At 41.9% G+C, this 288,358-nt stretch overlaps 1 protein-coding gene across 1 annotated transcript; it reads right to left on the minus strand.

The window, feature by feature from the left end:
- Positions 1 to 1,268: 1,268 nt before the first annotated feature.
- LOC125450724 (solute carrier family 28 member 3-like) lies at positions 1,269 to 158,077 on the minus strand. Its single transcript, XM_059645012.1, has 14 exons — positions 157,984 to 158,077; positions 150,563 to 150,752; positions 142,923 to 143,067; positions 99,224 to 99,337; positions 88,207 to 88,284; positions 82,607 to 82,687; positions 78,441 to 78,521; positions 64,523 to 64,648; positions 54,894 to 55,024; positions 41,039 to 41,207; positions 18,258 to 18,455; positions 14,849 to 14,930; positions 10,974 to 11,072; positions 1,269 to 1,423 (listed from the first exon to the last, which is right to left on the minus strand). The coding sequence occupies exons 1-14, from the start codon at positions 158,075 to 158,077 to the stop codon at positions 1,269 to 1,271; spliced, it is 1,743 nt and encodes a 580-aa protein (XP_059500995.1).
- Between the last annotated feature and the right edge of the window lie 130,281 nt (positions 158,078 to 288,358).

The following is a 288,358-nucleotide window of genomic DNA, read 5'->3' on the forward strand; positions in this document are numbered from 1 at the left end:
AAGGTAGACCATTTCCAATTCAGATTGTTGCCCATTTAAATAATGTTCTCACGTACCTTTGTGTGTGTTAGGGTGGTTGCTGTTTCCTGGTGTCATTCATGTAATAGGCATCCACCTTAACACACTCAAAAAAAGTTGCGTGAGAACTTTATTTAAAGTTGCAACAATACACTGCTGCAGCACAGAACTATATCAAAAAGAAAAGGAATACCTCTTCCAAGGATTCAAAGACAATGGATATCCAAAAAAACTGGGTCAGAAGATGCCTATTACATGGACGACACCAGGAAGATATGACACGGCCCAACACACGCATTATGCTACCTTACATCAAGAACACATCTGAACTGACTGCTACAACTACTGGGCTTCAGAGTAGCACACAAACCTACATCCATCCTACACCAACTGCTAACCCAAACCAAAGACCCGTTACCCACTATGGACAGGACCAATGTCATAAACAAGATTCCCTGCAGAGACTGCAACAAACATTACATTGTACAAACAAGGAGGAAATTAACCACAACGGTACATGAATATCAACTGGCTACAAAAAGACATGACCAATATGCACTCATCTCCATCCACATGGATAAGGAAAACCACCAATTCGACTGGGGCAACACTAGGATCCTGGGACAGAAGCAGAGATAAGGACAGGAATTCCTAGAAGCCTGGTTCTCTACGAAGAAAGCCATCAATAACATAGAGCTAGATTCCACATACGCTCCATTGCAAAGGAAAACCGGAAGGGAGGTAATTCAGCTCAACGGATGCCAAAGTTTAAGTAACAGGAGGGAAAACAGTGCCTCATCGAAGGCTGCACCGATGATGTTACCCGGCAAGGTAATGAAACGTCTGCAGAACAACGAACAAGCTCAGCGAGCCAATCAATTACAACATCCACAACTTGAGCTACAAATCTACTCTAAAACCTTAGAATCATAGGGTATCGTTCCCACTGAGTAATGTCAAGCTCAATTGAAAGGTCACAGACTCCGCAAACTTGCTCAAAGCATCTTGGAATGTCACAATGAAAGAGACAGCAATGATGCTCTTATTAGATCTATTCACAATAGGTCTTTCCAAAATAAAATGTTCATACTGTTTACAGTTAGATATCTTTTAATTGACTTTAAAAATATTCTCTAACTTTACCTCAAATGTGATCTAACCTTTCTTTTTAACTGTACAACTGGCTTTGCCTTAACACAATCCATTAATTCATATGGAACTGTTTTCGAAAGTTTAAGAATTCAGCATCATTAAACTGGTAAGTAGCTTACATACTTGTGAAAAAGATTTATGCAGCAATCAATGAGAAGCGGACTCTTCACTGGTAAGCTTGAAGTATTGAAAGAATTCTTCAGAAATGCAGGACAAGCTGTTAAAATATCTGTGGGAGTTGTGTACAATATTCCTGTATATTAAAAAAACAAATTCTGAACATCATTGAAGCCTCATTTCTAATATTGAATTTCAATACATTAGTGTAAAGAAGGATGAAAATTGGCCTGCATGCATTGTTTTCAATGTTGCGGTGTAGAACAGATACAACACTTATAAATATAGCATTGCACTAAATCCTTTAAATGTTACTACTAAATTTGCAAATTGTTTTTAAAAAAACCAAGCAACCATTTGAAAAATAATCCATGAATGTCCTTCTGAGGGGGTCAAACCATTGTTTAAACATCCTTTGAAAAATTCTTGTGAAGAACTGGATGATAAGCATCAGACAGCAGTTGCAGATAAATTGCAGTAGATAAATTAGGGTGGGACAAAACAGATGAGCATGACAACGCATGACAGCAGACTTCCACGTATGAGTATCTAAATACATCAAAAGCTGTTCAAAATTTGTTTCTTATGGAGTAGTACAGGTGGCAGGATTGCTTTGCTTCTGATTTTTCACTAGCCATAATAGCCTACAAAGTGGTTTCCACCAACAGTCATGTTTATATTAAAATAAATTACAGAAGACAATGAGACAAGTGGTCATACATTATTCTGAATTAAATGCACAAATTATCGACCTTCTAATGAAGCAGCTGGCACGAGTGCACCACTTTTTAGGGACCAGATAACAGGGCATAACCAATTTCCACTTCAGTAGATTAGAAAATCTCTAGATGTATGACAGATTTGCAGAACATTATACCCATAACTAAAAATGTCAGAATCTTGTTTTTAGTCTCTTAATAATTTTCAAATTTGAGTATTACTTTTTCACATTTTCCCTTTAGCAGAGACTGACAAAAAGTCCTAAGGGCTGTAAATTTTCAATTATTAGCACAAAGCCACCAGATTTTCAGTGTAGAATGGAATTTATTTCCTAGAATCAATTGATTAAATAAACACATTTACCGTGTATCTATTTAGAAATAACAAACCACTGTCCTTTCTAAAATAAAACTTCCATATTTATTGCTGTGGAACAGCAAACAGCAAAACTAAATGTTCACAGTAAGCAGAGATAATGGGAACTGCAGATGCTGGAGAATTCCAAGATAAAATGTGAGGCTGGATGAACACAGCAGGCCAAGCAGCATCTCAGGAGCACAAAAGCTTTTGTGCTCCTGAGATGCTGCTTGGCCTGCTGTGTTCACAGTAAGCAGCAAGTTTGTTATTGGAAAGAACATTAGCTACAGACAAAAGCTGCTAATACTGGATATTCTTCACAGAATTTTGTACTTTGACAGACAGAATGAAAAGTTGTGAGCTTCCAATATGCAAAGCCCTGTGCCTGCCAAACTAACATCAAAAGCTTATAACTGATCAATTAAAGCAAATGACAAGTCAGAAAGTAAGAAAAAATGGCTGGCAAAAATACATTGGAACTGGATGAAAATGTATCAAAACTCCAAGACATCATTACTTCCCCCAAAAAAAGTTCACAGATTTCATATGGTTTAAGTATATTTATCCATGTAATCAATTCAAAATGGGCACGGAAAAGTTGAGTTCCAATTTTTCACCAATCCCAGAGACAGAGCACATGACTGACGAAAAATATCTTTTTTAGCTATTAGCAACTTACTGAGCTACAGTACTCTGCTGTCTGGCTTTTCCTAGCAGCAAAGTGTGGGTAGCCCACAAATGAAAGGATGGGAAAAGAAATACAGATGTGGAGACTCCATTCAAAGCACTGCCACTCCTCTTACATTTTTCCCATCCTGCCCAGTAAGTGTTCGAGCAGCAAAGTTCCACATCAATTCAATAAGTCAGCTTTGTTGATTCTTTATCTCATTTTGATCTTTGCTGGTCCTTTCTTCATAAAGATAAAGTCCTTGCTATACCATCATGCTACCATTTTGAGTTCCAACCACTCTTTGAATACATCATAGAATTGTAGAGCTGTACAGCATGGAAACAGACCCTTTGGACCAACTCATCCATGCTGACCAGATATCCTGAATTAATCTAGTCACTTGCCAGCATTTGGCTCACATCACTCTAAACCCTACATATTCATATACCTATCCAGATGCCTTTTAAATGTTGTAATTGTACCAGCCTCCACCACATCCTCTGGCAGCTCATCCCACACATGCACCACCCTCTGTGAAAAAGTTACCCCTTAGGTCTCTTTTAAATCTTTCCCCACTCATCTTAAACCTATTCCCTCCAGTTTTGGACTCTGCTACCCTGGGGAAAAGACCTTGGCTATTCTCCCTATCCATCCTCCACATGATTTTATAAACTTCTATAAGGTCAACATTCAGCCTCAATGCTCCAGGGAAAATAGCCTCACTCTATAGCTCAAACCCGCCAACCCTGGTAACATCCTTGAAAACCTTTTCTGAATCCTTTCAAGCTTCACAAGACCCGTCCTATAGCAGGGAGGTCAGAACTGAACACAGTATTCAGAAAGGGGCCTAAAATTATGGTAAATATTTCATCTGCCATAAATATAATGACCATTCCAGTATCTCTTCTGTCTCAATTTCTACCCAATGCATGTTTTCTACTGCCTCAATTTCTACCAATATTTTGTAAGAATCTTCTTCTTTATCAAAAGAAGCTATTCTTGCTCAGAGCTGTTCACTCTCTGCCTCTTATTGCTGCAGTCTTGAGTCCTTGCTCACTGTGAGGATTCAGGCAAGAGAAATAGGAGAAGGAGGAAATGGGAGGTATTGTGGCAAATTGGTTCCATGAGAGTGGAGTTGGCATTCAGGCAGATCTATAGTGGAAGGGTCAGCAATATGAAGTCAGCCAGTAGGAAAGACAATGAACTGGACGATTAAAGAACCAGAGAGGCAGTAATCAGGAGATTTGGTGACTAGAGCTCAGTAGAAAGAGTTAGCACATTTCTTTTAAATTCTTAAACTTATTTTAGAAGTTATTTCATTACAAACATAGGAATTTATCAATGTTAAAATACATTAACTTAGACTATAATGTTTGCATGTCTTTTTGTGAAGAAGGTCGCATGTAATAACTTAAATTTTTATGTGTGTTAAAATAGGAAAATTCTGACTTGTTTAATGTTGTTTCATGTAATATTGTACATTTCAGGAATGCAACAACAATGTTAACTGAGAAATCACTCACTGAAACTTTATTGAAAATGGCGCACACACCCTGAGGGCTGCTGCATTTCCTGCCTCTTTCATTTGGTTAAGCATCTACTATCCCAAACTCTCACTGACTCGAGGGTCACCATTTCTCAGAACATTCAATCCAGGAAATGATCATCTTTCCTGATGCTATGCACTAACTCCAGCTGCTCCTCAAGCTCATTGTGGATAGGCTAAAGCAGCTGGAGACAGATCTGACATACTTGGCCCCTAAGACAGTGATATATTCTGAAGTTCCACACAGTGCAAGAATTGCAAGCAACAAGTCTCAGATGCTCAAACATTATGAGGTTGTTTACTTGCTCGCTGAACTGGCTTGTTTTTGTTCAGACGTTTCGTCATGATGCTAGGTGACATCATCAGTGGAGCCTGATGACATTAGGGTTCATCTGCAAGGACAACATACAAAAATTACTCTGCCTCACCACACACTTCGTCTTTAATGGTCAAATATGCAAACAGATCAATGGTACACCAATGAGGTCACTCATCTCAACACTCATTGCAGAAGCAGTCATGCAAAGACCAGAACACAGTACCCTCCCCTACATCATACTTAAACTGTGGATCTGGTACGTAGACAACACATGTGTCATCATTAAACACAACAAATTAGAAGAGACCCACCACTTCATCAACAGTGTATTCACAGGGATTAAATTCACAAGGGAAGAAGAAACCAACAATAGTCTTCTGTTTCTGGATGTAAAGGTAGAAGGACTGACAAACAGTAAGTTCCAAACCTCAGTATACCGAAAAGCAACCCATACGGATTAAATCCACAACTCCCATAATCATCACCCCAACATCCACAAGCAAATATGCATTAGGACACTATTTAAATGGGCCAGGACACACTGCAACACTCTAGAATTACACCGGGAAGAAGACTTATATAAGATCCTCGCCTTAAATGGATATCCCCGCAACTTCATCTACAGATGCCTACATAACAGACAACAACAGGAGGACACTGTATGACCTAACACACTTACCACACTCCCCTACATCAGGAATACATTGGAACAGACAACAAGACTCCTGAGACCACTAGGAGTCATGGTGGCCCACAAACCCACAGCCACTCTACGACAAATACTTGCAAGGATTAAAGACCCCATTCCCACAAATATACAGAATGAACGTGGTTTACAAAATATCATGCAATGACTGCCACAAACATTTTCTTGGACAGACAGGAAGGAAACTAGCCATCAGAATACACAAACATCAGCTAGCAGCAGAACAGCATGATGAACTCTCCTTAATATGTGTACGTTCAGACAATGAAGGCCATCAGTTTAACTGGGACACAGTAACCTTGGCAGCCCAAGCCAACTGTAAACATGCACGGGAATTCCTAGAGGCATGGTTCTCCACCCATACGTCAATCAACAAACATATAGAATTGGACCCCATATATAAACCCATACAGATCAAAACCGGAAATGAGACTACTCACCATAATGGACCGCACAGTATAAATTCCAAGTGGAGTATAATAACATCGCTTCATCGGAGGTTCCACTGATGATGTCACCTAGCACGGTGATGAAACATCTGAACAAAAACAAGCCAGCTCGGCGAGCATGTCAACAACCTCATCCACAACCCAAGCGACAGATATTTGCCAATGCTCATATATTATGTTAAAAAAAAGCCTCTGATGCCTCTTCAACAAACTAATTAGTAACCTGCTTTCATCTCTTCATTTTAATATATAAATTCAAAATCTGCTGCAATAAATATTACTTCACGTACTGTTATGCTAATCACTTAAAACTCTAATTTCCCAGTACCTTACTTACAAATGCTGTAGCTTAAAAAAAATGGAAAAACACTCAGCAACTATTTACTTACATTCTTCCCTCAGATTTAGATTTATTTTCATATACTGTAGTTTCAATCTTTAAACTATTGCCTCAATGTTCTTGCTTTTACCCCAGTCTCTGGTCTTGCTTTTTACATGGCCTCTATTGCCTTCCTGTTCCTTATACTGCCTCCATTCTATGTTCCCACTCATTACAGCATCACCATTGAGGTTCTGCTCTTCACAATGTAGCCATTTTATGTTCCTGTTCATTATGCTATCACTGCTTTGTGTTCCAGTTCTTCATACTACCTACATTTGGTGTTCCAGCTCTTCTTATGGTCTCTATCTGTGTTCTTGTACTTTACGGTTGTTTCCCTGTGTAAGTCCTAGTAACGGTTTTATTTAATTTGAAATATTATTCATTCATTTATGAAATGTTGAATCATTCCAGACTTTGTATCCAATCAAGTTTTTTTAGCCAACAACCTCGCCAATGTAAAAACACATTGCAATTTCAGTGGCCACTAGTGTGTTCGTCAGGGCATCCTTTACAATCACATGTTTGGGACATTATATCCTCGCTGAATGTTTTAAGCAAGGCTAGATAAATTTTTGAACAGTAAAGGAGTTAAGGGTTATGGTGAGTGGGCGGGTAAGTGGCGTTGAGTCTCAAAAAGATCAGCCATGATCTTATTAAATGGCGGGGCAGCTTGAGGGGCCAGATGGCCTACTCCTGCTCCTAGTTCTTATGTTCTTATGTTTGTAAGCAGCTGCCTTAAACAATGTTACTAGATGCTTAAAAGCTTTTAACAGTCACTGAGATTTCTCCAGGAGTTGGAGGAGTCAGCTCCACCTAGGCCTATTTCCAGAAGGAAGCCAGATGAGACTTATGGTAATAAGAAGGAGGGCAGACAAGTTTCAGACCCTGGTCACCAGATTCTGCAGCAGGCACAGAGCCACATCCATCAAGTTCCCAACATCACCATCCAAATTTTACACTGTCATTGCTCTTTGCATTCATGCTCTTCACTTTGGATTACACAAAGCGAAGACCCTAGCACTGACCATGCATAACTCCATTGGACACAATATGCCAACTGGAAAATGACAATTTATTCCTAATCTCTGCATTCAATCCAATAAATAATGTTCTGCTCCCAACTCTATGATCCTTCATCTTGCAAATTAACTTCTTTTCACAGAATCACAGAATCCCTACAGTGTGGAAGCAGGACTTTCGCCCCAACAAGTCCACCTCGAAAACCTCAAAGCATTCCACCTGGACACACCCCACTATAACCCACCTAATCTACACAGCCCTGAACACCATGGGCAATTTAGCATTGGCCAATCCAGCTAGCATGCACATCTCTGGACTGTGGGAGGAAACCTGAGCACCCGGAGGAAACCCATGCAGACACAGGGAAAATGTGCAAACTCCACACAGGCCGTCGCTTGAGTGTTTCCCTGGCACTGTGAGGCAGCAGTGCTAACTACTGATCCACGTTGCTGCCCACATCTTTTCAAATACAGCTGGAAATACAAGTATACTTGAATAAAAGGCTTCCATTTTGTTCACCCAATGCTCAAGCAACTGAAATAAATTTGGAAAGTACAATTTCTGCTTCATAAACTAATGTGTACTTTGTCTGATCGTAACAAAATTTGCTGAATGCACTGCTAAGAGTTTAATAACAGATTCCAGCATTTTCATGACAACTGACGTTGGACAACCCGGTCTGTAGTTCCTAGTTTTATCTCTTACGTCATTTTTGCAAAGCAGAGTTGCATTTGTCAACATCTAATTCATTAGTACCATTCCAGAAACCAAGGAATTTTACAAAATCCTAACTGGTGCATTATCTTTCCAGCTAGTTCTTTTAAAATTCTTGGATGCAGGTCATCTGCTCCTACGGATTTGTTGACATTAAGTTACTTATATTTCTCTGATCCATTTCATTGCTGATTTTATTTGTCTTGCATTTCACACTCTTGTTAACTGTTTTCTTAACTTTTATTTTTTGACACACAATATGGACCTTCTATTTTAAAGACACACAGCATGTGAAGCAAATATTTGTGGAGACACAAATAGTTAACATGAGTCCAGTTTGTCTTCTTCAGAACCCAAACCAGCGTTCTGGTTAACTTTTTCTCTCTCCACAGATGCTGGCAGAGGTGCTGAGCATCTCCAGCACTTTGCTTTTATGTTAGATTCCTAGTATCTGCAGTACTTTGCTCATTGAAGTCTCCTTTCATACCAATGTAGTTGGCTTTGTATAACTTTAAAATTCTTGTGCATGACTGAATTATATTGCTTCCAAATTTAATATCAAATTCAAATAGGTTACGATTGCTTTATTTTGAAATGATTAATCAAACCTGCTTCATTGTTATAAATGGTAGGTATTATTGCTGCTTGGTTTGATTATGTACTACTCCAGGAAACTATTGTGACATCATTTCATAAACTCATCTTCCAGTCTACCTTCGCGAATTTAATTTGTTGAGTACACGTGAAGATTAAAGTTGCTTTATTAAGGTTGAAGAGACAACATAAAGCAGGATGATAAAATGTGAGGCTGGGTGAACACAGCAGGCCAAGCAGCATCTCAGGAGCACAAAAGCTGACGTTTCGGGCCTAGACCCTTCATCAGAGAGGGGGATGGGGAGAGGGAACTGGAATAAATAGGGAGAGAGGGGGAGGCGGACCGAAGATAGAGAGTAAAGAAGATAGGTGGAGAGAGTGTAGGTGGGGAGGTAGGGAGGGGATAGGTCAATCCAGGGAAGGCGCCGCCTCTTGCTCCCCAGAGGAGCTCGAACAGTTCATCCACTTCACCAACACCTTCCACCCCAACCTTCAGTTCACCTGGGCCATGTCCAGCACATCCCTCACCTTCCTGGACCTCTCAGTCTCCATCTCAGGCAACCAGCTTGTAACTGATGTCCATTTCAAGCCCACCGACTCCCACAGCTACCTAGAATACACCTCCTCCCACCCACCCTCCTGCAAAAATTCCATCCCCTATTCCCAATTCCTCCGCCTCCGCCGCATCTGCTCCCACGATAAGACATTCCACTCCCGCACATCCCAGATGTCCAAGTTCTTTAAGGACCGCAACTTTCCCCCCACGGTGATCGAGAACGCCCTTGACCGCGTCTCCCGCATTTCCCGCGACACATCCCTCACACCCTGCCCCCGCCACAACCGCCCCAAGAGGATCCCCCTCGTTCTCACACACCACCCTACCAACCTCCGGATACAACGCATTATCCTCCGACACTTCCGCCATTTACAATCCGACCCCACCACCCAAGACATTTTTCCATCCCCTCCCCTGTCTGCTTTCCGGAGAGACCACTCTCTCCGTGACTCCCTTATTCGCTCCACACTGCCCTCCAACCCCACCACACCCGGCACCTTCCCCTGCAACCGCAGGAAATGCTACACTTGTCCCCACACCTCCTCCCTCACCCCTATCCCAGGCCCCAAGATGACATTCCACATCAAGCAGAGGTTCACCTGCACATCTGCCAATGTGGTATACTGCATCCACTGCACCCGGTGCGGCTTCCTCTACATTGGGGAAACCAAGCGGAGGCTTGGGGACCGCTTTGCAGAACACCTCCGCTCAGTTCGCGACAAACAACTGCACCTCCCAGTCGCAAACCATTTCCACTCCCCCTCCCATTCTCTTGATGACATGTCCATCATGGGCCTCCTGCAGTGCCACAATGATGCCACCCGAAGGTTGCAGGAACAGCAACTCACATTCCGCCTGGGAACCCTGCAGCCATATGGTATCAATGTGGACTTCACCAGTTTCAAAATCTCCCCTTCCCCCACTGCATCCCTAAACCAGCCCAGTTCATCCCCTCCCCCCACTGCACCACACAACCAGCCCAGCTCTTCCCCCCAACCCACTGCATCCCAAAACCAGTCCAACCTGTCTCTGCCTCCCTAACCGGTTCTTCCTCTCACCCATCCCTTCCTCCCACCCCAAGCCGCACCCCCAGCTACCTACTAACCTCATCCCACCTCCTTGACCTGTCCGTCTTCCCTGGACTGACCTATCCCCTCCCTACCTCCCCACCTATACTCTCTCCACCTATCTTCTTTACTCTCCATCTTCGGTCCGCCTCCCCCTCTCTCCCTATTTATTCCAGTTCCCTCTCCCCATCCCCCTCTCTGATGAAGGGTCTAGGCCCGAAACGTCAGCTTTTGTGCTCCTGAGATGCTGCTTGGCCTGCTGTGTTCATCCAGCCTCACATTTTATTATCTTGGATTCTCCAGCATCTGCAGTTCCCATTATCTCTGATAAAGCAGGATGAGGCTGTTTTTACACACAGTAGCCACAATGAAAAGTTGTTGCTTACCTCATTCACTTAGGTTCATTTCTTCATGGCAATGTTATCAATTAATTTATAATTTATCAATTATCAATTATCAATTAAGTAATTTGGGGCACAAAATATCGCTAGATTAAATGGACACCATATGTTCAACTAACAGTGGTCCCCATTCATTGCCCTTCAGCAGAAAATTATGTATATGAGAAATAATGTGAAATTTATACCTGCAATGCAGGCGGTCATGAAGCTGGCAACAGTACCAGCGATGAGAGCCCGAATACTGACGCTTGCTATGTCATGCAGTCTTTCTGGAGCCAAAGATGCTATCAAGAAATCAAATTGATAAACATAGAAATCAATAAACAAAAGAATTGATAAACATATAAATTTATGCAGTTGAGATATGTATATATACTGTAATTAATGTTAATTAAACCTGTCTGAGATTGTTCTCAGTGGCTGCCAATACTTGTTGTAAAAAGGTGTCTGGTAAAATATTTATCAATACATTCTAACTCTGAATGCATGTTACAACTTGGTAGACCAGTAGTCACCATTCTGAATGGGTGGTAACAAACTCCTCCTAATCAGTAAGTCGACACTGCTGTGAAACAAGGAAAGAATCAGAGAATATTTGTAGCATTTTCCCTGGAACTTTGGTCATTGAGAGTTGGAAACACAAGACCTAGCAAAGGAAATGCTTTTCGGCCATATGGACGTAGTGCCCAGTCCAGAGTGAATTTTGCAGAAGTATTGCTCAAATTCATGTGGAGATTGTTTCAGAAAGGGCACGAGTGTTATTTTGATGGCCCTCCCATAAAATCCAAGTTATGTAGTGGAGCTACTGCTGATGATTTCTCAACTGTTTTTATCTGCTACTAATAGACAGGCAGTTCTCACTACAGTAGAGGAGTCAGGTGATGATGACTGCTCTAAACATTAGAGCTTTTTGTTGACTTGGAGTAGGTTTTGGAATATTGAGGTGGCATAATTGATGCTGTAATGAAGCATCTCATCAATGCTGGATCTCAAGGTAAAGGAAGGTTAAAACATTCTAGTCTCTCCTTAAATGGGAGATGGAATATTAAGTTGACAGAACTTTTGCTTTGGTAATGATGACAGCCAAATTTTGTGTAAGTAGAATTGAAGGACTGAGAGGCACTTGCAACTCTGATGCAGAGAGAGGAACTCATCCAAAAACTGTAGATCTGTCAACTTAATTTCAGCAATACAAATGTTGGAGGTTCAGATTGTCCATCTAACCTGTATTTTATACTGAAAAAAGTTAGTAGTTGATTAGTAATGAGCTGAATAGCCATTGTCAGGTAGACTGCAAATACTATGGGGCTAGCACACAGACTAGCTCAATACCAATCCAGATTTCAAAGTAATCAGATATCCCACTCATTAAGTTACATTCCTATTTCTTGAAGTAAAATGTAGGATTGTAAAGTTTCTTGGATATCAAAACTATTGGAACACATTTCAAAAAACTTCACAATTTAGTGAATCAAATGCATTCATCAATGTAAGCAAAACAATAAAATGTTTCTCATGATGTTTTAGACATTTTTCTTAGAATTTTCCTACAACAGAGATTACTTTGGAGGATCATTTGGAAGGCTTAAAGTCACACTGTTCCTCCAAGAGCATTTCCTCATCCACAGGAAGTAGGCAGTTTGGGAGAATGTGTCTCATTACTAAACATATGGACTCTGTCCAGTGTGATCATTCGTAAGCAATCAGGAATGGATATTGGGCACAACGCGGATTTTTTTCCCCGAAGAGCAGAAATTTGAAGGCTAGCTGTCCCATCGACTACTACACAGATTAACATTGCTAACACTAGTTGCAACAAGAATCTTAACACGGATCATCTGATATGTTCATCTCAAATACTTGCTACCTTTATCAAATGACTCATTAGAAATTGTAGTTTCAGTAAACGAAACAATATAACTGGCAACTGAGAAATGCATTTGAGCAATTCATGCATTTCACACTTCACTGCTTTCTCTCTACAAGTTGAAAAATATATTTGTGGTTTTTTTGAGAAGATTTGTAGCTTGGGTTGTGAATGAGGTTGTAGACTTGCTTGCTGAGCCAGTGTTTGACTGCAGATGTTTCATCGCCCTGCTAGGTAACATTAACAGTGCACCTCTGGTGAAGCATTGGTGTTCTGTCCTGCTTGCTATTTATATGCCCCGGTTTGCTGGGGTAGTTGGCATCACTTCTGGTTCTGTTTTTCAGTGGCTTGCATATCGGGTCCAGTTCGACAAGTTTGTTGATGGAGTTCCAGTTGGAATGCCAGGCCTCCAGAAATTCCCTGACATGTCTCTGTTTGGCTTGTGCTATTACGGATGTGTTGTCCCAGTCAAATTTGTGTCCTTCTTTGTGCATGTGTATTGAGACCAGTGAGAATTGATCGTATCTCTTGGTGACCCATATACAAAACCATAGAGATCAAAACTGGTAATGACACTACTCACCATAACAGACCAAACAGTATAAATTCCTAGTGGAGTGGAAGAACACCACCTCATCAGAGGTTCCACTAATGATGTCACCTAGTATGGTGACAAAATGTCTGAATGAGAATAAGCCACCTGGGCGAGCAAAACAACAACCTCACCCTAAGCTATGTCAAGCTTAGGAGGCCCCAAAAAATGTATTATTCTAACAGAAAGGACAATGAACATCGAAATAGCAAAGCTTTATATTTGCATATATACATAGGTAAGGGTATAATGAGAACTTTATCAGCTAAAGAGTGAATTTTGTCCTAATCTTCCTAAACCTGGGTATGGTTTCTTATTATCTAAGGGATTGTGAATGGAATTAAACATTGAACAATCAAAAAGCATCTTTATTTCTGACCTTATAACAGAGGTAAGATTATTAACGATTCAAGCAGAAGAAAGCTGGCCTAGAAATAAAGAACTCCTGTAGCAATGTCCATAGGCTAAGATAGTGAGCATCCAACAAACACAGTCATCTTCATTTGTTAGGTATGACTTTAGCCACAGAGGGAGGTTTTCCATTAGCTTCAATGACATAGGTTGGTAAGGGCTCCTCCTTGATACCATATTCAGTAAAATGTTTTCTTGATGTCAAGTGCCATCACTCTCCCTTTACTTCTGGAATACGGTTAATGCCAATGTTTGTGCATAGTAATAAGGTTAAATACCAAACCACCCTGCTGGAACACTCAACTGAGCCTCAGTGAGCAGGTTACGGATGAGTCACAGTCAGTTGACAGCACTGCACAGAACACCTTTAATCACTGCATTGATGATTGATGATTGATGATAGGCTGACAGGACAGTAATTGAACAAAATAACAATAATAACAAAATGAATTTGTGGACAGAACACACTTGGGTAATTTTTCACATTGTTGGGAGGATGCCAATGTTGTAGCTTTACTGGAACAGTTTGTCAAGAAAAGCAGCTAGTTCTGGAGCACGTATCTTCAGCCTTACTTCTAGGATATTGTCAAGACCCATGGTATTCTCCACATCCAACATTCTCAGATATTTCTCGTAATTTTGAAGAAGCTTCGAAATTCTTACCTTAGTACTACAAACAAGTACATACAAACCATGCTGAAAGCAGTAACAACAGCGGGCAAATTATAAAGACAGAAACAAAGTCTGTTGGAAAAGTAAGGGATTTAGAAACTTGACAACAGAAAGTAGAACAAGTGAAATTCATAATATTGGGAAGCAAAGTATTGTTGAATTCTGAAACTGTGTGGAATTAAGGGGCTTCTAAAAAGTGAAGAAATAGGAAAAAGCTTTATAATGATCATGGTGCAAAAATGAATATCAGTATATGGATATATTTTCAAACTAGACATTCCTTGTTGCTGTCTTCTTTAAATACATATCATAAGTCACATGTCTGTCAGTAATTTAAGTTCTATGCCAGGTAAATTCACATAATTTACCTCATAGCCTCATACTTCAGAATGGGATGTCTGCTCTAAAAATATCGATTGGAATTGATTTGTTCAAACACTATCTCTAATTTTATAGCCTATTAGATTTAAAGGACTTATATTTTTACGATAAACGTTAACACCAAGTAAAAAGCTTACACAGTCCTCCTATAACAATGCCAATAGAACCAAAATTAGCAAATCCACAGAGGGCATATGTAGCAATAGCTTCGGAACGGGCCTAGGAAAAAGCCAGAGTAAAGAAATTGAATATGTGATTATTCAGAAAAATTTCTGATCCTGTACTTGAATTTACTGATACAAAATAAAATTGATTTGAGTTTGCAAAATTGAACTAACATTTTGAGGAAAAGATCTAAAACTAAAAGAGAGAAGTAAAAAAAATTGTTGAGTTCATTGGCTCATGTTTTATACAAGTATTATAAACGCAATGCCAAATGGTCTTCGGTTAGAAGCAGTAATTCAGCCACACATGGCTGGCTGTCTCAGCATTTTAGCTTAGTATTACCCTCCTGCATTTTTTCACAACACAGCACATTGTTTCGATTTAAATAATTGTCCAAGGCTCTTTAGAATACGCAAACTTATCCGTGCTCCATCATAATTCAGCCAGTCCATTCAATACCCAGAGTACTCACTGTGCGAATATTTTTTCTTTGCTTCATATATGTTTCATTTGCAAAACACTTTATAACCCTGCCCTTTGATTCCCAATCTGTTTACAAGTGAGAAAAGTTTCTCCATGATCACTTCTGTCTTTGACAGTGTTTATCAAATCTCCTCTTGGCCTTCTCCTCTCCAAGACTAGCTGTTCCATTTTTCCAACTTTTCCTCATAAATGAAGTGTCTCATTCCTGGGATAATGGGAACTGCAGATGCTGGAGATTCCAAGATAATAAAATGTGAGGCTGGATGAACACAGCAGGCCAAGCAGCATCTCAGGAGCACAAAAGGTCTCATTCCTGGGACCATTCTCTTAACCTCTACTGCACTCTCTCCAATATATTCATGTTCTTTCATTCTTTCTATACTGTCACACCCAGAATATGTACATAGCAATCCAGATTATGTCTAATGTGAGTCTTTTATAAGTTTATCATAATGTCCTTGCTCTTGCTGTTTATTTATAAAGCCGAGAAAACAGCCACCGTTAATAATTTATGTGCATATATCTTGGGGTTTCTCTGCTCCTGCACACTATTTAGAATAGTACACTTAATTTTGTACTGTCTCCGCACATATGTTGAAAGTGCATCACCTCACACTTTTTCTGCATTGAAGTTCATCCGCCATGTATCCACCCATTCCAACAAATTGACTCTGACCTTTATCAAGTCTACACTTTCTTCTTCACCATTTACAATTCTCCCAAGTTGAAGGTTATCCTAAAACTTTGAAACAGTCCCCTACACCAAGATTATTTACATATATCAGGAAAACAAGGGCCCCAATCCCAGCCCCTTGGGCCCACCACTATAAACTTCCTTCCAGCTTGTAAAATGCTCATTAACTGTTACTCTCTGTTTCCCATGCCTCAACCAATTTTGTATTCATATTTCTACGCCTCTGCTGTATACTACCAAATCACACACTTCTGGAAGTCTGTGTATGCCACATTAACAGCACTAGCATTCCAACCATCTGTTAGCTCCTCAAAAAACCCCAGTAAGTTAGACAGACATAAATTCCCCTGAATAAATCCACACTGATTCTTCTGAATCAATCCATATTTCTCCATGTTATATTAATTCTATCCAGTATACTTGTTTCTAAAAGCTTCTACACCATCAACATCAAACAGACTGGTCTATACTTGTTGGATGAATCTTACAGTATTTTTGAACAAAGTAATAATGTTTAACATTCTCCAATCCTCTAGCAGTACCTCCCCCAAGTCCAAGGAAGATTGCAAGTTAATTGCCAATGCCTTTGCAATTTCTACTCACTTCCTTCAGTATCCTTTCATGCATCTCGTATGGTTAGTGCCTTATCCAGCTTATCCGACACCTCCTCCTTATCAATTCTAAACCCTCCAGTGACAGAGTTTCCTCCTCTGTCACCATGGTTTGGGCATCTGCCTTGGAATTAAGGACGAATGCAAAGCAATCATTTAACATCTCAGTCATGTCCCAAGTCTCTCAGTATAAATCCCTCTTATTGGTCCATCAACAGTCCTACTCCTCCTTTTACACTTGATGTGCTTATAGAAGACTTGGGGATCTCCTAAGTAAGTTGACAACATTTCTTCATAATCCCTCTTTGCTTCTCACTTCTGAATCTTTTGCACTCAGCTTCATTGTCAAATGTATTTACTACCTGTCAGCTGTCATAAGTACAATTTTTCCCCATTAACTTAATTTATATCTCCTTTGTCATCCAAGGACCTTGGATCCTATCTTACCTTTCACTTTTGAGGAAATATACCTTGACTGCACCCAAATATCATCTTTTTTTAATAGCAGACCATTGTTCAGCTACCGTTTATACTCCTGACCTTTCATTCTAGTCTATGGGGCCCAACTCTGTTCTTGCCCCATTGAGGTCTGCTCTCTGACAGTCGACTATTTTTACGCCGGTTTGACCAAAGTCATTTCCTACCATAATCCTAAAACTTTAGACAGAATATTACTCTCTCCCACATATTCCCCTATTGTCACTTGATGAGGCCCACCTTATTCGCAAGAAACAGGTCCAGCAGTGCATCACTTCATGTTGGACTAGACTAATACAGCTGAGGGAAATTCTCCTGAACATAATCTCAGAGCACTTAGCCCTCACTATCTCATGGTCAATATATGAGTAATTAGCTTCCACTACTGTAACTATTGAATGATATTTACACCTCTCTGTAACTGCCTTGAAAATTTGATTGAACAAATCTTTCCTAGCAAACAGCGATCTATATATTACAGCAAGCGATTAATTTCATTCTCCTTATGCCTTAGGTATACCTATATTGATTCTATTCTTAAACACTCTAATGCTTGCTTCTTCCTCCTGGACTGTAAGGCCCTCCTTAGCCACCTGTTGACACTAACACTCCTTATTTTATTCCGTTTCCTCCAGAAATATTGAACACATAGATCTGCTCTTCCCTAAGCCAGGTCTCCATTTCCACCATAACATCATAATCCCTCAAACAATCTGTGCTTGTAACACTCCAGTCTTATTAACCAATATATGCATGATTGTACAGAATAATGTATTGGTCATATTATTGTGACTAATTACCCTTTGTTTGCCTTGATAGCAGTCCCATATTATTGCACAACTGGAACCCAGCTAGACTTTCATCCACCATTACGATGCACACTGATCCTGGCCTGAATTTTCATCCTTGGATTTATTCCAGTTCATTCATAACTTGTTAATAAACTGACAATTAATTCAGAAATAAGACCTTGAGCATTTCATAATTCGATCCTAGTTAACTCAAACAGGTCTTGTATGATCAACAAGAGTAGCATCCTATTGAATAGTTAATTAAAATATATATGATGCTATTTGTTTAAGTATAATATCACAGAAAAAATTAAAATTTACTTACTGATAAATACTGCTTCAGACCATCAACATACTCAAGGTTTCCTTCAATTCTTTTGGCAATCAGGCTAGATAACTTTTCATAAGCTACAAATTCATTGAAGAAAGTTTTCATTCCAAGGAGCTCGCCAACCATAAAGCTGTCATTCCAGTCTATTCCCATTATGAAGGCAAGTGGCATGAAGACATAGGAACAAATTAGCTGAAAGAAACATCACATGACATTGAATCAAAAACTTTAGTCCATTCTCACAGATATTTCCATCTTCTATTGCTTCTGTTCATCTGATGCAACATTCCATACTAAGGCTTTTGATGCCTTCCTTTTACCTTACATGAAGATTTCCTCCACCATGATTGACAGAGCCCTTGACAATGTCCAATCCATTTCACATCAGTGCTCAAAATATACAGGACTGCCGATGAATCAATCGTTGAATGTCCACTTGCAGCCATGATTGCCACTTGTGTAGCAAGTTGGGGAGTGTTGCTTTTTCATCATGGCAAGTCATGCAAAGGACAACATGTAGGCTGCCAGAAGTATGGAAGAGGCATGGAGGGTTCAAGGGGATGGGGGAAAATTGGGTACCTGAAAGGAAGATGAGGGGAGACAAGGAGGGAGAGGAATGGAGGATGAAGGGGAAGGGTTAGAGGAAAGACAGACAGACTGCAGAGTTGGGTGATGTTGAAAAAAAACAAAAACTGCAAGGGAGGAGGAGAGCATGGAAGTGGCAAGGGAGATGGGAAAAACAGAGGCTACCAATGACGATCTGTTGGATGGGGGTGAATACAAAGAAAAGACAGCAATTTCAAAACTGGCAATAATAGATCACTCACCTAACTAGAACTTGAAATTACTGAGGTAATAAATTATGTGTCAATGAATGCAGACACTCTGGCTTAAGGTATGCAGATGTTCAGCTGCTATGTGGAGAAAAGTACGGTGCACATCTGCAGTTAGTGCTGCGTCAATTGTTAAATTTAATCTGATATTGAGACCAAAGATGCATAAAAAGAATAGTAACTGCATGGTTAAAATATTTCAGCATTGTGACTATGCAAAAGAAACACATGAGCTCTAACACTAGGGTGATGGCTTTTTTATGCTTAGAACTCTACGTCAGTTATTTTTGGAAGGCAAATTTCGCTAACTTATATTTGTTGTCTTCATACCAATTTAAATACAGTGGTATCAAAGAAATCAGCACATTTCTCGTGTGTTGCAGCATAAGACCATAAGACATAGGAGTGGAAGTAAGGCCATTCGGCCCATCAAGTCCACTCCGCCATTTAAATCATGGCTGATGGGCATTTCAACACGACTTCCCTGCACTCTCCCCGTAGCCCTTGATTCCTTTTGAGATCAAGAATTTGTCGATCTCTGCCTTGAAGGCATCCAACGTCCCGGCCTCCACTGCACTCTGCAGCAATGAATTCCACAAGCCCACCACTCTCTGGCTGAAGAAATGTCGTCTCATTTCAGTTTTAAATTTACCCCCTCTAATTTTAAGGCTATGCCCATGGGTCCTAGTCTCCCCACCTAACGGAAACAACTTCCTAGCGTCCACCCTTTCTAAACCATACATTATCTTGTAAGTTTCTATTAGATCTCCCATCAACCTTCTAAACTCTAATAAGTACAATCCCAGGATCCTTAGCCGTTCATCATACGTTAAACCTACCATTCCAGGGATCATCCATGTGAATCTCCACTGGACACAGTCCAGGGCTAGTGTGTCCTTCCTGAGGTGTGGGGCCCAAAATTGGACACAGTACTCTAAATGGGGCCTAACTAGAGCCTTATAAAGCCTCAGAAGCACATCGCTGCTTTTATATTCCAACCCTCTTGAGAAGTTTGATGGACAGTTGATAATTATTGAGGACATCAGTGAATTTTTCTTATCGTGCTTCTGTATGAGTGCAATACTCCATACATCAACACAAACACCTGACTGCATAATTAAAAGAAAGCAATTATTGAGAATGAAGAAGTAGCCTGTGAAAACTAAAACAGTAGCTGCCAAAAATCAAGACGTAGCCCTTGAGAAAACCTCAAGAGGGGCCCTAAAAAAAATTTGTGCCCTGTTTCACTCTTTTTCCTTTCCCTTCTCCTCAAAACCGTGATAGGAATCCTTTTGTTTTCACCTTACACAATATGAACCTCAATATCCAATGAAACATCCTCTGAAATTTCTACCAGCAATGGTAGGATAAGAAGTGCAATTAATCTTCTCCTCATCTTACAGCATTCCAAAGTTTCCATCCTGTCTATTATTCAGTCATCACAAAACTCATTGATGGTTTGGACAGAACACCCGTCCTTTGAATTCTTCTCTTAACCAACTAAAACTGCTTTCATATGACAACTATATACTATTACATCTTTTGATCAGTATGCTCTACTAGCTGCTTCAGTGCTGTCGCCTTTACACTGGAGAGAGCAGTGTAGACTGGGTGTCTACTTAGTGGAATTAATCAGTTGCAAGCATGACCCAGAGATTTCAGTTGCAGTTATCTGGAATATCAATTCCGTATTTTTCTTCCACCGATTTTTCTGACCTTAGTCATAGAGTCATAGTCATAAAGCACAGAGGGAGACCCTCTATAATGTTCTAATGTTTCATATTCGAGCTGAACACTTCACTATCTTCTCTCAACAGTAAATACAAATGTTAGATCATAACAAAATGGGGCGGTGGTTTTGAATTTTTCTTTGGACTGGTCTGATTTGTCCTCTCATTTCTTTCCTAAATGCTTTACTTGGCATTTGGATGGCTGCTATCCTGCTATTTACACCTTCTCCAGACAGAATTCCTTTTATTTACTTGTTCCATTACCACTTTGTACCATAATGTGGAGATGCTGGTGTTGGACTAGGATGGACAAGATCAAAAATCACACGACACCAGATTATAGTCCAACAGGTTTATTTGAAAACGCAAGCTTTTGGAGTTGTGCTCCTTACTCAGGCATACTGTGAGAAAGAGGATATAAGGCATTTAAAAATTTAGAAGCAGAAAGGTAACACCAAAAATGGCTGCCCTCTCATTGAATCTTTAATCAGTTAGGAATGAAACTACTAATTAAAGTGCAAAATCTAGATTCCTTTCATGTCATTGCCCTGAGATAATTAAAAGTTTTATCAATGTATACAAGAGGTGACATCTCAGGTCAGACAATGCATTTTAGGTGTGAGGTCTTTCTTAGAATCAGTTTATGTTTTAAACTGGGGTCAAGTTTTTTTTTGAGCAAAGCAGAAGGTATCTGCAAAACACAAACATCTTGGCTGAAATAATTCATGTGTCCGTGACTGTCTGTGTGTATGTGAGAAAGAGAGGATGGAAGCTCGAGGAGTGCAGCATCGTGAGATTATCATGGGCTTGCAGTAGAATGAGGTACTGATGTGTCCGTCATTAATGGAGATGCATGTATTCAAGAATTTGACTGATTCTAAAGAGTAGTCTATGGTAAATCTGATGGTAGGATGAAACTTGTTGATATCGCTACGTAGCTGTTTCAGTGATTCCTCACCATCAGACCAAAAGGAAGAAAATGTCATCAATGTATCTGGTGTATAGCGTTGGTTAGAGATCATGCATAGCAAAGTTCAGGGGTCAAGGACATTCAGTCTCCAATGTTCGGGTAAGCGTCTTCCAAGGTGGACTTCGAGATACACAACGACACAAAATCGCTGAGCAGAGGCTGATAACTAAGTTCCATACCCATGAAGATGGTCTCAATCGTGATCTTGGGTTCATGTCACATTACAGGTGACCCCATCACACTATATACTCCCACACAAACATACATGCACACTCTCCCACACACATACGCTTTCACAGACCCTCTATCACACACATACTCTCTCACACAGACACCCACTTATACACATAGGCACTCCCTCACATTCACACACTCTCAAGTGCACACATGTGCGCTCTCTCTCTCTCTCTCTCTCTCACACACACACACACACACACAAACACACACACACACACACACACACACACACACACACACCTGAATTATTTCATTCAAGATTTTTGTGTAGTTGCAGATACATTCTATTTTGCTCAGAAAAAACCTGACCCCAGTTTAAAACGTAGACAGATTCTAAACAAACCTCACACTTGGAATGTATTATCTGGCCTGAGATGTCATCCCTTGTATACATTGATAAAGCCTTTAATTATCTCAGGACAATGACTTGAAAAGAATCTAGACTTTGCATTTTAATCAATAGTCTCTTTCCTATCTGTTAAAAAATTCAACAAGAGGCAGCCTGTTTTCGGTTATTACCTTTCTGCTTATAAACTCTGTGTCTTGTACCATCTCTCTCACAGTACACCCAAGGAAGGGTGCAAACTTTAGGAAGTTTGCATTTTTAAATAAACCTATTGGGCTATAACCTGGTGTCACGTGATTTTTCACTTTGCATCATGAAACCGTTTGACATAGAATCTCACTCGCCTCTAAATCTGACTTTGTTGTGGACTTTCTCTTTAGTATTGCTGAAAGGAGTGACTTGTTGCTGAAGCTTTTTTATCATGTACTCATCAGGACAAACACAAAAATTCCAATAGTCAAATTTCAATTTATTAGAGGGCTAAAGATTGTGTATTAGTTGACAAGTCATTTTTAAACTGAGGCACTGCCATAGAGAAAGCAACAAGAATCTGTGAGCTCCTCCCGGGAAAACAATAACTAATGCACAAGCCTTGAACATAATCTTATTGCTTGCACATTATGTGCATATGTTACTTACAGCCAAGTGTAAACATTTGATATTACAAGCTCAACTGATTACTTCAAACTGGTTGTTGTTGAAGGTATTAGCACATATGGGATTGTACAACTCTGAAAACAATATTTCCACGAACTATGCCAGTAAAACAATTTTAAAAGTATCTCAATGGAACGTTGGATGACCCTTGGGGGCAGCACGGTGGCTCAGTGGTTAGCACTGCAGCCTCACAGCACCAGGGACCCGGTTTCGATTCCAGTCTCAGGCAACTGTCCGTGCGGAGTTTGTACATTCTCCCTGTGTCTGCATGGGTTTTCTCTAGGTGCTCCAGTTTCCTCCTACAGTCCAAAGATATGCAGGCTAGGTGGATCGGCCATGCTAAACTGCCCATAGTGTTCTGGGATGTGTGGGTTATGGGGAATAGGTCTGGGCGTGATGCTCCGAGGGGCAGTGTGGACTTGTTGGGCCAAAGGGCCTGTTTCCACACCGTAGGGAATCTAATCTAATCTTATTGTATTCACTCATTGGACGCAGGCATCAATGGTTAGTCAGTAGTTTTTGGCAGTCCCTGGCTGCCTTTGAGGTGGTGGTAATGAACTGCCATCTTGAATTGCTGTAGTCTGCGTGCCACAGATTGACCCACAATGTCCTTCAGGGTGGAATTCCAGGATTTTGATCCAGTAACAGTGAAGGAACAGTGATATATTTCCAAGTCAGGTTGGTGGCATCTTGGAGGGGAAATTGCAGGTTCTGGTCTCAAGTTTCTGCTGTCCCAGTCCTTCCAAATGGAAATAGTCATGGGTTTGGAAGGTGGTTTCTGAGGATCTTTAGTGAATTTCTGCAGTGCATCTTGTAGCCAGTACATACTGTTGATACTGAGCATCGGTGGGGGAGAAAGTGAATGCTTGTGGATTTGGTGCCAATCAAGTGGGCTGCTTTTTCCTGGATGGTTTCAAGCTTCTCGAGTGTTGTTGGGGGTGGGCAAGTGGGGGGTAATTCATCACATCCTGACTTGTGCCCAGGAGATGGTGGACAAACTCTGGGGAGTCAGGAGATGAGTTACTCACCGCAGTATTCCCAGCGTCTGGCCTGCTCCTGTAGCTACTGTGTTTATGTGACAAGTCCACTTGAGTTTCTGGTCAATAGTAACCCAAAGGATGTTGATAACAGGGGATTCAGTGATGGTAACACCATTGAATATCAAGGACCAGTGGTTTACAGAATCATTAGGATCCCCACAGTATAGAAGCAGGCCATTTGGCCAATTGAATCCAGAGTGGTTTTCTAAACAGCATCCCATCCACCACCCCCTTCACTCTATTCCTGTAACCATGGCTAATTCACCAAGCTTGCATATCCTTCGACACAATGGGCAATTTAGAATGGCCAAACCAGCATATTTTGGACTGTGAGAGGAAAACAGAGCTCCTGGAGGAAACCCATGCAAATACAGGGAGAATGTGCAAACTCCACACAGACAGTCACCCATTGGTGGAATTGAACTTGGATCCCTCAGGCCGCAAAGCAGCATTGTTAACCACTGAGCCACGTGTCGCACTGAAATTGGATTGTCTCTTATTGGAGCTGGTCAGTGCCTGACATTTGTGTGATACAAATGTTGCTTGCCACTTGTCAGCCCGAACCTGGATATTGTCCAGTTCTTGCTGCATTTGAACATGGACTACTTCAGTGTCTAAGAAGTCACGAGTTATGCTGAACGAGGAGAAGGATGTGATTAACACAAGGTATTAACTGGATCTGTGAAGTCCAAAATAGCACTTCATACATCAAATTTGCATTCAACTTTCTGGTATCACAAACCACAAGTTCTGCATGTTTTCAGTGCATGCATGGTGCATCTGGGCTAGCAGGCCTACAATCTGAACACCATTCAAACAATTTCAGAGGAGCCAGATGCATCCTTGTTGATGACAGTGTGATAACATCATACCAGTTACAAAGTCTGATTTTTCAAACCAGATTTCTCAACATCCAGATAACTTCATCAGAATTATTCCAATTTGAAATTATTGATCTGTTTTCTTTCTCAAATTCCAGTTAAACCAATGCTCCTATCATCCAGTTACAAATTACCTTAGAAACATTGCAAGGCCAAAATCGTTACTGCCTCATTCCTCAGCCTGTCTATTTGGCCTAAACTCACATTCCAGCAATTGTAACATTAGTTACTATTAAATTTAATGCATGTGACAGGTCATAAGCTCTGCTAATATCCAAGATAGTGTCAGCTTTGTCTCAATTACTTCTTTTTATAACTTCAGTGTTTAAAAAGGTTCAGTATTATAGAAATTTATGCACTTTTCACTGTATTTTTATAAATATAGATAACAATAAATTATTATACTAAACAAAAAGAACTGCACTTATGGAAGATTAGATTCCCCACAGTGTGGAAACAGGCTCTTCGGCCCAACAAATCCACACCGCCCCTTGAAACATCCCACCCAGGCCCATTCCCCTATAACCCACACACCCCTGAACACCCCTTATATTGCAACTTACACAACATCAGGATGTTCAAAAGCATTTAAAGGATTTAGTACCTTTAATGTGTAATTTCAGTTGTTATATTGGAAATGTTGCACCAAATTGATAATGCCTACTACCAAAAGCAAAGATTAATGGTCAGGATTTTAGATATCAAATGGGCATAGAGGCAAAAGACATAGTTGTAAATGAACGGTGGAAAGCAATTTTAAATTCCTTAGTTTAAGTTTACCATTTTTCTTGAAAGGTGAAACCACATTAGCTGTCTTCCAGTTCTCTAGCAACACTCCTGTGACCAGAAAGGAATTAAGAATTTGAGTCATGGAACTAGAGACTTGTGTCCCATTGCAGACTGGGATACAACTCATACGGACCTGAGAATCTGTCCATTTTTAAACCTGCCAAAACTTCCAATACCTCCTCACTCTCTACATTAATCTGCTCATGAACAATAGACATTTGGTGTATGATTTTATAATACTCTTTCTTTTAATACACTTTCCCAAAATAAAGAGCAATGAATGGGGTTAAAAAGAGAAAGGCCAATAAGGAAGTTAATATCAAATTGAGAATTGCTGAAAAAACACAGATTCTGTCATGGTAATGTCTCTACCAATCACCTGGAGACAGTAAAGACTGTAGATGGACAAAGCTGGAGTCAATAAATGTGGGATTGGAAAAGCACAGCAGGTCAGAGAGCATCCGAGGAGCAAGGAAGTCAACACTTCAGGCCGAAACCCTTTGTCAGGACTGGGGAGGGGATGGTGAGCACAGAAATAAATAGGGCTGGAAGGAGGCTAGGTGGGGTGGAGATAGGTGGATGCAGGTAGGGGTTATTGTGGTTGATCAGTGATAAGGGTGGAGTGGATTGGTGATTAGGAAGTTGATCAGATTGGGAGTGGAGAGATTTTGAAGCTGGTGAAGTCAATATTCAGGCTATTGGGCTACGTTCCCAGGGTGAAATATCAGGCGTTGTTCCTCCAGTTTATATTTGACCTCACTCTGATAGTGGAGGAGGACAAGGATGGACATGTCACCAGGGGAGTGGGAGGGCTAGTTAAAATGGATGGCATTTGGAAGGTCAGGTTGGTTGGTGCCTGCAGAGTGCAGGTTCTCCGCGAACTGGTCCCCGAGTCGTCCACCAGCTTCAAAATCTCCACCCTCCAACCTGTCCATCTTCTTACTCACTTATCTGATCTACCCTTCCCACTGACCAACCACAATAATCCCCAACCTACATCTACCCATCTCCATCCCACCTAATATCTTCTCAGCCCCTCCACCCTCCCTCTACTTAATTCTGGGCTCCCCTCCCATCCCCAGTCTTGGTGAAGGTTTTCAGCCCAAAACATTGACTTCCCTGCTCCTCGGATGCTGTCTGACCTGCACTCTACCAATCACAGTCTACTTGGCAACAAATTACAGTTGCAGAACGGATGTTTGGGGACTCATCAACTGAGGTAGTATGGGCTGAGGTTAGAAACAGGAAAGGTTAGGTCACCCTGTTGGGAATTTTCTATAGGCCTCCGAATAGTCCCAGATATGTTGAGGAAAGGATAGCAAAGATGATTCTCGATACGAGTGAGAGAGACAGGGTAGTTGTCATGGGGGACTTCAACTTTCCAAATATTGACTGGGAACACCATAGTTCGAGTACTATAGATGGGTCAGTTTTTGTCCAGTGTGTGCAGGAGGCCAACAAGGGGCGAAGCCACATTAGACTTGGTACTGGGTAATGAGCCCGGCCAGGTGTTAGATTTGGGAGTAGGTGAGCACTTTGGTGACAGCGATCACAATTCTGTTATGTTTACTTTAGTGATGGAAAGGGATAGGCGTATACCACTGGGCAAGAGTTATAGCTGGGGGAAAGGCAATTATGATGAGATTAGGCAAGATTTAGGGGGCATAGGATGGGGAAGGAAACTACAGGGAATGGACACATTAGAAATGTGGAGCTTATTCAAGGAAAAGCTCCTGTGTGTCCTAGATAAGTATGTACCTGTCAGGCAGGGAGAAGCTGTAGATTGCGGGAGCTGTGGTTTACGAAGGAAGTGGAATCTCTGGTCAAGACGAAGAAGAAGGCTTATGTTAGGATGAGTTGTGAAGGCTCAGTTAGGGCGCTTGAGGGCTACAAGGTAGCAAGGAAAGACCAAAAGAGAGAGCCCAAAAGAGCCAGGAGGAGACATGAGAAGTTGTTGGCGGACAGGATCAGGGTAACCCTAAGGTTTTCTATAGGTATTTAAGGAATAAAAGAATGACGAGAGTAAGATTAGGGCCAATCAAAGATAGTAGTGGGAAGTTGTATGTGGAGTCAGGGGAGATAGGGGAAGCACGAAATGAATATTTTTCGACAGTATTCACTCTGAAAAACGACAATGTTGTCGAGGAGGATACTGAGATACAGGCTACTAGAGTAGGTGGGATTGAGGTTGAGAAGGAAGAGGTATTAGAAATCCTACAGAGTGTGAAGATAGACAAATCCCCTGGGCCAGATGGGATTTATCCTAGGATCCTCTGGGAAACCAGGGAGGAGATTGCCGAGCCTTTGGCATTGATCTTTAACTCGTCATTGTCTACAGGAATAGTGCCAGAAGACTGGAGGATAGCAAATGTGGTTCCCCTGTTCAAGAAGGGGAGTAGAGACAACCCTGGCAATTATAGACCATTGAGCCTTACTTCAGTTGTTGGTAAAGTGTTGGAAAAGGTCATAAAAGATAGGATTTATAATCATCTAGAAAAGAACAATTTGATTAGGGATAGTCAGCACAGTTTTGTGAAGGGTAGGTCATGCCTCACAAACCTTATTGAGTTCTTTAAGAAGGTGACCAAACAGGTAGATGACAGTAAGCTGGTTGATGTGGTATATATGGATTTCAGCAAGGTGTTCGATAAGGTTCCCCACAGTAGGCTATTGTACAAAATGTGGAGGAATGGGATTGTGGGAGATATAGCAGTTTGGATCAGAAATTGGCTTGCTGAAAGAAGACAGAGGGTGGTGGTTGATGGGAAATGTTCATCCTGGAGTCCAGTTACTAGTGGTGTACCGCAAGGGTCGGTGTTGGGTCCACTGCTGTTCGTCATTTTTATAAATGACCTGGATGAGGGCGTAGAGGGATGGGTTAATAAATTTGCAGACGACACTAAGGTCGGTGGAGTTGTGGATAGTGACGAAGGATGTTGTAGGTTACAGAGAGACATAGATAAGCTGCAGAGCTGGGCTGAGAGGTGGCAAATGGAGTTTAATGCGGACAAGTGTGAGGTGATGCACTTTGGTAGGAGTAACCAGAATGCAAAGTACTGGGCTAATGGTAAGATTCTTGGTAGTGTAGATGAGCAGAGAGATCTTGGTGTCCATGTACACAGATCCTTGAAAATTGCCACCCAAGTTGACAGGGTTGTTAAGAAGGCATACAGTGTTTTAGCTTTTATTAATAGAGGGATCGAGTTCCAGAACATGAGGTTTTGCTGCAGCTGTACAAAACTCTGGCGCGGCCGCACTTGGAGTATTGCGTACAGTTCTGGTCACCGCATTATAAGAAGGATGTGGAAGCTTTGGAAAGGGTGCAGAGGAGATTTACTAGGATGTTGCCTGGTATGGAGGGAAGGTCTTACGAGGAAAGGCTGAGGGGCTTGAGGCTGTTTTCGTTAGAGAGAAGAAGGTTCAGAGGTGACTTAATTGAGACATATAAGATAATCAGAGGGTTAGATAGGGTGGATTGGGAGAGCCTTTTTCCTAGGATGGTGACGGCGAGCACGAGGGGGCATAGCTTTAAATTGAGGGGTGAAAGATATAGGACAGATGTCAGAGGTAGTTTCTTTACTCAGAGAGTAGTAGGGGTATGGAACGCTTTGCCTGCAACGGTAGTAGATTCGCCAACTTTAAGTACATTTAAGTCATCATTGGACAAGCATATGGACGTACATGGAGTAGTGTAGGTTAGATGGGCTTCAGATTGGTATGACAGGTCGGTACAATATTGAGGGCCAGAGGGCCTGTACTGTGCTGTAATGTTCTATGTTCTTTGTAAATCAGCAATTCCTTTCATGTAGTATAAGTGTTGATATTCCCTCTTGAATTAGTAATCTTGTGAAATTATTGCTAAAATGAAAACCTTTGACAAAATGTCTTTTTTTGGCAGTACTCAATTTCTGCTTCATAAACTAATATTAATATCAACAAAGAGAAGTACTGGAGAAACTCAAAGAATAAAATCCAATACATAAATGATGCTGCTTAGCCTGCTGTGTTCATCCAACTTCACACCATGTTATCTCAGATTCTCCAGCATTGGCAGTTCCTACTGTCTCTCTACATAAATGGGATCTGATGACTACACCCTCAGGTGCTAAAAGAGGTAGCTGCAGAGATAGTGGATGTGCTAGCTATGACTTTCCCAGAACCGAGAACCAATCCCATCAGAGTAGAAGTGAGCAAGCGTAACACCATTTTTCAAAAGAGAAACCAGAAACTACAGGCCAGTTAGCCTAACATGAAACGTTGGACTGTATGGTTGAGAAAACACTAACAACGCATGTAGAAAAGTACCAGAATCATTAGAACAAGTCAACATGGTTTTACTAAAGATAAATCCTGTTTGACAAATTTATTAGAGGCTTTTGAAGATGCAAATAATAAGATTGATAAAAGGAAAAAATTAAGTGCATTATGTCTCAATTTCCAAAAGGCTTTCAGTAAGGTGCTGCACAAAAGCTTAGTAGGCAATGCAAGAATTCACGGAATTTAAATAATATATTAGCAAGGAGAGAAGATTGGTTAATGGACAGAAAGCAGACAGTGGGCAGAAATGGTGAATGTTGAAGCTGACAGCAATGCATAGTGGGCTGCCACATGCAGGGACCTTAGCTATTCATAATCTCTAATTGTTTTGTCTAGAGAGACATGGGGTAATGAGTTTAAGTTTGCTAATATATAAAGTTAGGTGGAGAAGTAAGCAGTGGGGTGACAGGCTGCAAAGAGGGATAACCAGGTTAAGTGAGTGGGCAACATGATGGTAGCTAGAAATATAATGTTGAGAATTGTTAAGTTATTCCTTTTGGTCAGAAAAATTTCATAAAAGTGCAAAACTTGTAAGCATTAATGTTCAAAGAGACTTCGGTGTGCCATTCAGTGGATGCAGACAGTTAGCATGAAGCCAGGAAGGCAAATGGTATTTTATCGCAAGCAAACTGGAGCACAGAAACAAAGCAGAGATAATGGGAACTGCAGATGCTGGAGATTCCAAGATAATAAAATGTGAGGCTGGATGAACACAGCAGGCCAAGCAGCATCTCAGGAGCACAAAAGCTGACGTTTCGGGCCTAGACCCTTCATCAGAGAGGGGGATGGGGGGAGGGAACTGGAATAAATAGGGAGAGAGGGGGAGGCGGACCGAAGATGGAGAGTAAAGAAGATAGGTGGAGAGAGTGTAGGTGGGGAGGTAGGGAGGGGATAGGTCAGTCCAGGGAAGACAGACAAGTCAAGGAGGTGGGATGAGGTTAGTAGGTAGATGGGGGTGCGGCTCGGGGTGGGAGGAAGGGATGGGTGAGAGGAAGAACCGGTTAGGGAGGCAGAGACAGGTTGGACTGGTTTTGGGATGCAGTGGGTGGGGGGGAAGAGCTGGGCTGGTTGTGTGGTGCAGTGGGGGGAGGGGATGAACTGGGCTGGTTTAGGGATGCAGTAGGGGAAGGGGAGATTTTGAAACTGGTGAAGTCCACATTGATACCATATGGCTGCAGGGTTCCCAGGCGGAATATGAGTTGCTGTTCCTGCAACCTTCGGGTGGCATCATTGTGGCACTGCAGGAGGCCCATGATGGACATGTCATCTAAAGAATGGGAGAGGGAGTGGAAATGGTTTGCGACTGGGAGGTGCAGTTGTTTGTTGCGAACTGAGCGGAGGTGTTCTGCAAAGCGGTCCCCAAGCCTCCGCTTGGTTTCCCCAATGTAGAGGAAGCCGCACCGGGTACAGTGGATGCAGTATACCACATTGGCAGATGTGCAGGTGAACCTCTGCTTAATGTGGAATGTCATCTTGGGGCCTGGGATGGGGGTGAGGGAGGAGGTGTGGGGACAAGTGTAGCATTTCCTGCGGTTGCAGGGGAAGGTGCCGGGTGTGGTGGGGTTGGAGGGCAGTGTGGAGCGAACAAGGGAGTCACGGAGAGAGTGGTCTCTCCGGAAAGCAGACAGGGGAGGGGATGGAAAAATGTCTTGGGTGGTGGGGTCGGATTGTAAATGGCGGAAGTGTCGGAGGATAATGCGTTGTATCCGGAGGTTGGTAGGGTGGTGTGTGAGAACGAGGGGGATCCTCTTGGGGCGGTTGTGGCGGGGGCGGAGTGTGAGGGATGTGTCGCGGGAAATGCGGGAGACGCGGTCAAGGGCGTTCTCGATCACCGTGGGGGGAAAGTTGCGGTCCTTAAAGAACTTGGACATCTGGGATGTGCGGGAGTGGAATGTCTTGTCGTGGGAGCAGATGCGGCGGAGGCGGAGTTTGTTACAACCTTACAGAGCTTTGCAGAGACCATATATAGTTAATTCTAGAGATAATGGGAACTGCAGATTCTGGAGATTCCAAGATAATAAAATGTGAGGCTGGATGAACACAGCAGGCCAAGTAGCATCTCAGGAGCACAAAAGCTGACGTTGGCTTTTGTGCTCCTGAGATGCTGCTTGGCCTGCTGTGTTCATCCAGCCTCACATTTTATTATCTATAGTTAATTCTAGTTGTCTTTTCCCTAGGATGGGGGATTTCAAGACTAAGGGGGCACATTTTTAAGTTGAGAGAAGCGAGATTTAAAAAAGACATGAGGAGCAATTTTTAAACACAGAGGTGGGTTCACCTGTGGAATCAACTTCCTGAGAAAGTGATGGATGTGGGTACAATTACAATGTTTAAGACATTTGGATAAGTACATGAATAGGAACGGTTTGGAGAGATATGAGCCAGGAGCAGGCAGGTGGGACCAGGTTAGACTGGGATTATGCTCAGTGTGGACTGGTTGGATTAAAGGGTCTGTTCCCGTGCTGTATGACTCTATGAAGTATTGTGTACAATTTTGGTGTCAACATTTGAGAAAATTGTTTGGGGGCCACGTCGGTCACTACTCAAGCTTATTTTCAAAAGTGACTCAAGTTTTATACTTGCCTGAGGGACATGTATATCATTAAGATCCTTATACCTTTGTACTTTTCACAGCATTTCTCTACCTGTAATATTTGGGTTTCTTTTGCACCAGCAGCAGAGGAATCAGAACAGATGAGGTTTTTGGCAAAGGTGTCACCTCTTTTAGTGTCAGGGAATAAACTGTTATCAATACATAACAGATGTGCAATCTAGCAGGCTTTGTTCCTGTTCTAAATTGATTCCCATTCCTTACCTGTGTAAAGTGGGTAATTAATCTTGTTTCGGAGGAAGGAACGATTTTTCTGATACAGCACATTTTTGGACCATCAATGATATACACTGCACTAGCAGTGGCAAGCCCAAATAATCCATTCTATGCACTCGAAATGCCAAAGAGACAAGGGTATTCAGGTGCATAGATCTTTAAAATGCCACAAATAGTTGCACAGAATAATCAAGGAAGCTAATAGAATGCTGGCCTTTATATTTAGAGGGCTGGAGTATAACGATGCATAAATTATGCAGCAGTTGTACAAAACCTTGAATGGACTCCTATTGAACTACTGACAGCAGATCTGGGCACCACACCTTAGCAAGGTGATATTGGTCTTGGAGGGAGAATAATGTGGGTTTACAGGAATGATCCCTTGACATTAGGGGTCAAGTTTATGAGGACAGATTGTACAAATTAGGCCTGTTTTCTCTAGAATTTAAAGAGGTAAGGGATGATCTAAGCAAAGTCTTCAAGGTATTACAGGAAAAGACAGGATAATAAACTATTTCCATAGGTTGGGGATTCTGGAACTAGTTGGCTTATTCTGAGAATTAGAAACAGACCAGATGCTCGGAAGCATTTCTAAACACATAGCTTGATGGATGTTTCGAACTCTCTGCCACAAATAACAGTGGATGCTAGAATAATAGGTAATTTTAAATCAAAGATGGATAATTTTTTTGTTAAGCAAAGGTATTAAGGGATATGGCCAATGGCAGGGAATTGGCCATAGATCTGCTGTGATATCAACAAATGTCAGAACAGGCTCAAGGGGCTGAATGACCTACTCCTGTTCCTATGTGATGTTTTACTCTTACTTAAGTTAAGAAGTACTAGAGAAGTACCAAAGTGGACTGAAAAAAATCCATAAGACGTACAAGCAAAAGTAGGCCATTCAGCCCACCATGTCTGTATCACCATTCAGTGAGATCATGGCTCATCTGATAATCCTCAACTCCAATGTTCTTCCTTTTCTCTACATTCCTCAATTCCCTTCCTGACTGGAAAATTATGTCAGTTTTTACGTACATTCAAATATGAACATTGCCAACTCTCTGATAAAGAATTCCACAGATTCACAACTCTCTAAAAGAAGAAATTCCCCCACATTTCGGTCATTAAATGTGTAACTCCTTATTCTTAAATTATTACCTCTGATCTTAGACTCTCCCACAGGGGAGAAACAACCATTCCACATCTATCCAGTCCCTAAAATTCAATAATGTCACCTCTCATTCTTTTGAATCCATGAGTACAGGCTTAACCTATTCAGCTTTGCCTCCTAAGGTGATCCCACCTACTTGGTATCAGCCCAGTGGGCGTCCTTTGGGCTGCCTCTGTTGCCTATAATTTTTACCTTGAATAAGGGGTCTAAAATTCTTCACAATATTTCAACTGTGGACTGACTAGTGCATTGTATAGTTTTAGCAAAACCTCCCTATTTTTATACTCCATTCCCTCTGAAATAAATTTTACTCCACTCCCCTTGCCTTCCTTACTATCTGGTGAACTTGGATGCTAGCTTTTTGCAATCCATGGGCAAAGACTTCCAAATCCCTTTGTTCTCCGCTTACTGCAGTATTTCGCCATTTAATAAATGTTCAGTTCCTCTATTCCTCCTGCCTAAGTGCACACCTCACATTTTACCACCTTATATACCATCTGACAAGTTTTTGCCCACTTGCCGAACTTGCTTATATCCCTCTGTTCACATTAATCTTCACCAACTGCCTAACCCCTTACGTTTGTGTCAGCCACAATTTGGTATAGCACATTCACTTTCTTCATTCAAGCCATCAATATATATGGTAATTAATTATTGCCTTTGGCAATCTACTATTTACAGATTGCCAGCCTGAAAATGTCCCCCTTAACCCAACTTCTGACTTTTTTTAGTTAGCCAAAATTCGATCCATGCAAATATATTATCTCCAACACCATGGCTCTTATCTAAGTAAGTAGCCTAATGTGTGTAGTACGTTATCAAACCTTGAAGATGGATAAATAACCAGGGCCAAATGAGTTGTTCAAGACAACAAAATGTGAGGCTGGATGAACACAGCATGCCCAGCAGCATCCCAGGAGCACAAAAGCCGATGTTTCGGGTCTAGACCCTTCATCAGAGAGACACTTCATCAGACCCTTCATCAAATGAGTTGTTCCCTCGGCCATCGAAGGAGGTCAGGATAAAACACATGCACTGAGGATCATTTTCCAAACCATGAAATTCAGGACAGGTACCAGAGGATTGGAGGTCTGTAAAAGCTGTATTAGTATTCAAACATGGTTCGAACAATACGTTCAATAATTATAAGCTAGTCAGTCTGACTTCAGTAGTGGGCAAATTAATAGAACAAAAACAGGGAAAAATGATTAACTGTTATGTAGAAAGACAAAGACTAATTAGGGGTATTCAACGTGCTTTTATTAAAGGAAGGTTATATCTTACTAGTTAATTCAATTTTTTGAGTAAGCAACAAGAAGGATTGATGAAGGTAGTGAATCTACAAATAACACAGATTTTAGCAAGGCATTTGAAAGGATTCCACTTGAGATTCTGGTCTGAAAAATTACAACGTCTGAGATAGAAGTGAATGTGGCAGTTTGGACACAAAAGGGGTTCTGATGGAAAACAAAAGATAATGGTTGATGGACACTTTTGCAAATGGAAAGTTATACCAGTTGAGTTCTATTGTGCTCAGATCACATTCTGTTTGTGAAATATATTAATAATTCAGGCTTAAATTTGGGAGACATTATGGGGAAAATTTGCAGTTGACACAAAAGTTGGTCGCGTAGCTGCTAGTGAAGAGGACAGTTCTAGGATGACATCAATGGGTTGAATGAGTTGAAAAAGTAGCAAATAGATTAAAACTGAACTAGTGCAAGGTTATGTATTTGGAAGAGCAAACAAAGCAAGATAATACTCAAAAAGGAGGCTATCAAGAGGAGTAGACAAAATGAGAGACCTTGGATTGCACATCTAATGTGCTGAACATGGCAGAACAGATAACTAAAGTGGTAAAGACGGCATTTGGGATTCTTGTTGGAACTAAAGATGATACTGGTCACAGCTGGAGTTGTTATACAGTTTTAGTCACATTAGAAAAAAGGGCATAAATCCTCTAGACACAGAGGAGATTTGTAAGAATGTTGCCAAAGTTGAAAATTAAAGTTGTGAAGAATGAATAAATAGGCTGGATTTTTATATCCTCAGATTACAGAAGGCTGAGGGGAGATTTAATTGAGGTATACAAAATAGTGAAGGGCTTAGATACAATAGACAAGAAAGACTTGTTTCACTTACAAGGGGGGTCAATTACCAGAAAGCAGATCTGACATGTTTCGTAGCATGGTTTAAGGGAACATAGGTAAGGATTTTTTTCACCCAAAACACTACTGGTGTCTGGATTCACTGCCTGGTTTGATTATTGTAACAGAAATCCTTGACTCATTTAAAAGTTATGCCAGAAGCGCTGTACACTGTTGCAAAGTGGGATTAAAAGGGACAGCTAGTATAATCAGCCATTGCAGACACAATGGGCTAAATGATTCATTCTGAGCCATAACCTTCATATGGCTTTATGGTTAAGAATGTAAGGTGAATACTACTTAATCAAAGGAATACAAGGTGATTGGTCTATTGTTCACCCCTCTGGGACATTATCACTAATTGCAAAAATATTGTCCTATTATCTAGCATCAAGTATTTCACCTCTTTTTTGGAGCAGAATAAAATGAAGTTAAAAACATTGTGTATTATCGCATTGTTCTGAAGGCAAATATCAGAACCAATTTGCACATAATCCTCTAATAGGAAATGCACAGTGGTTCCCAGCTAAGGAAAATTTGGTCACAACACTGCAAAGATACTTTGCTTTGAATATGCATCTGGATTTAGACTAAATTATCTGCCTGTTCAGATAAATATAAAAGTTTCATTCAAAAGCCAGCACCACTGGCAACTTAATATGCACTTGAACTGCTATGAATTCAGATTAAATAAATGAACACACTGCTAATTATGTGTTGGTGTTGATTGCCAATCAGGCTAAATCTCATAAGAACTGAAACTCCTCAAGGAAAACAAGGTCTTCAAGAACTTGATGACTGCACTTGATGAAATATATGACACTGGATCAAATGATCCAAATCATAAATTCTGTCTTAATTGAATTCTTTCTCGTGCACAAACTTTATATAACAGTGACTTAATAAATTGAGTTGAGTTGTTACTGTAGAAATTATTCCTGATTAACCTATTGAAGAAGTAATTAGAGAGGAAAAGTGAAAAAGAGAAATAACCCTCCATTTTCTAAGGAAGCTACATCTGAAATGGAGATCGGAAACCTAAATTTCTGGGGAAACTTAAACTGAAATTTCTGGTGGCAAGTCAGTGAGAAGGTGCTAGTAAGCTGCCTTCTTGAATCTCTGCAGTCTATTGTGTAGATGCCCTCACAGTGCTGTTTGGGAGGTAATTCTAAGATTTTGACTCAGTGGCATAGAAGAAATGGCTTATTTTTATTTATTCATGAAACATGGGCATCACTGGCTGGGCCAGCATTTATTGTGCATCCCTAATTGCCCCTTGATTGAATTGCTTGCTGAGGCCATTTCAGAGGCAGTTAAGAGTCAACCATATTGCTATGGGTCTGGAGTCACATGCCAATCAAACCAGGTAGGGGTGGTAGATTCCTTTCCCTGAAGGACATTAATGAAACATCGGAGTTTTTACAACAGTTCACAATGGTGGCCATTAATCATCAAGATTTGTATTGAACTCAAATTTCACCATTTATCATGGTGGGATTTAAACCCATGTCCCTAAGGCACTTGTTGAGACATTGGATCACTAGTCAAGTGACACTACTACTGCATCCTTATGCAAAGGAAGATAACAAGTAGTTCACATTTACACAGTTAAATCATCTTTATTAGATAGGTTTAGAAATACCTATCGATTTTTATTTTTATTGTTAGTTTCATCTCATAATCCAGTTTTTCCTTGCTGTCACTTTTTAAATCATTTTCTGTTTAGCTAACATTCTATCAAATCTTCAGACCTGCTGCCCACCTTTGTGTAATTTCTTTGTTTAATATTATCTTTAATTATTCTACCGTGTTCTCTGAAATATCTCCTTAAAATGTCTGTTACCGCATCTCTATTTACCTATTCCTTAACCTAATGATATTTTTATTCACTCATGGCACGTGGACGTAGCTGATTGGCCAGCATTTATTGCTTATCCCTAGGTGACCTTGAGAAGATGGTGGTGAGTTGCCTCCTTGAATTACTGAAGTCCAGTTGGACTCACAATGCCCTTAAGGAGTGAGTTCCAAGATTCTGATCTCGCAATTCACTTTTATGGTCTCATAATTGTCCTTATTTAGCTGCACACCAAGATATAGATAGTAACAGATATCAGGAAATGGAAGATTTCTGTAGTATTGACTATAAACCACCCTCCATCATCAAAAATATCCATTAACCTTTATTCTGTTTCCTATCATACAGCCAATTTTTATTCCACTTGTATTTCCTGAGCTAAAACTTTTCTCACAAGTATGTTAAGTGACACAGTTTTGAGCACCTTCTGAAAGTCCATTTACAACAAATCAACTGCATTACCCTCATGAATCCTTTCTGTCACCTCTTCAAAAAAACTGCAGCAAATTAGTTTGTTGAACATTGGAGTCCCTTAAAAATTGAATATTCCTAATATTTACTGAGGATTTGAGATTTCATTTCAAATGAGATTTCATTCAATAGCTATTACAGCAGTACTTAATTTTTAAACTTTTGAGCCTATGAAAACAAAAGAGGAAAATTATAGAAAACACAGCGGTCACAATGTCCATTGAATTAGCATCAACAATTTATTTGGTGCCAAATTCACCCTTATTGTCAATGTATTGTTTAAAAAAGTAGGAGTATTTGGTTTTAGAAGGAATGGTAAACTAACCCCAAATATGGGTGTCCTATTCTCTCCCTGCTATAGGAAAGATGCTGTGAAAATAGAAAGGGGTCAGAAAAGATTTACAAAGATGTTGCCGAGGTTGAAGGGTTTGAGCTATAGGGAGAGCTGAATAGGTTGGGGATATTTTCCCTGGAGCATCAGAGGCTGAGGTGTGACCTTCAAGAGGTTTATTAAATCATGACAGCATGGATAGGGTGAATAGCCATGGTCTTTTTCTCAGGGTAGGGGAGTCCAAAACTAGGGGACATAAATTTAAGGTGAGAGGGTAAAGATTTAAAAGGGCCTATGGGACAACATTTTCACACAAAGGGTGGTCTGTGTATGGAATGAACTGCCACAGGAAGTGACAGAGTCTAATTCAATAAAACATTTGAAAAGCATCAGGAAGGGTACATGAATAGAAAGGGTTTAGAGGAATATGGGCCAAATGCTGGTAAATGGGACTACATTATTTTAGGATATCTGGTCAGCATGGACTAGTTGGGCCAAAGGGTTTGTTTCTGTGCTGTACAACTCTATGATTCTATGATTGATGCAGAGAAAATAACCTATACCTAGAAATATGATAAATAGACCAGTTAACAACCACTTTAAAAAGGCCAAAACATTCCTTACCAACAGAGTTTTTTCCTCTGGAATCAGTGAACCATCCCCAATTGGCACAGTAGTATATTTCATCTAATTAAAGAATGTATCATATCTAAATTGCTGCTTCTTAAACTCAATAAGCTATCATAAAATTGTTTACAAATCAACTGCATATATTAGGTAACGGTGATCATGAATCCTAAAATCAACACAATTTTCGTGCTGACTCTTCCTAATCATACCACCTATGACAACTAACTTTATCCTGATTCTAGAGGATTCCTCACCACTGAAATTAATAATCTGTAATTGATGGGCTTATCCTCGCCACACTTTTTGAACAAGGACATGATGACTGCAATTCTGTTCTAACACTTCTCTTGAGTATAGGGAAAATTGAAAGATTGCAGCCAGAACTCTTGCAATCTCCAATACCACTTTCTTCAATATTGTGGTTGCATCTCATCCAGTCCCAGTGCCATGTCAACTTTAAGTAGTAACGGTCTCATACTTGCTCATCAATCTGAACTCTTTGAGCAGCAGAGTTTCCTTCTCTGTCACCAAGACCGGGATAGCATTTGCCTCTTTACTAAAGTCGGATACGTAGTATTCATTCAATATCTCAGCTGTGTCCCATGTTTCCAAAGTATAAATCCCATTTTTCATCCCCTTTAAAACTCTCTTTCTACTTAAATATCTGTAGGAGATATTATGTTGGCTGCCAGTCTTTCTCATTATTCCTCTTCGTTTCCCAATTATGTTTCTTTTTTACCTTCCCTCTGAACCTTCTTTATTCTTATTGATTCTGAATTATATGCTCCATCTGACTTGACACCACCTGTCTTCTTCATCTTAATTTTAATCTTTGTTATATTGGGAGCTTGCTTACCTTCCCTTTGACTGTACCTGACCCTTCTACTCACTGAAGGAACCCAACCTTTTGTTCCAGTCTATCTTGCCCAGCTTCATTCTTTCCCCAGTTAAAGTTGGCTTTCTGTCAATTGACTTGTGTGAGAGAGAGTGAATATGAGAGTGAAAGAGAAAGAGAGCATGAGTGAGTCAGTAAGTGAAGGAGTGAACAAGTAATGCGAAAGCTCACTCTCGAAAGAAGGCCAAGTATTTCTGTTGAAAGGGTATTAACCTGAAGCATTGAATCTGTTTCCATCTCCAAGGATGCTACCTGACCAGCTGATTATTTTCAGCAGTTTCCGTTTTCATTGCAAATTTCAACAGTTATATGTCTTAAGACGATTCATAATCCAAAGACTATGGCTCAAATGAAATACCAAGTCATGCCATTCAGCAGCACAAACAAACATAATTTGATATATAATTAAAACCTCCAATTTTTGAATTTAGAATGACCTAAGTAAAAGCAGTGCACCACCTAACTGAATTCAGAATCAGCGCTCATTCAGTAATGGGTACAACTTATTAAAATTCAATTACTCACTTTTATTCCTAAAACAATTCCCTTTGAAATGTAAATTGGTTTTTAGGTACAGAATTCAGTCTTGCAGATCACAAATGTCCTCAAATGAGATAAAATAACAAGATTCAAAATGAAAATTACCTCAAAACTGAGCCGAGGCTCATCAAACATGTTTCCCAACCAGGACAGCACAGCATTAAGAAAAGCCAGGAGTGCCAGAAATGCAATAAGGCTAACAGCAATGTTTGCCACCAAACCAATTGATGCAAAGGCTCCTAAACAGGCTGCTTCTATTATGTTTTTTGCTTCACTGCAGAACAAGAGATAAATAATATGAAACGACAAATAATTGTGCATAACAGTTAAAAACTCTTTGGCCAAATCTATCTGGAAAATAAGGATGGGTTTATGATGTGTACTATTATTAATGCACAGATTTACCATCAGGTTCAGGAAAAGAAATTACAAGCTGCGATTTGCAGGTTCCACATAATTCTGATTAATTTACACCATTCTGCTCATTGCTTCAAACAAAAGGTACTTCCTCCTTAACCTCCCCATTATTCTTCAGCACTTGTTAAATTTTTATATTAATTGCTCATTGATACTACAGCAATTTAAGGTTCGCAATTAACAGTGCAAAGGCCATATCTTATTGTTCCTGTGTTATTTAAAATTGTGAACTTAATTGAGAAAACAAGGTGTAGAGCTGGATGAACACAGCAGGCCAAGCAACGTCAGAGGAGCAGGAAGGCTGACATTTTGGGCCTAGACCCTGCATCAGAAGTGGGGGAGGGGAAGTGGGTTCTGAAATAAATGAGGTGGAGGTGGATAGAAGATGGATAGGGGAGAAGATAGGTGGAGAGGAGACAGACAAGTCAAAGAGGCAGAAATGGACCCAGTAAAGGTGAGTGTAGCTGGGGAGGTAGGGAGGAGATAGGTCAGTCCAGGGAGGACGGACAGGTCAAGGGGACAGGATGAGGTTAGTAGGTAGGAAATGGGGGTGTGGTTTGAGGTGAGAGGCGGGGATAGGTGAGAAGAAGAACAGGTTAGGGAGGTGGGGACAAGCTGGGTTGGTTTTGGGATGCAGTAGGGGGAGGGGGAGATTTTTGAAGGGTGAAATCCACATTGATACCATTGGGCTGCAGGGTTCCCAAGCAGAATATGAGTTGCTGTTCCTGCAACCTATGGGTAGCATCACTGGGGCACTGCAGGAGGCCTAGGATAGACATGTCACCTGAAGAATGGGAGGGGGAGTTCAAATGGTTCGCGACTGGGAGGTGCAGTTGTTTATTGCGAACTGAGTGTAGCTGTTCTGCAAATCGGTCCCCAAGCCTCCGCCTGGTCTCCCCGATGTAGAGGGTTGCCACAATGGGAACAGCGGATGCAGTATACCACATTAGCAGATGTGCAGGTGTACATCTGCTTGATGTGGAAAATCTTCTGGGGGCCAGGGATGGGGGTGAGGGAGGAAGTGTGGGGACAGGTGTAGCACTTCCTGCGGTTGCAGAGAAAAATTCCGGGTGTGGTGGGGCTGGAGAGGAGTGTGGAGCGGACAAGGGAGTCATGGAGAGAGTGGTCCCTCCAGAAAGCAGACAAGGGTGGGGAGAGAAAAATGTCTTTGGTGGTGGGGTCGGATTGCAGATGGCGGAAGTGTCAGAGGATGATACATTGGATCCGGAGGTTGGAGGGGTAGTACACGAGCACGAGGGTGTTTCTTTTTTGCTTGTTATTGTGGGGACAGGTATGAGGGGTGAATTGCGGGAAATGCAGGAGACACAGTCGAGGGTGTTTTGACCACTGCAAGGGGGAAGTCGTGGTCCTTGAAAAATCACAGATATCTGAGATGTACGGGAGTGGAATGCCTCATCCTGGGAGCAGATGTGGCAGAGGTGAAGGAATTGAGAATAGGGGATGGCACTTTTGCAGGAAGGTAGGTGGGAGGTGGTGTGGGCTTGAAATGGATATTGGTTTCTAGGTGGTTGCCTGAGATGGAGACAGAGGGGTCCAGGGAGGTGAGAGAGGTGTAGAGATGGTCCAGGTGAACTGAAGGTTGGGATGGAAGGTGTTGGTGAAGTGGATGAACTGTTCGAGCTCCTCGCGGGAGCACGAGGCGGCGCCGATACAGTCATCAATGTAACGGAGGAAGAGGTGGGGTTTAGGGCCAGTGTAGGTATGGAAGAGGGATTGTTCCATGTAAGCTACAAAGAGGCAGGCATAGCTTGGGCCCATGTGGGTTCCCATGGCCACCCCCTTTGTCTGTAGGAAGTGGGAGGAATTGAAAGAGAAGTTGTTGAGGGTGAGGACGAGTTCAGCTAAGCAGATGAGGGTGTCACTGGAGGGGGACTTATAATTGAGAAAGACTGTTTTATGGCTACATGTTTTGAAATGCAAGAAACTGATACTTATGCCAAGCACTGTATAAATACCTGTTTGAACAGGCAGTAATTAAAGTGGCTGCAGGTAAATTGAATCTGAAGATTTGTGTACAGATGTAGCTGGGTGGCAACAAGAAGTTGACTGGTCAATGGACTAGTGACCAGTTACCAATTACGAAAGCCTTCTGCCTGCCAACAATTACGCAACTGGTCTTTACACAACTGAACAGTTAGGGTTTGAAACAAGATACAGAGAAATGCTCTGATCTCTACGAACACAGAATTCTCTCTGTACTCTGCAGTTAAAGATCATTATAAATGTGAAAAAAATAAATTCAACTTTTCTGTTGTTCTAAGTTGGGTCTTTTGACTGATCATTCAGATACCTTTTAAAAGTGAACCAGCCACCATGTGTCTGTTGCAAATCAGTGAAATGTTTTAGTGAAGATCTATAGCTTCAGTTGTGGCTAGAGTTGTTTGTTGGTTCACCGAGCTGACTGGTTTTCATGCAAACATTTCACCCACTTCCAGATGACATCTTCAGTGCTGTCTAGCCTCCATTAAGGTGCTGTTATTTTGTTCCATTCTGAATTTGTATGGTCCGGTCTGTTATGGAGGGTAGTTCTGTTTCTGTTTTTGCTCCATAGAGGTCTGTAGATGGGGTCTATTTCACCATGCTTGTTTATGCTGCCAGTGGTTGAAAACAGGCTTCCAGGAAATTCTCATGTTTGTCTTTGTTTTGCTTGTCCCGTTAGTGTTATGTTGTCCCAGTTAAACTGATGTCCTTCTTTGTTGGAGTGAATAGAAACAAGAGAGAGTTTGTTTTAGCATTTTTCTGTGACTTGAAGTTTGTGTATCCTGGTGGCAAGTTTCCTGCTCAGCTGATCTAAACATTGCTTCTCGCAGTTACTGCATGGTATTTTATATTTCACATTTGTCCTGCTCATTGTGGTATGGGGTCTTTCGCCTTTGACATTAGCTGAAGTGTGGTTCTCGGTTTGTACGCTATCATTATTCCTTCGGCACTATCCACAACTCCACTGACCTTAGTGTTGTCTGCAAATTTACTAACCCATCCTTCTACGCTCTCATCCAGGTCATTTATAAAAATGACAAACAGCAGTGGACCCAACACCGACCCTTGCTGTACACCACTAGTAACTCGTCTCCAGGATGAACATTTCCCATCAACTACCACCCTCTGTCTTCTTTCAGCAAGCCAATTTCTGATTCAAACTGCTATGTCTCCCACAATTCCATTCCTCCGCATTTTATACAATAGCCTATTGTGGGGAACCTTATCGAACGCCTTGCTGAAATCCATATACACCACCTCAACCGGTTTACTCTCATCTACCTGTTTGGTCACCTTCTCAAAGAACTCAATAAGGTTTGTGAGGCACAACCTTCCCTTCACAAAAATTCAGGATTTGGTCTGTGTGTAGTCTTTCTGTATACCCTCGCAAGGAAATCACCATTGTCCGTTTGTTCCACCATTAGATTGTTGTTATGCTCTTCCCTGGTGAACTTAATCCTGGTGGATCATGGCAGGTCTCTGGCACTGAGCCTAGCCCTGTGTCACAGAAGGGAAGGGGGGAGAATAGGAGAGCAATTGTAGTGGGTGATCAATAGCAAGAGGCACAGACAGACAGTTCTGTGGATGCGAATGAGATGAACGGATGGTATGTTACCACTCGGATGCCAGGGTCCGTGATGTCTCAGATCTTATCTTCAAGATCCTTAAGGGGGAGGGTGAGCAACCAGCAGTCATGGTACACATTGGTACCAATGACAGAGGTAGATAAAGGACTGAGAATGTAAAAAACAAGCATGGAGTTAGCTTGGAAGCTGATGTCCAGGACAAACAGGGTAGTTATCTCTAGATTACTACCAGTGTCACGTGATAATGAAGTAAGAAATAGGGAGAGAGTGCAGCTAAACATATGGCTACAGGGCTGGTGTAGGAGGGAGAGCTTCCATTATGTGGATAATTAGAGCACATTCTGGGGAAGGTGGGACCTGTACAGCAAGGATGGGTTGCACCTGAACTGGAAGGGCACAAGTGTCCTGGGAGGGATAGTATCAGAGATAATGGGAACTGCAGATGCTGGAGAATTCCAAGATAATAAAATGTGAGGCTGGATGAACACAGCAGGCCAAGCAGCATCTCAGGAGCTCCTGAGATGCTGCTTGGCCTGCTGTGTTCATCCAGCCTCACATTTTATTATCCTGGCAGGGATGTTTGCTCGAGCTATACAGGACGGTTTAAACTAGATTGGTAGGGGGTGGGGCACCGGATTTGTAATTCAGAGGATGAGGTATTCAGCCTTCCAACAAATACAACAGCAAGTGATGTTGTTAATAAAGAAGTGCGGTCAATGGAGTGTAATTGTGGACACAGAGATGGATGAGGTGTATATACTTCAGTGCTAGAAGTATCCAAAATAAAACGAATGAACTTAGAGCATGGGTCAGTACTTGGAACTACAATGTTGTGACCATTACAGAAACTTGGGTAACTCAGGGACAGGAACAGTTGTTGGAAGTTCCAGGATTTAGATGCTTTAAAAGAAATAGAGAGGGTGGAAAAAGAGGTGGGGGAGTGGTGTTGCTTGTCAGGGCTGGTAGAGCAGCTACTGAAAGGCAGTTCGAAAATGATATGTCTACAGAGTCAGTTTGGGTTGAGATCCGGAACACGAAAGGAGCAGTCACTTTGTTGGGGGTTTTTTAGAGACCCTGTAATAGTTGCAGAGAAGTGGAGGAGCAGATTGGGAGGCAGGTACTGGAAAGGTGCAGAAGTCACAGGGTTGTAGTCATGGTTGACCCAAATATTGATCGGAAACATTTTACTTGTAATATTTTAGATGGAGAGTATTTTGTCCGGTGCGTTCAGGAAGGATTCCCGACGCAGTCTGTAGATAGACAAACCCGAGGAGAGGCCACTTTGGATTTGGTGCTTGGCAATGAACCGGGCCAAGCGTTAGACCTGTTGGCAGGAGAGCATTTTGGTGGTAGTGATCATAACTCTGTTACTTTTACAATAGTCATGAAAAAGGATAGGTATATACAGCAGGGTAAGATTTATAACTGGGGGAAGGGTAATTACAATTCTGTTAGGCAAGAACAGGGTAACATAAAATTGGAACAGATGCTGTCAGGGAAGAACACTATTGAAATGTGGAGAATGTTTAAGAGATGCATACTGCGTGCAATCAATATGTTTGTCCCTTGCAGGCAGGGACAATGCAGTCGAGTGAGGGAGCCTCTAGAGAGGTCGAACAACTGGTTAAGAGGAAGAAGAATGCTCATGTAAGGTTTAGGAAACAAGGAACGGAAAAGGTTCTCGAGGGATATACGTTATTCAGGAAGGAGCTGAAGGAAGGGCTAAGGAGAGCTATAAGGGGGTATGAGAAAACTGTGGCAGATAAGATCAAGGAAAACTCCAAGGCTTTTTACAGGTACGTGAGTAATAAGGGAATGACCAGAGAAAGGGTAGGGCCAATCAACGATTGTAAAGGTAATTTGTGCACAGAACCTAAAGAGATAGGAGAAGTCCTTAATGAATATTTTTCATCGGTATTCACAGCTGAGAGGGACCTAGTTGTAGAGGAGGACAGTGTGAAACAGGCAGGTAGGCTAGTGGAGGTTGCTTTTAGTAAGGAAGATGTAGTAGGAATTTTGAGGAACTTGAAGATAAGTAAGTTCCCTGGGCCTGATGGGATTTATCCAAGGATTCTATGGGAAGTGAGGCAAGAGATTGCAGGGCCACAGGTATAGTGCTGGAAGATTAGAGAGAGGCAAACGTCATTCCCTTGTTCAAAAAAGGGATAAGGATAACCCCAGAAATTACAGGCAAGTTAGTCTTACGTCAGTGGTGGGCAAATTATTGGAAAGGGCTCTGAGAGATAGGATTTAGGATCACTTGGAAAGGCACAATTTGATTTGTAATAGTCAGCATGGATTTGTGAGGGGTAAAACATGCCTCACAAACCTTATTGAATTATTTGAAGAGGTAACCAAACATGTGGATGAAGGTAGATCATTGGATGTGGTATACATGGATTTAAGTAAGGTGTGTGATAAGGTTCCCCATGGTAGGTTCATGCAGAGGTAAGGAGGCATGGGATAGGGAGAAATGTGGCTGATTGGATTCAGAAATGGCTGCCCCTTAAAAGACAAAGGATGGTAGTAGATGGAAAATATTCAACATGGTGCTCAGTTACGAGTAATATACCACAAAGGTCTGTTCTGGGTCCTCTTCTATTTGTGATTTTTGTAAATGATTTGGATGAAGGAGTGGTAGGGTGGATTAGTAAATCCGCGTTGTGGACAATGCAGAGGGCTGTTCTAGATTACAAAAGGGCATTGATAGGATGCAGAGTTGGGCTGAGAATTGGCAGATGGAGTTTAACCCTGAGAAGTGTGAGGTGATTCATTTTTGGAAGGAAAAACTTAAAAGCAGAATACAGGGTTAACGGAAAGTTTCTTGGCAGTGTGGAGGAACAGAGGGACATTGCCATTCATGTCCACAGTTTCCCGAAAGCGGTCACCCAGATAAATAGAGTTGTTAAGAAGGGGTATGGTGTGTTAGTTTTCATTAATAAAGGGATTGAGTTCAAGAGCTGTGAAGTTATGCTCCAGCTATACAAAAGCCTGGTTCAGCTACATCTGGAGTATTGTGTCCAGTTCTGGTCGCCTCATTACAGGAAAGATGTGGCAGCATTGGAAAAGGTGCAAAGGAGATTTACCAGGATGTTGCCTGGAATGGAGGGATGGTCTTACGAGGAAAGGTTGAGAGAGCTACAGCTTTTCTCTTTAGAATGACTAAGGATGAGAAGTGACATCATAGAGGTGTACAAAATGACCAGAGGTATAGATAGAGTAGACAGCCAGAGACTTTTTTCTAGGGTGGAGGTAGCTATTACCAGAGTGCATAGTTTTAAAGTGAGTGAAGGCAGATATAGGGGAGACGTCAGAGGTAGGTTCTTTCCTCAGAGAGTGGTCGGAGCATGAAATGCATTGTTGGGGCAGGTAGTGGAGTCAGCCTCATTAGGGACATTTAAGCGGCTATTAGGTAGGCATATGGATGATAGTATAAGGTAGGAGTGGAGGATAGATAGACCTTAGGATTAGGGTAGAAGTTCAGCACAACATTGTAGGCTGAAGGGCCTGTTTCTGTGATGTACTGTTCCATGTTCTATGAATATGCAGTTAATAATGTGTGTGTTTCTTCTAACTTTGCTTGTTTAATTCTCACAAAAGTATCGTCCACATACCTGATCCATAGTTTAGTTTGGATCTGGAGGAGTGCTGTGCACTCAAGTCTTTGCATAACTGCTTCCACTATAAGACTTGAGATGAGTGAACCCATGGGTGTCTTATTAATTTGTTCATATACCTGTCTGTTGAAGGCAAGCTGCATGGTAAGGCATAGGTCTAGTAATTTCAGCATATTGTCCTGGCTGATGATTTCATTGGACGTCTGTGTGAAAATGGGAAACCTATGCTAACTGGCTGAGCACTGCCTGCAAGCAATTCCATTTGCTACATGAACGCATCAGAAACCAGGTACTACCTCGCACTGTCATATACAAATCCCACCCTTAATAACCCACAAGCAAGATAAACAACTGAACGAAACAGCCACAGGATGCTATGAATTATGACAGCAGATGCCTATAATCACCTTCACAAATATGAACAAAAAATTACAACATGGTACATAGCACAGTACAGGCCCTTCAGCCCACGATATTGTGCCGACCTATTATCCTACTCTAAGATCAAACTACCCCGCACACCCTACATTTACTATCATCCATGTACCTATCCAAGAGTCGCTTAAATGTCGCTAATGTATCAGATTCCACTACCACCATTGGCAGCATGTTCCACACAACCACCATTCTCTGCGTAAAGAGCCTACCTCTGACATCTCCCCTATACCTTCCTCCAATCACTTTAAAATTATGCCCCCTCATAATAGTCATTTCCGCCCTGAGGAAAAAGTCTCTGGCTATCCACTCTATCTATGCCTCTCATTATCTCATCTCTATCAAGTCACCTCCCATCCTTCTTCACTCCAATGAGAAAAGCCCTGGCCTCCTCAATCTTTCCTCATAACACCTGATCTCCATTCCAGGCAGCATCTTGGTAAATATCCTCTGCACCCTTTCTAAGGCTTCCACATCCTTCCTCTAATGAGGCAACCAGCTGAACACAATATTCCAAGTGTGGTCTGACCAGGGTTTTATAGAGCTGCAGCATAACCTCATGGCTCTTAAGTCAATTCTGCTGCCAATGAAAGCTAACACAGCATATGCCTTCTTAACAACCCTAACACTTGGGTGGAAACTTTGAGGGATCTATGGACATAAGCCCCAAAATCCCAAGAATCTTGCCATTATCCCTCAAATTCAACCTTCCAAAATGAATCACTTAACACTTTTCCGGGTTGAATTCCATCTGCCACTTCTTTGCCCAGCTCTGCATCCTGTCAATGTCCGGTTCCAACCTACAACAGCCCTCCACACTATCCACAACTCCACTAACTTATGTGTCAGCAGCAAACTTATAAACTCACCCCTCCACTTCTTCATTCAAGTCATTTATAAAGACCACAAAGACCAGAGGTCCCAGAACAGATCCCTGTGGAACACCACTGCTTAAAGAGCTCCAAGCTCCTTGAAAAATGAGGACCGCAACTTCCCCTCCACAGTGGCCGAAAATGCCCACAACTATGTCTCTTGTATTTCCTATAACTCATACCTCACACCCCCTACCCGCAATAACAACCAAAACAGAATTCCCCTCGTCCTCACGTACCACCCCACCAACCTCCGAATCCAATGGATCATCAACCCAACACTTCCACAATGTGCAATCTGACCCCACTACCTAAGAAGACCTTCCACATCAAACAGATGTTCACATGCACATCCTCTAATGCGGTATACTGTATCCGCTGTTCATGTTGTGGCCTCCTCTACATCCAGGGAACCAAGCGGAGGCTTGGGGACGACTTTGCAGAACACCTACGCTCAGTTTGCAACAAACAACTACACCTCCCAGTCGCGAACCATTTCAATTCCCCCTCCCACTCCTTGGACGACATGTCCATCCTGAGCCTCCTGCATTGCCACAATGATGCCACCCAAAAGCTGCAGGGACAGCATCTCATATTTCTCTTGGGAACCCTGCTGCCCAATGGTATCAATGTGGACTTCACAAGCTTCAAAGTCTCCCCTCCCCCAACAGCATCCCAAAACCAGTCCAGCTCATCCCTGCCTCCCTCACCATTCCTCCCACCTCAAGCCCCACTCCCATCTCCTATCTACTAACCTCATCTCGCCTCCTTGGTCCGCCCATCCTCCCTAAATCCAATCAATTCCCTCCCTAACGCCCCACCTACATTCACCTTCACTGGCTCCAACTCCGCCTCTTTGACCTGTTTGTCTGCTCTCCACCCATCTTCTCCTTTATCCATCTTCTATCAGCCGCCCCCCCTCCCTATTTATTTCAGAATCCCCTTTCCCCCCTCCCGCCCCCCCGTTTCTGAAGAAGGATCTCGACATGAAATGTCAGCTTTCCTGCTCCTCTGATGCTGCTTGCCTGCTGTGTTCATCCAGCTCTACACCTTGTTATCTTACACTGAAATCTAATGGACTCACAGACGAAACACGACAGGCCAGCTGACAAACCATTGTCCCTATATCGAACAGGAGAAACCATCAAACACATTCAACGCATTAGAAAGAAAAGCCCTCAAAGGATTAAAGGAGCGCAGGAAAATCATAATCTTATCAGCAGACAAATGCCGCTTGACAGCTGTAGTGAATAAATCGGACTACGTTGATAAAGCATAAAAACTACTTGCAGATACCAACACTTACCAACAGAGGGAGTCAGACTCCACGCCACAATTACAGAACAGGATCACCTATACACTAAAGAAATTACAGTGGTTTTGCCAAATAACAAGAACAGACTTTCTAAAAATGAAACCCAATGGTTCAGACACCCACCCCCCGCCCAATTCTACGGACTACCCAAGGTGCACAAACTGGACATCACCCCTCAGACCCACAGTTTTCCTTGCCGGGTATATCAACACACAGGCTCGCCAAGGAGCTACAACATGGACTGAAACGCTTCACCGATGGATTGATTCACTGCATACACTCTGCACAGGAATTCCTGAATAACATCAGAACCATAAAAATCAACATGGATGAAATAATGGTCTCCTTCAACGTTATAGCATGATTCACCTCTATCAAAATGACACTAGTAAATGAGTCACTGGCTGAACTGGACAATCCGAAAACACAGACCTCCAATAAAACCATCGGCAAGGACAATATGCAGAAATTACCAGACCTTTGCCTTACCATATACCTGGCTGTTGAAGGCAAAGTGTATGAACAAATTAATGGGATACCCATGGGTTCACCCATCTTGGGTCTTACAACGGAAGCAGTTATGCAAAGACTTGAATGCACAGCACTCCCCCAGATCCAACCCAAACTATGGATCAGGTACGTGGACGATACTTTTGATCATTAAACAAGCAAAGTTGGAAGAAACGCACCACCTTATTAACAGCATATTCACCGGAATCAAGTTCACTGGGGGAGAGAACAACAATCAACTCCCGTTTCTGTACATAATGGTGGAACGATCAAATGACAGTGAATTCCTTCACAGTGTATCGAGAAAGACGACACACACGGACCAAATCCTGAATTACCACAGTAACCACCCCAGCGTTCACAAACAGAGCTGTGTCAAGATTCAGTTTAAACAAGCGATAACACACAACACCTCGGAGCTATGTGAAAATGAACTGGAATACCTAAACAAATTCATTGCACATGAAGAGTTTCCTCACAGCTTCATCCACCGATGCCTGGCACATGAACAACACCAAGAAGACACTTTATAACCCAAAACATTGGCTACCTTACCCTAGGATAGAAACATATCAGAACTGACTGCAGGACTCCTACAATCTCTTGGAATAATGATAGCACACAAGCCAATAGCCAAACTTCGCCAGCTACTGTCAAAGACAAAAGACCCCATACCCACAATGAGCAGCACAAATGTGAAATACAAAATACCACGCAGTAACTGTGAGAAGAAATACATAGGACAGACAGGCTAGAAATTCGTCACCAGGATACACGAACACAAACTTGCAGCAAAACAGCAAAACCAACCCTCCCTTGTTTCTATTCACTCCAACAAAGAAGGACATCAGTTTAACTGGGACAACATAACACTACCAGGACAAGCAAAACAAAGACATGCACGAGAATTCCTAGAAGCCTGGTTTTCAACCACTGGCACAATAAGTAAACAAGTTGAAATAGACCCCATCTACATATCGCTGCAGAGCAAAACCGGAAGCAAGACTACCCACCATACAAGACCAGGCTTTAAAAATTCAAAACAGAACAAAACAACAGCATTACAACAGAGGCTTGATAGCACTGAAGATGTCACTTAGAAGGAGGATGAAACATTTGGACAAAAAACCAGTCAGCTCGGTGAACCAACCAACAACTCAAATCAGTGCAAGTATCTGCATAAAAGCGGCTGTCAGGCGACATTTTGGCCTGCATAAGAATCACAAGGATGAACTTAGCAACTCATGAACAGAAATCATCAAACTTTCTCACATTTTTCCATTGTCTATAATCTGTCTTTCCCCGTCTATTCTTTTGACATTGTGTGAAAGAGGGAGTTTAAGGGGATTACACTTTTAATATGTAATGTTATGTGCGGATGCTTTATGTCCAATTACCTGCAACTAGGGTCTAATTACTTGTCATAAAAAGTCATTCTTTTTAAGTCCAGAAATTCAATCCATACTTTCTATCAACTCCAGTCTGAAAATCAGGTAAATTGGAGAATATTTTTCTTTAAACATCCTTGCCTTTTATGCCACTCTGGGCACAGCATAACTTTATTTCCAGTGCACTAATGCAGACAGCCATGACAACTCTGCAAGTTCCCCTTTAGCAGCATGATAATTGTTGAAGTTGAAATCAGCTGAAGTTGAGATCTGACTTTCAGAGCTTGAACAACAGTTGGCAACACTGTGGCAGGTCTGGGGGTGCAGAGAGCTATGTTGATTGCACACTGTGACAGGTTCACACTGCAATCTAAGGGACTGGAGAAGGAAAGGGAATGGGCAACTATCAACCAGTCCAAGATAAACAGGCAAATAGGCAAACTGATTTCTCACTCAAAAATTCATTTTCCATTTTGAAAACTGGCGAGGGCACTGGTTTCTCAAGCAAGAGCAGTCAGAGCCACAATTGTCATGGTGCGGTAGCTCGGCTGTACAGAAGTAAAGGAAGAAGAAAGAAGTGAGATATTTCTCAAAAAAAGAAGAAATGATGCCTGCTTGTAAGAACAAGAGCATCAAGAGTGAATTGAAGAAAACCTTGCCCATTCAGCATGTAGTTAGGATATGGAATGCACTGCCTGGAAGTGCAGTAGAGGTAGGTTCAATTGAGGTGTTCAATAAAGCATTGGATCAGACTAGATTAGATTAGATTCCCTACAGTGTGGAAACAGGCCCTTTGGCCCAACAAGTTCACACTGCCCCTTGGAGCATCCCACCCAGACCCATCCCCCTATAACCCACACACCCCCGAACACTATGGGCAATTTAGCATGGCCGATCCACATAGCCTGCACATCTTTGGACTGTGGGAGGAAACTGACGCAGACACGGGGAGAACATGCAAACTCCACACAGACAGTCACCCAAGGCCAGAATTGAACCTGGGTCCCTAGTACTGTCAGGCTGCAGTGCTAACCACTGAGCCACCATGCCGCTCCAAGAAATAGGCTGCCCGAATATTTGAATTTGGATCACAGGGCTCTGAAAACAGCATGCTAACCATTACACCACCGTAACCAGGACGATTAATCAGATAAAAAAAAATCATGTGCAAGTGTACAGGCAAACAGCAGGAAAAAATGCTCAATTATTGAGGTGATGCACTCACAATGAGCCAAACAGCTTCTTTCTCTGCTGTTTACTTCTGTGCTTCAGTGAAATGTTGAGGTGAAGTCAATCAACATCTCAAGGGCAGAAAGGGAACAAATTAAAACATAGGGTTTCATTCCTGCAAAGATTCTTAGAGATTCTAAATTCTTAGGAGGTTTGAAGAAGTTACAATTTAAAATGTTTTAAAAGATTTTTGTTGCTTTTCCTTTCTGTCCCTTTTCTCTCTTCTAAGTCGACTTTTTAAAAATCTTTTTCTCTTTCTCTACCTGATTTAGCTCTAATTTACCTCTGCCTTTAAGATTAATTTTCAATCCTTAATTCTTAAGGGAGATATACTAATCATCCATTTGTTTGTGAATAGCCCAAATGTTTCACTGTTCTCACTTCCTCTTTAATAGTTCATACTTCAATTCAAAAATAATTTGTGCCATAATTTGCTGGAAGTGTACAGAAGAAGTCTAAATAAACTTATTCCACTAAGGTGTAGCACTTAGAACCTTTCCCTTTTATTATTTTATCAGGAGGGCAGCACACCCGGTACCTTTTATGATTTTCACCTTCAAATTGCAATGAAAAAAGCAATGAAACTGACCCTTTATCCAACTTGAGGTTAGTTTTGGTTGATATCTTTGGAACTTCTTCTTCAGGCCAAAACAGTTTGGCTACAGCCAGAGCTGCAGGAGCAGACATCACAGAAGCTGTTAACAAATGGGTAGCTGGAATCTGTATTTGAAACATCAAAGCTTATATCAGTCTTCACAGCAACAATGTAATGCAAGTGTAATGTACTGTATTGCAAGTGCATATTACTCCTACATTTTCTAAAATATATTTTTTTAATAACCTATTTTTCTAGTCAGTTCAGAGATGTTATTACACACCTTTGGAGCAGCTGGGAGTTGGGCCTCCTGGTTTAAGGTAGGGACACAACCACTGCACCACAAGGCCCCACACACTACACTTTCAAGGTGAATTATGTAATTCAAATCTGACATGAATCATCACACAGAAAGTGACATAGGTGAAACTTACCAGCACAACAGATGAGTTTACATTTCATTCAAATAAATGCATAAGTAGCTGCTGAAATAATTCATTGAGACATTCAGCTTTTCTAGAAATCCTTATGATAATATTTTTAAAGTCCTGAATCAGTTTTGTAAACATTTATGTAATTGATGTCAAATGTTTTGAGCAGGGCAGGTTTTTAGGTACTCATCCTCAGGCAGACACAAAAGCTGAGGAGCCTGAAGCCATATACTTCCTCTTGAACATGGGGGCAGTGTGATCCTAGAACTCTTAATTGACTTCTTGGAATGAATCAGTTATAGTTCTGCTAAAGACCTTCCAGGTTTGAACATGCAGTTTCTAATGTAGTGAATTGTTTTGGGAGTTTCTTAAACAGGATATCCAAAAGAAGAATTCTGATACCATTGTTATTAGATTGAAAAAATAATCCTAATATCATCTATAGTTTTTTTACAAGCCCAGGCAAACAAGGCTATAAGTTAAGTGGCAGAAAATGGGATTAAAATAGTTAGGGGGCTTTTTTTGACTAATGTAGACTCAACAGGACAAAAAAAAACCTTGTTCTGTGCTGTAACCCTCAGTTCTTTTAGAGTTACAATCTTTGCCAAATAAACTCAATGTTTGAGTCCTCACTGGCATGTGAACCAAGACAGCGGGTGAGAATATTAGTGCTGGATATTTTCTATTCAATTTGTTCAGAGATGTTATGACACAACTTTGGAGCAGGTGGGACTTAAACCCAGGCCTCCTGATTCAAACACAGAGACAAAACTAGTATGAGTCTTCTTGAGATTGAGACAGATCTATTCTTCAGTAAATACCGTTATCAGCATAGTGTTTCACCTGGAGTCAATTAACTTTGTTAAAGAGCTCACTTTGAGCCCATTAAGGAATATCTTCTCTTGTAAAGACTCCTAAGCAGGCAGCTTCAATTATGTTTAAGGATTATGAAGAACAGAAAGTGGAGTTCAGGCCAAAATGAGATCAGCTATGATCATATTAAATGGCAGAGTAGGCTCAGGAGACTGAATTACCTCCTCCTGCTCTTTGTTCTCATGTTCCTCATGGCAGAAAAAAAATGTGAAAAGGTAAATATTGTGCATAATTATTTAAAAATTGGCCATCCTGGCCAGGAGTACCTCATTATATTCTCCTTTGTTTTACAAGAAAAACAGTCCTATAGTGTCCATGAGAAAGTCCACATAGAAGTAGAGGGACCTTTCCTTCATGTTATTAGTGTCATGCTGTGAATATCACCAGGGTCACATACAGTGCAAATATCAGTCAAGGCAAAATAAACATGAGTAGTTTGTGATTACAGAGCGCAATGATTCAGTAAGAGGATGCATTGAACTCCACCTTGCCCTCTAGCATAATAAAGACTTAATTGCAGGAGGAAGCTTCAACAAAGCAGAGATTTATTTCATCAAGGCTGGTCTTCATGATCTTTTTTCATGTCTTTCACGGATGCAGATAACCAGACATCAGACTAACTCCATCACCATCAGTGGGCCAAGAACAGTAACAGCAGGGCGAAGAAAATGTACCTTACATCTGCATCGTCTATCAGAACAGATTCAATCATCTCACTGCACCCTCTCACACATCAGATGAAGTACTATTAAGTTATCAATAGTGCATGAGTAGCAGAGGCGACTCCCCCAAAGACCATGGAGGGCATAGTTATTCTCAGATGGTTACAGATAAGGGCATCAAGAGTGCAAGGGGCCAAAATGCCCTTATGAAAATCAAAACATGCCTCTTAATGGGCTCAAAGTGAGCTCTTTAATAAAGTTAATGAGTGCTAATAATGGGTTGGGTGGCATCTCAGGATCACTCCCATGAAAAATGTCTGTGCCAGGAATGCCATCCAAGCTGGCATTAGTCTCTTCAGCCCCTGGCCAGCTTGATTCCAACGACCATGAGGACTTGAATATTCAGTTCATTGTCAGAGACAGATCTTTTACAAGTAACTACAGATGACTTCAGAATTAATTCTGCATCTCATCACAATAGTCACAGCTCCCATTCTGAGCGCACAAATCTGAATAGCTCATATTCATGAGATCAGATCTTTAAACAATGAAGGTGTGTTTCTCAGGTAGAGCAGCTCTATGGTACTTTAGAACTATACAACTTTATACAAATAGGAGCATATCCAAATATTTTACATTCTGCTGGGAAATTATTCATTCAGGCGATGTAGGTTTCACTGGATGAGCAGAATTTACTGTCATCCCTCATTGCCCTTAAGAAGATGGTGGTGAGCTGTCTGCTTGAACTGCTGTAGTCCACTTGACATAGATGTATCCATAATGTTATTAGAAAGGGAGATCCAGCATTCTGACCTAGTAAAGAATGATGATATATTTCTAAGTCGGGATAATGACCGGCTTGGAGAGTTACCAGAGGTGGTGTTTTTTCAGTGTATCTGCTTCCCTTGTCCTTCTAAGATGGTAATGGGAATGGGTTGGAAGGTGCTGTAAAAGGAGCCTTGGTAAACCTCAGCAGTGCATCTTGAAGATCAGTGGTCTCCAACCCTTTTAAGCACACAATCACCTTTGGAATCTAAGAGCAGCTCAGTAACTACCCCAAAGAAAGTAAGATGACAAGAGGTAGGAACAGAAGTAAGCCATCAGCCCATCAAGAACACTCTGCCATTCAATGAGATCATGGCTCATCTAATAATCCTCAACTCCACTTCCTGCCTTATCTCCATAACCCTTAATTTCTTTAATGATCAGAAATCTGTCTACCTCAGCCTTGAATAGACTTAATGATCCACCTTCAACAGCCGTCTATAGTAAAGAATTCCACACCGTGTTCTCCTGAACACAAGTGAGTACTTACCCAACTGAATGAACCTCTCCTATGTAAAAATCATTTCATATACAACATTAGCCTAGTGTTTCTTGTACGGATTGCCTCCAATGCCAGTGTATCTAGGGCAGCACGGTGGCTCAGTGGTTCACACTGCAGCCTCATAGCACCAGGGACCCAGGTTCGATTCCAGCCTCGGGCCACTGTCTGTGTGGAGTTTGCACATTCTCCCCGTGTCTGCGTGGGTTTCCTCCAGGTGCTCCGGTTTCCTCCCACAGTCCAAAGATGTGCAGGTTAGGTGGATTGGCCATGCTAAATTGCCCGTAATGTTCATAGGTGTGTGGGTTATAAGGGGATGGGTCTGGGTGGGATCTTCAAGGGGCTGTGTGGACTTGTTGGGCCAAAGGGCCTGTTTCCACACTGTAGGTAATCTAATCTAATCTAACCTTCAATAAGGGAACCAAAGCTATACACAGCAATGAGGCTGTAATCTCAACTGTGCCTTGTTCAAACTTGATGAGACCTTTCTATTATTACAATTTATTTACTTTGAAATTAAGGTCAACGTTCCAATAGCCTTCCCCATTATTTGTGGAATTTGCAGACTTGCTTTTTCTAATTCATGCACCACACCTCGAAATACATCTGTTCTGCAGCTTTCTGTCATCTTTCCCCATTTAAGTAATATTCAGCACTTTGATTCATTCATGCCAAAGTGCATAACCCCATATTTTCCCACCTTATATTCCAATTGCCGAGCTTTTCAATGAGATGAGGGTGTCACTGGCCAAGCCAGCATTTATTGCCCATCCCTAATTGCCCAGAGGGCAGTTGAGAGTCAACCACATTACTGTGGGTCTGGAGTCACATGTTGGCCAGAGCAGGTAAGGATGGCAGTTTCCATCCCTAAAGGACATTAGTGAACCAGATGGGTTTTTCTCCAGGCTCAATGGTAGCTACCTGATGGATTGTATACAGCTAGCATCTCAAGCTTCAGTCACAGTGATGTGCAATCACACCTACTGCACTGAGACTCGATGAGTAGAGGACAAAATAAACAATATATAACGGTTTTAGATACCTCATGACCTACCAACTCTTGTACTCAATACCCCGTCCATTGAATGAAAGCATGCCAAATGCCTTCTTGACCACTCTGCTGACCTGCGTTGCCACCTTCAGGGTACAATAGACCTGAACACCCGGATCTCTCTGTGCATCAGCTTTCCCCAGGGCTTTTCCATTTACTGCATCAGTTTGCTCTTGAATTGGATCTTCTGAAATGCATCACCTCGCATTTGCCTGGATTGAACTTCATCTGCCATTTCTCCACCCAACTGTCCAATCTATCTATATTCCGCTATATTCTCCGACAGTCCCCTTCACTATCTGCTACTCCACCTATCTTAGTGTCATCTGCAAACTTGTTAATCAGGCCATCTATACCTTCCTCCAGATCATTTATATATTATCAGAAACAACAGTGGCCCCAACACGGATCTCTGTGGAACACCACTGGTCACAGTTATCCATTTTGAGAAACTCCCTTCCACTACAACTCTCTGACTCCTGTTGCCCAGCCAGTTCTCTATCCCCATCTAGCTAGTACACCCTGGACCCCATGTGACTTCACTTTCTCCATCAGCCTACCATGAGGAACCTTATCAAATGTCATATACATGGACTTCAGTAAGGCATCTACAGCCCTTCCTTCATCTATCAACTTTTCCTCAAAGAATTCTATCAAGTTGGTAAGATACGGCCTGCCCTGCACAAAACCATGCTGCATATCACTCATCAGCCCATTTTCTTCCAAATGTTAATAGATCCTATTCCTCAGCATCTTCTCCAGCAGCTTCCCCACTACTGACATCAGGCTCACCAGTCTATAATTACCTGGATTATCCTTGCTACCCTTCTTAAACAAGGGGACAATATTAGCAATTCTACAGTCCTCCGGGACCTCACCTGTGTTCAAGGATGCTGCAAAGATATCTGTTAAGGCCCTAGCTGTTTCCTCTCTCACTTCCCTCAGTAACCTGGGATAGATCCCATCCAGACCTCGGGGCTTGTCCATGCTAATGTCTTTTAGAATACCCAACACTCCCCGCCGCGATAGGGTTAGGGTTAGGGTTAACCCTAACCCTAACCCTAACCCTAGAGTAATAAAACATCTATCCCTAACCTCAACATCTGTCATGTCCCTCTCCTCAGTGAATACCGATGCAAAGTACTCATTAAGAATCTCACGTACTTTCTCTGACTCCTCACATAACTTCCCTCCTTTGTCCGTGAGTGGGCCAACCCTTTCTCTAGTTACCCTCTTGCTCCTTACGTACGAATAAAAGGCTTTGGGATTTTCCTTAACCCTGTTTGCTAAAGATATTTCATGACCCCCTTTTAGCCCTCTTAATTCCTCGCTTCAGATTGGTCCTACTTTCGCAACATTCTTCTAAAGCTTTGTCTGTTTTCAGTTGCCTAGACCTCATGTATGCTTCTTTTTCCATCTTTGCTAGTCTCACAATTTCACCTGTCATCCATGGTTCCCTAATCTTGCCCTTTCTATCCCTCATTTTCACAGGGACATGTCTGTCCTGCACTCTAATTAACCTCTCCTTAAAAGCCTCCCACATATCAAATATGGACTTACCCTCAAACAGGTGCTTCCAAAATAGTTAGCTTTCCCCCAACTTAGCACTCTTCCTTTAGGACCACTCTCGTCTTTGTCCATGGGTATTGTAAAAGTTACAGAATTGTGATCACTATTCCCAAAGTAATCCCTACTGAAACTTCAACCACCTGATCGGGCTCATTCCCCAACACCAGGTCCAGTCTGGCCCCTTCCCAAGTTGGAGTATTTATATACTGCTCTATAAAACCCTCCTGGATGCTCCTTACAAATTTTGCTTCACCTAAACCCCTAACGCTAAGTGAATCCCAGTCAACGTTGGGAAATTTAAAACCTCCCATAACCACACCCTGTTATTCCTACATCTTTCCATAATCTGTATACATGTTTGTTCCTCTATCTCATGATCATGTAGTACAGCCCCAACATTGTTATCGCACCCTTCCTATTTCTGAGTTCTGCCAATATTGCCTCACTGCTCGGGTCCTCCTTACTGCCTGCCTCCTGCACAGCTGTGATATCCTCTTTGACCAGTAATGCAACTCCTCCACCCCTTTTCCCTTCCTCTCTGTCCCACCTGAAGCATCTATATCCTGGGATATGTAGTTGCCAATCTTGCCCTTCCCTCAATCAAGTCACAGTAATAGCAATAATATCATACTCCAGGTACCAATCCAAGTCCTAAGTTCATCCGCCTTACCTACTACACTTCCTGCATTGAAACAAATATGCCTCAGACCACCTGTCCCTTTGCATTCATCATCTGCTCTCTGCCTACTCTTCCCCTTAGTCACACTGACTTCATTATCTAGTTCTGTACAGACTTAGTTACTACCTCCGCACTGTCCACTAAACTCCTCATTTGGTTCCCACCCCCCTGACACATTAGTTTAAACCCTCCCCAACAGCGTTAGGAAAAGCACCCCCTAGGACATTGGTTCCAGTCCTGCCCAGGTGTAGACCATCCGATTTGTAGTAGTCCCACCTCCCACAGAACCGGTCCCAGTGTCCCAAATATCTGAACCCCTCCCTCCCACACCATCTCTCAAGCCACTCATTTATCCTGCCCATTCTTTCATTTCTACTTTGACTAGCATGTGGCACTGGTAGAAATCCTGAGATTACCACCTCTGAGGTCCTACTTTTTAACTTGGCTCCTAACTCCCTAAATTCTGCGTGTAGGACCTCATCCCATTTGTTACCTGCATCACTGGTGCCTATACGTACCACCACAGCTGGCTGATCACCCTCCCCCTTCAAAATGTCTTGCAGTCAATCTGAGACATCAGTTCAGCTCCACGATATTTCGGCAGAAGTTACCTGAAGATAATGTTTTTGGCCTAACCATCTTCAGCTGCTTCAACAATGACCTTCCTTCCACCATAACATCAGTATGTTCAGCAGCAATCACAACTCCTCAGATACTGAAATGGTCCATATTCAAATGCAACAAGATCTGGACAATATCCAGACAAGTGGCAAGTAACAAGAAAGATTCTAACCATTTTCCCTTGGCATTTAAATGTATCACTATCATTGAATGCCCTATCTTGGGTGTTATCATTGGCCAGAAACTGAACTGGATTAGTCACGTAAAGTACTATGGCTGCATGAGTTCAGAAGCTAGGAATCTTACAGTTAATGACTCACCTTCTGACTCCTCAAAGCCTATCCACAGCCAACAAGGCACTAATCAGGAGTGTGGTGGAATACTCCCCAATTTCCTGGATGAGAGCAGCTCCAATAACCCTCAATAAGCTTCACACAATCCAGGACAAAGTGGCTCGCTTGACTGGCACTACATCTACAAAAATTCAGTTGCTCCACCACGGATGCCCAGTGGCAACAGTGTGTAATGTGCCCAAGAAATCCATTTCCTGTGGGACCGAGTCCCATAGCCACCTCAACCTCATTTCAAATTAATTATGGATGGGTTGGCGGGGGAGTGCTGTAAGACACATGTCCAGTATCACCAACTTTCTTGAGCATCTCCACCCCATCGCAGAAAACTCAACTCATGGAGTTGGTAATTAGGGAACACGGTTTACAGTGGGTACTGAGGCCAATAACTATACACTCCCCACTATTAAAGGATATTCCTGTACATTCAGAATGACAGAACTGTTATGGTTTGAAAGGAGGCTGTTTAGTCCATCATATCTTTGATGGGTCCAATCTAAATGATTGGAAACACTTAGTGCATCCAATACTGGACACTGGCCAAGCAGCCTACTAACCTAGTAAAGAGTCAAGAGAGCTGATAGTGAGGCCAAGCTGGGTTACAACCGTATATGTGAAAAGTATCACTGCACCTTCAAATGATATCATCAAAGAGCTGCATTTAAGTGAGAAATGGAAAAAGGCCAAGGATCGATCATTCCAAGACACCAGTGGTGATAGTGTAGAAGTCAGAAGAAAAGTAATTGCAAGTGATATTCTGGCTATGATTTGATAAAGAAGAATAGAACCAGATGAAAGTAGTCCTACTGAACAGGAAAACAATGTAGAGATGATGGAGAGATAGAGATGGATAGAGATTTCTCCTCGAAATTCAATGGCAATACCCTTGTTGAATGCCCTGCCATCAACATCCTGGGTTAGTCACCGACCAGACACTTAAATACTGTGGGAACAAGAGCAGGGCAGAGGCTGAGAATTTTGTGCTGGGCAACAAACGTCCCCAAACCTCCCTCTCTGATGAAGGGTCTAGGCCCAAAACGTCACCTTTTGTGCTCCTGAGATGCTGCTGGGCCTGCTGTGTTCATCCAGCCTCACATTTTATTATCTTGAATTCTCCAGCATCTGCAGTTCCCATTATCACTGATACAATTTAAACCTCCCCAAAGTCCTTTTTCTTTAACGCAAATCATGAGAGTGATGGGAAATACTTCCTATTTCCTGGATGAATATCTACAATATATCTACTATATCTACAATAACCCTCAAGTAACCCTCAACCATCTAGTGCAAAACAGCTCACAAGACTGGAATGTCATCCATCAATTTAAGCATTCAACTCTTCACCAACTGACTAAACGTTATGTATAATAATTTATCATGGCACCTGCCCAACCCACAATTTCCATTGTTTAGGCAAGAAAAATTAAGCAAGCTCACAGAGGCACTACTATCTGCAACATCCCCTTTGAATCACATACCACAGTGACTTCGAAAAATGTTACCATTTCATCAATATTTTTGAGTTTAAATCTTGGAATTCCCTACCTTACATATGTAAGTACAGTATACGACATATTACAGTGTTCCTATCACATACTGAGTGCAGGGCAGTATAGCACGGCAGCTCGCGTTTTTGTTTTCTCAAAGATAGAAAGATGATCAACAATGCCCAAATCCCATGAACAGTAAAATCAACATGTCCTCTTTAACATCAGCCTCCTCTCTCTTCATGATCTAGTAAAAGTAACCAGTTTCTCCATTACCACATCTTTCTCCTGAGTAGTAGGAGTTCCCTGTCTGTACTGAGATCCTTGCAGGAGCTTGTGCTACTTAGACATTGCTCTTAACTAAAGAAAGTAGGTCATGGCTCTAGGGTGAAGCAGGGTTCTGGCCCTTTTCTAATGCAAGGAGAATAATTCAGTGTTTTGGTCTTTAAGCCATATTAAAACGAGGAAAATTTGTTCTTTTCTGAATTATTTTGGGTATTAAAAGTACACACAATCTTAACAGAACAAAAAGCTTCTACTTATTAACTCATTTAACAGACGATGTCAATCACTCACCCCAAACGAAACATATGCTCCCAGGACAGATCCTGCAATGGTAGCAAATCCACTAGTCATTACAGAATGAATTTCAGACTTTGTGAGACCTGATATATATGGACGAATTAGCAGTGGAGATTCAGTCTACACAGAACAAATGACAAGAGAAAACATTTCAGAAACTGACATTAAAACACTTCACAAATGTACACTTTTATCTTAGAAAGAACAGGAATTATTAATTATAGAAATACATTTTATGTCAGATTTCATCAAAATAAAAAAGATTTCTAAATAAGCTCAGATTCTTGACTCCCTATGGCTCTGATTTTGACATTGTCAGCTATCTCACAAACTCCTGATAAAACAGGAAGCAGAAATTGCAGCAGTGAACAAGATGAAAACAGCTGCAAAGTGTACTGAAAGTAAGTTGGAGATTCTATTAGAGGAGTGACATCATTCTTGACTCAGAACACAAAATAACTGAAAACTTTGAAGTTTGTGCACTTTTGAGGGAAGTTGTACAGATTTTCTGTAATTCAGGATACTCCTGCAACATGGGAGAAAACATGAAATGATCAGAGAAAAAAAGTAAGATAGGTGTTAATGCAGTTATGTTTCAAGTCTAGTTTATGTTCCAGAAACTTAGGGAAGCATATTTCAGGAGTGTTATGGAATACTATCAATTTCCTGGATGAATGCAACTCCAATAACACTCAAACTCAACACCATCCAGGACAAAGCATTCTGCTTTATTGCCACCAATCACCGTCATCAGCACTTACCCACTCTACCACTGGCACGGTGACGGAGGTGTGCACCATTTATAGGATGGACTGAAGAAACTCAAGCTCCTTTGGCAGCACCATCCAAACCTTTAATCTCCACCACAGAGAAAAACAAGGTCAGCATATGTATGAGAACACTATCACTTACAAGAACTCCCCAAAACCACATACCACTCATACATGGAACTATTTCACTGTCAATGGGAAAACTTTCTGGAACTCTGACAGCACTGTGGGAATGCATCGCATACACCTACAACAATTGTAGACGACACCATCTCCTCAACTGCACTTATATACGGACAATTAATGCTGGGCTATCCAGCAATGTTCACACCACATGAAAACAAAACTACAAGAGTATATCTGAAGGTGCACAGGGAACATTCTATTCCTTTCAGCAAATTACATTTGGAGCTGTGGTGAGGAAGCCTTTGAAGGAGCGTGCAAGGAAAATTATAATGTTATTTATCTAAAACCCTCAATGAATAATGCTGTATCTGTAGATCCTAAGCAGATTGCTGGAAGAGGACATAATGGATGAGAAATCAGGGCTAATACTTAACATCAAGGAGATTGCCTGGCCCACCGGTCAGGGAGCCAGAAGCAACACCACAACTCTGGTAACCAAGTCCAGATTCTGTGTCAGGCAATAAATTGCCTAAAATCATGGTGTCCAGCCCACAAGACAGGACGCAGCCTCTACAAGATCTGTCAGGAATGTGGTTACTTGCTTTGACTACAGCAGGTTCCAGACCAGCCACAATTTTGGAAACTATAATGAAGGTCAGAGTTTATCAAGGCCTTCCTGATTAATCAGAATGTTCTGCATCTTTTGATGCTGTCTCATCCAGCCATTGAAACCGGGACAGAAGAAATACCTAGAAGAGAACGCGTGGTATCCAAGTGTATGATCCAGCAGACATGGAGCATTCTGGGAGAAGTCAGCTCAGTCACTACAAATGAACAGTGCACTTTATCTGAATGCTTGCAGAATTCAAAATAAGGTAGGTAGACAGGAGGCTGGAAAATTACAGAAAGCCAGGCAACATCTAGAGGAAAGGAGCAGTTAGTGCTTTTGGTATTACCTTTCTTCAGGACTATAACTACCAGTGTCCACCTATCACCACCATTCTGTCTCTACTCCTTCCCCCCTCTTTATCTGCAGCTCCCCTATCCCCACATCGAATCCTGAAGAAGGGTAATACCTGAAATGTTGACTGCTCCTTTTCTCCAGATGCTGCTTGGCTTGCTGTGTTCTCCCAGCCCTTTGTTTGTCTATCTTTGGATTCCAGCATCTGCAATTCTTTTGTCTCTATTCAAAATAAGGTAAATGAGTCGACAGCACAAATCATCACAATTGCATATGAGTTAGTGACTAGTGGCAGGCTGGTCATAACTGGGAGGGTTATTTATTAAGACTATTTGGAAGGACAGACAGAAAGGAAAGGGAGGTGGCGTAGCTCTGATACTTATGGAAGACATCAGGGTAGTAGTGGATTCTATGGAGAAAAATGTTGAATCAATGTGGTTGGCAATTAAAAATAGTAAGGGGAAAAAGTCACTGACAGTGTAGTCTGTAGGCCCAATGGGACAGGCAGTAAACAAAGAAACAACTGATCATATAAAAACAACAATTATCATGGGGGATTTTAATTCACATTTTGATTAGTCAAACCAAGTCAGTCAAGGCAGCCTCGAGGAGGAGTTCATAGAATGTGCTTGCGATAGTTTCCCCAAACAGTACGTAATGAAACCCATGAAGGAGCAAGCCATCCCATATCTGGTCCTCTGTAATGAGACAGGAATAATTGATTACCTATAGTTAGGGAGCCTTTGGGAAGGAGTGATTATAATATGGTTGAATTTAAAATACATATGGAGGGCGAGAAGGCAAAATCCAGTGCCTTGTGCTTAAACAAAGGAGGCTACGATTGGATGAGGGAGGAGTTGGCTAAGGTAGACTGGGAGCAAAGACTATATGGTGGGACAATTGAGGAACAGTAGAGGACTCCCAAAATGATTTTTCACATTTCCCAACAGAAGCATATACCAGTTAAAAGGAAGGACTGTAAGAAAAGAGATAACCAGCCTTGATATCTAAGGAAATAAAGGAAGGTATCAGATTGACAGCTAATGCATATAAAGTGACAAAGATTACTGGGCAAGTAGGGGATTGGGGAATTTTTAAAGGTCAACAGAAAGCCACAGAAAAAGTTATAAAGAAAAGTTAGATGGATTATGAGAGTAAACTAGCTCAAAATATAAAAACAGATAGCAAATGTTTCCACAAATATACAAAACAGAGTGGCTAAGGTAAACACTGGTCCTTTAGTGGACGATAAGGGGGATTTAATAATGGGGAAATGAGGAAATGAGGAAATGTCCAAAGCATTGAACAGGTTTTTTCGGTCAGTCTTCACAGTGGAAGATACAAATAATATGTCAATAATTGATGATAAGGAGGCTATGGCAGGTGGGGCTAGAAATGATCCTTATCACTAAGGAGGTATTTTGGGGCTAAGGTTGGCAAGTCTCTTAGCCCTGATGGAATGCATCCCAGAGTGGCAGGGAAAATAGCAAATGCTCTCGTGGTAATTTACCAAAATTCACTGGACCCTGAGGCAATTGGAAAAAAGCAAATGTAACACCACTGATTAAAAAATGAGGTAGACAAAAGGCGGATAACTATAGGCCCATTAGCTTAACTTCAGTAGTGGGAATAATGCTTTAATTTTTTTAATTCAAAAATATTTTTTATTCATAAAAGATATCTTTACTTGCGTGTATGTACGATATACGTATAAACAAAATATAAGAGTCACAAATGCAGTTTGGCTCTGCACAGTAGCATATCAAGGGAACAAACAAACATTAGAGTTTACCTCTATCCAAATAAACCAAAGACAATACTTACATACACAAGACAATATTTACACACATTTGAGGCATTAGGAGAGTCCAATAACTGAACGCCCCCCACTTAACTTCTGCAGGAAGACTTCAGACAGTGTTCTTTCTCCACCGTGTCTTGGTGGCAACTGCCACAGGCTTTGGCGTGTCCATCAAGACTTAGCCCTGGAACACAGAATGTGCCAGTCTGCAACACTTGGTTGAAGTCAACTCCTCTTTCTGGAAGACCAACAAGTTTTGAGCAGAAACTGAGTTAATGGAACTCCAGGCACAGTTGATGTTTGCCTTGGTGAATGTCCTGGGGAACAGACCATAGAGCAGAGAGTCCTGCATCACAGATCTGCCCAGGAAGAACCTCGCCAAAATCAACAGCATCTCTCTCCAGACTTCCTTTGCAAAAGCACATTTCAAGAGACGTGTGACAGTCTCAACCTCCCACAGCTGCTCTGAGGGCAGCATGCAGTGCCACAGACTGTCCAGTGGGACATGAAGGATCTCAGATGTCTCGTGCCCTTCTCACCACCAGCTAAGTCGTGTCTTGCTGGTTGTTGGAAAGTTCTGGTGTTGAGGAATTCATTCACATGACTTTGACAGTCTACTTGGGAAAACCACGTGGCAGGATCCATCCTCTCCTTTTTCCTCAAGGCGTTGAGGATGCTATGTGCTGACCACTTCCTCATGGACTTGTGGTCAAAGGTGTTTTTCTTTACAAATTTCTCCACGAAGGACAGGTGATATGGAACGATCCAATTACTTGGTGCAGCAGCACACAAAGGATGCAATCAGGATGACAGCAACACTGGGTACATTCTTTTCCGCCTTATTCAGAATTTTGTACATGGAGTCCCTGCAGACACTGTCCATCTTAGATCTCCAGATGAAGTAGAAGTTGATTTGGGTAACTGCAACAGCACAGGTTTGGAGAATGAATCAGACCTATGCCACTCACAACAAGAGAGACAGTGCCTCACACCTGATGACCGGGTTTTTGCCCACAGTGGAGAGGGAACAGTGCTCCCAAAAAAAACAATTTCTGCTTCACCATGGCAATGCGGGTCTCCCAAAATTCTGCACACGGCCCAGCCCCTCTGAACCAAGTTCCTAGCACCTTCAGGTAATCTGTCCTGATGGTGAAGGGGATGAAGGATTGGTTGGCCTTGTTCCCAAAGAACATGGCTCACTCTTGCCTCGATTTACTTTGGCTCCTGAGGCTGGATGGAACTAATTGCAGAGGCTCATGAATCTACACACTGACAGTGGATCCAAGCAGAAAACAGCGACATCATCCATGTACAAGGAGACTTTGACCTGAAGGCATCCGCAGCCTGGAATAGTCACCCCTCACAGGCTCACATCCTTCCGATGGACTTAGCAAAAGGCTCTATACAACACACAATAATTAAGGAAGAGATAGTGAGACATTTCGATAGAAATTGTCCTATTGGGCAGAGGCAGCAGGTCATGCTTAACTAACTTACTGGAATTCTTTGAGGATATTCTGAGTGTGGTGGACAATGGGGAATCAGTCGATGTGTGTATCTGGACTTGCAGAAGGCATTCGACAAAATGCTGCATAAAAGACTACTGCAAAAGGTGCACGGCTTTATGGGCAAGTATCAGCATATTTTGGTTAACTAACAGAAGGCAAACAGTGGGGATAAATAGGCGTTTTTCTGGTTCACAATCAGTTACTAGTGGTATATCTCAGAAATCAGTGTTAGGGCCACAATTATTTACAATTTACATAGATGATTTTGACCAAGTGTAGTGTGTTAAAGTTTGCAGATGACACAAAAATCAATGGTAGAGAAAAGTGTGCAGAGGAAACTGAAAGTCTGCAGAGGGATATAAAGAGATTAAGTGAATGGGCAAAGGTCAGGCAGATGGAGTACAATGTTGGTAAATGTGAGCTCATTCATTATAGGAATTACAGCAAAATTGACTACTATTTAAATGGGGGAAAATTGTTGTATCTTGCTGTGTAGATAGACCTGTGTATCTGCATGCATGAATCACAAGAGGTTGGTTTACAGCTGCACCAGGTAATTAAGAAGGCAAATGGAATATTGTCCTTCACTACTAGAGGGTAGGAGATTAAAAACAGACAGATAATGCTGCAACTGTATAGGTGATGGTGGGGTCGCACCTGGAGTACTGTGTACAGTTTTGCTGTCCTCACTTGAGAAGAGATGTACTGGCATTGGAAGGGGTGCAGAGGACGTTCATTAGTTTGATTCTGGAATTGAGAGGATTGCCTTATGAGGAGAGATCGAGTAGACTCCAACTATACTCATTGGAACTTAAAAGAATGAGAGGGGTTGTTACAGAAATATATAAAATTATGAAGGGAATAAATAATAAAGACTCAGGGAGGTTTTCACAGGCAGGTAAATTAGAACTAGGTGGCATAGCCTCAAAATAAGAAGGAGAAGATTTAGGGCTGAGCTGAGGTGGAACTTCTTCACCCAAACAGTTGTGAATCTGTGGAATTCCACGTCCAGGGAAGCAATTGAGCCTACCTTGTTGAATGTTAGTAAGGCAATAGATAGGTTTTTGAACTGTAGAGGAATTAAGGGTTATGGTGAGCCAGTAACTAAGTGGAGCTGAGTCCACAAAGAGATCAGCCAGGATCTTAATGAATGGCAGGGCAGACTTGATTTGCCAAATGGTCTACTCCTCTTCTAATTTCTTATGTTCTTATGACACATCAGGTCACTTATCAGGATGCCATGATGGTGAAGGTGAGTCTCATACATCAGTGTTGGATTCACCCTGTCGAGGGCAGAGGGCCCTACTATTCCTGTATGAGTGGTAGCGATATGTGTTCAGACTACGTGGCCACTTTGTAATAATTAAAGCTCTTCAAGGGATTTGAGCAAAAAAAAATGTACAGCACAGGAACATGTCCTTCAGCCGAAGGCTGCACCGACACGAGGCCTTTCTAAACTAAACACCTTTTGCCTCTAAGCGGCCCATATCGTTCTATTCCCTTTTTATCCTTATATATGTCAAGATGCATCTTAAATTTTACAATTACATCCATTTCCACCACATCTTTCAGCAGCATACTCAATGCATTTACCACCGTCTGTGTAAACAAAACGTGCCTCTCACATCAGTAACGGATAGCGGCCCAGTGGCTAACACTGCCAATTCAGAGTATAAGGGACAAGGGTTTGATTCCATTGTCGGGGGATTGTCTGTGTGGAGTTTACACATTCTCCCCATGTCTGTGTCGGTTTCCTCTGGTTTCCTCCCACAGTCCAAAGATGTCCAAGTTAGGTGGAATGGCCATGCTAAATTGCTCATAGTGTCCAGAGATATGCAGAATAGATGGATTAGCCATGGGAAATACAGTATTATAGGGATAGGGTGGGGGGTGCAGGTTTGGGTGGGATGTTCTAGGAAGGTCAGCATGGACTCAATGGGCCATATGGTCTGCTTCCCTACTATAGGGATTCTATGATCTCCTTTAAACTTACCCCATTTTACCTTAAACCTATGTTCCCCAGAAACTGATATTTCTACCCTGGCAAAAAGTCTCTGACTGACCATTCTATCCATCCCTTTCATAATCTTATAAAGTTGTACCAGGTCACCTTTTATCCTTTGACGTTCAAGGGTAAACAAACCAAATTTGTCTAATCTCTCCTCATAGCTAATGTGCTCCAAACCAGACAAAGCCCTAGTAAACTGTTTCTGTACCCTCTCCAAAGTCTCTACAACCTTTTGGTAGAGTGGCAGCCAGAACTGTGCACAATATTTTAAAATAATAAAATGTGAGGCTGGATGAACACAGCAGGCCAAGCAGCATCTCAGGAGCACAAACGCTGACGTTTCGGGCCTAGACCCTTCATCAGAGGGGGATTGTCTGTGTGCACATCACCTTCCAAACTGCTCGACCATGTCCTGAAGCAAACCAGGTACCACAGCCACGTCACCTTCCTCAGCACCTGCCTACGGAACAAGCTTTTGTGCTCCTGAGGTGCTGCTTGGCCTGCTGTGTTCATCCAGCCTCACATTTTATTATCTTGGAATCTCCAGCATCTGCAGTTCCCATTATCTCTGACAATATTTTAAATGCGGTTTAACAAAAGTTCTAAACAGCTGCAACATGACTTGCCAATTTTTATACTCTATGCCTTGACAGATGAAGGCAAGCATGCCAATATGCCCTGACCATCCCTAACTACTTACATTGCTACTTTCAGGGAATTGTGTACCTGTACACTTAGATCGCTCTATATGCTGATGCTGTTAAGGATTCTGCCATTTACTGTATACTTCTGTCCTGCTTTAAGTCTTTATTTGTCTGGATTAAACCCCATCTGCCATTTCTCTGCCCAAGTCTCTAGCCTATTTATGTTCTGGTCTATCCTCTGGCAAAGCTCCTTACTACCCACAGCTCTCCCAATCTTTGTATCATTCTCAAACTTACTAATCAGGCCACGTACATTCTCTTCCAAATCATTTCTAAGTATTACAAACAAGGATCCCAGTAAATATCTCTGTAGAACACCTCTGGTTAGAGATCTCCAATCTGGAAAGCACTCTTCCACTACCACACTTTGTCTTCTATGACAAAACAGTTCTGTATCCATCTAACCAGCTCACCACAGATCCCATCTGACTTCATGTTCTTTATCAGTCCGTCATGAGTGTCTGTCAATAACCTTGCTAAAGTCCATATAGGCAACATCTAAAATCCTGCTCTCGTCATTCTTTGTCACTTCCTGAAAGAACTCAATTAAGTCTGACAAAAACTTGCCGTCACAAAGCCATGCTGCCTATTGCTAATAACTTCTCTGAATGTCAGTAAATCCTAAGAATCTTCTCCAATAACTTCCCTACCACTGACATAAGGCTCACCACCCTGTAAGTTCCTGGACAATCCCTGTTGCCATTCTTAAACAAACGACCAATTTTGGCTATTCTCCAGTCCTCGGAGATCTCTCCTATGACTAAAGAATTCACATGTCTTGATATAGAGTAAAGGAGAGGCCAAAGGCTGGCCTCGTCAGTTCAGTGTACAGTCAGAATGAAGTTGTGAGGGTTTGCAGGGTTGAGGTTTGAGAGAGAGGACTGACACCTGACCAAGGCTGCTGTGTTCACTTGTTGTAAGCTGCTGCATGTCCATTTGGTTAAGTGCAGGCATTTGAAAGACAGAAGCAGCAAAAGCTTGTTCCAGTGAAGTCTTCAAAGGTAGGTCTTCAAGGAAATCATATAAAGCCAGCAACATATCTTAGAATGGGTTGGGAGGATTCTATGGAACTGTTCTTAATATGAACTCTCACAGAGAAATAACGTTATCAGCTGTCAGTTATATTAAAAAAAGCATGTACTCACAAGTAAAAGTTCTTAACTGCCTGTTTAAGCACTGAAAGTCATCTCTTGACCATTTATCAGCATTCACAATCAGCAAAGTAATAAAAGAATATCGCTGAAGGCAGGCCTCATAAAAAGCCCGGAACTAGCTGATCCACCTCCCCTGCTGATATAGTTTGTACCACAGATTGACACTTCACCCTCCTTCAGCAGACCATGATTGCAATTCTAGCCTGTATCCAACTCTACCAATGAAAATATGGCGTGTAGGCATGTCCATCCATGAGGCAGAAGCACAACATTGAGAAATTGTCTGATTCCTGACTGCCATTTCAAAGCAAACTCTCGAGCCCCTTGAAAAAGCATGAAGGTGAGTTTCAGAGTTTGACAGAAAGATGGAATGTGAGAAAGTGCATAAATAAAGTATGAGTCTAAAGGTAAGTTGAGGAAGTTAAGTTGTGAGCAAGGATATATATGCCATAGAAAGCTTCAGAAACAGATTCAAGGAATTTGGTTAATATACATCAGAATGTTATGAATTGTTCTCAACTTTCCTCCCCTGCTTAGGTCATTGAACTGCTTCCTGCATTGCGTCCAGAATTGGTTCCTTAGTTCTACTGCTAAGAAACAGAATATCTTTCCATGTCTTGAAAGCTCCCAGTACCATACCCAGGGAAGAAACTCTCAAATGAGGGGCAATCTTTCGTTCAGAGATAATGGGAACTGCAGATGCTGGAGAATCCAAGATAACAAAGTGTGAAGCTGGATGAACACAGCAGGCCAAGCAGCATCTCAGGAGCACAAAAGCTGACGTTTTGGCCCTAGACCCTTCATCAGAGAGGGGGATGGGGAGAGGGTTCTGAAATAAATAGGGAGACATGGGGTGGCGGACCGAAGATGGATAGAGGAGAAGATGAGTGGAGAGGAACGCATAGGTAGGGAGGGGATAAGTCAGTCTGGGGAGGGAGGACGGACGGGTCAAGGAGGTGGGATGAGGTTAGTAGGTGGGAAATGGAGGTGCAGCTTGAGGTGGGAGGAGGGGATAGGTGAGAGGAAGAACAGGTTAGGGAGGCGGGGACGAGCTGGGATGGTTTTGGGATACAGTGGGTGGAGGGGGAGATTTTGAAGCTTGTGAAGTCCACATTGATGCCATTGGGCTGCAGGGTTCCCAAGCAGAATACGAGTTGCTGTTCCTGCAACCTTTGGGTGGCATCATTGTAGCACTGCAAGAGGCCCATGATGGACACGTCGTCTAAGGAATGGGAGGTAGAGTTTAAATGGTTCGCAACTGGGAGGTGCAGCTGTTTGTTGCGAACTGAATGGAGGTGTTCTGCAAAGCGGTCCCCAAGCCTCCGCTTGGTTTCCCCAATGTAGAGGAAGCCACACTGGCAACAGTGGATAGAGTATACTACATTGGCAGATGTGCAGGTGGACATCTGCTTGATATGGAAAGTCATCTTGGGGCCTGGGATGGGGGTGAGGGAGGAGGTGTGGGGACAAGTGTAGCATTTCCTGTGGTTGCAGGGGAAGGTGCCAGGTGTGGTGGGGTTGGACGGGAGTGTGGAGCAGACAAGGGAGTCACAGAGAGAGTGGTCTCTCTGGAAGGCAGACAAGGGTGGGGATGGAAAAATGTCTTGGGTGGTGGGGTCGGATTGTAGATGGCGGAAGTGACGGAGGATGATGCGTTGTATGCGGAGGTTGGTGGGGTGGTATGTGAGGACGAGGGGGATTCAAGCCCATCGACTCCCACAGCTACCTAGAATACACCTCCTCCCACCCACCCCCGTGCAACAATTCCATCCCCTATTCCCAATTCCTTCGCCTCTGCCGCATCTGCTCCCAGGATGAGGCATTCCACTCCTGTACATCCCAGATGGCCGCGTTCTTCAAGGACCGCAACTTCCCCCCTGCAGTGGTCGAGGACACCCTTGACCGTGTTTCCCACATTTCCCGCAACACATCCTTCACACCCCGCCCCCTCAATAACCACCCTAAGAGAATCCGCCTCGTCTTCACATACCACCCCACCAACCTCCGGATACAACGCATCATCCTCCGACACTTCCGCCATCTACAATCCGACCCCACCGCCCAAGACATTTTTCCATCCCCACCCTTGTCTGCCTTCTGGAGAGACCACTCTCTCTGTGACTCCCTTGTCTGCTCCACACTCCCCTCCAACCCCACCACACCCGGCACTTTCCCCTGCAAGCGCAGGAAGTGCTACACTTGCCCCCTCACCTCCTCCCTCACCCCCATTCCAGGCCCCAAGATGACTTTCCATATTAAGCAGATGATCATCTGCCGATGTAGTATACTGTATCCACTATAGCCAGTGGCTTCCACTACATGGGGGACCACTTTGCAGAACACCTCCACTCAGTTCGCAATAAACAACTGCACCCCCCAGTCGTGAACCCTTTTAACTCCCCCCCCTCCCCCATTCCTTAGATGACATGTCCATCATGGTCCTCCTGCAGTCCACAATGATGCCACCCGAAGGTTGCAGGAACAGCAACTCATATTCCGCTTGGGAACCCTGCAGCCCAATGGTACCAATGTGGACTTCACAAGCTTCAAAATCCCCCCCTCCCCCACTGTATCCCAAAACCAGCCCAGCTTGTCCCTTCCCCCCACTGTATCCCAAAACCAGCCCAGCTCGTCCCCGCCTTGCTAACCTGTTCTTCCTCTCACCTATCCCCTCCTCCAGCCTCAAGCCACACCTCAATTTCTCACCTACTAACCTCATCCCACCTCCTTGACCTGTCCGTCCTCCCCGGACTGACCTGTCCCCTCCCCACTGCCCCATCTATACTTTCCTCTCCACCTATCTTCTCCTCTATCCATCTTCGGTCCGCCTCCCCCTCTCTCCCTATTTATTTCAGAACCGTCCCCCATTCCCCTCTCTGATGAAGGGTCTAGGCCCGAAACGTCAGTTTTTGTGCTCCTGAGATGCTGCTTGTCCTGCTGTGTTCATCCAGCTCTACACTTTGTTATCTTGCAATCTTTCATTGTCTGGATTCCATTCTGGCACTTGCTTTTCTTTGCCATCAATTCCAAATTCTTTTAAAATGCATGTTCAGAATGTCCACTTAAAATGCTGGAGTTGAAATCATGTCACTCAACAGATCTACAGACACAAATTCGTCAAGAACCTCAGAAATCATATGAGTCGGTTAAAACACCAGCAAAAGTTATGGTGCACTTACGTCTGGGTTTCCCATATGCTAGCAGTTTCCCAACTTCCAATGCACCCCAATTTAAAATTCAGCTCAGAGTCTAAAGACAGAGTAAAATAGTTTAGATGAGGAATGGACAGCAGATGACAAACTATGTAAATGGAAACCAAACGATATGGCAACAGGACGGGACAATGACACTTTTGAGCGGAATTTAAGTTAACACCAAATTGTGGCAAAAGGCATTTAAAGATCTCAATGTTCCTATCGTGAAAGAGATCTTCTAGCAAAACACCAAAGTCACACTACAAGGCAAAATCTTCTTTTTAAAAAAAAATGTGCTGACAAGGACAGCGGCAGTCCAATGTCGTTTCATGTGGTAGATATCAGTGAGAAACACTCAAAAACACAGAAAATAGTGCAACTCCAGAATCTCTCCAGACGCCCACAAAATTCAGAAGACTCCTGACACAACTCAATAAGCATAAAGAAGGTTGAGGAGATTTTTCTTGGTTTGTGTACAGGCATGCTCGATCACGAAGGCACAGCAAATATCAAAAAATAGGGGAAGCTGGTGTAAAAACCTGAAAATGGTACCTAATCTAGTCATTAGCCCTAGAAGGCATTCCTGCCCCTGATATACTTGTTAGTTGTCCTAAAGAAGGATTAAAATATTTATAGAAGCAAATTTGAAATAAAATATGAAATCTTAAAGTATTCTTTAATAGTGTGGGGCTGGTGGTTATTAGAACACCACGAGTAGTTGGGATGTGAGTAAAACAAGAGGCAGAAGGAGAAAGTTAAAGGTGGAAAATCAATTCTTAGAAATGTAAGGATTGTGATGTTCAATGCCTGAAGGCAAACCTCCATGGCGGATTTGAGTCATCAAACCATCAGGGAAAAGAGGCACTATCCAGTTGCTCTGCATAATAACTATGTGCAGTGAATGGCGATATCTAGAATTGGATGTATTGCATTCAGGCATGGGAAGAGGGCAGAGAGAAACAAAGCTGAATATTTATTTATATAAATATTTTAAATAGTTTTCCCTGATGCTTGAGGAACTCTTTCAACAAATTCTATAATTTTGTGGGTAAAGCAATATTTACCTGACCAAAGTTTTAAAGACTTTGAAACCCACTCTACCGCACCACGTGCTGAATATTCTTAAGAACTTATTAGTTCTGACAAAATGATGAAGAAAATAATTTCTTGTGTTCCAATGAGGGATTATATTACATGAAACTTCAAGCTAGATCAATTGTCATAGCATGGAAATTGCTCCCTGGAGAGGAGTGGCAACTGCAGCTAGAAGACACAAAAATAAGATGTGGCTAAGCACACCATGTGGTGTCTATGAGGATCATTTACCGCTGATGTGCCAGGTTACTTAAAACTTTTGGGAAACGGAGGAGGTTAGCAGGAAATCTATGCCAGCTCCACTTCAGATCTGAGAATGGCAAGCAGCATGTGAAAGTCATGCAAAGGCTGTGTTTCCACTAAAATTTAGAGATGCAAAGCCCCCTCAGGAGCAACTTGAACCAGGAATGAGGAAGTGAAGTGATAACCTGGAGTAGAATTAAAAGGAAGTTTAGATCATTGTAGATAAATCACAAATCCACTGCATCCTATTTGCCTGGTGTCAAACAGAGGCAAAGGAACTGACCTTACAATACTTAAATTGGCAAGAGAATCAATTTAACACCACTTATTCATTTGAGTATTACTTACCTGTCCCACAAATATGTTGCCTGCTGCCACCAATGACTCTGTGGGAGATGTATCCATGGAAATTTGCATTATCCAACCAATCTGAAAAATGGAAAACAATCTAAAATATTTCCTAAACTTGGTACGAAGGAATTTAATCATCTTTATTTTTTATTTCCTTGTGTGCCATGAATGGCACTAGCCGGTCACTATTTTTACCCATGTCCTTGAGGAGGTGGTGGTGAGGTGCCTTCTTGAATTGCTGCAATCCACATGATGTAGGTTGAGCCACAATGCTGTTAGGGAGGAAGCTCCAGGACTTTGACCGAACGACAGTGAAAGAACATCAATCTTATTCAAAGGGAGGATGGTGAGTGACTTGGAGGGACATGTGCAGGTAGTGGTGTTCCCAGGTATCTGCTGCACTAGTCCTTCTAGATGGAAATGGATATGGGTTTGGAAGGTGTTATCTAAGGATCTTTGGTGAATTTCTGCATCTTGTAGGCAGTACCCTGCTGCTGAGCTTCGTTGGTGGAGTGTGTGAATACTTGTTGTTGTGGTGCCAATCAAGTGGGCTGTTTTACACTGAATGATGTCAAGCTTCTTGGGTGTTGTTGAACCTGCACCTCTCCAGGTAAGTGGGCAGTATTCTACCAGAATCTTGACTTGTGACAGTGGAAAAGCTTTGGGGAGTCAGGAGCTGAGTTAGTCACTGCACTATTACAAGCTTCTGAACGGCTCTTGTACCTATTGTGATTATGGGGCAAGTCCAGTTGAGCTTCTGGTTAATGGTAACCCCCAGGATGTTGATTGTCAGGGATTCAGTGACGGTTACACCATTGAATGTCAAGATCTGGTGGTTAGACCACGTGTCAGACCAAGGCTGGATATTGTCCAGATCTTGTTGCTTTTGAACATGGACTGTTTGAGTATCTGAGAAGTTGTGAATGGTGCTGAAAGTTGTGCAATCATCGGCAAACATTCCCACTTCTGACTTTATGATGGAGGGAAGTTTTGGTATGCCTGGTGCTGCTCCTGGCATGTCATCTTGCAATCTCCATTGAACTTAGGTGGACCTCCTGGCTTGATGACAATGGTTGAGTGGGGGATATACTGAAAATGAGGTTGCAGGTTCTGCTGCTGTTGATGGCTCAGAATGCCTCATCGATGCCCAGTCTTGAGTAGCTAGATCTGTATGATGTCTTTCCCATTTAGCATAGTGACAGTGCCACACAACAGAATGGAGGGTATTCTCAATGTGAAGAGGAATGTCAGCTCCACAAGGACTGTGAGATGGTCATTCTTGCTGATATTGTCATGGGCAGATGCCACTGCAGCAGGCAGATTGGTAAGGATGAGATCAAGCATGTTTTCCCCTCTTGATGATTCCGACATCTTCTCCGACAGACACAGTCTAGCTGCTATTTCATTTAGGACCTGAACAGCTCAACCAGTAGTGCAGCTGTTTGAAGTTGGATCTTGAAATCTCTCATCCAGAGAATATTTTGCGTCCATGTCACCCTCAGTGCTTCTTCCAAGTGTTCAATATGGTAATCAGCAGGAGGTTTGCATGCCCATATTTAATCTTAAGCCATGAGATCTCATGCAGTCCTGAGTCAATGTTGATGATTGACTGGGCAACACACCTCTGACGGTATACTATTATGCCACCACATCTGTTGTGTCCAACCTGCTGGTGAGACAGGACATATCCAGAGATGGTAACGTTGGTTCTGGGACTTTGTACAGTATGATTCTATGAGTATTACTATGTCAGGGTGTTTGCTTGATTAGTCTGTGAGACAGCTCTCCCAATTTTGGCACTAGTCCCTAGTCTGTAAGGAGGAATTTTCAGGGTCAACATGGCTGTTTTTGATGCTCAGTTCTGTAATGCCCAGCTTGATGCCGGATGATCTGTCTGGTTTCATTTTTTTCTTGAGAAACAGTGGCTTCCTAAGCCATTTCAAAGGTAGCCAAGAGTCAGTCATTGTGCTGTGGGGTTATAGTCACATGTAGGCCAGACCAGGTGTGGATAAGAGAGTTCCTTCCCGGAAGGACATTATTGAGCCAGATAGGGTCTTCTGACAATCAACAATGGTTTCATGGTCATAAGATTCTTAATTCCAGATAGTTTATATTGAATTTAAATTCCACCATCTCTCTGGTAATGATTCAAACCTGAATCGCCAGAACTTTAGGTGAGTTTCAGGTTTAATAGCCTAGCAATAGTACCACTAGGCCATCACCTCCTCAATAATGCTATTTAAAAAGTTATATTATTTGGTAGAGCTTTTTTTTAACTATGAGAGAGAGTTTAGAACTTAAATTCATGTTGATCTGATATGAATGTCAGAGTTAAAAACAAAAATTATTTTACCATTTGACAGACAATATGTGATATACACAATAGAGATAACTGTGCACACTGAAGCAATACCCCCTCAGCCAAGATTCAGTTACATGCTAGTTTTCGTCCATGATGGTCTCCAAAATGTGATTGTTAACTTTAAATCAATTAACTAACAAACCTACAACAAACAATCTGATTGGAAAACAATGAGACCAAAGTGAATCCATAGCCTTAAAAAAACTGTCACAAAGAACTGACAATTACAAGACAGGTAATAACACATAACTGTCATTGCGGCTGATGTCCTCACCAGGGATTATCTTTATCTGAATCAGTCAGAAGTTAAAACGAGTTCTGAACAGCTCCTTTTTATTGTGCTGTTGAAAAGAGTGGTCTAGTCATCTCTTTGACAGCATTTCCATTGAGTACAATTAGAACAGGATATGATTAAGGTGTAGCTCATTTCAAATTGTTGCATGGTGCTTTTCTGTGATGTATCTTCCACAAAAAAGATATCTAAAGATCCATCTAATGATGTCTGAAGGTAGCAATAAAGATCTTTATGAAATTTGAGTGGCACGGTGACCTTACAGCACTAGGCACCCAGGTTCATTTCCATCCTAGGGTGACTATCTACGTGGAATTTGCACATTCTCCCTATGTATGCATGGATTTCCTCCAGGTGCTTTGGTTTCCTCCCACAGTCCAAAGATGTGCAGGTTAGGTGGATTAGCCATGGGAAATGTAGGGTTACAGGGATGGGGCAGGAGGTCTGGTATGGATGTGCCTAGGAGGGTCAGGGTGGACTTGATAGGCTGAATGGCCTGCTTCTCCGCTGTAGAGATTCTATGATTCAATAATCTGAGATAAAGGAAACTATCAGAATGATGATCCATAATAATTCCCAACTAACGACCATAAATAGACAATAGTATCTCAATCACTCAGGAAAAACATGGAATTTGCTTTTAGTTCCTACTTTAACGTGATAAAATTATTTAAGGGAAATTTTGATTGCACAAATTATGTTGTGCTTCCAAAGAAGATTCTTTTATCATAGAAGGCTTTTAGAAAAAAAAATTACTTTTAATTTGTTTAAGGCCAGTGGAGGACCACAGATAATTAATGATCCATAACACGGAGTATGTCATATAGTTTTCATAAACTTACCGTTGGCATTTATTTTTTAAGTATTGTTATCATGAGGATAATGAAATATTGAATATAATTCCTCCATTTGTTCAATCACTTAAATTATAATCTTCTTTGTCACAGTATTGAACAGATGTATTGTGAAACATAATCATATCAAAGGTTAAGTTCAAAGATGGCCAAAGATTGAAATACAGTGCCATAGTGGTCTCTAGATTCCATCTGAAGATTGTAGAAGGGCAGAAAACTGACACGTGATTTGGTGGAGGGGCCAAACCTTCCAGCACATTTTATGCAATAACTTGAATAAGACCATCAGATCCAGGTGCAAAGGACAGAAAAAGGTATAAAGATTTAAGGCACAAGGTCTTCTTTACATTTGTCAGGTATCCTCAAGGTGTGGTAGTGTGCTTACATCTGAAGATGGCATATGCAAAAGAAACCATAAAGTGAAAACACTTTAACAAAATGTTTCAACTCATTTCCTTATTTGTAAAAAAAAATGCACTAAACTGCAAGCCACAAGTTCTACAGATACATTGAAAACCTCAATTATGGTTCTTCCCGTGTTGAGATTATCTACACTGATAAATGACCTGCCATCAGCCCACCCTAATGCATAGGAGTCTAGTGTGGGTAAATTGTCAAATTTTAAAATTATTAAAGAATGTATTAATTTGCATACCTTCAAAATGAGCCATTGTACAAATCCAAGAAAATACAATATGGAAATTGTTGTGCTGAAGAAAATCACTATTGGTAAAACCTAATGATAAAATAAAGGAAAATACATTTGGTACATTACATTTTGGCTACATTAAACTTTAACGATATAAATTAACAACTAATTAATTAAATAAATAATGCTAGGCAGACATGGTAAGGATTCTGGTGTATCATGAACACAACATGTGGGAATCTGTGGAATGCATTGCAATTCTTTAGAACCATACCTGCAGGTTGTGCAACTTCAGCTCAGAGCAGCTGATCTGGAATCTTAGTTGAAAACATTAAGGGACATCATGAAGGGTTGAGTTTCCTGGATGCTTTTTGCCAGCAGGCAAACACAATCCTGAGGTCAGGGAGAACTTTGAACCTGGTCAATAGTCAGGGACAGCAGGCTATACAGTGAATCAGACAGGTATGGGGACACAGTACGTAGTGAGGAAGTGATTTAGAAATCCAAAGGATAAGGTTGAGGCTACTGAACTGTTTCGTAATGTGGGTGAAGCCAAACAGAGTAAGATAGGAAGCAACACAGGGATTAACATAAATTGTGCATCCACAAATAAGGTCATTGCAGGGAATAGAAGTTTAAAAAAAACTTCAAGATTCCTTAGTTGAATGAATGAAGCATCTACAATATGAAAGATGAACATGTGGAACAAATAAAATTGCTCTTAGAGTTATGATTCTAAGTGACCCTGATTGGGAGATAAATATTCCATAGCGTCCAATATCTCAGAAAGAGATATAGAAGGGCAAAGAAGGAGGTGTAGCCCTAATAGGAAAGAATGACATAAGGACATTAATGAGAAAAGATTTGGTGTCAGAGATCATGAAGCAGTGTCAACATTAGTGGAAATTAGAAATGGAAAGAATCAGAAAATACTGCAGAGCATGGAGTAGTTTATGGACCTCCTACCAATAGTTTTACCATTGTCCAGAGCATTAAATAAGAAATTATTGGATTATGCAACAAAGGTAACGTTATGATAATGGAAGAATTTAATCCTAATAAACACAGAATGAAAAAAATTAGCAAGTATGATCAGAAAATGAGTTTGTAGGAAGCGTTTATGTCAGTTTCCTGGAGCAACGTGTCCTGGAACTAACAAGGGATAAAGCTGTCTTAGATCTCAATTATATCATGAGGCAGGGTTAATTGAAAATATCATAGTAAAAGATTCACGAGAACATAGTGATCATTACATATGCTCAAAAGTGGCATACTGCAATTGTAAATAATAACAAGAACACTGCCTAGGGTTTCCCCATTTCTGTCTACTACAAGGCTACCTTCACTGGTGAATATGTGCAGGGACCCCTACAGTTCTACATGCCATAAGATTGGTTTTATGGCCTATTTTATAAACAGGTCCTGGGTCAACTGCACACCATGTAAGCATGATGCTAAAATAAGGCACATCAAAAAATCCATCCTGTGAGACAATGGCTTCCTGAATTCAAACAAATCTCGCTCCATATCATGCAAATTCTTGAACGGACTCAATACTACTCCTTTAAGTCCTGAAAAGTGCCCAGTCTAATTTGATGGAATACTAAAGTACCTCAAGAGTGCGACCAAGAGGCAAAGCTAGCTGTTTCACATTACTACTATGCACAAACAACATGAGTAGTGTTTGCCACTAACAGAAAGCTGCCGTCAAGCCAAAAAGATAGATCAGTAATGTGATATATAAATTTCAGTGTCAGGATGAATATAGGCTGCACTACCCAAAGACTAGCAGAGTGTATCATACAGAATGTCCCTTCAGCTATTCTCAAAAGGCAAGGTACTGGCCACGCCTAATATGCCCATTTGAGCAAATTGCAAAACACAGTGTCCAACATGAAATGTGATTCCATGAATTTGATAAATAAGTTTTGGGTGTCTTCAGAATTATACTGACAGTGAAAGTAAGATTATCAGTCGGACTTGTAGCATGGCTTGTTTGTGCACATGGAGCTATATACTGTAGGATACCAGGCCAAGTTCTGGAAACAGAAAGAATGTGTACTGACATTGTGCTTGCTTCAACGTTACAAAATAGGGAACAGGCATTCTCAGGACAATGTCTTGACAAATCACATCAAGTCTGCTTGGTTTGAATTTAAACAAGTTGGTAGTTACCTGTCAGTAATCATCTAACTGTTGCATTCTCCAACATCTCTACCAATTGAGTCTACTTGCCAACCAATAAGCACTATCTTCTCATACAGAAAAATGTTTTCTCCCTTTTACATTAGTATTTCTGATAATGGGCTAAAACATACAGAGGCTTCAACAAAATATGTCTTTTATCAGCAATACTCAAGGTCTATGCTATGAAACATCTATAAACAAGAATATGTAATTCAAACATTAGCAAAAGAAACATAAGTCAAAATTTTTCATGTTGCACTAATCAGGACGGCCATGCAAGAAACCAAACTTGGAAAGACAATGTATCAATTTATAGCATAAGACGAAAGTGCAGATTGGTTGCACTTGTTTAAGTACTGCCCTAAAAAACAATAAATATTTAATGTAAACATACTAACTTATATAAGTAAAACGGTTGCACTGGGCTAGAATTATTGGGTGAATAGATTAACAGGTATTGTGGAAAATAAACTGCAGGAAACATTTAAAGAAACAATATAAATTTTTCAAAAATTGCACTAAGAAACAATAACTCAGCAACAAGGAAACCATCTGTGGTCTGCTCAGGAGGTTAAGGATATCAAAATAAAAGAAGACACTTATAATTTTGCAAAGAATGGTACAAAAATCTAAGAGTCTGGAATGTTTTAGAAGCCAGCAAACAGCCACCAAAAAAGTTGAACAGAACAAAAAGAAACACAATGAGAGTGAATTAGCTAAAAGTATAAAGAAGTACATTGTAAGATCTCATAGAAGTATATAACAGCAAAGAGAGAAACATTGATCCCCTATAAAAAGAGGTAGGAAAAATTTTCACACGCAATGAGAAAATGGTGAGAAGTTGAACAAGTGTTTCATGTTTTTCTTCACAGTAGAAGACACAGATTACCTAACAGAAATAAAAGATAGCCAAATATCAAAAAGAGTAAGGAACATAAGTAATATCAGCAAAGAAAAAAATTAGGGAATCCTAACAGACTAAAAGCTTAAGCGACTTATGAGACTGAAAACCTTAAAGAAATTAGTGTTGAAAAAGAGGCAGTATACAAAAAAGTTGAAGACTGATAAATCCCTGGACCAAAAGAACCATATCCAACAGTGCTCAAGGAGCTGGTTACAGAGATAATGACTTTGTTGGTGGTTATTTTTCAACTTTCTATTTATCCTAAAAAGTTTCCTGCTAACTGTAGATTCACAAATGCAACACCACTACTTCATAAGAGAAGGACAAAGAGTATGAAGAACTACAATATTTTAGTTTAATGTTAGTAGTGGGCAAAATAAAAGCATTATAAAAGGATGTAATAACTGAATGTGGGATTAGGGTAATAAATTTACTTGGATTGAGAAATAGTTATAAGACAAGTCAAGAGTAAGAATAAGCTTGTACTAGCTCCTTCCACACTCTGGTATGTAGTTCATTTGGTTTAGAGGGTTTATGAACCTACAACCCATTTCAATTTTGAGCACTGAATCATTATTAATACTAATTTATTTCAGTTTCTCAATTTGACAAGTCCATTGGTTGCTGAGTATTTCTGGTAGATATTCAATTTCTCCTACCAAACCAAACAAACTATTGTAAATGCATTCTGAAGAACAGACATATCAGACTCAAAACGTTAACCCGGTTTCCATCTACACAGATACTGCCAAACCTGCTGAGCTTCTTCAGCATTTCCTTTTTATTTCAGATCTCAAGTGTCCGCTGTAGAGTCATAGAGTTCTCCCACAGAAAGAGACCCTTTGGTCCAACTCATCCATGGCGACCAGATATCCCATTCTGGCGTAATCCCATTTGCCAGCATTAGGTCCATATCCCTCTAAACCCTTCCTATTCGTTTACCAATCCAGCTGTCTAATAAATGTTGTAACTGTACTTGGTTCCACAGCTTCTGGCAGCTTGTTCCATACACGCACTACGCCCTGCATGAAAAAGCTACCCCTCAGATCCCTTTTAAATCTTCCCTTCTAAACCTATGTCCCCAAGTTTTAAATGCCCTCACCCTCAGAAAAAGACTTGGCTATTCACCCTATCAATGCCCCTCTCAATTTTATAAACTTCCATAAGGTCACCTTTCAGCCTCCAAGGCTCCAGGGAAAAAAGCCCCAGCCTATTCAGCCTCTCCATATAACTCAAATTTTCAAGTCCCAGCAACATCCTTATATATCTTTTCTGCATGCTCTCAAGTTTAACATCTTTGCTATAGGAAGGTGAACAGAATTGTATGCAGTATTTTAATGGCGATCTCACCAATGCTCTGTGCGGCCGCAATATGACACCCCAACTCCTATACTCAATGGTCTGGCCGATGAAAGTAAGCATGCCAAATGCTTTCTTCACCACCCTGTCACTCACGACTCTATTTTTAAGAAACAATGGACATGCACCCCCAAGGTCTCTTTGTTCAGCAACAATCCCCAGGGGCCTTTATTATAGTAGAAATAAATAGGTGGTTTTGAGGATAATATGCAGACACTAGTGGGGTACTACAATGATCAACACGAGGTTCACAGCTGTTCACATTCTATATAAATGATTTGAAAATGAGCACCAGTCGTAATATTTCCAAGTTATTAATGACACAATGTTGGGTGGGAATATAAGTTGTAAGAAGATTGCAAGGAGATGTCAATGGTGAAATGGAGTTCAGCAGACATATCCTAGGGACTAAGATAATAAAGTGTGAAGCTGGATGAACACAGCAGGCCAAACAGCATCTCAGGAGCACAAAAGCTGATGTTTCGGGCCTAGACCCTTCATCAGACCGAAACGTCAGCTTTTGTGCTCCTGAGATGCTGCTTGGCCTGCTGTGTTCATCCAGCTTCACACTTTAGTATCTGGGATTCTCCAGCATCTGCAGTTCCCATTATCTCTGATATCCTAGGGACTGTTGAATTGTCTAATGGAGAGAAACTGAGAAAACTGGACCTGTTTTCTCTAGAGTTTTGAAGCTTATAAAAGCTTACATAGATAACCTGGTTCTACTTGGTGGTGAATCGAGAACCAGGCAATATAATCTCAGAATAAAGTGCAGAACAACGAAGACAAGGGGGAATTTCTTCACTGAGGATGGTAAATCTTTGCAGTTCTCTACCTCAGAAGTTGTGGAAGCTCCATCATTGAGCATGTTAATAAAGACAGACATCATCAAGGGATGTAGGGATAAAGTAGATCAAGGTGAATACTTAGCCATGATTTATATGAATAGTGGAGCAAGCTTAATAGGCTCAACAGCCCACTCCTATTTCTAAGTCCCTTTTAAAGTAATGAATGCGGAAGAGGCTTAACAGGCCATGTGGTCTCCTCCAGCTCTCACTTACTGTGTTCTTTTGGCCTTCTAGAATGTTAGCATTTAAACTGTATCATCATGAACATTATGAGGCATCATAAAATCCAAGATATACATTAAACTGACCTTAAATGCAAAAAAGTGGTCGGTGTATGTTGCACCAAATAAAAATTTTGAACCAGCATCTGCATAATTCAAGAAAGTCTGTAAAATAATAATTAAATTGTATAAAAGTTTGTTTATAAGCTGTATATAATCAAGCCTCACAATAAAATAAAAGTAAAGCATATTTACTACACATGGCATTATTAAAACTGTTTTGGAGAACACCACCGTAACCATTGAACACTTAAACTTCCTTGTTTGCTTACAAATGCAATGTGTAAATCAACAAAACTTTGCAGTTATGTAGCAGTTTTATTGTTGGAAATGTTTGAAGTTGCTTCACAGAGGGAATCAAAATTTGGATAGTGAACCAAAGAAATATGACAGAAAGATGAACAAAAGCTTGCTAAAAATTTAGGGATGGTTTTATTCATTCATTGGGCTCAGCATCACTTGTTAAGCAGTACTTGTTGCCCATCTCTAATTGCCCTCAAAAAATTAATGATGAACTAACTTCTTGAATCACTACTGTTCAAGTAGTGTAGATACATCTATAGTGCTGTTAGAGTGACTTCCAGGTTTTGATCCAACAGTGAAGGAACAGCAATACAGTTCAAAATGAAGATGACTTGAGGTGTGGAGGGGAAACACGCAAGTAATGGTCTTCCCATGTTTCTTCTGGTCTTGTGCTTCTAGGTAGTAAGGCTTGTGGGTTCGGAAAATGCTACTGAAGGATCTTTAGTGAGTTCTTACAGTGCATCTTCTAGATGGCATACACTTGTGCCACTGTTCATCAGTAGTGGAATTTATGACTATTGAAGGTAAAAAAAACCAGGTGCAATCAAATGGGCTTTGTCTTGGACGGTGTTAAACTTTTTATGCGCTTGTGTATTGGCACCCATCCAAGTGCATGTGTCCATTATATCATCATGACAAATCAGAGAGTGGCTACTAAGTGACTAGGCCTATCTGATACCTCACTGATGACTTGCGTGTCCAACCCAAGTGCATGTAGGCAACATACATAAAGAAAAAGTCATATTACCATACAAATGTGATCAGGAAGACGACGGAGGTGTTTAAGATTTCTTCTGCTACCTGTGGAAAAACCATGCAGTGCTTTCCAGGATAAGGAATCACTGTACTCTGAAGCATAGCATTTTTATTAAAAGGGCACAGGCCTTGCTATCAGGATATTGTTCCACCCGAGGAGGAGCAACAAAAGAAGGAAACACACAAGACATCCCCTTTCTGGTCAATTGACTACGATTGATTCATTTAACTCAAGTACCAGAGAATAAAACCTCCATCTCCACTTCCTACCTGTCCTAGACTTTATTTTACCTTCCCTTCTCTATTAATGACAAACACAACATCCTTTTAGCCACAATGCTACAATTAAAACCTCAAGACAAATATTTCAAACCAACTTTGTAAATCAAACTATAAACCATTCAATACTTCATACAAAAGTCAACTTATCAACATACATACCTTCACTTGTTCTGATTTTCTCCCATATAACTACAATAATACTGGCAGATTGGCTGCATTTTTGCTGAGTGGCGATACAGGTGACCTTGCAGGTTGACCTCAGCCAAATCTGGCCCCACATTTGGTTTTTCTTTTTACTAGTTTGGTATAAATATCAATTATCTGGGATGGCTGGTTGACAGGCAACAGCAAGCACACTTCTACTTGGAAGACAAATGCTGACATCAGATTCTTGTCCCACTGCTACGTCCGCAGATGGTGCCTCAGCAAATTAGAAGTGCACGTAAACAAAGGTAACACAGCGATGTCAATCTACATGTAGACTGGAATAATGTACTGATCACCAACGCTTTGTACGATAAATTTCTATTCTCTTATGGGACATGGGTATTGCTGGCTAGCCAGCATTTATAGTACATCCCTAGTTGCCCCAGAAAAGGCAGTAATAAGCTGCCTTCTTAAATCATTGCAATTCATGGAATTCAGGGATTTTGACCAAAGAACACTAAAGTAACAGCTATATATTTCAAGTCAGGACGGTGAGTGGCCCGGAGGGGGATCTTGCAGGTAGTGGTGTTCCCATGTTTCTGCTGCCCTTGTCCTGCTAAATAGAACTGGTCATTGATTTAGAATGTGTCTAAGAAGTAGGGAAATTTCTACGGTACACCTTGTAAGTCGTACACACTGTTGCTTCTGACTGTCGTTGTGCAGTAGGTGGAAGGTAGTGGATATGGTGCCAATCAAGCAGCTGCATTGTCTGGGGTAGTGTCAAGCTTCTTGAGTACTATTGGCGCTGCATGTATACATGCAAGTGGGGAGTATTCCATTACATTCATGACTTATGTCTTGCAATGGCAGAAAGACTTTGGGGAGTCAGATTATGAGTTACTCACTGCAGTATTTCTCTTAGATGCTCTGTAACTATTGTACTTAAATGGTGAGTCCAGTTCAGTTTCTGGTCAATGGTAATCTCTATATTGTTAATATAGTGAGGGACTCAACGATGGCAATGCTACTGAATGTCAAGGGTCAATGGGAATGGCGGAGTGGACTCGATGGGCTGAATAGCCTTACTTCCACTCCTATGTCTTTTGGTCTTATTAGAGATGGTCACTGCCCGGTATTTGTATGAATCAAATGTTACTTGCCACTGTCAACTGAAGCCTGGATATTTTTCAGAACCTGTGCATTGAACAGTGTACAATCATCGGTGAATATCCCCACTTTTGGCATTATATTGGAGGGAAGGTCATTAATGAAGTAACTAGAGATGTTTGGGCCTAAGACACTTCCCTAAGGAATTCCTGCAGAAATGTTCTGGAATTGAGATGACTCACCTCTAACAACTACAATCATCTAATGTGCCAGGTATAATTCCAATCAATGAAGAGTTTGCTCTCAATTACCATTGATTCCAGGTATGTTCGGGCTCCTTGGTGCTACATTCAGTTGAATGCAGCTTTAATATCAAAGCGTGTCACTCTCACCTTATCTCTGTAATTCAGCTCTTTTGTTCATGTTTGAACCAAGACTGTAATGAGATCAGGAGCTGAGTGGGCTTCATAGAACACAAAATGGGCATTAATAAGCAGGTTGTTACTAAGCACGTGCTGTTTGATCCCACTGTTGATGACAACACTTTACTGATGATTGAGAGTAAACTGATAGGATAGTAATTGGCTGTGTTGGATTTGTCCTGCTTTTTATGTGCAGGACATTCTCCACATTGTCAGGTAGATGCCAATATTTTAACTGTAATGGGACAGCTTGGCTAAGGGAGTGGCAAGTTCTGGAGCACAAGTCTTCAGTACCATTACCACAATGTTGCCAGAGCCTTTGTAGCATCCAATGGCTCCAACCATTTCTTGATATCATGTGAAGTGAACCAAATTAGCTGAAGACTGGCATCTCTGATTCTGGGGACCAACAGAGGAGACTGAGAAGGATCAACCATCAAGCACTTCTGGCTGAAGATAATTTAAATAATTTAAGAGCAGCGTTCTGAAGAATCAGCAAATGAGCAACTTATAAATTTCATACCTATATTAAGGGAAAATTAACAATCTTCTTATAAAAGAATCTCTAGGAACCTCCCAAATCCCGAGCCTGTCCCTGCCCCTCCCCCACCATGCACCCGCCGCCATTGACCATGAGGACACGGCCGGAGACCCCCACCGATTACGTCACATCCGCCACCGCCGGGTACACCACTTCCCCCGACCGTGGACGCGACCGCTGCGGCAGTCACCACCTCCACTTCCAGTTATAACACCACACACACCACCCTCACTGCTGCTGCTGCCACCCACCCTGCTCCTCCCACCGCCGATGGAACCCCGCTCACGGCTGACAACCTCATCGCTCCGCCCACAACCTCCACAACCAGCAACTCCAGAGGAGACAGCCACACTGAGCCCTGCCACATCTTCACCATGCCCGCAGATCTCCCACTGACTGAGGAGGAACGGTCAGTCCTAAGCAAGGGGCTCACCTTTGTCCCCCTACAACCACACATCAACGAATACCAGTCACGTTTGTACACAGAGCAGTTTTTCCGCCGCCTTCGCCTCCACGCTTACTTCTTTAACCGGGAGTCCAACCCTCCCTCCACTGACCCCTTCACCCACCTCCAACACAAGTCCTCCTCCTGGACACCACCCTCAGGTCTCCTACCCTCCCTCGACCTCTTCATCTCCAACTGCCGTTGAGACATTAACCGCCTAAACCTCTCCACCCTTCTCACCGACTCCAACCTCTCCCCCGCAGAATGGGCAGCCCTCCGCTCCCACCCCAACCTCACCATCAAACCCGCAGACAAGGGTGGCGCAGTGCTAGTAAGGCGCACTGACCTCTACATCGCCGAGGCCAAATGCCAACTCTCCGACACCACCTCCTACCGCCCCCTCGATCATGACCCCACCCCCGAGCACCAAACCATCATCTCCAACACCATTCATGACCTCATCACCTCAGGGGACCTCCCACCCACAGCCTCCAACCTCATTGTTCCCCAACCCCGCACGGCCCGTTTCTATCTCCTCCCCAAAATCCATAAACCTGCCTGCCCTGGTCGACCTATTGTCTCAGCCTGTTCCTGCCCCACCGAACTCATCTCCACCTACCTGGACTCCATTTTCTCCCCTTTGGTCCCTACCTACGTCCGTGACACCACCCACGCCCTCCACCTCCTCCAGAACTTCCAATTCCCTAGCCCCCAACACCTCATTTTACCATGGACGTCCAGTCCCTATACACCTGTATTCCTCATGCAGCTGGCCTCAAGGCCGTCCGCTTCTTCCTATCCCGCAGGCCCGACCAGTCCCCCTCCACCGACACCCTCATCCGCCTAGCCGAACTCGTCCTCACCCTCAGCAACTTCTCTTTCGATTCCTCCCACTTCCTACAGACAAAGGGGGTGGCCATGGACACCCGCATGGGCCCAGCTATGCCTGCCTCTTTGCAGGTTACGTGGAACAGTACCTCTTCCGCACCTACACAGGCCCCAAACCACGCCTCTTCCTCCGTTACATTGATGACTGTATCGGTGCCGCCTCTTGCTCCCCACAGGAGCTCGAACAGTTCACCCACTTCACCAACACCTTCCACCCCAACCTCAAGTTCACCTGGGCCATCTCCAACACATCCCTCACCTTCCTGGACCTCTCTGTCTCCATCTCAGGCAACCAGCTAGTAACTGATGTCCATTTCAAGCCCACCAACTCCCACAGCTACCTAGAATACACCTCCTCCCACCCACCCTCCTGCAAAAATTCCATCCCCTATTCCCAATTCCTTCGCCTCCGCCGCATCTGCTCCCAGGATGAGGCATTCCACTCCCGCACATCCCAGATGTTCAAGTTCTCAAAAGGACCGCAACTTTACCCCCGCAGTGGTCAAGAACGCCCTTGACCGCGTCTCCCGCATTTCCCGCAACACATCCCTCACACCCCGCCCCCGCCACAACCGCCCAAAGAGGATCCCCCTCGTTCTCACACACCACCCCACCAACCTCCGGATACAACGCATCATCCTCCGATATTTTCGCCATCTACAATCCGACCCCACCACCCAAGACATTTTTCCATCCCCACCCTTGTCTGCTTTCCGGAGAGACCACTCTCTCCGTGACTCCCTTGTTTGCTCCACACTGCCCTCCTACCCCACCACACCCAGCACCTTCCCCGCAACCGCAGGAAGTGCTACACTTGCCCCCACACCTCCTCCGTCACTCCCATCCCAGGCCCCAAGATGACTTTCCACATTAAGCAGAGGTTCACCTGCACATCTGCCAATGTGGTATAATGTATCCACTGTACCCGGTGTGGCTTCCTCTACATTGGGGAAACCAAGTGGAGACTTGCGGTCCGCTTTGCAGAAGACCTCCGCTCGGTTCACAATAAACAACTGCACCTCCCAGTCGCGAACCATTTTAACTCCCCCTCCCATTCTTCAGATGACATGTCCATCATGGGCCTCCTGCAGTGCCACAAGGATGCCACCTGAAGGTTGCAGGAACAGCAACTCATATTCCGCTTGGGAACCCTGCAGCCCAATGGGATCAATGTGGACTTCACCAGCTTCAAAATCTCCCCTTCCTCCACTGCATCCCGAAACCAGCCCAGTTCGTCCCCTCCCCCCACTGCATCACACAACCAGCCTAGCTCATCCCCTCCCCCCACTGCATCCCAAAACCAGCCCAGTCTGTCTCTGCCTCCCTAACCTGTTCTTCCTCTCACCTATCCCTTCCTCCCACCTCAAGCTACACCTCCATTTCCTACCTACTAACCTCATCCCACCTCCTTGACCTGTCCGTCTTCCCTAGACTGACCTATCTCCTCCCTACCTCCCCACCTATACTCTCCTCTCCACCTATCTTCTTTCTCCATCTTCGGTCTGCCTCCCCCTCTCTCCCTATTTATTCCAGAGCCCTCTCCCCATCCCCCTCTCTGATGAAGGGTCTAGGCCTGAAACGTCAGCTTTTGTGCTCCTGAGATGCTGCTTGGCCTGCTGTGTTCATCCAGCTCCACACTTTGTTATCTTCTCTAGGAACAAGTGTCCATAATTTGAAATTATTTTTAAACTTAATGGAAAATTATGTAGTTCAATCCAAAACTACGGTCTTAAATAGGTGAAAAGCAAAGGTCATTTCCCTAGAGTATGGGAGTTCAAAACTTGGGAGCATATTTTTAAGGTGAAAGGAGAAAGTTTTAAAAGATACCTCAGAGGCAACCTTTTCACACAAAGAGTGGATTGTATATGGAATGAACTGCCAGAGGAAATGGTAGATATGCTACAGTTACAATATTTAAAAGATATTTGGGTTAGTACATGGATAGGAAAGGTTTAGATGGAATGGGCCAAACATAGGCCAGTAGCGCTAGATTAGATTGGGAAACTTGGTTGGTATGGACTAGTTGGACGATTGGGTCTGTTTCCATGCTTTATGACTCTGTGACTCTAAGTCTAAACAAAGGAGCTAGGAAGGCATGAGGAGTAAGTTGGTTGTGGTAAATTGCAAAAATAATGAGAATGAGGAACAGACAGATATTAGTACTAATAAAAATGTAGTCTTGGAGAAATTAGTAGCGCTGAAACACTGCAGATTCTTGGGACCTGATGATCTCCATTTCAGAGAGTTGAAAGAAGTCGCTATCAAAATATTGGATGTATTCTTGGCAATAATTTAAAATAATATAGTTTCTGGAACTTGCCTGCAAACTACAAAGCTTGCAGATATAACCGCACTACTTAAGGAAGGATGGAGAGAAAAAAATGGGGAAATTACAGACCTGTTAGCTTCATGTCACTAGCAGGCAAAACACTAGAAATTATTGTAAAGGATGCGTTAGTTAGGCATCAGAAAATAATAATCTGGTTGGCAAAATCATTATGGTTTATGAAAAGAAAATCATGTTTGGCAAACCAGTTAGAGGTTTTTAACAATATTCCAAGTGGAATTGATAAGGATAAATCATCAGTTGTGGTGTATTTGAATTTTCAGAAGACTTTTGATAACATCTCACATAGGTTAGTAAACAACGTTTGTTGGGGTGGCCTTTGTATACTGGCACAGATTGAAGACTGGTAGACATAAAGAAAGCAGACAGTAGAAATAAGTGGGCCACTCTCCTACAATAGCACCTTCCAAACTCTCAGCTACACCATGTAGAAGGGCAACAGCAACAAATACATGGAAGTACCATTTCTGCAAGACTCCCTCTCAGCCACTCACTATCCTGACTTGGAAATATATTGCTGTGCCTTCAGTGTCATTGTGTCAAAATTCTAGAACTCTCTTCCTAACTGCATCATGGATCTATCTACACCAAATGAATTGTAGCAGTTCATGAATGCAACTCACCAGAACCTTCTCAATGAAAGTTAGGAGGAGCAAAAAATGCTGTCCTGACAAGTGATGCCCACATTCCGTGAGTGCATTAAAACGAAACTCTCAAGATGTCACACTGTGACTAGTCAAATACCATAATAATTAGTGCTTGGCCCCAGTTGTTCACAACCATATAAATTACTTGAATGTGGGAACCAAATATAGCATTTCCAAGTTTGTGGATGAAACAAAACTACATAAGAATATAAATTAGGAAGATGATGCATTTTGGGCAGCTTTAGGCATCAAAGGGATGATCATTCCCTCCAATCCTCAAGCAGAAGCCAAATTATGTGGAAGAGAATAAACGTGCGACCCTTCAGGATGCCATAATCATCATAGGCCACAGTGGGCCCGCTAATTCAGGCAACATCTTTACAACAGGGTTCAATATCAGAGTTAACTCCTACAATGTTGCTGGTCAGCAGCCTCTTGAGGTACCCTTCTGGCATGTTGACAATGAGATCAACTAACACATGAATTACAATCACAAGCAGAGACACATTGGCAGGCTAGCTCCACCTCAGGAGGGAGAGGGAAAGGGAAAAGCAGATGGAGATGGAGATGGAGCGACATTGAGGTGGAGGTGGAGCAAGGTGAAGGTAGGGAGAGGTGGAAGGAGAGGGAAGGTATGAAGACGAGGAAGACAGGGAAGACATTGTGGGGAAAGTCGGCAGGTCGAGAGCAGTGGTAGAGGGGGGAAGGAGAAGAGGGAGAGAAAACAGGGAGAGAGATGGGGAGGGAGAGACAGAGGGAGAGTGGGGGAAAACAGGGAAAATGAGAGAAGGGTGGGTCTGTGTAACAGAGGAAAGGGAGCCACTTTTGCATTTCTCCATGATGTATCCTCAATCCTTTTTAAATCTCATTCCCACAGTCTGCATAGTCTATCCTCCACCCACATCCATCTACACACAACCCAACCCCTTTCCTTCCAGCTGAACATCATATCAATATCGTGCTTCATTGCTCTGGTGCAAAGTGCAGTCATCATGTATGACATCAACAAAATGTTATGTGATGATGTAGAAGGTTGCGAGTTTCCAGATTAGTATGCATGCACAGTTGTAATTGTTAGAAGATACTGCTAAAAATAGTAGAGTTGCAGCAGCAGATCTTTAAGGAGGAATGTAATAATTCTCAATAATGATTTATCCCCGTGGGAAGGAAAGGCTCTTTGTGAAGAATGTAGCTAAATTAAATAAGGAAGTTAAGAATAATCATTTAGTAGTACAGAACTTCAGTATTGCTGAAAAACGTCCCAATTAGTGGATGATTCTCACCTTCCATTCATCAGGACTATGAAGTTTGAGAATAGGTGAACAGTTACAGGGTCCTTCTATGCTGTAGCAACACAAGTGCTCTCATTATTAAGAGGATGCTGCCATCATTCTAAATAAATCTTCTGCCTATGACACAAAGAATAATGTAATATATGAATTCCAGTGCTGGTGTGATCCAGGTAATTAGGCCATTCATCTCACAGACTGGAGGATTATTTCAAACAGGATATTCCTTCAGCTGCTCACAACAAACAAGGCACTGTCCATATCCAATCAGTCCATACTTGTGAAACTCACAATGTCCAACATTACACATGATTCGACAATTGGATACCATTTCCTCAATGGTTCTGCGTGTGAAGAAATATACTGGCATTCAATTTATGCTTGCAGTGCAGCAGGCAGCATGTATTGGAAGTTACATATTTTAACAGGGTCCTGTTTTTTGTAAAAAGAGAGAACAAGTGAATCTAATGCACCTGTTTGAACTCAATAATTGTTTAATATCTAAGTTTTAATATCTAAGCAAAGCTAGGCAGGTAACAGTCAATCATTATTATGCATTCACCATGGCAATACCTTCAAATATTGGTCTATCTGCCAACCAGCGTGCACTCTTATACAGTACAAATATTGATTTTCAGTTTGATTCATATTCTTGTGAATTGTCCTGATGAATGTAAGATGAAAAAAGTTCAACAAAATCTGTCTCTTTTCAGCAATACTAAAGTTAAGCATACTATTAAATTGAAATACTGCAAAAATCTGCAAAGATTATAAGTGAGACAGGTGATTGGATAAAATAAGAAACCAGCAAAAAAGTAACAAGCAAAATAATTAAGGCAATGTAGATAAGAGTATTAGAAAAAAACCATCTCAACATAAAATGAAAGAATTTCTACAAGTGTTTCAAGAGGAAAGGCATAACTAAAGATAGAATTAATCCACAGGAGCCATGGTCTGCCAACAAGTCGATTGCAGTTGATTAATTAGTCAGAGTCTCTGGGAGGCAGTCTCATCATGTGCCTGCCTTCCTTTGTTATTTGCATCTCTGACAGTTGATCTTACTGACCACCTGCAGTCCCTTGCTGTGCGTGTCTCTGACAGTTAATCTCAATGCCCTCCCACTCTCTCCTCCCTCACGCAAATTGATCATCATGCTGCAGCATGCCTTCCACTTTGGAAAGTCTAGTAGTTGAGAAAAATGCATGCCCTTCAAAGGCTGGTTGCATAGTGCTTTGGTTTGGTACAGTTGTGCTATCATTACAGGATAAGGTAAGTTTACAGTGGCAATTCAAACAAATAAGAAAAGCACAATGCAATCAGATACAACATAGCTTCTATTTTTATTTGTTCACAGGCTGTAGGTATCGCTGGCTAGGCCAGAATTTATTGCCTATTCCTAATTCTCCAAAGGTTAGTTGAGAGTCAACCATTTTGCTGTGGATCTGGTATAGGTCAGATCAGATAGGCACAGCAGATTTCTTTCCCCAAAGGTCATTAATGATCCAATGTTTCTACACCTCATCATTATCAAAGTGCTCTCAACACCACTTAGCCAGATCATATCTACTCAGTATTTCCACACACCCACTATCTAGTACACAGATTTCCACAATTGTCCATTAACTTATTAAAAAGACAATATTTACTACAATTTCCACAAAAATATCAACAATTACAGAACTTAAACTCAATAACAATACCCCCATTCAAACTTGGCAATAAAATAATTCACTGATTTAATTACAATTCAATGTCCCAGTATATTACAGATGACATGGCACAAAATAACCTATCCACCCACACACCAAAAATAATAATTGCATAAAAAAAGCAATGCTTTTTTTCAATGAATTGCTGTTCTCCCACATACCTGCACTTGATGTCCCATCCACTCAAAAGCATGGAATCCTGCTCTTGTTCTCAAAATAAGGAGTCCAAAAACAAACTGCAAGCCTATGCCCCAGAAAACAGTTCTCCATCTTACCTAAAAATAAATCCAACATGAATGAAGTGAGTAGGTGAACTTAATTGCAGAACTATCATTTTAGCATTTTTGCCTAAACTAAAAATCTAACTTGAGAGCAGGAACAAAACTGAATAAAAGCTCCCAACTAATGCAAATCAAATTACTTCAGATACTGAATCCAAAATTATAAAAATTGGGTTCAAAGATATTTTTCTGACACAAGACGTGCATAATTAACATATGGACAACATTTTTTTCCTTCCAAAAAGATCACATTGGACTTGAAATTTTAACTGTTTTGCACTCTACAAATGCTGCGAGACTTGAGGAGAATTTCTAGCAGATTCTGTTTCTATTTCAGATGTTTAGCACCCCCAGAACCCAGTATTTTGCTTTAACTCTTTCCTTTAAAATTGTTCAGTAACCTCAATGTCATATCAGTTATTGAATCTTTCATGTTGGAGGCAGTCTTTAAACTCAAATAATGACTAAGATTTCCTCTGTGACCAAACAGCCTATAGCCTAAGCAATTCAGCCCAACATAAAATTAGTTAAACAGTTTCTGCAAGCAAAGTCTAATGGAATACATAGGCCAAGGTTACCACAGGTCAAAAGTAAACAAGGGCCAGCTCAGATCTCTCTTGCGCAGCTAATAGAAGTGTTCGATATTAACAACGGGAGAGTGGTTGTGAGGAGAAATTCATTCAGAAGTACTCAGCCAGAACAACGGGGAAAGACATTATGTTTGCATATTCCCCAGTTTCAGCCAGACTCCTTAAAACCATGGAGTATTCATATCTCGGAAAGGGGATGGGGACACCTGGCATGGCCTGGTCTAACCTCGTTGGATACTGTGAACCCTACCCAGAAAATATTCCAAAAGGGCTCAGAAAGGGGGAACAAGGAGGTACACCTTCCGGCCATTCCCTCAGCAAAGACCCCATGCATAACTGAACTTTGTACTAAAATGACCATGACTGCCTTGTCGACAGAGCTCAGTGAAATGAATCCAACAGCCCAATCAAGTTCACCTGAGCCACTAATGTGCGTGTTTTTGCGGACAGTCAGCTTAGTTTGGGAAAAGTTAACAACTCTTTCAAAAATTAAGTTTTATTAAAATACTTGCAAGTTAAAGAAAGCTAAGTTGAGCCACAGTCCTTTGTCTCATACAGAAAAAACACGTGAGTAAACACGTTTTAGGGGTAGTAAAATGGTCAAAGTGTCTGTATAGACTATTTCAAAAGCAGCTTTTTTATTACACTATTTAGATTTGAAGTCAACTGCTAAAAGTGTACGCATACATTTGAAAAGAATCACCAGTGCTTCCAAATTACTTTCATAACCAAACAATTGTTTTTTGCTTGCAGCAAACACATAATGACTACATGTATAAGCATAAGAACTTGCAGCAGGAGTAGGTAATTCAGCCCCTCGAGTTTGCTCCACCATTTAAGAGCTGATCATAGCTAATCTCATCTTAGCCTGAGCTCCACTACCCTTTCAACCTATTACTAATTAAAAATCTGTCCATCTTCTCCTTAAATTTGTTCAATGTCTCAGCATCCATCCCACTCTGGGGTAGTGAATTCCACAGATTCGTGACCCTTTGAGAGGGGTATTTTCACCTCAGCTATGGTTTAAATGCTTATTCTAAAACTATGACCTTTCATTCTAAATTGCCCCATGTGAGTAAACATCCTCTCTAAGTCTACTTTGTCAATTCCTTTTAGCATCTAATAACTCAAAAAGATCTTTTCTTTCTTCAAAACTGCTGAACCTTCCTTCAAAACATAAATCTCTCATTTCTGACATCAATCTAGCGAAGCTCCTCTGAAATACCTGCAAACCTAAATCTCTCCTTAAGGGAATCAATATTGGTCACAACACTCCATGTGCGGTTTCACTAATGCCTTGTACAGCTGCAGAAACACTTTCCGTACCTTTGTACTGTGTGCCTCTAGCAATAAATGCCAAAATTCCATTAGCCCTTCTTATTACTTAGTGTACCTCCATGCTGGTTTTCTGCGATTCATGCAGAAGGCTATCCAGATCCCTCTGCACTGAAGCACTCTGAAATTTCTCCCAATTTAGATAATACATTATTTTAGTTTTTAGAGCAAAAGACTTTTAATTCCTGAGATAGGTTTTCTGTCATTCTTTTTTCCATAATTTCTCCTCTATTTGAGCTCTACAAAACCAAGCCTATTGATGGCAGATGGCTGAAATCATCAGTAGGCCAAATACATTCTATGCTTGCAAAGTAGCATAGTGGTTGTATTACGAGACTTGTAACCCAAAGGTCTGAATGAATAACTCATGAAAATGTGAATTCAAATTTGAGTCAAGGAATCTTAACTCGGTGTTTAATAAAAGTGACTAATCTTCTCCATCACCATCACTAGTTATGTCCTACCTTGCTAAAGGTCAACAATATAGAACATGATTTTAACACAGTCAGTGAAGTGAGTTACAGTCTCAACAACAGAGTCTGGGGAAGCCCTCAATGTTTTCTGAATTCCATTACCTCAGAGTCTGAAGCCAAAAAATGAACAAGGAAACCTCCCAATAATTACTACATGCCATCCTTCCACAGTAGAAAAATGTTCATCATCCTTCCATACTGAATACTGTTTGTAGGAAGCATTAAATGAGGTCTGGATACCTTTGAACCAGAATAGCTCAGGAGAATGAACTATAACTGATTTGGTACAATCCTGATTGACGTAGCCGCTAAACGAGACTTGCTGCCAGTATTGAGGCAACTAACATAAAGGAATAACCTTCATGTTCTCAGACTCACCAATCTACCTGCCACAGTTGCATCTCCCTTGACAGCATTGGTAGAAATGATGACCATACAGTCTTCATGAAAACTATGTTCTGCATTTGCATTGCTCCATCTGTCAGGTGGTACTATCACTCAGCTATAAAAATGGTTCTAAAAAGTCCAGGGGGTTAAAACCAAAAAATTATTCATAAGGGTTTGGAAGTCAACTGCAGCAATAGAAATGTTTTCCAAAATGATTGTAAATACAGTTTAACATCCTCTCATATTCCATTGTCACAAAGTCAAATAGCCTATCACAATTCAGTCAAGAATGTAGGGAAGCATAAGAGGATCAAACATGCCTGAAAATGTCAGACTGCCAAGCTCAACACTACACATAAAATCGCATACATGATAAACAGCAAATACATCATTTTACTGACAGAACTAAGTAATTCCATGACCAATGGATCATGTCAACGTTCTGTCACCCTGCTACATGCAGCCATGGATATTGATTGGAAATTAAGGAATTGACAGAAAGAGAAGGCATTGCAATCCTTATACTGGTCATCACTAATATTTTCCTAAATTGTGCACTGGGAAGCTCTGTACACAGCAATCACACAGCCTCTACTTCCAGAATCCACTGTTGCACACATACGTGAGGCTTGCACAGCAGTGTGAAAAAGTACACGGAATGTTAATGTTCACAATGTTAAGTGTAAAGCACAAATTTGAAGCGTGTAATCTTCTTCAGTCTGCAATGGCAACAAGATGATTCTTTCTCTTTACAGCCTCCTACTTAGGTCTCCACCCAGCAAATTTGCTTCACTCGACTTAACAAAAAGCAACACTAAATGCACTGAACCCAGGAAGGATTTTGGTCTGCAAAGACCACAGAACGCCTACAGTGTGGAAACAGGCCCTTCAGTCTAATAAGTCCACACCAACTCCTTTTCCTATAACTCACCTAACCTACACATTCCTGAACACTATGGACAATTTAGTGTGGCCAATCCACCAAACCTGCACATCTTTAGACTGTGGGACGAAACTGGAGGACCCAGTGGAAACTCACACGGACATGGGGAGAATGTGCAAACTCCACACAGACAGTCGCCCTAGGCTGGAATCAAACTGGGGCCCTGGCACTGTGAGGCAGCAGTGCTACCCACTGAGCCACTGTGCCGCTCCAAACATAGATTGTTTCACCAACAGTCAGCCTTTTGCTAAGTTGCACAAGTACAGTTATAACATTAATGTGTAAAAATCAATATGAAAAATTGCCATAGTATGTCTTGTTACCAAAAAGGGAAAATTCAACGCAATCAACTTCCAACTGCTAATGTTATGAGAAACACCCTTCTATGCTTATCTCTTATATGGAACAGAACTAAAATCAAATGAGACAAATCAATCTCTGTGTCATAACTCAGAATTCTTTAATGGTTCGTTATCAATGCAGAGCAGCTGTAGCCAAAAGAGATTTTTAAAAAATGCAAAAAAAATTTAATTATCCTGGTACAAGTTTTGTTAGATCACATTTAAAACACTGAATCTTGTTTTGGCTCCTTCACAGAATGGGCAATATTGAGGGTATGAGAAAGTTTCAGAATATCATAAGAATGATTCTCAGCTTTAAAAATACTTAGTTAGAAAGATAAAAAGCTATGTCTACACACAAAATTCTAGACTTTGGTAGAACTTTATTCTTATTCATAAATTATATCAATTTGATAGATTAGGGAAGGCAAGGGGTTATGTATAGTACTGGGTTTGACATTAAGCATCTTCAATTCTATAGTCTAGGCTTTTGCAACAATCCAGTAGCTCATGTATGGGCACTGACTCTCTATAAATCATCAAAAGCTAGTTCTCAAATTGAACTGAGAAAACAGGTTAAAAACAAGTAGCGTGCTCAAGTTGATCTTCCTGACTGGATTTTGACTGCTTCAGGGCAGTGAAAGAAAGGGTTTTTCCAGATATGTCTCTGCTTCTTCGGATTACATGTATCCACATGGGTCGCTTTTTTTTAAGAAATAGCAAGAACTGCAGATGCTGGAGTCAGAGATAACACACTATGGAACTTGAGGAACACAGCAGGCCAGGCAACATCAGTGAAGCAGGAAAGTTGATGTTTTCAGTTTGGGTCCCAACCTGAAATATCAACTTTCCTGCTTCACTGATGCTGCCTGGCCTGCTGTGTTCCTCCAGCTCCACACTTCATTTAATATTTTTTTTGTGGGATGAGAGAATCACTTATCAGGCCTACATTTGTTTTCCATCCTTTATTGCTCTCAAGCTGAGTATGTGGCTTGCCAGGCCATTTCAAACAGTAGCTATGGGTCAACCACATTGTGGTGGATCTGCAGTCACAAATAGGCCAGACCAGGAAGGATGAAAAATTTCATTCCCTCAAGGGCATTAGTAAACCAGATGGGTTTTTACGACAAAGAAGATAGTTATCATGGTCAGCATCACTGGAATCAATTTTGTATTCAAGATTTTTCTATCAAATCAATTGAAATGAGCATCGAATCCCAGCTCCCAGAACATTCTTTGTTTTCACAGTCCACTGACATTACCATTATGCTACCTTCTGCCCTTTTTCTTCATACTTCAGCCATCATGACTATATTGGGAACAGTTAAATGGGCTAGGTGATATTTTATTGTCCGATTTTTTTAATATTTGTACGTTTTTGCCTTTTTTGTTTCATCAGTATTGGTATATTAGCTGCTGTTGTACATGCTTTCCATACAACAAGATGGTTTTGCACAAGATTTTCCTCAAGGCTATTATGATCAGTGAATGTTCAACTTTTAAGCATTCCTGAGCAATCTTAGACTTCAGTGGTACAGCACGATATAAGATAAAAACAGGTGGAAGTGGGGGGACTTCTGCAATGTTAATTCACTGGCCTATTAATTCAGAGCCTCAAAACTAAATACTCCAGGTTTCATTCCCACCATGGGAGCTGGTGGAATTTAAACTCAATAAAATCTGGAATTGTAAGTTTTTCTCAGTTATGGTAAACAAACAAGCATAATTGATTGTGGCTAAAAAAAATCTGTTCAACTAACGTCCTTTAGGAAAGGAAACCGTCATCCTTAACTAGTCTGGTCAACAGTAATATGATTGACTATTAAAGTTCCTTTGAGGTGGCCTAGTAAGCCATTCAGCTCAAGGACAATAGGAATGGGCAACATATGCTGTTCCTGTCAGCTATATCCACATCCCATGCCAGAATAAAGAAAATAGTAATCCTGTTTGATACGTTCATTTGGATGCATGGTTTTAGAGTAATATAGAAAAGAATAAGGAATAATCAAATGTGAACATATTTGACTGGGGAAAAACTGCTTTCATTGGCTTAGGTAGAATAAAATCAAAGATTGTTAAACAAAATAAAAAACAAAAGGCTTTCAAAGAGGAGAAGTTCAGGTCCAGATCTAAGATGGAGATATGGAAAGTTATCAAAAGTTGAACTCCATAGATAAATATTGACAATAAAACAAAACAAGGGATTGGTTACTTATGATACACGTCCAAGTTAAATATTAACTGAAACAAAACTGAATGCAGAATGTATCGAAAACTAAAATATGAAATAAAAGAAAATATGAGAATAAATTTATTGGGAAATGGGTACTGAAAAGTATCATGTAATTCTGTAAATAGTAAAATAATGGTTAAATGAAGGGTGAGCCCAATTACATATCAAAAAGGAGAATATATTGCAGCAGCAGACAACAAAGCTCACCTCATTAACCTGACTCCACCCCTCCTCCCTCTCACCTTCTTGACCTAACACAACTCGTCCATCTTCTCTCCCATCTATCCACCCTAGCCTTCCCACCGACCAAACCCCACCATCCCCTACTTGCATCCACTTATCACCATGCCATCTACCTTTCCCCATCCCCATCAATCCTCCCTCTCACCTCCTTGACCTGACACAACCTGTCCATCTTCTCTCTCCACCTATCCGCCCACCTTTCCCACTGGCCAATCCCCACCATGCCCTTCTTGCACCCACCCTATCACCATCCCACCTACCTTCCCCCAGCCCCACCCCTCCTCCCTATATTTATTTCCCAGCTCCCTTCCCCCTGCCCAGTTCTGAAGAAAGGTCCCGACCCGAAACATCGACTTTCCTACTCCTCTGATGCTGCCTGGCCTGCTGTGTTCCTCCAGCTCCACACTGTGTTGACTCTGACTCCAGCATCTGCAATACTTGCTATCTCCCAGCCTTATCCCAAGTGCAGCCCTCCTCCTCCCCCTCACCTCCCTGACCTTACTAACTTGTCTATCTTCCTCCTCACCCATACACCACCCTTCCCACAGACCAATCACAATAGCTTGTACCTACATCCACCTATCACCATGTCTCCTACCCTTCCCCCAACTCCATCTTCCCATTTATTTTGGGGCTTCCCTCCCCTTCCCCAGTCCTGACAAAGGGTTTCAGCCTAAAACATTGACTTTCCCACTCCTCTGATGCTGCCTGACCTGATGAGTTCCTCCAGCTCCACACTGTGTTGACCTTGACTCCATCATCTGCAATTCTTGCTATCTCCTATTAAATGAATGCTTTATTTATGCTCTCATTAAGGAGCATGTCTTCAATTTGACAGAGACACAGTAGGAATACTAAACAGGATAAATATCTATAGGGAGGATATACTCAACAGTTGGTGGAAGTCATCCAAGTAGAAAATTAACCCAATTCAAATGGAATATATACTAAGCTCTGCAGAAAGTAAGGATGGAAGTTGTAGAAACTCTGCCTACAATCCTCCTGAAAATTGTCACTTGGAAATATACAGGTTAATAATTGACAACAAGCAGATTTGTTAGAGGCAATCCTAATCAACTAAATTGATTTTGTTTGTTAAAGTAATACAGAGGGTTTATGATCGTCATACAGTTAATGTTTTGCATTAATTAATTTCAGAAGGCATTTAATAAATGGCTTCTTAACAAAATTTAAGTCCATAGGATTAAAAAGGTAATGGCAGCATGGATACTAAACTAGCTAAGGAACAAAAAGTATAGTGTGATGGTGAATTATTTTGATGGAAATAAAGTATGCATGGTCTGTATTTTGGACAACAGCTCTTTTTGCTATATGAGTTGGACTTGGATATAAGTTCTGAATTTGAAAGTAGCCATAAACTCAGAAATATGGTAGCCAGCCTCAACTTGTTCCTAATCCATCACTAGGGCACCTTCAGATAAGGAAGTCTCCAAAAAAGTTGTGGTGATCTTTACAGTGAGAACTTTATCAGACCTGAAAGCAAACAAAGACAACAATGGCCCAGATTTTGTAATCAGAAGTCAGAGTACAGCATTCCCTAGTGACACTGACATAAAAACCACCCAATGAAAATTTAGTAGGCACTAGTAGATACATTTCCTCTCTATCCTTACACAATTTTGAACTTGGTGCCATTAATATGGCATCTAAGGAATCCAGCAAAAGGCAAGCAGGCCGATCAGTCAGAGTGAAGAATTTTCAAAGCAATAAAACAGGAAATAAATAGCATCAATACAATGCCTATTTTAATAACTGCAAAGAAAACAAAGATTGAGTCATAGAGATGCAATTATTTGAGAAGTTGAAAAGTGTACATTCTCTTTAAAAATAGAAATCAAATATATTTTAAAAATTGTGCGATTTGAAAATGTTCAGAATGAAATATTTATGAAGTTAACATTTATGGGGCAAAAGTATTGCTCAGCAGCAATTATGCTGTAGCATGATGTTAGTTACTCCTGATCAAAATTTAGCTTTCTCATAAACTTTGAAAGCAAGAACAATGCACAAAGAATTAAAAATCCATGCAAAATCAGTGCACCAAGTAAAGTAGGAGGCTACCTCTGTCAGCAACGTCCAAATTTCTACATTTAATTGCTCACCTGGGAAGCTGGGAGTTCTACATTGCAATGATGCCAAGCAATCTTTAGAATCACAAATTCTGGAAGAATTCTTCTTTTAAAGCAGGAAGTTTAGATCTTGACGTCTTCTGAATGTGACTACCATCCAGGTCCAGGAGTTTCTTACTGAATCGCTATTTCAGACAGTGAGTTCCAGATTCCCACCACCCTGTTGTGGAAACTACATGTCCTCAACCCTCCTCTTGCCTTCTTACTCTTAAATCTACACCAACTGGTTACTGACTCCTCTACTAATGGGAAAAGTACATTCCTATCCACATTTTGTGCCTTTGTACCTACATATCTCTATTAGGTTCCCTCTCAGTCTTCACTGCTCAAATTCAGCCTATCAAATATTTCCTCATTACTGAGACCTTCTAGCCAACTCTGTACCCTCTCTAATGCAGTCACATCTTTCTGTAATTCGGTGACCACAGATTTGCAATTGTGGCCTAACTAGCATTTTATATAGTTCCAACATAACCTTCTTGCTATTGTATTCTACGCCTTTGCTAATGAAGGCAAATAGCTCACATGCCTTCTTAACTACCTTACCTACCTGCCCTGATACAGGAACAGCGCGGTGGCTCAGTGGTTAGCACTGCTGCCTCACAGTGCCAGGGACCCGGGTTCGATTCCACCCTTGGGCAACTGTCTGTGTGGAGTCTGCACAATCTCCCTGTGTCTGCCCGGGTTTCCTCCAGGTACTCCAGTTTCTTCCCACAGTCTAAAGATGTGCAGGTTAGGTGGATTGGCCAGGCTAAATTGTCCATAGTGTTCAGGGACTTGTAGGTCTGGTGGGTTATAGGGGATGGGTCTGGGTGGGATGGTCAAAGGTCAGTGTAAACTTGTTGGGCCGAAGGGCCTGTTTCCACACTGTAGGGATTCTATGATACATACCAGAATCGGGTGTATACACACAAAGGTCCCATTGATCTTCAGTGGTTTCCCAGGGACCTATCATTCCTAAAGTATTCATGTTCCTTGTTAGCCCTTCCCAAGTGCACAATGTCACACTATTCCAGGTTGAATTTTACTTGCCACTGCTCTGAGCACATGGCTAGTCCACTGATATCCTCCTGTAATTTAAGGCTGTCCTCCTTACCATTTACCATCTTCATCTTCAAACTTCTTGTACATTTAAATCCATATCATTAACGAACTCCAACAACAGCAAGAGCCCTCATTCTGGGGCCAACAGAATGTGACAGGAAACAGACTTCCAGTCACAGAAATTTCCCTGCATTATCACATTTTGCTTCCTGCCTCTCAGCCAGTTCTGAATCTTAAATGCCCGTTTGCCTTGCGCATCATGGACTCTTGGCCAGTCTGCCACGAGGGGTATGATTAAAAATCTTGCTAAAGTCCATGTAGGCCACATCAAATGCTTACACTCATCAACATTCCTGATTACCTCCTCAAAAGATTTGATCAAATTTGTCAAACACAAATACCTCTTAAGAAATCCATACTGACTAACCCTGTCTTTCTAAGTGCAGATAGAATTCTGAACGAAAAGAATTTTTCCAATAACTTCCCACAACTCAGGTTAGACTGGCTGGTCTTAATTTCCTATTCACTCTCTTCCACCTTTTTTTTTAAATAATTGGACAATATTAGCACTGCTGCAGACTTCTAGCATCTCAGCTGTCACTGAAGAGGATTTTAAAATTAATGTTATGGCCCCGATATCTCCTCCTCTGCCTCATCAATAGTTTGGGATACATCTTATCCCGACCTGCAGATTTGTCTAATTAAAGTCTACTAAACCCCCTTGTATGTCCTCTATGTTACTTTCCACTAGTTTGCACAGTCTTCCATCTGATGCCTAAACCTATGTATCCTTCTCCATATGAATACTTTGCAATAGTCTTCACAAGAAGACTGTGCCCACTTCTTTCAGGTTCGCATATAGAGTACCTCAATAGTCACTAATAAGAGGAGTTTCTCTTTCTGTAATTACTTCTTACATTTTATATTTAAGAAACCCTTTCTCTTTCCGTCTTTTCTTGTCAATGCTTTCTCACCTGACTCTCCTAAAATTAAATTTTCCACTTCACTTTTTATATTCCTCTACAGATTTTGCATATTGAGCCCTCAACATCCAAGGTTCTCGCTTCTTGGTTCCACCTTCTGTGTTTATGGAATCTTATTACCCTGTACTCTTGTTATTTCCTCCTTGAATAACTCCCATTAGTAGACATTGTTTAATCCACAAGTAGCTGCTCCCAATCCACATGGATTATTTTATCTTAGTTAACAGCCTTTCACGACTTTAGAACTTCTATTCATCCCATGCTTGTCCTATTCCACAGTATTCTAAATCTAACTGCACCCCTACATACATATCTTCCACCTACATGAGCTCATTGTCAGAATTTAAGTCCAGAGCTGCTCATTCCTTGTGCAGCTTTCTACATGCTAGCTAGGATAGAATTTAATAATTTAGCTCCCTCTCTAACTTGCACACAAAAACCATCTCAGTTAACATCTGTGAAGTTAAAATCCTTTACTTTTACTCCCGTATTAATCTTGCACTTCTTTAAAATTTGATTACATTTTTGGTTCACAATTTCTCTTTGACTGTTTGGGGATCTACAATACGCACCCAAAATCACATTTGCTCCTTTTGTGTTCTTTATTTCTACCAAAAGGGCCTGATTTGTTGATCCTTCCACGCATCATCAATACTGCAAATCCCACCCCCGCTATCCCTTCTGAATACTCTACAACCATATTTTAATCCTGCCCATCTTTTAACCAAGTCTTGGTCACACAACAATATTGGACTCTCATTTACCTGTGCCTTCATTTCCTTGCATTAAAAAAGATTCTATTTGTCCTTGTGGAACTCACTTTTTTAATGTGACCAATGTTTTCTCTGCCTTCTAGATGCATGTGCATTTTAGCTTCTCACTTCATCTCAACTTCTCTCCCTCTGAGCTACTTATCAGGATCCCATCCCACTGCCAAGTTAGTTTAAATTCACCTCAAAAGCACTAGCAAATATCCCTATGAGGATGTTAGTCCAGTTCTTGTCCAGATGAGGAAATTGCTGAGGCTTTGTATGAAATCTTTGTGTCTTCTTTAGCAGAGGAAACATCACAGAGGACTGGAGAACAGGCAATTTGTTACTTCATTTAAGAAGAGCAACAGGGATAATCCAGGAAATTACAAGCCAGTAAGCCTTATGTACTTGTAGGGAATTTATTTGAGAAAATTTTTAAGTATAGCATTTACCCACATTTGGAAAAATATGGACTGATTATCAATAGGCAGTTTGGCTTTGTGCTGACAAGGCCATATCTCACAAACTCCATCGAGTTCTTTGAGGAAGTGATAAGGATGATTGATGAAGGAAGGGCAGGAGTAGTCGTCTATATGGGCTTTAGCAAGAACCTTGATACGGTGCCTCATGGCAGACTGATACAGAAGGGGAAATCACAGAAGATCTGCAGGGACCTGGTAAGATAAATACAGAACTGCCTTAGTCATAAAAGATAGAGAGTACCAGTGTAAGGGTATTTTTCTGATGACAGAATTGTGTCCAGTGGTGTCCCACAGGGATCAGCAGGGACCCATGTTGCTTGTAATACATACAAACTATTTGGAAGAGAATGTAGGTGACCTGTTTAGAAAGTCTGTAGACAACACAAAGATTGGGGAGTTGCAGACAGTGAGGAGGAATACGAGAGGATACAACAGCATACAGATAGGCTAGACACTTGGGTGGACAAATGTCTGATGGAGTTTAATCCAGACAATTGTGAATGGATGCATTTTGGAAGACCTAATGCAGGAGGAAGTATACAGTAAATGGCAGAGCCGCTGATAGCATCAACATGCAGAGGGACTTAACGTATAGATCCACAGTTCCCTAAAAGCGGCAACTCAAGCAGGTAAAGGTGGTCATGGTGGCATATGGCATGCTTGTCTTCGTCCATCAGGGCACAGAGTATAAAAATCAACAAATCATGTTTCAGCTGCATAGAACTTCCACTAGGCCTCATCTAGAATGTTGTTTACAGTTCTGGTCACCACACTTCCAAAAGGATATGGAGGCTTTGAAGAGGGTACAGAAAACATCTGAGACAATAGGAACTGCTGATGCTGCAGAATCTGAGATAACAAAATGTAGAGCTGGATGAACACAGCTGGCCAAGTAGCATCTTAGGAGCAGAAAAGCTGACGTTTCGGGCCTAGACCCTTCATCAGAAACTGAAACGTCAGCTTTTCTGCTCCTAAGATACTGCTTGGTCTGCTGCATTCATCCAGCTCTACGCTTAGATATCTACAGAAAACATCTACCAGATTTGGAATGTATTAGGAGATATTGTACAAACAAGGCTTATTTTCATTTGAATGTCGAAGGATGAGGCAAGACCTGATAGAAGCTTACAAAATTATGAGAGGCATGGATAGCCAGTCTTTCTCCCAGGGTATAAATGTCAATTACTAGGGGACATTGGTTTAAGGTAAAAGATAGTAAATTAAAAGAAGATGTGACAGAAGCATTTATTTTTGCACACAGTGGTAAGTGCCTGGAATGTGCTGCCAAAGAAAGTGGCAGAGGTGGATACAAGCATAACATTTGACAGATATATGAACAGGCAGGGCATAGAGGGATTCAGATCATGTAAAGGAAAAAGGCCTTTAATTTAGAAAGACACAATGTGTTGGCACAGTCTTGGTGGGTCAAAGGGCCTGTTCCTGTGCTTACATTCTTTGTTCTTACTCAAATGTAGTCAATCTAACTTGCAGAGGTCTCATCTCCACCAGAAACAGTCCCAATGCCTCAGAAATCTAAGTCCTCTCTCCTGCACTATACTTCCAGCCATGCATTCATCTGCTCTGCCTTTTTATTCCTATACTCACTCCAAGTGTGGCACCTGGGAGTAATCCAGGAATTATTGCCTTTGAAGTCCTGCTTTTCAATTTACTACCTAACTCTTTGAAGTTTGCTTGCAGGCCACACTTATTTCTTCCTATGTCATTGTTCCAACATGTACCATAACAATTGTAACAACTTCAACAACTGTACCTCCCTATCTGGAGTAAGAGTACAACAGGGAAGGTGGCTCAAACATGGCCAACAAGGGAAATCAGGCTTAGTGTTAAAGCCAAATAGGAGGCATATACATTGGCCAGAAAAAGAAGAAAATCCGAGGATTGGGAGAAATTTAAAATTCAGCCAAGCAGGACGAAGAGTTTATTCGGAACAGGAAAATGGAATATGAGAGTAAGCTTGCGGAAAACATAAAAACTGACTGCAAGAGTTTCTATAGATATGTGAAAATGAACAGACTGGTGAAGACAAATGTAGGTCCCTTGCAGTTAGAATCAGGTGAATTCACAATGGAAAACAAAATGATGGCAGATTAGTTGAACAAACACTTTGGATTTGTCTTCATGAAGGAGAACACAAATAATCTTCAGAAAATGCTCACAGACAGCTGGTCAAGCATGAAGTAGGAACTGAAGGAAATCCTTATTAGTCATGAAATGGTACTGGGGAAATTGATGGGATTAAAACCCAATAAGTCCCCAGGGCCTGATGCTCTGCATCACAAGTACTCAAGGAAGTGGCCCTAGAAATAGCAGACGCATTGGTGATCATTTTCCATCATTCTGTAGACGCTGGAGGAGTTCCAATGGACTGGAGGGTAACCATTGTAACCCTACTCTTTACAAAAGGAGAGAGAAGATGGGAAATTATAGGTCAGTCAGTCTAGAATTTAGAAGAATGTGGGGGGGGGGGGGGGGAATCTCATAGAAACATATAAAATCTTGCTAGGAGAGGAAATGGGAATGGGATACTGAGATTGCATGATCAGCCATGGTCATATTGAATGATGATACAGGATCACAAAGGGCCAAATGGCAAAGTGGTCACTAAGTCTATGTTTCATCACCCCACTGTACAGGAGCCCACTTTGTGAGCAGCAAAACAGTAGACTAGGCTGAAAGAAAATACCAGTCAACTTAATGTTCATACTGTCTTCTGGACATCTTCCACAAAATGATGGCCCAATCCTAGTTTAGTCTCACCAAATATTGAGGACCAGAAGAAATAGGATAAGGAGTAGACTGTTTACCCATGAAGCCTGCTCTGCCACTTTATAGGATGACGGTCGATCTGATATACCGCATATCTCCTGCCTTGGATTTTCGTCATAACTTTTGATTCCCCTATTATCAAAAATCTATCTCAGCCTTAAACATACACAAGAATTCTGCCTCACAGATCTCTGTGGCAACGAGTTCCAAATGCTCTCAACCATCTAAGAGAAGAAATTCTGACTCCTCTGAATCTTAAATTGGTGGCCTGTTATTCTGAGATTATGCCCTCTGGTCCAAGGCTCTCCCACAAAGGAAAAGTTCTCTCAGCATTTACCTTTCAAGCCCCTTTAGAATCCTATATGTTTCAAATGCTGGACACTGCAATGAGAGTAGGAAATACTGTACACTAAACTGAAAATTGAGTATTTAATTTGCTGTTTAACAGGAATGCCGGAAATATTCAGGTCACACACTATCTGGGAGTGGGGAGTAAAGGTAACCGGATGCATAGCACAAGTAGTTACAAACTAGAGTACTAAGCTCATGGTGCTTGCTTCTTCTTTTAACATAAATATTCACAAGTTTATTTTCATACAAACTATGAAATTTTATAACAGTTTTTCAGTTAATTACATTTAATGTCAGACAACACGGAAGCAGGCTTTTTGGTCCAAGTCATTCATGCTGACCAAGTTTCCCAAACTAAATTAGTCCCACTTACCTGCATTTGGCCCACATCCATCTAAATGTTCCCTACTTATGGATCTATCCAAATGTCTTTTAAATGTTGTAACTGTACTACTTCTTCTGGCATTTCATTCCAGACATGAACCACCTTCTGTGCGAAACAGTTTCCCCTTAGGTCCCTTTTAAGCCTTTCTCATCTCACCCTTTACAGAAGGGCGACCAGACTATACACAGTAGTCCAAAAGTGGCCTCACCAGTGTCCTGTACAACCTCAACATGACATTTTAATTCCTCTACTCAAATGTCTCAGCAATGAAGGCAAGCGTTTCAAACACCTGCTTCACCACCCTGTCTACCTGCAACGCAACTTTCAAAGAACTATGTGCCTGAACTCCAGGTATCCCTGTTTGACAATACTACTCAGGCCCTTATCATTAACAGTATAAGTCCTGTCCTTGTTTGTTTTACCAAAATACTATACCTCGCATTTAACCAAATTAAACTAATCTTCTACTCCTAAACCCAACTGAACAGTATCCAATTGTAATCATAGATAAGCTTCTCCAATGTCAACTGTACCACCAATTTTGGTGTCATCATCAAGCTTACTAACCATGCCTCCTAAATTCTCATCTAGATGGTTTATCTAAATGATAAACAAGAAAGGATAAAGCACTGCTCCCTGCAGAACACCACTGGTATCTGGCCTCCATTCTGAAAAACAGCCATCCACCACCACCACCCCATCTTCTACCATCAAGCTAATTTTGCATTCAACTGTCAAACTCTCCCTGAATCCCATGTGATCTAACTTTTCTAATTAATCTACCATGCACAAACTTGTCAAAGGCTTCAATAAAGTCCACATAGACAATATCTATCACTCTGCCATCATGAATCTTTTTGGTTACATCCTAAAAATGCACAAGTTTGTGAGACATGTTTTCCCACACATAAAGCCATGCTGATGATCCCTAACCAGTCCTTGCCTCTCCCAATGCATAGGAATCCTATCTCTCAGAAACCCGTCCAACAACTTCCCCACCACCAATGTTAGACTCACAGGTCGATAGTTCCCAGGCTTCTACTTACTGCCTTTATCAAATAAAGGTAACAACATTAGCCACTCTCCAGTCCTTCAGCACCTCACCAGTAGCAGTGGATGACATAAATATCTCTGCTAGGGGGTCTCATAATTTCTTCCCTAACGACCCACAATGTCCTGGGATAAATTTGATCATGTCTTGAAAATTTATCCACCTTTATGTTTTTTTAAGACCTCCAGCACTTCCTCTTCTGTAATGTGGACTGTTTTCAAGAATCAATATTTATTTTCCCGAGATCCTTAGCCTCCATTTCTTTTTCCACAATAAAAACTGACATGAAATATTCATTTAGTATCTCTCCCATCTCGACAATAGCCGATCTCATTTAAGAGGCCCTGCTCTCTTCCTTGCTGTTCTTTTACTCCTCATGTACTCTTTGGATTATCCTTAACATCATCTGTCAAGGCTATGTCATATCCCCTTTTTGTCCCTTCTGATCTCCCTCTTATGAATGCCATTACACCCCTTTTACTCTTCCAGATTCAACCCGGTTTCTATACCTAATATATGACTCCTTCTTATTCTTGACTCAATATCTTTATTCATCCATTATTTCCTGTTCATATGAGCCTTACCCATCACCCTAACAGAACGTTAAGGATCTAAGTGAGATCATAACATAGCATAATCAATGGAGGTTACAGGAACAGCATTGAATGCTGAGGCCAGTAAAAAGAAAGGTGAACCCTATCAGGGTTCCTGGAGTAGAAGGATTAGAGTAGGAGCAAAGAAAAATGAATCTAATACATCAGAAGGCCACCTCAACCCAGTGGAAAGGATTTGTTTGATTCAGAGAAAAAAAACAAACACATCAGAAGCAAAGGTATGGAAGCTGGCATTGATCAATCATGTCACAGATTAAGAAAGTAAGACTCTGCAACCTTCAGGACTCGGTGTCAAATTCAATAATTTTCGAGCCTGAATATATCCTTTCATGTGCTTTCCCCACTACCACTCTTGTCATGGGCTGCTATCAGCACATCCAATCCATTTTCACCTATTTATGGCCCGCATTATCAGCTATTTTTAATCCCTGGCAAACGATCATCCATTTCTTTGTCTGCCTGTTAGTCTCTCCCTCTGGACTCCATTGCCACATATCTGCTCATGCCTTCTCACCACACTCCGTCTTTAGGATATATACCATTTCTTCCAAGCTACTATCAGTTCTGAAGAAGGGTCACCAGACATGAAACATTAACTCTGCTTTCTCTCCACAGCTGCTACTGGACCTGCTGAGCTTCTCCAACAATTTCAGTTTTTTGTTTCAGAGCTTCAGCATCTGCATTTCTTTGTTTTAATTTAGCCTTACTGTAGATTTGATCAATTGCTGTGGGCATGGGTTTGAATCCTGTCATAGAAGATGGTGAAATCGGAATTCAATAAAACCTGAAATTAAAACAAGCCTATTTTAATGGCAAAATTCTAACCATTTTTGATTGCTGTATAAATCCACTTGGCTTACTGATGCTTTTAAGGGAAGGAAATCTGCTAAGTTTCCTGGTCTGAACTACAAGTGACTCCAAATCCACAAAAATGTGACTGAGTCTTAACTGCATTCTGAAATGGCAGAATTTGCCATTCAGTCCAGGGTCAGCTAGAGATAAACAACAAACAGTAGCCACGCCAGCTGTGTCAGAAATGGACATTGAGAAATCAAGTGTAGAAAAGGACATCATGAAGGCAAGGGAAAGTCAAAAAAACTGATCAAATTTTCACATGCATGATAAAAGAAAGAGCTGTATCGATAGTCAACAATACACCAGAAATTGTGTACACATATCCCATCAAAAGATAGGCATAGTTAAAATCCATACAGTCTTGATAGCAATGCTTTTTGTTTAGAGAAAATGAGTGGAGGCAAAGAAGAACTGATCAATGAAAGCTCAGATCCAGCCAAACAGTGGAGGGTACGGTAAACGGGAATAGTCTTAAGAATCCACTCAAAGAGAAACGAAGGTCCTTCATGATGGAAGATAGAAGATGATGGATCCTACCCTCATGCAGTCGAGATCTTTGGCCTTCTTCCTCCATTGCTGGGTGCTCATGTGGACCATTGATAGTGCTCTGACCCAGGTGCATAATCAAACTAGACTGGCAGGGTCCTTTACCCTGGTACTCTGCCGGAAATAGAGGTAAAGGTCAGCTATTCTCTGCACCACCGACTCCGCCAGATCTGATATTGCAAGAAAAAAGTGCCAATTTTCCCTTGTCTGATGAGGCAGCTCCAGACTGATAGTGCCTGACTTCACGCTCAACTGCATTTTAAGTATGATGCTAATGCCAAGAATCCCAGGACGTCCCAGCAGAGGCAAATACTTCAATCCACTGCAAATGGAACAATATGATGAACCAGGTATCATACAGCTCTCTTGCGCAGGTAATGAGGCAAATTTGGGAGATCGCTTGGGAAAACCCACTAGGCCTTGTGGAGAGAAACTTCCTGTGAAATAAAAATGGACCAGAATGGACACTCAACCTATTTCTGATAAAATTCAACCCTTGATTGGAAAATGGAACATGTTGCTCTTGATGTCAGATATCTCCTTAGTACAAATCTTACATGATTCTCCCAACTTTCTCACCAATGCCCATGTCATTCAGAGGCTGGGAAAATTCAGCCAATTGAAATGAAAACATTGGAATGTGCACATATGATCTTTCAGTCTGACAAGAACAGGATTATATTTATTAATATAGGGTGCTTATTGCAAGCCTAACTAACAACCTTAAGTAAATTTTCAGCCTATGCCACTGCCGATCAATGACCACTTGCAAACCATTTAGCATCCTTTTCTCGTGCACAACTAAAAAGGCAGTTTTTTCTTTACTTTTGTCCTTTTTTGTAAAATGTCCTAACAAGGACAAGATGGCAGCCTTAATGTCAATTCTCTGACACCAGTTTGTCTCATCTGGGATCTCCCTTGGTGTTTACCGAGTCCAAGGAAGCCATTGAGCACTTCTACATGACTATGGTCCCAGGCTCAAACCAAGGACATGCAATTCATCACAGGTGGTGAAAAATTTAATTTCAGTCCAGTAACCAGGGTTTCAGAGGACCAAGTAAAAGCACATGAAGTGAGGATTTTTGTTCCAGCATGGAATGCAATGCAACTTAGTGTGAACAACATAGAAGTTTGATACCAGGAGAAGCTGGGAAAATCCCTTAATGGATTGAGCATCCACAGTTGATCCATTATCAATTATAGATGCAAGTTTTACCACCAAAGAGGATGCAGCTGTCTTTGTGAGATAAAATAGTTGGAATTATGAAGTGGAGGAAAAGTCAGTAAAGATGCCCAGACCAAAGGCATTTGGAACAAACTACTATTGGAACAAAAGAACCAGAGTTTCAACCAAATAAACATCATCACAGTTGTCCATTTAACTAATAATAATATCAACACTTGCATTTATAGTTGTTAAACGTAACTGCTAAGTAATTATGACTGTTAAACAATGAAAAACCTTTGACAAAATGCATCTCTTTTTCAGCAAAGTTGTAAATTCTTCAAGTGGTACTGTGCCCCAGACGAGAAGTGGATAAGTAAAAACAAAGTAGACAAGGGGTGAAAACAATTGAGATAGGGAAAGTGGTTCTGTGGTGCAAAACAAACCAAACTAGTATATTTCCTAGAATTTACCTGTTTATGGATCTTGGGAAAGATGTAAAAGCAGCTTGTGGAGTTTTGGGGAAAATATGAGATTGCAAACCATGAAGCAAAGATCTCAGCAGTCGATGAAATTAGTGACAAATGGTAGTTTGATCTTTGGCAGTAAGGCTATGGACCCTCTTTTTTTTCCTTATCTTATTCTAAGTTAATGTGAATGGTCCCATGTATGTACAGCCAAGGTATATACTTTTCACCATATTTTTACGTGACAATAAATGATTCAATTATTAAAAGGAGGAGATGTCAGAGTTGACATGTATCATCCTCAAAGTAGAGGCTGATTCATGAAACAACAACTAGCAGGCCAGAAGCTAGGAATATTGTGGTGAGTAACTCACCTCCTGACTCCTCAAAGTCTGTCCACCATCTACAAGGCACAAAGTCAGGAGTGTGATGGTATATTCCCCACTTGTCTAGATGAGCGCAGCCCCAACAACACTTAAGAAGTTTGACACCATCTAGGACAATAAAAACTGAAAGAACTGCAGACGCTGTAAATCAGGAACAAAAACAGAAGTTGCTGGAGAAGCTCAGCAAGTCTGGCAGCATCTGTGAAGAAAAAGTCAGAGTTAATGTTTCTGGTCCGGTGACCCTTCCTCAGAACGGTTCTGAGGAAGAGTCACCAGACCCAAAATGTTAACTCTGACCTTTTCTTCACAGATGTTGCCAGACGTGCAGAGCTTTTTCAGCAACTTCTGTTTTTAAACCATCCAGGACAAAGCAGCCACTTAATTGGCACTATATCCACAAGCATCTAACCCCTCCACTTCCAACGCTCAATACCAGCAGTGCGTACTTTCTACAAGATGCACTGCAGAATTTCACCAAAGATCATCAGACAGCATCTTCCAAACCAACAACCACTTTTGTCTAGAAGGACAAGGGCAACAGACATATGCGAACACTACTACCCCAAGTTCTCCTCCAAGCCACTCACCATCCTGACTTGGAAATATATCGCCGTTCCTTCATTGTTGCTGAGCCAAAATCCTGGAATTCCATTTCTGATAGCATTGTGGGTGAAGCTACAGCAGGAGGGCTGCAGCGGTTCAAGAAGGCAGCTCACCACCACCTTTTCAAGGGCAGCTAGGGATGTAGAGGTCAATACACCAGAGTACAACAGCACTACCCTTATCAACAAGCTTAATAACAAAGTCACGGTTGGATCTAAGCGCATGGAATGCAGTCAGTTCAGAGGGGGAACTGACAGCACTCCGTGCACTTAGATCCAACCACGACTTTGTTATTAAGCTTGTTGATAAGGAGCTAGGTTGAATTGGGTGAAAGAGAACAGAGAAATGGAGGCAACCAATGTCACATCAACAGTTCTTAATGAACAGATGGAGCACATGTAAACAGCCAGACGGACGAGTCCAGGCGGAGGGAGAGTGTTAGAGCTGGACGAAGGAGTCTGTGGGACAAGGCCAGGATGCTTGTCCAAATAAATGGGCACAGAGGCAGAGACGGCAAAAAAAGAGTTTGATGTCATGTTGTGCCCAAAATTCATGAAGGTGGGAACACAGAGGGATAAAGCTGAGACCTTTGCTAAGTACAAAATGTTTAGCATTGGAGAGCAGAAGGTTGGGAGGGATGATTAATACCGTACAGGAGATAGGGTTGGGAGGAGTCAGAAGGTACGGGAGATTAGGAAGGTTCCAAAGGGCCATGGGTATCTCTGAGTTATTGCACCTTGTGTGACTTGAAGCCTGAAAGGAAAAAAAAATTCTTGTTAGCACATCGAATGAGCCAGAGGATGAAGTGGTACCGCAGAATGGTGCAACCCTGAGCCAACGTGATGCAATGCTGTTGGAGAGACAGGTTAAGATAGTGCCATGCGGTGTTGTATGCACAAAGTACAGATCTGTGGATTCGGCGACAGCAGCTGTTTGTGGAACACTGAACACCACTGTGATACCTATGATCCTGGGTGGATTAAAAGCACAAGGGATGAAACTTCAGTTGGTATCCTAATTTATCGGGATAGTTTGTTGAATATGAAAGAAAAGAGGTAATACTAAACCTGTAGGAGATTAGGCAAAAAGTAAGCCTCTCTTGGAATCCAGTCTAAAAACTCATTGAAACCTATTTTCAGGTGCAAGGTCATGATTCATGAACTGCCTGCACTCCTCCTCTTTATGTAGAGCAGCACACAAGCTTGATGTCTCCCTGGTTACATAACCATATTGGTCTGAGTAGGATCTGTGCTACGGGCTAACTGAGTGCTTAGCATTAAGCCTAGCAGCTTATCACGTGGAGCAGCCACGTGCTCTCCTTAAAAACAGCCTGCCTCTCAAAGACAGGCTTGCACTTACTGGAAGGAAGCAACTGCTAATTGCTCGTACTGACAATAACTCAAAGTAGGATCTGCACAAATAGAAAACCAAGAAACAGTGGAATACTAAACTTAAGATATAACAATGCTAGACATCTTAATGATGGAGGCTGGCAAGAGAAGAGTCTCTGCTTCTGCAATGGGCCTAGGATTTTCGCAAGATAAACACAAAAATGATAGATATTAAGTGGATGGGTTAGCAAGGTTGGGGGGATGGGGTTCAATGCCCATCAATTTCAGTAGCCAGGAGTCATGCCTGCCAACCTGAGAATGATACATTTATTCCTACTCTCCGCTTTCTGTCTGTCAACCAGTCATTAATTCATGCCATTGCATTATCTTCTATCCCGTGTGCTTTAATTTTTCCAACCAACCTCCTGTGAGGAACTTTATCAAAAATCTTCAGAAAATTTAAGTGTACTACATCCATCAGTTTTCCTTTATGAATTTTGTTAACAACACTATAAAACCTCCAACCAGTTCATCCATTCACAAATCCATGCAACTCTGCCCAATCAGATCATTGACAGCCAGATGTGCATTTATCCTTTCCTTGATAATAGATTCTCGCATTTTTCCACTACAAAAGTAAGGCTATCAGGTCTTACATTCGGTTTTCTCCTTCACTCCCTTTTTACAATAATAGGGTGATATGTTCTACCCTCTAATCAGCAATAATCATTCAGAATCTGCAGAATTTTGGAAGATAATCACCAATAAATCAAGTACTTGCCCAGCCACTTCCTTCAATACTCTGGGACACAGACTGTGACGCTGGGAGATTAATCAAATTTCAGCACAATTAATTTCTCCAAAACAATCTTCTTGCTAACTCCAATTTCCTTAAACTCCTCATTTTCCCTAGCCACTTGGGTCTCTGGTTCTGGGAGATTTATGACATATTGCACAGTGAGAACAAAGTAATCATTTAGCTTCTCTGCCATTATAAATTCTCCTGACCCTGTCTGTAAAGGTCCCTAGTTCATTTCAGCCAAACGTTTGCTTTTTAACATACCTACAGAAGAGTTTACGATCTGTTTTTATAGCATTTTTTCTAGATTACATGCATGTTCTATTTTTTTCTTTATCAGTTTCTGGACCCTCTGTTATATTCCACACATCTCCCAACCCTCAATTCCTAATATGACCGACAATAATCTACTATCCTGTTTTTTTCTAACAAAGGGTTAACTGCACATTTATCCACATTATACATCAAATGCTATGCATTTACCTATTGAACCCTGCCAAATCACACTAAAGCATCTCGGCATCCTATTCAGTTCACCCTCCCACCGAATGTTGTGACATCTGAAAACTTACGATATTATACTGAGTTCCCTCATATTAATAATATATTCTATTATGAACAGCTGGGAATCCATGCACTGATCGCTGTGATATCCCATTAGTCACTAGCTGCCACTCTGAAAAAGACTCATTTATTCCTACTAAAATAAACTAGAGAACAGTGGATACTGGAAATCTGAAACTAGAACTGAATTTGCTAGAGAAACTCAGCAGCTCTGACAGCAACTGTGGAGAAAAAGCAGAGTTAATATTTTGAGTCAAGAGAACCTTCTTTTGTATCTGCTGACCTCATCTTTGTAGATGACAGTGGCCATGGGCTTGGAAAGTGCTATCTGAGGAGCCTTGGTAAATTTCTGCAGTCCACCTTATACATGGTAAACATTGATGCTGTGTGTCGGTGCTAGAAGGACTAGAAGTTTAGGTATGTGATGCCAAACAAGCCGCCTGCTTTGTACTGGATAGTGTCAAGCTTCTTCAGTGTTGTTGGAGCAGCACTCATCCAGGTGAGTGGGGAGTATTCCATCAAATTCTTTTCTGATGTTTTGTTTTTGAGGTATCAAGACAAGTTACTCCACTGAAATATTCCTAGTCCCTGGATTATTCTTGTAGTAACAGTATGTATGGGGCTAGTCCAATTTAGTTTCTAGTCAATGATTTCCACCAGAATGTTGATAGTGGAGAATTCAGTGATAGTAATGCCACTGAATGCCCAGAGGCAATGGTTATATTCTCACTTGGAGGTAGTCAATGCCTTGTACTTGTGTGGCATGACCATGAATTGCCACTTGTAGGCCCCAGGTTGAATTTTATCCAGGTCTCACTGGGCTGCTTAGTATCTGAGTGAATTGTTCTGAACAAGATACAACCATCAGCAAGCATCGTATGCTGACATGATGATGGAGGGAAATTTATTGAAGAAGCAGCTGAAGATGTCTGGGCCTAGGATGCTACCCTGAGGAACTCCTGTAGGAGAATTCCTGGAGCTGCAGTGACTGAGCCCCTAAACTGCCATCATCTTCCTTTGAGCTGGGTACACTTCCAACTAGCAGACAAACTTTCCCGATTGCCATTTACTCTAGTTTTGTTCAGTTTCCTCAATCTTATACAAATCAAATTCGACCTAATTCTGCATCAAATTCTGTCACTCTCCCCTTACTTCTAGAGTTCAGTTCTTCTATCCGGAATTGAATCAAGGCTCAAATGAGGTCAGAAACAGAGGCAAAAAGCATGCAATGGTTAGGAGTTTGTTTGGTTAGATGCTCTTTTAATGATACCCAATGAAGATATTGGCAAGAGTTGGGATTAGAACAGACCCCATGGCAACACCATCTATTTGGTCACACAAGGCATTATTAAAACTAAACTCAACTTTGAGATTATATGTTAGTGTTTCCTTTAAAAACAGATTAAGACACCAGTGCCAGACTTACTATTAACCTCTTGCCTCTTTCATCCTTCTGACACATTAACAACAGAAACAACAAAACCATGGAGGGTTGGGGTATGAGTTGGCTTTGATAGACCAGGGAAGTTCATTTAAAAGCATTATACTGAATAGGCAATCGCTATTATTTAAGGAGCTTCTGCACACAATACGTTCCTTTTGGGATAAAAGAATCTAGATTTTCATGATATAATGACCTCCAACTGATCCAACTGCGTTATCTTTTCAATCATAATTCAACCAATCACCATGCTTTTATGTTTTCTAAATGGTGATTCCCTTCAAAGTTTGGTTTCTTGTATCCCAGTCCCAATGAATTAAAGACAAAATGTTTGGCTTTATTTCTCACTTCAGTACCATTTAAGTTCCCTTTTCCAGGTATAAAATAAACTCTCTTTACTCTATCAAAATCTTCCATATGAGGTGAACCCACAGACTTGCCTTTTCAAGATAGTAGGCTATTCAATCTTTGCCTATACTTATCACCTTTGTTATCATATAATTTTTCCCTGTGCTTCAATATCCTTTAAAATAAGTGATCAGAACTGTAAATAGTACTCCAGGTGTGGTCTAACCAAGGCTCAATACAAGTTTACTGTAACTTCTCTGAATTTTATTTCTAAATTTCCAAGAATAACCCAAATTCCTGACTTGTTGTAATTGATTAGTAACACAATATCCAATGATTTGCATATTCACACTGCCAGACCCCTTGCTTCCCTACTCCATTCTTGTTTTCCCAAGAACAAGCATTATCATTCCTCTAATAACAGGAAATATTTCCCTTATATATTTTGTAATCTACTAGCTTCATAAATGCCCACATTACAAGATGCTTATAAAGTTGCAGTTTGTTGCAATCCTCCTTGGTGTTAACAATCCCCTATATTTTGGCATCATCCACAAATTACAAAATTGTGATTTCGATTCTAAAGTTCATATCATCAAAATAAACTGTAAACAACAGCATTCCCAACACTGGTCTATGTAATTCCCATTTCAACAACATCTATTACTTATACTTTTATTTATGTAAAGTCTTTAATGTAGTGAAATATCCCAATGCACTTCACAGCAGTGTAAGACAAGATCATGTGAGATTAAGCTCATAAGGAGATCATATTGAAACAGATGATAAAATACTTGGGGGAAGGGAGAAAAAAATGTGAAGATTTTTGGGGCAAAGGCCAGTGAAGCTGCAGCCAAAAATGGAAGAACTATAAAATGTGGGAATGTGCAAGAGTCAAGAATTGGATGCATCAGATGTCTTTGAGTGTTACAAAAAGAGGAGTGGACGTGAAAACAAAATCGAGAATCTTAAAGCATAGACAAATTTCAGTTGGAGGTCAACGTGGTGAAAGGAGCAGAAAAGTGAGGAGCAAATATGACTTGTTGTAATTTAGAATACAGCTAGCAGAATTTTGGATCATCTTAACTCTATGAAGGGTGAAAGATGGTTGGTCAGCTGGAAAATAAAGACTTAGATGATGGTATATGCAGCAGATGAGCTTAAGCAGTGGCAAATTCAGGCACAGGTGAAATTAGTTGGCTTTGTGATGGCATTGTTAGGTGGTTGACAGCTCAATTTGGGATCAAACACAAGACACATTTTTGCCATTCAGAAAACTACTCTTTAGCCCGAACATTTGCATTCCGACTTGCAGCCACCTCAATAGCCGTTCAGCTACTTCTCTCGATTCTGCATGCTGTAGCCTTATTTGTTTGTGTATTACATGGCGCATCACCTAGAACATTTTGCAGGTCTACATATCTTGTAATACCATTACCTACTTCCACTATTTCTTCAAAGATTTCAACAAAATTGGTCGAGGACATCTTTGTTTCAAAATTCATGGTGAATATGACCATATTTTGGACTCTAGACTCTTTTTTTCCTATCTTTTCATTAAAGAAACATTCTGTACTTTTTCCTGCTATCAACAGTAAGGGTGTTTGGTCTATAGTTCCTGGGCATTCATTTATTTAAATAAAGATATAATGTTAGCCTCTCTAATGTTACACATTTAGTTATCTAGAAATGAAAAGCTGTTGTATCTATCTATAATTTGCCTGAAAGTTCTCACCTGATCTCCTTATCACTTTTTAGTGAACAATGTATACGCACAATAGCCTAACATCTTCTCTGTTATTCCTTATTCTGAACAGACTTTCTTCTCAGCAACAATAATAATTAAACATTACTGATGATGGGTATCTGAAATAAAATTGAAAAATGCTGCTGGAAGTCAGTAGGTCTGGAACAGCAATGGCAATAGCAGGAGTTTCTAGGAATAATTCAGGAGACATAGCGAAAATTTATCCCGAAGACAAAGAAGCATGGTAAAGGGAGGCAACCATGGCTGACAAGGAGAGATTTGGACAGCATAAAAGCAAAAAAGGAAAGCAAATAATGTGGCAAAGGGCAGTGGGAAACCAGAGGATTGGGAAGCTTACAAAGAACAAAAGAAGGCAACAAAAAAGAAATAAGGAGGGAGAAGATTAAATATGAGATTACGCTAGTCAGTAATTTAAAGGAGAGCTGTAGGATCTTCTTTAGATATATAAAGTGCAAAAGAAGATATTGGACTGCTGGAAAATGATGCTAGAGAGATAGTAGTGGGAGCAAGGAAATGGCTCAGGAACTGAATAGTTACTTTACTTCAGTCTTCACAGTGGGAGACACGGGAATTCCCAAGAATTTGACAGAGTCCGGGGACAGAGCTGAGTATGGTGGCCATCACCAAAGATAAGGTGCCAGAAAAACTGAATGGCCTGAAGGTGGATAAATAACCTGGACCAGATGGATTATACCCCAGGATTCATAAGGAGATAGCTGAAGAGACAGTGGAGGTGTTACTGGTGTTCTTTCAGTAATTACTAGAGTCAGGGAGGGTCCCAGAGGACTGGAAAATCGCTAACATGATACCTGTGTTTAAGAAGGGAGTAAGGCAAAACACAGAAAATTACAAGCTCATTAACCTAACCTCGATCATGAGTAAGATTTTGTAATCCATTGAGAAGGATAAGATTTCTGAATACTTGGAAGTGCGTGGTAAAATACAGCAAAGTCAGCATGGCTTTGTCAAGGGGAAGTTACGCCTGACAAATCTGTTAGAATTCTTTGAGTAAGTAACAAGCAGATTAGAGGAAGTTCACGAGAATGATCCCAGGAATGAAAAGCTTAACATATGAGAAATGTTTGAGAACTCTGGATCTATACTCAATGGAGTTTAGAAGGATGCTGGGCGTTCTAATCGAAACTTACAGAATGCTGAATGACCTGCTCAGAGTGGATGTTGAAACGATGTTTCCATTGGTAAGAGAGACCAGGAACTGAGGTCACAGCTTTAGAGTAAAGCGAACATCTTTTAGATTGGAGATAAGGAGAAACATCTTCAGCCAGAGTGATGAATCTATGGAATTCACTGCCACAGAAGGCTGTGGAGGCCAGGTCATTGTGTATATTTAAGATGGAGATAGATAGATTCTTGATTGTCAAGGGGATCAAGAGTTACAGGGAGAAAGCGGGACAATGGAGTTGAGAAACTTACTAGCCATGTCTGAATGGCAGAGCAGACTCGATGGGCTGAACGGCCTAATTTCTGCTCCTATGTAGTATTGTCTGGCAGTGTCTGCGCAATGAGAAACAAGCCCAATATGAGCTGACCTATAACAAAAAAGAAATTGCTGGAAAACCATCAGCGAACAGAAATCAGAGTTAACATTCAGGTCCAGTGATCCTTTTGCAGAACTGATGGCAGCTAGAAAGGATGGTATTACACAGAAGATAGGGATGGGGAAAAAGGGAATAGGTGGATAGAGAGCCCAATGAGAGAGAGGAAAAAAAACCGTTAGACAGAAAAATTGACTAATTGATTTGATTTGTTGTCACATGTACCCAAATACAGTGTAAACCTTTGCTTGCAAGTAGTACTGGCAGATCATAGTGAGCAAGGACCATACAGATCATTGAGTGAAAAAAAACCTTACACATACTGAGGCATACAGGTTATATCGCACAGGATGTGCACGAGACAAAAATAAGATTAACAAGGTGAACACTATCTGAAATTAGAGAGTCCATTCATCAGGCTCATAACAGCTGGGAAAAAGCTCTTCTTGAACCTGCTCGTGCGTGTGTTCAAGCTTCTCTACCTTCTACCTGACAGAAGAGGCTGTAGGAGAGTACTGGAGATGGGATGGGTCTTTAATGACGTTGTCAGCTTTTCTGCAACAATGAGAGGTGTATATGGATGAGAGGTTGGCTGCCATGATGGTCTGGGCTGTGCACACAACCTTCTGTAATTTCACATGGTCCTGGCCAGAGCAGTTGCTGTACCAGGCTGTTATGCGCCTGGACAGTATGCTTCCTATGGTGCATCTGTAAAAGTTAGTGAGGGTCCGTATAGACATGCCAAACTTCCTGAACCACCTGAGGAAGAAGAGGCATTGTTCAGCCTTCTTGCCTGTTGCATCTGCGTGTGAAGTCAAGGACAGGTTGTTGGTTATCGTCGTACCTAGGACCTTGACACTCTCAAACTCCAAACCATTGATGCAGACAGACATGTTCTCCTCTTTTCTTTCTGAAGTCGATGATCAGTTCTTGAGTTTTGCTAGCATGAAAAGGTTGTTAACATTGCACCACATCACCAAGCCCTCTACCTCCTTTCTGTATTGAATCATCATTGTTTAATATCCATCCTCCCACCGTGGTGGCATCAGCAAACTTGTTGCAGGTATTCATTCAGAATTTAGCTATACAGTCAGGGGTGTACAGGGAGTACAGGAGGGGGCTAAGAATTTATCCTTGAGGGCTCCAGTGTTGAGCATTATTGTGGAGGAGGTGCAGTTGGTTAAAGTCAGTTTAGAGGAATAAATAGCTACTAAACAGAGACAACTAGTGGCTTAAAGTATTGGCAAAGATCTGTAGATCAGGTTGTGGATGAGGTTGTTGATTTACTTGACGATCTGGCTTATTTTTGCTCAGACGTTTCGTGACCATGCTAGGTGACATCATAGGGATACCCTCCATTGAAGTGGTTATTCTTCTCCCTGCGTGTCTATGTTTGGCTTGGGCTACTATGGTTACTTTCTTCGGTATGTAAACAACACATTTGTCATACTAAACGCAACAAATTAGAAGAGACCCACCTCATCAACAGCATATTCACAGGGATTAAATTCACAAGGGAGGAAGAAACCAAAAATCAACTTCTGTTTCTCAACGTTAAGGTAGAATGACAGACAAACAGGGAGTTACAAACTTCAGAATACAGAAAAGCTACCCAGACAGATCAAATCTTCAACTTCCACAGCAACCATCCCAATGCCCAAAAACAAAGCTGCATTAGGACAAATATTAAGGGGAGTTTTTAACGGCCAGGACATACTGCAACACTTCAGAATTATGCTGGGAAGTAGAAGAGGACTTATACAAGATTCTCGTCTTAAATGGATATCCCCGCAACTTCATCCACAGATGCCGACATAACAGACAACAACAGGAGGACACTGTACAACCTAACACACTTACCAGACTTCCCTACATCAGGAACATATCGGAACTGACAACAAGGCTACTAAGACCATTAGGAATCATGGTGGCCCACAACCCCCAGCCACTCTACGACAAACGCTTACATGGATTAAAGACCCCATTCCCACAACATGCAGAATGAACATGGTCTACAAAATACCATGCAACAATTGCCACAAACATTACATTGGCCAGACAGGAAGGAAACTAGCCATCAGAATACACGAACATCAGCTAGCAGCAAAATGGCACGATGAACTCTCCTTAATATCTATACATTCAGACAATGAAGGCCTCAGGTTAACTGGACAAAGTAACCATAGTAGCCCAAGCTAAACAGATATGCACAGGAATTCCTAGAATGGTCTCCACCCATACTTCAATCAATGAACATACAGAATTGGACTCCATATATAAACCTATACAGATCAAAACCGGAAATGACAGTACTCACCATAGTGAATCAGATGGTATAAATTCCAAGTGGAACAGAATAACATTCGCTTCATCGGAGGCTCCACTGATGATGTCACCTAGCACGGTGACGAAACGTCTGAACAAAAAGCCAGCTCGTCAAGCAAGTCAACAACCACAATGAGTGGCTGACAATGGGTAGTGTATGGTAGCAGCCCATGTAATGACAAGGCCTGATTGGTGGGAGTAGGGTAAAGTATGGGAAAGGTGCTCAAAACTGTTGAACTCAATATTAAATCCATAAGGCCACAGGGTTCCCAAGTGGAGAATGAGATGCTGTTTTTACAGCTTGCGCTGAGTTTCCCCGGAGCACTGCAGCAAACCTGAGACAGATATATTGGCCAGAGAACATAGCGGAGTGCTGAAGTAGCAAGTGACTGGAAGCTCAGGTCCTTTTTACGGACAAAATGCAGGTGTTCTGGAAAGCAGTCACTCAGTCTGTACGTTGTTTCCCCAATGTAGAGACGGCCACATCATAAGCAGCAAATATGGTAGATGAGATTGAGGGAAGTGCAGGTAAAGTGCTGCTTCACCTGGAAGGTGTGTTTAGGACCTTGGAGAGTGAGAAGGTGTAAAGTAAACCGGCACGTGTTACAGCTTCTGTGAAAGCAGGGGAAGGTGCCTTGGGAGAGTGGGAATCCTTAGAAGTGAGGCAGAAATGAACCAGGGTATTTTGGAGGGAATGGTCCTTGCTGAAGATGAAAAGGGAGGGGAGGGGAATGTGTGCCTGGTTGTGGCATCCCACTGGAGGTGGCATAAATGGTAGCTAATGAGTCTCCGGATGTGGATGGTGGTGGGTTGGTAGGTGAGGACAAGGGGAACCCTATTGCTGTTGTGGGAGGAAAGAGAGCGGACCCAAGCTGATGAACTGACAAATCTTCTGCATTGTAATAAAATGTGAGGCTGGATGAACACAGCAGGCCCAGCAGCATCTCAGGAGCACAAAAGCTGACGTTTCAGGCCTAGACCCTTCTTCAGAGAGGGGGATGGGGTGAGGGCTCTGGAATAAATAGGGAGAGAGGCGGAGGCAGACCGAAGATGGAGAGAAAAGAAGATAGGTGGAGAGGATAGGAGAGGTGGGGAGGTAGGGAGGGGATAGGTCAATCCAGGGAAGACGGACAGGTCAAGGAGGTGGGATGAGGTTAGTAGGTAGGAGATGGAGGTGTGGCTTGGGGTGGGAGGAAGGGATGGGTGAGAAGAAGAACAGGTGAGGGAGGCAGAGACAGGTAGGACTGGTTTTGGGATGCAGTGGGTGGAGGGGAAGAGCTGGGCTGGTTGTGTGGTGCAGCGGGGGGAGGGGACGAACTGGGCTGGTTTAGGGATGCGGTGGGGAAAGGTGAGATTTTGAAGCTGGTGAAGTCCACATTGATGCCATTGGGCTGCAGGGTTCGCAAGCTGAATATGAGTTGCTGTTCCTGCAACCTTCGGGTGGCATCATTGTGGCACTGCAGGAGGCCCATGATGGACATGTCATCTAAAGAATGAGAGGGGGAGTGGAAATGGTTTGCGACTGGGAGGTGCAGTTGTTTATTGCGAACCGAGCGGAGGTGTTCTGCAAAGCGGTCCCCAAGCCTCTGCTTGATTTCCCCAGTGTAGAGGAGCCCACACCGGGTACAGTGGATGCAGTACAGCACATTGGCAGATGTGCAGGTGTTGGTGGAAGGTGTTGGTGAAGTGGATGAACTGTTCGAACTCCTCTGGGGAGCAAAAGGCGGCGCCGATACAGTTATCACTGTAACGGAGGAAGAGGTGGGGTTTGGGGCCCGTGTAGGTGCAGAAGAGGGACTGTTCCACGTAACCTACAAAGAGGCAGGCATAGCTGGGGCCCATGCGGGTGCCCATGGCCACCCCCTTAGTCTGGAGGAAGTGGGAGGAATCGAAAGAGACTGTACTGTATCGGCGCCGCCTCTTGCTCCCCACAGGAGCTCGAACAGTTCATCCACTTCACCAACACCTTCCACCCCAACCTTCAGTTCACCTGGGCCATCTCCAGCACATCCCTCACCTTCCTGGACCTCTCAGGCTCAATCTCAGGCAACCAGCTTGGAACTGATATCCATTTCGAGCCCACCGACTCCCACAGCTACCTAGAATACACCTCCCCCCACCCGCCCTCCTGCAAAAATTCCATCCCCTATTCCCAATTCCTCCGCCTCTGCCGCATCTGCTCCCACGATGAGGCATTCCACTCCCACACATCCCAGATGTCCAAGTTCTTCAAGGACCGCAACTTGCCCCCCACAGTGGTCGAGAACGCCCTTGACCGCGTCTCCCGCATTTCCCGCAACACATCCCTCACACCCTGCCCCCACCACAACCGCCCAAAGAGGATCCCCCTCGTTCTCACACACCACACCACCAACCTCCGGATACAACGCATCATCCTCCGACACTTCCGCCATTTACAATCCGACCCCACCACCCAAGACATTTTTCCATCCCCACCCTTGTCTGCTTTCCGGAGAGACCACTCTCTCCGTGACTCCCTTGTTCGCTCCACACTGCCCTCCAACCCCACCACACCTGGCACCTTCCCCTGCAACCGCAGGAAATGCGACACTTGCCCCCACACCTCCTTCCTCACCCCTATCCCAGGCCCCAAGATGACTTTCCACATTAAGCAGAGGTTCACCTGCACATCTGCCAATGTGGTACACTGCATCCACTGTACCCGGTGCGGCTTCCTCTACATTGGAGAAACCAAGCGGAGGCTTGGGGACCGCTTTGCAGAACACCTCCGCTCTGTTCGCAATAAACAACTGCACCTCCCAGTCGCAAACCATTTCCACTCCCTCTCCCATTCTTTAGATGACATGTCCATCATGGGCCTCCACGCAGTGCCACAATGATGCCACCCGAAGGTTGCAGGAACAGCAACTCATATTCAGCTTGGGAACCCTGCAGCCCAATGGGATCAATGTGGACATCACCAGCTTCAAAATCTCCCCTTCCCCCACCGCATCCCTAAACCAGCCCAGTTCGTCCCCTCCCCCCACTGCACCACACAACCAGACCAGCTCTTCCCCTCCACCCACTGCATCCCAAAACCAGTCCATCCTGTCTCTGCCTCCCTAACCTGTTGTTCCTCTCACCCATCGCTTCCTCCCACCCCAAGACGCACCTCCATCTCCTACCAACTAACCTCATCCCACCTCCTTGACCTGTCCGTCTTCCCTGAACTGACCTATCCCCTCCCTACCTCCCCACCTATACTCTCCTCTCCACCTATCTTCTTTTCTCTCCATCTTCAGTCCGCCTCCCCCTCTCTCCCTATTTATTCCAGAACCCTCACCCCATCCCCCTCTCTGATGAAACGTCAGCTTTTGTGCTCCTGAGATGCTGCTGGGTCTGCTGTGTTCATCCAGCCTCACATTTTATTATCTTGGATTCTCCAGCATCTGCAGTTCCCATTATCACTAGCTTCCGCATTGGACACTTAGTATCAATACCTATTCTGGGCCCTCTTTTTTATTTACCCTACAACCACTTCCAATCCCTTTGCCTTTTGTTCTGTGACACCTGTAATCTCTAATCTCTGCCACCTGCTAACTTTCCCCTGATCTTCACTTTTATTCCACTTGTTCCTCCCAACTTTTTCTACACTAGAAAACCCATCAATTTTCCACCTCTCTTCAATTCTTAAGAGTCGTGTTGGAGTCAAATGTTAACTCTTTCTCTCTCTATAGACGATGCTGAGTTTTTCCAGCCCTTTTTTAAAATGTCCTTTATTCCCTCACTACTTCATTCCTTTGCAGTGCTATAATAATCTTTTTGATCAATATCACTAATCATCCCTTTGTTTCTTCCCAATTTCCTGAATTCCTTGCAACTAAGAATATTGGCCCAGACTTCCCAGCCAGACAATTATTTTTCCAGCACAATAATAAAATGTGAGGCTGGATGAACACAGCAGGCCAAGCAGCATCTCAGGAGCACAAAAGCTGATGTTTCGGGCCTAGACCCTTCATCAGAGAGGGGGATGGGGAGAGGGAACTGGAATAAATAGGGAGAGAGGGGGAGGTGGACCGAAGATGGAGAGTAAAGAAGATAGGTGGAGAGAGTGTAGGTGGGGAGGTAGGGAGGGGATAGGTCAGTCCAGGGAAGACGGACAGGTCAAGGAGGTGGGATGAGGTTAGTAGGTAGCTGGGGGTGCGGCTTGGGGTGGGAGGAAGGGATGGGTGAGACGAAGAACCGGTTAGGGAGGCAGAGACAGGTTGGACTGGTTTTGGGATGCAGTGGGTGGGGGGGGAAGAGCTGGGCTGGTTGTGTGGTGCAGTGGGGGGAGGGGACGAACTGGGCTGGTTTAGGGATGCAGTAGGGGAAGGGGATTTTGAAACTGGTGAAGTCCACATTGATACCATATGGCTGCAGGGTTCCCAGGCGGAATATGAGTTGCTGTTCCTGCAACCTTCGGGTGGCATCATTGTGGCACTGCAGGAGGCCAATGAGGGACATGTCATCTAGAGAATGGGAGGGGGAGTGGAAATGGTTTGCGACTGGGAGGTGCAGTTGTTTGTTGCGAACTGAGCGGAGGTGTTCTGCAAAGCGCTCCCCAAGCCTCCGCTTGGTTTCCCCAATGTAGAGGAAGCCGCACCGGGTACAGTGGATGCAGTATACCACTTTGGCAGATGTGCAGGTGAACCTCTGCTTAATGTGGAATGTCATCTTGGGGCCTGGGATGGGGGTGAGGGAGGAGGTGTGGGGACAAGTGTAGCATTTCCTTCGGTTGCAGGGGAAGGTGCCGGGTGTGGTGGGGTTGGAGGGCAGTGTGGAGCGAACAGGGGAGTCACGGAGAGAGTGGTCTCTCCGGAAAGCAGACAGGGGAGGGGATGGAAAAATGTCTTGGGTGGTGGGGTCGGATTGTAAATGGCGGAAGTGTCGGAGGATGACGCGTCCCTCCTCCTTGACCTGTCCGTCTTCCCTGGACTGACCTATCCCCTCCCTACCTCCCCACCTACACTCTCTCCACCTATCTTCTTTACTCTCCATCTTCGGTCCGCCTCCCCCTCTCTCCCTATTTATTCCAGTTCCCTCTCCCCATCCCCCTCTCTGATGAAGGGTCTAGGCCCGAAACATCAGCTTTTGTGCTCCTGAGATGCTGCTTGGCCTGCTGTGTTCATCCAGCCTCACATTTTATTATTGTGCTGGAAAAATAATTGTCTGGCTGGGAAGTCTGGGCCAATATTCTTAGTTGCAAGGAATTCAGGAAATTGGGAAGAAACAAAGGGATGATTAGTGATATTGATCAAAAAGATTATTATAGCACTGCAAAGGAATGAAGTAGTGAGGGAATAAAGGACATTTTAAAAATGGGCTGTGAAAACTCAGCATCGTCTATAGAGAGAGAAAGAGTTAACATTTGACTCCAACACGACTCTTAAGAATTGAAGAGAGGTGGAAAATTGATGGGTTTTCTAGTGTAGAAAAAGTTGGGAGTCATCTCTTCGGCCTTGAAACTGCTCGACCATGTCCTGAAGCAAACCAGGTACCACAGCCACATCACCTTCCTCAGCACCTGCCTACGGAACCAGATCATCCCCAAGGGACTACAGTCCACATTTCAGCCTTCCCAATTTGGCCCCAACCGTGACCACCTCTACACCCAGAATATTCAGACCCTTCAGAAGCGGTTCTCCCTGCGAGTCCTGAAACAGACACTTGCAGCCATGCGCCGGCACCTCCACACACTGCAATCCAGCCTGCCCCAGCTCAGAGCCTCCCTCTCCCAGACCTGAAAAGGACCTCTGCTGTTTTTCATCCTCCGCAGGATCCACAGACTGAACACCCAGTTCCACTCAGCTTTACTGGACACCAAAAATCGTAAGTACAACCAACTCACTGGCCTCTGCCACCCACAAGAGGATTCCTGCGCCGCCAAAATCCCGACTCTGTCCCTGCCCCTCCCCAACCATGCACCCGCCGCCATTGACCATGAGGACACGGCCGGAGACCCCACCGCTGATGTCACATCCGCCTCCGCCGGCAACAGAACTTCCGGAACCGCTGCTGCAGTCACCACCTCCACGTCCAGGTACAACACCCCACACACCACCCTCACCGCAGCTGCTTCCGCCCACCCCGATCCTCCAACCGCCGACGGAACCCCGCCCACGGCCGACGGAACCCCGCCCACAGCCGGCGGAACACCGCCCACGGCCGACGCCGATGAAACCCCGCCCACGGCCAATGCCGGCGAAACCCCGCCCACGGCCGACGGAACCCCGCCCACGGCCGACGACCTCATCGCTCCGCCCACAACCTCCACAGCCAGCAACCCCAGAGGAGACAGCCACACTGAGCCCTGCCGCATCTTCACCATTCCCCCAGACCTCCCACTGACTGAGGACGAACGGTCAGTCCTTAGCAAGGGGCTCACCTTTGTCCCCCTACAACCACACATCAACGAATACCAGTCACGGTTGGACATAGAGCAGTTTTTCCGCCGTCTTCGCCTCCATGCCTACTTCTTCAACCGGGAACCCAACCCTCCTTCCACTGACCCCTTCACCCGCTTCCAACACAAGTCCTCCTCCTGGACACCACCCCCAGGCCTCCTACCTTCCCTCGACCTCTTCATCTCCAACTGCCGTCGAGACATTAACCGCCTCAACCTCTCCACCCCTCTCACCCACTCCAACCTCTCCCCCGCAGAATGGGCAGCCCTCCGCTCCCTCCGCTCCAACCCCAACCTCACCATCAAACCCGCAGACAAGGGTGGCGCAGTGGTAGTATGGCGCACTGACCTCTACATCGCCAAGGCCAGACGTCAACTCTCCGACACCACCTCCTACCGCCTCCTCGATCATGACCCCACACCCGAGCACCAAACCATCATCTCCAACACCATTCGCGACCTCATCACCTCAGGGGATCTCCCACCCACAGCCTCCAACCTCATTGTTCCCCAACCCCGCACGGCCCGTTTCTATCTCCTTCCCAAAATCCACAAACCTGCCTGCCCTGGTCGACCCATCGTCTCAGCCTGCTCCTGCCCCACCGAACTCATCTCCACCTATCTGGACTCCATTTTCTCCCCTTTGGTCCAGGATCTCCCTACCTACGTCTGTGACACCACCCACGCCCTCCACCTCCTCCAGGACTTCCAATTCCCTGGCCCCCAACACCTCATATTCACCATGGACGTCCAGTCCCTGTACACCTGCATTCTGCAGGGAGATGGCCTCAAGGCCCTCCGCTTCTTCCTGTCCCGCAGGCCCGACCAGTCCCCCTCCACCGACACTCTCATCCGCCTAGCTGAACTCGTCCTCACACTCAACAACTTCTCTTTTGACTCCTCCCACTTCCTACAGACTAAGGGGGTGGCCATGGGCACCCGCATGGGCCCCAGCTATGCCTCTTTGTAGGTTACGTGGAACAGTCCCTCTTCCGCACCTCTACACAGGCCCCAAACCCCAACTCTTCCTCCGGTACATTGATGACTGTATCGGCGCCACCTCTTGCTCCCCACAGGAGCTCCAACAGTTCATCCACTTCACAAACACCTTCCACCCCAACCTTCAGTCCACCTGGGCCATCTCCAGCACATCCCTCACCTTCCTGGACCTCTCAGCCTCCATCTCAGGCAACCAGCTTGTAACTGATGTCCATTTCAAGCCCACCGACTCCCACAGCTACCTAGAATACACCTCCTCCCGCCCACCCTCCTGCAAAAATTCCATCCCCTATTCCCAATTCCTCCGCCTCCGCCGCATCTGCTCCCACGATAAGACATTCCACTCCCGCACATCCCAGATGTCCAAGTTCTTTAAGGACCGCAACTTTCCCCCCACAGTGATCGAGAACGCCCTTGACCGCGTCTCCCGTATTCCCCGCAACACATCCCTCACACCCCGCCCCCGCCACAACCGCCCCAAGAGGATCCCCCTCGTTCTCACACACCACCCTACCAATCTCCGGATACAACGCATCATCCTCCGACACTTCCGCCATTTACAATCCGACCCCACCACCCAAGACATTTTTCCATCCCCTCCCCTGTCTGCTTTCCGGAGAGACCACTCTCTCCATGACTCCCTTGTTCGCTCCACACTGCCCTCCAACCCCACCACACCCGGCACCTTCCCCTGCAACCGCAGGAAATGCTACACTTGTCCCCACACCTCCTCCCTCACCCCCATCCCAGGCCCAAAGATGACATTCCACATTAAGCAGAGGTTCACCTGCACATCTGCCAATGTGGTATACTGCATCCACTGCACCCGGTGCGGCTTCCTCTACATTGGGGAAACCAAGCGGAGGCTTGGGGACCGCTTTGCAGAACACCTCCGCTCAGTTCGCAACAAACAACTGCACCTCCCAGTCGCAAACCATTTCCACTCCCCCTCCCATTCTCTTGATGACATGTCCATCATGGGCCTCCTGCAGTGCCACAATGATGCCACCCGAAGGTTGCAGGAACAGCAACTCATATTCCGCCTGGGAACCCTGCAGCCATATGGTATCAATGTGGACTTCACCAGTTTCAAAATCTCCCCTTCCCCTACTGCATCCCTAAACCAGCCTAGTTCGTCCCCTCCCCCCACTGCACCACACAACCAGCCCAGCTCTTCCCCCCCACCCACTGCATCCCAAAACCAGTCCAACCTGTCTCTGCCTCCCTAACCGGTTCTTCCTCTCACCCATCCCTTCCTCCCACCCCAAGCCGCACCCCCAGCTACCTACTAACCTCATCCCACCTCCTTGACCTGTCCGTCTTCCCTGGACTGACCTATCCCCTCCCTACCTCCCCACCTACACTCTCTCCACCTATCTTCTTTACTCTCCATCTTCGGTCCGCCTCCCCCTCTCTCCCTATTTATTCCAGTTCCCTCTCCCCATCCCCCTCTCTGATGAAGGGTCTAGGCCCGAAACATCAGCTTTTGTGCTCCTGAGATGCTGCTTGGCCTGCTGTGTTCATCCAGCCTCACATTTTATTATCTTGGAATTCTCCAGCATCTGCAGTTCCCATTATCTCTGATACTACATTTTTCCAGCACAGATGGGATTGCATATGGGAACCCTGCAGAATTCCAGGTAGCAGGTTATAAGACCATATGACATAGGTAGAGAAGTAGCCATTCAGCCCACCAAGTCTGCACCACTATTCAATGAAATCATGGCTGATCTGATAACCCTCAACCTTACATGCCTGCATTTATCGTAACCTTTGACTTCTGTACTGATTAAAAACCTGTCTGTCTCAGCTTTGAATATATTTAGGAAACAGGCCTTGTCAGCTGTCGGCAGTAAAGAATTCCACAGATTCTCAACCCTCAGAAAAATTTCCTTCTCTTCTTTATCTTCAACAGGTGCCTCTTTTCCCTAAGATTATCAATTTTTGCAGTACATCTTTCCTTAGATAAAGGACACAATACTGTTCACAATAGTCCAGCTGCAGTCTGACTAATGTCTTGTATGCTCCAAAGAAATTGCTAAGGAAATTGAATACTCTGCTGGATAATCTCACCATGCTAGGAACCGTACAAAGGATTCCAGAGAATTCAGGCCCTATATTTACCTCACACACCCACAACCACAAATCCTCTAGACTGTTTATACCCCAATCCTGACCCAACACCACCACATTATTTTGGACAAAACATCCCCCCTCTGTCTCTCCAGACCTGCACCCCCTTCCCTTGCTGAATGAAGGGCCCATTGACTACCATGAAAATGTGCGCATGGTTTGCCTTCCCCCAACAGTTCCGTATTGTTAAAAAACTGCCAGAATAGAAGTATAGCTCCACATTTCTGAAGCAGCCCTGATCAGGGTCAATCATTAGAAATGTGGAAATCTTGCCTCTCTAAAAAAAATGGCAATCTACCACTCAGAAAATCCATCCCATTAAGATCTCAATCTTCCTCTCTTTGAGCTAGCTCTCTGTTAATGTCATTGTTTCTTAATGCTGTGAGGGCATTTAAGCCCGTAGCTCAGCAGCCTTTGGTGTCTGTCTTTACAGTAGAAGACACAAAAAAGTGCCCAATGAACAACAGAAATGCAACGAGATAAATTTAGGTTGGAACTTAAAACAATTGTGATCACGAGAGAAAAGGTACTAGAGAAAATGAGGAGTAAAGGCTGACGGGTCCCTGGACCCAATGCCCTGTATACTATAGTCTAAAAGGAATACTGCAGAAATACTAAATGCATTGATTGTAAACTTCGAAAATCCTTAGATGTCAGAAAGATCCCAGTGAATTGGCAAACTGCAAATGTAATATCACTCTTCAAGAAAGGTAGTAGACCAAGTCAGAAACTCTAAGCCAATTAGACTAACACTTGTCATTGGGAAAATACTGAAATCCAATGTTAAGAAAGTGGTAGCAAGACACTTAGAAAATCATAATAGAAAATCATAATCAGAGATAGTAAGAACTGCTGATGCTGGAGTCTGAGATAACACAGTGTGGAGCTAGAAGAACACAGCAGTGCCTTCCTACTCCTCTGATGCTGCCTGGCCTGCTGTGTTCCTCCAGCTGCACACTACACAATATCGTCAACTTGGTTTTTAAGAAAAGAAAATGGTGCTGAGCAACTTTGAGTTCCTTGAAAATTGGTAAATATAACATACTTAGATTTACAAAAGTCATTCAGTGAGGTATCACATAAAAGGGTACATTGCACGATAAGGCTGTTGGGTAATATGTTGGCTCAAATAGAAGTTAATAAACATGAATTATGGAGTTTCAGAATAAATGGGTCATTTTCAGGTGGTATTCTTTAATTAGTGGACTGATTATGGAATCAGTCTGGGGAATCACTCAATTATTAATGATCAACAGTGACAACATTATTGAAGGACACATGTGTTATAGGCAAATATTTTGGAAACATAACACTGTGATAAATGATTTGTTAAAGGTTAGAATGCTGGAACAGCACTGGCATAGTGATTAAGAATAAAACTTCACCATTTTGAATGATTTGGAAAAAATATTTTAAAACCTAATTAACTTCACATGTTCTACTGATTTGGACAGAGACAAAGAAGGAATAAAACTGAAAAGGTAATAATTAAAGACTATTTAGAGTCATACAGCACAGAAACAGATCCTCAGTCCACCACTTCCACCAGCAGTTGTTCTATACGCGCACCACCCTGCATGAAAAAGTTAACCCTCACGTCCCTTTTAAATCTTTCCCCCTCTCCTTAAACGTCTGCCCTCTAATTTTGGACTCCCTCATGCTAGGAAAAAGACCTTGGTTATTTACCGTCTCCATGCCCCTCATAATTTTATATAAACATCTATAAGGTCACTCCTCAGCCTCTGGCACTCCAGGGAAAAATGCCTCAGCCTATTCAGCCTCTCCCTATAACACTCCAATCCTGGGAAAATCCTCGTAGTTCTTTTCTGCACCCTCTCAAGATTAACATCCTTCCAATAGAACGGTGACCAGAATTGTACACAGTATTCTAAAAGTGGCCTCACCAATGTCTGTACAGCTGCAACATGACATCCCAAATGCTATACTCAATGTTCTGACTAACGTAGGCAAGCATTCCAGAAGCTTTCTTCACCACCCTGTCTACCTGAAATTCCGCGTTTAAAGAACTATGCACTTGCACCTCTTTGTTCAGCAACACTATCCAGTGCCCAACCTTTAAATGTATAACAAGCCTGCCATGGTTTGCTTTACCAAAATGCAACACCTCACATTTATCTAAATTAAACTCTATCTGCCAATCCTCGGCCCATTGATGCTGAGATAATCATCTTCACTGTCCACTAGACCACCAAATTTAGTGTCATCAGCAAATTTACAAACCATGCCTTCTATATTCACATCCAAATCATTTACATAACTGACAAATAACAGAGAACCTAACACAGATCCTTGTGGTACACCATTAGTCTCAGGCCTCTAATCAAAAAAAACAACCCTTTACCACCATCCTCTGTCTCCTACCTTCAAGCCAATTTTATATCTAACTGGCCACCTCCCCCTGGATTTCATGTGATCTAGCCTTACTAACCAACCTACCATGTGGAATCTTCTCGAATACTTTTCTTAAGTTCACATAGATGCCTACTACACTGCCTTTATCAACCTTATTTACCACCTGTTCAAAAATCTCAATCAAGTTAATGAGACATGATTTTCCACACACAAAGCCTTGATGACTATCCTTAATCCTACCTTGACTTTCCAAATGCATGTAAATCCTGTCTCTCAGAATCTTCTGGCCTTTCCTTACAGCTTTTGTTGTTTAAACTATTGTTTGTTTACTTAGCAGGAATAAAAGAAGAAGGAAAAAAACCACTTTTACCTTTTCTGGATATTTGGAGAAGATGAACAAGAACAAAATGAATATCAGAAGTCCAATAACGGAAATTAGCTGGTTTGTGCTTTGGCTGGCTGTGTCCAGAATAAGCCAGAGTATAATTATTACAAGTAGAACCATATACAGTAATCTGAGGCAAAAGAAAAACAGTTTGAAGAAGTCTTAGTTTAGTCAACTTAATCACATTCTATGGAACAAGTAAACTGTAACCTTTCGAAAAACACCCTTGCATGGAAAGCATCATCTTATCGTGGACAATTATTACAGTTCCCTCACCATCGCTTAGTCAAAATTAGAAATTCTTAATATAAAACCACTTTCAGATAACCATTACCAAAGACTATTGTGGTTCAAGGAAATGACTCTGCATCACTTTCTCAGGACATTTTTCAAAGAACAAAAAAAATGACTTTCCCAAAACCATCTACATTTTAAGAACAAACAAATAAAATCTATAATTTAGTCCTCAGCAGGAAAGCTTGAGATGAATATGTAATCACACCGAAGTAAGTACGAATATACTAGCAATGTCATGAGACCACTAATCCAGATACCTAGGGTAATGCTCTGAGAAACAAGTTCTTAAGTTCCATCACATCAGATGGTGAAATTTGGATTGCTTTAGTAAAGTCTTAAAAGCTAACTAATGGTGGCCATGAAGCCATTGTTGATTTTGTAAAAATCCATCTTTATACAATCCCTATAGTACAGAAGCAGGCCATTTGACCCATCAAGTCCACACCAACCCTCTGAAGAGCAGGCCACCCAGACCCACCTCCCTACCCTGTCCCTGTATTTTCCATGGCTAATCCACCTAGCCTGACATCCCTAGATATTATGGGCAATTTAGCGTAGCCAATCCACCTAGTCTGCAAATCTTTGGACTGTGGGAGGAAACCAAAGCACCTGGACAAAACCCATACAGACACAGGGAGAATGTCTGTGTAGAGTTTGCACAGTCACCCGAGACTGGAATCAAACCCGGGGCCCTGGCACTGTGAGGTAGGGGTGTTAACCACTGAGTCGCCATGCCTGGTTGACTTAACACCCTTTGAGAACAAGGCATTAGAAACATAGGCACAACCAATCTTGCAAACCAACTAAACTAACATCGAGGAGTTTATGGCAAAATTGGAATATTTGTCAAGTAACAGCCTGATATTGTCTGTAAAGTATGACTCCATGAGAATGAGTATGTTCAGAAACCACCATCACCAGCTCCAGGTACGTTCTGTACCAACATAAGGATAGAGCCGCCAAATGTGGTTACACAATGGTATACAGTTGAGGCAGTTGTCCCGACAGCCCTCAAAAATGACTCCAGACATCATGAAATCTTATAGCAATGAGTAAATGGAGAGTAATCCTGCCAATTATCACCTATTGCCCTCTCCTCCCCTAACATGATGGGTCAGTTCTCCTCCATATTGGACACCATTTGGAGGTTAGGAAAGAAAGGCCACAAAATGCATTCTTGGTGACAAACTTCAATCACCAAGAGTGGCTCAGCAGTACCACAAATGACCAAGCTGGACAAGTTCTAAATAATGCAGCTGCTGGTCTAGGCCTGTGGCAGTTGGACAGAAAACTGACCTAGCTTCATCCTCCAAAATCTACCTGTTGTAGACACATCTGTTCATGATAGTATCTGTTGGAGAGACAACCACACAGTCATTGTGGAAACAGTCCCTCCTTCAGATTAAGGATAGCATCCATTGTTTTGTCTGACACTTGCTGAATAGGAAAAATATAAAACAGATCTAGCAACTCAGAACTGGGCATCCATTTGGTGGTGTGGTGATCAAGCATAATCTCTGAACTTATTGCCCAACACACCCCCGCATTCCACCATTATCACCAAGCCAGTGAATCAATCCTTGTTCAATGCAAAGTGCAGGAAGGCTTGCCACAAGCAGCACGAGGCATTCTCAAAGTGAGGTGTCAACGTGTTGAAGCTACAACTCACAGAAACATAGAATATAGGAGCAGGAGGAGGCCATTCAGGCCTTCGAGACTGCTTCAGCCTTCATCACAATCATGGCTGATCATCCAACTCAATAGCCTAACCTGTTTTCTCCCCATAACTTTCAATCCCACTCACCCCAAGTGCTATATCCAGCCACCTCTTCAATACATTCAATATTTTGTCATCAACTACTTCCTGTGGTAATCAACTCCACAGGCTCACCACTCTTTGGGTGAAGAAATGTCTCCTCATTTCCATCCTAGACGGTCTACCCTGATTCCACAGACTGTGACCCATGGTTCTGGACACATTCACTATCAGGAACATTTTCCCTGCATCTATCTTATTAGAATTTTCTATATCTCTATGAGAAGAGTCTATGGGATTACCCCCTCATTCTCCTGACCTCCAGCGAAAACAATCCTAACCTAGTCAATCTCTCTTCATTCATCAGTCCCGCCATCCTCAGAAGCAGCCTGGTAAACCATCGCTTCACTGCCTACAGAGCAACAGCATCCTTCTTCAGGCAAAGGAGACCAAAACCGCACACAATATTCTAGGTGTGGCCTCACCAAGGCCATGTATAACTGCAACAACACATCCCTGCTCCCGTACTCAAAACCTCTCACAATGAAGGCCAACATACCATTTGCCTTTTTTATTTCCTGCTGCACCTGCATACACACCTTCAATGACTAGTGCACAGGGACACCCAGGTCCCACTGTATACTCCCCTCCTAATTTATAGCCATTCAGGTAGTAATCTGTCTTTATGCTTTTGCTTCCAAATTGAATAACCTCACATCTATCCAAATTATACTGCATCTGCCAATGATTCACTCACTCACCCAACCTGTCCAGATCATGCTGAAGGATCTCTGCATCCTCTTACAGTTCACCCTCCCACCCAACTTGGTATCATCTGAAAACTTGGAGATGTTACATTTTGTTCCCTCATCCAAATCAATAATATAAATTGTAAATAGCTGGGGTCCAAGCACCAATCCTGTGGCAATCCACTAGCTACTGCCTGCCAATTTGAAGAGTACACATTAATTCCCACTCTCTGTTTCCTCTCTGTCAACCAGTTTCTTATCTACCTCAATACACTTGCCCCAATACCATGCATTTTAATCTCACACAACATGCTTATGCAAAACTTTGTCAAAAGCTTTCTGAAAGTCCAAAGAGATCATATCAACTGGCTCCCCCTTGTCAACTCTACTAGATGCATCTTCGTAGAATTCCAACAGATTTGTTAAGCATGGCTTCCCCTTCATAAATCCATACTGACTCTGTTGGTTACTAGTTGCCAAAAATAAAATCGTAAACAACATGTGATACACAAACTAAATGATCCCAAAACCAATAAATCAGATCTAATCTCTGCAGCTGTGCTGCACCCAGTCACAAAAGGTGGCAGACAATTATTCAAATCATTGAAGGAGACTCCACAACTATCCCTATTGTTAAAGGTGAGGGAGCCCAGTGCATCAATGGAAAAGACTGGCTGAAGCATTTTCAGCTAGAGTGTCCAGTGATCAATCCATATCAGCATCCTCCTAAGCGAACCAGCCCCACAGACACCAGCATGCAGTCAATTCATTTCATGTGGTATTAAGAAACAGCTAAAGGCACTGTATGCTGGAAAGGTTGTGGGCCTCAACAACAGGACTGAAGACATATTCCAAAGCAAGCTGTAGCCTTAGTTAAGTTGTTTCAGTACAGCTACAAGACTGGCATCTACCCACAATGTTGAAAATTGCCTCACTATGTCACATATACAAAAAAAATGAAACATCTAACCCAGCCAAGTCTACTAGCAAAAATCAGAAAAGTGATGGAAGGTGTCATGGACAGTGCTATTATGCAGCACTTACTCAACAATAATTTGCTCACTGACATTCAGCTTGGGTCCATCAGGTTCACCCAGTGTCTGACCTCATTAAAAACTTGATCTAAACATGGACATAATACAAAAGTAATATGAAGGTAACCTTTGATCAAGCATGGCATCAAGGAACCCTATCAAAACAGGATACAATCATAAACATTGGGGAAACCTTCCATTGTCATACTGAGCATAAAGAAAGATGGTTGTGCTCGTTAGGGGTCAACAGTCTCACTCTGAATTTTCTGGTTTAGCTGAAATAAGAGAAAAAAAATTGAAGCCTACTCTATTGAAAGGTCAATCTGTCAGATGGTGACCTAATTATTTGAAAATCATTGGATCATTTCTTAACATTTAATGTGTTTTCTAAAGAAATGTGTGTGTTAAAAAGTATTGTCATTCAGTAGGTGATGAATTGAACATTTTGTCTGGCTGAAGTCCTGATTTAAAATAGACACAGTGCACTGGTTGTGATTAACCATTTGTCAGTAAAACATGATGCAGTTGATCATAGCGTCATGCTGTGCAAATATCATTTGATTGATTAGATAACACAAAATATGCAGCAGTCATGAGCAAGCTCACCTGAGGTCATTTGTTAAAAACTGAGAGATGCCCTCTTTTCAGGGAAAACAGACAAAAGTTTGAAGGAATGGAAGATCACCTCACCATGGTACATTTGTGATATTTGCCAATGATCAATCTGATTAACTGCTGCAAGCTGAACAGGGTTAAGGTTTTCGGAAAGGAGTCAGAAATGGTGCCTTTGATCGATAGTTAACTAGCTCAAGAATAGAAGGTGTCTAATTAATGAATGGAGGTTGAGACAGAGTAGGCTAGGCCTGTTTTGTTCTGATTCTTGAAGTCCATGTAAACCGGTTCACTTGTGACTGTAAGTATTATATGAGTATGTTTATGATGTATTGCTCTTAGTATACCATTTTTGGAGCATACCTTACTTCAGTAAAAAAAAGTTGGGTATATCCTGTTGTTAGGACAGCCTGGGGTTAATCATATCCACAGTAAACCCAATAGATGAGGGAAGGTAGAAATAAAAGCCTATACCTTGTAACATTCAATGGCAATTCACTGAATCCCCCACTATTAACATCCTCGGAATCTTCATTGGCCAAAAACTGAACTGGACCAGCCACTGGAATACTGTAGTTACAAGACCAAGTGACAGGTTGGAACTTTTGCAATGTGTATTTCACCTCCTGAGTCATTAAAACCTATACATCATTTGAAAGGTACAAATCACAAGCATGACAGAACATGCTCCAACAACATTCAAGAAGCCAATCAGAACAAAGCAGCCCCTTTACATTTGGAACCTTCAACATTCACTCCCTCTATGTCTGACACACTGTAGTGTTTGTCCCAAGCTACACTACAACAGTTCACCAAGGATCTTTAGACTGCAGCTTCGAAGTCCACAACTTCCACCACGTAGGAGAACTAGGGCAGAAGATACGTGGGAACACCACTACGTATAGGTTACCCTTCAAACCTGCAATGTCCTGTCTTGGTATTATACAACTGTTCCTTCATTACCAGTGTGTCAAAATACAGAAACTCTCTCCCCAATGATACATTTTAATACCCACAGCACATGGGTGGCAGGTTCTAGGAAAGGACATAAAAATTGGCCAAAGAAAATTGCAGCAGACCTAAGATTAATTGGGTGGGGGTGTTGGAGCATGCAGGGAAGGAGGGGGGGATTGGAATAGAGGACAAGAGCAAATTGTAGAGTAAAGATGAAATGATTGTAAAAGCATCTGTCATTATGTGAAGAGGTAAAGATCAGTGAAGACAAATGTAGGTCTCTTACAATCAAAAACAGAGGAAGTTATAACAAGGAGATGGCAGACCTGCCAAATACATAGTTTGGCTCTATCTTACAGATGAGAACACAAATAACATCTCAAAAATGTTGGGGAATACAAGGTCTAGTGAAAGGAAGGAGCTGAACACGGACAGTATTAATACACAGATGGTGTTGGGAAATTGATGGGATTAAAGGCCAACAAATCCCAGAGCATTTAGAGAAGTGGCCCAGAAATAGCGGATGCATTGATTGTCATCCTTCAAGTGTCAACCAACTCTAGAATAGTTCTTACAGTTTGGACAATAGCTAATGCAACACCAACATTTAAAGAAGGAGAGAGGGAGAAAACAGAATCATAGGCTGGTTAGCCTGACGCTGGTAGCTGGGTGTAGTGATTAGAACCAGATGGATTCTATTGACTACGATCCTTTATTGGGGTTGTTAACCTGGATCAATCAGAGAGCCCTGGCAGATATAAACAGGAGATTCAGAGTCTCCTGATTCAGAGGGCTGACACGAAGCTACAGCCAGTGTACTGGTAAATAAAGGGTGTCTTGAAGACAGTATATCAGTCTTTGTTCAAGTACTTCATCTGGAAAATACCAATGTCCATTACAAAAGATTTAATATCAAAGTACTTGAAAACAGTGGCATTATTGGACCAATTCAGCATGAGTTTATGAAAGATAAATCATGTTTGACAAATCTACTGGAATTTTTCAAGGATGTAACTAAGAGACTTGAAACAGGAAAGGCAGTTGATGTGGCTTATTTGGACTTTCAGAAGGCTTTCAATTAAGTCTCACTCAAGAGATTAGTATGTAATTGGGATTAAGGGTAATATACTGACATGGTTAGAGAATTGTAAGCAGACAGGAAACAAAGTAGGAACAAATTTTCTGAATGGCAGGCAATGACTGGTGGGGGACCTCAGAGACTTGGACCTCAGTTACTCACTATATGTATAAATGAGTTAGATAAGAGAACAAAATGAAATATCATGTTTGCACAGGTGTTCTCCTCTGGAAAATTTAGCATATTTTCCAGGGCTAGAGAGCTGGAGCTTTATTCTGCTCTTATACAGTAGATCACTCTCTTGGATTTTCAAAAGGTTTTTGAAAGATCATTTTTGAAAATAAATTACTATAGAACAGTACAAAAGGGTGTTAAATGAAATTTTCCACCAGGAGCTGACTGAGAGTAGAATTCCCAGAGTTCAATGTTGGATCATCTTCTTTTCATTAATGATCTGGTCACATTGTTAATTAAATTTGAAAATTATACTAAATTTTGTGGAAGAGTCATTAATTTATAATAGGAAACCTGACCGGTTGGGCAAAATAGCTCGAGTGGTAAACAAGGACAAACTATCTGTTCAGCCAGCATCAATTAATTAAGATTAGAGAGAAATAACTTTAGGCGATCATCGTAGGATTTTCTCTCAAGCTTCATACGGAGTCAAGAAGTCAAGTGCATAACAAACAGGATTAATTTGGATCACCTGGATGATTCGTGACAAAATTATGGCCACTACAGTACGGTTATAAAATATCATGCTGTGAATGCATTCCAAACTTATTATGAATACACTGGCATAAATGCCAAGTCTACATCCACATGTTCTCCATCCTTGACCCCACTAGAATTTTCAAGTCAGCCTGAGGGTGCTCGCCAGCACGGGACTAAAAGGAGGTGCAGGACCACTCCCGGCCAGACCATTGCAGCTAGAACATTTAACAATTGCCTGCAATTGGGAAATGGTGCACAAAATCTCCCTTCTGAGCTTACAAAACCCCTGGGAAGACTTGACGCATGTTATCCTGAAAGTTTAAAATTGTCATACTGACACTAAGATGGATGAGCACAAAAATACATAAATTGTATAAAAAGGATAAAGTAAATTGAATTGCTACAGATCTCTAGCTACATGCTTTACTCACATTTTGAATAGAATCCACTTTTGTTTTATGAACTTGCTATTTGAAGAAATAAACTCAGCAATTGTATCTTCATACTTTGCAATAAGCATATCCCAAAAGTAAAAGAAAATGGCAATCAATGTTAAAATAAGAAGTCCCAGGGCTCTTTGAAAATTCAAAATACATGCTGCGATCACCATGCAAAAGTAGCCTGCAAAAGAAATGAAATACATTTAAATTCTTGTGTACAACTCCACCAGGGACTCAAGTGCCACACCAGATTCTTGAGCAGATATTCAAACATTGTGGTGTAATAGCAGAGAAACAGTGTTCTGTGGGAATTGATGACTTCTGGAAGAGACATTAATCTACTTCAGGTGGAATAAAAGTGAAATATACAAGACGTAGTTTTCCAATTCCTGACTGACAACTATGCCTTAAACTTCAAAATAAACAGATATGATTAGTTGCCTTGTTGTTGCATTTGGAATCTTGATGTCTAGCAAATTGGCTGTTTCATTTCCCTACACAACAACAGCAACTGTACTGGGAAATGTACCTTACTGGCTGTACAACAACAAATCTTAAAGTACAATTTGGAGTTAACCTCAAATCCACAAGGAATTTCCTAATTTCTATTCTGTGGAAAATTCTGCGAAAGATGGTAGACAACACCACATGTTTAGCCAAACATAGCTTAGTTGATAATGTAACTATGTCTTTCATGCTGATCAAGGGAGAAATAACTTGATAACAGCAAAGACCACAAAACAAAGGTGCAAAAGGAGGCCACTTGGCCCATCAGGTCCACTGATTTGACAATCCTCAACTCCACTTTTCTACCTTATCCTCGTAATGCTGGATTCCCTTAATGATTAGAAATCTGTCTATCTCAGCCTTAAATACATTTAGCACTCAGACCTCAACAGCACTCTGTGAGAAAGAATTCCACAAATTCTCAATACTCAAAAAAACTTTCTCATCTCTGTCTTAAATGGGTGTCCATGATGTGGAGGTGCCAACTTGGACTGAGGTGGTCCAAGTCACAAATCACATGACACCAGGATCTAATCCAACAGGTTTCCCTGAAATCACAAGCTTTCAGAGTGCTGTTCCTTCATCAGGTGAAGTGGAGTGAAGCGCACAGGCTATATGTTCTGTGCCTATGCACAGCTATGATGTCCTAGTCCCGTGTTCCCACAGATGCCCTGAGTTCATCAGCCTTACCTGCAACCCCCCTTGCATTGAAATAAATGCAGTTTAATCACTCAGAGTTACCTCGTTCTCTGAATTGCTCTTGTCTGCCTTTTCTAATTAACTTGCTGTTTTCTGATTCAGAATCATTCTCATCTTTCTATTTTTACTACTACTTAGGAACCCTCCAACCCACTTCTCTACTAGTTGAAAGGTTTCCAAAATAGAACTTGCAAATCATCCTACCAGGATATTGGTCCCTTTCCAATTTAGGTGAAACCCATCCCTTTAGAACAGGTCTTTTTTGCTCCAGAAGAGATTCCAAAGATCCAAAAATCTGAATCCTTGTACAGTGCACCATCTCTTCAGGTATTGATTTATCTGTCCTATGTTTTATTTCCTATTCTTATTAGCATGAGACACCAGGAGTAAACCAGGGATTACTACCTTCAAGGTTCTGCTTTTTAATGTACCTAACCTCTTAAATCAAATATGCAAAGCCTTAACCCTTTCCTTAACTATGTTGTTCCTTACAATGTACACAAAAAACTTCTCACTCTCCGCCTTGACAAAATGCTTCAACAATTTTTAGACATCCCTAACCCTTATGTTCTTTCTACAGAGTGTACAACCTCAGGTTTTCCCACAGTATATTTTATCTGCCAGGTTTTTGCCAACTCAGTTAATCTGTCGATATTCCTCTATACAGGCCTTGTGTCATCCACACTTGCTTTCCCATAGTCTTCTGTCATCTGTAAACCTGGGCAACCGTACATTATTTCTGTCATCCAAGTCAGAGGCTGTGGGTTTTGCTATTTTAACTGCAATTCTGTATTTTGAGAAGTCACTGTGAATATCACCTTCCGGTGAACAATATAATCCTGAACCCATGCTTAACCTTCCACATCCTCTGAAAGGAATTTCCTAAAATTATAGAAAAGTTTAAATGTGAGGTTCCATGCTGGAATCCCCTTGTGTGCGGTGCAGATGTTGCGAGGAAGAGAAAACAGCCAGATAAGCCGGGAAAATAGGAAGACTATTCTTGTTTCAAGTTAGAGTATAACAGTAGGGAAGTCTTGCTGAAATTGTACAAGGTACTGGTGGCACCACATCTGGAGTACTGTGAACAGTGTTGGTTCCCTTAGCTCAGAAAATACATTATTTTATTATAGGTAGCTCTGAGAAGGGTCCCTAGAATGATCCCTAGTATGAAGGGATTGCTTATAAGCAAAGACTAAACAGTTGGACTTTACTCATTGGAGGTTAAAAGAATGAGTGGTGATCTCATTGAAACACTGGGGACTTGACACGGTAAATGCTGAAAAGGGGGGTTCCTGCATGGCAGAATCAAATTAGCAAATTTAAAACTGAGATGAGGAGGAATTTGTTCTGGTACACAGTTGAGTATCCTTGGAACTTCTTACCCTGGAGAGGTGGGGGAACAGAGTCCTTGTGCATCTTTAAGTCTGAGATAAAAGATTCTTGATCAATAGGGGAATCAAGGATTATGGAGAAAACACAGGAAGTGGATGTGAGGCATATCAGATCAGCCATGATCCTAATAATGTCTGAGCAGGCTCAAAAGGTCAAACAGTCTACTTCTGTTCCTATTTCTTATTTCTTAAGAATCAGGCAGCACCTAAACAGACTCAGACTCTCCCACCAGGATCACTGTCTTCTAGACAACTAGTTAGAAATTTTGTCTTCGGCCACAAAGAATCAGGAAAAGGGACTTTTGCACAAGACTAGTGTATAAACCTGCACACTACTTCAATGACTCAGACCAATAACTGATAGAATTACCAAAGCTGTGAACTGTTAAGTGGCTGGCTCTTTCCAAGGAGCAACAAGTTTTTTTTGACAATTGGTATGCACACAGTCTATTAAATTCAATAATTCAGATTCAAGGACATTTCTTTTATGGATGACGAAGAGTCTTAGCTGTCACTACTGGTGTAATTGTGGCCATCGGCACTCTGCACATAAGTTAAAAAGTTACATCAATACAAATGGCTTTCAGTCTTCCACAGTATGCATGTAGCTACTATCCACTTAGCCACATTGTCTCGAGTCAATATACCTGCCTTTAAAATAGTGAACATTCTTTTACGGTGAACAAAGGGGTGCCAATCATATGTTTTGAGATAGCAAGAACTGCAAATTCTGGAATCAGAAACAATACAGTGTTGAGCTGGAATAACACAGCAGGCCAGGCAGTATCAGAGGAGCAGAATAGTTGATGTTTTGTGTCAGGACTCTTCTTCCGAAGAAGGGTCCTATCCAGAAACATCAACATTCCTGTTCCTCTGATGCTGCCTGGTCTGCTGTGTTCCTCCAGCTCCACCAAATGGGCTATTTTGTTATGAGCTCAAAAATATCCACTGGTGTTGTTGGTGTTATGATCATTTCAGCAAATGGATAGTTGTCCATCACATTGCTAAGCTTGCAGATCAGGAAGCCATGAGATAAGTTAATCATCATTAAGCACACAGCCTCTGACCTAATCTTATAGTCACAATATGTAATTCTCTGCTTCAGTTAAGTTTCTGGTCAAGGGAAAACCCTGGATGTAGATGATGGAGACATCAGCAATAGTAATGCAGTTTAATGTCAAAAAGAGATACATATCTGACAGAAATGTCAACTGGCACTTATTAGCATTAGCCCAAATGTTATCCACATTTGCAGCATAAGGAGTTGCAAATGGAACTGCACAACTGTCAGCAAATATCCTCCTTCAGATCTTATGATGGACAGGAAGGTCACTGATAAAGCAAATGAACAGGTTAAGCCAAGGATATTACTTTGAGGAACTTAGGCAATGGGGTCTTGGAACTAAGATGATTGGTCTCAAGCAACCATAACCAATTTCTTCTCTGCTACATAAGACTTCATCCAGCTTAGGGGGTCTCCCCCTCATTACCAGAAACTCAGATTTACTAAGATTACCTGTCTCAAATGAATCAAATGTTGACTTGACAACAAAGGTAAGATGACGAAGGTGACATCTTACTTCACTTCTGGATGTTAACTCTCTTTCCAAGTTTGCGCCAAGGCTGATATTTATTAGTCCTAGCAGAACTAGAACTTTGGTGAGCATTTATTAATGAGTAAGTGCCACCTGGTAACACTGCTGACCTTTCATCACTTGTGAAATGACTAAGATTGGCTGATGGAACAGTAGGTGGTTGGATTATGTTTGTTTCTTTTCTTTTGAGGACTGGATATGCTGGAAGTTTCTAAACAATTTCCCAGAGGTGCCCAATTTGTGGCTATATCAGACAAGTTTAGCGAGAGGTACCATTCTTTCTGTAGCACAAGTCTCCAGCACTACAGCCTTGCTACCTTCACTGTACCCAGCCATTTCTTTATATCAAATGGAACATATCAAATTCGAAGAAGATTGGTATGTCAGACACTAGAGGGGGGAGTGATGGGTTGTCCATTCAGCAGTCATGGCTAAATAACTTATTGTAAAATTTCTGAATTTTTACTGGATGATTTACTTATTGAGATATTCAATAATTCTGACCCCACCGCCCACCACCCACCACATTCCCCCTGCCATGTTCAGCCTAAACCAATGTAAATTAGTTGACAATGTAATTTGCACTGGTCATGAGAAGTCAAGCAGTTTGTTCTCAACAGACACTCTAAAATTGTGATCTCATGGTGTGCTTTCCAAAATGTTTGTCTTTAGCAAGATCTAAAAATGGAATTAAGTGAAACAGCTGCACAGTTCACAAAAGAAGATGAGCAGACTTTGATGAATAACAGATGGCAATCAACAAGAAACATTAGAACACAGGAGCAGGAATAGGTCATTCAGTCCCTTGAGCCTGTTCCGCCATTCAATGAAATCATGGCTGATTGGTGACCTAACTCCCATTTACCTGCCTTTGGCTCATATCTCTTAATACCTTTAGCAAAACTTTATCCATCTCACATATTTCAAATTACTGACAATCTAGCAATGACTAATATTTGATTCAAACCTCTATGAGCCTGTGTGAAGAGGTGCTCCCTAACATCTTTCCTGAATGGTCCAGTCCTACTTTTTGGGCTATGCTTTCTAATTCTAGAATCTCCAATCAGTGGAAATAGTCTCTTTATTTATCCTGCCTTTTCCTGTTGTTACCTTGAAGACTTTCATTCAGATCACTCTTAAACTTCTAAATTCTACAGAAAACAGGCCTTAATACGTTGCCATACTGGTATAATTTTTGCAAACCTACACTGTAAACCTCTCTCCATGACCAAAATATCCTCCCGAACTTGAGCTAAGAGTTGGAGCACAATTCGCTATAGCACAAAATGAAAATACCAATTCCAAATCACAATAGTAACTGTGCTATATGTTTCCAAATACAGAACTACCAGTCAGTCAAACAAACAGAAAGTTTTTCAACCTAGTTATTATAAACAGTCAAAACATTTGAATGAATATCTGCAGATCACCTTCCCTAGTGCCTGAATGCAATGTTTTTTGGCTTGTTAAGGAACGCTTTCTACTTACTACCTGAAGGCCAGGTTACATTTGCCAGAAGCAGTGTTTTGGAATTTAAGCTTCTGAATTCAGTAGCAAACCTATGGTGTATATGATTTTGTGGCATTGTCGTTAACACATCCTACCTATATCTTCTGGCTGCTATTCAGTTTAACAGAACTGCCTAAAAATGAACAATATTAAATAGTAGAACCCTTGTTACTCCAGGGTCCAGATTCATATTGCTAAGTGGGAAAACAGACCTAGCCTGGCAAACTTGTGAGTCCTCAAAATAGGTTTGCCAATCAGTCCACAGAAGACTGAAGGTAAACTATAAATGCTTCTGCATTGAAAGCACCGACCCTCGCAAAACTCAAAAGAATGGAGATCATGAAAGCCACTGAAAATGCTATCCTTATTTAAACATGACAATTTCAGTCACTGTGGAAAAAGAATTACCATTACTTTTCAAAAAGCAACAATTGTTAGAAACAAATCCTTACTTTCCAGTTTTTTCCATTATAGGCGTTTATATAGGAATGTTTCCCCTTTGAAGAATTCACTTAAAGATATGACTGAAATAATGTTTATATACAATATTTTGTACCATATACCAAAAATTAATACATACTTAATCATGTTTTCTGTTATTAACTGATCTTAAACACTACCTGTCAGGAAGACGATCAGAATTATACGGTGAATAATTTTCTTGTGCTTTGAACAGAATTCTTGCACCTGTTCATGTTTCTTTCCACAAGCTCTGAAGAGGCTGAACAGACAAAACAATGGGTCAATTGTAAAAAGATTTAATTTATTGGATCTCGTTACTAATAGACCTTGTATGTCTCTTGCAGTATGTGTTGTGGGATTCAATAATATTTGCGTGACAACTAATATTGAATGTATGTAACTATAGGTGTAGGGAGAGATGTGTTTTCTGTGTTCATTTAATTATACATGGGCGTACGTTTAAGTGTACATTAAAATGCTACTATATAGTTGGTGAGATGTGAACTTCATGTATGCACAAGTTCATCCATGCACATTTCCATTTTATTACAAGACTGATTGAAAAGAATAACACTGGCATCAGAATGAATACTAAAGGATAGTTCTTCAAAGTAGCAGAAGGTAAGAAGTGGATCCCAAGGATCAGTGCCAGTTTGTCTGGTTCAAAATGTGCAATTCACACTTATAACTTAAACTTTGGAATCAACTTCAAAATCTCTAAATTTGTGGATGACACCATAGGGGAAAGATCGTCAACACTGAACAGCTGTGCGATAAATTACAAAAATACATTAATGAAGGATGGGCATATATTTGCAGATCAATTTTGACCTAGATAAACATAAGGTACAATGTTTCAGTAAAATAAGAAGACTGAACATAAATTGCAAAATACGAGGATCACAGAGATTTAAGAGCAGAAATACGCAAAACACACGCATGAATCTAAGTTAATAAGACCAAAAGAAAACCAAGCATTCAAGTTTACTTCTAGAAAAACAGAATTGAAAAGTAGAGATATTATGCTAAACTTCAATCAAATTATAGTTAGACAACAATTGGAAGGTCTGATCATCAAATTTCTAGACCTATCAGCAATCATTAGATTTTGCAGTTTATATTCTTACATTTTATTTCTGCTCTGCTTCTGGCTTCAAGAAAACCTTCATTACACTTATTTTTTTAAATGTAAATGTTAATTTGTTGACATTAATTTAGAACTAAGCACAATTGTGCTTTGATGAAATACTTGAGTTAATCATGTAAGCCATAGTAATATTAGTTGTAGTTTTGGTCCTCCCATCCACCACATAGGTCTTTCGACGCTGACCAACACAGGCCATATTTGCAACTGTTGCATTGTCTAAAATAATTGCTTTTCTTAGACTTGCCAATATTTTCTTTAATTCAATCACCCTTGAACTATAAGCCAGGATAAAGAATAACCTTGCAAGTGGGTGGAGTCAGAAGATGGACTTTGAATGATCAGCAGTATGACTTGATTAATGGCATGTGGGAAAAACCATCAAAACGTTATATTAACAATCCAAGTCCTGTAGGCTTTACATAAACCTGTAAGAAGTTGATAAGGGATTATAATTGTCAGACTCTTGTTTTGACAAAGTCTGAAGAAACCATCAAAAGTTGGAATGGAGCAAGAACTTGAACAAAGAGGGGCACAACCTCTAGAATTCAGTGTTTCAATCAGAGTGGTCTCGTCACCTACCAAAGACTAACTGGTGAGTCCACCCATGTGTCTGGCTATTCAGAAGTGTGGCGATCTATGTTGTGATGTTCACAGGAAAGAACTTGAAAAATCAGTTGAATCAAACGTTAAAGGTTTAATGTAGAGCAGTAATCTCTCCAAATTTGAATTTTTGTAAAGTGATTGTTTTGGGAAATAGGGTGAAACCGTGACTTGCTGAGTGTTATGAGATTTTTATAACCTGTGTTCTATATTTAGATAGATTAGGTTTCTTCATTTTATTGTTTTTTTCTATATGTAATGAACTTGTTTTATTGTTAAGGAAAATCTTCAGCTTTGTGTATTTCTGTTTCGGTAAATGGTCATCACACTGAATTTTTTTCTTTGGAATGATCTATTGAGGCAGATATCATTTTGGAATCTTCCTTTTCTGTCAGTAACAGTAGCCAATATCACAATAATGTAACCAGGAGATGTGCATCATTTTAGGCATTTGTCATGAACAGACTAATTTGGGGGTATTTTACCATTTTTGGAGTTGTTCTGAACAGACCAATTTGGGTTACCGTTTGTGCTATAATAATTGTGCTATAATTTCTTTGTATATACTCACATGACATTTTCTTTCTAATAATGTTATCTTTTATTTTGTTGTTTATAATTTTTTATGAATGATTTATTTAAAATGTTGTATTAACGCATTATTTGCCATTAAGTCATTCTCACACATCCAGAGTACTAGTCCAAACCTAAGTGAGACTACAAAATTGATGGCAGGTGGGAAACACCACTGAAACATTACATTAACGGACTAAGTTTGACGGAATCTGTACATCTGTGACAAGAAGTTGATAAGTCTGACCTATATGTCCATTTTATAGTATAAGAGCGTTCTCAATGATGATAAAGATATATTTACGAGGATGATTACAGAACTGTGGAATGATAGTTGTTAGGAAAGGATAAACAGGTTGAGCTGAACTTTACCAGATAAGAGTCAATTTTGGTGAGTTTCAAGGAGGGTTTGTCTTCATGAGTCTTAACAAGATTTCTCATTCTGTCTTTCCAATCTTGCCTCATTACCTATGTACCATGCCCCTATGACAACTTATTGCCATATCCTCCCCCTCACCATGGGCAAAAGTATTGGCAATTTCCAGGATCTCCCAGAATTCCTGGCACTGCTGCTATTTTGAAACCCAATCATGCACCTAGTCACGCACTGACAGTCTAGCTCCCGTCTTTTGCTCCAGACACTTCAGAGAGAAACTGGTGTTCCACATTGCCAATAGGGACCAGATTCCTAGTGGTCAGGGGATGTATGTGGAACATGCCCTGAGATACTGGCGTCTGGTGCTCAAGATGGAGGGCTGGGGTAACAAGTTGATGAGCTGGAGTTGCCAGGTTACTGCTGGTAACTTACATGTTGAGCATTCATGTCTAGTTTCGATCTGGGGAGTGGGAAGAGTGAAAATTGCATATCAAAGAGATGTGATTGACTAATGACAAGATGTTATGTAAATTGGCATCTCCCCACTCACCAGCAAGAATAATGTCCCAGTGTTCAACATTTGGTTGTAAAATGGGACAGTTCTTTGCTCTTGACATCAGGTATCTCCTTCCAGCCAATCTCACCCAATTCTACCATTTTTCTTGTCAATGTCCACAATATTTAATGCTGGGAAAACTCAGCCAGGAGAGTTTCTCTTGAAAAAGACTGAAAATGACTGAATATATCTTTAAAGTTATTAAAGGTTTTTTATTGGGTAAACATGGGATTTCCACCGACGAGAGGACAAAACCAGAAGACTTCATTATAAGATATTCACAATAAAATCAAATTGAAAACTCTGAAGAAATTTTCTTGCCTGGGGAATAGGAAGTATGGGAAATCTGCTACTGTAGACAGTGACTGAGATGAAGGGTATAGATTCAGTTAAGGTGAAGATAAGTAAATATAAACAGCAGGATGCTGTTGTTAAAAGTGAGATGAAAAAGAGAAGTAACATATGTTCCATCCTCCATGTCATTTATAATGAGCTGCAGCCAAATTCGCACACAGCACAAAAATAGGTGGAAAGGCAGGTGGCAAGAGGAATACAAACAGTTTACAGAGAGTTATTGATAGGTTAAGTAAATTGACAAATGGATTATAGTGTGGGAAAATGTGAAATTGTTTATTTTGTAAAGGAAAATAGTAGTATTATTTAAACAGAGAAAAATTGCAGAAAACTGCAACACCAAGGAAATTACTTCTGCATGAAACAGAGAAAGCAACACCACACAGGTGCAGCAGGTAATCAGGACGGTTAATAGAATGTTAGCCCTTATTTTAAGGGTTTGGAGTATAGGAAACAGGAAGTCTTACTGCAACTTTACAAGGTGCTGGTGAAACCACATCTAGTGTATTGTGAGCAGTTTTGGTTCCCCTAGCTTAGAAAGGATAGTAATCTATTGGAGGCAGTTCAGGGAAAGTTCACTAGGATGATCCCAGATATGGTGGAATTGTCTTACGAGCAAAGGTTTAAAAAGGCTAGAGTCACAGAGACATACAGCACGGAAACAAACCTTTCAGTCCAACTTGATCATGCCAACCAGAGATTCTACATCAATCTAGTCTGACTTGCTAGCATTTGCCCCCTAACCCTCTCAACCTTTCTTGCTCATTTATACATACAATTTGATGTCTTTTAAATGTTCTAATTGCACCAGCCTCCATCACTTCCTCTGGTAGCTCACTCCATGTATGAACTACCCTCTGCATGAAAAGGTTGTCTCTTAAGTCCCTTTTAAATCTTTCCCCTCTCACCTTAAACCTATGCCCTCTAGTTTTGACTCCCAATCCAGGGAAAAGATCTTGTCTATTTTCCTAACTATGCTCCTCATGATTTTATAAATGTCCATAAGGTCACCCCTCAGCCACTGATGCTCCAGGAAAAATAGCCCCAGATGATTCAGGCTCTCCCTATAGCTCAAACCCTAAAACCCTGGCAACATCCTTGTAAATCTTTCTGCCAGGGTTAAAGGATTTGAGATATTTTATAAGTTAGAACTTACTCAATGGGATTTAAAAGAACAAGGGGTGATCCATTTGACGCGTGTAGAATTCTTAAGAGGCTTGGCAGGGTAAATGCTGACAGGATGTATCCCCTCAGGAGAAAGTCTAAGAACACAAGATATAGTCTCACAATTAGGAGATGTCAATTTTAGACTGGGATGAGGAGGAATTTCTTCTGAGGGTTTGAAACTCCCTTGCCACAGACAACTGTGGGGCCAGAGTCTTTGCATTTATTTAAGGTTGAGATAGATTCTTGATCAGTTGGAGAATCAACAATCATAAGGACTGGGCAGTAAAGTGGCTGTAAGGAATGTTGATCAGGCATGATCCTACTGAATTGCAGAGAAAGTGGGCTCCTTATTTCCAATGGTCTTAGGGTTAGAGGAGAGTTTAAACACTGAAATGGGCTGGTTGGTCTTTTTCTGTGTCATTGATCCTGCATAATTTTAATTCATCTCTGGTCTATAATTACTGTAGAACGCCTTAAAGATAGTGATAAACAAATTCAAAAATAAATGCAAAAAATGTATTTTGATTAGGAATGCAAAGAATCAATCGTGAACTGGAAAGGATAGGAATGAGGAACGTAAAGCTATTTAGAAGTTAAATGCATGATGATGAATTTAGCCCTGAACTTCAATCCAATGAAGTCAATCTGTGAATACAAAGATGGATAAAGATGAGTCAACGTATACCATTGTGAAGGAACATCTCAGATCGTGTTGTGCATCGGGTGGGCCATTGTGTCAAGAACAAGCAAATTTAGGGCTGCTAAAAAAGAAGAAAACAGGGATAGTCAAAATGAAGTTGCAAGAGACAAAAGGGATTCAAACTGGTTACTTGAGAGATTACACATTAGAAGGTAAAGTCTTGAAATCTTGTCCCAGAAAGCAGAAAATTGAATGGAAGATGGAGTGAGTGGTATACAACACAGAAACAAACACTTCCATCCAACTCATCCATGCCAAACAGATAGCCTAGATAAATCTAGTCCCATTTTCCAGCATTTGACCCATTACCCTCTAAACTCTTCATATTCATATATCCATCAAGATGCCTTTTAAATGCGGTAATTGTACAGGCATCCACCACTTCTTCTGGCAGCTCATTCCATACATGCGCCACTCTCTGTGTGAAAAAGTTGCCCCTTAGGTCTCTTTGAAATCTTTCCCCCATCACCTTAAACCTATGCCCCCTAGTTATTGACTGCCCCACCCTGGGAAAAGACCTTGTCCATCCACCATCCATGCACCTTGTGACTTTATAAACCTTTGTCAGGTCACTCCTCATCCTTCGATACTCCAGGGAAAATAGTGCCTAACTATTCAACCTACCCGAAAATCTTAAACCTTCCAACACTGGCAAAATCCTTGTAAATCTTTTCTGAATCCTTTCAAGTTTCACAACATCCTTCCTACAGCAGGGTGGCCAGAGAAGCTCCCCTTTCCCCTCGAAATCTATTAAAGAGTGGTTAGAAGAAGTAAAATTCCTGATCTCCACTTCACAAATAACAAGAAAAAGTTTATTTATTTAACCCAACAATGAACAAATTAACAAAATTACTAACAAATTCCCCCTTATACGACTAACAATAAATCCTACTAATATAAACCCAATTAATAAGAAGCAATAAATTATAACTTAGTCTGTGCGAACTTGGAGAGACTGCCTTCTGGAATATTCTGTCGTCTCCAGTCTCCTCATAAACACCTTTCTTCTGTTAATTCTGCCAACAGGGATATTTTCTCTCTGCAATTTCTTCAATGAGAACTTTGAGCTAAAATATTGTGGTACCTTTGATTAAAGAGATGGGCTTTCTCAGAGCTGAATAGTGCTAACTCTGGCAGGTGGCTCCATGGTTATTGGCAAGTATCTTTGTCAGAGACAGCCAAAGAGTGGGTTGCACCAATTTAAAGTAATGCCCTTTGGTATGAAGAATGCACCAGCCACATTTCAAAGACTTATAAACAGTGTTGCGGCAGGATTGAATAACTGTGTTGTCTACATAGAGGACTTAGTGATCTTTAGCCATTCATTTTGTAGACCTCTAAAAGACTACGGGAGGCAAAACTGGTTATAGACTTATCAAAAACTGAATTCGCAAAGGCAGAAGTGATATCCTTGGGATATAACATCGGACATGGAATGATGGCCTCGAGAAACATAAAGACGAAGGCTATCGAGGAAATTCCAAGACTATCCTCAAAGAAACAGGTGCTTCAATTTTTGGCACTGAGCAGATTCTACCAGAAATTTATGCCAAACTTTCGTAGCACAATGACACCGCTGACAGATTTGCTAAAGAACAACACGAAATGTTAGTGGACAGAACAATGCCGGGGGCATTTCAGTATTTAAAAGCCTTATTAACCACCACACCAGTTTTAGCTCCAAAATTTCTCAAAATCCTTTAAAGTCGCTATCAACACCAGCAATATAGGGGTTGGAGCTGTGTTGATGCAGGAGGATGATGGTGGAATTCAAAGGCCAATTGAATATTTTTCAAAGAAACTCAATATTCATCAGAGAAAATGTTCTACTGTTGAAAAGGAATTATTGAGTTACTATCCTTACAACATTTTGAGGCTTACGTTACAAGCATAATGTCAGAGACAGTTGTGTATACAGGCCACAATCCCCTCACCTTTTTGGAAAAATTTAAGGACAAAAATATAAGACTATTTCATTGGGGTCTTATGTTACAGGCTTTTAACTTACAAATTGCATATGTTGTGGGACGGAAAAATGTTGTTGCAGATGCATTATAGCAGGTTTAAAGAAAATGTGTAGACAAGATAGAATCAGAACAGTTCAATGTTATGTATACTTAGAATTAATATGAATGGTATAACTTTAGAGTACTGAGCTATGTATTTCATGGTAATACTGTTAAGATTTAGAAAAACAAATGACGCCATCTTTTCATTTTTTGCTTAAGGGGTGGGAAATGTTACGAAGTTGCACAGAATAATTGTGATGTGGAAGACAGGAAGCTAAAACATGTGGTTCCTTAAAGAGATTTGTGCTTTGTCTGTACCTAGAAATTAGCAGCTGAAGTTGCCAATAGAGAGAGCCTCAAAAAGTGAAACAATTGTTTCAAAAAAGCCTTACAGATGGCAGGCAATACAGCAATCCTATTCCACTCTCCAAGAACTTCCTCATTATCCAACTTACTTTGAGGCACATCAAAATCAAGTGATTCAGATTCTGATTTATCACTGAGGTTCCCTGTCTCTGTCATAATAGGGTTTCAGCATATTCATATGACATACCCATCAAAACCTCTTTCCATCTGGCATCTTTACCAGATAATTCACCAGACTCAACTACTCCTAAATCTGATAGGGACTACAATACCTTGCTTTGAAGGGGTCTCCTACCGCTGGTATCAGCACCAATACTTTTTCTCCACGAGCAAACATCCGAATTTTAGATTTCTTATCTGCTTCTTGCTTCATAAGATGGCATGCAACCTTCAGATGTTGTCTAGCTAATTCACCAATTCTGTTTAATCTATCTCTTACCTCAGATACATAAACAAAGTCAGATTTGACTTCAGACTTTTCAACTTTTCCTTAATTTTAAAGGCTCTCTTACTTTATGTCCGAATATCAAATCAAATGGAGTAAACTGATTTGATTCATTTGGGGCACCCCTAAGGCAAAGAACTATGAATCTGCACTCCAAGGTCTCTTTGTTCAGTAACACTCCACAGGACCTTACCATTAATGTATACATCCTGTCCTAATTTGTCTTTCCAAAATGCAGCACCTCATATTTATATAAATGAAACTCCACCTGCCACTCCTCGGCCCATTGGCTCACCTGATCAAGATGCCAGTGTACTAAGGTAACCTTCTTTGCTGTTCATTACACGTCCAATTTTGATGTCATCTGCAAATTTACTAACCATACTTCCTATGTACATCCATACATCCAAACCATTTATATACATGAGGAAAAGCAGTGGATTCAGTACGATCCTTGCGGCACACCACTGGTCACAAGTCTCCAGTCTGAAAAGCAACCCTCCATCAAGCCCCTCTGTCTTCTTCCTTCAAGCCAGTTCTGTATCCAGGTAGCTAGTTCTCCCTGTACTCCAAGTAATCTAACGTTGCTAACCAGTCCACCAAGAGGAACCTTGTCAAACAACTTACTGAATCTATACAGATCTCGTCCACCGCTCTGCCCTCAGTCATCTTCGTTACTTGTTCAAAAAATTCAGTCAAGTTAGTGAGGCATGATTTCCCCCTCACAAAGCCATATTGACTGTCCCTAACCTGTCCTTGCCTTTCTAAATACATGTGAATCCTGTTCCTCAGGATTCCTTCCAACAACTTGCCCACCACAAATATCAAGCTCACTGGTCTATAAATCCCTGGCTTTTCCTTACTACCTTTCTTAAATAGTGACACCACATTAGCCAACCTGCAGTCTCTGGCACCTCACCTGCAGTAATCAATGATACAAATATCTCAGCAAGGGGCCCAGTAATCACTTCCCTAGCTTCCCAGACTTCGAGGGGATACTTGATCAGGTCCCAGGGATTTATCCACCATTATGCGTTTTAAGATATCCAGCACCTCCTACTCTGTAGTATGGACACTGTTCAAGATGCCGCTATCTATTTCCCACATTCTACATCTTTCATATCCTTCTGTGTTGTAAGCATTGATGCAAAATACTCATTGAGTATTTCTACCATCTCCTGCTGTTCCACACATAGGCAGCCCTGCTGATCTTTAAAGGGTCGTATTCTCTCCCTAGTTACCCTTTGTCCTGAATGTATTTATAAAATTCCTTTGGATTCTCCTTAACCCTATTTGCCAAGGCTGTCTCATGTCCCCTCTTTATTCTCCCGATTTTCCTCTTAAGTATACTCTGACTGCCTTCGTATTCTAAGGATTCACTTGATCTCTGCTGTCCATACATGATATATGTTTCCTTTCTCTTGTCTAAAACCTCAATTTCTCTAGTCCTCCAGCATTCCCTACACCTACCCAGCCTCGCCCTTCACTCTAACAGGAACATACAGATCCTGGATTCCGATTATCTTATTTTTGAAGGCTCTCCATTTTCCATCCTTTTACCTGCGAACATCCAAACAACTTTACAAGTTCTTGCCTAATATCATCAAATTTGGCTTTCCTCCAATTCAGAACTTTAACTTTTAAATCAGGTCTATCCTTTTCCATCACCGTTTTAAAACAAATAGAATTATGGTCGCTGGCCCCCAAATGCTCCTCCACTGACACCTCAGTCACCTGCCCTGCCTTATTTCCCAACAGTAGGCCAAGTTTGCACCTTCTCTAATAGGTACATCCACATACCGACTTAAAAGATTTTCTTGTACACATTTAAATTCCTCTCCATCCAAGCCTTTAACACTATTGCAGTTCCAGTTTACGTTTGGAAAGTTAAAATCCCCTACCATTACTACCTGATTATTCTTACAGATAACTGAGATCTACTTACAAATTTGGTTCTCAATTTCCCACTGACTATTGCGGGATGGCGGGGGGGGGATCTACAATACAATCCCAGTAAGATGATCATCCCTTTCTTATTTATCAATTCCACCCAAAGAACTTCCCTGGACATATTCCCAGGAATATCCTCCCGAAGTACAGCTGTAATGTTGTCCCTCATCAAAAATGCCATGCTCCCTCCTCTCTCGTGACCCGCCCCCCGCCTTTTTATCCTTTCTATAGCATCTATACCCAGGTACCTTAAGCTGCCAGTCCAGTCCATGTCTGACCCACGTCTCGGTGATTACTATGGTATCTCAATCCCATGTTCCCAACCATGCCCTGAGTTCACCTGCCTTACCTATAGGGCCTCTTGCATCAAAATAAATGCAGTTTAATATATCAGTCCTACCCCATTCCCTGCTTTGTTCCTGCCACCCTGGCTGTTTGATTTGCTCCTTTCCCTAACTCTATCAGTCTCAGGCTGATCTCTTTCCTCCCTATCTCACGGGGTCTCAACCCCCACCATTACTAGTTTAAATCCTCCCGAGCAGCTTAGCAATTCTCCCCCCAAGTATATTAGTCCCCTTCCAATTCAGGTGCAATCCATCCTTCTTATCTACGTCACTTCAATCCCAGGAGAGATTCCAATGATCTAAAAATGTGAATCCTTCTCCCCTGCACCAGCTCCTCAGCCATGCATTGATGAATAAATACTTGGTTAATAATTATGATTCCAGTAAACCTGTGATATACTACTTTCTAAATTTTATTATTAGAATCATTAAAGTCAATTTGTGACATATTTGCCCTTGACTTATTGTTCATTTATCTACATTACATGTAAGACAATGCACTTTAACCTACTTCTGTTTCCAAAGTTAAAGAAAGAAAAATGTGAACATTTTTAGTCTTTACAAGCAAGTTTCATACCTTTTAATTTTAAAGTGTGATTTATCTTCCAGTGCATGCTGTGTTGGCTCCACATCTAAAGTTGTCTCTGACTGGGAGTCACTGTCAGAACATTAAAAAAAATGTGATATCAATTTGTGTTGAAATACTTTTTCAAACATGAGGTTAAAGTAAATATACTTACATTACATCATAAGACCAAAAGACATAGAAGCAGATGTAGGCCAAGTGTATTCCGCCTTCAACGAAATCATAGCTGATCTGATAATCCTTAACTCCACTTTCCTGTCTTTTCCCCAAACCCTTGATACCTTTACTGATTAAGAAAATCTACCTCCTCCTTGAATATAAGTAATGACCCAGCCTCAATAGCCATATATGGCATAGAATTTCACAGATTCCCAATCCTCAGAGAAGAAAGTCCTCCTCACCACTATCTTAAATACGACAACCTCCTGTATTGAGATTATGCTCTCTGGTCCTCGATAGTCCGCCTTGTCAAGCCCTCTAAGAATCTTGTATGTCTCAAAAGTCATTTCTCTTTTTTCTATATTCCAATGAGTACGGGCCCAAACTATTCAACTACTCCTCCATCCTTGATATCAGCCTAGTGAGCTTTCTTCAGACTGTCGCCAAAGCCAGTATATTTTTCCTTAGATAAGGGGCCCATAGATGTTCACAGTATTTCAGCTGTGGTCTGACACATACCTTGTACAGTTCTAGCAAAACTGCACAATTACTTTGTACTTCATTCTCCTTGAAACAAAGGCCAACTATTTCTTATTATTCATTGAACTTGAATGTCAGGTTTTTTTGAGATTCACAGACAAGAACTCGCAAATCCCTTGGTTCTACAGCTTTCTACTGTCTTTCTCCATTTAACTAATATTCAGGTCCTCTGTTCTTCCTGCTAAGTGCAAAACTTCACAATACCACACATTAAATTCCATCTGTCAACATTTTGCCCACTCACTTAACCTATCTATATCCCTCTACAGACTCTCTGTCTTATCCTCACCACTTGTCTATCCATCTATTTTTGTGTTATCCACAAACCTAGCCATAGTAGCTTTGTTTTCCTCATCCAAGTCATCGGTATATATTGTAAATATTTATGGCCTCAGCACTGATCCCTATGGTAGACCAGTATTTAGAGTTTGCCAATCTGAAAATGATCCCCTTATTCCAACTCTGTCTTTATTAGCTAGCCAATCCACTTTCCATGCTAAGTTACTTCTTTCAACATAGTCAGTTCTTAACTTGTTAAGCGGCCAAATGTGTGGTACCTTATTACACCTTCTGAAGATCCAAATATATTACATCCACCACTTCCTCTTTATCTATCCTACTTGTTACGTCCTCAAACAATCCTGGTAAATTTGTCTGGCATGATTTCCTCTTATGACATGCATGATATGCGTGGAAAGTTCTTTACACAGAGGGTGGTGGGTGCCTGGAACGCGTTGCCAGCAGAGGTGGTAGACGCAGACACGTTAGCGTCTTTTAAGATATATTTGGGCAGGTACATGGATGAGCAGGGAGCAAATGGACACAGACCCTTAGAAAATAGATGACAGGTTAGACAGAGGATCTCAATCGGCGCTGGCTTGGAGAGCCGAAGGGCCTGTTCCTGTGCTGTAATTTTCTTTGTTCTTTGCTCTTTGACACCATGGTGGGAATGCTGGATCATACTAAATGTATTACTATTACATCCTTGGTAACAGACATTGATATTCTCCCAACAACAGACTTTAAGCTAACTGGCATATTGTTATTTGTTTTTTGTCTCCTTCCCCTTATCTCTTGATGAGTTAATATCTGGTCGATTTGATCAATCCAGATGTTGTTAACTGCCCAGCAACAGCTTTCGGGGTCAAACTGCAGTTTGTCACAGAACTGAAAGACAGCAGTTGCACTCAGAGCTCCAGGAAAGGATTCTCTATCTCTCACCGTCTTGAAGACAAACAACACAAAACCTCAAAAAAGAACTTCGAAGCACTCAAAACCATATCCTACTGACAGGCTATAGAACTAATGTCCACCATGGTTGATTACAAAGTGCAAAAACCAAAGAACTTATAAATGCACTTCATTCTCGACTCTTGACCCACAGAATTTGTTCCTTTTTGCCTTTGTTTTATACTCATATTTCTGCAGATATTTGTTCTGTCTATATATCTGTTCTATTTGGGCCCCATTTCTCAGGAAGGATGCATTGGCCCTGGGTTGGGTTCAGAGGAGGTTCACAAGAATGGTCCCAGGAATGGAGAGCTTAACATATGTGGAACCTTTGAGGGCTCTAGGACAATACTCATTGAGTTTAGAAGGATGAGGGAGGATCTAATTGAAACTTACAGAATACCAAATGGCCTGGACAGAGTGGATGTTCGAAAGATGCTCCCATTGGTAGGAGAGACGAAGGCCCGAGGGCATAGCCTTAAAGGGAAGACTTTTTAGAACTGAGATAATGAGAAACTTCTTCAGCCAGAGATTGGTGAATCTATGTAATTCACTGCCACAGCAGGCTGTGAAGCCCAGGCCATTGAATACATTTAAGACTGATAGATAGGTTCTTGATGATGGAGGAGGGATTTGGCAGGGGGATGGCAACCAAATGAGGTGGTTAGTGGACAGTAAGGAGGTAGTAACTAAAGCCTGTAAGGAACTAGATAATGAAGTCAGTGTGACCAAGGGGAAGAGATGGCAGAGATCAGATGATGAACGCAAAGTGACAGGTGGTCTGAGGTGCATTTATTTTAATGTGAGAAGTGTTGTAAGTAAGGCAGATGAACTTAGGACTTGGATTAGTGCCTGGGAGAATGATGTTATTGCTATTACTGAGACTTGGTTGAGGGAAGGACAAGATTGGCAACTAAATATCCCAGGATATAGATGCTTCAGGCAGGATAGAGAGGGAGGTAAAAGTGGTAGAGGAGTTGCATTTCTGGTCAAAGAGGATATCACAGCTGTGCTGAAGGAGGGCACTAAGGAGGACTCGAGCAGTGAGGCAATACGGGCAGAGATCAGAAATAGGAAGGGGGTGGTAACAGTATTGGGGCTGTATTACAGGCCTCTCAACAGCAAATGCAAGATACAGATACAAATATGTAGACAGATTATGGAAAGATGTAGGAGCAACAGGGTGGTGGTGATGGGAGATTTTAATTTTCCCAACATTGACTGGGATTCACTTAGCGTTGGGGGTTTAGCTGGAGCAGAATTTGTAAGGACCATCCAGGAGGGTTTTATAGAGCAGTATGTAAATACTCCAACTTGGGAGGGGGCCAAACTGGGCCTGGTGTTGGAGAATGAGCCTGTCCAGGTGGCTGAAGTTTCAGTGGGGAAGTACTTTGGGAATAGCGATCACATTTCCATAAGTTTTACAATATTCATGGACAAAGACAAGAGCGGTTCTAAAGGAAGAGTGCTAAATTGGGGGAAGGCCAACAATAACAAAATTCGGCAGAAGGTGGGGAATGTGGATTAGGAGCAGCTATTTGAGGGTAAATCCATATTTGATATGTGGGAGGTTTTTAAAGAGAGGTTGATTAGAATGCAGGACAGACAAGTCCCTTTGAAAATGAGGGATAGAAAGGGCAAGATTAGGGAACCATGAATGACAGGTGAAATTGTGAGACTAGCAAAGAGGGAAAAGGAAGCATATGTAAGGTCTAGGCGACTGAAAACAGACAAAGCTTTAGAAGAGTATCGGGAAAGTAGGACCAATCTGAAGCAAGGAATTAAGAGGGCTAAAAGGGGTCATGAAATATCTTTAGCAAATAGTGTTAAGGAAAAACCCAAAGCCTTTTATTCGTACATAAGGAGTGAGAGGATAACTAGAGAAAGGGTTGGCCCACTCACGGACAAAGGAGGGAAGTTATGTGAGGAGTCAGAGAAAATGAGTGAGATTCTTAATAAATACTTTGCGTCAGTATTCACTGAGGAGAGGTACACGACGGATGTTGAAGTTAGGGATAGATGTTTTATTACTCTAGGTCAAGTCAGCACAAGGAGGAGGAAGGGTTGGGTATTCTAAAAGGCATTGGGTGGACAAGTCCCCAAGTCCGGATGGGATCTATCCCAGGTTACTGAGGGAGGCAAGAGAGGAAATAGCTGGGGCCTTAACAGATATCTTTGCGGTATCCTTGAGCATGGGTGAGGTCCCAGAGGACTGGAGAATTACTAATATTGTGTTGTCGCCTTGTTTAAGAAGGGTAGCAAGGATAATCCAGGTAGTTATAGACTGGTGAGCCTGATGTCAGTGGTGGGCAAGCTGCTGGAGAAGATACTGAGGGATAGGATCTACTTACATTTGGAAGAAAATGGGCTGATGAGTGATAGGCAGCATGGTTTTGTGCAGGGCAGCTCATGTCTTACCAACTTGATAGAATTCTTTGAGGAAGTGACAAAGTTGATAGATGAGGGAAGGTCTGTAGATGTCATATACATGGACTTCAGTAAGGCATTTGATAAGGTTCCCTATAGGAGGCTGATGGAGAAAGTGAAGTCGCATGGGGTCCAGGATGTACTAGCTAGATGGATAGAGAACTGGCTGGGCAACAGTGGACGGAGAGTTGTAGTGGAAGGGAGTTTCTCAAAATGGATAACTGTGATCAATGGTGTTCTACAGGGATCCATGTTGGAGTCACTGTTGTTTCTTATAACACATAAATGATATGGAGGAAGGTATAGATGGTCTGATTAGCAAGTTTGCAGATGACACTAAGATTGGTGGAGTAGCAGATAGTGAAGGGGACTTTTGGAGAATGTAGCAGAATATATATAACTGATGCACAGAGAGATCTGAGAGTTCAGATTCATTTTACCCTGAAGGTGGCTACATAGGTCGACAGAGTGGTCAAGAAGACATACAGCATGCTTTCATTCATCAGACGGAGTATTGAGTACAAGAGTTGGTAGATCATGTTAGAGAGTTGTATAGGACTTTGGTTCAACTACACTTGGAACACTATGTACAGTTCTGGTCGCCACATTACCAAAAGGATGTGGATGCTTTGGACAGGGTGCAGAGGAAGTTCACCAGGACGTTGCCTGGTATGGAGGGCACTAACTATAAAGAGAGATTGAGTGATTAGGATTATTTACATTAGAAAGACAGAGGTTGAGAGAGGACTTGATTGAGGTCTACAAAATCATGAGAGGTATAGACAGGGTGGATAGCAAGAAGCTTTTTTCCCAGAGTCGGGGACTCAATTACCAAGGGTCACAATTTCAAGGTGAGAGGGGAAAAATTTAAGGGAGATATGTGTGGGAAGTTCTTTATGCAGAGGGTGGAGGGTGCCTGGAATGTGTTGCCAGTGGAGGTGGTAGAGGCGGGCACAATAGCATCATTTAAGATTTTTTTAGACTGATACATGAATGTGCAGGGAGCAGAGGGATATGGATCCTTGGAAAATAGGCAACAGGTTTAGATAGAGGAGCTGGATTGGCACAGGCTGGGAAGGCCAAAGGGCCTGTTCCTGTGCTGTAATTTTCTTTGTTCTTTGGATCAAGGGTTACGGGGCGAAAGCAGAAGAATGGGGTTGAGGAACTTATTAGCCATGATTGAATGGTGGAGCAGATGCGATGGGCCGAATGGCCTAATTTCTGCTCATATGTCTTATGGTCTCTTATTTGTGCATGAACACGTGTATTGAGATTTCAAGGGGGTTTAGTTAAGTTTGCTTATTAGCAATTTATCATCTTTTTTCTACTGTGAAGAGAATATATTTGATTATAGAAAATAAGTTTTGTTGCCATGTTTATTAATGAACTTGGTTGTTTATTTTCTCTTAAATGGTGGTCACTTTGGGCAAATTGACTATTATACTGATTAAATTTGTTTTTTATACATTTGTGACAGCTTGAGAAAATTTGGTGCTTGACTTCCAGAGCATTCTTTCCATTAGGGTTGTGAAACTTGGCACAAAAATATGTTCAGATGTATGCTTTCAGTGTGAAGTTTTCAAAACTTTTGATCTTCAGCCACGCCTACTCTTACGTTAAGCGCTTACAGTTAGTTCCTCTTTATCAATTTTTAGGTTGGACAGCATCTCAGCCACACTCGCTTTAACTTTGGCAGAATTTTGTTCATCATTGAAGCCAAATACAAAATATATAATCAGTACCAAAGCAATATTGTCTTCCCATGCACACAAGGCACTTTTTTTGTCCCTGATTATCTCACCTCTTGTCTTACAAGATTTTAAAATTATTATAGAAGGAGTGGCACAAGTGAATGCAGTGAAAATGAATGAACATTTATCACAGTTTTACAGCATTTAGATCAACTAAGGAAAGAAAATAGTTCCAATCTGGAGCAAATATACTGAACTGGTGAAGCACTCAGGTTAGAAGGTTGAGATCTAATTGTAATTAACCCAGAACACTTGCTGCAGTAGCATAGATCTTGTAGCTGCTCCTGGAATTCATTTTGTTCATTTTGTTTCTTTAACATTAAAACAACCAAACAAAACAATGGATACAGTATACCCGGCGTGGCTTCCTCTACATTGGGGAAACCAAGTGGAGGCTTCGGGACTGCTTTGCAGAACACCTCCGCTCGGTTCGCAATAAACAACTGCACCTCCCAGTCGCAAACCATTTCCACTCCCCCTCTCATTCTTTAGATGACATGTCCATCATGGGCCTCTTGCAGTGCCACAATGATGCCACCCGAAAGTTGCAGGAACAGCAACTCATATTCCACTTGGGAACCCTGCAGCCCAATGGTATCAATGTGGACTTCACCAGCTTCAAAATCTCCCCTTCCCCCACCGCATCCCTAAACCAGACCAGTTCGTCCCCTCCCCCCACTGCACCACACAACCAGACCAGCTCTTCCCCTCCACCCACTGCATCCCAAAACCAGTCCAGCCTGCCTCTGCCTCCCTCACCTGTTCTTCCTCTCACCCATCCCTTCCTCCCACCCCAAACCGCACCTCCATCTCCTACCAACTAACCTCATCCCAACTCCTTGACCTGTCCGTCTTCCCTGGACTGACCTATCCCCTCCCTACCTCCCCACCTATACTCTCCTCTCCACCTATCTTCATTTCTCTCCATCTTCGGTCCGCCTCCCCCTCTCTCCCTATTTATTCCAGAACCCTCACCCCATCCCCCTCTCTGATGAAGGGTCCAGGCCTGAAACGTCAGCTTTTGTGCTCCTGAGATGCTGCTGGGCCTGCTGTGTTCATCCAGCCTCACATTTTATTATCTTGGATTCTCCAGCATCTGCAGTTCCCATTATCACTAAAACTAATCATGACGTTTTTTACAAATGAACATTTTTTTAAAAAAATAAGTTTTTCGAAGGCCTACAGTCAATGGCTGAATCGTTTTTATTATATATGTTGAAGCTTAAAAAAGTACATGTTTGAAAGGGAGTTTCGGTTTTACATTGCAAGTGTTTTTTCTTGGGTAAAGCTTTCTTTTAAAACAAGACTGTCATGACATGAGTTTAAAGGCATTACGTTCCTGTTAGAGTGAAGGGTAAGATTAAAGGGCAATGGATGAAAAAACATATTGAAGCTTTAGTCAAGAATAAAAGAATCTTATTTTTGAAATAGACAACTTAGTTCAACTGAATCTCTTAATCAATATAAAGACCATAGGGGCATTCTTAAGAAAGGAAGCAGGAAATCAAAGAGGGGATATGAAATATCATTGGCAGATAAGGTTAAGAATAATCCAAAGAGATTCTACAAGTGCACTAAGAGTAAGAGGGTAACTAGAGAGAGGGTGGAGCCCTTTAAGATCAAGGAGGTCAGCTTTGTGTTGAAGCCAAGAGATGGGAGAGATACTAAGTGAATATTTTCCATAGTTTTTTTACTCTGGAGAAAGAAATGGAGGCCAGAGAATGCATGGAAATAAATGTTGATGTTTTAAAAACAGTTCACATTGCAGAAGATAATGGGAACTGCAGATGCTGGTGAATCCGAGATAACAAAGCGTGTAGCTACATGAACACAGCAGGCCAAGCAGCATCTTAGGAGCACAAAAGCTGACATGTCTTGGGCCTAGACCCTTCCTCAGAAAAGGGGGAAGGGGAGAGGGTTCTGAAATAAATAGGGAGAGGGGGAGGCAGATCGAAGATGGACCGAGAAGATAAGTGGAGAGGAGACAGACAAGTTAAAGGGGCGAGGATGGGGCCAGTAGAGGTGAGTGTAGGTGGGGAGGTAGGGAGGGATAGGTCAGTCCGGGGAGGACGGACAGGTCAAGGGAGCAGGATCAGGTTAGTAGGTAAGGAATGGAGGTGCACCTTGAGGTAGGAGGAGGGGATAGGTGAGAGGGAGAACAGGTTAGGGAGGCGGGGATGAGCTGGGCTGGTTTTGAGATGCAGTGGAGGGACGGGAGATTTTGAAACTTGTGAAATCCACATTGATACCATTGGGCTACAGGGTTCCCAAGCGGAATATGAGTTGCTGTTCCTGCAACTTTTGGGTGGCATCATTGTGGCACTGCAGGAGGCCCAGGATGGACATGTCATCTGAGGAATGGGAGGGGGAGTTGAAATGGTTCACAACTGGGAGGTGCAACTCATATTCCGCTTGGGAACACTGCAGCCCAATGGTATCAATGTGGATTTCACAAGCTTCAAAATCTCCCCTCCCCCCCACTGCATCCCAAAACCAGCCCAGCTCATCCCCGCCTCCCTAACCTGTTCTTCCTCTCACCTATCCCCTCCTCCTTCCTCAAGGCGCACCTCCATTCCCTACCGACCAACCTCATCCCACCCCCTTGACCTGTCCATCCTCCCCAGACTGACCTATCCCCTCCTCCTACCTCAAGCCACACCTCCATTCCCTACCTACTAACCTCATCCCGCCCCCCTTGACCTGTCTGTCCTCCCCGGACTGATCTATCCCCTCCCTACCTCCCCACCTACACTCACCTCTGCTGGCTCCATCCCGCCCCTTTACATGTCTGTCTCCTCTCCACCTATCTTCTCCTCTATCCATCTTTGATCCGCCTCCCCCATCTCCCTATTTATTTCAGAACCCTCTCCCCCTTCTCCTTTTCTGATGAAGGGTCTAGGCCCAAAACGTCAGCTTTTGTGGTCCTAAGATGCTGCGTTCATCCAGCTCCACACTTTGTTATCTCACATTACAGAAGATGAAGTTCTGCAGGCAGGTTCTGATCTAATGTATCCCAGAACGTTGTGGGAGGTAAGACTGCATCATCCATAACTACGGGTGAGGTGGCTAATGCTGTGCCTTTATTTAAGAAAGGTTGTAAGTAGAAACTGGGGAATCATAGACCTGTGAGGCTGACCTTAGCTGTGGCTAAATTGTTGGAGGTGATTTTAAAAGATAGGATTTATCTACATTTACAGAGGCAAAAATTGATTAGGTATAGTCAACATGGCATTGTGTGAGGAAAATCATGTTTCACAAACCTGATTTGATTTTTTATGAGGAAGTCACGAAAAAGATTGATTAGGGCAGAGCAGTAGACATTGGTTTCTTGGATCTTAGTAAAGCCTTTGACAAAGTTCTGCATGTTAGAGTGATCAGTAAAGTTAGGTCACATGGGATTCAGAGTAAGGTTGCCAACTGGAGACATAATTGGATTAATGGCAAGAGACAGAGTGGTAGTGGAGGGCTGTTTTTTGGACTGGAGGCCTGTCACCAGCAGTGCTCCACAGAGATTGGTTCTGGGTCCTCTCGTTTGACATTTATATAAATGATTTGGAAGAGAATATAGCAGGCGTGATTAGAAAGTTTGCAGACGACACCAATATTGGTGACATTGTTGACAGTGAAGAAGGTTTTCTGAGATTACAAAGGGATCCTGATCAAATGTGTTAATGGGCTAAAAAATGGCAAACAGCATTCAATTTGGATAAATGTGAGGTATTACACTTTCATACAACAAACAAGGTAGGGCTTATACAATTAATGGTAGGGCCTTGGGTGGTGTTGTAGAACAGAGGGACTGAGGGCTTCAGGTACATAATTCTTTGAAGTTTGTATCACAGAGACAGGGTAATTAAAAAGGAATTTAGCACGCTTACCTTCATGGCTCAGTCCTTTGAGTATAGGATTGGGAAGTCGGGTTGACTTCATACAGGACATTGATGAGGGCTCTTCTGGTCACCCATTATAGGAAGGATATTATTAAAGCTGGAGAAGATTCACAAGAGATTTGCCAGGATGGTTCTGAGTATGGAAGGTTTGAGTTACAAAGATAGGCTGGATAGGTGGGACTTCTTTCACAAGAGTGTAGGAAGTTGAGAAGTGACCTGATGGAAGTTTATAAAAGCAGTACAGTTAGGGTTAATGGTAGGTGTCTTTTCCCTAGGATGGGGGATTGCAAGACGGGGGCACATTTTAAAGGTGAGGGGAGTAAGATTTAAAAAGAGACATGAGGGGCAACTTTTTAAAAAAAAAACAGGATGGTATGTATATAGAAAGAACTCAGGAAGTGGTGGATGTGGACACAGTTACAACATTTAAGACATTTGGATAAGTACACGAACAGCAAGGGCTGGAGAGATACGGACCAGGAGCAGGCAGGTAGGATTGGTTTCGTGTGGGATTACGTTCACATTGAATGTTTGGATTTAAGTGTTAATTTTTGTGCTGTATAAGTCTCTAACACAGCTAAAGGTTGGGAGGTAAGACTGTGGTCAACAAATGGCTTACTTTAAACTTAGTATCAGGGAAGACTCCAGATACAGTCAATTATTTTTGGGGGAGGTTGCTAGCAAAGCCAGAGCTCCCCAGATAATGAAAGAGAGAGAGTGTAAGATTATACGGAAAAGGGAGAATTAAGACAGACGTCAAATTGGTAATACATGCTGAACGTGGAACATTCAGAACAAAAATGAAAAGGGAAAGAAGGACAAAGTATGTTATGGAAAGTAAAGGGCAGTTTTATTCTAAAAGAAATCCAAAAGTCTTTGACAAATGCATAAACAATTTACAAAACTAAAATCAATAGATAAAGCCAATTAGGAGCAGTAAGTTCTGAAGCAAAGTATTAAATATTCTTGTTGAAATATTGTTCAGGCCCATAGCCTTTGCAGTAAGTAGTGACATCAGCTACTCCTTTGTGTCAGATAAAGTAAATTAAATTGGCTGAAACCTGGCACATGCAATACTACAATCTTCAGGAGGAAATCAAAATGAATCATCCACTCAACACTTCTGGCTGAAATTAGCTTCATTTGCTTCTTTAATGTCTTTTGCACTGAACTCCGCTCAACACACCCAGCACTAAACGTAGGGATTCTTGTGGAATCTTCTCTTTCTGTTAATTGTTGAATTCTCCATCAATGTTCATTGTTGCATGTGGCAGGATTGCAGAGCTTAGATTTAATCTGCCTACTGCAACCATTTCTACTTTTGGTATTCAAGTAGTCCTGTGTTGTAGCTTCATCAAATTGACACATTGTTTATAGGGTATACCTACTGCAGCTCCCAGTATGGCCTCCTGTATTCTTCATTAAACCAAGGTTTATCCACCAGATTAACGGTAATAGTGGAGTGGAGGGCATGCAGGCTACAGGGTAGCAGATTGCAATGCTGCTGCTGAAGGCAAACAGTGCCTCATAAATGCCTAGTTCTGAGTTATTAATCTGTTCAAAATCTATCCCATTTAACAGTTTGGTGCTACCAGGCATCATGAGGAAGGATACCTTCAAGGGGAATTCAGAATTTCATCACAAGGACTGGGCAGTGTCTGTCCAAATGATACTGTCACAAACAGATGTATCAACAACTGGTGGATTATTGAGGTCAAGTTGGTTTCTTGCTCTTATTGGTTCCTCAATACCAGGTGCAGAACCAGTCTAGTAGTTATGTCGTTTGAAACACAGCCAGCTAGTCAGTCGTGGTGCTACTGAGCCACCATTCAAGATGGACATTGGAGTCCTCTAGCCAGAATATAGATTGTACGCTTACCACCCTCAATGCTTCTTCCCATTTGTAGAAAATAAAGTACAGATTCATCATCAGAGAGATCCTTGTTGAATTGATGCTATTTTTCAGAAAAGTATATTACCTGAAACAATACTTTCAAATGATTAACCTATCAATCTTAAATTTGAAGAAATACCAATACCTTTCTGAAGCCATCTGTGCATCTCCTGTGCCCAATTCCTCCTCACTTTCAGCCTCAAACATAAACAAAGTTTAAATTAGTAACAGAAAAAGTAATTTTCATAGATTTCAAAGTAAAATTCAATAAATTGCTTATAATTAAATAATTTGGTGATAATTTGTGCATTCAGTCTCCATGTACAAGTTTTATCAAAGTAATAAATAATTGCTTGGTGGTACATAACTTTAACCATTGCTAAAGGAAACAAAGAGTTGAAGCTTTTCATCTTGAACTGGAAGAAACTGACTTCAGCAAAGGCTCCTTTTTCTGATGAATGCATGACAAAAAGCTTCAATTTTGTACCTCCTTTTAGCTACATTTCAGATAAGAACATAGAACATAGAACATTACAGCACAGTACAGGCCCTTCGGCCCTCAATGTTGCGCCAACCCGTCATACCGATCTCAAGCCCATCTAACCTACACTATTCCATTACTGCAAAAAAACCATACTTCAAACTTTAATGATTCATGTATTTGCATTGACCTTAGAAACTGGAAGAATTACCAATTTAAATTGCGTATATGAACAAAATCCAAACTGACTTTACAACATTATATAGTTAACCTCTTCTTCGCTCTGCTTCAAAAATGTGTTTTAGACACAAGAACCTGGAGCAGAAGCAGACTACAGTATAGTAGTCTACAGTACAGTATAGTCTACAGTACAGATTAAGCCTAGTATAGTCTGCTCCACCCTTACAAAATAATGATAAACACACACAAATCTAAACTCAACCAGTCGAATCACTCTGACACGATCTTGAGTAGAGGGCCTGGACCTGCCAAAAATCTACATAACTCGCAGCTGTCTGAAGAATTGCGAAGAATGGTTTACAATACAACTGCCAAACAGACATATTAAACAGCAATTGGCAAATTGAACATAATGCACTGAATGCAGTCAAATTCAAAACTGGATATTTCCCTCAGCATATCTATCAGGTTGCATAAATTTTCCGCCTCGCTAATTTGGGCTAAATTTGTTTATACATCAATAAAGATTTAATGAATAAAAAAAATCTAATGTTTGATGTTTGACCTTTTTTTCTATTCTTACATTAAGTGTGCATATGATGAAGTCACAATTCCCCAACTGTCCTCCATCAATTATCAACCTGGCTTCATTTTCCAAAATATTGCCTGTCAAGAACTATGCTGATCTAGAAATCAGCCCTAGACTCATTGAATAATGAATAACTGTATTTCAATTGAAACACCTACATTTGATCCAAGAAAGACAAAACACAATACTTCCTTAATGGCTTAAATTACTAGGAGCTGTCAAGGGATGTGGGTGGTCGGGTACACATCAAAGTCAACAGTATGGAATAGATGCAAAGAGTAATCAAAAAGACTGATTCAATGTTGATTTCTCCATTTGAAAAGATGGAATACAAAGGAAATGAAGTTATACACCATTTGTACAGTATCTTAGTCAGACTGCATTTTGAGGTACTGCTTTCAACCACAAACCTCGGACTTGGAGGAGGTACACAGCAGAATCTTGTATTTGAGGGTTTAAAACTGTAACTTACAAAAACTTATAGGAACCTGGAGTGTATTCCCTCACGTTTAGGCAGCTATCACTGTTGCGCTCATGGGTCTACAATAACTCAGTTTAACAACATCTCAACAAAGTTATACTACACTTCTTAAAATATTTTGATCTATGTTTTCAAATCCTTCCATGTCATTGCCCCTCACTAACTTGTAGAGTCTTTCTTCAAGTCTAAGCTCTTGAGTATCTAATATTTTGGTTGCTCTATCATTAATAGTCATGGCTTATGCCTCTCCATTTCTTTCTCTTTTTATTTAAAGGGTGCCTCAAAAACACTCTTTTGGTCATCTGTTTGAATTCATACTTACATGGCTCATTGCGAAATTGTTTACCAATATGCCAGCGATATCATTTTGGGATGTTTTATGACATTAAAGAGAAGTTGTCCAATCAGATATTTCACATTATATGGGACATGAGTGGAAATATAAAGAAACTGCAGATCTGGTAGGAATGTTCTTGAAATCAAAGCTAGGCCATATTTTCTCCCCTCAATCTGGGCTGTAAATCTGAAACTTTCACCCAAGAGGTTGTCATTGCTAAAACAATCAAATCCCAAGACTGAGACTGATGGGCTTTTGGTTGTTGACGATATCAAGAGATATAATGAGTCGGCAGTCAAAATTAAACTGATTAGCCATACAATGTGACCGAATAGCATCTTTGACGAGCTGAATTGCCTACTTCTATTCGGGAGATTCAGAAGTTGTCTTATCAATCGCGCCAGTTTTAATGCACAATCGTTCAATTCCCTTCTCCACTACATTGCGCTGCCTTCAGCTAACAACTTTTTGGAAGGTACACGCAACGTAAAAATATTTTTATCCGCTCCCTAAATACAAGAGTGATAAGCTGGTCAAGCTCAGAAGCCTGGAAATCGAAGTCAAGTTCTCCGAAGGAATGTGAAACGCTGACAATCTATAAACTCCCGTGTGTCTTCGATACTAAAGATCACAAAAGCTGTTCTTCCCTGCTTTCCTACGTGACACTTAAGACAATTTGATGATTCAAACAAACTTTCAAAATTATTTCATGGAAATGGAAATTAATGTTGAACTCTTAAGATGAAGCTGCTATAGAAGGAAACATTAGTAGAACACAGCCCATCAAACCATTTGCCATTAATTCACTCGCACACACCTGTAAACCTGCTAGGGGATGCACACCATGTACATATATTTGAATAGTTCCTGGCATTGATCAACAGACAGGGAGCAAACTAAACTTAAAAGAGTAAAACTTCAAAGGCTGCCGCGAACTCTCAACAATATATGCTCTCAGCTCGAAGTTTAATGGTATTAAACGTTTGGTTGAGAGCCGTGTTACTGTAGTCACACATTGAACGTTGGCTAATCTCAGTTTGTTTGAGGAAATTAATCCATGTGTCCCCGGCCAGCAGTAACAGCAAGCTTCTCCGCTCATCCCAAACATAAACTTTGTTTTCTCTCCAGAGAAAAGAGCCAGATTACGCTGGACATTGTTAAAAAGTTATGAAGATGAAAGGTGTTTCATGTTCCTGTCCCATTTACACAGAAGAGGCTCACCCCCACTTTATTCGCCATTTTCAACCGTTCACCGCTACAGCTGCGCTTTCTAGAAATTTCCAGTGGTGCGTGCTGACGGTGATGTCACCACCGTCCCCACCTGACCACACGTCCATTGAAAAGGGGAATGGGGCAGGCCGACAGGTAATTTCAAAAAATGGCAAGGTGTAGAGCTGTATGAACATAGCAGGCCATGCAGCATCAGAGGAGCAGGAAGGCTGACGTTTCATGCCTAGACCCTTCTTCAGAAATGGAGGAGGGGAAGGGGGAATCTGAAATAAATAAGGAGGGGGGGCGAAGGTGATAGAAGGTGGTTAGAGGATCTATCTGCTGTGTTCATCCAGTTTTACACCTGGCTGTCTCAGATTCTCCAGCATCGGCTGTTCCTACTATCTCTGAACAAAGATAACGGGAACTGCAGATGCTGGAGAATCCGAGATAACAAAGTGTGGAGCTGGATGAACACAGCAGGCCAAGCAGCATCTTAGGAGCACAAAAGCTGACGTTTTGGGCCTAGACCCTTCATCAGAGAAGGGGATGGGCGGATTCAAAAGGCCGGAAACATCAGCTTTTGTGCTCCTGAGATGCTGCTTGGCCTGCTGTGTTCATCCAGCTTCACACTGTTACCTACTATCTCTGAATCCTACTTTCCTGTTCGTTACCCAGTTTCCTAAACTGTCCTCCTTCAAATACGTTCCATTCGAAAGCTACTAACAAAACTACCCCAGAAAAGGCAGTGCATTAAAATCCTAACCATCCACTGCTTAATTTTTTTTTCTCGTGACGCCAAGAACACTGAGTCCAACTCAACAGTGCACTTGCAGAGAGTATTTACTTAATCTGCATAAATTGTTGTTTCTCTCAGTCTTAGTGATAGACAAACTGTCAACTAATGAGGTAACTGCACTGTTAGTTAATTGTATGCCTGAGCAGAGATATCTAGAATTACAGCTTGTGTGAACGTGAGGTTTTATTAACGCAAAGTCTGTCAAAGTCCAGCTCAGTGAGACTTTTTATTCATTCATAGAATGTGGGCATTTCAAACATTTATTGTACAGCAACTTCTAATTTTGCTCCTGATTTACAGCATCTGCAGTTCTTTCAGTTTTTATTTATTGTCTATCCCTAGTTGCCCTTGAGAAAACGGTGATGAGCCACCTTCTGAAGCGCTGCAATCCATTATGTTTAGTTACAGCCACAATGTTTTCAGGAAATGAAGGAATGGCAATGTACTTTCCAGGTCAGGATGATGAGTTTGGAGGGAAACATGCCACGATGGCCTTCCCATATATCTGGTATCCTTGTTCTTCTTTTGTGTTTGTGGTGTAGGTTTGGAACGTGCTGTCTAAGTGAATTAGTGAACTTACATAGTGAAGATAGTATGCTACTGCTATTGATAACAAAGTGTGAAGCTGGATGAGCACAGCAGGCCAAACAGCATCCTAGGAGCACAAAAGCTAACGTTTCGGGCCTAGACCCCCCGAAACATCAGCTTTTGCGCTCCTGAGATGCTGCTTGGTCTGCTGTGTTCATCCAGCTTCATACTTTGTTATCCTGGATTCTCCAGCATCTGCAGTTCCCATCATCTCTGATCACAATGCTGCTGCTATTGTCTGTCGGTGGTAGAAGGAATGAAAGATTGAAGAGGTGACGCCAATCAAGTAGGCTGCTTTATCCTGGTTGTGTCATGTTTCTTAAGTGCTGCACTGCACTGATCTCAGCAGATGGGGAAAATACCCTCACACTCCTGACTTGTGCCTTGTAGGTAGATACATTTTGGAGAGTGAGGATGTGAGTTATTCACTGAAGGAATCCTAGGCTCTGACTTCCTGTTGTTTATATGACTGTGTGGAGTATGCACATTCTCCTGGTGTCTGCATAGGTTTCCACCGGATGCTCCAGTTTCCTCCCACAGTCCAAAGATGTGCAGGCTAAGTGGAATGACCCTGCTAAATTGCCCATGTTGTTCCGAGATGTGTAGATTGGGTGGACTATGGGGTGATAGGCCTGGGTGGAATGTTCAGAGTATCGGTTTGGACTTGTTGAGCAACTGGCCTGTTTCCACATCGTAGGAATTCAATGATTGATTGGTGATTCTGTTTTTCTCACCTAGGTTTCCCTGCATAATTTAAGAGATTCAGAATTCAATGCTACAAACTTCCTCTTTATGATCCACCTCTAAGTCACAGGCTTAAATTGTTTTCATAATCTTAATGTTCCATGTCTCTGTGCTGTGATCTTTATTTCTTGTTTATGCATTATATCTCTTTAACGTCAACCAGGAATAATTTCTATGGTTAGGTTGCTAACACTGAGACCTATATCTCTACCACCACTCTAAACAGACAAACACCAATGCAATTGTCTGACTTCAGATTGTGGGTTAAGGCAGTACTTCCCAATGTAATAACATTGGGAAGTACTGCCTTAACATTCCTCAAAAAGGAAATTGCATTCTACTCACCTGTTCCAATGCCTTCCCTGACTTTTCAGTCACATTAGGTCAGACTTTCACAGTTAAACGTCCAACCCCCAAACCCTAAACATTATTAAATCATCTAATTTCACATGTACTAAGAAGTCATTTATTAGTTGTTTTAATGCTAAACCCTGTTACGAGGTGAGTGCACAGTGGAATGAACTTCTTCAGTGAAACTGAGAAGCTGGAAAGACTTTGATCAGTTACAGTGAAGAATTCCAGCAATGGCTGTTATGAGATTTCTGGCCAAAGCATTTGCGTAAAGTAACAAAAACAGAAATTGCTGGTGAAACACACCAGGTCTGACAGCATCTGTGGGAGAAAGCACAGTTAACATTCCATGTCTAGTGACTCTTTATCAGTTCAGAAACCTGCTGAATTTTGCCATCAATTTCTGTTCTTGTCTCCGATCTCCAAAATCTGCAATTCTTTGTGTTATTTTTATTTAACCTATTATTCCTAAACAATCTGTTCACAGATGTTACTACACACCACTGGAGCTGGTGGGACTTGAACCCAGAACTCCCAATCCAGGGTTAACAACACTACCTCTGTGCCACAAAAGCGCCTAAAGTTCTTTGTTCTACTTTACTTCTCGTGTAGTGCTATACTGCTTAACAGGTAGCACCTATGAGATGTTGATGACCTTGAAGCTGAACAAGTGTGTGTCATCTCAACTCACCTCAGCCGTATTCAAGAGGGGCTATGTTAAAAGTACACAATCAGTAAGCTTTGCACAAACATTTGGGCAAGAACACAGCCAGGAAGAGGGAGGGATGGAATTTGGAGCACAGAATGTATTTAATGTGGAGGGGTAGAGGTGATTTTTTTTCCCTTGTTTTGTACTTTGTAGTTTATATGGATGATACTCATTAGTAATGAAGACCAGAGAATAAGGGCCTTATAGTTTTTTTTTTAGAAAGCATCTTCCAAAGATTTAATTTAGAGGGATAAGTCATGTCAGGAGAATGCAAAGCCCTAGGGTGCTCTTCTCATTCTATGTGGAAAGCCTGGAACATTGCCAGTGCCGTGGCCAGCGTGTATGCAGAAGGTTGCAGTTCCTGGAAAGTGGGGCTTCAGAACGGGAGTGGTGGCTAGAGACAATCTGGAGCATCTGTGAGCTGCAGAGCATCGTGGATGGCACATGAAGAGACCTGGTCACACAGCAGGTTAAGACTCCACAGGCAGGAAGGGACAGGGCGGCTACCAGGCAGAGCAAGATGACTGGATGAGCAGTGTAGAAATCTGTGGCTATTCCCCTGCAAAACAGATAGACCACTTTGGATAATGCTAAGAGGAATCGTTTTTCAGGTGAAAGCAGCATCAGCCAAATTTATTGCACCACAGTGAGTTCTTCTGCATGAGGCAGGAGTAAAATGTGTGGGAATGCAGTAGTTACAGGGGATTCATTTGTATGGGGATATGGCTATAAACGAGAGACTCCAAGATAGGTCTTTAGGCGTTGTGTCTTAATGCTTAGAGCATTTGCAATAAAGTAGATTGATTAATCATGCAAGTAGATGAAAACAGGTATGCTGCATGGTGACTGGAGATGGGGAAAACTGAACATCCGGAGATATTCTGTATTTAGGAAGAACAGACAAAAAGGAATAGACAGTAAAGTGGCATTGCTGGTTAAAGAGGAATTTAGTGCAATAGCGAGGAAAGATATAACCTCTGACAATGTAGAGTCTATACAGCTGAGAAACATCAAGGAGCAAAAAACAATAAGGGTTAGGGTTACGGTGTGGAGACATTGAAGGAAAGAATTCTGAAACATGAAGGAAAATGAAAAATAATAGGTCCAACTAATCAATCAGTGAAATAAATTCATTTGCAGACAAGATTGTGACATCATTGATAAGAACCAAGAGGATCGAGAACTGCTCATTCAACTTTTGTGGGTTGTATTTGTGATACAAAGCTGTTTTTTTCCACTGATTGTTTTTTTTCCCATTTATAGTAAATGTGCAGTGCATTGTTATTGATCAAATGTGTATTTGGAGTACAAGGGGTATCACTTAAGATTAATAATAGTAGTTTAGTATTTAATAATCCACCTTTTTTCACTCTGTTAAATTATAAGTATTTATAATAGAGTTTACCGGTTCATGACAAAATTTCGTATGTGTTATTTTTGGGTTTTGTAGTTAGCTAGTCAGCAGCTAATTTGATTTTCTTTTAATGGTTTAATCAGAAGCAGATGTATTTGTCACAGCTTGTGCAATGTTAGGACTTGATTATTAGTGCTTTCTTCTCAATTGGGTTGTGGCAACAGATGTTGGCCAAAGCGAGAGCGCAGGGTGTGTGGTAACATATTAGCATGGATAGAAGGTTGGCTGGAGAAAACGGTGTATGTATAAATGGATCATTTTCAGATTGGCACATTGTGATGAGTGGGGTCTTACAGGGGCCTGTCCTGGGAACTCAACTTTTTCAAATTTAGATCAATGACTTGGCTGAGCGGATTGAAACCCAGTGGCTAAATTTGCAAATGATAGAAAAATGCATATTGTGAAGATGACATAACAATAATGCAGATTGATATGGATAGATAAAATGAGTGAACAGAAATCTGGTAAATGTAGTATAATGTGGGGAAAAGTGGAGTTGTTCATTTTTGTCACCACCTGCAGTGATGTATTGGAAATCAAGGCCCACAATTCCCAAGGTTGTCACAAATATGAAACATTTTTGTCAAATAATTCAAAGTGACCAATTTAAAAGACTGTTAAGCTCACCAGGTTTCTGCGCTTAACATGAAAGTAATTGTTTATTACAAACAAATTGTTTCTAACCACTCTCAAAATGCTAACTTACAACACTATAATTTAAACTCTATTGCTTCTTAAGTTTCCCCCCTCTCAAAAACAGGTAGACAAAGATAAATGAGGCATGGATATTAAGGATGGAAATTCAGTTTAGACCATAGAATTTGGTGAGTTGTTTTCTTTCACTTGCTCTTGATTGTTTGATTGTGACAAGGTTGTTGGCTTTCTGATGTTCAGTTGTTCATTCACTACTTGGGAATTCATCATTTCAGCGTCTCGGAAGGTGATTTATTTCTCTTTCAAGAAGTGAAACGAGGTCTGTTAGCTGTTACTGCAGATTTTCTAGTACTGCCTCAGAAGAGAGAGAAAGAGACAAAGAATTTTTGATCTTTCTCTTTGCAGAATAGATGTTTCTGCTGTACTGGCCCCCCTATAAGCGGTGGCCAGCTGTTCAGGAGTCAAACAACATGTTGTTTTCAAGTAGTTGTCCCCTTATCAGAATCCATTGGCTTCATTCTCTCTGCCTTCACTGTCTCTGTTCCAGGAAAAGGCATCAGTTCACAATATCCTTCACTAAACATGATTTTTAAAGCCAGAGTCATCCCCTTACTCAGTGTCCTTGACTTAAACTAGAATCTTCCTTTAAGTCCAGATGGGAATTGTATTCACACTTTGACAGGAAGAATAAAGATTATTTAAATAGAGCGTAACTACAGAATTCCAAGGAGCAGTGGGAGCTGTGTGTTCTTTTGCATGAGAAACCAAAAGTTAGTATGCAGGTAAATCTCATAACCAGGAGGACTAAAGAGATACCATTCTTCATTATGAAAGCAATTGAATGTTCTAAACAAGAAATGTTCTACAGGGCATTGTCAAATTGTAAATACTTACTGTGTGCAGGTTTAGCCTCCTTTTAAGGAAAGATATAAATCCATTGGGTGATTCAGAGGAAGTTTACTAAATTGAAAACCCGAATGAGCAGTGGTCTTGTGAGGAAACATTAGACAGGCGGGATTTTCATAATAATTTGGAGTGAGGGTTGATCTGATTGCAGTTTCAAGATTCTGAATGGCCTTAAAAAGGTAAACATAAAAAGAATGACTCCAGAACTAGGTGGTACAGTTTTAAAACAAGGCTCGCCCTTTCAGTGTAGAAATGGGGGAAATTTGTTTTCCTTCAGAGGGTTGTTTAGACCTCTGCGTCAGAAGGTGGTGGAGGCAGGTCATCGATTATTTTTACAGTGGAGGTGAATCAATTCACCTGCCCAGCAAGAATCTAAGATCATCAGGGGAAGATGTAATTTACAATATAGCCAGACCAGCCATGATCTTATTAAATGATGGAGCAGGCTTGAACGGCTGAAAGGTCTATTTCTGCTCTGAATTCTTTTGTTTTGTGCTTCTCGAGCGAACATTGCGTTTCCTAATACATTTAGGAGGTCAAAGACAGAAATGGCCAAAGTGGGCTCAGGGTAGACAGTTTAAGTACAAGTGATCAGGAGCTTGGGGTAATGCATAAGGAATGTATGCTAATCTTCCACAAAGTGGTCACCCAATTCGTGTTTGGTCTCTGCAACATGGAATATAATATGCTAAAATGAACGAGGTACAAATAAATCATTATTTTGCCTTGAAATTGTGTTTGGGGCCTGATATAGTAAGAAGGGAGGAAAGTTCGTGCACTTTCTACATTTGCATGGGAAAGGGGTTGAGTTGTTGGGAGTGCTGGAGTAGTGGTCCGGGGTGTCACAAAATAAACATTCATTTCAGAATGCTGAAATGGGAGAGAGAGATATATTTGATGGTGGACTTGCATTGAAACTGGCATCAGCAAACATGATCCATTGAAAATAGAGGTTGTGGTTGTGGGACAAAAGAGTGAGAACAGAGATGTTGAAAATAGAACATGCTCAGTTGAGGGTCCTGTCAACCATGCTGTAGGAAATTCTTTGTTAAGTAAAAAGTGAACATATCATGAGCACTTGTATGGAAGTAGAAATAGACAGAACAAAAACAAGGGTGGCCAGGCAACTAGGGGTGGGGGTGAATGGGTTGGAGTTCTGACAGAAAGCAAGCCCAGTCAAATTTGGCTGCTTCATCAGTGGTCTCCCCTGCATTATAAGATCAGAGATGGGGGATGGCCATTGTGCACTTAACAATATTCTGCACCATTGGCGACTCCTTGGTTACTGAAGTAATCTCAATTTATATACAGCAAGACTTGGACAACATTCAGGCTCAGAATGATATGTGACAACTAACGGAGACGATAGACAATTACTACCTCCTGCTAGAGATTATGTAACCATCTTGCTTTGATATTCAGTAATGTTGCCATTATTTCATTCACCACTATTAACTTCCTAAGGGCTACCATTAACCAAGCCTAAACTGGACTAAGAGCAAGTCGAGCCAGGAATTCTACAGTGTGTGATTCAACTCCTGATTTCCCAAAGCCTCTCCTCCATCTACAAAGGACAAGTCAGGACTGTGATGAAATACTCTTGACTTGCTTGGAAGAATACAGTTCCAGCAATACTCAATAAGCTGACACTATCCAGGATAAAACAACTCTCTTGACTGATACTCCGTTCATCATTCACTCCCTCTTTCGCCAAAAGTGGGGCAGCAGTATGTATCATCTACAAGTTGTATTGCAACAACTATCAAGACTCCTTGAACAGCACATTCCAAAACCATGACCTCTAGCAAATAGAACGACGAGGGAAGAACAGGCATGGAAATACCTGTAAATTTCTTACCAACCTGACCTGAAATTATATTGTCCTTCTTTCACTATTGCTGCATCAATCCTGAAGCTCCCTTCCTGAAAAAAAGCATCTCACCAAAATCTTCTCAAGGGCAAATCTCGCTGGCTTATTAGAATTAGAATATCCTTTATTGTCATCTGGGCTCAAGTACAGGAGTACAGTGAAAAGTTTACAATGTTGCCCCATATGATGCCTTCTTAGGAGTCGAAGTACCTAGTTACAGATCTTCAATACACATTACAGAAATAATGGGAAAAAGAAAGGCAGAAAGTTACACTTCCTCCAGTTGTTCTTAGTATTAGTTTGAAAAAATGAAAATAAAGATGAAAAGATTAGCGTTACAATCTTTCAGTAGATCAGTGCAGGGAGCTTAAAACAGGTGGCCTGCCCAGGCTCGCAAGCCACCGATTGCCTGTACCTGTCCCCAAGCATCCAGTCCACTGGTTGTCCCCACTCTGCTCAAGTGTTCAATCTGTTGATTGCTCCACATCCCTTGCCATCCCTGCTCCATGAGAGCCTCCAACCTGTGGCCATTCGACCAAGCCTCCAGCCCACTGGCTGTCTCCGCTCTGCGTGAGCCTCCATCCTTCTGGCTGTCCCTGTTCTGCATAAGCCTCCAGCCCACTGGTCACCCCATTCCTTACAAGCCATTGCTTATCCAGCAATGCAAACCAGAAAAGATGAATCTTTTTAAGAGTGTGAAAAAGCATAGTCAAAATGACATTGGGTTTTTAATTACTATTTGTTGATCATCCATCCTTAGAAATGGAGAAGGAAGGAAAGGTCATCAACCCAAAATATTGTCTTTTTCTCTCCACCAGCTGAGTGCATTTGGCTTTTTTTCTGTTTTATTTCAGATTTCTATTTTTTGTCGTAATTTGCTTTTGTGTTAGCACCCGAAGCTGTTGTCAGAACTTTGATAAGTTATGGTGAGAGCCATTAGCCTCACCATTATTAAGTTGTCCATTATAAAGGACTCTTAGTTCTCAGAATTCATTCTGTAAAAAAGCAGAATTAGCCAGTTCCAGAACATCAGACATCGTACAAACTCTCTTATCTGGAATCAATTCAGCCCATAACATGCCCATGATTTATTCATGAGCAAAATATTGGTTTCATAGCTGATTTCAAAATGAGATAAATTTAAAACCAGTTCCAAAGGCAGTTGGATTCTAACTTTATTAATACAACACATGCTATTGACTTATGAATAATAAATGTCATCCAACTTATCCACATTCAAGATGGCAGCAGAGTAGGATGTTTCAGCCAGAGCTTGTCCACTCCATCTGTTTCTTTCCCATTGATTTCTCTTTTTCTTTTCTGTCTGTGTGTTTCTTTCTTTCTGTCTTCTCCTGTCCTCCGCATAGACCCACAAAGTTTCCACTTGACTGGGATGGTGGCCTCCTGGCCCAGGGTGGGAGGCTTTTGGCAGCCCATGATAGTGTGTCAAAAGCTTGTGGTGGTCTGTCCACCTGGCATCTGACACAGCACCTACCTGGCAATTGGAGCTTGCAAGGAAGTCCTTCCCTGGCATGTTTCAGAGGTAGCAGGAGAAGATTGGATATGGCAACCTCAGCAGCAGCAGCAGTTGGGATGGCACCGCAGCCCGATTCAGGAAGAGCAAGTAATGAGGGACGTGTGCCAGTATCTGTGGCAGCAACAAGAACAGGCAAGCTGAGGTCTCCCGAAGAGTGAGCTAAGCAGCGGATATCGGGCTCCGGCAAGCACTCATCAAAGACTGTTGAATTTTTAACTTTATTCTTTTATTTTCCTAATTTGTATTAGTTTATATTAACATTAGACTTTAATGTTAACTATTATCTTATTTCTTTATTTTTCTACTTCTGCTATGAAGGTCTGTAATGCTTAACTTTTAACTTTGTTTCTTTTACAACTTTGTATGTTACATTGTATATGAGTCTTTTTATACCTAGGTAACCTTTGTACCTCAGATGGCGCTGTTTGTGGCGACATTAGACACTTTTCACTTTACTCCTGTATTTCTGTACTAGAGTACACGCAACATTAAAATCTACATCTAAAACCTAAACTTGAGTTGTGAAATATAACCTGTACCAAATCCCATCTTCCAGTATCACACATTTACATTCTCTTCACTCAGTGTAGCCTTTTGAATGGTGTAACCTAGTGAAACCCTTTCCAGAGACAGTTGCAGCGCTACAGGTTTGAAGCACATACACCACTTCAGAAAGCTACTTTACAAAATACTGTGAATGCTGTCCATAACCAACCAATAGAGGGCATTTCTCTGCTTCATTAATCAGTTGATATTTATCATAAGATATTATGGAAAATAATACTGAGATAGCATGGATAGTTTTTAAATGCACAATATTTGTATATTATTTGAGGCTAATAACTATCTGAAAAAACATGTTATGAAACTGTAATGCAAAGAAAAGCAGAAATAAAATAATATTAATTGAGTGCATTGGGATATCGCAAGCATGCTCAATTGTCATAGCATTCCCCTAATTGCAGACACTTTGGGTGAAATCTTCTAATCAGTGACTAGCTGGGTCAATCGGCTGCTAATTGCAAAGATCACTACACCTCAACTTACTAGAATCCTTCAAAATGGGAATTCCTGTCCCAGCTATAGTAGCAATATTTCCATATACGGATGAACTGTCAAAGGCAGTGAAGAGGACATAACACAATATCAACAGCACTATTCAGGTTAGTGTTTAAAGGATTTCTGTGGAGCAAGTGAGTGGGTGGGTGCATGAATAGGCGGCAGAGTGAGTAGGATAAAACCACCTAGGCATTTGAAGTGCCTGAGGAGGACAGAGTCAGTGCGAGATTGATGGGTGAAACCTTGATAGGATCCATGTCTGCTGGATGAAAGGATATTGAAGGGACAAACAAATGAATTATATGCTTACATCCACAATCATAATTTCATCTATTTATCAGGCAAGCAGAGTGAACATACTTGGGGTTCAAACGTCATCAAAAGCAATTTGCATCATGCCATTGAGCCTTGCAAATTGAACATTGGTATCACATTGGTGACAATGATATAAAAAGAGATGAATGCGACCCATAACTCGTGACACCTGCAAAGGGGATGTTGGAGGTCGGAGCAAATGCTCCATCATCTGCCACGCATGTTTGGGCTGGAGTGTGGGATACTGCACTTGAGCAGTTACATGAAATGTTCAAGCTTGTGAGCCCACAGGTGTTCAATTTCACTGGGGGAAATAGCTGATGTTCCTCCAGTCTGTGTATTCTGAAGTTAAGGATTTGGTGAACAATTGCATCTTCATAGTAGACATAATATAACTAAATGCTCCCCTGAGACTCCTGCTGCTGCTGGCAACATCTAGGTGGTCATTGTGACCAGACACTTCAACTGCATCATTGATGTGGATGGACAATCCGGAGGAGCTAACTGCAAATTGGAATCACTTCCAGATTCCTGATGGAAGTGGTTAAAGACACCAGGCTGTATGATGTGTTTAGCACCCCTGCAGATGGAGCACAGTGTAGATACACTTTGTCGTGACCAGACAAGTCTATCCGCTCAGGGATAGATTTCCTGCTTGTGTTCTCAGTCAGATCCACTAATGTCAAGCTGGTGCTGTTCTCTGACCACTACCTCCTGCTGGCCGACTGTCACCTACAGAATAATCAGTGGGTGGGCAAGGGAATGTAGAAGCTGAATGTGAAATTGTCGACCCCAGAACACATCAAAGAGCTCAAAAAGGAAAACACAGATGGGAAAACCGTGAAATGCCTCTTTCAATCTCCAGCAGACTAGTAGGAATTAGTCAAAGGGAACATCAAGATGTTCTTTATTCACAAAAGTGTTCAGAAGGTGAGAAGGGGATGGGGAAAACTGTGAAAAGCATGCAGAACCTACTCCAGCTGCAGACAATGTGGGTCAATGTCATGGAGGATCTCCAGTAGGTGAAGGGCTAGCAAGCTTCATTCTTGCATCGGAGGCCTCCAATATAATCTTCTGGCCCAGGGTCTACTCCATGGAGCAAGATGAAACATGCTCACAAATCTTCTTCCAGAAGGTGCACAAAGAGAGCTCTATGATAAGCAGCTTGAAGGAAGACGATGGTTCAGTAATGTCATCTCAGTCTGACATCCTGAGGATCAGGAAATCCTTTACTTCCTGGTTGCATGATAAGGAACCCAGGGACACAAGGTGTCCCAGTCATTGCTCTCCTCTATCATGGAGTTTTAGACAACAGGATGCAGGAGAGGCTGGACTAGCCATTATCTCTGAATGAGCTGACCAAGGCTCTCAAGTCCTTTGAAATGAATATGACTCCCAGAAGTGATGGCTTACCAGCCGAGTTGTATTCTGCTCAGTACGACTTGATCAACCAGAATCTGCTGGAGTGTATGACAGTATACCTTTGGAAGGTATCATGTGCAAATCCATGAAGAAAGGTATCATCACCCTTATTTTAGAAGCAGAAAGGGGAGAGAAAGGAAATTAGGAATTGGTGACCAATTTCACTATTGAATGTGGATTTCAAAATCCTGTCCAAGATCATCACCAGTTGAGTCAGGTCTGCTCTGGGATCAGTGCTTCACCCTGCCCGAACATGTACTGTATCAGGCAGAATGATCTCTAAGAGCTTTGCACTCCTCAGGGATACAATCGCTTACGTGCAGGAGGGGGGTGTGGAAACTTGCCTCATCAACATGGATCAGGAAAAGCCTTTGATAGGATATTGCACACCTGCATAAGAGATGTAGTGTGCAAAATGGGCTTTTGGGAGGTTTCTGCAATTGGATCTGACTGTTGTATATTAACATCAGTAGTGCAATCTCAATCAATGTGTGGGATTCAGAAATCTTCCTATTCAGACCCACAGTCAGGCAGGGCTGCCCTCTCTCTCCTGCCTTATTTGTGTGTTGCAGAGAGCCTTTTGCTGAGTCTATCAGGAAGGATGTGAGCCTGAGAGGGTGACTATTCCAGCAGTGAAGGCCTACAGATCAAAGCCTCCCTGTACATGGATGATGTTGCCACTGTCAGTGCACAGACTTATGAGCATTTGTGACCAGTTTGAACTGGCCTCAAGTACGGTAAAATGAGGCAAGAGCGAGGCCATGTTCTTTGGGAACTGGACCAGATGATCCCTAATCCCTTTCACCATCATGACAGATTACCTGAAGATGCTGAGTATTTGGTTTGGAGGGGCTGGGGCTTATGCCAAAACCTGAGAGGAGCACATCACCAGGGTGAAACAGAAGGAGGACTGCGGAGGTTCAAAAAGGTAGCTCACCACCACCTTCTCAAGGGCAACTAGGGATGGTAAAGAAATGCTGGTTAGCCAGTGTCGCTCACATCCCACAAATGAATTTAAAAAAAAGAAACTGGGAAGATGGGAAAACCACTCCCACTCCACTGCAGGAAAAGACCTAGTCATCAGGTGTGAAGCTGTCTCCTCTTGTTGTATATGATGCAGGTCTTGCCTATTCCCTAAAACTGCGAGGCTTCAGTCAGCCAAGCCATCTTTTATTTCATTAGGGCATCAAAGGTGGACCATGTCCGCAGGGTCACCATATACAATGCTCTGGATAACAGGGAGAGGTGGGATCAACGTACCCAATGCCACCAGAATGCTGATGGCCATCTTCATGCGTGGCTGCATCAAGCTATGCATAGGCCCTCAGTACACAAACACCTGGTGTCATTACATACTGAGGCTCTTCCTGTCCCAAGTGTTGTGAAGGACGGGACTGGCCTTGTTGCCAAGTAATGCTCTGAATAGTTGAACTGTCCCATATCACTTGTCCTTCATGGAGAAATTTATGAATTGCATGGATATAAATTGCTTTAGTAACTGTGTATGTACATAAAGATTTCCTTTTTTATGAATTAAGTAAATGTCTGCAAAAAAATTACAATGGAGGTGGTGTCGGTTAGTTCAGTTGACTGGACAGCTGGTTTATGATACAGAATGATGACAATAGCGTGAGTTCAGTTCCTGCACCAACTTTCCCTTATTATGGTGGACTGTACCATCATGTCTCCCTCATCACAAATCCATCAGGAAGTGGTCAGCGCATAGTGTCCTTGAGACCCTGTGGTAAAGGAGAGGATTGATCTTATTGTGTGGTTCCCTCACCAGACTGTCAGTGTTATTTGGCAGAATGCCTCATTGCCAGAACTTTCCGACAAGTACCAAGACGCCACCTAGCTGTTGCTAAAAAGTGCACTACCTGTGAGAACCGTCATGTATACCCAAACTCTGCACCACTGCACGCACCCTCAAAGCGGCTGTGGGTCTGGGTAGAGACTGTCACACAGCTACTGGAATATGCCTTTGCAAAGAAGGTCTGGAGAGAGATGCAACAATTTTTCTCAAGGTTTGTCCAAGCAGTTCTGTTACACTGGACTCCATGCTATACGTCTGTTCTCCAGGACGCACACCAAGACAAACATCAACTGCACTTGGAAGATCATCAAGCATAATTAAACAATGTCTTTAGATTAGTTGTAACTAATGAGAGAGTCAAACTCCAATGTTGGTTTTCTTCTCTGTGTGCAAAAACTGCATGGATATAAATTGCTTTAGTAACTGTGTATGTACATAAAGATTTCCATTTTTATGAATTAAGTAAATGTCTGCAAAAAAATTACAATGGAGGTGATGTCAGTTAGTTCAGTTGACTGGACAGCTGGTTTATGATACAGAATGATGACCACAGCCTGAGTTCAGTTCCTGCACCAACTTTCCCTTATCATGGTGGACTGTACCAAATTCAATAAGTAATTTCATCATGGATATGTTGCAGGATTTGAAGAAGCTCAAGCGCAGCAGGCATGCCCTTTTTAGTGGAATGGGTTGGTCAGTCAGCTGGTGCAGCACCTTCAACAAGTTAGGATCCATGCTGGGGCTGAAGCTGAATGTATAATGGAGACATGATGTTTGTTATCAAGGTGCTGCACATCCGACTATATAGAGGAGTGTGCACCACCGTCTGCAGGATGGGCCAGAATTGACTGTACTCAGAGCTAAGATCCTGTTTTGCTCCTAATGTCCCTGACGAAGGTCATTACCAGCAAGAGACATGTGTCCAATTGCTGCTGGAACATTGATCACCATGACTACCTTCCTAAGAAAGCAAAGGCAGATACAGGACCAAGACTGATGACAAGTCCAGGAGCAACATCAGAACACTATGGACATAAAGGAGCACCCAGCTGACAAAGACGTCACAGCCATAGGGCATCTCAAGATGCATTGGGTTCAAAGGAGGACCAGCAAAGCACAGCCACAAATTAATTTCCTGGGGATGACTAAGTGCAGTGTCAATGATGCTAGGCTGATTTTGGGTATGCAGGGATTTTCTGATGAGGAAAGGTTGAGTTGATTGGGTTTGTACCCATTAGACTTGATGACAGGAGACCTTTATCAAAATGCAATAGGGAGCTCAGCAGGGTAGATGCAAAGAAGCTGTTTCCCCTTGTAAGAGCATCTAGGATCAGATGACATAATCTCACAGTAAAGAGTTGCCTATATAAGATAGAGATGGTGAGGAATTTCTGTCTCTGAGAATGGCGAATCTGTGGAAATTTTTACTGCAGAGGTCTGTTGAGGCTAGGGCATTAAGTATAATCAAGACTGAGATAGGCAGATTTTCCTTAAGGAAATCATGAGTAATGAGGAGAAGGCAGAAAACTGGACTATCAAAATAGCGGAGAAGATTGGATGGGTCAATGGCCTACTTCTGCTCCTACATCTTATAATTTTATGAAAAATAATGTTGAAAATATGCAATGAAAATCGCCAAAGTGGATTCCCTCTTCTTCTAGGGTCTGTCTGAATTTTTATGTTGAAACAAGCAAGCAAGTTAGGGATTAAAGACTTCAAAACCAGCCCTGGATGGCATACCAGATTTACAAAGAGAAATAATTTGTGCCATGACAGGAGAACAAGATTTCACAATCTCTCAGCAGAATTTGATGAGAAGGTTTTCACGTTTCAGACGTTGATAATCAAACATCAACAAAGCATTGGATTGACCAATACTGAGAACATGATGAGACTCCCATGAATTTTGCCAGCAAGTTAAATGGTAAGAAATGTTGGGGAGATAGCATTGTTAGTGAAAACAACCCGCCATGAAAAGAGTAGATTCACAACATGTGTTGGTGGTGTATGCCCGACAAACTTTAAGCTAATAGTGATATTAAACCATAAGGCCATTAAATATGACAAAGGACAGCACAGGAACAGATCCTTCAGAACATGACACCTTTCTAAACTAAAAAATCTTTTGCCTCTGCACAGTCTATATCCCTCTGTTCCCTACCCATTCTTGTATCTGCCAAGGTGCCTCTTAAACATTGCTACTGTGTCAGCCGCTACCACCTGGTCTGGCAGCACATTCCAGATGCTTAGTGTATAAAGAATCTGTCTCTCACATCTCCTTTTGAACTTTCCCCTTTTTACCTTAAAGCCATGTCCCCTAGTATTTGACATTTCTACTGTAAGAAGAAGATTCCAACTATTCATTCTATCTATGCTTCTCATAATTTTGTAAACTTCTATCAGGTCACCCCTTATCCTTCGACATTCAAGTGAAAACAAACTTTGGCCAATCTCTCCACATAGCTAATAGCCTTCAAACCAGGCCATATCTTGGTGTACCAGAAGTGTCACTGTTTCTGAAATGTGGACTCTGATTTCTATCCACAGATGCCACCAGATTTCCTGAGATTTCCCAGCAATTTCCGTTTTTGTTTCAGATTTCCAACATCCTCAGTTCTTTCAGGTTTCTTTTTATCCTAGTAAACTTTTTCTGAATCTTCTCCAAAGCTTCCACATCCTTCTTGTGGTGTGGCGACCAGAACTGTACACAATATTCTAAATGTGGCCTCACTAAAGTACTATATAGCTGCAACATCTTGCCAACTTTTATATCATGCACAGACTGATGAAAACAAGCATGCATTCTTAATCAGGTTGTCCACTTGTGTTGCCACTTTTAGAGTACTGTTGACCTGTATACCTAGATCTCTCTGTATGTTAATGCTTCTAAAAGCTCTGCCATTTACTGTATACTTCCCTTCCATATTAGAGTTTCCAAAATGCAATTCCACCTGCCAAGTCTGCAGCCTACCTGTATCCTGCCATGTCCTCTGGCAATACTCCTCACTGTCCACTGCTCCTCCCCACCCCCCAACCCTTGTGTCACCCACAACCTTACTAATCAGACCACCTACATTCTCCACAATATATAAATTACGAACAACAGGAGCCTCAGCAGCACTGATCCCTTTGGAACACAACTAGTCACAAACCCTTATGTAGAGGAGTTGATGCTGGACTGGGGTGGACAAGGTCAGAAGTCACACAACACAAAGTTATAGTCCAACAGGTTTATTTAAAATCACAAGCTTTCAGCACCCTGTTCCTTCATCAAATGAAGACTCCACCTGACGATGGAGGAGCATTTGAAGCTAATGATTTCAAATAAACCTGTTGGACTATAACCTCGTGTTGCGTGACTTCTGACCTCGCAAACTTCGAGCCAGAAAAGCAGCCCTCCACCATAGCTCTGTGTCTTCTATGACCACGCTGTATTTATCTGACAAGTTCACTGCAAATCCCATTCTGTCACAGGAACAACATTAGCTAGTCTGCAGTCACCTGGGATCTCTCTTGTAACTAATGAGGATACAAAGATAACATAAGAGCTGAATTAGGTCACTCAGCTATCCAGTCTGCTCCACCATTTGATCATGGCTGATATGTTTCTGATCCCCATCCTCCTGCTTGCTCCCCATAACCCTTGATCCCTTACTAATCAAGAGCCTATCTACAACTGTCTTAAATGCGCTCAGTGACTTGACCTTCACAGCCTTATGCAGCAGTGAGCTCCACAGATTACTCATCCTCTGGCTGAAGAAATTCCTACTCATATCAGTTCTATGAGGTTGCCCCTTTACTCTGAAGCTGTGTCCTCAGGTCCTAGTCTCTCCTACTAGTGGAAATATCTTCTCCATGTCCATTCCATTCAGGCCTCTCAATATTCTGTAAGTTTTAATGAAGGATTCTTCCTCATACTTCAAAACTCCATTGAGTACAGACCCAAAGAGGAAAATCCTCCAAGGTCAGAAATTCCCAAAAGAAATGGTTGTCCACATTCACAATAAAGATGAAAGGATGAAGATGCCTTTGATATATGGCTGAGGAAAATTTGGAGTCTGCATCAAGAGAATTGTGCAAAGAAAAATGTCTTCTTATCTGGGACATGTTCAGAACACATCCTGCCAAGGATGTTGCTGAAATTTGATCAAAAACCAGTGATAATGCTGCAATTCCCAGTTTTTTAACCATGTAACTATTAAGTGTCTCACTAAACAAGGCCTTCAAGGACAGTATGAAAAGAAAGTGGAATAACTGGATTATCAGAAGAGTTGAGATATTCACCAAGGAGGCAACATATGGAATCCAATGATAACAACGTTTTGTAAATGGAATTAGAGTTTTCATTCAAAATCAGATTAGTGCTTGCTCTAAAATCATTCAAGAAATGAACTGTTCAATGAATTTGATGGCACGTAAGTTTATTTGTGGAGTGATATTGCTGATGACAATGTGCTTGTTGATGCAGATGATACTGATGGCCCTTATCATGATACAATTCAAGAAATAGATTATCATGAATTATTTGGTTTTGAAGATGGGGATGCTTTTTGTGGATGTTCATGCACAATTAGTGCAAATTCAACTGCTAAGTGATTTTACACTGTGAAAACACTAAATGAAAATGTAGAAATTTGAATAAATTGGCTTTTGCTTTCATAAATTTGTTAATTTAGTTTGTTAATGTCTGTATGTCCAGAATTTTTTTTAAATGTATAACACTAAAAATACTTCTGGCTCCCAGGTTTAGTTGTGGGCTTGGGGAGAGTCTCTAATCTGGAAGATCTGTGATAAGTGAGACAAAGGGAAAGGGTGAATTTCAACCTCGCCAAAGTATTACTTGTATAAAAGTCAACAACACTAATTTGACTAGACTCAAAAACTCAACCTTTACACAAGTTTATGTGGCTCATAGAGTTGTAACATCTTACCAAATTTTAGTCTAGCCTGTACATCAGCAAAAATGCTAATTACCCATTGAGACGTTCATTGTTCATTAGAAGGAATATTCCTGACGGACTGTGACAACACTTACTGTGAGATGTGACGCTGAAATGTCACAGGACCAAATACAAAATGGGAAATGCAGAGGAAGCCAGCTACCAAAAAAAAAGCAGGGAGGAGAGGTCAAGACCAAGCAATCCACAGAAGCATGCCCCTACTCAAGAAAACAGCAAATATGTGAGCAAACTGCCACAGTGTGCTGCAAATACGGAGACAGCTGGTAAGCCCAGATGTCAATCAACATGGGAATCTCCACGGTGGGAAAGAGACAGAGCCCAGCGCAGGGTAGAGATTGAGCCTTGTGAGAGAGTGCAGAACCCTGTGGGGAAAACCCAGCATTGAGTGACTGCAGGTCCGTATCTAAAGAAGGGCTGTAATTTTGAATTTAACTTTATTTGTCTATTTACTACTTTATACTGAGAGGAACTGTAATGTTGTACTTTTACTTTATTTCTTTAATTTTTCTATGTGTATCTAAGATTTTGTACCCAGGTACTTTGTGCCTAAGACGGCACTAGGAGTGGTGACTTTATATATTTTTCACTGAACTCCTGTATCCCTGTACTTGAGTGCACATGACAATAAAACTTAGTTCCTAATTCCTAAATAACTCATTATTCAAATAATGGCAGATAATGCATGGGGATTAGTGAACAGGTTCAATTTAATTGAAATAGAGTTGGAACCTGCTTCTTCACCTTGCCGTAACAGGGCAAGACATTAACTGAAAAAAAAAACCAAGAAAGCAGCATGGATGAAGCATTAGCAGACAATGAGCCAAAAAATGTGTATTCAAGACATGTACCAATGCCATGCAATGATAATGAATATCAAAGATATGAACTGTACACTGAATTTAATATTCTGTGTTATGATTTAATTGCAATATGATTGCAATTCTTTTAAATATAATGGAGAGACTGGAAACCACATTAGCTATGACAGGCAGGAGTCAACAGATGCATCAATTAAATTTTTCTCAAACCTATAAGCAGATGGCTCAATGCAAATTACGTCTTTCTCAGTCCTCTCTCCCTCTATGTCCCCACTTGGCTGTGCAGCAGGTGCTTCCGACCTGTTCTCAGACTAACAAGACAGGACCATTGATTTAACACAGTGGTCAGGCAGTAGAGTCTCAGTTAAATGAAATGAATTTGTGAATAATTTGAAGGCATAATACAGATTTTGAAACCGCAGAAAAGGAGACAAGCTTAGTTTTTCAAATACATTATTTGACACCTATTTTGTTAGTGAAGTAGGGTGTTTTGCTCATTTCTATTTTCCAACAAACTTTTTTTATCTATCTTCATTACTAAATGATTTAGAAGATGCAACAATGTTAATGCTGCATATACATGTTGCAGGTAAATGCAGAGGGAAAGCTGAATCAACATAACCAATTAACCTAATTTCAGCTTTAACTATGCAGCTTAGTTGAGCCTTTTCATATTTCACCTGCCTCTCTCTGGTTGGAATTTCAAATCCTTTCACGTGAGCCCTATGGTGTGTTTAGTGGAAAAGTGACATTAATGTGATGCAGAGTGGCTGGTGGGGACCCTCTGCTCACCCACTACTACAATTAGTTCTGAGGCTTAAGAGTTTCATCCCACCACTGCAGGCATTCACCCACTAACAGAAAGGGTACTTGCTATGTGAGAAGCAAAACCTGTAGGGATTGATTATGGAGTCATGTTGTGGGTGAGAGAGAGGGGGTTCTTTTGTTCAAAGAAACTCAGTTCCTGGTCAAGAGATTTAATATTAGGAAAGTGGACCAACTGCAAACCATCAATACCCATCACTACTCAGCCCCTCTCCGAGACATCCTTCCCTCCATCAATTACCTATGCCTGAATTGTTTCTGGTATGATGCTTCAGATGAATGTAGTAACAGCAGCAGTTACTACCTCCCTTACAAGCAAAGAAGAACTGGCAGCTTCAGATTTGGCTGGGAGCTTGCAGCAGGTGGGCTCTCTGGCCTACCACCAGGGCACTAAATATCAGGGATGGTCTGCTGCAGCCAAGTTAAGTGCCTGACTGGCACAAAATGCAGCAGGCCTTCCCAAAAAAGGTGACATCAGTTTCTCACCAGCTCTCCATGCAGCAGGCAAGATTCATTTCACCTCTACTAGATACTGCCTATTGTATGGACGAGTTGAGTGGCCTCACACTATATAAGTCAGTGCAGCCACATTACATTGTGCATATTAGTTTCCTTACAGGGAATGGTTTAGTTCAACCACCTCACACCGTATGAAAATCACACTGGTGAATAAAGAAGATTCACATCTCATAAACATCTAATTAAAAAAAAAATGCTGCTGAGAAATAATGCGCAGAGTATCGGTATCCTCCTCCTCACTACTTCAAAATGTACCAGACATCTGCACAGACACCCTTGGTGAAATAACATTGAATGGTAAACATTTGGGAAATTCAGGCGTCAGTCTTGGTGTGGTCTCAGGAGAAACGGTTACTCTTGTACCTGTATTCAGTTTATTTGTATTCCTGCTCTGCTCCTGCTAACTCCTCTTAGGACTACTGCTTCTCCTAGGAATACATCTGTTTCTCATCTATCTCTTGGACAATTTCACGTTAGAGTAATCTGATTTTAAAGTTTTGTTCTACAGATTGAAATCTTCTGCTTCAGCCAACTATCCTGAAATGGTCCTTATAGTAAATATATGGTACTTAATATTAATGGCTGCATAAGCTTGGCAGCAGTGATGTGTTTTCCTATCATAATGCCTCAATGCACTTTGGTCAATATTTGCTCAAAGGAGTATCAAATGGATTGCAGGGTCATTCTGATTGCTGAATCAGAATCAGTAGCCTTGCCCAGGAAGCCTCCCTGTCTCCTCTGATAAACAACTCACTTTGCTTGCAAAGTTCAGTTTGTCTGACAAACTAGACTAATTTGACCAAAGTAAGTACCACTTTGGAGTGCCCTATTGTGCTGCATCTCTCTGATCTTAGTTGTAAATGTTCCAAATTGGCAAATATCGGTGAGATAAATGTATCATTAATAAAAGAGTCACTATTATCCCCGGCTCCTGGCTGCACTACTTGAATTTTGCCTGGTCTATTAAAGAGTTGTGCCACAAACTAAAAAAAATCAAACCCTTTAATTACATTTTCATATTTGGTGGTATTTGCGTCAATTCCCTTCTTGATCCAAGTGGTATTACAGCACTGAATTGATCCTCTGGCTTCTGCACTGAACCAGAACTAGGGTGACTTCGATTGAAGTAGCAATTTGAATTGATACAGAGCATGGTTTGGTCAAAACACTATGTAGTGTCGTCATGCTGTGGCTCAGGAAGAGGTAAGACTTCCTACACCACTCTATGCGCCTCTAATCAGTTGGCATGAGACCCAGTAAGAACTAATGGTTTCAATTACGTTGTCACATTTTCTTAAGTGTGCTCAGTTGGATCAATAGCTTTTCATTTTCTGATGTTTATCTAAGGTAATATCATCAAAATTTGGTTCACAGACTGTTGCCACCATATATAAAATAACACAACGAAAGTTCTGGATGCTTTTGATACATGAGTGCTGGAAACTATCGTAGTGCATCCTATTAGAAACTTCTCCCCTTAGGTCCCAGTTCCATGTGATGTTATCTCATTTGTCATCAGTAGTTATGTATTCTAACTGTTATGTAGCTTAGGGTCATCTTGTATCATATTAGTAATCTTTGGTGAATAATATACAAATTTGTGGTCTCATCTTCATAAGCAAAGTAAACCTTGTGTTACCTTTGTCAATTGATCAGTTTGATATTGCATAGTGCTAGATCAAATTTTAGACATACACAGGAGATCCACCTGCATATGTCCTTCTTTAGTCCTCAAGTGTACATAAAGCAGTCGGTATTGCAGACAACACTTGTTATTTGTCACCTTGCCTCCTGGTAGCTCTAGCAATTTATAACCATGAATAGTTAGTCATGGCTTTTTAAATAGCAATAAAATGTCAGAAATATAAGACCTAGATGATGTTGCTTTCATCTCGTTTTTAACTTTAAAAAAATCACACCCGGCACAATTGATACACAATAGCAGCATCAATAAGATGCATGACGGTATTTCATCAAGACTCTTTTGACAACCCTTTCCAAACTTACAACCTCTAGGGTAGAACCTGCATGGGAAAACCACCATCTGCAAATTCACTTCCAAATCACACAGCATCCTTCCTTGGAATCGTCACTCGGTCAAAATTCAGGAACTCCCTTTTAAACAGCTTTGTTGGTTTTTCTTTATCACTATAGACTGCAGCCATTCAAAAAGGAGGTGAACCATCATCTTCAATAAATGCTGACCTAGTCAGTGATGCCCACATCCCATGAAAGAATTAAATAACAAACTAGATTGTATCAGTGATAATGGGAACTGCAGATGCTGGAGAATCCAAGATAATAAAATGTGAGGCTGGATGAACACAGCAGGCCCAGCAGCATCTCAGGAGCACAAAAGCTGATGTTTTGGGCCTAGACCCTTGCTCCTGAGATGCTGCTGGGCCTGCTGTGTTCATCCAGCCTCACATTTTATTATCTAACAAACTAGATTGTGTGGCTTTTAAATAATTCAATCATTGAAGACAAATGAGAGCATCCAAACCGTAAGTGTTTGAAGCAAGAAGTTTACAAGCTTCCGCATGAATAAAAATCTGCTGGCACAGATTGAAAATGTGGTGCATCTTCATGGAAACCACCACTGAGAAAGGGTGACCCAAGTCCAACGTTTCAAGGTAGAACAAGGAAGATGCTGCCTGTTTTAGCAGGGAAGCTATCTCTCATGAAGGAAATACAAAAGATTAAAAGTTCTCTAGTTTAAAAGAACCTACACACCTCAATCTGTCAGGAAAAGATTCAAATGCCATGGTTTTCCACTCGGTAAGCTATCAGTCTTCCAAGTCCAAAGAGAATTTGGGAGAATAATGTAAATGGCAGATTGTCTGAATTTGTTAAGTTAGAGACTTAGGTGGAGATGTGTAAGTTGTAAATGTAATTATACTTTTAAATGTACAATATTAATAATGAGGAGAGAAGCTTGGGATTTCAATAGTTCTGAAAGGGTCCGAAAGGGTTAATACTGAGGAATGCTGTGCATGTACCCACTACAATGATGTCACATGTTTGTGTGAGTAGAACAGGTCAGGATTTCAAAAAAGTAAAAGTAAACAATTGGTTAACACTCAAAAACTCTGTAACAATGTCTATCTTGTAAATGTAACATGTAATTAGTTACTAACATGCAATCAACTATATCTTGTTAACTACAAGAAACTCTTCTAGTTAGACCAGAAAGTGGCTTTCCTCAACCATAATAGATAAACAGGCCATGTAGTTTCCTAAACTTAAAGAAGATGATGGCAGGAACTTTCATCCTGAGCAACAGCTCCAATGGCATAGTGAACTGGCATGCCCTTAACCACGTAGACCATTCTCCCTGTTCTGCAATGTGCTTTTATTTCCCCGAACACATCATCTCTAGTCTGTCCCATTTACTGAAGAATATATGTGGCAGGGATGGTATCACTATTGGCTTTCATTTCAAATATTTAAAGTTGTTTTTATATTTATAAACGGTTTCATAAAGTTTCAGCAGAACAACATTTAAAATACATTTCTGAATTTTGTTAGGATTGGGATTTACTGTGTAAATAGGCATATTGTGTAGTGTGCATTGTATGTAACATTTATCTTGTCATAATTTTCAATTTATTCCTTCACTTTTTATCTCAGCTTAGGAAAAATCTTCTCCATTCCCCTAACTGCAGCTCTGTTCATTCTGACCTCTTCTTCAGGCTCCTTTGGATAAATATCCTTAATGCCAAGGCAAAAGCTATTCCTAGCTTCAATAATTTAATTTCCTAAAGTGCAACATACCACGTAGGTACTCACAGAGAACAAAAGTGTAGGATTCACTGGTTGTGCTTGCATTACTAATGCAGAATCATACAACTACACGCCCACGGTGGACACACAAAGTCATTGGATAGAAGAGAAAAGGTTTACAGGTAACAGACGAAAACCTAGCTTCTTCTGCTAGCACTACAGATATTACATAAAAGTGCTTTCAGTCAAGACAGCACATGGCCATCCATCACAAGTGCAAAAAGTGTGCATAGAAGTGGCTTGAAATGAAAGACATTTTTAAAAATTTATTCTTTCACAAGACATGAGCCACTAACTGGCCAGCATTTTTTGCCCACCCTAAATGACCTTGAGAATGTAGTTTCAGTGCAGTGTAGGTACGCACACAGAGCTGCTGTAAGAGGTAATTAGATTCAATATCCTTATTATTTGTTCATGGCTTTCAAAAAATGTTGATGGAATTGTCTGAGGAACTGGTTTGGAGCAATAATTAATTGAGAAATCTAGATTAAAAGCTGATGCCCATACTGTAGAACAATAATAGGCTTAAAAAAAAGGGTCATCCAGAAATTATGCTTCTTATGGTCACTGTCTTCCCATTGTCAAACATGTATTTTTCTGTTCAAAATCCAAGATATACCTTTAAAAATTAATCAAGACAGTCAAATAAAACAAAACAGAAAGGATAACATCTTAATAAAGCATTGTAAACAAATTAACATGAAGTTTGTACCTCCCACACAGTAGCCTAGCCAATGAAAAGGAAAAACGATAATTCTATTTTCAGCTATAATCTACAATTAAATAATAACTAAATACTTCAAATAACAGTGGGGAGACAAGGATCCATATTAATAAGATAATAAAATGTGAGGCTGGATGAACACAGCAGGCCAAGCAGCATCTCAGTGCTCCTGAGATGCTGCTTGGCCTGCTGTGTTCATCCAGCCTCACATTTTATTATCTTGGAATCTCCAGCATCTGCAGTTCCCATTATCTCCATATTAATAAGGATTGTTGCAATTACAGTCTGAGGAAAGACAGATTTGTAATCCAGATCTGCTAAATACAGGGGCTGTAAGAACACAGTGGCATAAATTCAAACACTCATTTTTGGACGCACAGAAGTTACAAAGTATGATCTGTGCACCCGAGTGGTGAGACATCTGATATCTTGACTCATTTACATGGAAATAAAAAGCTTCCCTGACCTGCTGTTGAACTGTAACTGATAATCAGGCCTTGTGCCAGCTGTGAACTTTCGGTTGCCAATAGTGGACAATTAGAAGCCAGAAATGCAGAGGAAAACCTATGAGGAAACGTTAACAAAGAAATGCCAGTTGAACAGTAGCAAGTTAAGTGATCCTCCAGCTTAATTTCTCTCATGCTTTTTGTGTTGACATAGGTTCAGATCACACCCTAGTAGTCAGCTGGATTTAAAATCAATGAATATAATGTTTAAAAAATTAGTCCCAGTAGTAATTATAAAATGACTGGATTGTCATAAGTACCTACATGAATCATTAATATGTTTCAGGGAAAATAATCCGTTGTCCTTACTTGGTCTGGCCCATATATTTCTCCAGACCCACAGCAATATAGTTGACTTGCAATGGCTGGTGCCCAAAAATGGCCTTTTTTAAAACACTTTTTTAATCAAACTGCTGAAGAAAATTTATATTTTCATCAGAAACAACGAAGGCACATCCTGCCTTTTTGACCCTGCAAAGTCACTTATAGGGAACTCAGAGCAGGCATCAATAGGTCTTTTTCTGATTGGTGAGAATATAATGAGCCAGAGATAGTAGGAACTGCAGATGCTGGAGAATCTGAGACAACAAGGTGTACAGCTGGATGAACACAGCAGGCCAAGCAGCATCAGAGGGGCAGGAAAGCTGACACTTCAGGCCTAGACCGTTCTTCAGAAATGAGCCACATGGATCAGTGCTGGGGCATCAAAATTTTGCAAATTCTGTAAATGACTTGGATGAACAGATCAAAGGTATGGTTCCTATATTTGCTAATAACACAAAGTTAAGTAGAAAAATAAGTTATAAAGAAGAAATAAAGAATCTACAGAGGAGTATAGATAGGTTAAATGAGTAGCGAAAGATCTGACAAATGCATAATGCGATAAAATGTAAATTTGTCCTCTTTGTAGGAAGGTTAAAAAAAACATATTATCTAAATGATGAGAGATTATAGAAGGATCCGTGTGTCCTAATGGATAAGTCTTAAACGGCAAAAAAGTACAGTAAGTAATTAGGAAAAAAATATAAAATTTATTTGTTTGTTTTAAGGTGAATTGAATGTGTAACATTTGGAATACTGTGTACATTATTGGTCTGCTTATTTAAGAAGGGATTGAAATGCATTGCAAGCAGTCAAAAAAGCTTTATTTGACTCATGCCTAAAATGCAGAAACTGTCTTATGAGGAAAGGTAGTACAACTTAGGCATGGACCTACTGGAGTTCACAAGACTAAGATGTGACTTGATTGAAATATATAAGAGCCTGAGGGAACTTGACAAGGCTTATGTGGCTTATATATCTCCCCTTGATCGGCACAGGCTTGGAGGGCCGAAGGGCCTGTTCCTGTGTTGTAGGTTTCTTTGTTCTTTGTTCTTCCTGCACTGCATCCCAAAACCAGCCCAGTTCTTCCCCTCCCCCCACCGCATCACAAAACCAGCCCAGCCTGTCTCCACTTCCCTAACCTGTTCTTCCTCTCACCCATTCCTTCCTCCCACCTCAAGCCACACCTCCATTTCCTACATATTACCTGATCACGCCTGCTTGACCTGTCTGTCCTCCCTGGACTGACCTATCCACTCCCTACCTCCCCACCTATACTCCCCTCTCCACCTATCTTCTTTTCTCTCCATCTTCGGTCCGCCTCATCCTCTCTCCCTATTTATTCCAGAGCACTCTCCGAATACCCCTCTCTGATGAAGGGTCTAGGCCCGAAATGTCAGCTTTTGTGCTCCTGAGATGCTGCTTGGCCTGCTGTGTTCATCCAGCTTCACACTTTGTTATCTTTATGTGGAGAGGATTTTTTTTCCCTTACCAGAGATCCCCTCCCCTGAAGTGCCACAGTATTCAAAGTTCAGACTCCAGCTCAAGCAACCAGCTCTTGCTACAGATGTGGTCACTGTAGAAGCCCTACAGTACAGTAAAAGCCATTCACCATTGAATCTGCACCAACCCTCCAAAGAGCAACTCACACCATCCATATTTAGCCCTCTTATTAAACCTTTAGTTAGGGACCCAAGCATTTTTCCTTCTGCTGATTTCAGGCTCACCGGTCTATAACCCTATGTTTTCTTCCTCCTTTTTGATGCGGTGCTTCAAATGGATGTAAAATAACCTATCACACTTAATGGTGAATTCCTAAGCATCTCCCTTCAACCAAAATAATCATAAAAATAGATTAACTGCATGTGAAACTCATTTCTGATTGCAGAACATTGTTTTAAGCAAAAGAATTATTGTGTTTGACTCCCATACCAACCATAGCTGCATTTAAAAAGTATTTAGTCATATATGAAGGGTTGAGCTATGCAATGTTTGTGACAGTCAGGAAGCATCAAATAAATAAAAGGATTTTCTTCATTTTATTCATTCAGGTCTCAAAAACATTAATACCAATTTAAATTATTTTTGAAGATATAATAACAAGATTTATGGGTCCCTTGAAAGAAGAACATAAGAATTCTATGATATTCCTGTACCATTAAAAGTGCAGCATGGCAAAATAATTGCTGCCATGACAACCCTTTCCTAGAATCCAGGAAAAATGTACTTAAGCATTAACAAAGGTGCCTGAGGTACACAACAGCAGTATCCATAGATGTTCATAGAATCCTATAGGCCCAATATAATTAACAGCAAAGGAGGAATCAACTATACCTGTGCTGGCTCACAAATAGTCACTCAGCCTAGCCAGCCTTTCCAGTTGTTCATCTTCTACCTTTTAAGCTTTGACTCTTCAAGTGCCCATGCAAGTATTTTTAATGTTGTGCGAGTTTCAGTTTCTTTCACTTTTTCATGAATTTCAGCACCGGCAACCCACTGAATGAAAAGCTTTCATATTGAATCCAATCTAAACCTCTAATCAAGTTGCATTTGCTTACTTTCTACAATCTGGAAATCCAAATTCTTGTTCATATTATTGCAATGGGCTCGCAGAGTAATCTATAATCTCGACATGACTATGGTGTTATCATCTCACCTTAAATCACTTTAGATAGCTTTATTTTCAGATTACCATATTGAACCACTTTGCACAGATCTGTGAAGGTCATGTTCTTGCATAATGCAGCAGTGTTATTTGAAATTTTATGTTGACTTAATGTTCTCCTTTTGCAGTTCTCATGCCAACAGTCACAAACCAAGTCACACCTACCAACTTGACTGAATCAACCTTTTTTAATGATGTATAATGATTCATCAGTTTGTCTTTAGTGGTTATCTTTACAGCAGCCATCTATAGCTGCTTGCTCTACTTCTTCTTAGCCATGTACCTGTGTGCAAAATGATTCTGCTTTCTGCAGTAAGAACATGTATTTTCCCACACTGCATATGTTTTCTTCTCTTTTGAATGATGCTTTCCACAAAATTTCCATCCTGATTCTTGTCTGTGTTTGTTCTGCCCCTTGAGCCTATATTCGGCATAATGCAAGAATTGCAAAGATTGCTGTGCCATCTGCTAAGAATGTACCCCTGTTGATTCACAACCTTGGCACTTCTGCACAGGTCAATCCCCCTCCTAAGAGCAAATCTGTCATCTCACAGTAGGAGTAATTTCACTTTTGGATCCCTTATTCCAAGAACAATCCTGTCTCTGATTAGTACATCCTCCAATTGTGTAAATTGACAGGTTTCTGTGAGCTGAGTTAATGACATTACATATTAATAAATGGGCTTTTGTTTACATCGTTCTCTAGTATTGAATATGTAATGTTTAATTTAATCTTCACTTGGGGTCCTAAGTTTGCTGTCAATTCTTTTAAAATTTCCATCATGCGTTTTTCTATTCTTCAGTGGGATTTAGGGCACACTATATTTTGAAAGTCTCCACAAAACACTAATCAAAGTGTAGCAACCTGCACTTGTTCTGCTTTTCTCAACAAATCAATCCTGAGAGATGGGATAAACTGTCACTTAGAAAGGCATGGACTAGACACATAATCACCATGGCTTTGTTAAGGGAAGGTCATGCCTTATAAATTCGGATGTTGTCTACATGGATTTTAGTAAGGCATTTGGCATGACAGGGTAATAAGTTGAACTGGATCCAAAGTTAGCTTAATAACAGGAAACAGGTAATAGTTGATGGCTGCACTTGTGATTGGAAGTTGTTTGAAGTGGTGTTCTACAGTACTCAGTGTTGGACTTTTTCTGTTTCTTTTATACAATAGTAAATTGGACTTGAACATGGTGGGGGCGGGGTGCAGAATTTGAAAATATGCACAAAAATTGGCTGCATAGTGGATAGTGTACAGAATAGCCGTAAACTCCAAAATGATATAATGAGTTGGTGGAGTGGGCAGGAAAGTAGCATATGGAGTTCAGTTCTGTTAAGTGTCAGGTAATGCATCTAGGGAGGTCAAACAGTAAAAGGAAATGCACAATAAATGAGAAAAAACTGAGAGGGGCAGATGAAGTGAGAGATCTTGGCATGCAATTACACAGGTCCCTTAAGGCAGATAAGCTTGTAAGGAATGCATTTGGAATGCTGTTCTTCATTGGCAGTGATATAGAATACAAAAATAGAGATGTTATGATGAAATTGCATATGACACTGGTGAAGCCTCAACTGGACTATTGTGTACAGTTCTGGTCACCACATTACAGAAAGGATGTAATTGCTTTGGAGAGAGTACAGAGACGATTTATTAGAATATTGTCAGGGCTGCAGAATTGTAGCTATGAGGACCAGGGCTGCAGAATTGTAGCTATGAGGACAGACTGGAGACGTTAGAGTCGTTTTCCTTGGAATGGAGAAAGATGAGGGGTGATATGTTTGAGGTATTCAAAATGGTGAGTGATAGAGATAGTGTAGACAGGAGGGATCAGCTTCTCTTGGCAGTAAGTTTCAAAAAGCAGGGGTCTTGGATTCAAGCTAAGTGGCAGAAGGATTAGAGAGGATGTGAGGAAAATCTTTTTATGCAGAGGGCAGTGGATGTCTGGAATTTGCTACCTGAGTTGGTGATGGAGGCAGAGACCAAAACCCTTTTAAAATGTATATGGATCTGCAGGGCTATGGGCTGTGTGCAAGAAGATGAGATTAGAGAGGGCATCTGGGTGTTTTTGGATCAGCATGGACAAGATGGGCCAAATGCCCCCTTTTGTGCTATATTATTTCAATGGTTCTTTGGTTCTATAACTGTTGCTATATGCATGATTTTGCCATTATTCATGAAAGAATTGGGAAATATGCACAAAAATTGGCTGCATAGTGGATAGTGTACAGAATAGCCGTTAACTCCAAAATGATATAATGAGTTGGTGGAGTGGGCAGTTCTGCCTTGTTTCCCCAATAATGCGAACCGGAGCTACTGTGGGAAATGCTGCATTAATTTTGTCGAAAACGGTATTTTCACCGTGATTTTCAATTTTATTTCTCTTTCAGTCACATCTCACAGCCCTACAGCTGTGCTTTTGTTTTATTTCAGCTCTGGACACTCACCACTTCCAATATCACGTTTTCGGCACAGCAGTATGTTGAACATGAGGACTTTATTGAAGTGAAACTTACAATTCCTGTCTCCAAGATGCATGCTTCATCATAGATGCCCCATGTCTATAACAAATAGAACAAACATTTATACACGATTGCATTTCAATGCAAATAAAATGTTAAGTTTTCAGAGAACAGAGAAAGGTTGCAGAAGTGTTTTGGAAGGTTAAGTGAAGGAATAATCTTACAGAGGAATATAATGTGGGAAATGTAGACTCGTCACTTTGAGAGGATGAGTAGTAAAGCTGCGGAGTGTATAAATGGAGAGACACTGCAGAACTCTGAGGTACAGAAGAATTTGTCTGTCCATAATCATAAAAGTTGGCCTGCAGGTGCAGTAATTGGTTAGAAGGGCAAATAGAACATTGGCCTTTATTGCAAGAGGAATCAACTTAAAGAGAAATGTTTCAGAGATAGTAGGAACTGTAGATGCTGGAGAATCTGAAATAACAAATGTAGAACTGGATGAACACAGCAGGCCAAGCAGCATCAGAGGAGCAGAAAGTCTGACGTTTCAGGCTCAGACCCTTCTTCAGAAAAAAGAAGGGTCTAGGCCCGAAACATCAGCCTTCCTCCTCCTCTGCTGCTGTTGCTGCTTGGCCTGCTGTGTTCATCCAGCTCTACACCTTGTTATTTTAAAGAGAAATGTTGCTGCATTTGTACAGGACCCGAATTATACCACATCTGGAGTATTGTGTACAGTTTTGGTCTGCTTATTTAAGAAAGAATATAACTATATGAAGAGCATTTCAGAGTAAGTCTGTTGAACCTGAAATGGAGGGGTGATCTTATCGAAAACTGTTGCATTGCTTGGGCCTGTATCCAGTGAAATTTTTTGAAACATATAAACTCTTGAGGAAACTGCGAGGATGTTTTCCCATGTTAAATTGTGCAGGACAATCAACAAATACAGAATAAAGTATAATATTTAGAATGTGCTTGTCAGTGAGGAGCGTGCAAGTTTTTTTTAATGATTTGACAATATCACAAATTACAGGGAGTTCCTCTTGTCTGTATTTATTTGATTTCTAGACATGTAAATGGTACTTTTTCAAAATGATTGTTTTACAGAGATTAGCAATTTAAAGACAGCCTGCGATATGGAGATGATACCATAATGTATGCATAAATTAGTCAGACTGACAAGAATATTGAGGGAAATGCAATGCTGCAGTTTTTAAACTGAGAAGGAAATGTGTACATGCTCAGAGCCGCTGCTTGAGTCCCACATTAACCTCAATGACCCCAGCTGTCACAACCTCAGTAAGCTATTCAGACTTGTCTTGACGTACTCACTAGCTTCTGATTCTCATTCTAATCTCAAATGTAAGGTGACCTGCATTGATCAAGGTTGCAGGGGAATGATGTAATTATATACCCTTTGGACTTTGAGCTGGCAAAGTTCAAGTCTCAAACCCAGGGGTTGTCAATTGTGCTGTGAGGTTTACTATTAGCTGGATCTGGGGATTCTACCTGCTGTGAGACATCGGGGTTGGAGTGGGGTAAGACAAAACAGGAGTCTGCAAGGGTGAAGGAAGGGGACGATGGAGGTGTCTGCAAGGTAGTATTAAAAGCAGAATGCCACAAGCAACCAGGAATAAAGAGAAAGCGGTCAGGTGGTTACTGGGCAACTACAGAAAGGAGGGGAAGGAGGCAGCTGCAAGGAAAGAGATAGTTGTGAGAACTGGGGAAGAAGGAGGCTGCACTTCAGGAATAAAGAGGGTCAGGCTTCAAGGAGGTTTAGAAGAGGGAGGCTTTAAGGTAAGGAAAAGATGAAAGCTGCAAAGAAGACTTCTTATCAACAATGGAATTCTGAGACTACCTGTAAGCCTGGAAATTTCTTGAAAATAGACATGAAATCTCTAGCTTAAGGCTTCTTATGGTCAGGTGCTACAATTTGGGAGAATTACAATAGATGTTAATGTAATTAATACTGTTCAGAAAGGATGCAACAAAGTGAGTGGAATAGTAGTGGATGAAGCTTCCATCCAGGGCTGAGTTGAAAACATTTTTTTTTTGCTTTAAATATTACCCATTGTTCATTTATGCTATATCTTTACTGTTTATCCAGTCAACCTTAGCCAATTTTCCCTTCATACCTAGGTAACTGGCTTTGTTTAAATTTAAGCCTCTTGTTTGTATTTGGAATTAATCACTTTAATGCACAACATATTACTCCAGGAAACTGTCACAACAAAGCATTCTACAAACTCAACTCCTGGACTACTTTCAGAGATAGTAGGAACTGCAGATGTTGGAGAATCTGAGATAACAAGGTGTAGAGCTGGATGAACACAGCAGGCCAAGCAGCACCAGAGGAGCAGGAAAGCTCAATATTCTGAATGTAGACATTATCACGGTTAGGGCCAAATTGGGAAGGCCTGAATGTGGACTGTAGTCCATTGGGGATGATCTGGTTCAGTAGGCAGGTTGTTCTGAATGTAGACATTGCTCCTCTGATGCTGCTTGGCCTGCTGTGTTCATCCAGTTCGACACCTTGTTACTGGACTACTTTGCCAATTTGATTATTCCGGTCTAAATGAAGATTGAAGAGCCCCACAATTATTACATTGACTATTACACAAGGTTTTTACTTTATCTGTATATAACCTGTTTTAGGGTGCATATAAACTTTCTGACTCTTGATATCCCAGTTTCCACCTGTACTGATTCTACTTCTTGATCATTTGAGGTCAAGTCCTTTCTCACTAATATCCTTACATATTATGATTAATGAGTGTAATAAACAATAGAAAGATGATGACAGTATTGGGCAAAATTGTTTTTTACATTTTGTTTGAGCAATTGAGGTCTGAAGAACATTGTAGCTCATCTTTGAGCAAATTTGAGCAATTTAGAAGATTGCTTTGTGAGCACATTGTATTCGGGAATCTGTAAGTTATTTATATATGCTGGTAATATGTCAGCATCTGCTAGAAAAGTTAGTGAAGAAAATCACAAGGGTACGACACTTGGTAATGTTGTCAATTAAATCATGAATGACTGACTTAAAAAGTATGATGATGAGAAATTCCAAATGCCAAATATTGAGGTTTTGAGAAACTGATTTGCAATTTGAGGCGCAAGTGGTAGATAATGGTCCACACTTAATGTTAGAAGAGTTTGAAATAAATTCTGAGTGAGGATGGAGTCAAAAACATATTAATGCCACCAGATGACTCAGAGTCAGATAGTGCTGCAAAAGAAGTGTACACGGTGCAAAGAGGCCTTTGCAAAAGTATTTTTAAGGTGACAGGTGAGGCAGTAGTTTCTAGACTTCTGTTCAACACAAGCTGAAAAATTTCTGCTCTGCAGTGTGGAAACCCACGTTCTGAAGTAGATTTCTCACCTTTAGTGCTTCTGTTTTAACATATTCCTAGGATGAAGTTTAGTCTGTTTAAGTTTGCTATCAATCACAAAGTAAAAGAAAGCCAAACCAAAATGAAGATGAGTCATGATACACATGGCATAAAACTTATAGTTAAAGGCTGGTCAGTGGGTCATGGCGTGATGGGAGAGAAAGTAGAATTGGAAGGAGAAACTCAGACAGTATGAGAAATAAGCCCAATTTTTCTATTTATACTGGTGATAATCTGTTGTATTTTTATATCATTAACAATTCTACATATGTAGCTTTGCATTCCTAATTTGTTAATAAAGTCAATGAATAGTTGAGGCTCTAACACAGTCCTTTACAGAACAGTCACTTCCTGCTAATTCAAGCACTTTCCCATCCCTAGAATTGTCCTTCCTGGACGTAATGTTCCTTTTTCCTCTTTGTACCACCTAATATAACCCGACCAGCATCAGGGTTCATATTGGATTTAATTGTCAGTTAACCTAAAAAAGTCTTCAATGACCTTCTTATACTTCTAGAAATTTTTGCATAATTAAATGCTGATAGAGGGATATTTTAGAATAGAATACAATTCAGAGGTAGGCAAAAATAAATCCAAAATTAAGTAATAAGTATTTGGAAAAATTGAATTCAAGTCGCAGATGACTAATTATCTAGCAATTCCCCTTAAACAAAAAGATAAAAACTTGAATTTGCTTTTCAGCAGTCAATAAAACACAAAAAGAATTTTTTTCATTATCGTAAGCTATCAGTTAAATGTACGTATATTTATATTTTTGATGCACATGATTCTGATTTTCTGTAGATCTGCGTTTGTACCTCATTTGTGTTGTACATGGATGTGAAAGATCAAGACTGAGGCATGTTATTAGTAGTACCACTAAGATGATGTCGTATGCACTATGGGTGGAGAAACTTAGGATCTTGACAACTGGTCTTCCTCAAAATCATTGTAGCAACTTCCATCATATTAAAGTAACCTGCAACTAGCTGATAGCATACAATAAACAATGTCTTGTTAACTGTAGGAGACTCTTCTAAAAACACCAGGATGCTGTAATTCTGTACAATGCTTTCTATCGATGGTTACAGAGGATGATGTCAGCAACGTTCAGCGTGGCAGCCGCTCATCACCTGTCCATACAAAAAAAACATACATGACATTTTCATGCTCCCTCGATGAGCAGAAACCTAGCATTGCTTGTTGGCTGATGCAAATTATCTTAGGTTCTTTTATGCAATCATAAGATGGTAAATTTGCCCTTTGCTTGCTAAGTTATTCCCTGCATCTCAGTGCTTAATAAAGGCAAAATTAATTTCAGGATTTGATAAATGATGAACCATAACAAATTAAGGGGAGGAAGGACAGTTTGCAATATGTCCTGAGGAATCATTGAAAATATAAGGATGATGGTTAAAGCTGACACATAAACTTTCATTCATTTTCTGAAGACCTGGCTTAAAATCAAGTTCTGAGAAGGAAGCAGTTTTCTTTTATATTAATCAGTAACAGGAGTCATTTGGCACATGTGAAGTTTGTGAGGTATTGCGCCTTTCTTCAAGTTCTTGAATTTAGGAAACAAATAACAGATTAACAAGTTCAATGAAATAACTCAGATCTCAGGTGGAAATAAATGTTGGCCCAGGTAGCAACGCTCACATTCCATGAAAAATTGTTTAAAAGTCTGCAAAAAAATGAATATTTGTGACCACACCTTTTCTATTTTTTTTCTCTTTTTAAGTGTGGCTCCACTAATGAGTTAAAATTACCTAGCCACTGACAGTAAACTCTGCTCTCTTGTTTGGTTCAAGGGTCAACAATCACATTTGCAGCACAATAAATGTGAACAAAGCCTTCCAAGTGCCATTTCAAATTATTGTGCAAATACACTCTGTAAAGTACAATCTCTAGCGCTCGCAGTGAGCTGGGAAAGACAGAAACCGAGGATATACGTGGCACTTCTGTTCCTTGTTAACTAACTTCTCCGGAAGTTGTGTCAGGTGTCCTCTGGCACATTGCAACAAAACTACTTATAGTTGCTACGGTTACTCAACTATTTTATGATGTATTTTCCTATCACCTAGCAGGGAGCTATTTCCTGCTACTTTATGATCTTCTGTAGTTGACACGATTCATTTAATGCATAATTTTCCAAGTGAGGATTTAATTTAGTGCTGATCAATTTATTTCAAAAATGTATAACATATGAAAAATTTCAATCTATATATGACTTTCAGAGACTGACACCACAGAAGCAAGTAAGTGATCGGACCATCTGATTTTGGTCTAATGAGAAATATTGGCCAGAGATTTTGTTGATCTTTGAATTATGTCGTGGGATCTTTTGAAAGAATAGATGAGGCCTTAGTTTAACATGTCAGCCAATAAGTATTAAGGAGTGTGATGCAATGGCTGGTATATGAAGATTGGCCAGCCATAATCACATTGAATGGTGGAATAGACTAAAGGCATAAAATGGCTTCCTCCTGTTCTAGTGTTCCTCTGAGGATGGCTGTTTTCCATATCAAAAACAAAGTGCCATTCAAAATTACATTCTTAAGATTTGAGTGGGACCCAAGAACACAATCTTTTGGAGTGTCGAGGAATTTCCTGATAATGGTATCATTAAGATCTTTCAAAGTACTATGAAATAATATTCCAGGATTTGACTCTATAATGATTTAATTGTTCCACTTTCCTATCGTAGATTGTTCACACATCACAGTGGAATCACTTATTCATTCCCATTTATATAAAGATGGAGCAACTATAGATAGCAATTTTTTTTGATATGATTTGATTTGATTCCCTACAGTGAGGAAACAGGCCCTTCGGCCCAACAAGTCCACGCCGCCCCTTGATATATCCCAAACAGACCCATCCCCCTATAACCCACACACCCCTTAAATCTACAGGCAATTTAGCATGGCTAATCCACCTAGCCTGCACATTTTTGGACTGTGGGAGGGAACTGGAGGATTTTGGTATACCTATCCTTCCAGCAATTCGTCCGCCGACTGGTCACAATAGCTCAGCACAGGCAAATATTCCTAAGCTGCTGAGAGATACTCAAGGACTTGAACACTGACAATTTTCAAGGCATTCTCCAACTATTAACTTCCCAATTGCACCTTCGCTTACACCAAAAATGATGGAACTTCTATTTAAAAGCCTATCACACATGTCACAAATCAAATATTACTTTAAACTTTATCAGAGTCTTTTCCTTTGAATTTTCGTCTACTCCTCACATTCACTCTTATCCCATAATTTTTCTCAACTTATCATTCCTCTACTTGAGCTTCAAGAGTAACAATTACTTTTTGCTCAGGGATAGACAAACTGAACATTGCAAAGATTGTCTGATATGTTTTAAGTCATACTGTGTCAGACCTCCATTGTGCTCCCATGAGTTAACCAGTAGTTAAAGCAAACAGTCAGAGTCCATACAGCTAAATTGTTTCACATGTCAGTTCCTGAATTGTTGCTGGCTCTGAACAAGAAACATGTCTCAATTTACCTGCTAGTGTGACATCTTCCCAAGCTGGCAGACAGCAAAAGTACCACACAAACTATCTGGAAGGTCCAGGTTGTAACTCAGGCATTTTTAGATCTGGACCAAGAGCTATAGTTACCAAAGATATGACTATCTTGTATATTCTATGTTACAGTACATAGTGCCTCCAGGTAACCACATTGGGCAATAATTCTGTCTAAAGTGGGATAAAGTGATTGTTCAGAAAACAGACAGAACAGTAATCTGTGGCAAATCAAATACTTGCAGATAGGCAGGGGAAAATACATTTTTAATTATATGTTAATCAACAAATTAGAAGAGAGCTGAGAAAGTAGAAGACCAAAGTCTGCAGGATCAACAGCAAAAATCTCAACTGGCGACACCAGTGAAAGGCTGCAGATCAAGTCAGCATCACAGAAGGGCTCAGTTTCAACTGGATTGAGTTGCTATAAGAACGCAGGCCACAAAGATGTTCCTTAGAGAAGCTAATACTTGTAATGCACAACTTGGCACTTGACTATATATACAATTGAACTCCATTTTATCCAACACCGGAATCCAAATCAGTGGGTGCTACACCAGAGCCCAAGTTGCTTAGCAAGGATGTTTGTTCTTGTTCTCTTTCATTACTGACGTACATTTACTCATGAGGCAGAAATTGAATAATATTTCTGGGTTGATCCTGGTGCATTAACTGTTTAACAGAAGCGCTGTTGCATTTACCCGTTATTGTTGATTCCATCTCACTGCAGTTTCAGGTGTAATAGCGTCACATACTGGACTAAGACAATGCATTGTCCGGAACTATCTGTGGTTGCCGACTGTGAAACAATGCAACTCTGTTTCTCAGGTAACACGGATAGGTCACCTAGGATCATAACATCCTCAGGAAGCATATTGAACTCCAACCTTAAGCCAATTTTTTTTATTCATTCATGGGACAAGGGCATCGCTGGTTAGGCCAGCATTTATGGCCCCTCCTTAACTGCCCTGATGGCAGTTCGGAGTTAACCACATTGCTATGAGCCTGGAGTCACATGTAGGCCAGATCAGGAGAGGATGGTAGCTTCCTTCTCTGAAGGACATTAGTGAACCAGATGGGTTTTTCTGACAATTGTCAATGAAAACATGATTAGACTCTTCATTTTTTATTGAATTCAAAATCTACCATCTGCTGTGGCCGGATTTGAGCCCTGTGTACTGAAAACATTACCTGGCTCTCTAGATTAATAGATCAGCAATAATACCACTCAGCCATTGCCTCTCCTATGTATTGTGAACCAAATCAAATTGTGAACCAAACCCAGGAAATTTCAACCTCTGGTTTTTTAAAAGTGTTGTTATTTGTTCTATCACCTACCTAATTAACAAATTTGAAAAAAGTGCAGTATAGCCTTCCTCATTTGTGGAATTAATTTTAAAACTGAAATGTATAGTCATTATGTGCTTGTAATAGGCCTTCATTCTAGAACTAAGTTTATCCATGTAATAGCCATGTAGCATTTAACTTTTCATTCTGACATATAATGGTACAGAGCATAACGTACCTGAAACTCAGATTTGTGTTGCTATTATGATGCTTGAGATGAATCCTAAATGGATGATTAAATCACTTTGAATTTAGTTGGAGAAATATGAATGAGCATTTTTTGCCAATTTTTCCCTTCATTTACTCTTCTAAATGTTAGTGTTTATCTAATCGGAGATATCAGAACTGAGAACTGAGATCAAAATTAAAGCAATTGTCATCATCACCACCACTCTATTCTAAAGATTATGTGATTAGAATTTCAAACAGAAAATTTTCACATCATACCTCTGAGTAAAGATGAAGTTGTGCTATAATCCCCTGGAGTTCTTTTCACGACATAAACAACAGTGATGGAAGGAAGCATTGATTTTTAGACTTGAATTGTGTTGCCACAAAGTCCTGAAAAGCAATAATCAGCAGATTTCCTCTTCTCCAATACTGACTTGAAATTCAAAAAAAAATTATTTATAGAATTCAAAAATCAAACCTCAAAGAAATCCACTAGAAGAGTCCAGGTTTACTCAACCAATTGTCCCATATGAGGAACTCACAATATTAGAAACAATGACTTTCACTTTCAAAACTTGTTTTGTGGTTAAATCTCAGATATGACCTTTGTATTTGATTTACTAAATAGCTTATCATTAAAGATTTGCACTTTATCAATCATTTTCAATTTCCACAATGCTGTTATATTATCAGTTTCACTGTATCTCTCCCTCCTCCTGTTTATTGGTCATCGTAGAATTATAGAATGATAAATTACAACATGAGGCTATTCAGTCCATTATACCTGTACTGGTTCTTCAAACTATCTAATTAATCTACTTAACTGTATAACTGGCCCAGATTTCCTCAAACATGCTCCCACTCAGGGACGTAAACCTAAGACCATGTTTCTATCACATTCCGATAGTTACAGGAAGAAAATAGTAGATAAATGTGAATAATGGGCTGCCATAATGAACAATGTATTGATGGTAGTAAGGTTAGCCAGGTGGACCTCATGGAATATGAATTCCCTGACTGGGGCTGTTCATCTGGTCTAATCAGGGAGTTCTCATTGGCATGTAAGAACAGGAATGTCAGACATCCTGTTCATTCTAAGAGCTGGTTCTGAGGGAGCCAAATCAGTGCCAAGGACCCTCCACATGTATGCAAAGGATGACTTGGCCATGGGATACCAGCCTCTGCGGTATTATTTCAGTGATTGTAAGAGAAAAGCACTGTCCTGAAGAAATTGGCTCTTAAAAGTCATCTTTGTGTTTGGTTAAGCATTTCTGGCATCATGCCATCATTTGGGAATCTTGACTTGTTCGATCCTGCCTCCGAAGACTGATCCTAGTAAATGGAAAGAATGCATTATTTTTACCAGGCAAATGACATTGGCGCAGATGAAAAGCAACAAGTAATTCTCCTGACAGCTTGTGAACCCACAGCTTTTTATTTTATTAGGAGCCTTACTTTGCCTGAGGCACCAGATACTGAAACATTTCAAGAGTTAATGGATTTAGTTAAGGAACATTATATCCAAAGCCTCCTGTAATTCTGAAATGCTATCAGTTTTAGTTGTCATTTTGAGATCCAGGGGAATCCATCTCGGGACTTTTGACTAGGTTAAGGTGACTGGCAAAGACATGTGTTTTTGATTTAACCCTAAATGAGCTGCTGAGATATCATTTAGCATATGAGATTACTGGTATAACCATGCAAAACACTTACTAGCTGAAAACAAACCGGACTTCTAACAGGCACAACAACTGGCTTTATCAGTGGAAAATGTGGCAAGTGGAGCATGCAGGTTGCAGGGTATTCCATTGGAAGAATATAACCTCACCAGTCCAAATGAACTTGGGAAACACCACTTGACTGAAGGCAATTGCACAGACTCACTCAAAACATACCCTGAACAGAGTGACTCCAGGTCAGCCCACAGCAAAACCCCCAAATAAAGCCAAACTGTTCAAATCTTCCTCAGGATCCGGGCCGGAAGGCCATTGTAGTTGCTGTCCATGCTGTCCAGACTCAAGACAGCAAAAGAGCACCACTAGACTTAAATTGAGTAGGAGAACTCATAGAATGGAGAATGCACACCCTGAAGTGTCCACCTATATCTAGTTTGTAACAGGCAAATTGCTTCGCAACATCCAAGTCAGAACCAATCAAAATAAACATTTGATTAAATGTTCACACAGTTCTAATAGGGGTCGACACCAGCACTGCAGGTTCAGTGATCGCAGAACCAGTCTTTAACAAAATTTCACTCCAGAACCAACCCTTTACTTTGTGTACGACCTCATCTAGACTGAGAACCCACACCAGGGAACATTTACAGATTAAGAAAATAAAAAAATTGTTTGGGCTACTTTTGGAATACTGCATTCAATTCTGGTCTCCCTGCTGTAGGAAAGATATTGTGAAACTTGAAAGGGGTCAGAAAAGATTTATGAGAATGTTGCCAGGGTTGGAGCGTTCAACCTATGAGAGAGGCTGAATAGGCTGGGGCTATTTTCCCCAGAGCATTGGAGGCTGACGGGTGACCATATCGAAGTTTATAAAATCATGAAGGGCATGGATAGGTGACTAGCCAAGGTCTTTTCCCCAGGGTAAGTGAGTCCAAAACTAAAGGGCTTAAGTTTAACATGAGAGGGTAAAGATTTAAAAGGGGCAACTTTTTCACGCAAAGCATGGTACATGTATGGAACAAGCTTCAGGAAGATTTGTTGGAAGCTGAGACAATTACAATATTTAAAAAGCATCTGGATGACTAGATGAATAGGAAGGGTTTAAAAGGATAAGAGCCAAATGCTGACAAAAAGGATTAGATTAATTTGGGTTATCTGGTCATCATGGATGATTTGAACTGCAGGATCTATTTCCATGCTATATATTTCTATGACTCTATGACTCTAAAGTTTTGGTTCCTGTCTCTCATGAGAAGTAACTGGTTCAGTTACCATTGATTTTTGATGGTACAAAGTTGGTTGATAAAATTTCACCTAAATTGGCCAACATTTTTCAGTTGGAAAATGGCTGCTTGAATGACGTTCTAATTAAATTCACAGAAGTTTTTCAAGAATTTCTAAGGGCTATCAAAAGAGCCAAGGCCACCTTGCATGTTGACCAGGAAATAATTCCATGATTCTGCAAGGCCCACCCAGTGCCATGTAGAAATTGGAAGGCTAAAAAGTGAAGGAATCATCTAACCAGCCCCGTTTACAGAACGGGTAGCACCAGTCCTACAGTTTGTGAAGCCTGATAGGTCGGTTCGCCGTTGTGGAAATTTTAAACGAATGGTAAATCACTTTTCACAGCTGGGTAAATGTCCAATCCCTCACATTGGAGATTTATACACAAAGTTGGCAGGCCTCTGTCCTTCAGGATGCTGCATATGAGCTATGCACACTTCAAATTGTGGTTTAGATGACGATGCCCAGAAATATGCAACAATTGAGACTCATAAGGGCTTGCACCAATATACGAGATGGCCATTTAGGGCATCATCAGCCTGCGCAATTTTTCAGCAGACAATGTGAAACATTTTACATGGTCTACCTCAGGTCACCATTTATCCAGATGACATGCTAATAAAAGGGAAGACCAATAAGGAGCACTTAGAGAAGTTGGACGTAGTCCTTAGATGTTTCTCCCAGGTAGGCATGCACATTAGGATCAAAAATGTATATTCCAAGCACCCTAGGTGATCTACTTGGGCTACAAAATCGACAAGACTGAGTTACACTTGTTGGAAAATAAAGTGAAGGCGATCAAAGGAATGCCCAATAGTGTATGCATCGAGGACTTCGGCTAATGCAATGCATAAATATGCCCAGATAGAGAAGGACAGTTTGGCAGTCATATTTGGAGTCAGGAAATTCCACCAACACATTTACGGATGTAAATTTGTTATAATAATGGACAAGAAGCCCTGCTATATCTACTTAAAGAGGACAAGGCAGTGCCATCCAAAGCTTCAGGCTGAATCCAGTGGTGGGCTCTGCATATAATTACAAACTAGTACACCTTCCAAGAGGTCATGTAGTAAATGCGAATGCAATGAGCCACCTCCTGCTCACAGATACACTACCTGAGACACTGCCACTGGGAGAGTCCATCATGGTTTTAAATTTTCTGGACACACTTCCAGTCACAGCTGACAATATCAGACTTTGGCTGCAGAAAGATTGAGTCCTGGCAAAATGGAAACAGCTGATGGCCATTGGGAAAACCTAAGGTCCATCAAAACCAGAAGTGCAACCCTTTAGGACCCAGAGAGAGAAGATCACAGTAGAGGATTGTACATTATTATGGGGATCAAGAGTGATTGTCCTAAGTAAAGGTCATAGCCAGATACTGGCTGAACTCCACCAGAATTATCCTGGGATTTATAAAATTAAGACATTGGCCAGAATTGGATGCAAGCGTAGCCGCATTGGTGGAGCAGTGCCCAGAGTATCAACAAGGACAAAAGTACCATCAGCAGCTCTCCATTGGTGGGAATGGTTGGGTAAACCCTGGACTTGGTTAGACATCAATTATTCAGGTCCTGCCAGGGGCTTCGTGTTCTTAGTTGCTCAAAATGGCTGGACATGCATAAAGGTCATTCATCAAATATGGAGACAATGACTGAAAAGCTGTGTGCATTTATTGCAATACACCATCCACCAGAAGTGTTAGTCACAGATGACGGCCATTGTTTACCAGCATGGAATTTGAGTATTTCCTAAAGTTGAATTGTGCCAGACATATAATGACAGCTCCATACCATCCAACATCCAATAATCTGGCAAAAAAGAGCAGAACAAACTTTGAAGGCAGTTTTAAAGGAACAGATACCATCCTGTCAAGGTTCCCATTGATTATAGGGCCACCCTATATTCAACTATGGGATTAGCTCAAACAGAGTTGCTAATATAGTGAAGACTCCACACCAGGTTAAAGCTGATCTTCCCAGATCTGGTTGGAGGGCGGAACTGCAAGGACTTCAAGAACACCAATGCCAGACACAAGACTCTGCTAAGCGAGAGGGACAGTTGACTTCAGTGGACAGAGTTGGGTGTAGGAACAACAGGCATGGCCCTGCATGGTTAACAGGCATGGTCAACACGAGATCATAAGAACATAAGACATAGGAGTGGAAGTAAGGCCATTTGGTCCATCGAGTCCACTCTGCCATTTAAATCATGGCTGATGGGCATTTCAACTCCACTTCCCTGCACTCTCCCCAAAGCCCTTGATTCCTTGTGAGATCAAGAATTTGTCGATCTCTGCCTTGAAGGCATCTAACGTCCCGACCGCCACTGCACACTGTGGCAATGAATTCCACAAGCCCACCACTCTCTGGTTGAAGAAATGTCATCTCATTTCCATCTTAAATTTACCCCCTCTAATTTTAAAGCTGTGCCCACGGGTCCTAGTCTCCCCGCCTAACGGAAACAACTTCCCAGCGTCCACCCTTTCTAAACCATACATTATCTTGTAAGTTTCTATTAGATCTCCCCTCAACCTTCTAAACTCTAATGCGTACAATCCCAGGATCCTTAGCCGTTCATCATACAGTAAACCTATCATTCCAGGGATCATTCATGTGAATCTCTGCTGGACACACTCCAGGGCTAGTATGTCCTTCCTGAGGTGTGGGGCCCAAAATTGGACACAGTATTCTAAATGGGGCCTAACTAGAGCTTTATAAAGTCTCAGAAGCACATAACTGCTTTTATATTACAACCCTCTTGAGATAAACAACGACATTACATTCGCTTTCTTAATCATGGACTCTACCTGCGAGTTAACCTTTAGAGAATCCTGGACCAACACTGCTAGATCCCTTTGTACTTCTGCTACACGAATTTTCTCACCATTTAGAAAATAGTCCATGCCTGTATTCTTATTTCCGAAGTGCAAAACCTCACATTTACTCACATTGAATTTCATCAGCCATTCCCTGGACCACTCTCCTAAACTGTCTAAATCTTTCTGCAGCTTCCCCACCTCCTCAGCACTACCTGCCTGTCCACTTACCTTCGTATCATCGGCAAACTTCACCAGAATGCCCCCTGTCCCTTCATCAAGATCATTAATATATAAGGTGAACAGCTGCGGCCCCAACACTGAACCCTGCGGGACACCACTCGTCATCGGTTGCCATTCCAAAAAAGAGCCTTTTATCCCAACTCTCTGTCTTCTGTCAGACAGCCAATCCTCAATCCAAGCCAGTAGCTCACCTCGAACACCATGGGCCCTCACCTTGCTCAGCAGCCTCCCATGAGGCACCGTATCAAAGGCCTTTTGAAAGTCTAGATAGATAACATCTACCGGGTTTCCCTGGTCTAACATACTTGTTCCGTCTTCAAAGAATTCTAACAGGTTTGTCAGGCACGACCTCCCCTTACTAAATCCATGCTGACTTGTTCTAATCTGACCCTGCACTTCCAGGAATTTAGAAACCTCATCCGTGACAATGGATTCTAGAATTTTACCAACTACCAAGGTTAGGCTAATCGGCCTATTATTTTCCATCTGTTGCCTTGATCCTTTCTTAAACAAGGGGGTTACAACAGCAATTTTCCAATCATCTGGGATTTTCCCCGACTCCAGTGACTTTTGAAAGATCACGACCAAAGCCTCCGCGATTTCCTCAACCACCTCTCTCAGAACTCTAGGATGTAGCCCATCAGGGCCAGGAGATTTATCAATTTTTAGACCTTTTAGCTTTTCTAGCACTTTCTCTTTTGTAATGCCTACCAGACTCAACTCTGCCCCCTGGCTCTCCCTAATTGTTGGCATACTACTCATGCCTTCCACTGTGAAGACTGACGCAAAGTGCTTGTTAAGTTCTTCAGCTATTTTCTTATCTCCCTTCACTAGCCTTCCAGCATCAATTTGTAGCAGCCCAATGTCTACTTTTGCCTCTCGTTTGTTTCTTATGTATTGAAAGAAGCTTTTACTATCATTTCTAATATTACTAGCTAACCTACCTTCATATTTGATCCTCTCCTTCCTTATTGCTCTCTTTGTTATCCTCTGTTTGTTTTTGTAGCATTCCCAATCTTCTGATTTCCCAGTGCTCTTGGCCACTTTATAGGCTATCTCTTTTTCTTTGATATATTTCCTGACTTCCTTTGTCAGCCATGGCTGTCTAATCCCACCCTGGATAATCTTTCTTTTCTTTGCGATGAACCTCTGTACTGTGTCCTCAATTACACCTAGAAACTCCTGCCATTGTTGCTGTACTGTCTTCCATGCTAGGCTCTGCTTCCAGTCGATTTCCATCAATTCCTCTCTCATGCCCCTGTAATTACCTTTATTTAACTGTAACACCATTACATCCAATTTTGCCTTCTCGTTTTCAAACTGCAGAGTGAACTCTACCATATTATGATCGCTGCCTCCTAAGTGTTCCCTTACTTTAAGGTCTTTTATAAAGTCTGGCTCTTTACATAGCACTAAGTCCAGAATCGCCTGCTCCCTTGTGGGCTCTATCACAAACTGTTCCAAAAAGTCATCCTACAAACATTCCATGAATTCCCTTTCTCTGGATCCGCCGGCAACATTATTCACTCAGCCCGCCTGCATATTGAAATCCCCCATGATCACCGTGACCTTGCCTTTCTGACATGACCTATCTATTTCCCAGTGTATCTTGCGTCCCTGGTCCTGATCACTGTTAGGAGGTCTGTACATAACTCCCATTATAGTCTTTTTGCCTTTGTGGTTCCTCAACTCCACCCACACAGACTCCACATCCTCTGACCCTATGTCATTCAGTGCCATAGATTTAATTTCATTCTTAACTAACAAGGCAATCCTGCCCCCTCTGCCCACCTCCCTGTCTTTTCGATATGTTGTGGATATCAGGACATATAAAGTTCAGGCAGGTGCAACAGGCCTGAAGAAGCATGCGGACCATATGAAAGCTGCAAACTCCTAAATATTGTGGGAGCAAAATGTGCCCAGAGGCAAAGTCAGAGACACCTGACCCAGTGCTAAAACACCCAGGAGGAGGTACAAGAAAATGAATCGGCCTGTGTCCTCTGACTCAGAGCAGTTGGGATGTAGTGATTACAATGAAATTTGTCAGGATGGTCTCAAAGAGTATAAATTCCCTGATTGGGGCTGTTCACCTGGTCCAATCAGGGAGCCATGGCTGACAGGTAAGGACAAGAGTATTAGCTATCTTTTTCAATCTGAGAGCTGACTCTGAGCATGCTGGATCAGTGTCAAGGACTCTGTACATCTAAATAAAGAATAACTTGGTGTTGGGATAATGGCTTCTGTGGAGTTATTTCAAATGCAATATTTATACCTAACGTTTATTTGAACTATTTATGCAGGTACTGCATTATCGGTTACTAGGTTTGACAAACATAAAGTTGCTGGGTTTGAAGGTTTCATTGAGCATTGTTTGTGGTATTTGAAAGTGTCTGAAATTATTCTAGAATTCCAGAGGTGTTCTGCAGAATTCCTAGATCTCTAGCGGACGTTTCTGTCGATTCACAGTGAAGATAAACAGTAGGTGATACTTCCACACACAGTGTCCACAGAACAACACAAAGATGAAGCAGATGTTGCAGAAAGAGCAAGCACACAAGGCTATACCTGGAGTCAAATACGTCCATGTTCTTTGACTGTCACCTGAGGCTATTTGGGAGTCCAGTCATTGCATCTTGCATTTCAGTGTACAGGCTTATCCACATTTTCCTGAATACCACCCATTAAAGTCTTCATCTGAGACCCCTGGTAATTGGTAAACATGTCAGCATTTACCAATCATCTATCTGCAATCCACTTGTGGCCCATGACTTGTCATGTTTAGGTTCTAATTCTTTACCATTTTCTTATCTTTGTGCTTGCAATTATCTGAATTGGTGGCTGTCAGTGCCAGTTCAATGGATGGGGTCTTTTCATCAGTGTTTAACCATTGTTCTTTCTGTCCCTCCCAGGTTCCTGTGGTAGGCAAGATGATTGTGCCTGGATTGTGAAAGCAGAAGTCAGAAGGAAAGAATAGGGCTAAAATACAAGAGCAGCAATGTGCTGCTGAGGCCGTATAAGGCTTTGGTCAGACAGCATTTGGAATATTGTAAGTAGTTTTGGACACTGTATCTAAGAGAGAATGAGCTGGCAATGAAGGGTGTCTGGAGAGGTTTACAGGCGATAAAGGATTTGTCATATGAGGAAAAGTTGAGGAGTCTGAGTCGGTACTCAATGAAGTTTAGAAGGATGAGGGGGCATCTCATTGAAAAACCCTGCAGAATACTGAGAGGCCCGAATAGAATGGATATGGAGAAGATATTTCTGCCAGTGGGAGAGACTAGGTCCCGAGGGCACTGCCTCTGAGGTACGACCCTTAAGCACTGAGATGAGGAGGAATTTTTCAGCCAGAGGGTGATGGCTCTATGTAAAACTTTGCTGCAGAAGATTGTGGAGGCCAAGTCGTTGAATGTACTTATGTCAGAAATAGATAAGTTTGTATTCGGTAAAAGGATCAAAAGTTATGGGAGAAGGCAGGACAATAGGATAGAGAAATACATCAGCCATGATCGAATGGCAGAGCAGACGTAATGAGCAGAATGGCCTAATTCTGTTCCTATATCTTATGGTCTCAACAGAGTTTGGAAAAGGAGAGGACAAGAAGCAGGAGGTCCATTGTCAAACTATTTGCAGATTGTTCATTGAGTCAAATAACAGAATGAGTTTAATATCAGGTGGATAAGGGGGATATGGAAGCGTCAAACCACGTCTTCAATGGCCTCAATAGCTCTGAGCGACATGGGTTTCTCATTGCTGATAGCTTCCTCCTCCATGGTGTTCAGGAAATATAGGCACCCATGCACCTCACCTGTCCTATTCTGCTCCTTTCTAATTCGTCACTTTGTTCCACACAAAAGAGAAAGAATATCAGAGATTATGCAATGCTGTGTTTCAGTGATATACCATCATAGCTGATGGCTGAGTAATGGTGGTGTTGTCCATTCAGCGGCATGAGTCACAAATTACTTAATTCAAGTTCTTGTTGTTATTGGTACCAGCTTCCTGGGGCCACTAGCTATGTATAAACCCCCATGGCTTTCTCTTCCTAATCCCTTCTGAGTGTGATCCTCAAGGGTCACACAAAGAACCGTAGCATCTCCCTTCCAATTTATCTTTGCCGATAAGGTCTCCAGAGACAAAACTGTGATTCTAAAGAACTGTCTCCGCCCTGTAGTTCCACATCCTCATTTATAATCACAGCAATAACATTCATTGGCAGCTTTCGGTACAGCTTCCCCGTAAAAGAGACAGCTTGTCTTTAAGAACAGGAGACTTGTTGCACCACAAGAAATCATCACATGCTGCTTGGGATTCCCAACTGAGAGCAGAAGAAACCAGCAGCAGGGGAGTTGCTTAGCTCAATTCTGCTATCAAATAATAAGGGTGGCAAAATCAAAATTTTGTATTGCTTATGGACATGGGTAAGTTGTGAACTGCGACTCCTGGAGCCAAGGTCAGAACAGATCAATTTTCAATCCATATTCTACAGCTAAAAACATGTCCAACATTTCCCTTTCAGATGTTGAGAAACCTACTTTGTCTATCCAGCATTTAAAATCTTGTTTCATGATTTCAATTATTTCTAGCTTTGTTCTTTTAATTTCCATTTCAATATGCTGAAACTTTTTTTATGTATACAAAAACATTAAGTAGAGATTGCTTCCAAATGAATCTGTTGACATGTCGAGCAAAAGCAACTGCAGTTTTATCTTCTGGTTCTTTCTATTATTGCAGTCAACACTTTATTTTTGTTTTAAACAGATCTTTGAGGAATACGTGAGGAAAAAAAAACTCATAATTTTGGTCTTCTAGAATTGTCATGACAACCAGCCTGAAAGCAGTATTCTGTGCAGATAAGACCTCTATGCAAATTTTACAACTATGGCAAAAAAGAGATAAGTAAATAAATGAGTGTAACTCAGCATGTAAAAGGCAGTGTTCCGTTTGATTTTTAGCAGTTATGCATGTTTGGTTTTCAATATTATTTTTGCAGGTTCTTCTGATATGCCATTAGTTTTACTTGGAAGATCAGAAAACTCCCAGTGCTTGCTTGTGGTATTCACAACTGTCCTCATGCTTTCTGCAGTACTGGTAAAGTCAAACTGAAACATTAAGGCAGACTGGGAGGAAAGCCAATGCCCTGCAAAATCAGCAGCCTAGAATGCCTCCACGCCAGGAGGTAGATATGCTCTGGAGATTGAAGAAATACCAAGGAAATTCCATTTTGCAGAAAGAAAGAACATCAGTGCTGCAAGTTCTTCCTTGCTCTGGCTGAGATTCTCGTCGATTGACACATTGGTTGTGTTTGTACATAACATGCACACAGAATGTTCTTCCATTTGGATCTTAAATGCATAATACCAGTCCGAGCTGTAATAAATGTTAGTACTCCCTGACTCCCACTGATATGCTCCAGGATAATTGTGGTGATCGCTACGACAATGGAAGCAAGGCAGTAAGTCTTTCCCCACTTTTCTGGAAACTGCCATTTGTCAATGCTTAAATTGCAGTTTCATTCAAGATACATTAAAAATTGTGTGTTTTGACTAACACATAGATCAAGGGTGCTGCTATATCAAAAATGCCAGTTAACCCAGCAGTTATTAATTCAGATTTTCAGGGGTCTGATTGTACCTGGTTCTATTGCAATCATTTCAGACTGACAATATTGAGATTTTATATTGTAATTGTCATGCTTTTCACATTTATTTAAAAACTACCAATGCCCATAATAGAATTGTGATCTCATGGCTCTAAATCTCTAGGCAAACACTCTGACATAATCAGTCTGCCATACTAACATTGAGCTCAAGTAAGAGCTTCATTTTTTTTACATGGTCCTTCATTTTCAGTGTTAAGCACTTATGAGGGTTTGAGAAGCACTTGTAAGTCACAAACACTGCATGTGCACTTTTTAATGCCAACCTGAATGTTCGTACAGAGCCTGCACATGTACTTCACAAGGAATACTTCTTTTTTTATCCCGGAAACAGATTAGAAAGTTCTTTGGAGATAGAGTTATGCAGCATGGAAACAGGCCCTTAATTCCAATTCATCCATCCTTCCAAGTCTCCCAAAATAAATTAATCCCACATGCTTGTGTTTGACCCATACCCCTCTAAACCTTTCCTATTCATATACTTGTCCAAATGTCTTTTAAATGTTGTAGCTGTACTTGCATGTACCACTTCCTCTGGCAGTTCATTCCACACACAAATCACCCTCTGCATGAAAAAAGTTGCTCTTCAGGTCCCTTTTAAATCTTTGTCCTCTCACCCTAAAAATATGCACCCTAGTTTCAAGCTCCTCCACCCTAGGGATAAAGCCTGTGCTTTTCACTTTATCTATGCCCCTCATGATTTTATAAACTTCTATAAACATAGAATCCTTACAGTGTGGAAGCAGGTCATTCAGCCCATCTAATCCACATTGACCCTCCAAAGAGCATCCCATCCCCCTACCCTGTCCTTGTAACCTAGCATTTCCTATGGCTAACCCACCCAGCCTGTACACGGCCAATCCACCTAACCTCCGCATCTTTAGACTGTGGGAGGAAACTGGAACACCTGGAGGAAACCCACGCAGACACGGGGAGAATATGCAAACTCCACACCAAGGGTAAAATTGAACAAGAGTCCCTGGCAATGTAGGGTCATCCCTCAACCTCCTACGGTCCGGTGAAAAAGGACCTAGTCTATCAGAGCCTATCCTTATGACTTAAACCCTTCAGGCCCAACAACATCCTTGTAAATCTTTTCTGAACTCTCTCCAATTTTATAATGTCCTTCCTCTTCCCAAGTGACCAGTACTGTGCACAACACTCCAAAAGAGGCCTTAATAACATCCTGTACAACCTCAACATAACATCCTTACTCAATGGTCTGAGCAATGACGGCAAGTGTGTCAACAACCTTCTTAACCATCCTGTCTACCTGTAATGAAACTTTCAAAGAACTATGTAGTTGAACCCTGGGCCTGTCTGTTCAACAACACTACCAAGGGCCTGAGATAACAAAGTGTGGAGCTGCATGAACACAGCAGGCCAAGCAGCATCTTAGGAGCACAAAAGCTGACGTTTCGGGCCTAGGCCCTTCATCAGAAAAGGAGGATGGCAAGAGGGTTCTGAAATAAATAGGGAGAGAGGGGGAGGCGGATCAAAGATGGATAGAGGAGAAGATAAGTGGAGAGGAGACTGATAAGTTAACAAGAGAGTTGCAGTGGGAGAGAGATCCCCTGAGGTTTGTCCGGAGGGAGGAGGGTAACTTCTTCAGGTTAGGCATCCCTGGAAGAGGCTTCGCAGAGAGGTTAAAATTGTAATGGGAGCTGCAGGCGCTGGAGAATCCAAGGGGTCCCCACCATTCACTAAGTCCTTCCCTTGTTTATTTTACCAAAAGCGGGTGAAAAGACTAAGGAAAAGCATTCCATTGCAGGTGCATTACCCATGTCTTGATTCCCAGGACAAGATCCAAAGTCTAATAGTCAGTTCCTCCACCATCTCAACAGGCATGTCTTCCTGTGGACTATATGCAATAACTCTATCCAGATCCTCATAGGATATGTTCTTGATATTCTGTTTGGATCACATGGACTGACGATTGTCATCTCCTTGCCATTCATAATATATAGAAATACAATTTTGGGGCAATTGGAGTGGCATGGCAGCACAGTGGTTAGCACTGCTGCTTCACAACACCATGGACCCAGTTTCAATTCCAGCTTTTGGTGACTGTGTGGAGTTTGCTTATTCTCCCTGTGTCTGCATGGGTTTCATTGGGTGCTTGGGTTTCCTCCCACAGTCCAAATATGTGCTGGTTAGATGGATTTGTGGATTCTATGGCACTAATTGTTTCTGCCCATAGCAACAGTCTTCATACTTTTTACAATATCTGATTTAACAAGGCCAAAATCTGCCTTTTTCTCTCACTCCCTGGTTTACCTAGTCAGAAGAATGTGTAGGCTACTGTTAGCTGAGCTATCTTTGCTCGGCAGGTTTTGCTTAAAGCAATAATGCCAATGTCATAATAGCTCCCTTAAAGCCAGTGTCATTCTATGCTGGGTTCAGAAATTATTGCCTTTATCAAGTTGAGTTTATACTTTCCAAGAAGCTAAGTGAAGTTCCAGTTTCTCCTTGTTTTCATCTCACTTGCAATATACAGTAATGTGATTGTGGATACTAAAGGAATACATTTTGGGATGTGACAAGATGGGACGTTAAAGGATTTGGTAAGGTGTGCACAGAAGAACTACTTGTGTGAGTTGATGACAGTGGATCTAACCTCCACATCTTTGGACTGTGAGAGAAAACTGGAGCACCCGAAGGAAACCATGCAGACATGGGGAGAATGTGCAAACTCCACACCGAGGGTAATACTTGGCCAGCCTCACTGCCTTGGGCTTGCACATCTGTTCAAAATGACAGGAGATGTGGTTGACTGCCAGGGACAAGCACATGTTTCTTTCTCATGTTGATAAGCTTTGCAGCTATCTTTACAAGTAGGCTTCAATGTTTTCAGTACCAGTAAAGTGCCACCATTTCCTCTGCTACATCTGTCAAGGCGGATGTTTTTGTGTAATTGAAAATGTGTAGTTGGAGATAGCTATTCTGCCTCATATATTGAGATCAGCCCTCACCTGTTTTGGCCTGAGAACTAACATTGTTACTGGGATGTAGCCACTACCATGTATCAGCATGTAAATAGAGGCGGGGTGAGAAAACTGGGTAAATGGCAAGAACCAGGTCCAGTTACCTATCCAGTAGTGAAGTAGAAACAGCTGAATTCTGAAGGAGGAACAATCTCTAATACACACCCAATGGCAGAAAACTGAGCCAGAAGGGATGAGGTGACCTACTGATGAATGAAGGCCAAAATTACTGGTGTCAGTCTCCAATGCCTAACTTTTAGCACACAGCCCTATTGCTCCTCTTCATGATCTTCCTCTGAGAATTTCGATCTATTTCAAAGAAACTTTCAAGCTGGCTGCAGTGATTGTGGGATTGGAAATCTTACATCTAGAATGGTACTGGGACATGAAAACACTCATCTGTGGTTAAGAGTGTTAAGAGCTGCAGGTAAGTTATTTATTTTTCATTGAGACAGGACAATTATTGCTAACTGCTGGGCATTGGATATTTCTCCACAACATCCAGGCTCATGGGGCATATTAAAAGCAAATGTTGAAATATTACAAAAATTGCATAGATGTTTAGTTGCTATTTATAAAATCTGTTTATTATGACAACAAAGTAACAATAATTGTTATTCCAGAGTGATTTCCTGGATCGGAAAAAAACCCAATCTTTATTACATTATTGGCAGTAACGATATGTTTTTTGCTTCTATAGATGTTGCAAGAACTTTGTGTTTTGAAAAAGAATTAAAGTGTGACAAATGTTAATTTCCCGCATTATTTTCATATTTGGTTTCTATGTGTTCCATTTGAGATACTGGGGGAAAAAGTTAAGCTTGATCATTTTTGTTAAGGGGAGACCTGATAGAAGTATAAAAGTATGGATAGGGTAGGTAGTCTTTTTTTCCAATGGTGGAAATGTCAATATGAGGGGGCATAGGTTTAAGGTGAGAGGGGGAAAGTTTAAAGGAGATGTGCAAGACAAGTTTTTTTGCACAGAGGGTGAAGGGTGCCTGAAAAATGCTGCCAGGGCAGGTGGCAGAAACAGATATGATAGCAGCATTTAAGAGACATTTAGACAGATATGTTGACAGGCAGGGAATAGAGGGATACAGATCGTGGGCAGGCAGATGAGATCAGTTTAGAATAGCTTTATGGTTGACAAAGAATTGTTGGGCAGAAGGACCTATACTGTTCTATAGTCTGTGCTCTATATTCACACGTTCAAGAAAAACCAAGGATATTAGATTTCATTTGCGTCCATTTATTTTCCCAGTCAGCCATCCAACTTCCTTATTGTACAATAATTATGTGCCTGCATTTGTTGCCACAGTAACTGACATTCTTAGGACAAAGTCCACTGGCACAAGGCTTTTACAGGACTTTCACTGTTCTGCTGACAATTTGGACATTGTTTAAATGTTTCTCCTTGCTAGGTGGTCACATTTGAGTTTGTAGCAAAGAAGAAATGTAAGCATCTTAATGCTCTTAATGCTACTTGTCACCAGTTGGAGGAGTTGTATTAAGCATTCACTAATTGGGCACATATATTTTTAACAAAGACAGAAATTGCTGGAAAATCTTTGTAGCTCTAGCAGCATCTGTGAAGAGAAATCAGAGTTAATGTTTTGGGTCCAGTGACCCTACTTCAGAGCATAAAACATTAACTCTGATTTCTCTCCACAGCTGCTGCCAGAACTAGTGAGCTTTTCTAGCAATTTCTGTTTTTGTTCCTCATTTAAACCATCCACGGTTCTTTTGGTTTTTATATAATTTTAACATATTTTATATGTACTTCTTCCCTCACAGAGGAATGAAATATCAGTTGTTCAATGGTGCCAAAACCAATTTTCAAGTCAGAATGAATTGACTTCTCCCCTGGAGAAAAAAAAAATGCATAGTAAAAGAATACCTTTACTGGAAGTATAGCTACTGAGGACAATTGACAAGAAATGTGTCATAAAGTAATATAGTCCCGGAGGACTGGCTTCACACTAGAGAGAGAGAACTGGTGATGGTTTAACCTGAGGTACACCACACTTCAGCCAAGGGGTAAGGTTAAGGAGGATGATCCTTCATGTTAACCTCAGCTGGAATTGAACCCATGCTGTTGGTGTCACTCTGCATTACAAAACAGCCAAGTGAGCTAACTAAGCCCTGCATCACAGCGATCACCTGAAACAGGAAGATAACAAAGTGTGGGGCTGGATGAACACAGCAGGCCAAGCGGCATCCCAGGAGCACAAAAGCTGACATTTCGGGCCTAGACCCTTCATCAGAAAAGGGGGATGGTGAGAGGATTCCGAAATAAATAGGGAAAGAGGGGGAGGTAGACTGAAGATGCATAGAGGAGAAGATAGGTGGAGAGAAGAGTATGGGTGGGGAGGTGGGGAGGGGACAGGTCAGTCCTGGGAGGACAGACAGGTCAAGGGGGGCGGGATAAAGTTAGTAGGTAGGAAATGGAGGTGCAGCTTGAGGGAGGAAGGGATAGGTGAGAGGAAGAACTGGTTAGGAAGGCGGGTATGAGCTGGGCTGGTTTTGGGATGCAGTGAGGGCAGGGGAGATTTTGAAGCTGGTGAAATCCACTTTGATACCATTGGGCTGCAGGTTTCCCAAGCAGAATATGAGTTGCTGTTCCTGCAACCTACGGGTGGCATCATTATGGCACTGCAGGAGGCCCAGGATGGACATGTCGTCTAAGGAATGGGAGGGGGAGTTGAAATGGTTCGCAACTGGGAGGTGCAGTTGTTTACTGCAAAGGGTGGTTCTCTTTTGGCGGATATTGCGAGGGTGGGGTGTGAGGGATGAGGTGCGGGAAATGCGGGAGACATGGTCGAGGGCGTTCTTGACCACTGCGGGGAATTCCCCCTCATCCTCACATACCATCCCACCAACAACCGGATACAAAGCATCATCCTTCCAACACTTCCGCCATCTACAATCCGACCCCACCACTAAAGACATTTTTCCCACCCCACCCTTGTCTGCCTTCCAGAGAGACCACTCTTTCCGTGACACCTTGTCCACTCCACACTCCCCTCCAACACCACCACACCGGGCATTTTCCCCTGCAACCGCAGGAAGTGCTACACCTGCCCCCATAACACCTCCCTCACCCCCATCCCAGGCCCCAAGATGACTTTCCACATCAAGCAGATGTTCACCTGCACATCCACCAATGTGGTATACTGTATCCACTGTACAAGGTGTGGCTTTGTCTACATTGGGGAAACCAAACAGAGGCTTGGGGACTGCTTTGCAGAACACCTACACTCAGTTTGCAGTAAACAACTGCACCTCCCGGTCACAAACCATTTCAACTCTCCCTCCCATTCCTTAGACGACATGTCCATCCTGGGCCTCCTGCAGTGCCATAATGATGCCACCTGTAGGTTGCAGGAACAGCAACTCATATTCCGCTTGAACCCTGCAGCCCAATGGTATCAATGTGGATTTCACCAGCTTCAAAATCTCCTCCTCCCCCACTGCATCCCAAAACCAGCCCAGCTCGTCCCCTCCCCCCACTGCTTCCCAAAACCAGCCCAGCTTGTCCCCACCTCCCTAACCTGTTCTTCCTCTCACCTATCCCCTCCTCCCACCTCAAGCCGCACCTCCATTTCCTACCTACTAACCTCATCCCGCCCCCTTGACCTGTCTGTCCTCCCCAGACTAAACTATCCCCTCCCTACCTCCCCACCCATACTCTCCTCTCCACCTATCTTCTCCTCTATCCATCTTCCGTCCGCCACTCCCTCTCTCCCTATTTATTTCAGGATCCTCTCGCTATGCCCCTTTTCTGATGAAGGGTCTAGGCCCGAAACGTCAGCTTTTGTGCTCCTAAGATGCTGCTTGGCCTGCTGTGTTCATCCAGCCCCACACTTTATTATCTCGAGCCCTTGGATTCTCCAGCATAAGCAGTTCCCATTATCTCTGATCACATGAAACTGGAATCAAGTTTTCAAGGCTGCAAGTAAGATTTCCTTTCTCACAGATGACCTCTGTATATAATAATGTTCAATAAAGCCTGTTGCTGTTTACTCGCAAGAGATTTCACATTAATTCACTGGTGATCAAAGCCACAGAAGCAGTTATAGGCAGTAAGGGTCTGAAGTGCAAAAATTTCCAATAAATTTGTTCATCGATCTTGTTCTCATTGTTCATAGCTATATAAAAATCTCCCAATACTGTAACAACTGCCCTCCATTCCTGAACTCAAATGAATTAAATTCAGTCCCTGAACCATCTTTTAAATGCTTTCGATTTAAAACTGTAACATCATTCTGAATCAAAACTGCAACACACCTCCATCTTTGACATTCTCTAACAGAGATTAATGTGTAAAAATTGAAACATGTTAGATTTGGCCTAGTATATTGAGATAGTTAGAAAATTAGTTAGCAGATAAGAAACAAAGAGAAGGAATAAATTGGCCCTTTTCTAAACGGCAGGCCTTGACTAGTTAGATACTGTAAGAGTTGGTACTTGGACCCTAGCAATCCACAATATATTTTAATGATTTAAATGTGGGAATTAAATATAATATTTCAAAACTGTTGATGACACAAAGCTGGGTGGAAAGGTGAGCTGTAAGAAGGATATTGAGAACTTGAAGTGCAATTTAGACAGGCTGAGTGCATGACCAAATGTATGGCAGACATAGCATGATATGGATATTTTTGAGGTTAACTACTTCAGAGCAAAAATCGGAAGGCTGGTTGTTATTTGAATGGCTGTTAAGTGAGAGAGGGAAATGTTCAACGATAACTGGATGTCCTCGTGTACCAGTTGCTGAAAGTAAATGTGCAGGTCCAGCTGGCATTAAAAAAGACAAACTATATGTTGGCCTTCATAGTAATAGGATCCGAGGACGGGAGCAAGGATGTCTTGCTGCAGTTTTACCTGGAAACCTGGAACATAGTGTATCATTTTGGTCTACTCATCTGAGAAAGAATTATCTTTCTATAGAGGAAGTGAAGCCAAGGTTGACCAAGTTGATTCCTGAGATGGCAGGATTGACATATGAGGAGAGATTGAGTTGGTTATGATTGTATTCACTGCTGTTCAGAAGAATGGGGCAGGTGGGTGGGTGTGGGAATCTCTTAGAAATGTATAAAATTCTAACAGGACTTGGCAGGTTAGATGTCCCTTGGCGGGTGAGTCTAGAACCAGTGGGTAATAGTTTATGAATGAGGGTAAACCTCTTTGGATCCAGATGAGGAGAAATTTCTTCAGCCAAAGAGTGGCGAACCTGTAGAAATCATTATCACAAAAAGTGGTTGAGGTCAAAATATTTTGTGTTTTCAAGGAGGTAGATATAGTTCTAGTTGCTAAAGGGATCAAAGGACATGGGGAGACAGTGGGATTACAGTATTGAGCTCAACGATCATCCATGATCCTATTAAATGGCAGAGCAAGCTCTTGAAGTCAAATGTTCTGATCTTCTATGCTTGTATGTGTTTATTTAAATTAATAAGCAGAATTATTAAAAGCTAATTCATGGCCTTTTTGAACTGTGTATGTTAATGCAGGCAACAATATGTGCCTGCAACTCAAGTTATAAGTTACACAAACAACAATTGCATGCAATTTAGCAACTCCTTCTTCACTTTTGCTTTTTTTCCTCAATTTCATCCCTAAAATTTTTGTGGGATATTTCAAGTTTTACTGCTGCTTGTACCTCAGTTCTATGATCTACTTTCTGCTCTTGTCTGCTATTTTCTGATTCCAATACCATTCTAAACCTATGCTACCCATCTTTTACAACTACACCTTACACCAGAACCTGCCCCAATGCCACTATGAGCTGAAACCCCACCCTGCTGTACCACTTCTCCAACTACACATTCACCTGCCCTATTTGTTTCTCGCTGCCAGACCTTATGAGTTTCTCTGGCATTTTCTGTTTCAAATTTACAGCGTTCGCAGTACTTTTGCTTTTTCATCTGCACTATTTTCCTGATTCTATACTCATTAGTGCTGATCCTGAGAGTAATTCTGAGAGTAAAACCTTTAAACTCCTTTTTCAATACTTTACTTAGCTCAGCAAACTGTCTGAAGGACCTTAACACGTTTCCAATCTGTCATTCGTTTAAATATGAACCATGACTTCTGGTTGTTTCGCTTCTCCTCCCAGGATGTTTTGCATCCCCTCAGGTGCCATCTAATGCAGTACACCTACAACCCTTTGATTTACTGTCAAAGTAAAAATATTATCCAATTACATTCTGCCCACTGAGAGCAGAACTAATCCAACCCAACCAATTACTGCCTTATCAACCTACTCCAAACCTTCAACAAGGTGATGAAAGTTGTCATTGTCAGGGTATGAAAGACCACTTAGTCATCAAGCTGCTAATAGATAGTCTTTCGGTAGCAGAAATGCAATACATAATCAAGAATTACATTTGCTTTTGTGGAAGTTCCTGCCTATTCCCTTAGCAAATCCAGCATGACTTCTGCAATTCTCATCTGACTTTCTCCATTGTGTGCAGTCAAATCTTCTGCCATGTCTTATTGCATGCTTCCAAAGGTTACCCTCCATGATATTCAAAACTGAAAAACAAATGATGCTGATCAAGGGAGGCATTTCAAATCTGCCAGTGTCTTCCACCAATCCTTCCTGGTGGTCATCCATTCACTTACCTCCTGCACCCTCTTAGCTGTAGGGTGCTCATTTCTGGAACATGTTAAGAGAAGATTCTCAGATTCCTAACCTCACAGCAGTGACTGCAGCTATTTCCCATGCTCCTAAACTTCAATAAAGCAGTAGTACTTCCTTCATACATGGTTCCCTTGGATGTATGAAGTTTCTTAGAGTTCTCACATCGAACACAATAGCTGACTGCAGTGGTTTAACACTGAACTATAACAATCCAAGATGCAGATGTCTAAGACACTTAATATACTCCAAAGAAAATGTCTAAATCTGAAATTCCAAAATCATCACATGTTAACTAACGGCATTGGAAATTATGTCTATCAATGTAAAGAATACTATAAACTATCACCAAGTGAGTGCTAACATTGAAAATTAAGTAATTTACTGAAACAAACTAACAACAAACAATTTGTCCATTAGCAAACAAGAAAGTTTGAGGCACAGTAGTAGTATATTTATTCCTGTGCCAGAATACTAGGTTCAAGTCCCTTCTCAGGGTTTGATTGCTGCAGGAAGTGTCATATGTCATCCTTGTGTCATTTCTTTTTGAAATTACTTTCCAAGTTCAATACACTACCCAATGGTGACTGTCTCAGCTGTCTCTGACATCTTCCACTTTGACTCTTTTCAATCTCAATATCTTTCCCCACTCTCTTTAACTTCTGCTGTCACTAATTCTCTTTCCGCTTTCACTGTTTCACTTCCCACCCTCAATGATTCACTTTGAGCCCTCTGCCTCCTTATGTTCTCTTTGAGTCTCTCCCTACTCTCTGATTTCTTCCACTTTCTGTGACTCTCCTTGTCTCTGTGCCGATCCTTGTTCTTGCTGACTCTCACCTCTTTCTTGGCTGCTTCTGAGTCTCCCAACACTACTTTTCTGATTTCCTTTACTCTTTGGACACTCTCTGCTCTTCATTATTCTCTGACCCTTTCCTCTCTTACTGCCACATACCTCCCTCTCTGCGCTGAATTTTCCTGAACTGTCCAATTCATTCTATTCTCTTGACTATTTGCAGTCTCTTTGACTATTCTCTTTCTCAAAGTCTCTCCATCTTACTTTTCTTACTCTCTTTGCTGTCTGCATTCTTTGTGAATCTGTCCCCTCTGTTTGAATGTTTCCATTCTGTCTGAATCTCTCCACACTCTGACTCACTCCAGACTTTCTGACTGTCTCCCCTCTGTCTTACAGTCTGCATGTTTACACTGTTTAACCTATCTGACTGTCTCCTCACCGTCTAATTCTCTCCAACCAACATTGGTCACTGTTTCTGCCAGTATCCACTCTCTGACATTTTCCACTCTGACACTTCCTATATTCTATGCTGCCCTGCACTTTTACCTACTGTCTACCCCATTTCAGGCTTTTTTCACACTCACTGACTCTTATCACTCTCTCTCCTCTACCTGATGCGACTTGAACCTGTGGCTTAGAAAGGGTGGACGCTGGGAAGTTGTTTCCATTAGGCAGGGAGACTAGGACCCGTGGGCACAGCCTTAGAATTAGAGGGGGTGAATTTAAAATGGAAATGAGGAGACATTTCTTCAGCCAGAGAGTGGTGGGCTTGTGGAATTCATTGTTACAGAGTGCAGTGGAGGCCGGGACGTTAGATGCCTTCAAGGAAGAGATCGATAAATTCTTGATCTCACAAGGAATCAAGGGCTATGGGGAGAGTGCAGGGAAGTGGAGTTGAAATGCCCATCAGCCATGATTTTAATGGCGGAGTGAACTAGATAGGCCAAATGGCCTTACTTGCACTCCTATGTCTTATGGTCTTATGGTATTAACCTCTATGATCTCTCCACACTCCCTGGCGCTCTTTGGACTTTTTGACTATCTCTGCCCATTATGGGTATCAGTAAACCTTCTCTGAACTGCTTCCAATGCATTTATATCTTACCTTACATAAGATCTTGAGTACTCAGCATGGTACTTCAGAAAAGATATCACCAATGCCTTGTATAAGTGAAGCATAACCTCCCTATTTTTTATATTCAATTTCACATATAATAAAGAAAATTCTATTAGATTTTCCAATTATTTCCTGTGACTGTATCCTAATTTTTTGCTATTCGTGCGCTAGGACGCCCAGGTTTGTCTGTATCTCAGAGCTCTGCAACCTCTCGCTATTTGGAAAATGTGCTTTTATATTTCCAATTGACAAAATGAACATTTTCACATTTTCTCACATTACTCTCCATTTCTTAGATCTTTGCGCGCTCATCTAACCAATCCACATCCCACTGTATCCCCCTGTATCCCATTCACAATTTACATTCCTCCATCTGTGTTGTCAATAAATTAGCAGCCATATCTCTGGTCCCTTCATCTGAGTGATGCACATTTGTTGAAAAATGTTGAGGCCCCAGCACTAATCCTCGTGGCACACCTCCCAGAAAATGGCACAACTGTGCCCACTGTTCCCTGTTAGCTAGCAAACTTCTATCCTTTCCAAAGTGTTGCCCCTGCACCATGAGCTTTTATTATCCACAATAATCTTTGATAATGTACCTTATCAAGTGCCATCTGGAAAACTAAATACGGTACGTTCACCAGTTCACCTTTATCCACAGCACACATTACTTTTTCAAAGGACTCTAATAAATTCCTTACTGATTCTGGCTAATTGCCATGTATTCTTGCAGAAAGCAGTGCTATAACATCTTTAACAATAGCTTCCAACACCAACCATATGACATTTGGTAGGCTAACCCTACTGTGGTTTGCCACTCTGTGTTTCTATTCTTTTATGAATAATGGGGTTACACTCACTATTTTGCAATCTTAGGAGTGCTCTGATCAGTTGTTCACTGCAGGTGATTGCAATTTTCATGAGCTCCTCCCTTTCCAACTTTAACTTTATGGTTATTTCTTGATGTTTCTTATTAATTCCCCAGACTTAACTGCCAATAGACCAATGCTCATATTGTTAAGTCTAAATATCTAAAGTCTCAAAAAAGTTTAAGTATCTTTTGAAACTCTTATTGTCTGTTTTTGTATGATTATTGTCTCAGCAATTACATGGTCACATTAGGCTAGCTTTTTATTCCATTTTTATATTTGAAGCCAACTTTCTCTTTTAGTTTAACATTTTCTTCTCTAGTAATCTTTTAGTCTTTTTTTTATTTCATCCAGTCTTCTGACCTACCACTCAACTTTGCACGATGACACATTATTTTAAAGTTTAGTACTATGTTTAACTTTTTTAGTGAAGCATAGACACATAGAGGCCAACAGCATGAAAGCAGGCCCTTTGGCCCAACTTGCCCATACTGCCTAATTTTCACAATTAAACTAGTCCCATTTTCATGCATTTGGCCCATATTCCCCTATTCCTAAGCCATCCATGTACCTGTCTACCTGTTTCTTAAATGATAAAATTGTACTTGTTTCTATTACTAACTCTAGCAGTCTGTTCTTTACACTCACTGCCCTCTGTGTGAAGAAATTGTCCCTTTAGCTGCTACTTTTTAATATTTGAGTTGAATTAGCTTTATTGTCACATATAGATATTCTACAGAAGATGGATGTCATGGGCAAAACTTAGATTTATTGTCCATCCTAATTCCTTTGAGCAGGCAATGAGCCCTTTCTTACATCAATGAATTAGCTTTCTTGCAACATGTACTCAAATGAGTACAGTGAAAAGTTTCTAAGTTGCCACTTATAACAGTACTGTATCTTTTTACATGGCATTTCTAAATAGTAGGAAGATCCAGCATTTTAATCAATGGTAATATATGGCAAAACAATTGGACATAGAACAGTTTTTCCGCCGCCTTCGCCTTCACGCCTACTTCTTCAACCGGGAGCCCAACCCTCCCTCCACTGACCCCTTCACCCGCTTCCAACATAAGTCCTCCTCCTGGAGGCCACCCCCAGGCCTCCTACCCTCCCTCGGCCTCTTCATCTCTAACTGCCGTTGAGACATTAACCGCCTCAACCTCTCCACCCCTCTCACCCACTCCAACCTCTCCCCTGCAGAACGGGCAGCCCTCCGCTCCCTCCGCTCCAACCCCAACCTCACCATCAAACCCGCAGACAAGGGTGGCGCAGTGGTAGTATGGCGCACTGACCTCTACATCACCGAGGCCAGACGCCAACTCTCCGACACCACCTCCTACCGCCCCCTCGATCATGACCCCACACCCGAGCACCAAACCATCATCTCCAACACCATTCATGACCTCATCACCTCAGGGCACCTCCCACCCACAGCCTCCAACTTCATTGTTCCCCAACCCCGCACGGCCCGTTTCTATCTCCTTCCCAAAATCCACAAACCTGCCTGACCTGGTCGACCCATCGTCTCAGACTGCTCCTGCCCCACCGAACTCACCTCCACCTACCTGGACTCCATTTTCTCCCCTTTGGTCCAGGATCTCCCTACCTACGTCTGTGACACCACCCACGCCCTCCACCTCCTCCAGGACTTCCAATTCCCTGGCCCCCAACACCTCATCTTCACCATGGACGTCCAGTCCCTATACACCTGCATTCCACATGCAGATGGCCTCAAGGCCCTCTGCTTCTTCCTGTCCCGCAGGCCCGACCAGTCCCCCTCCACCGACACCCTCATCCGCCTAGCCGAACTCATCCTCACTCTCAACAACTTCTCTTTTGACTCCTCCCACTTCCTACAGACTAAGGGGGTGGCCATGGGCACCCGCATGGGCCCCAGCTATGCCTGCCTCTTTGTAGGTTACGTGGAACAGTCCCTCTTCCGCACCTACACAGGCCCCAAACCCCACCTCTTCCTCCAGTACATTGATGACTGTATCGGCGCCGCCTCTTGCTCCCCACAGGAGCTCGAACAGTTCATCCACTTCACCAACACCTTCCACCCCAACCTTCAGTTCACCTGGGCCGTCTCCAGCACATCCCTCACCTTCCTGGACCTCTCAGTCTCCATCTCAGGCAACCAGCTTGTAACTGATGTCCATTTCAAGCCCACTGACTCCCACAGCTACCTAGAATACACTTCCTCCCACCCACCCTCTTGCAAAAATTCCATCCCCTATTCCCAATTCCTTCGCCTCCGCCGCATCTGCTCCCACGATAAGACATTCCACTCCCAGACATCCCAGATGTCCAAGTTCTTCAAGGACCGCAACTTTCCCCCCACAGTGATCGAGAACGCCCTTGACCGCGTCTCCCGCATTTCCTGCAACACATCCCTCACACCCCACCCCCGCGACAACCGCCCTAAGAGGATCGCCCTCATTCTCACACACCACCCCACCAACCTCCGGATACAACGCATCATCCTCCGACACTTCCGCCATTTACAATCCGACCCCACCACCCAAGACATTTTTCCATCCCCTCCCCTGTCTGCTTTCCGGAGAGACCACCCTCTCCGTGACTCCCTTGTTCGCTCCACACTGCCCTCCAACCCCACCACACCCGGCACCTTCCCCTGCAACCGCAGGAAATGCTACACTTGCCCCCACACCTCCTCCCTCACCCCTATCCCAGGCCCCAAGATGACATTCCACATTAAGTAAAGGTTCACCTGCACATCTGCCAATGTGGTATACTGCATCCACTGTACCCGGTGCGGCTTCCTCTACATTGGGGAAACCAAGCGGAGGCTTGGGGACCGCTTTGCAGAACACCTCCGCTCAGTTCGCAACAAACAACTGCACCTCCCAGTCGCAAAACATTTCCACTCCCCCTCCCATTCTTTAGATGACATGTCCATCATGGGCCTCCTGCAGTGCCACAATGATGCCACCCGTAGGTTGCAGGAACAGCAACTCATATTCCGCCTGGGAACCCTGCAGCCTAATGGTATCAATGTGGACTTCACCAGTTTCAAAATCTCCCCTTCCCCCACTGCATCCCTAAACCAGCCCAGTTCGTCCCCTCCCCCCACAGCACCACACAACCAGCCCAGCTCTTCCCCTCCACCCACTGCATCCCAAAACCAGTCCAACCTGTCTCTGCCTCCCTAACCTGTTCTTCCTCTCACCCATCCCTTCCTCCCACCCCAAGCCGCACCCCACCCCATGTACCTACTAACCTCACCCACGTCCTTGACCTGTCCGTCTTCCCTGGACTGACCTATCCCCTCCCTACCTCCCCACCTATACTCTCCTCTCCACCTATCTTCTTTTCTCTCCATCTTCGGTCTGCCTCCCCCTCTCTCCCTATTTATTCCAGAACCCTCACCCCATCCCCCTCTCTGATGAAGGGTCTAGGCCTGAAACGTCAGCTTTTGTGCTCCTGAGATGCTGCTTGGCCTGCTGTGTTCATCCAGCCTCACGTTTTATTATCTTGGATTCTCCAGCATCTGCAGCTCCCATTATCTCAGGATGGTATATGACATGGGTTAAGGTAGTCCCAATGCTTTTATAGCCATAGCACCCAGTCCAGTAGAGTGTTCTGGTTTGGGAAGTCCTTTTGAAGGCAGCTACGCAAGCTGCTGTAGTGCAGCCGTGCAAGAGAGTAGAGAGTCAATGAGCATGGAGCGATTAAGTAAGAAAGACTGGGCAAAGACAGAGACAATAAGAAAGTGTGGAGCAAGTCAGAAATACTGGAGGAAGTCAGAGAGAATAGAGATTCAAAGAGATTGGAGAGAGTCAGTGAGAACATGAAACAGAAGATTGAAGAGATTTGGAGAGACCAGAAAGAGTCAGCGAGAGTCAGAGAGGCAGTGAGTCGGTGGGAGTGGAGGGACTCAAATAGTATCACAATAGGGGTCACAAAGACCAGAAAGAATCAAAGCAATCAACGCCTGGTCAGTGAGCAAATCTACCTAATTGAAGATTTTTTCAGCAGTGACACTGATATGTTGGGACCATTAGTTCATGAAAAATAAACTCATCAATGACCCAAACTACAAATCTTCTCAAAAACTTTAGATTACACTATTTACCCTATTTTGATTATAGTTTCTGAATACATTTCTTAAATTGATTACATCCCGTGTTTTATTGTGATCCAACTTTCACTGTTCCCCACACCACAGGACCAGACATTATCGCATATTGCTTACAGTTACTTCAATCTAGCTTCCAGCTTGATTCTACACACAGCTTTTTTATTCTCTTAGTTCACTCACAGCAAGCGAGCATCATAACTGGGCCAGCATTCATTGCTTATCTCTGGTTACCTTTGGGTGGTAAACTGTCTTCTTGAAGCGCTGCAGTCCATCTGATAAAGGTGGATACGTAATTGGATTAAGGAAGGAGGTCACTAGCCTTCCAACTACTTGTTTGGCATTAACACCTAATGCTAAACCAATCATGGACCATGTTGCATGAAATCCAGTCTTACATAACATTGGTTCATATGCTGCAGATGGACAGAAATAAATTAGGTATGCACATTGCAGCATCAGACCCTGCTGTTTGGCCTGCTGTGTTTATCCAGCTCTACACCTTGTTACCTCGGATTCTCCAGCATCTGCAGTTCCTATTATCTCTGATACAAATTTATCCTATTAGTTTGTTTTTGTGAAATCAGAGAGCAGCAGGTCGCAATCACTCTCTGAATACCCATCATTCACATTCTTTAGCACTCAGTTATCTTACAAAGAAATACATTACAGCTATGGCAGATTTTTTCATACACTTCCAGCAGGAGTCACTGTGACCAATAGGCCACATTAGTTCTCTTCTGCCTGCTCCAGTGCTCCTTTGATCATTCATAACGTTCTTACAGAGTTTATTTTTCATGAACTAATGGTCCCAACATATCAGTGTCACTGCTGAAAAAATCTTCAATTAGGTAGATTTTTCTTAAAATATGTCATTATTGATAAGTTTATTTACCAATTTATGTGCGTCTTCTGAAAATCCAAATGCACCACACCTGCTGGTTCTCCTTTGTCTATGCTACAAGTAAGACCTTTGATTAGCTCCAAAAACCTGGTCAAATATAATTTCCCTTTAACAAATCAATGTTGACTGTGCCTACTTTTCCTGAATGTTCAGTTATCAAATCCTTGGGTTTTGTGGGCTGTAGATTTCTAGCTTATTTGTAATTGGCAAGGTTCCATAGACAGCAAGAACGCGAAGAACCAGTAAAACCCATTTTTCAGTAATGGTTGACAGATTAGTGCTGCCCACGACATCATGAAACTCTCACCTTTTCTTAAAAAAACAACACTTTTGTTTCTTCTTTATTCACAACAGCTTAAAGATTATCTTTAAGCTAATGCACTCATGCATATAACTGTCATCACTTTCTTGTGCCAGGTATTATTACCTCGCACTTATAGATTATAATGAATTATAACTTATTTCTACTTTACATTCATCATGAAAGCAAATTTTGTCAAACATTTCACATAGCTTAAAGTACGAATTAATAGTAGCAAAAAGTAATAGAGCTATAAAAAGAATTGAGAAACAGATGTATATCCAAATTAGGAACAGTAGTAGGCCATTCAGCCCATCAGGTCTGTTCCCACACAATAATATCCTGGTCAGTCTGATTTTGGCCTCAACTCCACTTTCTTCCCACTCTAATAGCTTTTGACTGCCCTGTTAGTATTTTTGTCTTTAATGTATCCAGTGAACCTGCCTCTGCTGGTCTCTGGGGAAGCGAATTCCATAGATTCATGAACGTCTGAGGAAAACAAATTCTTCTCAACTTTGTATCAAAAGGTGGATCCCGTTGTTTTAGTCTGTTAATCCTAATTCCAGTCTTCTATGAAATCTCCATTGAAACAGGATTGAAGTTCATGTTTGATCTTAAGTCAGTCCTGAAATTAGGCCAAATACTGTCATCTGAATACACAACCTACACCATAATTGGGAGTTTTAAATGTCCCCTGTGAGTGGAGTGACTTTGGTTTCTGATACAATATCAGCAAAGAAGTTGTATGGCAGGAAAGGAGATTTATGAGGAAATTTAGAATCAAATCATTTTCAATAAATTTGTCTGTTAAGATAATATTTCAACCACTAGGCAGATAAAAAGTTCTCTGAAAGAAAATGTGCAAGATAAAGACTGTGGTCTGTATTAACTCCCAGGGGAAATTTTTGTCAATTTAAAATGTTAGTGAACAGCCATCCAGGCATGCATATCTATCTAAAAGTGGCCTGGAAAGATTGATCAGCAGCATCACTTGCCAGCAATTCATGTTTTCTGATATTTGTACTGTGACTCAAACATCCTTAAGCTCACTGCTTTTGAGATTATCAAAGGCAGAAATAACCAGTTATGCTCAGAGGACTATATAATTAAGATCAAATTACAGGGTGTTTTTTTCTCTAAATGGGTAAATAAGATAACTTACTCGAAACTAACTTCTCATGTTTTAAGTTATCAAGCTTGTGCTCTGAAGCAGGTCATATTAGCTAATTAAAACAAATGTTATTGAGTTAACAACAGAAAACAAAACATGATCATTTTCTCCTTCTTTAGCAACTCGCCAACGATGTTTCAGAAATGCAGAGCTTTTAAATGTGCAGTTTCGAAGAACATGATTTTTCTAGCATGCCACTAAGTACAACGTAAGACAGTTGTGCTTCCAGTTTTAATTTAAAGAGGAATTTTCAGCCGACATCAATCATATGATTCTCCTTGTGCATAGCTGACTTTTACTTTGGTTCCAAAAATGAGCTTTACATGTATGTAAGCATATTTCAGAGATTTCAGTTTGAACCTTACTGAAATCCAGATTCACTTTCACATTAAGCTTTCCTTAACTCTATGCAAAGACTCTTCTACATCATCTAATATTGACTTTGTATCCTCCCCTTTGAAAGAAGTCCCACTTTCTTTTCTTAAATCTCAAGATTCTCAGTGAAATAGGAAGGTACTGATTGCAACAATTCATCAAGGTTCTTGTTCAGCATAAGCTTCTCAAGAGCAATGATAGGTCAAGGAAACAATATTTTAAGAATAATGAATCTGAGGCAGCTCTGAGTCACTCAAATGACAGCACAAAGCTTCTGCCTTAAGAATCAAAAATTGTGCCATCAAACTTTACCATCCATTGCTCAAAGTCATCATCATTAAAACAACATAGCAAAGAAACTGAGGGTCATTTTTGGACATGAGGACAAAGGACATATATAAGCAATTGCAGTTGGAATAACATATTAACCTAGGTTCTCCAGGGAATTAGTACATAGGCAAGGCCATTCACCCTATTTATCAGGAAGTGAATAAAGCTGCTTTTGTTATTATCCATTAATGTCTTGACATTTATGCAAGATATTTGAAACTTTAATCTATGCAAGATTAATATAAGTACAACATTTCGCAAAAGAGGATTGTTGCAATCTTCAAGAAATGGAATGTGGTGCAAAAATAAATTACTAAGAGATTTTATGCCTAGTCCTTAGCTGCAAAGTAATAGAACATGGCAATATTGCACTGAAGCTGTTAAATGTATGCAAGGAGAATTACATCTGACTATTGTACTACAAAACAGAAAACTCAGTCACTAAGAGCATTCTTCCATGTGCATGATGTGAGTTGTGTGTCAAGTAACAATGGAATCAGGTTCAAATATAAAATCTGCACCCAAGAAAACAACAGAACTTATTGTTCAACTATACAGAAGAAAGACATCAACCTGAGTGACATAGCAGAAAACTGCTTATACCCTTGGAATCACTTGTCAGATTCTTAGCAAAGGAGAAAAGTAAGAACAAAAATAAGAGATTTTCCAACTATTTGACTTCCACAAGTGCCTCATCGCACTGCCATCTGCAGAACAGCCAAACCTGCAATTCCCAGCTGCGTTTAACACACCGGTGACTTTATGAGCAAGATTCTTTGAATCCCATTAGTGTTGAATGTTGATGTGGACAGGCAAGAAAATACACATCACCTGCTGGCATGCCAGTATGCTGGATCCATTTTCCTCCAACTCGAGCCATTTTCAGCAGTCCAAATAAGAATCCAGACAGGTGGGCAAGACTGCCCAACCACATGTGGCAGATAGCCAATTAACAATAATTAATATCTAGATAATAATGATACCTACATCAGGCTTTTACTTACTGACTGCAGCTCCACCTTCAACAAGATAATCCGAACCAACTGATCTCCAAACTCCAAGAGCTAGATCTCTGCTCCACCCTCTGAACTGGATCCTTAACTTCCTGACCCACAAACTGCTATCGGTGAAGCTAAGCAACAGTGCCTCCTCCACGACAATCTTCAACACTGGCACCCAGCAAGGATAGTTACTCAGTCCCCCACTGTATTCCCTGAACACTCATGGCTGCGTGGCCAAATTTTGTCTGAGCTCCATCTACAAGTTCTCTGACGGCACCACCATTGTAGGCCGAATATCAAACAATAACAACACAGAATACAGGAAAGTGATAGAGTGCTTGGTAACAATCTCCCCCTCTATGCCCGCAAAGCTAAAAAACGGATCGTCGGCTTCAGGACACAAGGAGCAGGGTACACCCCTATCTACATCAATGGAGCTGAGGTGGACATACTTGAGTGTGTCAAGGTCCTAAAAGTGACAGTAACCAACACTCTGACCTGGACCACCCATATTTATGTGACAGTCAAGAAGGCACAATAAAACCTCTTCTTCCTCAGGAGGCAAAAGAAATTTGACACGTCCATAAGGACTCTCACCAACTTTTACAAACACACCACAAAGAGCATTCTGTCTGGATGTATCATGGCTTGGTACAACAACTGCTCTGCCCAGGGATGTAAGAAACTACAGAAAGTTGTAAACACAGCCCAGACCACCTCACAAGCCAATCTTCCATTTGTTGACTCCATCTACACTTCTTGATGCCTCGGAAAGGCAGCCTACATCAAAATCCCCTGCAATCCAATAATGTCTTCCAACTTCTTTCATCAGGTAGTGCATAACAGAAGTTTAAACACATGTTCCAACAGGTTCAAGACCAGCTTCTTCCCTGCTGTTATTAGACTTCTGAATGGACGTCTAAAATATCAAATCTAATGTTGATCTTGCTTTTTGTGCGTCTTCTTTGCAGTGGTAAGTTTATATTCTTTGCTCCATTCAATCGCCCTGTGATCTTTGTATGTTATGATCTGTTTGTGCTGCACACAAAACAAAACTTTTCACTGTACTTAAGTACATATGACATGTAAAAAAATCTAATCAAATTAAAAACTTAATAAGACCTAGCCTCAGAGGCCAACTGGAATTTGCCAGTTTGCTTGCTGGCCCTGCCAAAGCATCAGACGCTAGGTCATTTTGATGTGAATGTTACAATAAATATATCAGTGTATCTTCTGTGTCAGTAAAATGGTTGTTCCATTTTTTTTATATCACCCACTATGAAAGCTGGATCTTCTGTAATGACAGTGAAAGCTTAACACTGAACATTGACCATGGCAAGAGAGCAGGAAACAAAGAATAAGTATAAATGTGTTTTTTTCTGGTTGGCAAGATGTATTGAGTGGTATGCCACAGGTTATGATGCTGGGACTTCAAACCATTACAATTTATATGAATAATTTGGATTAAGGGTCCAAAGGGATAATAGTTAAACTTGCTGACAACTACAAAGATAAGAAAGTAAGTTGTGAAAAGAACACAAAGAGGCTTCAAAGGGATTATGCATAGGTTAAGTGAGTAGGAAAAGATCTGGCAAATGAATATTGAGAAAAGCTAGAAAATTATTCATTTTAGCAGGAACAATAAAAGATACCATATTGTCTAAATGGTGAGATTGCAGATTTGTCAATTATGTCTCCAGTACCAACCTTTGTGACACTCCACAAGTTACACATTGCCATTCTGTAAATGCTTCCATTATCCTAACAACCTGAGTTCTATTACTTACCCATTCCCCTCTCCCTTCTAATACACTAGCCCTAACGCCATTAACTTTTACATTATTAAATAGCCTAGTGTGTGGTATTTCATTGAATGACTTTTGGAAATTCAAACGTTTTAAATCTATTCATTCTCTTTTATCTGCTCTGTTTGTTTTCCCCTGAAAGAACTAATAAATTTGTCAGGCATGATTTTCCTGTCACAAAGCCATGCCAACTCTGTTTCATTTTATTGTTTTTCTATACGCTCTGTTAGTGTCTCCTTTACAATAGACAGAAATTTTCCCAATGTGAGATCGTAGGCTGGTGGACCTATATTACTTGTTTTTTTTGTCTCTTTCTTTCCTTCCCTTTTTGAATAAGGACATTAGTTGACACCTTTCAATCCTTTGGACCTTTGAAAGGAATCCTTAGATTTTGGTAGAGTGCCATGCCACTGTATCAGAGAGATGACATGATGATCCTGAGCTTTCGGCAAATGCCAGAGGCCAGTGTCTATTCACAATAGGTGCCTATGGCTAATCCTTTCCATCATGCCTTCTGATGGAATTTGGTTGCATGCAGGTTGGAGGTCTTTTGGACCAAGCTGAGCTCACCACGTACCCACTCTAATTTCCATCTCTTATTTTCTCAACATCTCCATATCTGTCAGAAATCTCAGCTCTAAAGCAGGGTCCCGACCAGAAACTTTAATTTTCCTGCGCCTCTGACGCTACCTGGACTGCTGTGTCCCTCCAGCTCCACACTGTGTTATCTCTGAACAAATAAATACATTTGTGTATATAATTGAGAAGTTTAATTAACAATGTTATAGCTTACCAAGATATATAAGCAATAGACACACTTTAATGGAAGTTTTGGAAGTCTTTGATAATTACTTTAAATTCAGAAAAAATAAATCTTTGAATGAGCAAGATTTAATAAATTTTTTCAGATCCGGATAATCCCCTCACCCTCATCTCATGATTGCTCCCTTATCCTAAGATTGTGCCTCCATGCAATAGATTCCCCAACCATGGGAAACGTGCCTCAGTTTCTGCCCAGATTCTATCTGGCCGAGACGACATCGTGTGTGACAATGTCCCCAGGATTTTGGAATTCAAGCTGTGACTGTAGTCATAACGATGCATCCACAAACTAAAAACTACATGGATAGTATGTTTAACAAAGTATGTCACATTGCAGTTTCATACCGGATGGAGAGGGACTGGTCTACCACAGGACAGATTAGAAAGAAATGCAAACATTTTCTTCAGTCCATCTCATTTACCAACCATTCTTTCATTTTGGATACTGGTGAAGGCTATTTTCGTCAAAGGAATATAGCAAGAGCCAAAGTTTTGGCACCCCAAATAACTCAGATGCACAGGTTATGTGATGAAGAGAGGATGGATAATATTGGCGGGTGATTCAATATTTAGGGGCATGGGTGGGCATTTCTGTGGCTGTGGATGTGACTGCAGAATAGTATGTTGCAGTGCTGAGTCAAGAATGACACAGGATGATTACAGGATATTCTTTTGTGTGAAAGTAAAAAGCCGGAGAACATAGTCTGCAGCGAAAAGAGAGATGAAGTCCTCAAAGTAAAATTTAGCGAATAAGCAAGAGACTGAAAAATTGAACCTTGAAGTGTTGTTGGTGTGCACCAGAGAGCTCCTGGTTTCTTATTCGTGTTTTGATAATAGAACCAACTGTTAAATATACATTAATATCTGGCTGGTGGCCAGATACTTGTTTCCAAAGTTCACAATGTGTCAGATCCGTGTGCATTCTAAGCGAATAAAGCCACTAGATTTCAAGATGTTGAACAAATCACAATAAACTTTACTATACAAAGTTAGAACAGCAATACATATATTGTAAATAACACATTCTAACATCCAACAATTCTCTCTTCCTCTCTTTTCCCTCTCTTTTCTGTCAGAGTGCATATTTCAAGTATATTCCAAAAGCCTCCCTGATAAAACATAACATGCTCAGCAATGCATGGACATCTCTTGTACAAGACCACTCAAATTGGAGAAGAAGCATCTGAGATGGTGTGCACCATTTTGGGCATCTCTGACAAGTCTGGGTGGAAGCCAAGTGAAAACAGCACAAAGGGCAAGCAAAAACATGAGCATTTCATCACCCACAATGTCAAACACTGTTTGTTCCACAATGTGCAGGTCCAGTATTGGAATGTTACATCATCTCAGGAACCACAACTCCAGAATGGTGTATAGTCATCCTCAATCCTGAGGGTCTGCCTAAGGAGGAGTTAATAACATTCAGAATCATCTGAGATGAACATGCATAACAAAAAAGCACGTAGTTGGATTCCTCGCACTGTACGTCTAGTAGCAAATGCAATCAAGACAGATAGAAAAGTACAGCACAGTACAGGCCCTTCGGCCCACGATCTTAGAGATTTCTCAGTACCAGCCATCCAATCCAAGCTCCCCCACAAATACACACACACACACACACACACACACACACACACACACACACACACACACACACACACACACACACGTACAACATCAAACCTTATCAAAACTTTGCGACAGGTTCTTTTTTGGTGGCCTAGATTCAGAATGCCCTCAAAAACCACTACATCATCGACTGTGTCGGCAACTGTTCTTCCTCTTTTTCTGGGGCTATGATCCCCTGGATTCTTGGTAACTGTCCTGCAACGCCTACACATATCACCTACACAGCTCCAGCATTTTCATAGGCAGCTAGCTGCATCAAGCCTGTACTGTCACTGGTTTTTTTCCTGAACTGTAACCTGACTCAGCAGCATCAAGGAAATATAAAGCATTTTTCAATCCTTACTCTTAGTTGCTAGATAGTAATGGTTCCTTCTAAGCCATCATGGCTTCCAGGACTTCTCTAAGCCTTAACTCCATCACTTTGCTACACCGACTAACTCCTAGGACTAACTAAATACAGCGATTCCTGAGACTTCTCCCTGCACTCCAACTGCACAGACCAGTTGCCTTCTCAATAGCACAACTTAACAGGAGCACTTTTCTGCATGAAGCTTGCTGTCTTTCTCCCTCAGTGTCATCAAATGACTGTAAAACTTGAACCATTTTGTGTAACATATTGAAAAACTTGCAACTATCTCTGTCTCCATTGCTATGAAGAACCAGATGTAGCAACAAGTCATGAAACTTGAAAGCAGCTAATATTGAAACACTAAATCCCCTGAATATTACAATATTTACAATTGCTGGCTAGCACAGTGCAAAATGGATGCAACAGAGAAATGGATTTCACTACATCAGCCATAGCTCTCATTGGACAGGACTCTGCCATTGGGATACTTTATTAGGGAAAGTCTAGCACTGGCCATTTCAGTGCCTGACAGACCTCATCGATAGGAACAACACAGGTTTTCTATCAATTTTCCAAATGACGGGCATGATTCACATTGGCAACATTAAATCCAATCCTATGACTCTCTTTGTTTTTGGACAGTGTTGGCTGGAACAGTGTGTGTCTGACACCCCACACACTCCTCAACCAGTGTACGCAATATATTTTTACCCAGGCACCTCAGCATGTATCTGGAAAGGAAAACCGACAGAACTGCGGATGCTGTAAATCAGCATCTGTGAAGGAAAAAACAGAGTTAACCTTTCTGGTCCAGAGACCCTTCCTCAGAACACGCCTTCCTCAGTTCTGAGGAAAGGTCACTGGACCCGAAACGTTAACTCTGTTTTTTTTCCTGCACAGGTGCTGCCAGGCCTGCTGAGCTTTTCCAACAACTTTGATTTTGTATCAGGAAAGGACTGCATAGCACGATTCTGCAGCCGGTGAACCAGGTCACAACTTTATTTGAAGACAACAAAAGGTTAAGTGTTAAATTTTATACATCTAACAATTCTATTGTTTACCATCCAATTCTTCAGAAAACTTGAAATACCTTCCAGATACTTATAACTTTTCTGGTCTGATGAATTATTCAGTCTGCTTCTCTCTTCACAAGGTGACTCTCTCTTTGGTCTGAGGGTGAGCTTCTTTAGTCACTACTGTATCCTGATCTGCCTCCAAGTAGGTTGGAGATGGGCTACCAGGAACAAAACCAGAAATTGCTGGAAAAGCTCAACAAGTCTGGTAGAATCTGTGAAGGAAAAATAGAGTTAACACTTCAGGTCCGGTGACCCCTCCTCAGAACCCCACCAGGCTGGGTTCTTATACCCTCCTGGTTACCTTCCAGGACTTTCCAAGGACTGGACCAATCAGAGGTATCAAGTTAATTGGTTTTATTACCTTGAAATGCTGCTGATGGCATTTGATGTGTCTGCTCTTGAGACCTGGAACAAGACACAACACAATGTGGAGCTGGAGGGACACAGCAGGTCAGGGAGATCAGAGGAGCGGGAAAGTCAATGTTTCAGGTCAGGACCCTTCTTCAGAAATAGGGACGGGAATGGGAAGCTCTGAAATAAATAGAGAGGAGGAGTAGGGATGGAGGGAAAGTAGATAGGATGGTGATATATGGATGCAGGTAGTGGGGACTGGTCAGAGGGAAGGGTGGGGTGGATAGGTGGGAGAGAAGATGGATAGGTTGTGTCAGGTCAAGGAGGCCAGAGGGAGGATGGGTGGGGCTGGAGGAAGTTGGTCACTCCAATTGACCAGTATAAAAATCCTCACTATTGTCTTAAAATGATCAATAAAATTTCATAAAGCACTATGCAGTTTACAACATCTTCCATAGTACCACAGCATTTTTAGAATATAGCTCAGAGCAACTCCCAGCTTCCAAAAGGTTTAAGTCCCCCCATTTTGTTCAGCCCAGATGCTCAGCAGAAGGTCATCTGCCTCAGTCTTGTGAGAATTTCCAAACTGAATTTCAACAGTAAAGCCCACTCAAGTAATTTATTTTCCCAGCATCAACAGAACAAATCCTCTAGAGTTTTTACATTGCCATAGAATGTGAAACTTAGATGAGAAACTATCTTTTCTCCCCACATTCTACCTGGTAGCTCACAGAGACGCACAGCATTCTCTCCTTTTTCTACTCAGAAGAGGAATGTGGCCATCATTTGTGGGGCCAGTGTTTATTGCCCATCCCAAATTGCCCCCGAGATGGCCTGGTGAGCTTCTTTCTTGAATTGTTGTATTCTGAGAGAGGGAAGTGCACCGGCAGCACTGTTAGGGAAGGAGTCCCAGGACTTTTACAAATCAACAGTGAAGCAATGGGATTAAAGTTCCACCTTAGGATGGTGTGTAGTTTGGAGGGGATCTTGCAGGTGGTGGTGTTCCTTCTAATCTACTGCTTTTGATTTTCTAGATGATAGACAGTGTGGGTTTAGAAGGCACTGTCTACTGAGTGTTGGTGAATTGTTGGACTACATCTTGTAGATGGTAGACGCTGTGCCACTGAATGATGGAGAGAATAAATGTTAATGGTCATAAATGCAGTGCCAATCACGCTGGCCAGTTTGTCCTAGATGGCGTCAATTTTTGCAAGCTTTGTTGGAACTGCAGTCGTTCAGGTAAATGGACATTATTTTGTCATACTTCTGACTTGTGTCTTGTAAATTGTGGCCAGTCTTTGGGGAGTCAGGATGTGAATTACTCATTGTGTGCTGACCAGATCAATGGTAATCTTTTGTTTTTGAAACCCCCCCCCCACCCACTCTCTCTCTTGGCCCTCCATCCAGGATTTTTTAAAACATACTTTCAGGAGTCTGCACAAAGTAAGACATTGCCTCGCTCTTTGCGTTCAGGTGTGAAACATGCAAATAGATTCAATACGTGTTAACCTTGGCCTTCTGTCCCTATGGTAACCATCACCTGGCTTAATGCTGGGTATAGAGTCCAAACTTCACATATTCCTTCTTCTCCAGAGTGCTCTGTAGTCCTTTAAATTAAAAGAGGCAATTTAAATATAGCAATATTCTTAAACCTCACATTTGTAATTGGTAGTCGGTCAGAAATGTAGAACAAGAAAACATAGATACATACTGAAAAAATTGAAGTTTAGAAAAGATATCAGGAACAGTTTTCCATACAAAAGTCATCAACACATCTTCTGACTGTAGTAATAAAACAAATTGAATAAATGTTATAAACGGGAGCAGGAGTAGTCGGTTTACCCCCATGAGCCTACTGACTATTTAATTCCATTGTTGATCTACTGCCACAGTTTCAGGTTCACACCTTTATCTCACATTCTTTGATTCTGTGGACAAGCAAAACTCTCTAACAGATGAAGATTGTAAGACAAAGTATAAATCTTTGTGTTGATCTGGATAAATGAGCTAAGGTGCGTCGATTAGCTCTCCCATCATTATCTATCACGTGATCTTACTACAGCTGGGAAAGTGGGTAAGAACGTTGCAACTTCCAAACACCACATTGCATTTCAAATTAGTGGAAATAAAATGGGGAACTGCTCTGTTCCAGGATGGGATCTGACCTGGAGAATCTAATAACCAGGGTAATTGACTAGGCTTGAAACTAAGACAGGAAGAGATGGCTGAATTCAGTAAATAAATTTGAGTAAATCCAAACACAGGAAAGGAATCTCAAAGATTCAGAAAAGAGCAGTGATTTATGTATAACTAAGCAGACTAGATTGGGAAAGGTCAATGAGAATAACAAAGATACTAGGGCTTTAGTAGTTTGAAATGTCAAGGAAAAATAGCAAAAAGCTCTGCATCTAAATGCACAAAGCATATGCCACAAATTAGAGGAAATAATTATGCAGATATGAATGAATAGTTTCATCAGATAGCAACTATGGAGATATAGTTCCAAAATAACCAAGATCTCAACTAAATTTTCCAATATGCTTCAGCTTTAGAATAGATGAAAAAGGAGAAAGAATATAGTCGTAATGATAAAGGATATGAAAATCAAAGAAGACGAAGCACATTAGTTCAGCAAATCAAGAAACAGAATCAGTTTAAGTAGAGCTAATGAATAGCATGTCACAGAGCCCTGGAAGATGTCTAACACATGAAAGAAATGCAATTACATTTCAAAATTGTAAGTGCCCTTATGAAGTTAATGTTAAAGAATGTTTTTGCTACTGTTTTGTCATACTTTTGGTCCACATTGGTCCAGTTGGAAAAAGTGGAAAACATATAAGATTCCTTGGTGTGAACTTTCATCATCTTAATCACGAAGATCTCCCAAAAACATACTAACTGAAATTTGAATTATCATTGTACATACTTTTCTCTGCTCTATTTTTGTGATGTTCACGATTCTAGTGGAGTAAAGCGAGCTAGTGTGTTCATTCATTAGAATTCACAAGTTACAATTCATAATTAGTTACACAGTCATACTAAGAAGGGTAGCACATTGGTGATTTGTATAACTATGAGCCCATGTTTGGCGGGGGGGGTGGGGGGTGTAAGGTAGTGAATGCTTGTGTGCACTCAGGTGTGTGGTTACTAACTGCAGCCAAATTAAAACATCGTAAATTAAAAGAATTTAATGGACTAAGTTAATTAGCATGTACTAGACAGAGCAGAGGTTAATTGGAATAAGCCTTGGTGCAGTGAATGCATTCACAGGCTGACGAAAATCTCTGAAAAATTCCTGCAGAGCCACGAGGAACAGGAATGCTCTCCTAGTTCCACAATAATCTAATTGCAACCCTGCACCCATTTTACAATGTTAATGGGACAAACACTTCCAACACAATTTTTTATTCTGGGTGATCTCTCTGTAAAAGCTTGACAAACACTAGTGTTTCTCCCATATAGCATTTTTGTACCAAAGGGGCCCATTTTGGGCTGCCTTTGTGTCTCTCAGTTGTGTTGTGCCTAAAGCAATTACCACTCCAAGGACCGATTGGACAGACCACACTGTCATAGAGTCATAAAGACATACAGCACAGAAACAGTCCCTTTGGCCCAACTCGTCCATGCCAACCAGATTTCCCAAACAGAACTAATCCCATTTACCTGCATTCGGCCTCTAAACCTTTCCTTTTCATGTACCTATCCAAATTTCATTTAGATGTTATAACTGCACATGTCTCTATCACTTCCTCTGGCCGTTCATACTTCCTGCGCTTGGCCCCTCCAAATATTTCCTATTCATGTACTTATCCAAATGTCTTTTAAACATTGTAACTGTACCCATATCCACCACTTTCTCACTTCCACACATGAACCACTCTCTATTTTAAAAAATTGTCAGTCATGTCCTTTCTAAATCTTTCTCCTCTCACCTTAAAAATATGCCCCTAGTCTTGAAATCCCCCACACAAGGGAAAAGACACCTAGAAAGGTTTTTTTTGTTTTCTTTCTCTGTTTCAGAAGGTTCACTGGACTCAAAATCTTAACTATGATTTCTCTCCAAAGATTCTGATAGACATGTTGAGTTTCTCCAGATATCTCTGTTTTTCTTTCAGTTTACTGGCATTGCGGTTTTTTGTTTTATTTCAGCTTTAGACCTACTCTATTCTCCCTCAAACCTCTCAGTGCAATCAGAATATGACGGCTGTGACCTAGTGAGAACTTGGCTATGAGGTCATTAATTTATCTTATCTCATTGCACAATACTCGATATAGTACTGCTCTCAGGTCAGCTCCAGAGCACACTGATCTAAGAAACAAATCTAAAAGCATTCTATGAACTTGTCGTTTAGGCTACCTTCAGCCATCTGTTTTTTCCAGTCTATTCGTGGATTAAAACCCCCAGTATCATTACCATATCTTTCAGATAAGCTTCCCATTATTTCTTCCTTCATGCTCCACCCTACTTTATGTTTAGTGTTGGTAGCTTGTATGCCAATCACACAAATGGACTTGTTGCATTTATCATTTCACACCTTCTCAAACCACTTCCTGAATTTGGCCATTCATCTCTATTGTGCGAACATGAGCATTGATTAACAGAGTCACCTTTCTATATTTTCCTAACTATTTGTCTTTCCTCACTTGTCCATATCCTTCAGTATTCAGGTTTCAATCATCGTCTGCCTGCAGCCATGTTTCTGAAATGGCTATAAGATCATAATTATTTATTTCTATTTGTGCCTTAAGTTAATCTGTTTTGTTCCAAGTGTCATTTGTATTCAAATAAAAAGGCTTTAGCTCTGTCATAGAGAGTCGAAGACTTATACAGCATAAAAATGACTCTTTCATCCAACCAATCCGCGTGGCGAGAAATCATAAATTAAATCTAGCTATTTGCTAGCATTTGGTCCATATCCCTCTAAACCATTCCTATTCCTATACCCATCCAGATGCCTTTTAAATGTTGTAATTGTACCAGCAGTCCACCATCTCCTCTAGCAGCTTATTCCATATATGCAACTTGTCCATTATTATTTTGGTAACCAATACTGTTATCTATTCATTTCTCTTAGATTTGCATTCTCTAACCCTTCCTGTCATGATCTGTTTATCATTTATCATATTATTATCTTTCTCTCTTGCCTTGTTTCTACTGTGGTTCACCTAATCTGCCCAATTATGTTTCCTCGTCCCACAGTTTAATTTAAGCCCACTCTACTTGCTTTGTTATATGTTCAGTTGAACACCAGCCCCAGAATGGTTCAGGCGTAGAGTGCCTAATGGTAAAGATCCCACTGAACGTGAGGTTGTGTGCTAGAAATGATCCAACCATTGGGTTCCTGATCCTGAATCGAAGATTCACTCCAGAAATCTGCTTTAAAATAGATGTCATTTTTTGGATCTTCTTATGTTGAGAATATCATTCACATGTGGCAGCACGGTGGCTCAGTGGTTAGCACTGCAGCCTCACAGCACCAGGGACCCGGGTTCAATTCAAACCTCGGGCGACTGTCTGTGTGGAGTTTGTATATTCTCCCCGTGTCTGCGTGGGTTTCCTCCAGGTGCTCTGGTTTCCTCCCACAGTCCAAAGATGTGCAGGCTAGGTGGATCAGCCATGCTAAATTGCCCAGAGTGTTCAGGGGTGTGTCGGTTATAGGGGGATGGGTCTGGGTGGGATGCTTCAAGGGGCAGAGTGGGCCAAATGGCCTGTTTCCACACTGTAGGGAATCTAATCAAATTGTCTTTTTTTACCGGCACTAAGGCAAACATCAGAACTCTGGGTATAATTCCTGATGCCCAATCCCTAAATTATTGTACCTCCAACTTGGGTTTTGGCAAATATATGGTTTTCCATCACTGCGAAGTAGCAAAAGGCAATAGTTTCCATCTCCTTGTTTCAAGCATTTTGATTGCACCTGACAATCTAAGTTTCTCTGGGGCTTATTTAATAAGTGACTGTCTGGATGATAGCACACAAAAGCCTCATGTTCAACCTAAGCATTAGCTAATCTCTACTGCGGGGATTACAAGAATGCTATAAATCAATTTAGCAATTTTGTTTTATTGTTTCACCTGTGTTGGAAATACTGCTGATTTGTTAAACCTAAAATATTAAAAAACAATCTTGAAGTGGTTCTGTTACTTAGAACACAAGACATAGAAACAGACCATTCAGCTCATCCAGTCCAGGCTAGTTTATCCTACCCTTAAACCTCCTTTCTTCTGTTTCTATCTAAATTCACCATTTCCACCTTTGTAACCATCAATTTCATTCTCTACCAGTTGGTGTAGCTTCCCTTTAAGTGCAACTATCCTGTTCGCTTCAACCATTCCCTGTGGTAGCAAATTCCACATTGGCCATTTTCCGTATAGAATTCAGTAAACTAAAAAGGTAACTCCTAGGTAGATTCTTCTCAATATTTTTTGAGAAAATTAAAGGAAAGGAAGAAACCAAAGCAAACTCAGTCTGAGTTGGTTGCAATTTTTGTCATTTTTTTGTGAGTCATAACCCTGGTTGCACATACACTTTGCTCTCTTGCAATGTTACTATAGCAACATTCCATTTGTGAACACAAAAACAATTGAACTTCTTCAATCAAAGGAGCATGTCATTATTTTCTTTAATTTGAAATGCAAGCACATGCATTCAAATTGTGTCAACCATTAGGTTTTATTTTATTCATGGAGAGATTTCTGAAAAATAATCAGCTAAAAATTATTCAGCTGTAGGTCGAAATAAATAAGACACACAAATTGGTGTTGAGCCTTACATTAATTTGAGTGGGATGATTTAATGTTTCTAAAATTTTCATCTATCAATTATTTGCTTGTAGATAATAAGACAGAGAAAGGAAATATAGAATGGTTGCTCTAAAATATTTTGATTTGTTTTGATTGGCATTGAATATTTATGCTGCATCTGTGTTAAATGAAGTAATCTTATGACCATGATCAAACATTCTCAGAATAAATTACATGCCTCTTAGGTGATTAAATGTTCAGTGAGACCGCCCTTTGTTTCTGTAAAGATCTTCAGCTGCTGTTTACACTGATTGACTTATTTGATGGTGTTATTGGAATATTCAGTTCCACACAATGTGAATCTTGTGTGTTTTGATGATTATCGAAACTACAGTATTTTAAAATTAAAATCCAAATTGTTTTGTCTTATGTAGGGAAGAAGACTATTTAATAGAAAACTTTATCTGAAGCCTTTCTTAAAAATCAGTTGCTTTACAACTGGTTACTGCTTTGCTTCTACTCCACATTTTCTGTGCTACTAACTAGTTTGATTCAATAAGTCACACTGCAAAACAATCTAATTTTGAGAGTTAGTTAGCAATATTGCTTGTCCATCCTAACAGCTTTCTAAATAAAACAGTACAGTTTGATCAAATTTCTATGTCAGAGAGATGCAATGGCATGCAAATACTGTTGGATCTGTTCACAGCAGCAAAATCTCAGAAAATTGTAATTATCGGAGATCTGACCATCTCCATTCAAGACAATAACAATTCCAGATTTTGTCTTTTTCACCTTAGCCACTAGATTGAAAAAGAACAGAACAGATGGGCTTCCATCACCTGACAATCAGATTTCTGGTGATGACCAGTCTGAGATTGCAGAGACCAACAAAATCCATAAATATTTGCTACAGACATAGTAGGAACTGCCAATGCTGGAGAATCTGAGATAACACGGTGTGAAGCTGGATGAACACAGCAGGCCAAGCAGCATCAGAGGGGCAGGAAAGTTTGATGTTTCGGGTCAGGACCATTCTTCAGAAATGGGGGAGGGGAAGGGGATTCTGAAATAAATAGGGAGACAGGGGAAGGCGGATAGAAGATGGATAAAGGAGTGGCTGAGCTTTATATCAAATGTTCCTCTCCATTATTGAGATCTTCCGTTCTACCGATTTTTCCATCCAGAATTTTCCACTCCCACTGTTCATAAGATCAAAGGATGAAAATGACTTTCAAATTAAATTGAACTAGCTTATTGTCACATGTAGTCAAATGAGCATAGTGAAAAGCTTACAGTCACCACATTACAACACCTTCTTAGGTATAAAAGGTACCTAGGTAGAAATACTTAAGATCAAATTTTAGGAAACAAAACAAAAAACAAGAAATAAATAGTCCAGCATTATAGGTCATAGGGATAAATTGGAAAAATAAAGAATATCTGTATTACGGACCAAATCCATCCTGGCACCTAGCCTCAAAGGAGACCTCCATCACCTCACCACATCCTGCACCAGACCCAACAATGTAGGAATTGCCCCATTATCGGCACCATCTCTTCAGCACTTGGCCCACTTCGCTGACGCTGCTAACACAAACTCACCCAACAACCAAGTGTCCTCCGCTGCCTGACCATGTAGCCGCAGGGCCATGAGCCCTGCTTTGGCTGCAGATGGCACCTTGCCGCCACTGCCATCTTGAAGAGTCTACTGCCGTGGGCACTGTCATCCCCAATCACTGGAGCAAATTTGCTGACACTGTCGCTGGTCCCAAATCCTGGGAGAAAGACCCCGCTGTTTTCCATCAGACTGATACTTTTACTGTATCATCAAGTGAAGGCAAGGTGGAGGAGCAAGGACAGCAAACAAGTTGTTTGAGATGCCATTCTGGGAGTCTGCACCCAAGTTATGACAACAATCAAGAAGTGTGTCAGGTGTGTTATAATAACAGCACACAATGACTATTAATATTCAACTTCATTGGTCAGATTAGACCATAAGACCATAAGACATGGGAGTGGAAGTAAGGCCACTCGGCCCATCATGTCCACTCTGCCATTTAAATCATGGCTGATGGGCATTTCAACTCCATTTCCCTGCACTCTCCCCATAGCCCTTGATTCCTTGTGAGATCAAGAATTTGTCGATCTCTGCCTTGAAGGCATCCAATGTCCCGGCCTCCACTGCACTCCGTGGCAATGAATTCCACAAGCCCACCACTCTCTGGCTGAAGAAATGTCGTCTCATTTCAGTTTTAAATTTACCCCCTCTAATTCTAAGGCTATGCCCACGGGTCCTAGTCTCCCCGCCTAACGGAAACAACTTCCTAGCGTCCACCCTTTCTAAACCATACATTATCTTATAAGTTTCTATTAGATCTCCCCTCAACCTTCTAAACTCTAATGAGTACAATCCCAGGATCCTTAGCCGTTCATCATACGTTAAACCTACCATTCCAGGGATCATCTATGTGAATCTCCGCTGGACACAGTCCAGGGCTAGTATGTCCTTCCTGAGGTGCGGGGCCCAAAATTGGACACAGTATTCTAAATGGGACCTAACTAGAGCTTTATAAAGTCTCAGAAGCACATCACTGCTTTTATATTCCAACCCTCTTGAGACAAACAACAACATTACATTGGCTTTCTTAATTACAGACTCTACCTGCAAGTTAACATTTAGAGAATCCTGGACCAACACTCCCAGATCCCTTTGTACTTCTGCTTTGCTAATTTTCTCACCATTTAGAAAATAGCCCATGCCTGTATTCTTTTTTCCGAAGTGCAAAACCTCATATTTACTCGCATTGAATTTCTTCAGCCATTTCCTGGACCACTCCCCTAAACTGCCTAAATCTTTCTGCAGCTTCCCCACCTCCACAGAAGTACCTGCCTGTCCACCTATCTTTGCATCATCAGCAAACTTCGCCAGAATGCCCCCAGTCCCTTCATCCATACCATTAATATATAAGGTGAATTGCTGCGGCCCCAACACTGAACCCTGCGGACACCACTCGTCACCAGTTGCCATTCCAAAAAAGAGCCTTTCATCCCAACTCTCTGCCTTCTGTCAGACAGCCAGTCAATCCAAGCCAGTAGCTCACCTCGAACACCATGGACCCTCACCTTGCTCAGCAGCCTCCTGTGAGGCACCGTATCAAAGGCTTTTTGGAAGTCTAAATAGATAACATCGACTGGGTTTCCCTGGTCTAACATACTTGTTAGATTATTTTTATACCTGAGAACTTTAAGAACTAAAATTATTTTTCAAAAGGGAAAATACTGATTTAGAATGGCTCTAGAGATCACCTGATGACAGATTGAACTTGGTCGAGGAAACTGAAACAGAATACATAAACCAGCTGTGATGGAATTAACATTTAGTTCAAAGACAATGAAACCTGACAACTAAGTTAGCATCAAGAAATTCACACATTCTGTTTATTTCCCAAATTACTTCACAACTTCATAATATTGGGAGACGAAAGGTTGACTCATGAGTATTTAGTTTGACAAAACAATGATGGATCTGATTTCAGCAGCTCCTTTTGAACACCAAGGCATAGAGTAGCAAAAATAAATTCATAAAAAAAGAACTGGAGTTCTCTGACTGCCTCCCTATGCTGTATGATCTCTTGAATGAAGCACCCAGTGACAAAGCAATCTGGGTAAACCACCACTCACCAACAACTGAGGATCATACAGATCCTATTATTGGTGAAGCAACACAACTTCTGTTTTTGTTCCTGATTCACAGCATCCACAATTCTTTCAATTTTTACTAAGAACTTTAAATTATTTTAGCTTTTATCTTCCTGTTTTTACTAGATACACTCCCCCTTCATATTAAAGTTATTATCTATGCTTATTTGATGGAGCTATATTTCATATTTTAGGGGAGTTAGGTCATAAAATTCCTCCTTTTTTCACCAAAGAAAACTTTAGAATTGTCTCCTTCATTATGATCTATGTTAACTAAGTTTTAATTGCATGCAAGAAAGTTTAAAATATGTTAGTTGCAAACATGAGAAGAGTCAAAAAGGGGGAAACTAATTCTCCCTCCTTGCCTAGTTATAATAATTTCAATTTTCATATTAGGAGATGCTCATAGAATTCCAACAGCGCAGACAGAAGCTATTGAGCCCCATCAAGCCTGCACCAATCCACCACCCTATCCATGTAATCCCACATTTACCATAGCTAACCCCCCAGCCTATGGAGCAATTTAGCATAGCCAGTCCAAACAACCTGCACAGCAGTGGGAGGAAACCCACATTGACACAGGACAAATATGCAAGCTCCACAAAGATAGTTGCCCAAGGCTGGAGTTGAACCCAGGTCTCCTAGCACTATGAGGTAACAGTGCTAACCACTGAACCAGCAGATGGGCAATGTATAGCCAGAATCTTGATGATCACCAAAATGCAACAGAAGCCAATGGTCCACTTGCTGCAGAATCTTCTTAACAATAACCCAGCCCTCAAATTTACTTCATCCTTTGCATCATTGTTTGGAGTACTGTGAGGGCTTTCAGTCAATGGATGGCAAATGCCTTCATTCACAGGCCATCCAGTCTCTTCAGATATGTTGCTCTGATAAGGGATCATTGATCTGTCATACTGAATCTTTTTTTTGGCTAATCCAAGTTGCATCAAGTTTTTTGGGACGGTTCATCCTACAATACTAAGCAAGTTTTCTCGCCATACCTCATCAAATTAACTGCATTAATTACCTATCCCACACCGATGGCGAATCTCACATCCTATTTCCACCTCGTCTTGCTATGTGCCTTTCCTACAACTACCACTCAGTGGGTATCCACCAAAGATGAGCATCCGTTGCATCCACATCATCTTTAAAGTGTCGGTCTGCACATAGATGAGCATTGGCTTCCTGAAGCTGTCTGTCTCATTGACAGACTGAGTCCAAACACGGCAAAGAAGGGGAAGATGGCAACATATTTCTCCAACAAGAACTTGGAGGATCTGGTGGACAGAGTGCTGCAAGCAGAGGACCACCAGAGGAGACCAGACTCTGCCAGCCAGGGTTGAGGTCACCATTTGGGTTAGTGCCATCTCTGTGGTACAGAGAAATGGCCACAAGAAGGTCAATTACTTTTTTCACTTCACCAGTAAGTGTCACGCTTTCTCTCAGCCACCTACACTCTGCTACAATCTCTGCTACTGCACCTACTTCCCACCAAGATTCTGCCTCTCTCACTAATAAAGCACCAACTCACCCATCATTCTCATCACAACTATCACTCACTCTTAACAACCACCCACACCATAACCCTGCATGCCCTCTACATTGCCTCTCGGTATACCTCAGCTCCTTCTCTCCATATGCAACAGCACTAGCAGCTATCCCACTCGCTATCATCTCACGCGTTCCCCCTTTTTGCCTTTTGCTGGAGAAAACATCCCTTAACAGGCCAGAGAGACATTTTGCCAATAGGAGGGATACACAGTGTTTCTTCAACATTTGAGGAGAGAATCCTGGTCCTTACAAGAGAGCCCTGGGACTTCTCTTACAAGGATCGTTAATGTTTATGTCCTGTCAATGAGAAACTTTCACTCTTCATTCCACTGCTACACTCACATTAACCCCACTTCTACTCTCAATTATTGTACACCATTGGCCACGTTATCTTCTTGCTTTTGTGTCTTGCAGGTTTTACTAGCTTTCCCTTGCCCTCCCCCCCGCCATCTGTGGAGAATAACCGGCTCCACTAGAAGCCTCACCCTGAACGCCCGAGGTTGTTGATATGCAGATCCTGGTTGCTGGCATCAGGAAGACTGCCAGAGACCAGGCCCCTGCTCAGGCCCAGGTACAGGGTGACCCTGTGGTTTCAGAAATCGGAGATTTCATCCACATGCACAGGGGGAATAGGAGCAGAAGACAGTAGGCTGTGCACTCAGAAGACATCAATGCAGCCAAATACTGTGATCATCTGGCTGCCTTCATTGACTGGATGCTAGTTTGTTCGCTGAGCTGGAAGGTTAGTTTTCAGACGTTCATCACTTTTTTTTATATTTGAAAAAATATACTTTATTCATAAGATGTACAAAAAATAAAACAATTATACACCTACCCAGTCATGCAAGCCGCTCCGGGTTACCCAGGGGGTACGTACACCAACTAAAGGAAAAAAAACAAACAAAGAAGAAAACAAAACAAAGCAAAGAAAATACCCCGGCAGTCGTCACCCCGCACAGCCCCAGTTGGCCCCCTGACCAGTTGGGGAAGGCGCCAGCTGGGCCCAGTTACCAGATAGGGCCCTTTTTTCTATTCTGGACGAGGAGTTTCATACCGTGGTCTTTCCCCACCGCGCCTTGGCGGCGGCTGCCCCAAGCTTTAGCACGTCCCTCAGCACGTAGTCCTGGACCTTGGAGTGCGCCAGTCTGCAACATTCGGTCGGGGTCAGTTCTTTCAGTTGGCAGACCAGCAAGTTGCGGGCAGACCAAAGAGCGTCTTTCACCACACTGATGGTCCTCCAGGCGCAGTTGATTTTGGCCTCGGTGTGCGTCCCAGGAAACAGTCCGTAGAGCACGGAGTCCCGCGTCAATGAGCTGCTCGGTACGAACCTCGACAAATACCACTGCATCCCCCACCAGACCTCCTGCGCATAGGCACACTCCAGAAGGAGGTGATCGACAGTCTCGTCCCCCCCGCCGCCACCTCGAGGGCAGCGTGCGGTGGCGCAGAGATTCCGGGCATGCATAAAGGATCTCACTGGCAGAGCCCGTCTCACTGCCAGCCAAGCAGTGTCCTTGTGCTTGTTTGAAAGTTCTGGCGATGAGGCATTCTGCCAAACGACTTTGGCAGTCTGCGTGGGGAACCACACGACGGGACCCACCCTCTCCTTTTCCCGAAGGGTCTCGAGGATACTACGTGCTGACCACTGCCTGACAGCCTTGTGGTCAAAGGTGCTTCCTTTCAAAAATTTCTCCACGAAGGACAGGTGGTACGGAACGGTCCAACTACTCGGTGCGTTCTGCGGCAACGAAGCCAGGCCCATCCTTCGCAACACCAGGGACAGGTAGAACCTCAGTAAGTAGTGACACGTGGTGTTGCGTACTGGAGGATCTATGCACAGCTTGATGCAGCTGCACACAAAGGTAGCCATCAGGGCGAGGGTGGCATTCGGTACGCCCTTTCCCCCATTTTCCAGGTCTTTGTACATGGTGTCCCTGTGGACCCGGTCCATCCTCGACCCCCAAATGAAGTGGAAGATGGCCCGGGTGACCGCAGCGGCGCAGTTCCAGGGAATAGGCCAGGCCCGCGCCACATAAAACAGTACCAAAAGCCCCTCGCACCTGACAACTAGGTTCTTACCCGCGATGGAGAGGGACCGGAGCATCCACCTGCCCAGCTTCTGCTTCGATTTGGTGATACGCTCCTCCCAAGTCTTAGTGCACTCCCCAGCTCCGCCAAACCAAACACCCAGCACCTTCAGGTAGTCTGTCCTGACGGTGAAGGGGATGAAGGAGCAGTCGTCCCAGTTCCCGAAGAACATGACCTCGCTCTTACCCCTATTGACTTTGGCACCCGAGGCCAATTCAAACTGTCCGCAGATGTCCAACAGTCTACTCACCGACCGACGATCGGTGCAGAAGACGGCGACATCATCCATGTACAGGGAGGTCTTGACCTGAAGGCCTCCACTGCCTGGGAGCCTGCTCTTCAGGCTCACGTCCTTCCTGATGAATGCGGCGAAGGACTCCACACAGCGCACAAACAAGGCAGGAGAAAGCGGGCAGCCCTGCCTGACTCCAGATCTGATGGGAAAACTGTCCGATTCCCACCCGTTGATCGAGACTGCACTAACGCTGTTGGTGTAGAGCAGCCGGATCCAATTGCAGATGCCCTCCCCGAACCCCAATTTGGAGAGGACGTCCCTCATGTAAGCATGAGAGACCCTGTCGAAGGCCTTCTCCTTGTCCAGGCTGACGAGGCAGGTGTCCACCCGCCTGTACTGTACATAGGCGATCGTATCACTGATGAGCACGAGGCTCTCAGCGATCTTCCTGCCCGGCACAGCACAGGTTTGGTCAGGATGAATCACCGACTCCAGGACAGACCTGACCCGGTTGGCTATGACCTTGGCCAAGATTTTGTAGTCCACGTTCAATAGTGAAATGGGACGCCAATTGTTAATTTCTTCCCTCTCCCCCTTCCTCTTGTAAATGAGGGTGATGATGCCCTTCCTCACGGACTTGCACATTTCCCCTGCCCGAAGCGCACTATCGTACACCTCCAGCAGGTCCTGGCCGACCAGGTCCCACAGAGCGGAATACAGCTCGACCGGTAAGCCGTCGCTTCCGGGAGTCCTATTCCTCTCCAAGGACTTGAGGGCTCTGGTCAGCTCATCCAGGGATATCGGCCGGTCCAGCCACTCCCTCGTGCCATCGTGTAAGACCTCTGTGATAGACGACAGGAATGACTCGGAGGCTGTGCTGTCCGTGGGCTTCGTATCGTACAGTCCGGCATAGAAGGATCTGCTGATCCTCAAAATGTCGGGCCAAGACGACGTCACCGAGCCGTCGTCCTCCTTCAGCAGGCTAAGCACAGAGCTCTCTTTGTGCACCTTCTGAAAGGAGAAACGCGAGCACGTCTCGTCCTGCTCCACGGAGCGGACCCCGGACCGGAAGATTATCCTGGAGGCCTCCGCAGTGAAGAGCGAGGCTTGCTGGCCCCTCACCTCACGGAGGTCCTCCGTGACATCGACCCCCATCAACTGCAGAAGGAGCAGGTTCTGCACCCTCTTCTGGAGTCGCGACAGCTTTCCCCGCCTCTCTCTCGCCTTCCAAACACCCTTGATGGCAAAGAACCTCTTGATGTTCTCCTTCACCATCTCCCACCAGTCGCCAGGAGACTCAAAGAGGGGCTTCACAGTTCTCCAACCGGCGTACTCCCTCTTAAGCTCCTTGACGTTCTCCGGGGTCAACAGAGTCGTGTTGAGCTTCCAGTGTCCCCTTGCCGGCCAGCTGGTCATCCTGTAAGTGACAGTCAGCCAGCAGGAGGCACTGGTCAGAGAAGAACACCGGCCTGACGCCGGTGGACCTGACCGAGAACGCCCATGACACAAACAGGAAGTCTATCCTTGAGTGAATAGACCCGTCTGGCCGCGACCAGGTGTACCTCCGCTGCACTCCGTCTGCAGGGGCGCTGAAGACGTCTAGCAGCTTGGCGTCCTTCACCGTGCCCATCAGGAATCTGGACGTGATGTCCAGTTGACTCCCCCCACCCGCTGTCCCCACGCCGGATCTTCCATCTGCATCGATGATGCAGTTGAAGTCTCCGCCTAGGATGACCGGCCTGGATGTAGCCAGCAGGGGTGGAAGCCACTGCAGGACGGCCAACCGCTCACTCCATACCGCTGGGGCGTACACGTTGATCAGCCTCAGGGGAGTGTTCCTGTAGGTGAAGTCAGCCACTAGGAGGCGCCCCCCCACCACCTCCTGAACTTGAGAGATGGTGAAGTTGCGCCCCCGCAGCAGAATAGCCAGGCCCGAGGAGCAACAGTCGTTACCCCCCGACCAGATTGAAGGCCCACAGGTCCAGGCGCCGGACCATTTCCCGTACCTGCTGAGGTGCGGTATCCCGCACTCCTGCAGAAACAGGAGGTCCGCCCTGACAGTGGTCAGGTAGGCCAACGTGGACACACATCTTGCGGTTGACTTGACGCTGCGCACATTAATGCTCACAACTCGTACCCCCATTGTGGGTAGTCACTGCAGTACCCTCCCCAAGTCCAAGGTCCAGCCCCTCTATCTGTCCCTTCATGCCCATTGCTCGGGCTAACTGCTGGACGCTCTCCGGGCTCAGGAAACCGTCCGTGCTGCCTTCCGGGTGGCATACCCCGTCGAGGGTACGGAGGCAGGAGAGTCCGGCGCTGGTACAGGCTGGCGATGCGCTGTTTCCTCCTTCCCGCCTGGAAGTTCCGGGGGGCCCTCCAGTGCCCCAGCGACACATGACTGGGTGTCGGAGGGAGCCTCAGGACGCCTCACGTCACCTGGAAGCATGGTGCTGCTTTCCTTCCCCCTTGAGATCTTTAACTTCTGCTTCAGGCGGGCCCTCTCTGAATCCCCCTCGTCAGAGGAGCTCTTATAGCCCCCCTGTAGCTGCCTCTTCCCGCGTGATGGTTGCGGTTCCTGGGCCCACCGACACACCTTCCTCCTCGCTTTGCGGACCGTCGTCCACTCCCCTGGATCGCCTGTCGCCGCTTCCATCGACTCCGGGCTGTCGGCGGGGAGCGGAGCCTGCAGGGGCGCTTTGCTGGCCTCCGGCCCATCCTGCGGGGCTGGGACCTCCTGCACGACCTGGCCCTCCTGCACATTAGTGGGGTCCTTGCAGGGCCCTGGTGCCTTCCTCTCCTCCGGGGGGGGTGGGGCTGGCCCCGCATTGCCCCTGCCGGTGACCTGGGCGTAGGTGGTCCCCCGCTGCGGGCATGCCCTATAGAGGTGGCCCGCTTCCCCGCAAAGGTTGCAGCTTCTCTCTTGTGGGCAATCCTTTGCAAGGTGTCCCTCCTCCCTGCAGTTCCTGCCGATGGTGACTTTGCAGTCGGCCGCCACGTGACCTGACCTACCACAGGCATGGCAGACTTTAGGTTGCCCTGCATAGGTCAGGTAGCCCTTGCTCCCGCTGATCGCGAAGCTGGACGGTGGGTGTACGACGTTCCTGTCCGCACCCACCCTCAGCATCACCTTGACCTGCCTCTTACTGGTCCAGATGCCAAAGGGGTCCATGATGTCAGTTAGGTCCCCTCCCACCTTCACGTACCTTCCGAGGAAGGTCAGGACATCAACTGCTGGCACATGCGGGTTGTACATGTGTACAGTCATCATACGGCTCCTCTGCACTGGCATCACAAACAGCGGGACAGCGGTTAATACAGAGAGGGGGCCCTCACCTCCTTTCTCCTTGAAAACCTCCAGGAAGCGCTCGCAAAGCTTTGACTCCTGAAGGTCACATCATAAAAACCTCCTCCGGGGAAATCCTGCAGGCAGTAAATGTCCGCAACAGCGAACCCACAACAGTCCAACAGGACCCTCTTCACGAAGAAGGTGCGGTCCACAGGTGCACCTTCATCCACCTTCTTCACAGAAACACGGATGGTGTTCCGGACCCCCTGACCTGGGGCATGAGCACTTGCCGCAACCATCGTTGCAGGTTGGCTGCTCCCCTGAACCAGCATTAGGCCGAAGCCAGCATTAAGATCCACTGGTTGCAAGGGTGCACAGCTAACCCGATGTCTTCCTTCCACCTCCAACACAGCGCCCTCCTCCTCTCGGTCCACAAGAGAGTGGGTCTTTAATTTGTTCCAGATGTAAGCTGGTTCACTGAGCTTGACGGTGTGTTCCCAGATGTTTCGTCACCATTCTAGGTAACATCATCAATAAGCCTCCGGTGAAGTGCTGGTGTTATGTTCCACTTTCTATTTATCTGTTTAGGTTTCCTTGGGTTGGTGATATCATTTCCTGCAGTGGTGATGTCATTTCCTGTTCTTTTCCTCAGAGGATGGTAGATGGGCTCCAAATCAATGTGTTTGTTGATGGAATTCCGGTTGGGCCCACTGATGATGTTACCTAGAATGGTGAAAAAACGTCTGAAAACTAACCTTCCAGCTCAGCGAGCAAACTCACATCCAGAAACTCAACCTGAGCTACAAATCTTCTCAAAACTTGCCTTCATTGACATTTGGTGTCTGCCATAGTAAGCCAGGGCCACCACCCTCAGTCGCTGCTGGAGGAGCACGCACACCTACACTCTATTGGCTCAGTTATTGGGCCTCAACATCAAAAGAAGGGCAATAGGGCAAGCAGATCGTATTGACCCTATCCTTATTCCAGGCACCCTGTCCTCACAAGGACGCAGGGCAGTGCCAGGAAGCAACCAGCATATTCAAACTGCTCTGCTTTATCAATTCAGGACACTGCAGAGGTGGCCAGTCCCTCCACTTCCACCATACCTGCCCCACTCTGACCTTTAGAGATTCACACCTAATCAGGCCAATTTGCCCTGGTGAGAAGAACCTTGGCATCTCTGCCTGTTCAGACACAAGTGTTGAATCAGAAACTGTGAAAATAAAAACAAGATATGAGAAAATCAATAAACAATAAAAATAGTGCAAAATATTCAACATTGCTCACTGGACCGTCTGGCAAGAAGACCCTTAGCATCTCTGGCCTGTGCAAACAAAAGTGTCCTCAGGGAAGCATGACCAAATCCTCCAGGACCAACAAGCTCCACATCTGAGCTACAAAGCCTCCACCTCAGCTGTACAACAATAGACTATGCTATGACACAATGGGAGCAAGAGAGAGAGAAAAGCCTACTGAGGACACTTGAGACACCAAGATGTGTATGTGACTGTTACTTTCAGCATAAATGTTCTTAGTGTTAACTCTCATGAGTTTGTAAATTTCTCTGGATAGATACTGAATGCAGTTTCACATAATTGGGCAGCACTTCACAAACACAGATGAATCTCCATCGATGGAGGTCTGCACTGAGAGTCTACTGCCCCATTTGGAAATGGGGGACCAATGTGTACACATGGTTTTTGGTCATTTTGACATCCTTGGCTCCCTTTGTTTGACATGCCTAACATTTAGCAGCTTCTGTGCACAAAGGCAGAGATGCCAAAGAGTTGTCCGGCAGTGGTTGTGCCAGGTAGGTGCAATATACAGTCAGAGAGCATGCTGTACAATCTGTACAGAGTAGACAGTCAGTCGACCGTGTGTATTGTCCAAAACCAGTCCAACCGGTCTCTGCCTCCCCAACCGGTTCTTCCTCTCACCCATCCCTTCCTCCCACCCCAAGCAGCACCCCCCGCTACCTACTAACCTCATCCCACCTCCTTGACCTGTCCATCTTCCCTGGACTGACCTATCCCCTCCCTACCTCCCCACCTACACTCTCTCCACCTATCTTCTTTACTCTCCATCTTCGGTCCGCCTCCCCCTCTCTCCCTATTTATTCCAGTTCCCTCCCCCCATCCCCCTCTCTGATGAAGGGTCTAGGCCCGAAACGTCAGCTTTTGTGCTCCTGAGATGCTGCTTGGCCTGCTGTGTTCATCCAGCCTCACATTTTATTACATTGTATTGTCCATTGTGTTGTTTTTTGACCCATGTTATTTCCTTCAAAAGCCCTGTGATCATTGTTTTCCTTCAGCCCCCTCCCTCACTGATCAAATCACTTGCCCCACCCACTCCAAACAGAGCCATTTTCATCTCTATTGTGCACTTTTGATTTCCAGTGTGTTCTACTGCCAGTAGCTTCCAGCCTCAGCCTGAAAATACCAGTGAGCCCCAAACAATTACATCACCTTCTTAATATTTAACCCAGCAGACTTCACACATCCACAGCTCCTCACCCAACCTGACTTTATGCACCTACACTTGGTGACCTTTCCCTTCCAGCTCCTGGCATGGTAATCATGCCAAGTGTGATCATCCTCTGCACTTCCTTTTGAAACTAGGGGCTCCTGACAATTGACAAGCACCTCTGCTACTACCCCACATGCCCCTATCCCACCTCCTGCATTACACCCTTCCCAGCCACACTTTATCATATTTTGCTCTTGCAAATTCTATTTTCTCCCTTTGCAATTATATTACACCCTACAAAGTCTACAGCCCCCCCAATCCCAAAAACTAACCTGCCATGCACTGACAACTTGTTTCTACTCCCTTCATCGGATGAAGGGATAATGTATTAAATCTCCATTAAAGTAGTAAAGATTGTGCACAATGCACTGCACAAATTTTCTCTGCAGGAAGTGTTCAGCTGGTATGTGGTAAGTGTGATGTCTATATAACAGGAAAACAACTGGCAAATGCCCAGGAGATATAGACGGAACCCTTGCCTTGAGTGTAAGAAGGAGCTGAAGAAGGGAAATTCTGCCAACAGGCAGAGGTTCTCATTTGAGATAATCCCTGGATTGCAATAATATTCAGAAGAGAATTGGATCCAGGAATTTCTTGATGTTGTGCTCTGTCTTATATTGAGGAGCAGCTGCTGACATCGTTCATGAAATTTGAGCAGCCTGGTCCCTACTCACTTGCTCAACTTAGTACAGAGCTCAGAAGAATTACATGGCTCTGGGAGAAAATGCTGTCCTGAACATCAGCACCATGACCCTCATGGAGTATATCTAGCTCTGCAGGAGACCCTCCAGGACACTGGGATAAAAACTAAGCATGGTGGTCAATGCTTATTCAGCCTTCTACTAAATTGGGTCGAGCTTCTACCTTAATGTGTCAGGCCTACTACAGAGTGCTTTCACAACATACTGCTTTGCAAGCAAGTCACCCCAAATCCTCAGTCACCATTAGACCTTCCTTTGTGGAAGCTGAAGTGGATTCTCCCACCCATTTTTCCAATTCTACCTGAATTCCCCAAACTGCTGGACATGGCTAGCAGCCCAGCAAGCCTCATTGTCCTGGCTTCCTATCGGTATCCGGATTTGCATGCTAATTGGCCAAATGTCTTGTAAACTCTGAACTTGCATTGGACAGTACGAGGATGGTGAGGATTTGTCACTGGAACTGTAGACAGAAGTTCACTGCATTGTATGGCTAAGAGTATAGAATAAGCTTGCGGTAAGTGGAATTGCACTGTAAAGACACCAGAAACATGTCTGAAAATGGGTATGTGTATCATCAAGTAACCATAAAAATCATCCCGGAAGAAATTCATTGCCAGTGTTTGTGGAGTGAACCTGAATGCAAACATAAAGACTGTTCTCAGAAGTCAAATTCTGTTGGCAGGCCTGCTGCAACATGGTGTAAAATATCATTCCAGCATCTGAAAAGTGAGGATCGGGGTATTTTCTAAATTTGGTCTCAGTTCCGAGTGAAATGAAATTGGAGAGATTTACGGACATGCGCTACACCAGCAAGTAGCTTTGAATATCCAATGGATGCGCTACCATCAGCAGCCTTCAGAGAGTAAGTGTTTAAAGGAGCAACAGTTGATGGTGGTGGCCATTTATGGTGATTAGGATATGCACAACTGGGACATCAGAAGCAAGATTAAGTCAGCAGTTGGTGCAGGAGACCACAAGAGAAGACCACAACAGCCTGTGATTTTGATGCGAGGTCAGGAAGAGCCAAGTTGCTCCTCCCAACCCCACATTCAAGTAAGTGTTTTCATAAATTTCCCATTTTTGTCACAGCTTCCAGCAGTTCCTTTAAGGATCATTCAGTAGGTCAGTTGTAGACCTACTTTTCTTGAATAAATACAATTTGGAATTTTAAAACAAAGGTGGGAAATTTAAAGTTGACAAATTGCTAGTGCATTTTCAATTGCTCTGTATTTAATCCTGAGAGTCTGGTAACTGATCTATTCTCACTGTATTTGATTGATTAAGCCTGGATGTGGCCTTAAGGGAAATATTAAAAAGGATTTAATAAACATATTTAATAAACAGTTCGTTTAAATAAAGTTTATTTCTGTGCTTCCTGTGCATGGAATTTATGTTTCATTAGGTTTGCTAACCATAAGTAGGATCCATCTCCAACGCATGAATATTATGCAAAAAGATGTAAATCAAAAGTAGGAGGCAAGGGTTTCTTCATACCTGGTTAGTTTTCAGTGCATTTTGGTAACGTGTTAGCTTCAACAGACTGTCTTTGTTTATCCCACATTTGTTTCATGATTTAGCCAATCTCCAGACATGTGATTGTTGTAACCATTTTAAGTGAAATTTTTAATCCTTTAACAAATAATCATTTCAATCCACAAATTCCCATGTATTATAATCCACATAATGGAATCTGGAAATCAGTGTTCTATGTTTTATCACCATCATGAAAACTCATAGAAACTAAAGTCACCTTTGCACTACTCTGAAATATGTAACATATACAAAAGCTGGACAAGAATCCAATGTATGTCAGCATTAACAGCACTTGCTCAGGTGGAATACCTGTAAGAGTTATAAATACCTACTTGGCACCAACTCCCTTCCCTGGTAGTTTTCCTGAGATCACTATCTTTGACGTTCAATTTTTCAACTGAGACTTTCTAACTCCTTATATTTAGCTTTTGTGACCTCAGCCCTTTCTTTAACCTACTTCATTGACACCAATGTATACCACAACAACTGGCTATTCACTCTTCCCCTCTGGAATGTTCTGTAGCCACTCTGAGATGTCCTTGACCCTGACACATTTGGAGTCTTGTTTGTGATGACACGTCTGCTCTCCTTACAATGAAATATCCTGTAACTATTGTATTCCCACACTTTATCCTCCCCTCTGGTGCAGCAGAGCCATGGTGCTACAAATCTGGCCGTTACTGCATCCCACTATGTTAAACAGCCTTAGTGGGAGAGCAGCTTAGGAGCTCAAAGGGGTAAGAACTACCAACTGTATCATCCTCATAGATGCTGACACAGAAACTATTATATTAACATGACTTGTACACAGTTGCTACCACATAATAAACCAAATCTTGTTTAAGTAAAAAGCATCTTCTCATTTGACTACCAGGTGGACAGTAGCCCAACCAAGGCCACAAGGATTCCTACCAGGAAAGATGTTGGCTGTAAATCAACCAAAATTGATCCTATGCTATGATAAGTGGCAGTGAGGATTCATCTAAACACAGCCATTACTGTAGTAATCATTTGAAAGAAGAAATGCAAGAACCAGTGAGTCAGCAGGAGAGACAAAGCTGACAACAGGGCTGCTCCTCAATTCTTCAATGTTGACCTGGAGGTCATTCTAAAAGCTTTGAGGAAGATGAGGACAATATACTTTCTGGAAGATGGAAGAAGGCAGAATGGTGTCAAACAAAACAAACATGGATTGAAGTTCCTGAGATCAGCAACAGCAGGTATGGTTCAGAGGAACTGGGTCCAATGCCCATTAAAGTTTTGATGGCCTTCTTCAGTCTGGAAAGTTGAGTGCAATTTCAAACTTTGATGACAAGCCTTTATGTAAGGCTTCCAGACACAGGAGACGGACCAGCAAGGAACCGGAGGATACATGTCAACTCTAAACATGGGGGAAAAAGTGTGGCCTAGTTACTTCATGACCCCTCAACAAGGCTAAGAGCTCTAGTGTATTGTAGATCTATCAGCACTGACACATGCAGTTTCTTAAGTCCATGTCACTGCATTGGCCAAAACAGCCAGTAATGCTTTATTATTCTCTTCCACCTTTGGAGGAAAACAAAGATACATGATGCTGGGAAAAATGCCCTGATTGAAGGAAGGAAGAGAGTGCTCCATCTTCGTACCATCACTGCCATAGAGAAGGGAGCCATGTCAATTGCCACAGTTGCCTCTCAAAAACAAAATGGGGAAGGATAGATGGACAGACAGAGTGGAGACAATTAAAAGATTACCTGATCTATAGCTAAAGGCAAAGGAGTGCATGCCAAAAATGTGGTTGCATTAGGAAGCCTCAGCACTGCAGAGTTCTACAGCACAGAGAAAGGCCCTATGACCAATCAATTCTGCACTAATTAAAAACAAGCACCTAACTATTCTAATCCCATTCACCGTCACTTGATCCATCACTTTGTATGCTTTGGCACTGCAAGTTCTCATATGAATACTTCTTAACTATTGTGAGGAAGTCTGCCTTTGCCAGCCTTACAGGCAGCGAGTCCCTGGCTCCTAACCACACCCCCACCCAAACCCCAAACCCCAAACCCCAAACCCCAAACCCCAAACCCCAGGCAAAAGAATTTTCTCACATCTCCTCTGCACAACTTCCTGTGCTTTACACTAAATTTATTCCCTCTGGTCATTAGTCCCTCTACCAAGGGGAAAGTTCCTTCCTATCTATGCCCTTCATAATTTTATACATCTCAATCATTGGCCCCCACTCACTCTCCTTTGCTTCAAGGCTAACAACCTGAGTTTATCCAATCTCTCTTCATAACTAAAACTCTCCAGCCCAGGCAACAACCTCATAAAACTTCACTGCGCCCTCTCCAGTGCTATCACATCCCTCCTATGGTGTGGATTGCACAAAATACTCTAGCTATGACCGAAACAACTTTTTCTGTATTTCCAGCATGACCTCCATGCTCTTAAACCTAATGACTCAGCCAATAAAGACAAGTATCCTGTATGTTTTGTTAATCACTTTACCTACCTGTTCTGCTACTGTAAGCAATCAGAAGATGTGCACTCCTCCGATCTTTGGTGTTTCTCAGGGTCCTACCATTCATCAGGAAATCCCCTGCCTTGTTTGTCCTATCCAAGAGCATCATCTCACATCAATCTAGACTGAATTCCAAATGCCACTGATTAACCCAATCAATTCTGCACTAATTAAAAACAAGCACCTAACTATTCTAATCCCATTCACCGTCACTTGGCCAACCTAGACTGAATTCCAGATGCCACTGCCACCCTCCTCAAGTCTAACAATATCCAACTCACTATTCATCAATCCATTAATTTTCATTTAATCTGCAAAATTACTGATCAAACATTCAACATTCAACATTCAAGTGTAAACCATTCTTGAGAGTCACAGCCTCCTGCACTGACTGAGCACATACAGACCATATTCTTCAAACTTGGCATCTGTGTGCTCATGACTGAGTGCTTCTCTCAGCCATGCTCCCTTTTATGGGCCCACAAAATATCATAGTGAAACTATGACTGACTCTCCACTGTGTTAATGCATGAATGTGATCTGTCCCTGATCCAGCATGCAACTTGTGCAGCTCCATCAAAATTCCAAACTGGTTCTCAACTAGCTAATAAAGAGTTTATTAACCGGATTAATTGCCAAATTCCCGAATAGGGCAAGTTTCTGGTGTCAACCTTGCCCCTCTCCTGAGGAAAATCACTAGCAACAGGAATTGTTGTACAAAACCATCACAGCTACCACCATCGAGCCACCAATAGACCTAAAATTCTGCCTTTTGTGAGAGTGAGAATGTTTGGGCTTGAATCCTGCCCCAGAAATTAAAAGCATAATTCAGACCAATACTCTGATCAAGCACTGGGCTTTATTTGCATTTATAGACGTGTTATTCTTTAAATAGGATGTTAAACTAATGCATTTCATGCTGTATTCAACGCACATACAAGATATAATGTGAAAATATAAGGTTTGTTTTCTAATGGAGGAGATAAATTGAGCTGAAGTACCTTCTTCCTCACATCCCATCATCTGATCTCCAACTTAATATAGTCTTTTAGTCACCATGGTTACAGAGCATTTTAGATGTTTCAACAGACATAATATCCAACTTGTGAAACATTGTATTCGTGTCTCTTTGCTCTCCTGTGATGATGACTTCAAGCCAGTGTGACGATTTTTTCCTGTTGTAACCATCAAAGCTGTCCTCCTACGTTATTGATGTTTCAGGTGTGCCATTCAGTCCACTATCAGTTGTTGCCTGTATCCACATAGATTGTAGTTTTAGTATTAACATATTTGGACAAGGATTTGCAATGATGAGCTGTCCTGTTGGGAGCACAAACCTACCTACATTGAATATGTTCTCTAGATTTGAATGACTGCATGGATTCTGTCAAAAAATTCAGCTCAGTATAGCCAAACATGACTGGGTTTCAATCTAGCTTCTGAATCTATTTGCATTTCCATGTAACAGTCAATATTTTGTTATTTTCATCTTCCTCTCCTTCAAATACTCTTTGATATCTAGAAATAAACAACATTTGTACAAAAGGCAATTCTGGTTTCAATTAAAATGACCACTGGTTACAAAAAAATTGCATTTTGTCTGACCTTTAGATTCCAACATTTATAAATCTATGTGCAATATCCATTCTTTTTAAGCCTCCTATTTCAGTAAGGACTTTTGAATTCAAAGACATAAGTTACGAGGTCAGACTCCTGTTGCTTTGAAAAGACCAGTTTTAAATAGGAAATCCTCAAGAACCTTGGATTACTCAATGACAATAAAGCAATTATTTGTTTATCTGTAAAATCAGGTTATTTTTCAGTAAATGAGCTTTGTGGGAAGCCTTGAACTTTGCTTCTTATCCAAATGCTGCCAAGTATGATAATT

This window comes from Stegostoma tigrinum, chromosome 3 (genome assembly GCF_030684315.1).
Source record: "Stegostoma tigrinum isolate sSteTig4 chromosome 3, sSteTig4.hap1, whole genome shotgun sequence".
NCBI lineage: Eukaryota > Metazoa > Chordata > Chondrichthyes > Orectolobiformes > Stegostomatidae > Stegostoma > Stegostoma tigrinum.

Coding starts and splice junctions, on each gene's coding strand:
- LOC125450724 (XM_059645012.1), bottom strand. CDS start 158,077: ATGGCCTGTGTTGGTCAGCGTCGAAAGACCTATGTGGTGGATGGGAGG. Junction 55,025..64,522: donor GAGCATATGTTTCGTTTGGG/GTGAGTGATTGA, acceptor TTTCAAATACAG/ATTCCAGCTACCCATTTGTT. Junction 1,424..10,973: donor CATGACCGCCTGCATTGCAG/GTATAAATTTCA, acceptor TTTAATATACAG/GAATATTGTACACAACTCCC.